The following is a 278,249-nucleotide window of genomic DNA, read 5'->3' as shown; positions in this document are numbered from 1 at the left end:
CGCCTCGGCCTCCCAAAGTGCTGGGATTACAGGCTTGAGCCACCGCGCCCGGCCATGTAATGCAATTTGATTATAACATGGATCCTAGTGATTCAGAATTATTATTAAAATGAAAACACATTATTTAAAATTTTTTTTTATTTTTGAGACGGAGTTTCGCTCGTTACCCTGGCTGGAGTGCAATGGCCCGATCTCGGCTCACCGCAACCTCCGCCTCCTGGGTTCAGGCAGTTCTCCTGCCTCAGCCTCCTGAGTAGCTGGGATTATAGGCACGCGCCACCATGCCCAGCTAATTTTTTGTATTTTTAGTAGAGACGGCGTTTCACCATGTTGACCAGGATGGTCTCGATCTCTCGACCTCGTGATCCACCCGCCTCGGCCTCCCAAAGTGCTGGGATTACAGGCTTGAGCCACCGCGCCCAGCCTATTTAAAAAATTATTTTAAAGAATACACAGAGTCCTGAAAATATATCAGAATTTAATTTCCAAACTGAAGTTTAAGAATTATCTTTCGCCGGGCGCGGTGGCTCAAGCCTGTAATCCCAGCACTTTGGGAGGCTGAGGCGGGTGGATCACGAGGTCAAGAGATCGAGACCATCCTGGTCAACATGGTGAAACCCCGTCTCTACTAAAAATACAAAACATTAGCTGGGCATGGTGGTGCGTGCCTGTAATCCCAGCTACCCAGGAGGCTGAGACAGGAGAATTGCCTGAACCCAGGAGGTGGAGGTTGTGGTGAGCCGAGATTGCGCCACTGCACTCCAGCCTGGGTAACAAGAGCAAAATTCCATCTCAAAAAAAAAAAAAAAAAAAAAAAAAAGAATTATCTTTCCAGCCAGGCGTGGTGGCTCAAGCCTGTAATCCCAGCACTTTGGGAGGCCGAGGCGGGTGGATCGAGACCATCCTGGTCAACATGGTGAAACCCCGTCTCTACTAAAAATACAAAAAAATTAGCTGGGTGTGGTGGCAGATGCCTGTAGCCCCAGCTACTCAGGAGGCTAAGGCAGGAGAATCACTTGAACCCAGGAGGTGGAGGTTGCAGTGAGCTGAGATCATGTCACTGCACTCCAGGCTGGGTGAAAGAGCAAGACTCTGTCTCACACACACACACAAAAAGAGATAAAATTGTAAAACTCACCGGGCGCGATGGCTCACGCCTGTAATCCCAGCACTTTGGGAGGCCGAGGCGGGTGGATCACAAGGTCAAGAGATCGAGACCATCCTGGTCAACATGGTGAAACCCCGTCTCTACTAAAAATACAAAAAAAATTAGCTGGGCATGGTGGCATGTGCCTGTAATCCCAGCTACTAAGGAGGCTGAGGCAGGAGACTTGCCTGAACCCAGGAGGCAGAGGTTGCGGTGAGCCGAGATCGTGCCATTGCACTCCAGCCAGGGTAACAAGAGAGAAACTCCGTCTCCAAAAAAAAAAAAAAAAAAAAAAAAATTGTAAAACTCAAAAAAAATATGAGGCCAGGTATAGTGGCTGACACCTGTAATGTCAGCCTTTTGGGAGTCTGAAGTGGGAGGATTGTTTGAGGTCAGGAGTTCAAGACCAGCCTGGGAGTGCTGGCTTTGATCAACATAGCAAGATCTCGGCTATACAAAAAAACAAGAAAACATAGGAGTAAATCTTTGTGACTTCAGGTTAGACAAAGCCTTCTTAGATATAACACCAGAAGCAAAAGTGACCAAAGAAAAAATGCATACGTTGGACTTCATTGAGATTAAAAACGTTTGTGCTTCAAATGTCACCATCAAGAAAGTGAAAAGAATTTTGACAGTGACGGAGGCTGTGTTGGGGGAGGGAGCATATGGAAATTCTCTCGACTTTCTGCTAGATTTTTCTGTGAACCTAAAACTGCTCTAAAAAAAGGTCTATTTTTTCTGAAAGAAAAAGTCTATTCTTCAAAAAAAGAAAATGAAAGACAATCCACAAAATGGAAGAAAATATCTGCAAATCATATAAAGTGAAAGGGACTTGTCTGTTGAATCTACAAAGAACTCTTAAAACACAAAAAAGAAAGACAACTCAATTAAAAAATGAGTAAAGGATCTGAATATACATTTATCCAAAGAAGATATAAAAATGTCCAAAAAGCACAGGAAAATGTGCTCAACATCATTAATCACTAGGGAAGTACAAATCAAAACCATAATGAGATATCATTTCATATCCACTAGAAGGGTTATAATTAAAAGGGCAGACAATAACAAGCCCTGGTGAGGAGAAACTGGAACCCGTATACATTGCTAGTGAAAATGTAAAATGGAAAACTTTGGAAAACAGTTTGGCAGTTTCTCAAAAAGTTAAACATAGAGTTACCATATGACTTGAGAGAACTGAGAACACATTTCCACATAAAAACTTATACACAAATGTACATAGCAGTTTTATTTATAATAGCCAAAAGGTGGAAAAAAATCACATATCCATCAACTGATGAATGGGTTAAAAATGTGGCATATCCATACAACGGAGTATCATTCGGCAATAAAAAGAAATGAGGTACTAGTACATGTTGCAACACAGATGAACTTTGAAATCATTGTGCTTGCCTCAGCAGCAAATATACCAACACTGGAATGATATCGAGATTAGCGTGGCTCCTGTGCAAGGATGACAGGCAAATTCATGGAGTATTCCATATTTAAAATAAAAAGAAAGCATTATGCTAAGTGAAAGAAGCCAGTCACAAAAGACCACATGGTGTATTTCATTTATATGAAATGTCCAACTCTCAAGTAAACCCTTCGAGTGGCAAGTAGAGTACTGATTGCTCGATTGGTAATGGGTACAAGGTTGCTTTTGGGATGATGAAAATGTCCTAAATTGATTGTAATGGTGATTGCACAACCCTGTGAACTTAACAAAAACAACACTGAGCTGTACACTGTAAATGGTTGAATTGTCTAGTATATGAATTCTATTTCAAGAAGTCTGTGTTTTTAAAAAAGGAAATTTTGCAAATGGAAGGGTCGGAAGGAGGACTGCAGAATTTATTTTTCAGTGAAGCTGGAAAAACAGAAGCAACAAACAAAAATATTCACATACTAGAAAAGAAGCAGTCTATGTGTATAAGCAGGATCTGCTATGAAACACATCTCTGCCTCCCAAAAACTCAGAGACCAAAGGCTTGGGGCTAATCTCACAGACAATTCCCAATCATTGCTCCCCTCAAACAGACGAAGCAGAAGATCCGGATTCTTTGGTAATCTGCCCACTATAGGAACCGAGTCCTGCCTCCAAGCAGAACCAAAGGCTTTCAGCCAAGCAGAACCCAGGGCTTTCCCATTGCTTTCTGACTAGCATCGTTTCTGTCAGCTCTTCCTCTCCTTATTTGTTAGTAAATGATGGTGCCAATACAATTTCAGTCTTTATTGCTTCAGAGCCGGCCACATAATGTGTAACTTTTTTTTTTTTTTTTTAAGACAGAGTCTCCCTCTGTTGCCAGGCTGGAGTGCAGTGGCGCGATCTCAGCTCACTGCAACCTCCCACTCCCTGGTTCAGGCAATTCTCCTGCCTCAGGCTCCCAAGTAGCTGGGATTACCAGCATGTACCACCACACCCGGCTAATTTTTGTATTTTTAGTAGACAGGGTTTCACCACATTGTCCAGGATGGTATCGATCTCCTGTTCTTATGATCTACTCGCTTCAGTCTCCCAAAGTGCTGGGATTACAGGCGTGAGCCACCATGCCCAGCCTTAATGGATAACTTTTTTTTTTTTTTTTTTTTTTGAGACGGAATCTCGCTCTGTCGTCCAGGTTGGAGTGCAATAGCGCAGTCTCAACTCACTGCAACCCCTGCCTTCTGGGTTCAAGTGATTCTCTCGCCTTAGCCTCCTGAGTAGCTGGGATTACAGATGCCTGCCAACACACCCAGCCAATTTGTGTATTTTTAGTAGAGACGGGGTTTTACCTTGTTGGCCAGGCTGGTCTGGAACTCCTGATCTCATGATCTGCAACTCTTGATCTCATGATCTGCCTGCCTCGGCCTCCCAAAGTGCTGGGATTACAGGTATGAGCCACTGAGCTCGGCCATGGATAACATTTTTAAAAGCCTTCTAAATTTTCAGTTTCTGTTTTTGAAAAAATATGAGTATTATTTGAAAGTTTCTTAACAGAGGTAAGAAAAACACTACAGATTCAGATTCTTGGAGGTCCTTATGTCAAAGGCATTCAAACCAGAGTGACTCCACTTTGAATAGGGGCTGGGTAAAACAAGAATTCAACTTGCTACCTTCTTTTTTTTGAGATGGAGTTTCACTCTTGTTGCCCAGGCTGGAGCATAATGGCATGATCTCAGCTCACTGCAGCCTCCACTTCCTAGGTTCAAGCAATTCTGCCTCAGCATCCTGAGTAGCTGGAATTACAGATGACCAGCTAATTTTGTAAATTTTTAGTAGAGACAGGGGTTTCACCATGTTGGCCAGGCTGGTCTAGAACTTCTGACTTCAAGTGCTACACCTACCTTGGCCTCCCAAAGTGCTGGGATTATAGGTGTGAGCCACTGTGCCTGGCCGCTACCTTTTTAAAAATTTTGATTTTGGGTTCTCTGTCGTTTATTTTGGGTAGATGGGAAAGTTGCTATGAAACCTCTGGCTTGGGGGCCTGACTACAGCCTCCCGTTGTCTGGGTGCCCCAGAAGAGAGCACACCTGGCCAGAGCACACCTGGCCGGCAACTTCCTTGGTAGCCACCTTGTCACTCCTTCTCTCTGACATTTACTCTCTAGTTTATAACGATTGGCCATTTTACTCTTCTGCTCCTACTGCCAAATTGCATGCTTAACCTTATTTCTTTGTCATGTTTGTAGTTTTTGATTTGGCTAGTTGGGCAACTGTTTAAGGTAGGATACTTGGTTGTGAGTGGTCCCTCACTATATTGATCCTGGGATGCCAGAGTCATGTTGTTCTGTAGCCCCCAAGTGCATTAGGTCTCATGCCTTTGGGGTTCACTGTTGGACACCCCCGAGATGCTCTGGGGTTTTCAGCATTTGGTACTTTTGGTCGCCCCTGCTCTAGGGTGTTTGGAATTGGCATTCCCTCTAGAACTGTGGGCTAGAGTCCCACCCTAGGGTAATCTTGGTCTTGCTTTTTCTGGTTTTCTACCCTAAAGTTACCATTTTCTGTAACAGCATTTTCTTGTCTTATTGTCACTTTATTTAATGTATTGCTGCAGGAGGTAAGAATCTGAAGGGGTAGATAAGTGGATAGAAAGAAAAGTCCTATGTCTAGTAGAGATCCTCATTAGACATGGGGACAATAGTGAGTCCTGAATGACTTGTCGTTGAGGTACCTTTTTTTTTTTTTTTTTTTAATATAATGCCTTTTCCTTATTTATTTATTTATTTTTTGAGACGGAGTTTCGCTCTTGTTACCCAGGCTGGAGTGCAATGGCGCGATCTCGGCTCACCACAACCTCCGCCTCCTGGGCTCAGGCAATTCTCCTGCCTCAGCCTCCTAAGTAGCTGGGATTACAGGCACGAGCCACCACGCCCAGCTAGTTTTTTGTATTTTTAGTAGAGACGGGGTTTCACCGTGTTGACCAGGATGGTCTCGATCTCTCGACCTCGTGATCCACCCGCCTCGGCCTCCCAAAGTGCTGGGATTACAGGCTTGAGCCACCGCGCCCGGCTAAAAAAAAGATTTTTGTTTGCCTTTAAGATGAACTATAAAGAAAAAAGGATTTCCTTGATATGTACAGGTACAAAAATATATATATTTAAAAAAAAAAAAAAAAGAGGAGAGAAGAGAGACAGATTCAGTCGGCCTCATGCTGTTTTTATTGGATCTTGTTGCCTAGTCTTCCTTTATCAATGAGTAAAGGTTTTTGCCTTTTTGAAATCTTTGAGTTATATTTTTAACTAAATAAACGACCTGTGATTCTATTTTATAATATCGAGTATTTTAAGCCTTTGATAACTGACAACTTTCCAAAATAAAATTCTAAATTAAGTCTTTTTCTGACCTGATTATTAGGCCCCCTAAAGTCCAAAAATGACATATTTGATATATTAAAATCATATAGGAAAGACTGTTAAATACACAATGGTATTTGACTTTCTTTGGGCTGTATTTGCATAAATGTGTTATTGGTATGTGTTCCAAAGTTACGTGAAACTCCTATAATTCTGATATGACTTGGTGTACATTATCAGTAAGAATTATAATTGTTATGCTAATTTATTGTCTGTCACAGAGGTAACCAAATTTCCTTGCTAATCACAACTTTGACTATGGCTGACCTAAGACTTTTTGTCATTCACAGACAATTGTCTTGTTTTGATCCTCTACAAAAGATGATTTATAATGCTTTTCAGCTATAGGACTCTGAAAAGCAGTCTTTTTTTTTTTTTTTTTTTTTTTTGAGACGGAGTTTTGCTCTTGTTACCCAGGCTGGAGTGCAATGGCGCGATCTCGGCTCACCGCAACCTCCGCCTCCTGGGTTCAGGCAATTCTCCTGCCTCAGCCTCCTAAGTAGTTGGGATTACAGGCACGCACCACCATGCCCAGCTATTTTTTTTGTATTTTTAGTAGAGACGGGGTTTCACCATGTTGACCAGGAGGGTCTCGATCTCTTGACCTTGTGATCCACCCGCCTCGGCCTCCCAAAGTGCTGGGATTACAGGCTTGAGCCACCGCGCCCGGCCTGAAAAGCAGTCTTAAATATACATCTCTGAAAACTTTGGAAAGTGTGTCACTAAAACAGAGAAAAAAATTTTCAAGACTCTCTTGGAAAACTAATGTGTTTATAGATACCAAGAAAAATTAATTGCATAGATTGAACTAATAAAAGATTAAAATAATCTTTTTATAATTTTTTGCTTAAAACATTGCTGATTGTTTTGTTTCTCAGAGTCAAAAAAACTTTTGAGCTACTTACAGCTTTCAACACTTGAGTAAAGTATACTCCTATAATGAGTATAAAACAAAGTTTTTGTCTAAAAACAAACTATGGAGGATGTGTCTTTCTCTCTACCTGATTTCTCCAGAATTTGGAAACTATTTGTGAGTATTGTTAACTTATGGCAATGTCGTCATTTGCATAAGTATATTAAGAATCTGATTTCTGCCAGGCATGGTGGCTCATGCCTATAATCCCAGCACTCTGGGAGGCTGAGGCAGGCAGATCACCTGAGGTTGGGTGTTTGAGACCAGCCTCAACACGGAAAAATCCCGTCTCTACTAAAAATACAAAATTAGCTGGGTGTGATAGCACACACCTGTAATCCCAGCTACTTGGGAGGCTGAGGCAAGAGAATCACTTGAACCTGGGAGGTAGAGGTTGTGGTGGGCCGAGATCGTGCCATTGCACTCTAGCCTGGGCTACAAGAGGGAAACTCCGTCTCAAAAAAAGAAAGAAAGAAAGAAGAAAGAAAAAAAAGAATCCGTTTTCTTTTGTAATAGGACACAATTACAGACACTGGTTATTTTACCAAGGTTTTGACTGGAACCACATGCTTTCAAATATAAAGACTATTTAAAGGGATTAAATTGACTTAAAGAGCCAATAAAAGTCCCTTAGGAAAACTGGCCTCATACCTTATCTACACAGTCCCTGCACAGAGTTTCTGACCTGCAATAAGTAAACAATATCACTTTCTGACAGGCCCAGGAGATACAGATTATCTTGGGATCTTAAGAGATGAGGAATTTACCCAACTCATACAGGTATGTACAGGCACAGATGAATTCATGGCTGGACTCAAGGCTTTAAAAAGTCTGAGAAGGCTGGGCATGGGCAGCTCATGCTTGTAATCCCAGCACTTTGGTAGGCCAAGGTCGGGGGACTGCCTGAGCTCAGAGGTTCAAGACCAACCTGGGCAACATGGCAAAACCCTGTCTTTACTAAAAAACACAAAAATTAGCCAGACGTGGTGGTGTGCACCTGTACTCCCAGCTACTCAAGAGGCTGAAGTGGAAGAATTGCCTGAATCTGGGATGTTGAGGTTGCAGTGAGCCAAAATTATGCCACTGCACTTCAGCCTGGGTGACAGAGTAAGACTTGTCTCAATCAATCAATAAAGTCTGAGATTCCTATGGAACAATGTTTTATCAAAGACAATTTTAAAAGGAGTTTATATGGCAAATAATTATTCTTGCTGTACTTTATATACATGATCAGGCCAAGTTTAATAAAACTAAAACTTATTTTGCAAACAAACTGGTTCTACTATAATTTATCTTTAGTAAAAATGGGAGACTAGAGAGAGAAAAATTATGATTCAAAAACTATGGTATACCTTTTATTAGATTCTAATCGCATCCATTGTTTTTTAATTTTTTCTGCAATTTAGACTGATCCTCCTTACTCCTGTGAACCACCCAGTGATCCCTGCTGCTACTCAGAAGAAACAATAGGGAGAGTAATGTGAAAATCTGGATGAGTGTTCTAATTTTGGGCATGACCTCATATCAGCTTGGTTACAACTGCCAAGTTCATGGAAAGTCTTATTTAGTTTACTTGGGATAATTTCACTTATTTTGCTTGACTGCTGTGGAATATATTGCTGTTAGACTCATTGTATAGGAATGTAAGATAAGCCTACTCAACATTTTCTTAAATTGAACATTTATGAATCTTCTAGACTGTACCTTCTGTTGAGACTCAGTTATAAACGGTCCTCGCGATTCTGACTGAGCTCCTCTATACCTTGAACACAAAAGACCCTAATAATTAGGTAATTGCCCCTATTCAGCCTGTTCAGCCTGAAGAAGTTACAGAAGATGGATCTTCATCCCTTTACAACCCTTAGGATTAAGGTGCCCTTGTAAAAGGGAGGGGGAAAATATGTCAGAGACGTTCTAACCAGAGTGACTCCATCTTGAATAGATGCTAGGTAAGATGAGGATGAGACCTGCTGGGCTGCATTTCTAGGAAGGCATTCTTAGATTCTTAGTCACAAGATGAGATAGGAGGTTGGCAGGACCAGTTTCACAACATACAGGTCACAGAGATCCCACTGATAAAACAAGATGTGATAAAGAAGCTGGCTAAAACCCATCAAAAACAAAATGCAATGAAAGTGACCTCTGGCCACCCTCACTGCTCATTATACACTAATTATAATGCATTCGTATACTAAAAGACACTCCCACCAGTAGCATGACAGTCTCCACATGCCATGACAATGTCCAGACATTACCCTATGTAGTCTAAAAAGAGGAACCCTCAGTTCCAGGAACTCCCTACTCCTTTCCTGGAAAACTCATGAATAATCCATCCCTGTTTAGCATACAATCAAGAAATAACCATAAGTATACTCAGTCAAATAGTCCATGCTGCTGCTCTGCCCATGGAGGAGCCATCCTTTTATTCCTTTACTTTTCTTAATAAATTTGCTCTCGGGCTGGGCGCGGCGTTTCATGCCTATAATCCCAGAACTTTGGGAGGCTGAGATGGGCGGATCATTTGAGGTTAGGAGTTTGAGACCAGCCTGACCAACATGGTGAAACCCCATCTCTAATAAAAATACAAAAAAAAATAAAAAAATTGGCCGGGCGCGGTGGCTCAAGCCTGTAATCCCAGCACTTTGGGAGGCCGAGGCGGGCGGATCACGAGGTCAAGAGATCGAGACCATCCTGGTCAACATGGTGAAACCCCGTCTCTACTAAAAATACAAAAAATTAGCTGGGCATGGTGGCGCGTGCCTGTAATCCCAGCTACTCAGGAGGCTGAGGCAGGAGAATTGCCTGAATCCAGGAGGCGGAGGTTGTGGTGAGCCGAGATCGCGCCATTGCACTCCAGCCTGGGTAACAAGAGCGAAACTCCGTCTCAAAAAAAAAAAAAAAAAAAAAAATTAGCCGGGCATGGTGGCACATACCTCTAGTCCCAGCTACTCAGGAGGCTGAGGCAGGAGAATTGCTTGAACCTGGGAGACAGAGGTTGGAGTGAGCTGAGACGGTGCCACTGCACTCCAGCCTGGGAGACAGAGTGAGACTCCATCTCGAAAAATAAAATAAAAATAAAAAAATAATTTGCTCTCACTTTACTCAGTTGGCTCACTCCTGAATTCCTTCCTGAGTGAAGCCAAGAACCCTCGTGGCCTCCTAGGCCGAACCCCAATTTTGGAATTCACCCTGTGACACTTAAACACAGTGGACCATTTGGTCCAATATTCCACAGTCTCCATGTATAGGTGCATTAAATCACATTTGACAAATATTAACCCATGGATGTTAACATCTTACACCAGCCGGGCGCGGTGGCTCAAGCCTGTAATCCCAGCACTTTGGGAGGCCGAGGCGGGGGGATCACAAGGTCGAGAGATCGAGACCATCCTGGTCAACATGGTGAAACCCCGTCTCTACTAAAAATACAAAAAATTAGCTGGGCATGGTGGCTCGTGCCTGTAATCCCAGCTACTCAGGAGGCTGAGGCAGGAGAATTGCCTGAACCCAGGAGGCGGAGGTTGCGGTGAGCCGAGATCACGCCATTGCACTCCAGCCTGGGTAACAAGAGCGAAACTCCGTCTCAAAAAAAAAAAAAAAGATCTTACACCAGAGTTGTTAAAACCTTTGTGCTCCACCCTTTTTGTTTTGCCCCATCCAACTCTTTTCTGTTCTTTATTTCAATTCCTCTATGGACCAGGTTGAAGTAGAGATAAATAACTGGAGTCTTTTTCTGTATATCTTTGAATCTTAATCTTTTTTCCAGGCTCCAGGATCTCAATTAGAGTGCTTAAATACCCTCTGTAATCTAACTAGCTTAAGTATGCTCTTCCTTTCTCCAGGACTGTACACTGTGTATTTTTAGTTTGATATTAAATATTTTGTGGAGAAAAAAGGCAAAAGCATAAAATGGTCAAAGGATTCAACACATATTTGACCTCCTTAAATCAGTTACTGAAAAAAGGGATCCAGATGGACTACTTTTCTTCCCGTCTTGGATGCCATTTATTTGGGTACCAAAGTGTATGGATCTCTAGGGGTGACACCCTGGAGAGCTAAATGCCCTTAGCAGAAACACTCTTGTTGATCCAGTCAATGAGGAAACTGGAGACAAAATATAGATCTGACTCTGTGTGCCCTTTTTTTGTCCTCGCTAACATTTTTTTCCTTGCATTTCAGGGACTAGAACTCTACCTCTCTACTGTTAAGAAATATAGTAGAAGAATCACTTGTTTCTCGTAACATTTCATGAATACGATTTATTGCCACGTGTTAGCGGGAGTCAACACAGTTTACAATTTCTGTCAAGGTCAGAAGGAAATTAGATTGACATGGCGGATCCTGACAGGCAAGATTTCCTCTCCAAAAGCCATTTAGAGAATTAAATAATTTAAATGCAATTAATTTTTGATGAAATTCATCATTAAAAAATTCATAGGTAAATTTTGATCTATTAACAACAGTTATTTTTCAGCCTTGACTTTCCCTTGCAGCTCTGGGGAAATCATCTCTGTTCTGACTTCAGTTTCCCTCCTCCACATAGCCCTTTATGAACAGGAGAGGGATCTTAGTTAATACAATGTATGCAGCTACAGTGCAGCCCAGACATAAAATACTGTGGAATAAAGCAATGCTATGTGCATTCATAAGCCTCTTCATCTGCAAAATAGTTGGTCTATTATCCTGTTTGAGCCTCACAAGAATTTAAGATAGGTAGAACAAAATATTATTAACCCTGTATCACAAATAAGAAAGTAAAATTTAAAAGGGGCTCATCCCAGGTCACACAGTTTACTGAGATGCAGATAAGTGCTCAAAATCAGACTCCGGTCTTCCAGGCAGAGGGCTCTCTCTACTGCCATCAAGACTTTTTTTTACTTGGCTCTCCATTGAAAACAGCAGGAACTTCCATTCTGAAACAAAGGATATAAATGCAGCCAACTGATTGCCCCACATTTCTGACATTTCAAGGTCCTTGCAATTTTCATCTTTCTTTGTTTAACTTCATAAGGCATAGCTAGAAAAGAAGCCAGTGACTTAGTCTTAAAATGGTGCATAAATAACAGAGTACAAAGGAAGTAAGTTCTAGTCCACGGGCAAACACCCGAACTGGCACTGAGTAGTCTTGGTTTAGGGCTGGAATACTATTAATTCTAGTCTGGAGAGGAGAAAAAATTCCTCTCTTCTTTCCCACTTTCAAAAGTGGAAAGAAGTGAACACTTCTGATTTCCTAACCATAAAGGATGACTGATAAAGGCCTTGTGAAAGCTGTTAAAACCCTATATTGATACACATATTAGGGCATTGCAGTGTTGGAGCCAAAGCTATCTTCTGGTCTTGATGGGGCTTGCCAGGCAGGCAGGTCACAATAGTCACTGGGCAAGAATGCTGGGTAGTCCCTGGATAGATTTCCCCCCACTTGTGTCTACATGTCAGGACCCGTTTTTCTCCTTAAGGCTAATTGTTGATCTGATGCTTTTGTTTCTTCATTCATTTCCTCTTTAAGGTAATATAACCAAGAAGTGACCCTGAACCAGCAGTAGGTTAGCAAAGATTTCAGGGGCTCTTAAGCTTTCCCTTTCCGGTCACACACAGACCACACAAGTAGGAATGATTTAGATGCAAATTATATGTAAATAGACTTTGACAGGCTTAGATTGGGATCATGAGAAGATCCCTGTGGGACAAATTATTAAACAAAAACAAACTTGATAGTGGAACTACTGTCGGTGTAAGTAACCTACCAAGAATGTTTTAAAAAGACAGAAAGATCCTTTTTTTTTTTTTGATATGGAGTTTTGCTCTTGTTGCCCAGGCTGGAGTGCAATGGCACGATCTCAGCTCACTGAAACCTCTGCCTCCCAGGTTCAAGTAATTCTCCCACCTCAGCCTCCTGAGTAGCTGGGATTACAGGCGCCTGCCACCACACCCAGCTAATTTTTTTGTATTTTTATTAGAGACAGGGTTTCACCATGTTGGCCAGGCTGGTCTTGAACTCCTGACCTCAGATGATCCAACTACCTTGGCCTCCCAAAGTGCTAGGATTACAGGTGTGAGTCACTACACCCAGATGAGATCTTCTTATCGTCAAATATTTCTTCTATTAGCAAATTATATTGCCTCAGATTCTATATAATCATTCGAACTTTATTCCTTTGGATTAAATAGTCTTCTTGTTAAAAATACAAAATAAGCTTGGTGCAGTGGCTCATTCCTGTAATCCCAACACTTTGGGAGGCTGAGGTGGAAGAAGTGCTTGAGTCCAGGAGTTTAAGACCAGCATGGGCAACGTAGTGAAACCCCATCTCTACCAAAAAAAAAAAAATTTTTTTCTTTTCTTTTCTTTTTTTTTTTTAAAGATGGGGGTTTTACTATGTTGGTCAGGCTGAGGTCCTGAACTCCCGACCTCAGGTGATCCGCCTGCCTTGGCCTCCAAAGTGCTTGATTACAGGCGTGAGCCACTACGCCCAGCCAAAAAATTTTTTTTTAATTAGCTGGATGTGGTGATGTGTGCCTATGGTCCCAGCTACTTGGGAGGCTCAGGTGGGAGGACTGTTTGAGTCCAGGAGGTAGAGGTTGAAATGAGCCATGACAGTACCACTGCACTCCAGCCTGGGTGACAGAGCAACAATCAGTCTTTAAAAAAAAAAAAAAAAATCCCAGAAATGGCCACACAATAAGCAAATATTAGTATATCTGCTACCTGCTTCTTTTAGGCTGGGAAAGAATCAGAGAAAGATTTGAAGATAGGACAATATCTGAAATTTGATTACTTTCTAGAGATGGTCAAACCTGAGTAAGGATGTGTAGAGAGAAGTTTTAAATGGGAGGAAAAAAGGTAAGCCAGGGGCACTTTTTTTTGTTTTGTTTTGTTTTGTTTTTTTTGAGACGGAGTTTTGCTCTTGTTACCCAGGCTGGAGTGCAATGGCGCGATCTCGGCTCACTGCAACCTCCGCCTCCTGGGTTCAGGCAATTCTCCTGCCTCAGCCTCCTAAGTAGCTGGGATTACAGGCACGTGCCACCATGCCCAGCTAATTTTTTGTATTTTTAGTAGAGACGGGGTTTCACCATGTTCACCAGGATGGTCTTGATCTCTCGACTTCGTGATCCACCTGCCTCGGCCTCCCAAAGTGCTGGGATTACAGGCTTGAGCCACCGTGCCCGGCCCTATTTTTTTTTTTAATTATTATTATTATTATTATTATATATTTTTTTAATTATTATTTTTTGAGACAGCGTCTCGCTTTGTCGCCAGGCGCCAGGCTGGAGTGCAGTGGCGTGATCTTGACTCACTGCAACCTCCGTCTCCTGGGTTCAAGCAGTTCTCCTGCCTCAGCCTCTGGGGTAGCTGGGACTACAGGCGCACGCCCCCATGCCCAGCTAATTTTTTTGTATTTTTAGTAGAGAAGGGGTTTCACCATGTTGGCTAGGATGGTCTCGATCTCTTGACCTCGTGATCCACTGGCCTCGGCCTCCCAAAGTGCTGGGATTATAGGCTTGAGCCACCTCGACCAGGAGCACTTTAAAAACACAGAGGCCCTACTTTGCACTTTGACTTGCAAGAGGATGTTTTCTTTTTGTTTCTTCAGAAACAGAGTGATGTACAAATAAAACCATAAATAAATATCTTTCAGAGTAAAACAATGTACAGGAAATGCTTTGTATTAGTGGATTTTTGGCAAGTCAATGAACTAAAATAACACAGAAACAAAGACAGTTTCAAACAGGAGATGCCAACACTTTTATAGTTATGTATTAACTAGGTTACTCATTCCAGCTCAATGGCTCATTGAACTCCTAGGCTTAACTAGTGCATAAGCTTTCAATTTACACAGTTACCCTATGAGGAAAATCTACAATAACTAACTCTACCCTAGTGTGTTACTCAGAATACAAACAGATTGGTTCTCCTGAAAAATGTGCTCCAGACAGTAAGAGTCTCCAGAAATTTCCTTGAAGGGTGAAATTATAGCAAAGTCCAGAAATGTAATTATCAGGAAGGAAAACTTCTCAGTTTATGGTAACTTTTTTTAAAAACTAAAAGAAGAAAAAAACCTAGACATTTTAAATAAAGGAGATTCTCTTTACAATTCTGTAATCATGAAAGTATTAAAACTATTCCAGTGATTTAATTAATTTAATTAGATATATAAAAGTTCAAACTCATTAAGGCATGCCCAAGAATTAGTTAGCCTCATAATATTGACAAACACAAATCAGGAAGCCTGTAGATTGAGACGATAACTTCATGTTTAAATTATTAACAGATAATCCATCCCTCAAGTGCCATGAATCAATTCCTACCACATCAAGCCAGGGAGAGGAAAATTAAGTAACACTGTCTTCCTACAAGGAATACTGTATTTCGGTTACATTGTTGGTTTACTCTCTTGAAAGTCCACAAGTCAAAATGACTGCAAAAATCTATTTAGAAACTTGCAAACAAAAGAGAAAATCAGGTGCTTCATTATTCCATGTTCTTTCTCATACATATATTGAAGTAGAATCCAAATGAATGCTTTATTCTAAATTAGAACAGTGAGATGAGAAGACAAAAGTATGAAGACACTGAAAATAAAAATAACAGAATAAAATGCTGAAACATCTAAGCATAATTATGTTATCTTTAAAGAAAAAACCCCTTGCCAATGGCATCTGTGTCTCCTAAGTCAGTGATTCCTGCAGCTGATGATTTTTAGAAAAGAACTGCAATATCCACTTGAATCTATTTAAAGAGATCTAATTATAACAGGTAAGATTTCTGCTTTTTTTCCTTTTTTTGAGACAGAGTCTCACTCTGTCGCCCAGGCTGGAGTGCAATGGCATGATCTCAGCTCACTACAACCTCTGCCTCTTGGGTTTAGGTGATTTTCCTGCCTCAGCCTCCTGAGTAGCTGGGATTACAGGCATGCGCTATGTAATCATGTAAACCATGCCTGGCTAATTTTTGTATTTTTAGTAGAGATGGGGTTTCACCAAGTTGGTCAGGCTGGTCCTGAACTCCTGACCTCAGGTGATCCACCTGCCTCAGCCTCCCAAAGTGTTGGGATTATACGCTTAAGCCAACTCGCCAAGCCAGATTTCTGCTTTTCAGCATAGAATACAAAGCTTGATTTGAGAGGGAAAAAGGATATAAGAATGACTTGGAAAGATGAGTAATGTCCAAAGAATCTCTGTTGAAAAGCAATCAAGGGCTGTCACAGAAACACATACACATACTTATATTTTTATCCTGAAGTAGAACGAACAGGATGATCATACATTTTACTCCACTGAAGGGCTACTTATTAGGGTTGGCTTTTGTCTTGTGATAATGCAGGAATATGATATACTCATTCAAAAATAACAACACGGCCGGGCGCGGTGGCTCAAGCCTGTAATCCCAGCACTTTGGGAGGCCGAGGCGGGTGGATCACGAGGTCAAGAGATCGAGACCATCCTGGTCAACATGGTGAAACCCCGTCTCTACTAAAAATACAAAAAATTAGCTGGGCATGGTGGCACGTGCCTGTAATCCCAGCTACTCGGGAGGCTGAGGCAGGAGAATTGCCTGAACCCAGGAGGCGGAGGTTGCGGTGAGCCGAGATCGCGCCATTGCACTCCAGCCTGGGTAACAAGAGCGAAACTCGGTCTCAAAAAAAAAATAAATAAAAAATAAAATAAAATAACAACAACAACAAAAGTAGCAACCAACTTTTATTTACCCCTTACTATAAAAGACACTGGCTCTGAACACTTAACATTTATTATCTTATTTAATTTCAAAACCATCCTATCAGGTAGTTAATAGAATTATCTCATTGGCCGGGCGCGGTGGCTCACGCCTGTAATCCCAGCACTTTGGGAGGCCGAGGCGGGTGGATCACAAGGTCGAGAGATCGAGACCAACCTGGTCAACATGGTGAAACCCCGTCTCTACTAAAAATACAAAAAATTAGCTGGGCATGGTGGCACGTGCCTGTAATCCCAGCTACTCAGGAGGCTGAGGCAGGAGAATTGCCTGAACCCAGGAGGCGGAGGTTGCAGTGAGCCGAGATCGCGCCATTGCACTCCAGCCTGGGTAACAAGAGCGAAACTCCGTCTCAAAAAAAAAAAAAAATAGAATTATCTCCATTTTACAGATAAAGAACAGAGAAGTTATGTAACTTATCCATGCTACTAAGTGTTACAGTCGAGATCAAAACTTAGTTAATTATGACTCCAGGGTCACAGAGAGCACTTCTGAGAAAGAAAACTAAAATGCATTCAAAGTTAAGTCTGTATGTTGAATTTTTATTTACCTGCCTAGTGGCTGCCACTGTAGATGGTCCCACCTCCCTACTTTGGTATCTGGCAAACCCAATAGAGGACTTAATATAGTGATAAATATATCTCTATGATGATACTCATATATTTATCAGTGATTTCATATATATTACTTTATTTGATCCTCTCAACAGTTCTGTGAGAATAGTTGCTAAGTGGATTATAAACCTATTTTCACTAAATGTTAAAAAAAAAAAAAAAGGATGATGGTCTCATTTATTCCTCTGAATTGCCTATAACATTCACATTTTCTCATATTCACAGCCATTCCTCTAACCCAAATCCTCATCTCTTTGTGTCAAGGAATACTACAACCACCTCCTAGCTTTTTCTCTGGCTCCAGGCTCTCTTTCCCTTTTTTTTTTTTTTTTTGAGACGGAGTTTCGCTCTTGTTACCCAGGCTGGAGTGCAATGGCGCGATCTCGGCTCACCGCAACCTCCGCCTCCTGGGTTCAGGCAATTCTCCTGCCTCAGCCTCCTGAGTAGCTGGGATTACAGGCACATGCCTGTATTTATTTATTTAGAGATGAAGTCTCACTCTTTCGCCTAGGCTAGAGTATACAGTGGTACGATCTTGGCTCACTGCAACCTCTGCCTCCTAGGTTCAAGCAATCCTCCCACCTCAGCCTCCTAAGTAGCTAGGATTACAGACATGCACAACCACTCCTGGCTAATTTTTTTGTATTTTCAGTAGAGATGGGGTTTCACCATGTTGGCCAGGCTGGTCTTGAACTCTTGACCTCAAATGATCCACCAGCCTCAGCCTCCCAAAGTGCTGGGATTACAGGCGTGAGCCACTGTGCCTGGCCCAGGCTCTCCTTTCTTCAGCATCTTTCATGTCCCTGCCAACCACATACCTATACATCTATCACCATGCTGCTTTCTTTAATAATCTATAGTGATTCCCAAATGGCCACCATGGCAAGTCTGGACTCCTGCTCAGCTCTCAGAGCTGTCTGTGGTATGGCTATACCCTCTAGCCTTTCTTCTTTAAGGTACCCAACACAACCTCAACAGAGGGACGGATTACGTCTCAGTTCTTTATTCTCACTATTCGCATCCCACTTCTGTTCTGTTCTCATGCTTTCATTCCTATATAGGGACATCATTTTTCTGTTTTTATCACGTGTAAGTCTTATTTGGGATCTACCATCTTATCCTGCCCCAGCAACATCCTAATAGGTCTCTCTGCTTCAAGTCTTCTCCTATTCTAAATCATCCTTCAGAGTGACTGAAGTAATTTTGCCAAAATATAATTATGATTTTCCTCCTTAAAGTCTTTCAGTGGCTCCCATCTTATAAAATCAATATAAACTCCAAATCCATTAACACAGTATATTTATCCTTCCATGATCTTAACTCCCTGAGCTAAGCCAGGCCATGAAACCTAGTCTGAATTAGATCATGAGTGAGAATGGTGGTCAGGCATGGTGGGGTGGCTCATGCCTATAATCTTAACACTTTGGGAAGCTGAGGCAGGAGGATCACTTGAGTCCAGAGGTTTGAGATCAGCCTGGGCAACATAGTGAGACCTTGCCTCTACAAAATATACAAACAAATTAGCCAGGTAATATGGTTTGGCTGTGTTGCCAACCAAATCTCATCTTGAATTGTAGCTCCCATAATTCCTAAGTATTGTGGTAGGGACCTGGTAGGAGATAACTGAATCATGGGGGCAGTTTCCCCCATACTGTTCTCATGGTAGTAAATAAGTCTCATGAGGTCTGATGGGAAACCCCTTTCACTTGGTTCTCATTCTCTCTTTACCTGCCATCATGTAAGATGTAGCTTTGCTCTTCCTTGCCTTCCGCCATAATTGTGAGGCCTCCCCAGCCTTGTGGAACTGTGAGTCCATTAAACCTCTTTTTCTTTCTAAATTACCCAGTGATGGGTATGTCTTTATCAGCAGCGTGAGAACAGACTAATACACCAGGTGTGGTGATGCATGCCTATGGTCTCGGCTACTCAAGAGGGTGAGGTGGGAGGATCACTTGAGCCAGGAGTTTCAGGCTGCACTGAGTTGTAATCGCACCACTGCACTCCAGCCTGAGTGACAGAGCAAGAGTCCCACACATACACACACACACACACACACACACACACACACACACATACACAGAGAGAGAGAGAGAGAGAGAGAGAGACAGAAACAGGGAGAGAGAGAGACAGAGAGAGAGAGAGAAAAAGATAATAAGATTTAATCTCTTTTCATTTTATGTACTCCAAAGCAGAAAACAGGCAGGACAAAGATCATGAATAAGATAAAGATTCAGATAGGTGAATACAGTCTCCCATTGTATCTCTTGGATCTCAGAAAAATGTGCTAAAATTTATCATGCGTGGAGTAGACTCTAAGCAGCATGAAGCTAAGGCTAAAAGAACTGAACTGAGATTTGAGCGGCTGCCCACCACAGGCAAGACAAAGTTTGCCATTTTAGACTAATTGTCTATTGAAACAAAAATTTAACACTGTTAGGGGTACCATATCAGAAACCATAGTTTCTGCAACATAATATTCATAATGTCTAGTACAGGATGCAAAACTTCTAATTATGTAAAAACATAAACCATTCTCAAGGAAAAAGACAATCAACAGAGGCCAATTCTGAAGTGACCCAGATATTTTAGTTATCACATAGGGATTTTAAAGCAGCTATTATAACTATGCTTAATGAAATAAAGGAAAATATACTTCTAATAAACAAAAAGATAGGAAATCTCAACAGAAAGAAAATAGAAAAAGACCAACTATAAATTCTAGAAATGAAAAATACAGTATCAAAAATAAAATCTTCACTGGATGAGTTAAATAATAAAATGACAATGACAGAGGAAAGAGTTCATATACCTAAAGATAGATTAATTGAAACTGTTAAATCTGAAAAAGACAGAGAAAAAGACTGAAGAAAAAACTGAGCAGAGCCTGTTCTTGTAGAACAAGAACAAAAAAGATATCTAACATGTGTAATTGGAGTCTTACACTGAGGACTAAAAAATTGAATGGAAATAGAGCTATTAAGCCAAAAATGGAGATTAAGAATCATAGGTTGGGCGTGGTGGTTCATGCCTGTAATCCCAGCATTTTGGGAGGCCAAGGTGGGCAGATAACTTGTGCCCAGGAGTTCAAGACCAGCTGGGCAACATGGTAAAATTCCACTTCCACAAGATATGCAAAGATTAGCCAGGTGTGATGACATGCACCTGCAGTTCCAGCAACTTGGGAAACTGAGCAGGGAGGATCACCTGAACCTGGGAGGTCGAGGTGCAGTGAGCTATGATCATGCCATTGCACTCTGGCTTGGGAGATAGTGACATCCTATCCCCCTTAACCAAAATTAGCTGCACATGGTAGTGTGTACCTGCAGTCCAAGCTACTTGGGAGACTGGAGTCGAAGGACCACTTGAACCCTGGAGTTTCAGGCTACATACAGTGAGCTGTGATCATAACACTGTACTTCAGCCTGGGAGACAGAGCAAATGAGACCCGGTCTCAAAATAACAACAACAACCAAAAAAAAAAAAAAAAAAAGAGGCCAGGCATGGTGGCTCACGCCTGTAATCCTAGCACTTTGGGAGGCCGAGGTGGGTGGATCACCTGAAGTCAGGAGTTCAGGACCAGCCTGGCCATCATGGAGAAACCCCATCTTTTTTTTTTTTTTCTTTTTTTTTGAGACAGAGTTTCACTCTTATTACCCAGGCTGGAGTGCAATGGTGAGATCTTGGCTCACCACAACCTCCGCCTCCTGGGTTCAGGCAATTCTCCTGCCTCGGCCTCCTGAGTAGCTGGGATTACAGGCAACGCGCCACCATGCCCAGCTAATTTTTTGTATTTTTAGTAGAGATGGGGTTTCACCATGTTGACCAGGATGGTCTCAATCTCTTGACCTCGTGATCCACCCACCTCGGCCTCCCAAAATGCTGGGATTACAGGCGTGAGCCACCACGCCCGGCCGAGAAACCCCATCTTAAACAAAACAAAACAAAACAAAAACTTCAACCCTAACCATTCACCAAACACAGACATTAAATTAAAAAATCGAAGCAGATCACAGACTGAAACACAAAAGCTAAGATCATTAAAATTCCAGAAGAAAAAATGAGAGAAAACTGTTACATGACATAAGCAGAAATTCCTTAGGACACAAACAGTATAAACTTTCTATTAAAAACCCTTATAGGGCCGGACGTGGTGGCTCACGCCTGTAATCCCAGCACTTTGGGAGGCTGAGGCAGGTGGATTACGAGGTCAAGAGAACGAGACCATCCTGGTCAATATGGTGAAACCCCGTCTCTACTAAAAATACAAAAAATTGGGCTGGGTGCGGTGGCTCAAGCCTGTAATCCCAGCACTTTGGGAGGCCGAGGCGAGTGGATCACGAGGTCAAGAGATCAAGACCATCCTGGTCAACATGGTGAACCCTGTATCTACTAAAAATACAAATAATCAGCTGGGTGTGGTGGCACGTGCCTGCAATCCCAGCTACTCAGGAGGCTGAGGCAGGAGAATTGCCTGAACCCAGGAGGCGGAGGTTGCGGTGAGCCGAGATCATGCCATTGCACTCCAGCCTGGGTAACAAGAGCGAAACTCCGTCTCAAAAAACAAACAAACAAACAAACAACAACAACAAAAAAACTCTTATAAAATGGGCTTCATAAAAGTTAATGTCTTGAGTAACACTATGTGCATGGAAGAGAGTAGAGGACCAAGGCCAGAGCCTGAGGGACTCCAAACTTGGGAAATCTGTTAGTGGGGGAGGAGCCAGCAAAGAAAATTGAGCAAGAGCAGCCATGAAGCATCAGGAGAATAAGGCATGCCTATTGTCAGGAAAGCCTGGAGAAGAAGACATTTCAAAAAGGAGGGATGATCAGCCAGGCAGGTGGCTCATGCCTGGCCAAGTTGATGAAACCCTGTCTCTACTAAAAATACAAAAATTAGCTGGGTGTGGTGGTGGGTGCCTGTAAACCCAGCTACTCAGGAGGCTTAGGCAGAGAACTGCTTGAACCCAAGAGGTGGAGGTTGCACTGAGCTGAGATCGTGCTACCGCACTCCAGCTTGGGTGACAGAGTGAAACTCGGTCTCCAAAAAAAAAAAAAAGGAGAGATGGTCAGACATATCAAGTGCTACTGGCAACTCGAGTAATATGAGGATGAATAATTGATCACTGGCTTGCCAATATTTAGGTGGATAAGGGAATGTTGAGGATGAAAGACAGATTAGAGTGACCTGGGAAGAGAATGGGGAGGGAGGAAGTGGAGGCAGTAAGGCAGACAGTTTTTCCAAGAATTTTACTCTGGGGCAGACCAGATAACTAGGGTGATAGTTAGAAGGAGATGTGGGGTCAAGAGAGGTTCCACTACATATAAAGAATTCTCACAACTCAATAATAAGACTATAACTAGCCCAATTAAAAAACGCAAAAAGATCTCCACAGTTTCTTCACAAAAGAGATACATAAATAGAAAATAAGAATATGAAAAGATGCTCAGTATACTTAATCACCAGGAAAATACAAGTGAAAACCACAAAACAAATTTTTTCCCACAATGCCATCAGGACAAACAACAAAACAATATAAAAGGAGGACTTTCTTCATCCATCCACTTTGAACAAACATAGTTTACAAAAGATATTTTTCTTTATTTGACAAAAGACATAGCAGATGGCTTAAAAAGTCCCATGTCACTTAAAATTTTAGGACAAGCTCTGTTAGTGTATAAACAATTTAAAGGCTGGGTGCAGTGGCTCATGTCTATAAATCCAGCACTTTGAGAGGCCAAGGCAGGCAGATCACTTGAGCCTAGGAGTTCGGGGCCAGGCTGGGCAACATGGCAAAACCCTGTCTCTACTAAAAATGTAAAAATTAGCCAGGGATGGTGGCACACGCCTGTAGTCCCAGCTACACGGGAGGCTGAGGCATGAAAATCGCTTGAACCCAGGAGGCAGAGGCTGCAGTGAGCCGAGATCCTGCCACTACACGCCAACTGGGAGTCAGACCAAGACTGTCTCAAAAACAACAAAACAACAATTTAAAATATAAATTAACCTATGACATAGTAATTCCACTTCGGTGAATATCAATCCAACAGAAATAAAGGTTCTAGTACTTTAACACATACATGTATACAAGATATACACATATAAAAATATATTTTTATTAGTGCACATAGATAAGAATTTATATTGCAGTGCTGTATATCACAGGAAAAAAACAGAAAAAAGTAGATACTCAGTTGAATAAATAACGTCAACTGCAGTATGGCCATCCCTATAAAATATTATGCAGCTGTTTAAAACTTCCTCCCTCATCTTAATTACCAGGTGAAGTCAACTGGAAGTCGTGGTAGCCTGCTAGACAAATCCAATTATTCAATTTTCCCTTGTTTTATCCAACCGGCTAGAAGAAGGTATGTGTCAGAGCAGAATTTGGGGCTGAATTTGCTCCACTCTAGACAGATGATGGGGTCACGATCTATTGCCAGGCTGGAGTGCAGTGGCTTAATCTTGGCTCACTGCAACCTCTGCCTCCCAGGTTCAAGCGATTCTCCTACCTCACCCTCCGGAGTAGCTGGGATTATAGGCGTGTACCACCACACCTGGTTAATTTTTGTATTTCTAGTAGAGATGGGGTTTCACCCTATTGGCCAGGCTCGTCTTAAACTCCTGATCTCAAGTGACCTGACTGCCTCAGCCTCCCAAAGTGCTGGGATTACAGGTGTTAGCCAGTGTGCTTGGCCCAGATGATAGGTTTCCTAAAATTGGATTATGGCTTCATCCTGAAGCTGAAGAAGCCATTTGAGATCTGGGACCACTGCTTGGATGAACTGAGGGAGTAAAGTGATTGTTAAACTAAAACACACAATTCAAGCAGGTGACACGGAAAAGAGCCGACAAAGCACACTGAATCAGCTAGAAACACACCGTGTTTTACAGCTAGAAACACACCATGAAGCCTAGGACTCACTCTTTTCCTAGAAAATAATCTGAGGAGCTGCTTTGCCTCAGGATTCCTGGGGGTCACTCTACTTACCGTGACATACAACAGAAGAGAGAGATTTAATTCTCACCCTTCAGTCCTCATTCAAAATATGGATTCCTGATCTCTCCTAAAAGCAAATTCTTTAGATGGAGCAACATGAATACGGCTATTTTTGCTCTGACTTTTAAAAGTCTCTGGATTAGAGTAAACCAGAACTTGTCTGAGCTTGCTGATTACAAGGCTACATTCTGCCTCTAAAAATAATTAAGAAGTGCTGTTCTTTGTACGTCATGCTGACACCACCAGCTCTGAGTTGCTTTTCCAGGGCAGCAAAGGGTTCGCACTGAGTCATGCATCCCTCAGTCCCTCTCTCCCCGCTTCCACCCACTCACCTCCTCTGACAGGCCCTTGATTCTGGGAGCAAAGTTGCACATTTTGGAGATGGCTGGTCAGGGTTAAACAGTCTATACCAAAGGTGTCAGAAGAGAAAGAAAAAAAGCCAAAAAACTCCAAAAAATTTAGTCTGAAGCCATGAAATAGTTTTTCTCTATGAGATATTAGCAGTCTAATTCACTGCTGACAAGACTATATGTTTCTGGAGGACAGTTTGGCACTAAATATCTTTTTTTTTTTTGAGACAGAGTTTCATTCTTGTTACCCAGGCTGGAGTGCAATGGCGCAATCTCAGCTCACCGCAACCTCCGCCTCCTGAGTAGCTGGGATTACAGGCACGCACCACCATGCCCAGCTAATGTTTTGTATTTTTAGTAGAGACGGGGTTTCACCATGTTGACTGGGATGGTCTCGATCTCTTGACCTTGTGATCCACCTGCCTTGGCCTCCCAAAGTACTGGGATTACAGGCGTGAGCCACTGCGCCCAGCCCTAAATATCTTTTTAAACTACATTATTTATTATTATTATTTTTGAGAAAGGGTCTCACTCTGTCATGCAGCCTGGAGTGCAATGGCACCATCATGGCTCACCGCGGCCTTGACCTCCTGGGCTCAGGTAATCTTCCCACCTCAGCTTCCTGAGTAGCTGGTACTGCAGGCGCCTGCCACCACACCCTCCAGCTAATTTTTGTATTTTTGTGTAGAGATGGCGACATGTGTAGACATGGCGACCAGCCATGTCCAGGCTGGTCTTGAACTCCTGGGCTCAAGCAATCTGCCTGCCTCAGCCTCTCAAAGTGCTAGGATTACAGGCATGAGTCACTGCACGTGGCTGGCACTAAATACCAAGAGGTATATGTTGAACTAATAATTTCTCTTGTAGGAACCAATCCCAAGGAAAGTACCAAATAATCACCAAAAGGAGTTATATGTAAAGGTAATCACCTGGAAACAACCTAATTAAACAATAATATCTTCCCAGAGATAATTAAATTATAATAAATCCAGGTAGTTATATAATTTGATTATAATATAATCAAAATTATATTTTCAAGAAATAGGCAAGGCTTGGTAGTTCATGCTTGTAATCCCAGCACTTTGGGAGGCTGAGGCAGGAGGGTCACTTGAGCCCAGGTGTTGGAGACCAGCCTGGGCAACACAGTGAGACACCATCTCTATTTTAAAAAATTAACAACAATAACAAAGAAATATTTAATGACATAGGAAAGTACTTACAAATAATGTTAACCAAGAAAAAAAAAGCAGCATATATATATATATATATATATATATATATATATATATATACACATACAATGTAATTACAATTCTGAGAAAAAAACAAAAACTTGAAGGAAATTCATCAAAATGTCAACAAAGAGTGGTTACTCCAAAGTGCAATTATATGTGGGTATTACTTTTTTATACTTTAAAATATTTTTCAGGGCCAGGTGTGGTGGTGCATACCTGTGATCCCAATACTATGAGAGGCTGACACAGGTGGATCACTTGAACTCAGGAGTTTGAGAATAGCCTTGGCAACACAGTGAGACCCCTTATCTACAAAAAATTTTAAAACATTAGCTGGGCATGGTGAGGCACACCTATAGTCTAGCTACTCGGGAGACTGAGGTGGGATAATGGTTTGAGGCCAGGAAGTGGAAGCTCCAGTGAGCCAGTGATGGCACCACTGTACGCTAGCCTGGGGAACAGAGCAAGATTATATCTCAAAAACACAACAAAACAAAACAAAAAAAACCCCAAACTGTCTAATATAATGAGGAACTGTAGCTCAATCTATAGACTCTTCTCCTCCCCTTATTATATTAGTAATAAGTTACAGCCATCAAAAAATTAACGTGAGAAAGAAAAAGAGAAACAGGAAGGGAAAAATAGTTATTTAGTCTGGATTTCCTCAATTCAGGCCATATTAGTATTTCCATTTATATTAATATAAATGTTTGTTGAATTGAACTACAGTGATGCCAGCCCAGGCAGACTCCGCAGGGAGCATTTCATTTGATCCTCTGAATTTTGATGAAAATTTCTCCTTTAAAAATACGTGAGCTCTAACCCTTCACTGTTGTTTATTGCTGCTGAAATCCATGAATGCTAAACTCTCAGACTGGTATTCAATTATTCACACTTCTAACCTACCTTTTCATCTGAATTTAAGCCTGTGCTATGAAATGGAAATCTCAGCCGGGCGCAGTGGCTCAAGCCTGTAATCCCAGCACTGTGGGAGGCCGAGACGGGTGGATCACGAGGTCGAGAGATTGAGACCAGCCTGGTCAACATGGTGAAACCCCGTTTCTACTAAAAATACAAAAAACCAGCTGGGCGTGGTGGCGCGTGCCTGTAATCCCAGCTACTTAGGAGGCTGAGGCAGGAGAATTGCCTGAGCCCAGGAGGCGGAGGTTGCAGTGAGCCGAGATCGTGCCATTGCACTCCAGCCTGGGTAACAAGAGCGAAACTCCGTCTCAAAAAAAAAAAAAAAAAAAAAAGAAATGGAAATCTCTGAAAACTATCATACAAAAGCTGTTTTTCAAAAACTGACCTGCTGTGCTGTAATGACGATGAGGAACTGATGTAGCCTTATAGCACACTGCCATACTCAACGGCAGGGTTTGGACAGGAAAAAGGACAGACATGACCATTTCTTCTGTGTCCCATAATACTCTATGCAGGCCTCACCCTACATGGGCCGGGCTCCTTACCATGACGATTTGTGTATGAGTTGACCTCTCCCTTCATGATAAGCTCCTTGCAGGAAGAGACCACTGCTTTTTCATGCTCCTGTTTCCAGCTACAGGCACAGAACCCACCACTCAGTAGCTACTCAATAAATGTTTCTGAACTGAACTACATTAATATCCCATTTCCAGGATTAAGAAAAAAAAAAAAAAAGTATTTTCAAGATAAAGAATTTTGAGCATTAGAAAGAGCAGCCAGGCCGGGCTCAGTGCCTCACACCTGTAATGCCAGCACTTTGGGAGGCCGAGGCCGAGGCGGGCAGATCAGGAGATCAGCAGATCAAGACCATCCTGGCTAACATGGTAAAACCCTGTTTCTACTAAAAATACAAAAATTAGCCGGGTGTAATGGCACACGCCTGTAGTTTCAGCTACTCGGGAGGCTAAGGCAGGAGAACTGTTTGAACCTGGGAGGCGAAGGTTGCAGTGAATAGAGATCATGCCACTGTACTCCAGCCTGGCAACAGAGTGAGATTCTATCTCAAAAAAAAAAAGCAACCAAATAACCCAGGAATTTATACAACTTAGAACTTGACAACCCTGTAATCCCAGCACTTTGGGACGCCGAGGTGGGTGGGTCACGAGGTCGAGAGATCGAGACCATCCTGGTCAACATGGTGAAACCCCATCTCTACTAAAAAATACAAAAAATTAGCTGGCCATGGTGGTTCGTGCCTGTAATCCTAGCTACACAGGAGGCTGAGACAGGAGAATTGCTTGAACCCAGGAGGCGGAGGTTGCGGTGAGCCAAGATCACGCCATTGCACTCCAGCCTGGGTAACAAGAGCGAAACTCCGTCTCAAAAAAAAAAAAAAAGAACTTGACAAAAACAGGAAACTAAATTAGAATTCAGAGAATATCTGGGAGTTACTTTAGGCAGATGTAGAAATAAATTGTTTTTCTATCAAGGACTTCTGACTCAAGCTAGGTATCCAAATGAGATCCACATACAAATAAAATGTAACTTTAGCCCAGTGTGGTGGCTCGTGCCTGTAATCCCAGCACTTTGAAAGGCCAAGCAAGGCAGAAGGATCATTTGATGCCAGGAGTTTGAGACCAGCCTGGGTACTGGTCTCTAAAAAAAAGAAATAAAGAAATAACAAGACCTGCAAATCTGAGGCATCCTGATGTGATACAGGAGCAACCCAGCATCTAAACAACAAAAACCAAAAAAACCCAACTTCACTTATTTTCTCTCCTGATTCTTTTGGAGGAGAAATAAATATTAGCAAAGAACATGAAATATTCTCTAAATACAAAGGATAATTTAAAAATATACTTTATGGTATATTCATTTTATGGTCCATTAAAAGGAAGGAAATAAAGGGTAAGAGGCATATATACAAAGGTGGCTACAGGTTCTAATAAGGACATACCCCCATATCTAGCAGATTGCACAAGGCTACCAATTAAAATTATGCTAATAAGATTGGTATAAAATAGATTAAATTAGCCATGTAAAGAGCTCTCATGCCCAAACAAGGATTTGTAAATGTGTTACGGAAATGAATGAATAATTTTTTTCAAACTCTCCTCAATGAGATGCCAATCTGAAATGCAAATCAAGATGTGAAATAGAGGGTTGGGCACCATGGCTCATGCCTGTAATCCCAACACTTTGGGAGGCCAGGGTGGGAGGATTGCTTGAGCCCAGGAGATCAAGACCAGCCTGGCTGTAATAGAACCTGTCTCTCCAAAATAGAAGAAAAGGCTGGGTGTGATGGTTTGTGCCTGCAAACCCAGCACTTTGGGAGGCCGAGGTGGGCAGATCACTTGATGTCAGGAGTTTGAGACCAGCCTGGCCAACATAGCGAAATCCTGACTCTACTAAAAATGCAAAAATTAGCTGGGTGTGGTGGCGGGTGCCTATAATCCCAGCTACTCGGAGGCAGAGGCAGGAGAATCACTTGACCCGGGAGGCAGAAGTTGTAGTGGGCCAAGAGTGTGCCACTGTACTCTACCCTGGGCGACAAAGTGAGACTCTGTCTCAAAAAAAAAAAAAAATATATATATATATATATGAGATAGGCTAGGATTTAGTTAGGGTCAGCACGATGACTGCACAGGTTGCATATTATACAACTCCAAGGCACGCCATTTATATAATAAGGCCCCTAGGAGTTTATACAGCTGTGAACAACCTGTGTAATTATATGTGGCAGCCCTGGATTTAACACATTTGTGAGAAATAGAATGGCCTACATGGCCTCTAGAACAAGGTGTTTCAACAGGGGCCTTACTGTCATTTTGAGTTGGCTTCTTTGTTGTAGGTGGCCATCCGATGCATTTTAGGATGTTTGGCAGTATCCTGGGCCTCTACTACATGCCATAACAATCCCCTCCCCAGACAGTTCTAACAACCAAAAGTGTCTCCAGACACTGCCAAAGAACGAGAAGATATAGGCTCAGTATCTCTTATCCGAAACACTTGGGATAGAAATGCTTCAGTTTTTCAGATTTTGAAATTTTCTGGGAGTTTGAAATATTTGTAGAATATACTGGTTGAGCATCCCTAATCCTAAAATCCAAAATGCTCCAATGAGCATTTCCTTTGAGTGTGTTGTGTCAGTGCTCAAAAAGTTTTGAATTCGGCAGCATTCCAAGTCAGGCATATGTGAGAAAGAAGTGTGGTCTACAGCAGATCATATTAATTCTCTAGGCAATCTTAAAAGAAAATACCCACAAAGATGCATTTAATAATTCCTTTTGATTTAATTCAATTTGCCAAGTAACATCCCAACCAATTCATTATCTTGGGTGCAGTAACTGTAATATCAGGAACATATTAGTAAACAGAAAATATGTTTTTTTTCCTTGAGATAAAACTCTGTAGCCCAGACTGGAGTGCAGTGGTGTGATCTCGGCTCACTGCAACCTCTGCCTCCCAGTCCTGATTCAAGTAATTCTCCTGCCTTAGCCTCCCAAGTAGCTGGGATTACAGGCACACGCCACCATGCCCAGCTAAGTTTTGTATTTTTAGTAGAGATGGGGTTTTGCCATGTTGGCCAGGCTGGTCTTGAACTCCTGACCTCGTGATCCACCTGCCTCAGCCTCCCAAAGTGCTATGATTACAGGCGTGAGCCACTGCACCTGGCATATATATATATATATATATATATTTTTTTTTTTTTTTTGAGACGGAGTTTCACTCTTGTTACCCAGGCTGGAGTGCAATGGTGCGATCTTGGCTCACCGCAACCTCCGCCTCCTGGGTTGAAGCAATTCTGCCTCAGTCTCCCAAGTAGCTGGGACTACAGGCGTGTGCCACCATGCCCAGCTAATTTTTTTTGTATTTTTAGTAGAGACGGGGTTTCACCATGTTGACCAGGATGGTCTCGATCTCTCGACCTCGTGATCCACCCGCCTCGGCCTCCCAAAGTGCTAGGATTACAGGCGTGAGCCACCGTGCCCAGCCACCTGGCATATATTTTTAAAGAAGTTTTGGCTCTCAGCCTTAGCGCCATTTTTTTTGGAAACCTCTGCGCCATGAGAGCCAAGTGGAGGAAGAAACGAACGCGCAGGCTGAAGCGCAAAAGAAGAAAGATGAGGCAGAGGTCCAAGTAAACCGCTAGTTTGTTGCACCGTGGAGGCCACAGGAGCAGAAACATGGAATGCCAGACGCTGGGGATGCTGGTACAAGTTGTGGGACTGCATGCTACTGTCTAGAGCTTGTCTCAATGGATCTAGAACTTCATCGCCATCTGATCGTTGATCACCTCTGAGACCCACCTTGCTCATAACCAAAACTGCCCATGTTGGTCCTTTGCCCTGGACCTGTGACATTCTGGACTATTTCTGTGTTTACTTGTGACCGAGTGTAACAACCATAAAATAAATCACCTCTTCCGCTGTCTTAGCTGAAGAATTAAAAAAAAAAAAAAAAGAAATTTTGGCCGGGCGCGGTGGCTCACACCTGTAATCCCAGCACTTTGGGAGGCCAAGGCGGGTGGATCACGAGGTCGAGAGATCGAGACCATCCTGGTCAACATGGTGAAACCCCGTCTCTACTAAAAAAAATACAAAAAAACTAGCTGGGCGTGGTGGCGCGTGCCTGTAATCCCAGCTACTTAGGAGGCTGAGGCAGGAGAATTGCCTGAGCCCAGGAGGCGGAGGTTGCGGTGAGCCGAGATTGCGCCATTGCACTCCAGCCTGGGTAACAAGAGCAAAACTCCGTCTCAAAAAAATATATATATATAAATATAAAAAAAAGAAGTTTTAAGAAATGCAATGGGCCAGGCGTGGTGGCTCACGCCTGTAATTCCAGCACTTTAGGAGGCCGAGGTGGGTGGATCACCTGAGGTCAGGAGTTTGAGACCACCCTGGCCAACATGGTGAAACCCTGTCCCTACTGAAAATACAAAAATAAGCCAGGTGTGGTGGTGCGTGCCTGTAATCCTAGCTAAACAGGAGGCTGAGCAGGAAAATTGCTTGAACCGGGGAGGAGGAGGTTGCATTGAGCCGAGACCGTGCCATTGTACTCCAGCCTGGCCACAGAGCAAGACTTCTGCTCAAAAAAAAAAGAAAGAAATGCAATGACACATAACAATCCACAAGTTATTGTCAACATTGACATTGGACCACATAAGAGGAAACAGATGGAAAAACATTTGGAATGATTGGTAATTTAACAACATGTTAAGATTAAATTTCTAGGAGTACAAAAACTCCTGAATTGTTCCTTAAATAAAAGGGACTGAACCAAAATCCTTCCACAATATTTTCTACATTGAAAAGTAGACAAAAATATATAAAGCCTTGCTGGGCGTGGTGGCATGCACCTATAGTTCCAGCTACTCAGGATGCTGAGGTGGGAGGATCACTTGAACCCAGGAGTTTGAGGTCGTCATAAGGTATGATTGCCCCACTGCACTCTAGCCTGGGTGAGAAAGAGAGATCCTATCTCAAAATGTAGATAGATAGATAGATAGATAGATAGATAGATAGATAGAGGCCCGGGCGCGGTGGCTCAAGCCTGTAATCCCAGCACTTTGGGAGGCCAAGGTGGGTGGATCACGAGGTTGAGAGATTGAGACCATCCTGGTCAACATGGTGAAACCCCATCTCTACTAAAAATACAAAAAATTAGCTGGGCATGGTGGCGCGTGCCTGTAATCCCAGTTACTCAGGAGGCTGAGGCAGGAGAATTGCTTGAACCCAGAAGGCGGAGGTTGCGGTGAGCCGAGATCGCGCCATTGCACTCCAGCCTGGGTAACAAGAGCAAAACTCCGTCTCAAAAAAAAAAAAAAAAAAAGATAGATAGATAGATATAGATATAGATATACATACACAAATACACAAAGCCTAGCTGGGCACAGTGGCTTGTGCCTGTGATCTCAGCTAACTGTGAGGCTGAGGCAGGAGGATGGCTTGAAGCCAGGAGTTTGAGACTAGCCTGAGCAACATAGCAAGTCCCTGTCTCTAAGAAAAATAAAGAAAAAATATATATATAAAGTTGGGTGCAGTGGTTCATATCCATAAATTCAACTAATCATGGGGCTGAGGCAGGAGGACTGCTTGAGCCCAGGAGTTCAGGTCCAGCCTAGGCAACATAGCAAGACCCTATTTAAAAAAGAAGATAAATAGATAGACAGACAGACAGACAGACAGCTTCATACTTATGTAATCATGGTTTGGGAAAGCTCTTCTCCATATAAGAGAAAAATTATAAGGAAAAAGATTTACCTACACCGAGATTAAAAACTTGTGTGTTGGCCGGGCACGGTGGCTCAAGCCTGTAATCCCAGCACTTTGGGAGGCCGAGGCGGGTGGATCACGAGGTCGAGAGATCGAGACCATCCTGGTCAACAAGGTGAAACCCCGTCTCTACTAAAAATACAAAAAATTAGCTGGGCATGGTGGTGTGTGCCTGTAATCCCAGCTACTCAGGAGGCTGAGGCAGGAGAATTGCCTGAACCCAGGAGGCGGAGGTTGCGGTGAGCCGAGATCGCCCCATTGCACTCCAGCCTGGGTAACAAGAGTGAAACTCCGTCTCAAAAAAAAAAAAAAAACTTGTGTGTCAAAACCAAAATGAAACAGAAAATATGAACAGAACTAAAAGAAAAATATTTACAATATAAATGTCAATGGTTCAAGATCTTTAAATACATAAAGCTTTTTTTTTTTTTTTTTGAGATGGAGTCTCACTCTGCTGCCCAGTGGCACAGTCTCAGCTCACTGCAACCTCTGCTTCCTGGGTTCAAGCAATTCTCCTGCCACAGCCCCCCAAGTAGCTGCGATTACAGGCACCCGCCACCACGCCTGGCTAATTTTTGTATTTTTAGTAGAGACAGGGTTTCACCATCTTGACTAGGCTGGTCTCCAACCCCTGACCTCGTGATCCACCCGCCTTGGCCTCCCAAAGTGCTGGATTTACAGGTGTGAGGCACTGCGTCCGGCCACATAAAGCTTTTAAAAATCAAGCAACAAAATCAATACTCAAAAAAACAACAGACTAGGTAACTCTCACACACATATGCACGCCCTCCATATATACAAAATCGCTAGTAAATATATGGAAAATATTTAACCTTATCAATTAAATACATAAAAATAAGATAGCATTCCTTCAGATACCTTCTTGATAAATTTTTTTTTAAATAATAATACACAGAATATATAGTACTTTTGAGGGTAGAGACAAATATTGATAATGTAAACTGGCACAACCTTTCTAGAAAACAGTTTAGTAATAAATACCTTTAAAAATATTCCTGAGCAGGGCGTGGTGGCTCACGCCTGTAATCCCAGCACTTAAAAAGGCTGAGGCAGGCGGATCACAAGGTCAGGAGATCAAGACCATCCTGGCCAACATGGTGAAACCCCATCTCTACTAAAAATAAATTTGAGACTCTGTCTCAAAAAAAAAAAAAATGTTTCCTAGGAAATTATCATGAATCTACACAAAGATGTGGCTACAAAAATATTAATCTCAGTAGTAATTCAGAGTAGCAAAAAACTGAAACCATATTAGGATGAAGGTTGACAGGGATGTTTATAACAGATGTATCTTACTGGAAACAACACTGCTCAATCTCAACATCACCAAAAGTGAGAAAACCACACATGATGTGCCTCCTGATGTGAGGCAATGGGAAGTGCAGTAGACAGCACAACCTATAAAGTACTTCTACTCCCCACAATTTGACCCAGGTCTACACAAGTGTACAGATCTCTCAGCCTAGTGAAAACATGTGGGTTTAATTCCATTAAAATGAGGTTCAAGAACAATCAAAATAAATTAATGATGATAGAAAGTCAGAATAGTGCTTACTTGTGGGGCTGGTACAGATTAGGAAGGAACGAAAGGAAACTTTATTCGAAGTTACTAGAAGTTTCACTATATTGATCTTTGTAGTGGTAAATAAAGAATCATAAAGCTATATTCTTAAAATTCAAATACTTGGCCAGGCGCAGTGGCTCATGCCTGTAATCCCAGCACTGTGTGAGGCAGAGGCAGGTGGATCACCTGAGGTCAGGAGTTCAAGACTAGCCTGGCTAACATGATGAAACCCCATCTATACTAAAAATACAAAAATTAGCTGGATGTGGTGGCACTTAGCTACTCAGGAGGCTGTAGCCTGGAGAATCGCTTGAACCTGGGAGGTGGAGGTTGCAGTGAGCTGAGATTGTGCTACTGCACTCCAGGCTGGGTGACAGGGTGAGACTCTGTCTCAAGGAAAAAAAAAATTCATATAATTCAGGCTGGGTGCTGTGGTTTATGCCTTAATCTCAGCACCCTGGGAGGTGCAGGTGGGAGGATCGCTTGAGCCCAGGAGTTTGAGATTATCTGGGTAACATAGTAAGACCCCATCTCTATAAAAAATTTATAATACGGGTGGATCACGAGGTTAAGAGATCGAGACCATCCTGGTCAACATGGTGAAACCCCATCTCTACTAAAAATACAAAAAAAAATCAGCTGGGCATGGTAGTACGTGCCTGTAATCCCAGGTATTCAGGAGGCTGAGGTAGGAAAATTGCCTGAACCCAGGAGGCGGAGATTGCGGTGAGCCGAGATCACGCCATTGCACTCCAGCCTGGGTAACAAGAGTGAAACTCTGTCTCAAAATAAATAAATAAATAAATAAATAAATAAATAAATAAATAAAAATTTATAATAAATAGCTGGGTGTGGTGGCACACACCTGTGGTCCTAGCTACACAGGAAGCAGAGGCAGGCAGATCACCTGAGACTGAGAAGTCAAGGATGCAGTGTGCCATGATTGCACCATTGCACTCCAGCCTGGGCAAGTGAACAAGTCCCTGTCTCAAAAAGAAAAAAAAATCATATACTTTATGTACTTTACTGTATATATGTAATACCTAAGTTTTTTTTAATGGAAAGAAAAAAGGCTCCTGCTGATTTTGCACCATGATCTACTGGCAGGAAGACAAGGTGTGGCTAGGGAACTAGCATGATATAGAGATTGTTTTGCCTTATTTTAAGGCTTCTAGTGATATTCAGTGTGACAGTTAATGGTTAAGTCTATGAAGCACAAGTTAAAGAAAGGAATCTTCTCTCAATTCTTCGTTATATAGCCAGTATAAAAATATCCAAAGTGAGCCAGGCACGGTGGCTCACGCCTGTAATCCCAGCACTTTGGGAGGCCAAGGCGGGTGGATCACGAGGTCAAGAGATCGAGACCATCCTGGTCAACATGGTGAAACCCTGTCTCTATTAAAAATACAAAAAACCAGCTGGGCATGGTGGCGCTTGCCTGTAATCCCAGCTACTCAGGAGGCTGAGGCAGGAGAATTACCTGAACCCAGGAGGTGGAGGTTGCGGTGAGCCAAGATCGTGACATTGCACTCCAGCCTGGGTAACAAGAGCGAAACTCCGTCTCAAAAAAAAAAAAAAAATCCAAAGTGTACTTGCTGGCTTATGGAGAAATTAGTCTTACTTTAACCTCTCTCTTAAGAATAAACTACTGTTTCCTTTGTCCTTGTTCCCTAGGGTCCCACCTCCTAGCTCCATATGAGCATTCAATAAACAGCAAAAAATATTTGTTTTCCTTCATTTTTAATCTTAAAAAATTTTTTAAATCTTTGTCACGTAGGGAAAAATAAAGTTTTGCTTAACCCTTATTGTATGTAAAACACCACTGTAAGAATTACCGTATTTAATCTTTACAACAGCCCTAGGAGTAAGTGTTACTAATATCCTCATTCTGGCTGGACATAGCTGCTCATGCCTGTAATCCCAGCACTTTGTGAGGTTGAGACGGGAGGCAAAGACTGCTTGAGGCCAGGAGTTCAAGATCAGCATGGGCAACATGGTGAAACCCCCATTTCTACAAAAATACAAAAATTAAAGCCGGGCGCGGTGGCTCAAGCCTGTAATCCCAGCACTTTGGGAGGCTGAGGTGGGTGGATCACGAGGTCGAGAGATCGAGACCATCCTGGTCAACATGGTGAAACCCCGTCTCTACTAAAAATACAAAACATTAGCTGGGCATGGTGGCGTGTGCCTGTAATCCCAGCTACTCAGGAGGCTGAGGCAGGAGAATTGCCTGAACCCAGGAGGCGGAGGTTGCGGTGAGCCGAGATCGCGCCATTGCACTCCAGCCTGGGTAACAAGAGCGAAACTCCGTCTCAAAAAAAAAAAAAAAAAAAAAAAAAAAATTAGCCAGGTGTGGCAGCATGCACCTCTAGTCCCAGCAATTCAGAAGGCTGAGGTAGAAGAATCATAGCCTCAGAAGTCAAGGCTACAGTGAGTCATGGCAGTGCCACTGAACTCCATTGTGAGCAACAGAGGGAAACCCTGTTGCAAAAATAACAACAACAACAACAAAAACCAAACCAATAATATAATCATTTTACACATTAGAACACTCAGGACCCAAGGTTAAGAAACATTCCCCTCAGTTGGGCACAACACAGAGACAGGAGGACTGCTTAAGTCCAGGAGTTTGAGACCAGCCTGGGCAAGACAGTGAGACTCTGTCTCTACAAAAAAATAGAAAATTAGCTGAGCATAGTGGCACATGCCTGTATTCCCAGCTATGAGGGACAATTGCTTGAGCCCAGGAGGTTGAGGCTACAGTGAGCCATGAATGTGCCACTGCTCTCCAGCCTGGGCAACTGAGTAAGATTCTGTCTTGAAAAAAGAAACAAACATTTCCCTGACCACACAGCTGGTCAGTGAAGCATTTCCTCGATCACACAGCCAATAAGAAGCAGTTCAGAGGCCAGGCACAATGGCTCAGGCTTATAATCCCAGCACTTTGGGAGGCTGAGGTGGGAGGATCACTTGTGCCCATGAGTTTAAGACTAGCCTGAAAACATAGTGAGACTCTACCTCTACAAAAAAAAAAAAAAAATGCAGCAGCAGTTCAGGATTTGAACTGAGGAAGTGTGTCTAGAGCCTATCCCTTAACTACTACCCTCAGCTTATACAGCCTATTGCAACTTCCTTCACGTTGGTGGTTCAATTCTCAACACTATTCACTTACCAGCTGAAAGAGTCTTGGACAAATTGCTGAAGGTGTTTAAGCTACAGTTTATTCATCTATAAAACGAAGGGTTTGATAACAGCCTCTTTATAAGATTTGTTGGGAAATTAGATGAGATTATATATATGGATAACCTAGCACACAGCAGACATTCAACAAGAGTCAGCACTCTTCCTTCCCTGCTTGACATTCCTCTTCTTTATTCTGAGAGAGTCTCGCTCTGTTGCCCAGGCTGGAGTGCAGTGGTACAATCACTCCTCACTGCAGCCTCGACCTCCCAGGCTCAGGTGATCCTCCCACCTCAGCCTCCTGAGTAGCTGGGACTACAGCGTGTACCACCACGCCTGGCTAATTTTCGGTAGAGATGGGCTTTTGCCATGTTACCCAGGCTGGTCTTGAACTCCTGCCAGGCCTAAAGCGATCTTCCCAAAGTGCTGAGATTACAGGTGTGAGCCACGGTGCCCACCTGACATTCCTCTTCTTTTTGTGTTTGCTGCTGCTCAACAAGTGTGGGACTTCTCATTCCATCTCCATTAAAAATCAGGGCCCAACACAGCTCAGAGAGAAGGAGACTAAGCAGTTTTTTTTTTTTTTTTTTTTTTTCTGATTGTTGTTTTTGAAACAGAGTCTCGTTCTGTTGCCCAGGCTGGAGTGCAGTGGCACAATCTTGGCTCACCGCAACCTCCACCTCCCAGGTTTAAGCAATTCTCCTGCCTCAGCCTCTCGAGTAGCTGGGACTATAGGCATGCACCACCATGCCCAGCTAATTTTGAATTTTTAGTAGAGGCAAGGTTTCACCATGTTGACCAGGCTGGTCTCCAACTCCTGACCTCAAGTGATCCACGTGCCTCAGCCTCCCAAAGTGCTGGGATTATAGGCATAAGTCACCACACCTCACCAGAGACAAAGCAGTTTTAAGAAAAAGGATATTGCTGCTTTCAGTTTCATAGTGGGCATCTAGGCATTTCCTAAATTCTAAATGGGTACTAGTTCATCCCAGCCCTCACACTACCCTCACCATGCTAGTGTAACAAACCCGCAGGTACACACACTTTGGTTCCAAGTCACACTGCTCCTCCACCCTTTTCCAGGTGGATGGAAGAAGAAAACTCACCCAACGCCCTGACGATTCGCATTAGGATTTCCCCGACCTTCATTCTGGTCTCTGGTGTGTGCTTGTCTTTGCTGCTGTCATATTGAGCCAACAGGTCCGGCAAGATTTTCTCAGGATAGACATCTGAGAGCAGGGCAACCCCTGGGGTTGAAAACAGAAAGAAAGGATTCATTACTGTTTAGGATTGAAAGGCAAACCCAGACATCCTGTGATGGGATGAATACAGAGACACTGAAAAGCATCTCTACAGCTCTCCCAGTAAGGGCTGCCTGTTGTTTGCAGAGTCAGCATAGTAAGTGGAAAGATGGGCCTGGTAGTTGAGACTCCTGGATTTGTCTAGTCCCAGCCTAATATGATCTCTATGGCCACTCCCAGCACTGACATTCTATGATCCAGGCAATGCCTCCTGCCTTTGCTGTAGTTCTCCATTCCTGTATAATTTCCCTCTGTAGAACTGCCAGTGATGGGAGCAATTTCCACAAAGAAACATTTTCAGAGCATCCTGGACACGATCAATATTAGATCTAAGCTCATGGCTGAGTTTCCTGATCAACAGAAATAGGGAAGACTCTGACCTTGAGTCTCCCTTCGTAGGACTTCCTGATCCCCTCTCCCATCCATGGCAGAGCCTTCTAAATGTGTAACCTGGAACAGTGTTATCATAATCTGAGCCCAGCCCCATACTCAGCAAGCTTTATAGGATGGCAGGGAGGTCAGAGATAATGACAGATCCAGAACAAAACCCCTGGTCAGCCTTAAAACTATATAAATACAAATTCTATGATTCAGGGAGAAAAAAGGTTACACACTGTAAAGAACAGGGAGAAAAAAGAAAAAAGTGAAGAAGGAATAGGTAGAAATAGGGGTTCCAGGAAGAGAATTGACTTCTACCTTAACCACCCTGGCCCATCAACTCTGCTCTGGGTTTTTCCAATAATCCCCTCATGGGTTTCCCTGCTTCAGTCCTTTTCATCCATTGCAGCTGGAGCTATTTGGTTTGAATCATAAGTCAGGCTCCTACACTCTTCTGCCCAGAGCCCTTAGTGGTTTCCTTTTTCCCCTGAATATGAACAGTCCCCATCCCCCACCTTCCTTTGTTCTCTCTCTGATCTCCTATTTTAACACTCTCCCTTGCTTCGGGTCCTCCAGCAACTCTGGCCTCCTTGCTATTTTCAAGTAGACCAAGTGATCCTGGCCCGGAGGAATCAGCTTCGCTTCCCCTGTGCCTTGGCTGCTGCTCCTCCTGGTGGCCTCACAGCTTGCTCCCAAATCCCCATCATGTCTCTGCTCACAGATCACATTTGTCACATATAAAATGGCAGGCTCCTTCCCCTGCTACTCTTTACCCCTCTCACCCTGCTTCATTTGTCTTAGCACTTAATATCACCTGACAGGTTGTGTATTTCCTTATTGTCTGCTCTTCTTGTGAATGTGAACTTTGTAAAGTCAAGGATTTTCTTTTGTTTCCTGCTGTATCCTCAATGCCTAGAAGAGTCCTAGCACATGTCAGGTGCTCAGTAACTGCTTATTAAATGAATGGATGAATGAATGGATGAGTAAAAAAGACTCAAATATACAGTCTTGATATACATTTCAGGAATTAAGAAAGAGAGGATGGGGTGAAAGTAATATAAAAGCTTAAGAAATCTATACTTATTTTTCATCCAAGTTTACCATGCTCCTTTTTAAACTGACAACCTTGCAGGAAAAGTGTACGTACTGCTTTCTATGTTATAAGTTGTGATTCCATTCTCTTCTAAATCACATCCACACTCTTCACTGGGCTCTTTATCTGCTGCATCTGCTGAGCTGTGAAGGCGGAGCACCTGCTGAGGGCTGCACCTGTCTGCCCATCCTCCTTTCTGCCCTCCCCTCCCCCACCTTTTCTTGCTTCCAAAGAGGCTGGGGAGTCTCTGCATGTGGTCCTAAGCCACACCTCCCTCTATATGAGCTCCAATCTTACGCAAGCAGAAGCTCTGCTCTTAAGAGAGATTCAGGCTGTGGCACAACACTGTTGCCAAAATGTGACATTGTAGTTGTAGTTCACTCTATTATGTAAAGTGATGGAGAAGTCTTTGGAGGTCCAACATGGAGTTACAGAATATTCTAGCATAGAAAAAATGTCTGTGGCTTAGGGGTAAATGAATTATTTGCTAAGAGAAAGAAAAGGGGGCTGGGTGCAGTGGCTCACACCTGCAATCCCAGCACTTTGGGAGTCTGAGGTGGGAGGATCACTTGAGGCCAGGAGTTTGAAACCAGTCTGGGCAATATAGGGAGACCCCCCCCACCTCTACAAAAATATTTTTTAAAAATTAGCCAGGTCTGGTGATGTGTGCCTATAGTCTTAGCTACTTAGAGGCTGAGGCAGGAGGATGGCTTGAGCTCACGAGTTCCATGCTTCAGATAGCTATGATTGCAGCACTGTACTCGAGCTGGGTGACAGAGTGAGACCCTGTCTCAAAAAAATATAAAAGAAAGGCCGGGCGCGGTGGCTCAAGCCTGTAATCCCAGCACTTTGGGAGGCCGAGGCGGGTGGATCACGAGGTCGAGAGATCGAGACCATCCTGGTCAACACGGTGAAACCCCGTCTCTACTAAAAATACTAAAAATTAGCTGGGCATGGTGGCACGTGCCTGTAATCCCAGCTACTCAGGAGGCTGAGGCAGGAGAATTGTCTGAACCCAGGAGGCGGAGGTTGCGGTGAGCCCAGATCGCGCCATTGCACTCCAGCCTGGGTAACAAGAGCGAAACTTCGTCTCAAAAAAAAAAAAAAAAAAAAAAAAAAATATATATATATATATATATATAAAAAAGAAAAAAAAGAAATAGCCTCCAAGTTCTAAAAGACTTCCACAACTGCAATGCTGGCAGGTGTTATATCACTGATATATTACAAGGCCTGATATATATTACAGGCATGCAGCTATCATAACTCCTTTTTTTTTTTTTTTTTTTTTTGAGACGGAGTCTTGCTGTGTCACCTAGCTGGAGTGCAGTGGCATGATCTCAGCTCACTGCAACCTCCACCTCCAGGATTCAAGCGATTCTTCTGCCTCAGCCTCCTGAGTAGCTGGGATTATAGGCATGAGTCACCACACCTGGCTAATTTTTGAATTTTTAGGAGAGATGGGGTTTCACCATGTTGGCCAGCCTGAGGTGATCCGCCTGCCTCAGGCTGCCAAAGTGCTAAGAATACATGCGTAAGCCACCATGCCTGGCCCGTAACTACTTTCTAAAATCCGAAGTTCTCAACTCAGAAAATCAGGTGGATGTTTCCTTTTAGGAATGTAGTCACGACTTTGCAATGGAAAACAGTGGAAAAATGGGATTTGCTTTATAAAACTTTGACTTATTTCTAGCTTTTCTGAAACGTATTACTAAAGTCCCTCCTGCTATTGTTTATTCCTATTTTCTTTCATTAGTCTCTAGCAAAGAATAGTCATTTACTTCTGTGAACATATTATCCTGGCCAAATGAGCTCTGGACTCTCTCTGTAGTGGGCAGACATGTAATTATACATAGCATCTATTCTTGTCTGGTAACAACACCATGGTGTTCTTTTGGGGAAATATCCCTTTCTTGCTCTCAGTCTATGTGGAATGGGCTAACTATACCACTTTCTTCTCCTCCAGGTGTGAACTTGTATCCCAGGCTAGCCAATTAGGATCTTCCATCCCATCCCCTACCATGATTGGTTCAAGAATTGGCAATGAGATTCGAGCCTGAAACCTACATTGACTCCTACATTGACAATACACTAGGGAAAGATAAATTCCCCTCCCCACCACCTGTTGAATATATTAACCTGGAGCTGCCAGTGGCCACCCAAGGACGACACCAGCTGGGTGAGGTGGCTCACGTCTGTAATCCCAGCACTCTGGGAGACTGAGGTGGGGGGATCATACGGTCAGGAGTTCGAGACCAGCCTAACATGGTGTGGTGGTGGGTGCCTATAATCCCAGCTACCAGGAGACTGAGGCAGGAGACTCTCTTGAACCTGGGAGGCAGAAGTTGCCATGAGCTGAGATCGTGCCACTGCATTCCAGCCCAGGTGGCAGTGAGAGACTCCATCTCAAAAAAAAAAAAAAAAAAAAAAAAAAGACACCAACACAGAGGAGAGCCAAGCTGAGAGGGAGGGAAAAGATGAAGGGAACTGATGGCATCTTTTCAGCTCCTGGACCCATGTGTACTCTACCCACTGACTTTCTGGATACAAAAGCCAATAAACACCCTCTTATGTTTATGCCAGTTTGACCGTTTCTCAATGAAAAGAATCCTAACACACTCTTTTTCAGATTAACATTTTTTTGTTTATTCCTAATTATTTTTAAGTTTTTTTTTTGTTTTTTTTGGCTTTTCTTATAATGCCAAACTTTAAACTCACTAGGGAGCTTTAAGTCCTCCCAGTCTTCCATAAAAAGGTTGCCAAAGCAAAGCCCAGTTTCCTTGCTTCCCACAGTCCCAGGTCTAATAGCAATTGTTTATCTTCCTGCCGGCCTGCTCCACGGACTGCTGCCAAATGGCTGGCTGTCTGAGTTTTACCTTCTAGGATACAGTTGCCACCTATGAGTTTATAAACCCCTGGAGAGTAAGAGCAGTTTCCCCTTTATTCACCAAACAGTGAAGAGAGTCATACATGATGGTTAAGACCGTATAAGAATGAAATGGTTGAGATTTTGTCGGCTGTTTTTATTTATTTCAAAAAAACTTTCTGTACTTTGACACTCTGTGGAAGAATGGCCATAACCTTCACATGACCCTAGGCCCATCACACTTGATAATTCCTTTGTGACTTGAAAATGGGGTAATTTCTGGGTCAGCACATGATTCAAGAAAACATCACAGGCCGGGCGCGGTGGCTCAAGCTTGTAATCCCAGCACTTTGGGAGGCCGAGACGGGTGGATCACGAGGTCGAGATATCGAGACCATCCTGGTCAACATGGTGAAACCCCATCTCTACTAAAAATACAAAAAATTAGCTGGGCATGGTGGTTCGTGCCTGTAATCCCAGCTACTCAGGAGGCTGAGGCAGGAGAATTGCCTGAACCCAGGAGGTGGAGGTTGCGGTGAGCCGAGATCGCGCCATTGCACTCCAGGCTGGGTAACAAGAGCGAAACTCCGTCTCAAAAAAAAAAAGAAAACATCACATATCAATCCCTTTGGCAATGAGACCCAAATGACTGTGTGAGAGAGAACTCTTTCTGTTCTGATCGCAGGAAAATAGCTATGCATTTTAGTATGTGGTGTAACAGATTAGATACAGAGAAGGTAAAAGTGAATTCAAACGGGCAAGAGTTCACAGAAGCATTCTGAGCTTCATTTGGAGGCAAGGTATAGAATATTGGTGAATTAACTAAAAAAAATGTTAGGCCGGGTACAGTGGCTAATGCCTGTAATCCCAGCACTCTGGGAGGCTGAGGCAGGTGGATCACCTAAGGTCAGGAGTTTGACACCAGTCTGACCAACATTGTGAAATCCTGTCTCTACTAAATACAAAAAATTAGTTGGGTGTGGTGGCGGGTGCCTGTAATCCCAGCTACTTGGGAGGCTGAGGCAGGAGAACTGCTTGAACCTGGGAGTGTGCCATTGCACTCCAGCCTGGGCAACAACAGTGAAAACTGTCTCAAAAAAAAAAAAAAAAAAAAGGCTGGGTGCAGTGGTTTACACCGGTAATCCCAGCACTTTGGCAGGCCAAGGCGGACAAATCACAAGGTAAGAAGTTTGAGACCAGCCTGGTCAATATGGTGAAACACCATCTCTACTAAAAATACCTGTAGTCCCAGCTACTCAGGAGACTGAGGCAGGAGAATTGTTGAACCCAGGAGGGAAAGTTTGCAGTGAGCCAAGATTGCACCACTGCACTTCAGCCTGGGCAACAGAGTGAGACTCCGTCAAAAAAAAAAGTTATTACAATAACTACATGTAACAAACAGACCATCAACTTTGTCAAATAACTGGTCTTCCCCCACCAAAGACTTCCTTTCAAAAGCCACAAACATATTTTGATCAAAACAGCATTGACTTCAAAATGATCCCACAGCGTGTTGCTCAGTGATTCTGTAGAACTTCGGCAGTAAAAGTAGTTTGGGTGTCGTGTACTTTTACTTAGTACTCTTGCATAACAGGAAAGTCAGTCTAATTCTAAAATGTCTTTGCTAACTGGCTCTATCCCAGGAAACTGCTAAGTCATTCTTCAAAACTAACCTGCCTCATTTCTCCTGGGCAGACAACAACCTCCCAAAATACCCATGGCAACCCGGAAAACCACCTACTCACTCGAAACTCACAGGTATTTCTGCCAACAAAACTGTAAGAAACACAAAAACCCACACATTGTATAATTGCATTGAAATGAAATGTTCAGAACAGGCAAATCTCTACATAGGGAAAGTAGATTTAGTGGTTACCTAGGGCTGTGGTAGTTTGAGAAGTGGGGAATGACTGCTAATAATTACGAAGTTTCCTTCTGGGGTGATAAAAATATTCTAAGACTGGGGTCCCCAACCCCCAGGCTGAGGACTGGTACCACGTATGGCCTGTTAGGAAAGGGCCCGCATAGCAGGAGGTGAGCAGCAAGGGAGCATTACTGCCTGAGCTCCAACTCCTGTCAGATCAGCAGAGGCATTAGATTCTCCTAGGAGTGTGAACCCTATGGTGAATTGTGCATGCAAGGGATCTAGGTTGTGTGCTCCTTATAAGAATAGAAAGTCTGAGGCCGGGCGCGGTGGCTCAAGCCTGTAATCCCAGCACTTTGGGAGGCCGAGGCGGGTGGATCACGAGGTTGAGAAATCAAGACCATCCTGGTCAACATGGTGAAACCCCGTCTCTACTAAAAATACAAAAAATTAGCTGGGCATGGTGGCACGTGCCTGTAATCCCAGCTACTCAGGAGGCTGAGACAGGAGAATTGCCTGAACCCAGGAGGCGGAGGTTGCGGTGAGCCGAGATCGCGCCATTGCACTCCAGCCTGGGTAACAAGAGCGAAACTCCGTCTCAAAAAAAAAAAAAAAAAAAGAATAGAAAGTCTGATTATCTGAGGTGGAACAGCTTCATCCTGAAACTATCCCCACCTTCCCCACACTGCCCTGTCCATGGAAAAACTGTCTTCCATGAAATTGGTGCGTGGTGTAAAAAAGGTTGGGACCACTGTTCTAAAATTCCAGCCTGGGCAACATAGCCAAACCTCATCTCTATGAAATTTTAAAAAATTAGCCAGATAGGCTAGGCGCAGTGGCTTACACCTGTTATCTCAGCACTTTGGGAGGTGAAGTGGGCGGATCACTTGAGGTCAGGAGTTTGAGATCAGCTTGGCCAACATGGTGAAACCCTGTCTCTACTTAAAATACAAAAAATTAGCAGGGCATGGTGGTGCATGCCTGTAATCCTAGCTACTTGGGAGGCTGAGGCAAGAGAATCACTTGAACTCAGAAGGCAGAGGTTGCAGTGAGCCGAGATCATGCCATTGCACTCCAGCCTGAGTGACAGACTGAGACTCTGTCTCAAAAAAAAAAAAACAAAAAAAAAACACCAACCACCAAATTAGCCAGACATGGTGGTGCATGCCTGTAGTCCTAACTACTTGACAGGCAGAGGCAAGTGGGTCACTTGAGCTCAGTAATTCAAGGTTTAGTGAGCTAGCATAACACCACCGCATTCAAGCCTTTCTGACAGAGGGAGATCCTGTCTCAAAATTTTAAAAACTTCTAAAATGGCTGTAGTGATGGTTACACACTCTGAAAATAAACTAAAAACCAGTGAATTATCTCTCTCTCTCTCTTTCTTTCTTTCCTTCTTTTGATGGAGTCTCACTCTGTTGCCCAGGCTGGAGTGCAGTGGCACAATCTCAGTTCACTGCAACCTCTGTCTCCTGGGTTCAAGTGATTCTCCTGTCTCAGTCTCCAGAGTAGCTAGGACAAGAGGCGCATGCCACCATGCCCAGCTAATTTTTTGTATTTTAGTAGAGATGGGGTTTTACCAATGTTCGTCTGGCTGGTCTCGAGCTCCTGACCTCAGGCAATCTGCCCACCTTGGCCTCCCAAAGTGCTGGGATTACAGGTGTGAGCCACTGCACTTGGCCTCATTTTTTATTTTGGAATAATCACAGCTCACTGCAGCCTCAACCTCTCAGGCTCAAGTTATCTAAATCTGTTTTGGTTGCCCCTGCAGGGTGAGAGTAGAAAGAGGGGGAAAATGAATTGTTACCTTACTTGAGTAGAAAAGAAAAGTGTTTTGCATTTCATAGAATGTCTTTTATTCATAAGAAAATGGTGTGTTACATTTAAAAGTCTAAATTCTGTGGTAAGCCAGAAATTCTACTCTAGAAATCTATACTAATAGGTATATTAGCACAAGCAGGAAATTACTTATGTACAAAATCATCACCGTAGCACTATTCATAATAGAAAAGACTGGAAACAAAATAATAGTATGTTTTTAAAAAACTGTCATGAAATTCAATTCTAAGATCTGCTGTTAAGAAAAAGCAAGGTGAATTCAACTATTTGTGTACAAAGGGGAAATACACACTCATCGAATAATTGTGGAAGGATACTCAAGAAACTAATAATTGAGCCGGGCGCGGTGGCTCAAGCCTGTAATCCCAGCACTTTGGGAGGCCGAGGCGGGTGGATCACGAGGTCGAGAGATCGAGACCATCCTGGTCAACATGGTGAAACCCCGTCTCTACTAAAAGTGCAAAAAATTAGCTGGGCATGGTGGCACGTGCCTGTAATCCCAGCTACTCAGGAGGCTGAGGCAGGAGAATTGCCTGAGCCCAGGAGGCGGAGGTTGCGGTGAGCCGAGATCGCGCCATTGCACTCCAGCCTGGGTAACAAGAGCAAAACTCCGTCTCAAAAAAAAAAAAAAAAAAAAAGAAACTAATAATTTTGATTGTTTCTGGGGAGGGAAACTGGGTGACAAGTGGATAAGAGAGAGAGAGATTTTTATTTGTGTATATTTTGTATTTTTGTATCTTTTTAGTAAATTTTTTTGACCTTTAATTTTAGTTGACAAATAATTATACATATTCATGGGGTACATGGTGATGTTTCAATATATGTAATATAGTGATCAGATAAAGTCGGGGTAATTAGCACATTCATCATCTCAAATGTTTATCATTTCTCTGTGTTAGGAACATTTTGAATGACATAAATAAATATAAATGTAGGCCGGGCGCGGTGGCTCAAACCTGTAATCCCAGCACTTTGGGAGGCCGAGGCGGGTGGATCACGAGGTCGAGAGATCGAGACCATCCTGGTCAACATGGTGAAACCCCGTCTCTACTAAAAATACAAAAAATTAGCTGGGCATGGTGGCACGTGCCTGTAATCCCAGCTACTCAGGAGGCTGAGGCAGGAGAATTGCTTGAACCCAGGAGGTGGAGGTTGCGGTGAGCCGAGATCGCGCCATTGTACTCCAGCCTGGGTAACAAGAGCGAAACACCGTCTCAAATAAATAAATAAATAAATAAATAAAAATGTAAAGAAATCTGGATAAATTTAAAAATGTATCTTTAAACATTTTTTAAAAATTTGTCTTTCAAAGTAGAACAGTCTCTTTTAGAGGTAAAAATGTAAAAAGAATTACAGCTAACGTAGCGGAATGACCACAAACATTTGTATCCTCTTTCTCCTGAAATCTTACTAAAGTGACAAGGTGTAAAAAAGGTATGAACCCACAACCGAGGAAAAAGACAATGGGATAGGTGTCAAAGGCTGAAGTCTGGGTAAACAGAACAAAACTAGAGCAAAATTATAATATGTACATGATAGAGTTGCTGGATCTTTGGAAAATATATCAGTAAGTACACAGAAAAGGAAGCAAATGTGCAGGGAGGGTTGACGACTGCACTAGGATCAGCAGTGAATAACATCCACATAGTTAGCAGTAAACATTGCCCAACGATTTAGCCAAAAATTGCAATGGGAAATGGCAGAAGTTGTTTGAGCACGTGTGTACTGTGAAGGTGCACTAAGTCCACATCTAACATGTAGAAAGTGAGTAAGTCATGTCCAAAATTTTTTAAATCAAGAGAGATGTGTTTAAGCATTTTATTTAGAAAGAGAGAAATAATTATTAGAAGAAACTACTTTAAATAGGAGGGGTATGAAGATGGCAATTTCTGGGGATTGGAATGAGGAGGTAAAAAGTAAGGGGCTGGGCATGGTGGTTCACACCTGTAATCTCAGCATGTTGGGCGGCTGAGGTAGGCGGATCACTTGAGGGTCAGGAGTTCAAGACCAGCCTGGCTAACATGGTGAAACCTCGTCTTTACTAAAAATACAAAAATTAGCAAAAATTACAAAAATTAGCCAGGCGTGGTGGCCCACGCCTGTAATCCCAGCTACTAGAGAGGCTGAGGTGGGAAGATCACTTGAACCCAGGAGGTGGAGGTTGCAGTGAGCTGAGATTGCACTGCTGTACTGCAGCCTGGGTAACAGAGTGAGGCTCCATCTCGGGAAAAAAAAAAAAAAAAAAAAAAAGGCCGGGTTTGGGAGGCCGAGGCGGGTAGATCACGAGGTCAAGAGATTGAGACCAACCTGGTCAACATGGTGAAACCCCGTCTCTACTAAAAAAAATACAAAAAATTAGCTGGGCATGGTGGCGCATGCCTATAATCCCAGCTACTCAGGAGGCTGAGGCAGGAGAATTGCCTGAACCCAGGAGGTGGAGGTTGTGGTGAGCCGAGATCACGCCATTGCACTCCAGCCTGGGTAACAAGAGCGAAAACTCCGTCTCAAAAAAAAAAAAAAAAAAAAGTGGGCGGTGGGGGGGCAAGGACAAGCTTTTTTGACTCTTCTTTTTTTTTTTTTTGAGACGGAGTTTCGCTCTTGTTGCCCAGGCTGGAGTGCAATGGTGCAATCTCAGCTCACCACAACCTCCGCCTCCCGGGTTCAAATGATTCTCCTGCCTCAGTCTCCTGAATAGCTAGGATTTACAGGCATGTGCCACCACACCCAGCTAATTTTTTATTTTTAGTAGAGACGAGGTTTCTCCATGTTGGTCAGGCTGGTCTTGAATTCCTGACCTCAGGTGATTTGCCCACTTTTTTGACTTTGTAAAGAGTATGTTCAAAGTAATCTATAAAAATAAGTGCATTTAAATTAAGAAAATGCGTATTAATCTCTAGAGGAAGCTCTAACTCAAGAGAATAATGAATGATGCTTAAGAGACGTGGGAAAACACAAGGAAATTTTCCTTCTGATTAAGAAAAGAGAATCACCAGTCTGTGATTGCCCTCTCTTGCAGATCTAAGTCACAAAGAAAATAAAGTACTCTAAAGAGAAGGAAATACCACCCTTTAGCAGGATACTTCAGTTGCTACACAGGTGAGACCTTCTATTATGATGGAAACTAACAATAATTTCAGCTCTAAGAATTCAGGAAGTTGCACAAACTGGGGAAATTGGTTATTAAATCAAGGAAGTATGGGGAACTCAACTGAATAGCTGGGCTGTCTTTGTAATTAGAGAAAATGATAATGTCGAGCATGCCAATTTGATATTTAGTTTCTCTAAAGCTCCAAAGTTGTGTTAACTGTGGAAAGGCCCCAACAAATTTATAAAGATTCAGGATGAGTGAATGTTACTTAGGCCTGGGGAAAAAAGCAGGGTTAAAGAGCTACTGAAACATCCTACTAAAGGGTGGTATTTTCTTCTCTTCAGAATTCTTTATTATCTTTGTGACTTAGAGCTGCAAGAGAGGACAATAACAAATTGGTGATTATCTTTTCTTAATCAGGAGGAAAATTTCTCTTAACCATCACTGACTGTTTTCTTGAAAATTTGTAAGAACCACACCCAGTCTGTCTCTTTAAATCAGGATCCAAATAATATATCTGAACACTAAGATAACGCCAATATATTTCCTTAAGGTATTTTCTAATTCCCATTTTGGAGAGAAAAGTAAAAACATGCAAATAATCTGTATTTACTGACAGCCATATTTACTGGAAGCCATTTGGATCATGAAATATTTTTTTTTTTTTTTTTTTTTTTTTTTTTTGAGACGGAGTTTCGCTCTTGTTACCCAGGCTGGAGTGCAATGGCACGATCTCGGCTCACCGCAACCTCCGCCTCCTGGGTTCAGGCAATTCTCCTGCCTCAGCCTCCTGAGTAGCTGGGATTATAGGCACGCGCCACCATGCCCAGCTAATTTTTTGTATTTTTAGTAGAGACGGGGTTTCACCATGTTGACCAGGTTGGTCTCGATCTCTCGACCTTGTGATCCACCCGCCTCGGCCTCCCAAAGTGCTGGGATTACAGGCTTGAGCCACCGCGCCCGGCCTGAAATATTATTATTATTATTATTATTATTATTATTTGAGACGGAGTTTCACTCGTTACCCAGGCTGGAGTGCAATGGCGCGATCTCGGCTCACCGCAACCTCCGCCTCCTGGGTTCAGGCAATTCTCCTGCCTCAGCCTCCTGAGTAGCTGGGATTACAGGCACGCACCACCATGCCCAGCTAACTTTTTGTATTTTTTTTAGTAGAGACGGCGTTTCACCTTGTTGACCAGGATGGTCTCAATCTCTTGACCTCGTGACCCACCCACCTCGGCCTCCCAAAGTGCTGGGATTACAGGCTTGAGCCACCGCGCCCGGCCAATATTATTATTTTTGAGATGTAGTTTCACTCTTGTTGCCCAGGCTGGAGTGCAATGGTGTGATCTTGGCTCACCAAAACCTCCATATCCCAAGTTCAAGTGATTCTCCTGCCTCAGCTTCCCGAGTAGCTGGGATTACAGGCATGCATCACCATGCCCAGCTAATTTTATTTTATTTTATTTTATTTTATTTTGAGACGGAGTTTCGCTCGTTACCCAGGTTGGAGTGCAATGGCGCGATCTCGGCTCACCGCAACCTCCGCCTCCTGGACTCAGGCAATTCTCCTGACTCAGCCTCCTAAGTAGCTGGGATTACAGGCATACGCCACCATGCCCAGCTAGTTTTTTGTATTTTTAGTAGAGACGGGGCTTCACCATGTTGACCAGGATGGTCTCGATCTCTTCGACCTCGTGATCCACCTGCTTCGGCCTCCCAAAGTGCTAGGATTACAGGCGTGAGCCACCGTGCCCGGCCACCTGGCATATATTTTTAAAGAAGTTAAATTTTGTAGTTTTAGTAGAGACGGGGTTTCTTTATGTTGGTCAGGCTGGTCTGGAACTCCCAACCTCAGGTGTTCTTCCCGCTTTGGCCTCCCAAAGTGCTGAGATTACAGGCATGAGCCACCATGCCCAACAGAAATATTATCAATAAATAAAAACATCACAGCAAAGACACTAATACTGAATGTTTTCAATATGCCATGCATAGCCCTAAGTACTTTACATGCATTCATCCATTAATGTTCCCAGCCATCCTTTGAAGTAGATACCACTCTAATTTCTTGAGCAAGAAGTTGAGGTCCAAAGAGTTGAGGAACAAAGAGGGGAAATATGGCCTCAGATGACAAAGCTGCCATGTGGCAGGGCAGGACTGCAAACCTGCGTGCTCGATCACTCTGCTACATGACAGCCCACCTGGCAGCAGTGCCTTGGAGAAAATAAGTACCGGAATCATACTAGCTTTGCAAATCCTAACCCTCAAGATAGCAAACCTCACAGTTTCAAGTATTAAGGTCAGCCTGAGTCCAAAAAAATCTCCTTCCTCATGGACTCCAAGGTCAGCATAAGGAGAGGAACTCTGCTTCCTACGTGCACAGCCAGCATCCTCCACTGGGGCTAGCTGGGCTTCACAGGGACTGCTTTGTTCCTAGTTGATATCTTTGTTTAGCATGTAGAAAAGGGAGGTAGTGATGCTAATGAAATTCACGAATGATTCTCACTTGAGGTGCTGCCAACATTAGGGATAACGGAAAAGCCATATGAAAGAAAATGGAGCACTTGGATTTTCATGAGTTTCAGTTTTCTAACCAGTGATTCTCAAACACCTCCACTCCACAACATCTTTAGAGGCTATTGCAAGCCCCCTAAATCTCTTGTTCTACTACATTCAATCAAATAAAATAAAACAAATTCAAAAACACAGCTGGGCGAGACGGCTCCTGCCTGTAATCCCACCACTTTGGGAGGCTGAGGTGGGTGGATCACTTGAGGCCAGGAGTTTGAGACCAGCCTGGCCAACATGGTGAAACCCCGTCTCTAGTAAAAATAAAAAAATTAGCCAGGTGTGGTGGCACACACTTGTAATCCCAGTTTCCAGGGAAATTGAGGCAGAACTGCTTGAACCTAGGAGGTAGAGGCTGCAGTGAGCCAAGATCGCATCACTGCACTCCAGCTTGGGTGACAGAGACAGAGAAAGACTCTAAAATAAAATAAATTGAAAAACAGCACTGGAAAGTTTATAGTCAGTCTTGCTGGTCTGCTTCTATCAAATATCTGTCGATGAATCCAGAGGGGAAAGAGTGAGAGAGCAGAAGTCATGAAAACTGTGCCTTAAGAACACCATGATTAATCAATGGGTTCTGGAGATGTTCAGGAAAAAAAAAAAGCTGCCCTAATACTGACTGAAGGCATAAACAAGGGAAAGCCAACGGTAATTACTGCTATACTGAAAGTAATCACTGCCCTAAGTATTCAGTGAAACTTACAATTCAGCTGATCACGGTTAAGAAATAAAGAAGCCAGGTGTCATTCATTTAATTTTCTTTATGTAGCTTTCAATGAGTGAAAAAGCATAAATATTCTCTTTATGCTATCAAAACAAAACAAAACAAAACAAAAACAAACAAACAAAAAAAAAAACAGCTACCGGTAAAAAGAAAAGAGGGGCTTCTGATATCCAAGAAAATAATGGGTACTTCTCTGTCAACCAAATTTAGGTAAAAAAACAAAACCTTCCTCACATCTCCTAAAAACCCTGAGATGGGTGGTCGGGGTAGGAGGAGAACCACCTGAACTTCAGGTTTATTTTTTCCCTAAGTTTTCTTCTGACATTTCACCTCAAGCCTATGCAAGAGAAGCTGCACAATCAGCAAAGCTGACTGACCTGTCAGGTTCTCACTAGTAGAGAAAAAAGTCAAAGGCTCCCAGGGGGAGTTGCCACCTGACCTAAAGTTCTGGCAAGACAGGGCTGATCTTTCACATCCTCCAAGCGTCCTCAGAAAAGCTTGGTGGGCTAGGAGATGTGCCCTGTGTCTGGGGCACCAGTGACAGAGGCATGGTGGAAACTTGCTCAGTTCTCCTTTTTTTCCTTATTTAAGCCTAAGAGATATCTTCATGAGACGATTAGGCAAGTCTTTGTGATAGGTGCTCTAGGCTAGCAGTGGCTTGGAAAAAGTGATCATTGTAAAATGAGTAACCATGATATGCAGGACTTAAAACTGTAGTGCCACATGGAAACCAAACAGAGCTATTATAAAAACCTTCCAAAGAATTTTTTCTCTCCTAAAATATGAAAATACACACTGCCTATAATTTCAAGGAGTTATCCAACCTAATCAGGCACCCTCTAGGGTTCTACACAGGGGTTAACTTGACATTAACCCGTCAGGTTAAAAACCTGTGTTTAGTGAGATATAACAGGACACATATATATATATATTTTTTTTTGAGACGGAGTTTCGCTCTTGTTACCCAGGCTGGAGTGCAATGGCGCGATCTCGGCTCACCGCAACCTCCGCCTCCTGGGTTCAGGCAATTCTCCTGCCTCAGCCTCCTGAGTAGCTGGGATTACAGGCACGTGCCACCATGCCCAGCTAATTTTTTGCACTTTTAGTAGAGACGGGGTTTCACCATGTTGACCAGGATGGTCTCGATCTATCGACCTCGTGATCCACCCGCCTCGGCCTCCCATAGTGCTGGGATTACAGGCTTGAGCCACCGCGTCCGGCGCTGCAGGACACATATTTTTTAAATTTAGAGACAGGGTCTTACTCTGATACCCAGGCTGGAGTGCAGTAGCATCATCATGGCTCACTGAAACCTTGAACTCCTGGGCTCAGATGATCCTCCTGCCTTGGGTTTCTGAGTAGCCGGGACCACAGGTAAGCACCACCACACCCTGCTAATATTTAAGAAATTCTTTGTAGAGACAGGACCTTGCTATGTTGGCTAGGCTGGTCTTGAACTCCTGGTCTCAAGTAATCCTCCCCCATCTCAGTCTCCCACAGTGCTGGGATCACAGGTGTAAGCCATTGTGCTCAGCCTGGACACTTAAAAATAGAGGGAAAGCCTCTAAAAAAAATTTGTTTCTGCAATCAAAAGAATAGCTTTTTTCTTTTTGTTTTCTTTTTTTTGGGACAGGGTCTCATTCTGTTACATAGGCTGGAGTGGTGCAGTAGTGTAATCTTGGCTTACTGCAGCCTCGACCTCCTGGGCTGAAGTGATCCTTCCACCTCAGCCTCCTGAGTAGCTGAAACTACAGGTGCGCACCACTACTCCTGGCTAATTTTTTTTTTTGTGAGATGGAGTTTCACTCTTGTTGCTAGGGCTGGAGTGCAACAGTGCAATCTTTACTCACTGTAACTTCCACCTCCCAGGATGAAGTGATTCTCCTGCCTCAGTCTCCCAAGTAGCTGGGATTACAGGCACCTGCCACCATGCCCAGCTAATTTTTGTATTTTTAGTAAAGATGGAGTTTCACTATGTTGGCCAGGCTGGTCTTGAACTCCTGACCTCAGGTGATCCTCAGCCTAGGCCTCCCAAAGTGCTGGCATTAGAGGCATGAGCCACCATGCCTGGCCACTCCTGTCTAATTTTTCCATGTTCTGTAGAGATGGGGTTTCAACACATTGTCCAGGGTTGGCTTTAACTGCCTCGGCTTCCCAAAGTGCTGGGATTACAGGTGTGAACTACCATGCCTGGTTTAAGAGGTTTTTTTCTTGATGGAATAAATAATACATGGTCATGTTAAAAGATTCAAATACTACAGAAAAGTATAAACAACAAAGTAAAATAAAAATTACTTAGGGGGATATGGGAAGACAGCACAGTGAAGGATAAGGAGAGTAGGTTTCTTTTTTTTTTTTTCTGAGACGGAGTTTCACTCTTTTGCCCAGGCTGGAATGCAGTGGCGAGATCTCAGCTCACTGCAACCTCCATTTTCTGGTTTCAAGCAATTATCCTGCCTCAGCCTCCTGAGTAGCTGGGATTCTAGGCACCTGCCACCATGACTGGCTAATTTTTGCATTTTTAGTAGACACAGGGTTTCACCATGTTGGCCAGGCTGGTCTTGAACTCCTGACTTCATCATCTGCGTGCCTCAGCCTCCCAACATTCTGGGATTACAGACATGAGCCACCATGGCCGGCCAGAAGAGTAAGTTTCTTTTCAGGATAATAAAAATATTCTAAAGTTGACAGGGGTAATAGATGAACAACTCTGTGAATATACTCAACACCATTGTATTATACATGTTAAAAGGGTAAATTGTATGATATGTGAATTGTATCCCAAGAAAGATTTTTTTTTTTTTTTTGAGACAGTCTTCTCTGTCACCCAGGCTAGAGTGCAGTGGCCCAATCTCGGCTCACTGCAACCTCCGCTTCCTGGGTTCAAGCGATTCTCCTGTCTCAGCCTCCTAAGTAGCTGGGATTACAGACGCGTGCCACCACGCCCGGATAAATTTTTCAGTAGAGACAGGGTTTCACCATGTTGGTCTTGCTGGTCTCAAACTCCTGGGTTGAAGAGAGCTGCCCACCTCAGCCTCCCAAAGTGCTACAATTACAGGTGTGAACCACCGTGCCTGGCCTGGCCATTCTTTAAATAAATATATACACATATGTTTTACTGTGGACAACTTGGTTTTAAGTCTTTTTTTTTTTTTGAGACAGAGTTTCGCTCTTGTTACCCAGGCTGGAGTGCAATGGCGCGATCTCGGCTCACCGCAACCTCCGCCTCCTGGGTTCAGGCAATTCTCCTGCCTCAGCCTCCCGAGTAGCTGGGATTACAGGCACGTGCCACCATGCCCAGCTAATGTTCTTTATTTTTAGTAGAGACGGGGTTTCACTATGTTGACCGGGATGGTCTCGATCTCTTGACCTCGTGATCCACCCACCTCGGCCTCCCAAAGTGCTGGGATTACAGGCTTGAGCCACCGCGCCCGGCCGGTTTTAAGTCTTTTTTAGGGTGGGATGAAGGAAGCTTACTCCCCCAGCTGGCTTGGCTTTTACACTAGATAATCTGAGGTGGTGTCCAATGATAACATTTAAAACTCTAATAGAATATTATTACTTGGAATGGTAGAAATATAAAGAATATCTTTTATAATTTACTTCAGTTAAAAAGAGGGGGAAAAGGTCAATTTTTTAAAAAAACAAAACAGTTATATCAAAGTATATCAAAGTAATTTGCAGCTTTGAAATAAGTCAAAGTTTGGAAACAGCTTTAGAATATAGGGAAGAATTTCTTCCATGTATTCACATACTTATAAAGTACCTACTATGTGTTGGGTACTGTCACTAGGTTATAAAAATATAATAGGACAATGCCTGTCTAGAGAGAGGAGACAAATTAGTCAATGATCACAAGACAGAGTGGTTAATACTGCAAGTTCTGGGCATAATGAAGGCTTAGGGGTAGAGGAATGAAAAAAGGCTGTGGGATGGGTGGGGCTTCCTGGAGTTGGAGAGGTAAGTGATGTTGCAAAAAGCCCTAAAGTTCTTCAACTGAGGGCTGTCCCTGCGACCAAGAAGTATTTGCATAATGATTCAGTACAGAAAAGAAGTATTTGCATAATGATTCAGTACAGAAAAGATTTCATAGGCTTTCTTTTTTTTTGAGACAGAGTTTCAGTCGTTACCCAGGCTGGAGTGCAATGGCGCGATCTCGGCTCACCGCAACCTCCGCCTCCTGGGTTCAGGCAATTCTCCTGCCTCAGCCTCCCGAGAAGCTGGGACTACAGGCGTGCGCCACCATGCCCAGCTAATTTTTTTTGTATTTTTAGTAGAGACGGGGTTTCACCATGTTGACCAGGATGGTCTCGATCTCTTGACCTCGTGATCCACCCGTCTCGGCCTCCCAAAGTGCTGGGATTATAGGCGTGAGCCACCGCGCCCAGCCTTCATAGGCTTTCTTAAACAGTACTACTATAGATACTCTTCTAAACTTCTCAACATTTTCTTTTTCTTTTTCTTTTTTTTTTTGAGGCAAGTTCTCACTGTTACCCAGGCTCGAGTGCATTTGCATGATCTCGGCTCACTACAACCTCTGCCTCCCAGGCTCAAGTGATCTTCCTATCTCAGCCTCTGTTTAGCTGGGACCACAGACACATACCACTATGCCTGGCTAATGTTTTGTATTTTTGGTAGAGACAGGGTTTTACCATGTTGCCCAGGCTGGTTTCAAACACGTGAGCTTAAGCAATCTGTCCACCTTGTCCTCCCAAAGTGCTGGGATTAAAGGCATAAACCACTACACCTGGCCAAATGTCATCCCCGACTTATTATTTTTTTTTTTTTTGAGACGGAGTCTTGATTTGTGGACCAGGCTGGAGTGCAGTAGTGGCACAATCTTGGGTCACTGCAACCTCTCTCTCCCGGGTTCAAAAGATTCTCCTGCCTCAGCTTCCTTAGTAGCTGGGATTACAGGCGTCACCATGCCCAGCTAATTTTTGTATTTTTAGTAGAGATGGGGTTTCACCATGTTAGTCAGGTTGGTCTTGAATTCCTGACCTGGTGATCTGCCCGCCTCGGCCTACCAAAGTGCTGGGATTACAGAGATGAGCAACCATGCCCTGCCCAAAATTCACCCTTTTAATGTGTATAATTCAGTGGATTTTAGTATGGTATATTCACAAAGCTGTGCAACCAGCACCACTATCTAATTCCAGAACATTTTCACCACTTTAAAAAGATACTTCCCTCCCATTAGCAGTTACTTCCTTTTTTGTGCCCAAATCCCCCAATCCTAGACAATCACAAATCTATTTTGTTTCCAAAGATTTATGCTTGTCCCTTTGGTTGCAAATCTTTTTAAATTATGCTTTGTATTTTAATTAAGGTTGTTTTTGACATAAATGAGCTGTTTTTTGTTTTTTGTTTTTTGTTTTTTGTTTTTGTGATGGGGTTTCTCTATATTGGGGATTTTTTTTTTTTTTTTTTTTTTTTGAGACGGAGTTTCGCTCTTGTTACCCAGGCTGGAGTGCAATGGCGCGATCTCGGCTCACCGCAACCTCCGCCTCCTGGGTTCAGGCAATTCTCCTGCCTCAGCCTCCTGAGTAGCTGGGATTACAGGCATGCGCCACCATGCCCAGCTAATTTTTTTGTATTTTTTTTAGTAGAGACGGGGTTTCACCATGTTGACCAGGATGGTCTCGATCTCTTGACCTCATGATCCACCCGCCTCGGCCTCCCAAAGTGCTGGGATTACAGGCTTGAGCCACCGCGCCCGGCTTATTTATTTTTTTTTTGAGACCGAGTTTCGCTCTTGTTACCCAGGCTGGAGTGCAATGGCGCGATCTCGGCTCACCGCAACCTCCGCCTCCTGGGTTCAGGCAATTCTCCTGCCTCAGCCTCCCGAGTAGCTGGGATTACAGGCACGTGCCACCATGCCCAGCTAATTTTTTGTATTTTTAGTAGAGACGGGGTTTCACTATGTTGACCGGGATGGTCTCGATCTCGATCCCTCGACCTCGTGATCCACCCGCCTCGGCCTCCCAAAGTGCTAGGATTACAGGCTTGAGCCACCGCGCCCGGCCTAACTTTCGTTATTTTTAGCAGAGATAGGGTTTCATCATGTTGGCCAGGCTGGTCTTGATCTCCTGACCTCAGGTGATCCTTCTGCCTCGGCCTTCCAAAGTGTTGGGATTACAGGCATAAGCCCCATTGCCTGGACTATATAATAGTTATTTTTATCTGAGTTATCTCATTATTACTGGAAGTGGAAGGCAGAGATCTATTTTTTTTCTAGAATATGTGTAGTTTGAATTTAAGATTTGATGTTTTAATCTACCTGAAAAATATGCTGCATGTTAAGGTTTCTTTGTATTAGTAACAGTATATCAGACTTTCCACTGATAAATTCTATTATCCTAAACAAGTATATTAACTCCCAAATCCTTCTCCTTTATACTGATGTTTCACTGAATAATTTAAATTGAATTTATTTTCACATTTTCACATATAATTTTTGACCCAGTGACCCAACTGAACATCTCAGTATCTTAATAAGTGTTGCAAGTAACAGCTTCTAATAAGCACAAGTGAAAGATCAAACACCACTGTGCCACTGCAGTCACAGCGAGGAGTAGAGCAGGATTACTGTGTGAGCTGTTATTTTCCTTGTATATCCCCTGTTATGAATGGCATCTGGGTAGATACATTCTGGATGAAATTCTGCTGCTAGCTTAACCATTTGGTTGCTGAATTGCAAGACAAGTAATAGATACGTTCAATTTTATCTAATTAGTATTCTCTGACTTAATAATTTTGCAAACTGAATCACTTTACAAACTAAATATAGACAAGTTATTATTATGGTCTGGTTTCTAACCAACTATTTCATTAAAAAAAGCTCCACTTGGGAAAAACAGCTGTTTGTCAGTGAGGTTTCTGCTGTCATTATATAATTTCACAGTGAAAAAGCCATGGTCACTCTGTGCTAAAGTAATCCCTAGTTGTGAAAAGGTCAACAGGGGGTATTATACCAAGGGAAGCCATCTGTTTCAGTCTGTACTAGTCCCTGAACCTTGTTATCATGAAACAATTCAGTTTCCCTAAACAGTCATGTAATTTAAAAAACATTCTCTTCCTATAAAAGCAATACATGTTCATATTAGAAAATGTGAAAAATATAAAAGACACAAAGAAGAAAACAAAAATCACCTGAGTTTTTGATGCCTTCATGTTGGATCTCATTTGAAAATGGATTCCACTGCTAAAAAATTACTTAAAACCCACTGGCCTGGGGCCGGGCGCGGTGGCTCAAGCCTGCAATCCCAGCACTTTGGGAGGCCAAGGCAGGTGGATCATGAGGTCAAGAGATCGAGACCATCCTGGTCAACATGGTGAAACCCCGTCTCTACTAAAAATACAAAAAAAAATTAGCTGAGCATGGTTGTGCGTGCCTGTAATCCCAGCTACTCAGGAGGCTGAGGCAGGAGAATTGCCTGAACCCAGGAGGTGGAGGTTGCAGTGAGCGGATATCGTGCCATTGCACTCCAGCCTGGATAACAAGAGTGAAACTCCGTCTCAAACAAAAAAAACAAAACAAAACAAAACAAAAAAAACAACCCACTGGCCTAAAATAACACCATAAGGTTTTACCTTCTTTATGTGCAATTAGGACAGTTTTTCATAATGGTTAAGGGCTGTGTGTTGGACAAGCATGCTCAGAAATTTGTACAGGTATCCAAACATTCTCATTGTATTTCATGCAAGACTGAGTTCTCCATCAGCGGTGAAAAGGTGAGGAAGGGTGCGCATGTGGTATCACACATGAAACGTGGTATAAAACTTTCTCGCTAAGCAGGTATATGGTCTGACAGTGATTTCTCAAATCTTTTTTTTTAGTTTCTTTTAAGCAGCAGAACTTTGCTTTTCCATGAAATCTTAAGAGGGCTTGATGGGGCTGGGTGTGGTGGCTCACGCCTGTAATCCCAACACTTTGGGAGGCCGAGGCGGGAGGATTACAAGTTCAGGAGATTGAGAAAATCCTGGTTAATATGGTGAAACCCTGTCTCTACTAAAAATACAAAAATTAGCCAGAGCGTGACAACTTAAGTTGGAGTGTAAAGAAAAAAAAAAAATTAGCCAGGTGTGGTGGCACACACCTGTAATTCTGGCTACTCAGGAAGCTAAGACAGGAGAAACCGGGAGGCGGAGGTTGCAGTGAGCCAAGATCGTTGCCACTGCACTCCAGCCTGGGCGACAGAGTGAGATTCCATCTCAAAAACAAACAAACAAACAAAATAGAGAGGGCTTGATGAAAGAGAGAAAAGCAGAGTCATCTGGTTAGAGTGGGTTGCCTGATGCTCCAAGCCCACTCACCCACCCCCTCCTCACTGATCCTAAGGGTCTGGAGGGCACAGGTGTTCATGCAGTTCTTGTCTCCTGCTCCTCCCTGTCACAGTCCTGCTACTTTGCTGTTTCACATCCTGCAACACTCTTCCTTCCCTCCTTTTTTCTTTTTTGAGACAGACTCTCACTCTGTCTCACAGGCTGGAGTGCAGTGGTGCGATCTCAGCTCACTGCAACCTCTGCCTTCTGGGTTCAAGCAATTTTCCTGCCTCAGCCTCCCGAGTAGCTGGAATTAAAGGCACACAACATCACACCCCAATTTTTTTTTTTTTTTTTTTAAGTAGAAACGAGGTTTCACCATGTTGGTCAGCTTGGTCTTAAACTCCTGACCTGAAGTGATCCACCGGCCTTGGCTTCCCAAAGTACTGGAATTACAGGCATGAGCCACTACACCCAGCCTCCTTCTCTTCTTTACTAGGTTAATACCTAATTACCCACAGATCTTAGCTGATGGGTCACTGCCTCCTTCCCCTCACTGTCAGGGAAAATGTCCCTAAAACATGTTTAGTGAATCAAAATACATCTTTTTTTTGTTGTTGTTGTTTTTTTGTTTGTTTTTGTTTTCGTTTTGAGACGGAGTTTCGCTCTTGTTGCCCAAGCTGGAGTGCAATGGCGCGATCTCGGCTCACCGCAACCTCCGCCTCCTGGGTTCAGGCAATTCTCCTGCCTCAGCCTCCTGAGTAGCTGGGATTACAGGCACACGCCACCATGCCCAGATAATTTTTAGTATTTTTAGTAGAGACGGGGTTTCACCATGTTGACCAGGATGGTCTCGATCTCTTGACCTCATGATCCACCCGCCTCGGCCTCCCAAAGTGCTGGGATTACAGGCTTGAGCCACCGCGCCCGGCCTCTAAATACATCTTAATTTCATGGTTTCTGGTGCTCATTTCAAGTCCTTCTCCTTCTATTCTTTTTTTTTTTTTTTTTTTAAAGATAGACTCTGACTCTGTCTCCCAGACTGGAGTGCGGTGGTGAAATCTCTGCTTACTGAAACCTCCGCCTCCCAGGTTCAAGCGATTCTCCTGCCTCAGCCTCCTGAGTAGCTGGGACTACAGGTGCCCACCACCAGACCCAGCTAATTTTTGTATTTTTAGTAGACACAGGGTTTCACCATGTTAGCCAAGATGGTCTCGATCTCCAGACCTCATGATCAGCCCACTTCGGCCTCCCAAAGTGCTGGGATTACAGGCATGAGCAACAGCGCCTAGGCAGCGGACCTCCTCCTGTTCCTATAGACTCGCTGTCTCAAAGGCAGGTTTTGCAATGAATAAGGCAGTGTGTGATACCTCCAGGCAGAGTCAGTTGCTTAAATGTCTACTTTATAAGCTATTAAGGAGATGTAAGTATCTTCCCTACAGAACAGTTATTTAAATTTTGCCCTAGAGCCACCCTTTCTCTAGCAAAGTTAAAATTTGAAGGGAAGTTAAACAGGATGAGAGAACACCATGTACCTTTTCTTTAGAGCACTGTCAAAACCACGTTTTACATTTGTGTAATTTTTATCATTTGTTCTTCTCTAACTGTAAACTCCATGAAGGTAGGACATGACTGTTTTTCTCAGCGCCGTACCTAGTTCGGCACCCTCAAACATAGCAGTGCTCAGTAAATATCTGTTGAGGCCAGGTGCGGTGGCTCACGCCTATAATCCCAGCACCTTGGGAGGCTAAGGCGGGTGGATCACCTGAGGTCAGGAGTTCAAGACAAACTTGGCCAGCATGGCAAAACTCATCCCCACTGAAAATACAAAAAAATAGCCAGGTGTGGTAGTGGGTGCCTGTAATCCCAGTTACTCAGGAGGCCGAGATAGGAGAATCACTCGAACCTGGGAAGCAAAGGTTGCAGTGAGCCAAGATTGTACCACTGTACTCCAGCCAGGGAGACAGAGTGAGACTCTTTCTCAGAAAATAATAATAATAATAAATATCTGTCGAGAGAATAAATAAACATTTTAAGCCATTAAGGAAAAATATCCCAGTACTTTGGGAGGCCCAGGCAGGCAGATCACAAGGTCAGGGGTTTGAGACTAGCCTGGCCAACATAGTGAAACCCCGTCTCTACTAAAAATATGAAAATTACGGCTGGGCGCGGTGGCTCAAGCCTGTAATCCCAGCACTTTGGGAGGCCGAGGTGGGTGGATCACGAGGTCAAGAGATCGAGACCATCCTGGTCAACAGGGTGAAACCTCGTCTCTACTAAAAATACAAAAAAAATTAGCTGGGCATGGTGGCGTGTGCCTGTAATCCCAGCTACTCAGGAGGCTGAGGCAGGAGAATTGCCTGAACCCAGGAGGCGGAGGCTGCGGTGAGCCGAGATCGCGCCATTGCACTCCAGCCTGGGTAACAAGAGCGAAACTCTGCCTCAAAAAAAAAAAAAAAAAAAAAAAAAAAATGAAAATTAGCCAGGTGTGGTAGTGTGTGCCTATAACCCTGGCCATTCAGGAAGCTGAGACAGAGGAGAATCGCTTGAACCCAGGAGGCAGAGGTTGCAGTGAGCCAAGATTGTGCCATTGGACTACAGCCTGGGCCACAGAGCAAGACTCGTCTTGAAAAAAAAAAAAGCGTACACTAAGGAAAAAAAACCTACCTAAGGGCCAAAGATATTATTTTACAATTCTATTTTTCTCCCTATTTAAAGGTTATCGATAGTGGAAAATAAAAGTTGAATACACAGTGCAAAAGTGATTCTAAAACAGCTTTTTCCTAAGAAAGAAAAACCTTAGCAATCATGTCCCAGCAGGTGGACAGAATGACCTAACTAGGTCTTTGGTAGCTCAAGGTCTATGATTCATTCCCTGAGGCTCAATTCATTCCCAACAATCAATCCTCCTCAGGGGCACCAGAGATACCACAAGGTCAGGAAACAAAAAAGCCTAACGTAAAAATCTAAAAATGAGCTGCCAAAACTGTACAGACACCATTTAAGTATACTTTTTCTACCACTGCCAAGATCTCAACGTGACCGGGTGGGGGTGGAGGTGGGTAACTGATGCTTCATTCAGTTAAAAATATTAAAGTTATGACTCAGCAACAAAAGGAACTATGTCAGAGTTAATAAAAAATATAATTGGGCTTACTAAGTGTGTGAACAACTTCAAGGATCATCTTAATCACATCTGGTAAGATCAGGGATTTTAATTTGCATGTGAGATGAAGGGTGACATAGGCTGCTTGCCCTTTAGTTGGGGAGGGAAAAGAAAAAGAAGGGTGCCCACCCCTCCACCCCCCGACCCCTCTGATACTGAAATGTGGCTCCAGTAAAACCATGGATTCCATAGAGTGTGGGATGCTGAACTTAAGGAGAAATCTGAAGAGGGACTTGCTGTTTTACAAGTTCTGTTACTACTCTGTCCTCCTTAACTTGCCTTCAAATTCCAACTTTACTAGAGAAAGGGTAGCTCCAGGGCAACATTTAAATAACTGTTCTGCAGGGAAGGTACTTAGACCTCCTTAATAGCTTATAAAGTAGACATTTAAGCAACTGACTCTTTACCTGGAGTTATCTCACACTGTCTTCTGGGTCGTGAATCCTGCCTTTGTGACAGCTAGTCTATATGAATAGGAGGTGAATGATTTTAAATGAGCCCCAGAAACCATGAAATTAAGAAGTATGTAATTGCTTCACTAAAAATGTCATGATCCACTGGTTCCACAGCTTAATTTTACTATCTGCAAGTGCAGAGGACATGGTGTTTCAACAAAAGTGAGAAAATGAAATGAAGAAAGGGAGGAAGTACAGAAGTGTATAAGGGCCTTGGCTTTGAAGTTGAATCTAGCCTCCATCACATACTGGTTGGCCAACCAGTAACCTCCGAGCCTTGGGTTTTTTGTCTAAAAAATGGGAGATGAAGATACTGACTCCCATCCCTCGCCTTCATGCCCATTTTGCTCCACTAACAACCTGAACTACTTCCCTTTCTTTATACTTTATATTTGCCCCATTATTTATTTTTTTGAGACAGGGTCTATGTTACCCAGACTGGAGTGCAGCTGTGTGATCACAGCTTGCTGCAGCCTTGACCTCCTGGGCTCAAGTGATTCTCCTGCCTTATCCTCCACAGTAGCTGGGACTACAGGCAGGCACCACCATACCTGGCTAATTTTTAAAACTTTTGTAGAGACAGGGTTTCGCCGTTTTGCCCAGGCTGGTCTTAAATTCCTGGGCTCAAGCGATTGCCCACCTTGACTTCCCAAAGTGCTGGGATTACAGGCGGCAGCCACGGCATCTGGTCTGGCCCTACTCCTAAACATCTTCCTACCTTTGCTTTTCCCTCAGCTTCAATCCCCTCACACTCATTTGACTGTCTAAATCCTGCCCACCCATCTTTCATAGTCCTGAGAGCTCCATAAAAAAAAACAGTATTGTTCTGAATTTTTAAAGTTAAAAGAAAATTTCTTTTTGACAGAGTCTTGCTCTGTCACCCAGACTAAAGTGCAGTGGCATGATCTAGGCTCACTGCAACCTCCGCCTCCCAGGTTCAAGTGAGTCTTCTGCCTCAGCTTCCCGAGTAGCCGAGATTACAGGCACCCACTACATGCCCAGCTGATTTTTGTATTTTTAGTAGAGACGGGGGTTTCACCATGTTGGACCAGGCTGGTCTCGAACTACTGACCTCAGGAGATAATCTGCCTGCCTTGGCCTCCCAAAGTGCTGGAATTACAGGTGTGAGCCACTGTGCCTGGCCTTTAATTTTTTTTTTTTTTTTTTTTTTTTTTTTTTTTTTTTTTGAGACGGAGTTTCACTCTTGTTACCCAGGCTGGAGTGCAATGGCGCGATCTCGGCTCACCGCAACCTCCGCCTCCTGGGTTCAGTCAATTCTCCTGCCTCAGCCTCCTGAGTAGCTGGGATTACAGGCACACGCCACCACGCCCAGCTAGTTTTTTGCATTTTTAGTAGAGACGGGGTTTCACCATGTTGACCAGGATGGTCTTGATCTCTCGACCTTGTGATCCACCCGCCTCGGCCTCCCAAAGTGCTGGGATTACAGGCTTGAGCCACCGCGCCCGGCCTTTTAATTTTTTTAAATTAGTTAGTTTTAGTATATTTACCAGGTTGTGCAATAATCACCACTATCTAATTCCAAAACGTTTTCATCTCCTCACAAAGAAACTTCATATCCATTATCATCACTCTTTATTCTTCCAAACCCACATGCTCTAACAACTATTACTCTACTTTCTGAATCTATACATTTGCCTGTTTTGGATATTTCATACACATAGGAACCATACAGTACATGGCCTTTTGTGTCTGGCTTCTTTTCCTTACCATATTTTTAAGTTCATCCATGTTCCAGTTTGAATTAATGCTTCATTCCTTTTTATTGCCAAGTAATATTCCACTGTGTACATATATCAGATGTTATGAATCCATTCATCAGGTGATAGATATTAATATTTATGTTGTTTCAATTTTTCAGCTATTACTAATGCTGATGTATATAAAAATATAAACTTTTGTGTGAACATATGTTTTCATTTCTCATGGGTATGTACCTAGGAGTGGAACTGACAGGTCACATGATAACCATGTTTAACCTTTTAAAAATGGCCAGACTATTTTTCAAAGCAACTGTACCATTTTACATTTCCACTGGCAATGTAAGAGGGTTCTGATTTATCCACATCCTCATAATTTGTATTATTTTAAAGTAAGGTTTTTTTTTTTTCTTTTGAGGTAGAGTTTTGCTCTTGTCTCCCAGGCTAGAGTACAATGGTGCAATCCTGGCTCACTGCAACATCCACTTCCCGGGTTCAAGTGATTCTCCTGCCTCAGCCTCCTGAGTAGCTGGGATTACAGGCATGTGTCACCACACCCGGCTAATTTTGTATTTTTGGTAGAGATGGGGTTTCTCCATGTTGGTCAGGCTGGTCTCGAACTCCTGACCTCAGGTGACCCACCCACCTGGACCTCCCAAAGTGCTGGGATTACAGGCATGAGCCACTGTACCTGGCCACCCAGGATTGATTTCGGAAGCCTGGTGAAACACTAATGACCAACAGCAGGAAGAAGGGTGGGTGGTATGTGAGATAACACATACTAATAGTCCATGTGGAAGATGAGTTTCAAAGATACACACAGAGATTGCTTAAAAATTAATACTTGACACATTGCCAAATAAGCAGAAACAAAACAAAAATCAAGCATGAGGTCAGCATATTATTAAGTTATAAACAGGGTTGATACACAGTGAAACAATTTTCCATAGGTAGGCCTGGTTCTCCTATACTTAAGACCACTAGGAAACTTAGCCCTTACATCTTGGAAACAGAAAGAATGAAGGTACTATGATTGATTATTTTTCCATGTGGCAAAAATGTAGACTTCAGAGCCAGAGACACAAATCCAAATCCTGATGTTGTCATGACGTATCTGAGTCACTTTGGGCCAGTTACTTAACATTCTTAAGGCTCAGTTTTCTCATCTGTAAAATTGGGAGAATAACTCCTAACTTGCAGGGTTGCTGTGACTAGCACATAGACACTCAATAAATGCTAACTTCTGTCATAATAAATGACAATAATTACTTACTGTCATTTCTCTTTACATCCAAGGCGATCTTAGAAAGTGAAAATAGCTAAGAGTAAAGCAGATAGTTCATCTTTTACTTACATGTCAGTACTAAACTATTAAATATTCTGATACAAATTTGAATGTATCAATCTTTGACTGATAGAGGGAACCACTGGACAGATATTCCAAAACATAAGCTAGTGTAAGGAGAAGGAAGGGAGGCATATATATATGTGTATATATATATATATACACACACAAAACCTGGACTGTAGTAAGATAAGGTACAAGAGTCTGGGAATCCCTTTAAAATGGCTTGGTCCCAACTCCACCACGCTCTCAACTTTTGTGACCGTAGGCAAGTCAATTCTTCTGTTATAAAAGATGGGGTGCAGGCCAGACACAATGGCTTATACCTGTAATCCCAGCACTTTGGGAGGCCAGGGTGGGCAGATCACTCGAGGTCAGGAGTTCGAGACCAGCCTGGCCAACATGGTGAAACTCCATCTCTACTAAAAACACAAAAATTAGTCGGGTATGTTAGCTTGTCCCTGGAGTCCTAGCTACTTGAGAGGTTGAAGCAGGAGAACTGCTTGAACCTGGGAGGTGGAGCTTTCAGTGAGCTGAGATTGCACCACTGCCCTCCACCTTGAGTGACAGAGTGAGACTCTGTTTAAAAAAAAAAAAAGATGGGTTATAGTATCTATTCTTATTATATTTCAGGCTGTTGACAGAATCAAAGCTTTCTAGATAATTAAGCATGACTTAATTTTAAGAAATATTATTGATAATCATAATACATCTTTTAAAATTTTAAACACACAACAACATGACCAATTTCTATAATCATTTGAAAGTTCTAGAGAAAAAAAACAGGAAGTTCTAGAGAAGTAACCTAGTATATTTGGGGGGAAATAAGATTAACAGGCCAAGAACATGTTTCAAATTATTTGCTGGGTAATCTTGAAACTTAATTTGTCTAGGCCTCAGAATTTTCACCTATAAAATGGGGATATCTCACAGCACATCCACAAATTAAAAATTTATTATAGACCTAAATGTGAGAGTAAAATCTATACAACTCTTGGAAGTAGCACAGAAACAAATCTTCATTATCTTGGGCTAGGCAATGATTTGTTAGAAATGACATCAAAAGTACAAGCAATAAAAGAGAAATAAGGCTGGGTGCAGTGGCTCACACCTGTAATCCTAGCACTTTGGGAGGCTGATGCAGGCAGATTACTTGAGCCCAGGAGTTCGAGACCAACCTGGACAGCATGACAAAATCCTGTCTCTAAAAGAAATACGAAAAATTAGCTGGCCATGGTGGTGTGTACCTGTAGTCCTAGCTACTTGCTACTTGGGAGGCTGAGATGGGAGGTCAAGGCTGTAGTGAGCCTGGGGAGGCCAAAGCTACAGTGAGCCAAAATTGTACCACTACATGCTAACTTGGGTGAGAGTGAGAATATACCTTAAAAGAAAAAAAAAGAAGAAGAAAGAGAAATTAGACTTCATCAACAGTAAAAACTTTTGTGTTTCAAATGACACCTTATGTAAGAGAAAAGACAATCCACACGATGGCAGAAAATATCTGCAAATCATGCATCTGATAAAGGACTTTTCTCCAGAATACATAACAAACTGTTATAACTCAATAATAAAAGAAAAAAAGAAACAACCTAAAAAGGGAAAAGAGGCCAGGCGCGGTGGCTTGTGCCTATAATCCTAGCACTTTGAGAGGCCAAGGCGGTCAGATCATCTGTGGTCAGGAGTTCGAGAGCAGCCTGGCCAACATGGCAAAACTCTTGTCTCTACTAAAAATACAAAAAATTAACCAGGCATGGTGGCGGGTGCCTGTAATCCCAGCTACTCAGGAGGCTGAAGCAGGAGAATTGCTTGAACCCAGGAGGTGGAGGTAGTAGTGAGCTGAGATCATGCCGCTGCACTCCAGCCTGGGAAACAGAGCGAGACTCCATCTCAAAAAAAAAGGGCAAAGAAAAAGAATCTGAATAGACACTTCTCTAACGAAGATTTACAATGGACAATGAACTCATAAAAAGATCCTCAACATCACTGGTAGTGAAAGAAGTGCAAATCAAAATCACAATGAGATAGCACTTCACACCCATTAGGATGGCTGTATGAAAGCTGATCACACCTATTTGGTCATTCTTGTTATACGCAACTAAGACAGAGTTGAGAGGCCAGAGAAACAAAGCATGCAGTGCATATAATATTGCTTCAAAGGTACAATTCCCTACAAGCCTGGCTGCTTAAACTGCCTGTTGTAACCTAAAACCAAGAAATAAAAAAAATAAAAAGAAAAAAGAAATTTTAAAAACTAACCTAAAACCAATTTTATCTAACAGCTACTGAAACAAACTTGCTGCAACTCTAAGACCAGTTTTACCCACCACTGTCACTTGTCAGAGCTTGCCAGCTGTTCAAAACTTTACCAGGGCCAATGAACTTTCTTTCCAGAACAATACTTAACACTTCTCCTTTTTATAAAACCTCCAAACTCTCCCTCCTCTTCTTCTTCTTTTTTTTTTTTTAAAGACAGTCTTGCCCTGTTGCCCAGGCTGGAGTGTAATGGCCTGATCTCAGCTTACTGCAACCTCCACCTCCCAGGGTCAAGCGATTCTCTTGCCTCCAGAGTAGCTAGGATTACAGGTGTATGCCATTACACTTGGCTAATTTTTGTATTTTTAGTAGAGATGGGGTTTCACTATGTTGGCTAGGCTGGTCTCAAACTCCTGACCTCAAGTGATCTGCTGCCTTGGCCTCCCAAAGTGCTGGGATTATAGGTGTGAGCCACTGTGCCCAGCCAAATCTCCAAACTTCTCTTTCTTCTTCAGACATATGGAAGACCACCAAGTCTATGTATGCCCTGAATTGCAATGCCTGCTTCTGCAAAAAAGTTTTAAATTTAGAGATTTGTCCTCATATTTTATTTTATTTTGACATACTTGGTGTCAGAAGTGGGATTCCAAAGCTGACTCACCTTAGGAAAAATCACTGGCCCTTGGAACTATGACATAAGGTACTCACATTGGGGTCCTTTGAGCACCCACTCTTCCATGAGTCACCTAGATTTCCCCTGGTGAGTCTCTTGGATGGCCTTCTTGATTTGGGTAAAGGTTTGTTTTATTTGGGTTACAAAATCCCAAATAAAATCCCTTCTGTAATTTGGGTAAAGTTCTGTTTTATTTGGGTTACAAAATCCCAAATAAAACAGAACTTTACCCAAATTACAGAAGGGTCTTTCCTCCTCTTGTCTGGGGAGGTCTCCCTCTGGTTGGGAGATCTCCTGTTGGGGAGGATTATTTTCCTCCTGGCAGACTTCAGCTGTGAGGTCTGAGTAAAGAGATATTTTTCCTCCAGGTTGAGGCCTGGGTGAAAGGATTTTTCCTTTCCCCTGCAGTTGGGAAAGGCAGCTTATCATCCTTATTGGTAAGTACATACTTTATTTTCCATCGGCACTTGTGTTTATTTGGCTTTTGCATATTCAACACTTGCATTTAATTGGCTTTTGTATATTCAACATTAAACCGAGTCACCTAGATAAGTTTAATTACAAATGGGCTCTCAAAGTTCAAAGACATGCCAAGATATATTTTGGGATTCCAGCTGGTAACATGTTCAAACATTATAGGGATCATGCAGTCTGTTGTTCTTAAAACTAAACTAAAAGACCATGGCAATAAAATCATACATTCCAAATAAGACTCGTATCTCAAGGGGTATCTTGAGGCTAAAAAAACAAAACCCAACCCAGACTCAAAGACTGACTAGCTATAAAATACTGTCCCAAAGTTGGCTGAGACTCTCCTCTTTGGAGCTGCCCCCTCCCCTTCTTAGAATTCCTTCTTTCTCTCTTGCTCTAAGCTAACTCTTTTTCCAAAACTCTTCAGCTATGCTGGCATAGCATACCAACTGTAGAAGTAAAAAACATATAACCACTAGCAGATATTTTTTAAAAATATTATTTTGACCTTCATGCTGCATCTTAAAAGCAAAAATAAAATTCTCATATAAAAGACCCCCTTACCATACTAACAGGAATGAGGAGATTCTTACCTTCAAGGGCAAAAAATTGAGACCAAGGAAATATAGACATTGTTAAAACAAACAGACAAAAAAACACCTCTTATCTTTTGGGCCTCCTCACTTGAAGTTTCACAGTTAACTATTCTTTGTCCAATCCAATATATTGATAACTAACTCAAACTGCTTCACCCAAAATTTGGTTCACAGCCTTTAAAAAATTGCCCATTGGCCAGGTGTGGTGGCTCACGCCTGAATCCCAGCACTTTGGGAGGCTGAGGCAGACGGATCACAAGATCAGGAGATCGAGACCATCCTGGTTAACACGGTGAAACCCCATCTCTACTAAAAATACAAAAAATTAGCTGGGCATGGTGGCATGCGCCTGTAATCCCAACTACTCCAGAGGCTGAGGCACGAGAATCACTTGAACCTGGGAGGTGGAGATTGCAGTGAGCCCTAGATCATGCCACTGCACTCCAGCCTAGGAGACAGAGTGAGACTCCATCTCAAAAAAAAAAAAAAAAAAATTGCCTATTAATGGCCAGGTGTGGTGGCTCACACCTGTAATCCCAACATTTTGGGAGGTCAGTGTGGGCAGATTGCTTGAGCCCAGGAGTTCAAGACCAGCTTGGGCAACATGGTGAAACCCTGTCTCTACAAAAACTATGAAATATTAGCAGGATGTGGTGGCACACTCCAGTAGTCCCAGCTACTCAGGAGGCTGAGGTGGGAGAATCGCTTGCACCTGGGAGGCAGAGGTTGCAGTGAGTTGTGATTACACCACTGCACTCCAGCCTCGGGGACAGAATGAGACTGCATCAAAAAAAGAAAAAGTCTATTAAAACAAAATACTAAAGTTTAACCTTATCCCAATTTGCAAAATAAATAATTTAGATCCAAATGCTTTTTATAAACTGGTAAGTTTATATGTTTAGCTATCTCATGACTAAAATTCTAAAATAAAAGCTATAAGACCTTTATTTATATAAATGTATGTTAAATATGTTTACACATACATACATATATTGTTATCTGTTATGTCTACATAATAAAATCTGGCATAATTGCACAAAAATCCCTTAAAATGTTTTTGTTGTTGTTGTTGACAGGTTCTCACTCTGTCACTTAGGTTAAAATGCAGTGGTGCAAACATTGCTCACTGCTGCCTCGACCTCCGAGGCTCAAGCAATTCTCTTGCCTTAACCTACTGAGTAGGTGGGTCTACAGGGGTATGCCACAACACCCAATATTTTAAAAAATTTTTTGTAGTGATGGGGTCTGTTGCCCAGGCTGATCTCAAACTCCTGGGCTCAAGCCATCCTCCTGCTTCAGCCTCCCAAAGTACTGGGATTATAAGCGTGAGCCACCACGCCCATCCCTTAAAAAATTTTATTTAGATAAATGGGCACACATAAAAAATGTCATAATTAACCCAAATATTCTTTTAGTTCACATGACCTAAATAAATTGTTTTTTAAATTGTTAACAAAATAAAAGAGGTCTTTGAAATTGTCAACATATATTTTCACCTAGTTTTACTGGTCAGTTTTATATCTGCCATTGCTACTTGTTTTAAAGTCAAAGTTATAAACCCAGCCTAAGACAAAATGATCTTTACTTATACAATTTTATTTATTTGATAAATAAGATTAATTTAACAAGACTAATTTAGTAAAAACAGCAATGTCTTCTGAGTTATCAACAAGAAACCCATGTATTTAACTTTTAGGTTTTTACTTAGGTAAATAGCTAATATTAAGATGCTATTAGTTTAAAAATTATAAGACTTAGGCTGGGTATCTTGGTGCATGCTTGTAATATCAGTGCTTTGGGAGGTAGAGGCAGGAAGACTGCTTGAGGCCAGGTTTTTGGGACTAGCCCGGGCAACACAGGGAGACCCCATCTCTAAAAAAAAAAGTTTACACACACACACACACACACACACACACACACAAACACACACATGTAATAGTCAGACTAGGGGTTTTAAAAAATAATAAAAAGTCTAAAGTAAAAAAAAATTTATAAAAAATATATCTTACCAGGCACAGTGATGCCTGTAATCCCAGCACTTTGAGAGGCCAAGGTGGGTGGATCACCTGAGGTCAGGAGTTCGAGACAAGCCTGGCCAACATGATAAAACCCTGTCTCTCCTAAAAATACAAAAATTAGCCAGGTGTGGTGGCAGGTGCCTGTAATCTCAGCTACTCAGGAGGCTGAGGCAGGAGAACAGCTTGAACCTGGGAGGTGGAGGTTGCAGTGAGCTGAGATTGTGCCACTGCAGTGCAGCCTGGGCAACAAGAGCAAAACTCCATCTCAAAAAAAAAAAAAAAAAAAGTTTTATGTATAATTGGGTTAGCTGAGATTTTAAAAAATTGTTTATGTTTTTCTAAAAACTAAAAATTAGTGTTAGGGGTACACTGATACAAGGCCAGAGTCTAGTCCTCTACACTTAAAAAATTAAAGTTTTCTTTTTTTTTTCTCTTGCTGTCAACAAAAAATAAAGTTTTCTTAAAATATTAATCTGCTCTTAATAAAATCCTATTTTAATTTTTAATTCTAAAGTCTATTTCTTTAACAGCTATCTTCTGAACTACAGATAGTTTCTGTTTCTGCTATTACTTCCTGAGATCTATTTTTTTTTTTTTTTTTTCTGAGACAGGGTTTTCCTCTTGTTGCCCAGGCTGGAGTGCAATGGCACAATCTCGGCTCACTGCAACTTCCACCTCCCAGGTTCAAGTGATTCTCCTGTCTCAGCCTCCCGAGTAGCTAGGATTACAGGCGTGTGCTACCATGCTCAGATAATTTTTGTATTTTTAGTAGAGACAAGGTTTCACCATGTTGGCCAGGCTGTTCTCGAACTCCTGACCTCAAGTGATCCAGTCGCCTTGGCCTCCCAAAGTGTTGGGATTACAGGTATTAGCCACCGTGCCTGAGACCTATTTAGTTTCCTTAGATTCAGGTTTAAAATGCTGTCCTCTTAATTTATAGTAGTAATTTCATTTCTTAAGGTAAAATTTTCCTTTTAAAATTTCTCAGATTCAGGCTGCAGTGAGCTTTGATCATGCCACTCCACTGCAGCCTAGGTGACAAAGTGAGACTCTGTCTCAAAAATTAAAAAAATAATAATAAAATAAAGAACAACAACAAAAAAGATATAAAAAATAAAACTAGGAATATAAATACAAATACAGCCAGGCATAGTGGCTCACACCTATAATCCCAGCACTTTGGGAGACCAAACAGGCAGACTGCCTGAGCTCTGGAGCTTGAGAACCATCTGGACAACATGGCAAAACCCTGTCTCTACAAAAAAATAAAAAAATTAGCTGGGCATGGTGGCATATATTCACAGTAGTCCCAGCTACTCGGGAGGCTAAGGTGGGAGGACTTCTTGAACTTCAGGAGGTGGAGGTTCCTGTGAGCTGACATTGTGCCACTGTACTCCAGCTTGGGTGACAGAGTCAGACCCTGTCTCAAAAACAAAATAACAGCCGGGCGCGGTGGCTCAAGCCTGTAATCCCAGCACTTTGGGAGGCCGAGGCGGGTGGATCACGAGGTCGAGAGATCGAGACCATCCTGGTCAACATGGTGAAACCCCGTTTCTACTAAAAATACAAAAAATTAGCTGGGCATGGTGGCGCGTGCCTGTAATCCCAGCTACTCAGGAGGCTGAGGCAGGAGAATTGCCTGAACCCAGGAGGCGGAGGTTGCGGTGAGCCGAGATCGCGCCATTGCACTCCAGCCTGGGTAACAAGGGCGAAACTCCGTCTCAAGAAAAAAAAAAAAAAAAAAAATCAATAAAAAATAAATGAAATAAAATAAAATTTCTCAGATTCATATTTCAGAGGCTCAACTTTTACACTATCTAGCTACAGGTGATTTGCAGGTAGTATATCAGTGCATTTAGCATTTTCTCCCCTTAAAAAAGCTTGAGATAACTCTCTCCTTCAACTTTGTCATCAGTTCCTGAACTTTTTCTCCAGTTCTAACTCTGCTGTTATGGCCTGACACTAAAATGTTTATCTTAAACATGGCCTAAAAAAGCAGTGTTTTCCTCCAAGATAATTTGATTCTGTACTCCTCACTTTTCTTGATGTATCTACACTGTTATTCTTATAGCCTTAGGCCCATTCTTCCTGTGTCAGATTAAATTCAAACAATTTTTTCATCAGTTTTGACCTCCAGGTTATCTAAATGATTTTACATTTTACCAAGATAATTTTCTGCATTGCCTTTATTACATTTTTGATGACTTTTTAAAAAACTGAGCTTTAAAACAGTTGTTTTTTGTTGTTTGTTTGTTTGTTTTTTGAGATGGAGTTTTGCTCTTGTTGCACTCAAGCTGGAGTGCAATGGCGTGATCTTGGCTCACCACAGCCTCCACTTCCCAGGTTCAAGCGATTTTCCTGCCTCAGCCTCCTGAGTAGATGAGAGTACAGGGATGTGCCAACATGCCTGGCTACTTTCTATATTTTTAGTAGAGACAGGGTTTCTCCATATTGGTCAGGGTGGTCTCAAACTCCCGACCTCAGGTGGTCTGCCTGACTCAGCCTCCCAAAGTGCTGGAATTATAGGCATGAGCCACCACGCCTGCCCTAAAAGAGTTAAGGTTTTAACATCCATGTAATTTTTTTTTTTTTGAGATGGAGTTTCACTCTTGTCGCCCAGGCTGGAGTGCAGTGGCGCAATCTCGGCTCACTGCAACCTCTTCCTCCCAGTTCAAGCAATTCTCCTGCCTCTGCCTCCCAAGTACCTGGGATTACAGGTACGTGCCACCATACCTGACTAATTTTTGTATTTTTAGACACAGGTTTCACCACGTTGGCCAGGCTGGTCTTGAACTCCTGACCTCAGGTGATCCACCTGACTCGGCCTGCCAAAGTGCTGGGATTACAGGTGTGAGCCACCACACCTGGCTCTACATTACTTTTAAAGTCTTTTGATTATCACGCTGGTTAAATAAATGGCTACTATTTTATAGTAACCTGTAATTCTGTTTTTGTTTTTTTTTTCCTTTCTTTCTGAGAGACGACAGTCTTCCTGTGTTGCCCAGGCTGGCCTCAAACTTCTGGGCTCAAGAAATCCTCCCACTTCAACCTCTCAAGTGGCTGGAACCACAGGCACATGCCACATGCCCAGCTGTAATTCTGTTTTCATCAAATGTTTTCAGCCTTTTAACATCTTTGAGAAACTTCCCCAAAAATCAAACCTAAGTTGTCTTTTGTTTTTCCTCAGAGACAGAGTCTTGCTCTGTCACTCAGGCTGGATTGCAGTGACGCTATCTTGGATCACCGGAGCTTCCACCTCCCAGGTTCAAGCGATTCTCGCACTCCAGCCTCCCGAGTAGTTGGAACTACAAGAACGCACCACCATGTCTGGCTAATTTTTGTATTCTGTAGTAGAGACGGGATTTTACCATATTAGCCAGGCTGGTCTCAAACTCCTGACCTCAAGTGATCTACCCAACTCAGCCTCCCAAAGTGCTGGCATTATAGGTATGAGCCACCATGCCCGGCTTTGATAACTTTAAAATCAACAGACTCAATAAAAATTTCCAAAACTCTAATTTAAAAAAAACAGATTCATAAAACTACTAATAAAGATCAAACGAAAGTTAATTATGAGATTAAGTAACTAATGTTTTATGACTTTTATTTAAAACATTGTTACTTTAGGCAAATATTTTGTTTCCCCCATTTAAAAAAATTTATCTTAAGCTATGTATAATTTCCAACAATTTGATAAAGCGTACTTTTGTAAACAACGATAAAAACATGTTTTTCTTTTCTTTACTTAATCCCTCCAAAATTCAAAAACTATTTCTAAATATTCTCAGGACAATATGGTTATTTACATAAATCCAATAAAATTCTGCTCTTAAACGATGGTTTATTACCAAGGCTTTGACTAAAATGTCATATTTAAAAATATACATAAAATGCCTGACTTCAAGGGTTCCCAGCCTTATAGTAAGTAAATAAAACTGTTACTTTCTGGCAGGCCCAGAAACTTTAAGACTATAAATAAATGTAAAGTCTGCCTTGGTTTGGCTTCCTAGTCTCAAGATCATTTAAATGTGAGATTCCCATGTTTCAATGGGAAATATTTTATTTTTCAATGTAAAAATAAATTATGTTCCTAAAAGAAAGCTATAATACACCTGTAATTTGAATATAACTCTGTACATTGTTTTCCAGTTATTGTTATCTATTTTTGAGTAGTCTAGGTCCTAAATTCTCCTAAGTACCTACAATCCAAGTTTCTTCCGTAAAATTACTAAAATGGGTATTGCTCTGTTCCCAAAGCTCTATAAGCTAAAACTAGAGAAATTTTTATAGACAAGTTTTATACCTGATGGTCGAATGTATAGGTCACATATGAAGTTCACCAAACTGTCCAATGCCCTAACCATTGACATTCAAACTACAAACCAGGATGAGAAGTTTTCCTTTCCATGCTGCAAACAGCTTTTCCTAAGATGTCAAAACAAGACTCCATATCATCATGAGACTCTTACTCCCCTTAATACTCCTCTTTTCATTTGATAAGATGCTATAATTAAAATTTCACCATCAATAACCTGACCTAAAAAACACTTTTAGGACTAGGCATGGTGGCTCATGCCTATAATCCCAACACTTTGGGAGGCTGAGGTGGAGGGTAGCTTGAGCCCAGGAATTTGAAACCAGTCTTGGCGACAGAGTGAGACCCTGTCAAAAGAAGAAAGAAAAAAGAAAAGAAAAGAAAAAAAGGAGGGAGGAAGGAAGGAGAGAGAAAGAAAAAGAAAGGAAGAAAAAGAGAGAGAGGGAGAGAGAAAAGGAGGGAGGGAAGGAAGTATATTTTTAAAAATATCCTTATAGTCAGATCAAATCAGAATCCAGCTCAGGTGCTACACAGTTTATGCCTGACCCCAAGCTCATGAATGACAAGCAGTCCCACCAGAAGATGTAGATATGTACAGCACTAGAAACTGAAGCAGACAGCAAAGAGAGACTGCATAGACAACTACGAGATGTGTGAAGCTGCAAATAATTATTTTAAAAATCATGTAGTCAAGATATGAATACCAATGAGATTAAAATCTGAAAATATGTGTGTGTGTATATACATATACATATTTATACATATGCACATGTATATCTGCTCTGGCTTTTCTGAATTAATGTCAGTTAAATTAGAATGGTATATAGAAAGATGTGTTACTGTTTTTGTTTGTTTGTTTTCCATTTCCTAGAATAAAATATCCCTGCTTTATGGCAATAAATAAATAAATGAAAGAAAGAAAGAAAGAAAGAAAAATCCTTGTAGTCCACTAGCAGACAACTTAGGCAATATCCCTAACACAACCTACTGTTCAAACTGTACTGGTGGTCCCCTTTTCTGAAGTTGGCAATTCTCTGTTTAATTCAAGCGAGTCATAAAATACTACTTAATGACAACTACAAGTCTCACCCAGTTTCCACTATGGTCTTTTAATTTGTTTAGTTTGTTGACCTTAGTCTTGGGCTGTTAGTTCAAAACCATTTTACAAACTAAATTTATTATATTGTTGTTAATTATTTTTAATAACTTTTTTTTTTTTTTGAGACGGAGTTTCACCCTTGTTACCCAGGCTGGAGTGCAAAGGCGAGATCTCGGCTCACCGCAACCTCCGCCTCCTGGGCTCAGGCAATTCTCCTGCCTCAGCCTCCTGAGTAGCTGGGATTACAGGCACGTGCCACCATGCCCAGCTAATTTTTTGCACTTTTAGTAGAGACGGGGTTTCACCATGTTGACCAGGATGGTCTTGATCTCTCGACCTCGTGATCCACCCGCCTCGGCCTCCCAAAGTGCTGGGATTACAGGCTTGAGCCACCGCGCCCGGCTGTTTGTTTCTTTTTTAAGACAGGGTCTCACTCTGCCACTCCAGACAGGGCTGGAGCACGGTGGTGTGATCATAACTCACTGCAGCCTTGACCTCTTGGGCTCAAGAGATCCTCCTGCCTCAGGCTCCCAAAGTGTTGGGATTACAGGTGTGAGCCACTGTGACGGGCCAGTTTTATTCTTATTGCTTGTCTAATCCTTATAGTGCCAGCTCCCCTAACAAAATAATGTTAACCCAATCCTTTGAGATGATTGCTAATGCTTATAGAACTGTTAAGATGGAATTCAATAAATGACTGTAGACCAACATACCCTAAGAACAATTTTCCTTCTGGACTCTGTTACTCAAATGTGGCCCAGGTCCCTGACATAAGCCCCCATACTTCCTCGCTGATGTGGGACAGAGACAAGCAGAACAGGTCCATCCTAGCTCCAAGGGACAATTTAGCTACCTTATAAGTAGTTAATCGGCAATGCTTTCAAAAAAATATCTCAATCGAAAGCAGAAAATGGAAGGTGGATCATATGAATTGGGTCATGCCTGTCGTATTCAACTAAAATGGAGTTGAGAGGTCAGGGAAAAAAACACAGGGCACATAACATTGCTCCAAAAACATAATTCCCTACAAGCCTACTTTTTGAAACTGCCTGTTGTAGCCTAAAGCCAGTTTCATCTAATAGCTACTGAAACAAACCTGCTGTGACTCTAAGACTCATTTTACCCACTGCTGTCACTGATTAATCAGAGCCTGCCAGATCTCCAAAACTTTACTAGTGTCAATGATCTTTCTCCAGAACAGTATGTAACATTTCTCCTTTTTACAAAACCTCCAACCTTCTCATTGTTCTTTTTTTTAAGATGGGGTTTCACCGTGTTTGTCAGGCTGGTCTTGAACTCCTGACCTCAGGTGATCCGCCCGCCTGGGCCTCCAAAGTACTTGGATTACAGGCGTGAGCCATTGTGCCTGGCCTTTTTTTTTTTTTTCTCATTGTTCTTCAGACATATGGAAGTCCACTGGGTCTACCTGTATGCCCCAAATTACAATTCTTTCTTCTCAAATAAGATGTTTTAAATTTAGAGATCCATCTCTATATTTTACTTTACTTTGATAGCTATGATAAGAAGACAATAGCAAGTATTGGCAAAGCCGTGTAAAAACTGGAACACTCATACATTGCTAGTAAGGATGTAAAACGGTATATCTGCTTTGGAAAATAGTCCGGCAGCTCCTCAAAAGGCTAAACATAGACTTAGTATATGTCCCAGCAATTCTACTCCTAGGTGTGTGCGTGTGTGTATACACACACATATATATACATATATATATACACACACATATATACACATATATGTACATATATGTGTATATATGTGTGTGTATATATGTGTATATATGTTTGTACGTATATGTGTATACACACACACACATACACACACACACCCCCAGGGGAAATGAAAACATGTTCACACAAAAACTTGTACACAAATATGTATAGCAACACTATTCATAATAGCCAAAAAGTGGAAACAACTCAATTTTCCACCAATTAACAAGCTGGATAAATAAAACATGGCTAAGCAATACTATGGAATATTATTCAGTCATAAAAATGAATGAATTCATAAAAAGGAAACCTCATAAACATTATGCTAAATTGAAAGGAGCCAGACAAAAAAGACCGCATATTGTATAATTCTATTTATATGAAATGTCCGGCATAGGCAAATCCATTGAGATTAAAAAATAGATCAGTGGTTGCCAGAGGTTGGGGGAATGAGCAAGGGGAAGTGACTTTTGATGGATATGAAATGATTAAAATGTTCTAAAATTAGATAGTGGTGATGGTTGCACAACTCTTTAAATACACTAAAAGCCATTGACTTGCATGTTTTAATTGGGTGAATTTTAGGTATGGAAATTAGATATCAAATAAGAAGTTTTAAAAATGGAGATAATGTCTATTTCCCAAAACTACTTCTAGAATTTACTGAGATAGCATATATGAGAGACATTCTGTAAATGCTTATTTGTTAATTAAGTGGTACAGAAACCAGGTCACGATGTAAAAATCTTCTTTTTTCCAGGACATAAATGGAGATGATAAACTTCACAAGACTGTATGCCAAATTTCCATGCCAGGTCCAATTAGATGATCCTTCAAGGGATAGCATTATTTTCAGTTAATGGTTTCTCAACTTATTTTATTTGAGGTAGAAATCTGAGAATGAGATAGAGATTCAATTCCCGACAAGTTAAGACTTGTAATCCTGCTTAGTTTGAAACTCTGTGAAAACAATTTCATCTTGTATCTACCTTCCCCCTTCCGGGCTTTTGCCTTCCCTCCACTCAGCTCTTTTGCCAGAAATGAAAACTCTTCTCTGAAAGGAAGAGGGTGGAAGAGCTAGTGTGATTTGTTTGGGCATGTCAAGATGGCTAGATCTCTTCACTCTACACACTGGCATGCTTTCACCTGCCATGGTTGGCCCAGAGCCCAGGTGGTTTTTTTCTTTTTCTTTTAAAAGAAGGCTTGTAGTTTTATCCAAAGATCCTTTTGACAATGAGAGGGAACACTTGGATCCCCCAAATGCATCTGTTGCTTTCAAAATATCCTTTAAATAATTGAAAGTGACTAAGAGTACACATGAACAGATCTACAGTATAGAAATAATCTGGCTATAGCCAGGGTGCAGTGGCTCACGCCTGTAATTCCAGCACTTTAGGAGGCTAAGGCAGGTGGATCACCTGAGGTCAGAAGTTTGGGACCAGCCTGGCCAACATGGTGAAACCCTGTCTCTACTAAAAATGCAAAAAAACAAGCTGGGCATAGAAGCGGGTGCCTGTAGTCCCAGTTACTTGGGAGGCTGAGGCAGGAGAATTGCTTGAATCTGGGAGGTAGAGGATGCAGTGAGCCGAGACTGTACCACTGCACTCCAGCCTGGGCAACAAGAAAGAAACTCTGTCTCAAAACAAACAAACAAACAAACAATCTGACTATAATGTCTTATGGAAGAATATCACTTATTTATCATATTTATTATTGAACGTCTATTTCAAAACTGAAATGTAAAAAAATGGCCAAACATCTAGTGCACACTATGGGAATCTCAAGGATGTACCCTTTTTTTTTTCTTTTTGAGATAAGGTGTCACTCACTCTGTCACCTAGAATGGAGTGCAGTGGTGCAATCATGACTCACTGCAGCCTCAACCTCATGGGCTCAAGTGATTCTCCCACCTAAGGCTCCTAAACAGTTGGGACTAGAGGTGCTCACCAGCACACCTAGCTAATTTTTATTTTTGTGTGTGTGTGGAGACAAGGTCTCACCATGTTGTCCAGGCTGGTCTCGAACTCTCGGGCTCAAGCAATCCTTCTACCTCAGCCCCACAAAGTGCTGGGATTACAGGTATGAGCCACTGAGCCCAGCCTTTAAGGACATATTCTAACTTCCATTTTGGAAAAGAGAAGGACTTCTGCCTTTTACCTTATGTACTTCATTCTTGTTGAAATTTTTTTTTTGAGACGGTGTTTCGCTGTTGTTACCCAGGCTGGAGTGCAATGGCGCAATCTTGGCTCACCGCAACCTCTGCCTCCTGGGTTCAAACAATTCTCCTGCCTCAGCCTCCCGAGTAGCTGGGACTACAGGCGTGCGCCACCATGCCCAGCTAATTTTTGTATTTTTAGTAGAGACGGGGTTTCACCTTGCTGACCAAGATGGTCTCGATCTCTTGACCTCGTGATCCACCCACCTCGGCCTCCCAAAGTGCTGGGATTACAGGCGTGAGCCACCACGCCCGGCCCTCTTGTTGAAATTTAAAAAAAAAACATTGAGAATGAATTACTTGTGTAATAATAATGATGATTAAAAAAAACAGTGAAAAAGGAATATATGCTCAGTGCAGTGGCTAAAGCCACTGCACTTTGAGAGGCCAAGGTGGGCAGATCACCTGAGGTGAGGAGTTCGAGACCAACCTGACCAACATGGAGAAACCCCATCTCTACTAAAAATACAAAATTAGCTAGGTGTGGTGCTGGGCACCTGTAATCCCAGCTGCTCGGGAGGCTGAGGCAGGACAATCCCTTGAACCGGAAGGCAGAGGTTGTAGTGAGCTGAGATTGCACTATTGCACTCCAGCCTGGTCAACAGGAGTGAAACTTTATCTCAAAAAAAAAAACCAAAAAACAAAAAAACAAGGAATACAAAAGGGGAGACATTTATCTTGATCTGTGTAAGATTCAATTCTCTATCTGTAAACTCTGTAGGGTAACTGGAACTCAGAGGCTTTATACATAATTATCTGCCTGAAGAAGCTGTTATTGAGTACCTGGGAGAAGGTACTAGAAAGACTAAGTAAGCTAGCACTTTTCAGTAAAAATAAACAGAGATGCAGTTTTTCATAAAATTTAATTCCACTCCTAGGGTATTTAGTTCTCAGATTGCTATGATAGATAATATAGACATCAGAAATTTCTAAGTGGCATCAATGAATGAATTGCTGTACTATATTTTCTTCTGCTTTCCACCTAGACTGCAAAGTATTACTTACTTTATATAAAAGAAATACAGGTCAGGCACAGTGGCTTATGCCTGCAATTCTAGCACTTTGGGAGGTCAATGTGGGCAGATCACCTGAAGTCAGGAGTTCAAGACCAGCCTGGCCAACATGGTAAAACCCCATCTCTACTAAAAATACAAAGATTAGCTGGGTGTGGTGGCACATGCCTGTAATCCTAGCTACTCAGGAGGATGAAGCAGAAGAATCACTTGACCCAGGAGGTGGAGGTTGCAGTGAGCCAGGATCGTGCCATTGCACTCCAGCCTCGGCAACAAGAGTAAAAGTCCGTCTCAAAAAGAAAAAAAAAGAAAAGAAAAGGAAGAGAAGAGAAGAGAACAGAACAGAAGAGAAGAGAAGAGAACAGAAGAGAAAAGAAGAGAAGAGAAAGAAGAGAAAGAAGAAAGAAAGAAAGAAAGAAAAGAAAGAAAGAAAGAAATATAAAACATCAATAAATTAAGCAAAAAGTATACTATAGCTTCCACATGGAGCCATTTAGGCAGCCCAGAAAAGGGAAATTTTAAAAATACACAATCCCCACAAGTGAATGCTACTCAGAACACAACTAGGCATTCCCCGCTGTACTGCAGTTTAAGTGGTCTGGTCTGACTGGGAGCTCAGAATGGCTTTGTTCCTGGAGTGCTTTAGGCCCAGGCAAACTACATTGGCAATGCAGGTGGGAAAATTCAGCTCTTTTCTTTCTTAATGGGAAACTCACCTAAGGCCTTGGCTTTTAAGTGCATATTATAAACACCAAAAACATCAATTAGTTCAAACTTGTCCATCATCTTGGGAAGCTGAGAATAGAAATTACACCTCTACCCGTCATGTTCTTCATCACCAAATTAGCTACTAACTGATTTGCACATCAATGAAAATTACTAAAAACAAACACAACACAAACAGTTGCGATTTTGATAGCAGACCCTAGAGGCTAATGAGCTGAGAGGATTAATGTTAAGACACTCATTCCAAACGGCAGGGTGACCACATTAGGTTGACATGCCACCCATTCCCAAAAATCCAGTCTTTTTTTTTTAAAAAAAGACACAATGAAAAACATCTCCTTGACAGTATTACAATTTCTTGGGGAAAGTACAGGATGACTTGCGTTCTGAGACTTACGAATTATAAGCACTTTAGTTTCTTGCTTCATTGATTTGATTTATCTGACTTCCACAAGCACAACCCATGGTCATGTGGCCTCCTGGACCCCCACACCTCTCAATTCCTGCCCTCTTTGGCCTCTCAGCTGCAAGTAATTACTTTCTCTCTTGAAACCTCAGTTTCTCTCAAAACTTTTGTTCTCACCTAGTTGTCCTTTACCGCTTTGGGTGGTCATTTTGTCTCCTTTGAAGAATTCTTTTTGCTTTTGAATCTAATTACAATGCACAGTTAATCTAAAGTGTTTTGTATATAGGAGATATACAATATATGTTTGTTGAATAAAGAAATAATTCGGCTGGGCACAATGGTTCTTGCCTGTAATCCCAGCATGTTGGGAGGCTGAGGTAACAGGATTGTTTGAGTCTAGGAGTTTGAGCCTGGGCAACATAGTGAGAGCCCCATCCCTACAATTAAAAAAAAAAAAAATTGGCCGGGCGCCGTGGCTCACGCCTGTAATCCCAGCACTTTGGGAGGCCGAGGTGGGTGGATCACGAGGTCGAGAGATCGAGACCATCCTGGTCAACATGGTGAAACCCCATCTCTACTGAAAATACAAAAAATTAGCTGGGCATGTTGGAGTGTGCCTGTAATCCCAGCTACTCAGGAGGCTGAGGCAGGAGAATTGCCTGAACCCAGGAGGTGGAGGTTGCGGTGAGCCAGGATTGCGCCATTGCACTCCAGCCTGGGTAAGAAGAGTGAAACTCCGTTTCAAAAAAAAAAAAAAAAAGCACCAGGCGCGGTGGCTCAAGCCTGTAATCCCAGCACTTTGGGAGGCTGAAGCGGGTGGATCACAGGGTCAAGAGATTGAGACCATCCTGGTCAACATGGTGAAACCCCGTCTCTACTAAAAATACAAAAAATTAGCTGGGCATGGTGGCGCGTGCCTGTAATCCCAGCTACTCAGGAGGCTGAGGCAGGAGAATTGCCTGAACCCAGGAGGCGGAGGTTGCAGTGAACTGAGATCGCGCCATTGCACTCCAGCCTGGGTAACAAGAGCGAAACTCCGTCTCAAAAAAAAAAAAATTAGCCTGATGTGTTGGCATGCATCTGTAGTCCCACCTACTCAGGAGGCAGAGGTGGTAGGATTGTTTGAGCCCAGGAGGTTGAGGCTACAATAAACCATGATTATACCACTGTTCTCTACCCTAAGCAACAGAGCAAGACCCTGTCTCTAAAATAAATAAATTCCAAAATTCCAAAGCTCAGGTCTTCTTTGCTATATGATTTCCCCTCTGCATGCTCTCTTAAACTTCAAGTACTAAATCTGTATAGCGCATATCCACATTATACCCTGAAACAAGTAGCCAGTAAGAACCTGCACTTTCCTTTGTGCTCACTGATAACCTTGCCTCTGGGAGGTAAACAGAACACATCTATGTGAAGAATGGCATTACTGCATCCATGCCCTTTGCTATGTGACTTGGCAGTGTATCCAACTAAAGGGGGACAGCATGTACTTCTCTATCCCTTGACTTCTGGGTTAGGCCACATGACTTGCTTTAGCCAACAGAATGACAGGATGTCTGCTCTGAGTCAGGGCTGAGGAGCCTTTGGAATTTATGGTTTCTCTCTGACACTTCTGTTGTCACCATGAGGCGAACAAGAGAACCATTGGTAGGCCAATGGTTCAGGGATGATCACGAATACATGAAGCACAGATACCACAGCTGGTCTGTAGACCTGCAGGGAGGGGTCAGTCACCCAGCTGATCCCTGATGAACCTACAGTGGGTCTATAGATGTGTGAGTGATAAATAATTGGTGTTTTAGGTTACTGAGTGACAGGGTAGTTTGTTGTTGTTGTTTTCTGAGATGGAGTCTTGCTCTGTTGCCCAGGCTGGAGTGCAATGGTGTGATCTCAGCTCACTGCAACCCCCATCTCCTGGGTTCAAGTGATTCTCCTACTTCAGCCTCCCAAGTAGCTGGGATTACAGGTATACCCCACCGTGTCTGGCTAATTTTTGTATTTTTAGTAGGGATGGGTTTCGCCATGTTGGTCAGGCTGGTCTCAAACTACTGACCTCAGGTGATCCACCCACCCCAGCCTCCCAAAGTGTTGGAATTGCAGGTGTGAGCCACAGGGTAATTTGTTAAATATCAATAACTGACAGAATCAGCCTACTCAAGCTTCTGATCTGACAAGTTACAGAGATCACCACATTATTACCCAGTCATCCAACAGTAGATATAATAGTGATGATTCTGATGATAACAACACAAAAGTATTAATAGTTAACACATATTAAACACTGCATGCTAAGCAATTGCAAGGAATTAACTCCTTTAATCCTAGTATTAATCCCCTTTTATAAATAAACATTTTATTACAGAATAGTTATCTTACTATTATATATGTTACATATGTGTGGTATATTTGCCACAATTAATGAACGAATAGTAACACTTTATTATCAACCAAAGTTTATAATTTATTCAAATTTCCTTAGTTTTCCCCTAATGTCCTTTTGGTTTGTTTGTTTGTGAGATGGAGTCTCAATCTGAAGTGCAGTGCCCAGACTGAAGTGCAGTGGCACAATCTCAGGTCACTGCAACCTCTGCCTCCTGGGTTCAAATGAATCTGGTGTCTCAGCCTCCTCCAAGTAGCTGAGACTACAGGCGCCCACCACCATACCGGTCTAACTTTTTTGTATGTGTTTTTTTATAGAGATGGGGTTTTACCATGTTGGCTAGGGTGGCTGCAAACTCCTGACCTCAAGTTATCCTCTTGCTTCGGCCTCCCAAAGTGCTTGGGATTACAAAGCGTGAGCCACAGTGCCCAGCCCTAATGTCCTTTTTCTGTTTCAGAATCCCATCTATCACATTACATTTAGTCATCATATCTCCTTAGGCTCTGACAATTTTAGCTCTCTCCTCTTTTATTAAAATTTATTTTATTTTTTTGTTAACAATTTTATCGAGATATAACTCACATACCATACAATTCACCCATTTAAAGTGAGTAACTCGGCTGGGTATGGTGGCTGATGCCTGTACTCAGGAGGCTGAGACACAAGAATCGCTCGAGTCCAGGAGGCAGAAGTTGCAGTGGGCTGAGATTGTACCATGCACTCCAGCCTGCGTGACATTGTGAGACTGTGTCTCAAAAACAAAAAAAAAGTGCAGCTGGGTGTGGTGGCTCACACCTGTAATCTTAGCACTTTGGGAGGCTGAGGTGGGTGGATCACGAGGTCAAGAGATTGAAACCATCCTGGCCAACATGGTGAAACCCTGTCTCTATTAAAAATACAAAAATTGCCGGGCACGGTGGCTCAAGCCTGTAATCCCAGCACTTTGGGAGGCCGAGGCGAGTGGATCACGAGGTCAAGAGATCGAGACTATCCTGGTCAACAGGGTGAAACCCCATCTCTACTAAAAATACAAAAAATTAGCTGGGCATGGTGGCGCATGCCTGTAGTCCCAGCTACTCAGGAGGCTGAGGCAGGAGAATTGCTTGAACCCAGGAGGTGGAGGTTGCGGTGAGCCGAGATTGCGCCATTGCACTCCACCCTGGGTAACAAGAGCGAAACTCCATCTCAAAAAAAAAAAGAAAAAAAAAATACAAAAATTAACTGGGTGTGGTGGAACATGCGCCTGTAGTCCTAGCTACTTGGGAGGCTAAGACAGGAGAATCGCCTGAACCTGGGAGGCCAGGGTTGCAGTGAGCCAAGATCACGCTTCTGCACTCCAGCCTGATGACAGAGCAAGATTCTATCCCCCCCACCAAAAAAAAAAAAATGTGGATAACTCAATGGTTTCCTAGCATACTCAGAGTTGTGCAACTGTCACTCCAATGAATCTTGTAGCATTTCATCACCCCAAAAAGAAATCTTGTATCCTTTACCTATCACCCCCAACTATTTCTCCTTTACCCCAGCCCTAGGCAAGCACTAATTTACTTTGTCTCTAAAAATTTGCGTATTCTGGACATTTCATATATTTGGAATCATATAAAATGTAGTATTGGCCAGGCGTGGTGGCTCACGCCTGTAATCTTAGCACTTTAAGAGGCTGAGGCAGGCAGATCACCTGAGGTCAGGAGTTCAAGACCAGCCTGGCCAACATGGTAAAACCCTGTCTTAAAAAAATGTAGTATTTTGTGATCAGTTTCTTTCACTTACCATGTTTTTTTTTTTTTTTTTTTTGAGACGGAGTTTCGCTCTTGTTACCCAGGCTGGAGTGCAATGGCGCGATCTCGGCTCACCGCAACCTCCGCCTCCCGGGTTCAGACAATTCTCCTGCCTCAGCCTCCTGAGTAGCTGGGATTACAGGCACGAGCCACCATGCCCAGCTAATTTTTTTGTATTTTTAGTAGAGACGGGGTTTCACCATGTTGACCAGGATGGTCTCGATCTCTCGACCTCGTGATCCACCCGCCTCGGCCTCCCAAAGTGCTGGGATTACAGGCTTGAGCCACCGCGCCCGGCCCCACTTACCATGTTTTAAAGGTTCATCCATGTTATAGTATGTATCAGTCCTTCAATGATTTTTACGGCCAATAATATTCCATTGCCTGTATATACCACATATAGTTTATCTATTCATGAACTGATGGTTGGTTGAGCTATTTCCACCTCTTAGCTATTGTGAAAAATACTGCTGTGAACATTCACATACAACGTTTTATGCAGACATATGTTTTCATTTATCAGGTCTATTCCTAGGAGTGGAATTGCTGGGCCAAGTAGTAACTCTATGTTTATCTTTTTGAAGAACTGCCAGACTGTTTTCCAAAGTGGCAGTACCATTTTACATTCCCATTTAGTCCTTTTTTCACAGATAACAAAAAATTGAACCCCACAGGGACTAAGTAATTTGCCAAAGCATCATAATAGGGTGGTGGTCCACCCAGGTGGTCTGCTGACTATACGCCGCTGATGGAGCCAAGGGAAACTGAGTTAACTCTGCTCTCACCATGTCTGCTTCTGGCCCTTTTGGGAAGGGTGCCTTATTCTCTACATCCTCTCTAGATTTGGAGCCCACGAGTTAATCGGGATGTGGAGAACAACAAGGAATCATAAAATGAGAAATAAAGTTATTGCAAAAAATGTTTTGATAAGAAAATACTTAATACCTGAGGTTTTTTTTTAGCTTAACAAGAGAGCAAAGGTGCATATAGACAGTAGTTGAGGCCAAGTGTGGTGGCTCATGCCTGTAATCCCAGCACTTTGGAAGGCCAAGGTGAGTGGATCACTGGAGGTCAGGAGTTCAAGACCAGCCTGATCAACATGGTGAAACCTTATCTCTACCAAAAATATAAAAAATTAGCTGGGTGTGGTGGGAGGCACCTGTAATCCTAGCTACTTGGGAGGCTGAAGCAAGAGAGTCACTGGAACTCAGGAGGCAGAGGTTATGGTGAGCCAAGTTCATTACCACTGCATTCCAGCCTGGGTGACAATGAGACTCTGTCTCAAAAAAAGAGAGAGTAGCTGACTAACATAAAAGGTTAATGTAATAAGAGTTCATGTGTGAGTCATTCTTTACCTCCTTGAATTAGAAGAAATACAATTTAACCTATAGAATAAGTAAACATAATAAAAACTTCCTCATCATTATGAGACACTGAAACTCTATAGGGACCCTTTGGAAACCCTCCAGGAACATTATTATTATGACTTACAATGTCCTAGCTAGGAGGCAGGAAGTAGACAAAATGTAGTCTCATGGCCCTAGGATTTCAGAAATTTTGTGCAAATAAATATGAACATGATACATTCTTTGGTCCACAGACTCAAAGTCCTTTAACCAGGACTGACTTACCCTGAATTGCAGATAGATATACAAAAGTGTCTTCATGTTCCAAGTTTTCCAAGAATATCTGGAACCACAAAATACAACAGTGATAAGATTTACAAAGAACAAGGAAGATTTAAGAGACTCCCTTATCAGCAGTTCAAAAGCGTAAATGTTTTGCTTCTTGTTTGTCTTAGCTAGGAACTGGTCTGACAGAGTTTTATGGGGGAAACGGCTTATACGTTTGAAGTTCCATTTTTATAACCATTAAAAAAAGGGTAGAGATTGGGGGTGATACTTGTATTCTTCCAGCAATAGTCCTGGAAACCAATGGAAGAACAATCCTCAACATTTTTTCAGTGACAGCCACGGTGAACAACATTCTCACATATGGCATGCCAGACTACAGGCTGTGACACACAAGAGACAAGGTTTGGGGTTATGTGCAATGGATGGCACATTTGCTGCAATTTAATCCTTTTCTCTTGTACTCACAAAGCATATGGATGTGCAAGTGAGACAGAGAGATTATTGAGATAACTTTGAATCTAATTTATTTTTGAAAATCCTGTAAATTTCAGCACTTTAATTGACATTAGTAACAAATTACTCTCAAAATATCTTATAATTTAGGAACCTATCAGGGGTATCAGCTACAGTGAATACAGCTTATCTGGAAGATACTACATGACATGTTAGGTTTAGACCCCAACACGAGAGCCAGAGAAAGGAAGACGGAAGTGTCTGCTCTATAAATAATGCTGTGTTCTTTGCTGGCACAGTGATTCTTGACATCAACTTGATGCTGCTGGTCTTTACATCTTAAGTATGTAAGGAGAGCCTAAAATTACCCCAGTTAGGAAGATGGCCAGGTTGGAAGGTAGGGAATCTTTTATAAAGTAAGGGAAGCTTAATTTAGGGTAATGGCCATGGAAATAAAGAGGATAAAATATATTTGACAGACTTCTTGGGGGCTGGGCGTGGTGGCTCACACCTGTAATCCCAGCACTTTGGGAGGCTGAGGCAGGCAGATCAGGTCAGGAGATTGAGACCACCCTGCCTAACACGGTGAAAACCTGTCTCTACTAAAAACAGAAAAAAATAGCTGGGTGTGGTGGCATGTGCCTGTAGTCCCAGCTACTTGGGAGGCTGAGACAATAAATGGCTTGAACTCAGGAGGCGGAGGTTGCAGTGGGCTGAGATCACGCCACTGTACTCCAGCCTGTGCGACAGAACAAGACTCCATCTCAAAAATAAAAAAGAAAGACTTTTTGGAAAAAAGAATTGACAGGACTTGGTAACCAACTATGTACAGCAGATGAAGGTTTAATGAAGCTAAAAAAAATTCCAAGATCTTCATTGCGTTCACCTTCAAATAGGTTTGTGTAAAAGAATATTTTAAGTAATTACTCAAAGAAGATATATATTTGAGGTTTTCAGTAATACTTCCGTGACAGCAAACCCTTGCTATATTTCTGTGCCTTGCTTTTCTTATCTGTAAAATGGGGATAATACCAATACTGCAGTTGTTGTGAGGATTAGAGACAGTATCTATAAATATGGCCTGGCTCAATAAACAGTAGTCATTATTATTATACAATTGGTTCCAATAATTTGTTTACTAAAAATAAATGTTTAAATCAGAATTATAATTCTTTTTTTTTTTTTGAGACAGAGTTTCGCTCTTGTTACCCAGGCTGGAGTGCAATGGCGCGATCTCGGCTCACCGCAACCTCCGCCTCCTGGGTTCAGGCAATTCTCCTGCCTCAGCCTCCTGAGTAGCTGGGATTACAGGCACGAGCCACCATGCCCAGCTAATTTTTTTGTATTTTTAGTAGAGACGGGGTTTCACCATGTTGACCAGGATGGTCTCGATCTCTTGACCTTGTGATCCACCCGCCTCGGCCTCCCAAAGTGCTGGGATTACAGGCTTGAGCCACCGCGCCCGGCCCTAGAATTATAATTCTTAAACTAATGGCTAGGGCATATAGAAGAGGTCATGTCATCGTCATCGTCGTCATCATCATCATCATCATCATCATCATCATCATCACAACTGAGGCTCAGAAAGTTCAAATGTCTAAGAAACTGATCTGGGATGTGATCCCAGGGAGTAATCTCTAGACCCCTTGCTCTTAATCTCTAAGCCATACTGAGGTCAGGACAAATTCCACAAAAGGGAAAAGATCCCTAGCTAAGCACACATATTCTCCCACATAAATCTATAATTTAAAGAATGGCTTTTGGCCAGGTGCAGTGGCTCATGCCTGTAATCCCAGCACTTTGGGAGGCCAAGGTGGGCGGATCACTTGATGTCAGGAGTTCAAGACCAGCCTGGCCAACATGGTGAAACCTGTCTCAACTAAAAGTACAAAAATTAGCTGGATGTGGTAGTGGGCACCTGTAATTCCAGCTACTTGGGAGGCTGAGGCAGAAGAATTACTTGAACCCAGGAGGTGGAAGTTGCAATGAGCCAAGATCATGCCACTGCATTCTAGCCTGGGTGACAGAGCAAGACCCTCTTGCAAAAAAAAAAAAAACAAAAAACAAGAGAAGAGAAAAAAAGAACAGCTTTTCACCATGATGAAGGGAAAGAAGAGGGGAGGAGACCCAGTTTTGCCCAATGCCCCACTCAAGGTGCCAGAGAAAACACGTGGCTTATCTGGGCTGGGTTGCAGTGATAAAGCAGACCTTTTTATCAGAAAAGGTACTTTCCCATCTCTGGGAATTTGCTCATGCTGTCCTACCCCTCTTTCATCTGCTCAGACTTCATCAGTTGTTAAGGCCATATTAAGATCTATATCCTCCAGAAGATTTCAACTTTCTCTTTTTCCTGACTGCCCACAGCATTTCTTGTGTGCAAAAATTTTGGCCTTTGGCTCATATTCAATTGAGGAGTTTAAGTCTTTCCTGCGTTTAAGTGTTGCCTCCTAACAGACATCATAAATTTCTGGATGGTGGTCCAGAACAGCACTTGACACATAGTCTAGGCTCCAAAAATACTTGAGTTGGATGAATGCTCCTGGATGGCTGCCCCACCCTGTGCCCATGTGTCTTTACAGTGTGTTCTACTCACCTTGAGAAGCTTCTCTTGCATCTCAAGGGCTTTTGCTTCTCTCTGCTCTATCCAGCGGGAAAGAGTACGCAGGGCAGCAGCCCGTGTTGGAATTTGGGGATCATAAGCCGATAAAAGAACCTCTTGGAGCTGTTCTGTGGTTATGATTCCAGATTTCTCGCTTATAGTAGTGCTGGGCTCATTGACTCCATGAGGAGTGACTGGAGCATCTGATTGCAGACCTGTCTGGGGGGCTATTCCATGGCTCTGCTGTTGTTCAAGGTGGCTATGAGCTACATCAGTGTGTCTTTCATGACTGCTTTGTTGCGGCTCTTCTGTTTTCCCTTCTGGATCTTTTTTGTTCAATGTACTTTGGGCAGCCATGCTGACGGCCTCAGTAGCAAAGGCTCCATGGGTAGAGATGGTGATGCGGAGATCAACAGCGAGTTCTTGGATGACAGGATCAGGGTATGTGTTGGATACCTTCTCCAACAGAGGCAGCAGCTGCTTCAGAACAGCAAAATCACTTGACTTCAACTACAAAATGAAGTAAAAAATGCCAAACCCAAATTAACATAGCAAATGTCAATATGACCTGAGCACGAGGAAAAATATTCTGAGAAAAAGGGGCAGGGATCAAATCTTGCTCAGGGTGTAATCAGTGTATTACCTGGGTCCAGCACTCAATACTATCTGTTGAATAATCAAACCTTACATATATTGAACACTTATCATGTGCAGGTTCTTTTCAGAGATCACACACACACATATACATGCACAGAGGCACACAGGCACATATTCATATTCCTATCATGTAATGACTATTATTACCTACATTTTAAACAGGTGGAACAGAACAGTTAAATAACATGTCCAAGGTCACAAACTGGAAGATAGTAAGATGTGAACTCAAGAAACTGGGATCAGAGTCCACATTCTTACCCAATAGCCTACACAGTATTACACAATGTGTAGGGTATTGGGTAAGAATGGGGACTCTAATCCCAGATCTACACTTTAGATCAAGTAGTAAAGAACAGCTTTATCCCTCGAAAAGATAAAGCTGTTCTTAACTACATGATCTGAAGTGGCTGGTTAGTATACAAGTGCACCATAGATCTGGAAGGAAGGGATCAGGGAGACAACAGGCAGAAAGGGATTTCTTCTGGAAAATGGAAGTGAAAATTATATAACATTTTATTCTTCATGGAAGCTTTGTCCGAATAATGTCATATGCTTTACTAGTAAGAAAGGTGCATGAGTGCTACAGCTCTTTTAGAATTTGCCTAGCAGGTTTCCTGGTCTTCACTGGAAAGTGCCCCCCTCACCCACTGCCACGCAAAGGTATATGTGCAACCAGTGAAAAGTAAGAATCGGCCATGTGCAGTGGCTCACACCTATAAATTCCAGCACTTTTGGAGGTCAAGGCGGGAGGATCAACTGAGGTTGGGAGTTCGAGACCAGCCTGACCAATGTGGAGAAACCCCATCTCTGCTAAAAAAAAAATACAAAATTAGCCAGGTGTGGTGACACATGCCTGTAATCCTAGCTACTCTGGAGGCTGAGGCAGGAGAATCACTTAAACCCAGGAGGCGGAGGTTGCAGTGAACTGAGATTGCATCATTGTACTCTAGCCTGGGCAACGAGAGAAATCCCATCTCCAAAAAAAAAAAAAAAAGAAAAAAGAAAAGAAAAGTAAGAATCAATGGTAATATTTTTCTGTTTGAAAACACTGGAAAAATTATCAGATGAGGCTTCATGAGGCCCTAAAAATTTGAATACCTTAAGGATCTTAAATTCTTTTTATTTTTTTCTTTTCCTTTTGGAAATGGAGTCTTGCTTTGTTGCCTAGGCTGGTGTATAATGGTGTGATCTCAGCTCACTACAACCTCTGCCTCCCAGGTTCAAGTGATTCTCCTGCCTCAGCCTCCTGGGTAGCTGGGATTACAGGTGCCCACCACCACACCTGGTTAATTTTTTGTATTTTTTGGTAGAGGTGGGGTTTCACCATGTTGGCCAGGCTGGTCTTGAACACCTGACCTCAGGTGATCCACCTGCCTCAGCCTCCCAAAGTGCTGGGATTACAGGTGTGAGCCACCACGCCTGGCTTAAATCCTTTTTAGAAGAAGGAAGAGTATTCACTACTTAACTATTCATTCACTCACTTCATTATCCAACCAACCAATCAATTAACCAACTAACCATTTTTGTAGAACCTAGATAACTTCTTATTTTATACTGTAAGTCCACAGATTTGTTACTGTTCATTGTTTCCACCACTGTCCTCCAAGTAAATGAAGATTTAAGGTAGATGTCAGGTTTGTATCTTAGAGTTTCAAGTATACACTCAGATTGCTTTGTTTACATATTTACTAATGCAAAATCAACATATGGTAGAATTTCTACCTTCACAGAATGTAAGTTTTTCTTCATGTGCAAAACAACTGACATTCTGAGGTTACCATATCTTTTTTTTTTTTTTTTTTTTTTTTTTTTTTGAGACGGAGTTTCGCTCTTGTTACCCAGGCTGGAGTGCAATGGCGCGATCTCGGCTCACCGCAACCTCCGCCTCCTGGGTTCAGGCAATTCTCCTGCCTCAGCCTCCTGAGTAGCTGGGATTACAGGCATGCACCACCATGCCCAGCTAATTTTTTGTATTTTTAGTAGAGACGGGGTTTCACCATGTTGACCAGGTTGGTCTCGATCTCTCGACCTCGTGATCCACCCGCCTCGGCCTCCCAAAGTGCTGGGATTACAGGCTTGAGCCACCGCGCCCGGCGGTTACCATATCTTAAGGGAAGAAGAGAGTACATTTACAAAGCAAAGACATATGTTATTTAAGAAAATTTTTTGGCCGGGCACGGTGGCTCAAACCTGTAATCCCAGCACTTTGGGAGGCCAAGGCAGGTGGATCACGAGGTCAAGAGATCAAGACCATCCTGGTCAACGAGGTGAAACCCCGTCTCTACTAAAAATACAAAAAATTAGCTGGGCATGGTGGTGCGTGCCTGTGATCCCAGCTACTTAGGAGGCTGAGGTAGGAGAACTGCCTGAACCCGGGAGGCGGAGGTTGCGGTGAGCCGAGATGGTGCCATTGCACTCCAGCCTGGGTAACGAGCGAAACTCCGCCTCAAAAAAAAAAAAAAAAAAAAAAAAGAAAATTTTTTTTCTGGAATCTATGTGGCACTGGAACAAAATTGAGTGTAGGGTATTGGGTACACCCTATTTTTTTTTTTTTTTTTTTTTTTTTGAGATGGAGTCTAGCTCTGCTACCCAGGCTAGAGTGCAGTGGCATGATCTCAGCTCATTGCAACTTCTACCTCCCAGGTTCAAACAATTGTCCTGCCTCAGCCTCCCCAGTAGCTGGGATTACAGGCACTTGCCACCACACCCAGCTAATTTTTTGTATTTCAGTAGAGATGGGGTTTCACCATGTTGGCCAGGCTGGTCTGGAACTCTGAACCTCAGGTGATCTGCCCACCTCGGCCTCCCAAAGTGCTGGGATTACAGGTGTGAGCCACCGTGCCCAGCTGAGACATCTTCAAATAATTTTACTTATTATCATTATGCTAAACTTCATTCAGTGCCTCTGTTGTATTGTGGACTTTTTTTTTTTTTTTTTTTTGAGACGGAGTTTCGCTCTTGTTACCCAGGCTGGAGTGCAATGGCGTGATCTCGGCTCACTGCGACCTCTGCCTCCTGGGTTCAGGCAATTCTCCTGCCTCAGCCTCCTGAGTAGCTGGGATTACAGGCATGCGCCACAATGCCCAGCTGATTTTTTGTATTTTTAGTAGAGACGTGGTTTCACCATGTTGACCAGGATGGTCTCGATCTCTTGACCTCGTGATCCACCCGCCTCGGCCTCCCAAAGTGCTGGGATTACAGGCTTGAGCCACAGTGCCCGGCCATATTGTGGACTTTTTTTTAAAGCATCTAAAATGAGAATATTTACTGTTATCTGTGTCTATTTAGCCTCTCATTCATTTATCTTCTATATAACAATTTCCTCTAAAATAAAAACCAGCCAAGACAAATAGATCAACGGAACAGAATAGAAAGGCCAGAAACAGACCCACATAAATAGAGTCAACTGAACTTTGGCAAAGGAGCAAAGGCTTTAAATGGAAAAAAAATAATCTTTTTTTAAAAATTGGAACAAGTGTCAGTAGAAAAGACTTTTTTTCAACAACTGGTGCTGGAACAACTGGCATGCACGCGCAAAAAAACAAACAAAAAAAAACTAGACACAGACCTTGCACCTTGCACAAAAATTAACTGGAAATGGATCATAAACCTAACTGTAAAATACAAAACTATAAAGTGCCTACAAGTTAACATAGTAGAAAATTGAGATAACCTCTTAAAAGCAACGACCTTTGGCTGGGTGTGGTGGCTCACGCCTATAATCCCAGCACTTTGGGGAGGCCGAGGCGGGTGGATACAAGGTCGAGAGATGGAGACCATCCTGGTCAACATGGTGAAACCTCATCTCTACTAAAAATACAAAAATTAGCTGGGCATGGTGGTGTGTGCCTGTAGTCCTAGTTACTCGGGAGGCTGAGGCAGGAGAATTGCTTGAACCCAGGAGGCGGAGGTTGCAGCTGAGATCACACCATTGCACTCCAGCCTGGGTAACAAGAAGTGAAACGCCATCTCAGAAAAAAAAAAGCAATGACTTTTTTTTTTTTTTTTTTAAAGACGAGGTTTCACCATGTTGGTCAGGCTGGTCTTGAACTCCTGACCTCAGGTGATCCGCCCGCCTTGGCCTCCAAAGTGCTTGGATTACAGGCGTGAGCCACCACGCCCGGCCAATGACATTTTAAATACAACATCAAAGGCACAATCTATGAAACAGTTAATAAACTAGACCTTATTAAAGTTAAAAATGTCTGCTCTGCAAAGGAAACTGTCAAGGGAATGAGAAGACAAACTACAGAATGAGATAAAATAATTGTAAAAGACGTATCTGAAAACGAACTAAGATCTGAAATACACAAAGAACTTTTAAAGCTCAAGAATAAGAAAATGAGCAACCTGATTTTAAATGGGCAAAAGGCCTAAACAGATAGGTCTACCAAAGAAGATATACAGATGACAAATAAGCACAGGCAGACATATTCAATGTCATAAGTCATTAAGGAATTGCAAATCTTTTTTTTTCTGAGACAGACTCTTGCTCTATTTCCTAGGCTGGAGTACAGTGGCACAATCTTGGTTTACTGCAACCTCCACCTCCCAGGTTCAAGTGATTCTCCTGCCTCAGCCTCCTGAGTAGCTGGGACTACAGGTGTGGCCACCATGCCTGGCTAATTTTTGTATTTTTAGTAGAGACAGGGTTTTGCCATGTTTCCCAGGCTGGCCTCAAACTCTTGACCTCATGTGACCTGCCTGCCTTGGTCTCCCAAAGTACTGGGATTATAGGCGTGAGGCAACGTGCCCAGTGGGAACTGTAAATTAAAACTACAATGAGATGTCACTATATACCTATTAGAATAGCCAAATCCAAAACAGTGACAACACCAAATGCCGGTGAAGATGTGGAACAATGGGAACTCTCATTTGTTGCTGGTGGGAATGCAAAATAATATAGTCACTTTGGCAGAGAATGTGGCAGTATCTTACAAAATTAAATACACTCTTACCATGTGATCCAGGGATTGAACTCTTTGCATTCTAGATCTTCAGAAGCACTTGGATCAAATGCTTGAAAGAACTGAAAACTTACGCCCACACAAAAACCTGCTCATGGTTGTTTATAGCAGCTCTAGTCATAATTGCCAAAACCTGAAGCAACCAAGATGTCCTTCATTAGGTGAATGGATAAGTAAACTGTGGTATATCCGTACAATGGACTATTACTCAACACTAAAAATAAATGAGCTAGCAAGCCATGAAAAGACACGGAGGAACCTGAAATGTATATTACTAAGTGAAAGAAGTCAATCTGAAGGGCTATATGTTGTATGATTCCAACTATATGTGGTGAAACCCTGTTTTTACTAAAAATACAAAAATTAGCCGTGTGTGGTGGCACATGCCTGTAATCCTAGCTACTCGGGAGGCAGAGGCAGGAGAATGGCTTGAACCCAGGAGGCAGAGGCTGTGGTGAGCCAAGATCGGGTAACCACATTCCAGCCTGGGCAACAGAGCAAGACTCCATATCAAAAACAAAAACAAAAAAACTGAGGATGGATTGCTAGGGCTTGGATTTAAGATAGTGGTTGTGGAAGAGACCCTGCCCTCTACAAAGAAGCTTATCAGAACCTGGATGGAAGCAAGAGTAGAGCATGTGTATATTAAAAAAAACAAACAAACAAAAAAACAAACAAAAAAACAAGATTTTAATATATTCCTGACAGTCCCTATATAGTAAAAGATTTATTGTGAAAATCAGATGAAGTAAGAATTTTGTCAGCTATAAAGCTCTACACAAATACAAGAAAACCAAATGGTAATCATAGTATACAAATTTCTTTCATAGTTTTTATGTGCAAGGTGGTTGAGCAACAATTTATTATCCATGTATTACATAAAGAACACTAGAGAGGTCTCAGTAGTAAATCAATTTAGCATAAGAGCAATGTGCTTAATTCCTCCCCTACTCTCACTGTCTAGTCTCAAGGCCCAGAATGCATGTAGGAAAGAGGTAGAGCAAAATCTAGTGTAAAGCCTACGATCATAAAAAATAATACACTATCATAAAAACCATTTTTTTTTTTTTTTTTTTTTAGACAGAGTTTCGCTCTTTTTACCCAGGCTGGAGTGCAATGGCGCGATCTCGGCTCACCGCAACCTCCGCCTCCTGGGCTCAGGCAATTCTCCTGCCTCAGCCTCCCGAGTAGCTGGGATTCCAGGCACGCGCCACCATGCCCAGCTAATTTTTTTGTATTTTTAGTAGAGACGGGGTTTCACCATGTGGACCAGGATGCTCTCGATCTCTTGACCTCGTGATCCACCCGCCTCGGCCTCCCAAAGTGCTGGGATTACAGGCTTGAGCCACCGCGCCCGGCCCATAAAAACCATATTTTAAATATAATGATTGAATCTTTGCCTAAAATTCATGAAATTGGCTAGGTAGTTGTCTGCCAGTTATCCTGGAAGATTCTGAATCTTTGGAAGCATTTGGATCAAATGCTTGTAGTAATTTAAAACAAATGAAAGCCTTCTTCACAGGCCACTGGTGTCAATATACATCACTTTATAGAAATTATATAAAGCAGCCTGGCATGATGGCTCATGGCTGTAAATCTCAGCACTTTGGGAGGTTGAGGCGGGAGAATCACTTGAGGCCAGGAGTTCAAGACCAGCCTGGTCAACATAGTGAAACCCTATCTTTACCAAAAATAAAAAAATTAGCCAGGTGTGGTGGCGCACCTGTAGTCCTAGCTACTCAGGAGGCTGAGGCAGGAGAATTGCTTAAACCCAGGAGCCAAGACTGCACCATTGCACTGTAGCCTGGGCAACAAAGTAAGACTCCATCTTGAAAAAAAATTTTTTTTTTTTGCTTTTTTTTTCACTCTTATTGCCTAGGCCGGAGTGCAAAGGCACAATCTTGGTTCACTGCAACCTCTGCCTCCCATGTTCAAGCAATTTTCCTGCCTCAGCCTCCCAAGTAGCTGGGATTACAGGCATGTGCCACCACACCTGGATAATTTGTATTTTTGGTAGAGACAGGGTTTCTTCATGTTGGTCAGGCTGGTCTTGAACTCCCGACCTCAGGTGATCTGCCTGCCTTGGCCTCCCGAAGTGTTGAGATTACAAGTGTGAGCCACCATGCCTGGTCAAAGCTCTGAAAATCTTTAACAATGTGTAAAAATGAACACAATGAAGACAATTCCAGAAATAGATAGTTTAATCTCAAAAGCAAAAAGAATTAGAGGGAACTAGTCAGCTTAGTTAACTGGAAAGTCACTTTCTTTTTTTTTTTTTTTTTTTTGAGACGGAGTTTCGCTCTTGTTACCCAGGCTGGAGTGCAATGGCGCGATCTCGGCTCACCGCAACCTCCGCCTCCTGGGCTCAGGCAATTCTCCTGCCTCAGCCTCCTAAGTAGCTGGGATTACAGGCATGCACCACCACGCCCAGCTAGTTTTTTGTATTTTTAGTAGAGACGGGGTTTCACCATGTTGACCAGGATGGTCTCGATCTTTCGACCTCGTGATCCACCCGCCTCGGCCTCCCAAAGTGCTGGGATTACAGGCTTGAGCCACCGCGCCCGGCCAAGGGCTGTGTTTTTAAACTTTCTGAAGGCCATGCCCTTTTGATAAACAAAACAAAACAAAATTCATGCCTCCTTAGTTAGACATTGATCTTTCCTTCTTCCTTTTATTCTTCCTTCCATTTATCCATCCATTCACACACTGTTTTTTTTTTTTTTTTTTTTTTTTTTTGAGACGGAGTTTCGCTCTTGTTACCCAGGCTGGAGTGCAATGGCGCGATCTCGGCTCACCGCAACCTCCACCTCCTGGGTTCAGGCAATTCTCTTGCCTCAGCCTCCTGAGTAGCTGGGATTATAGGCACGTGCCACCATGCCCAGCTAATTTTTTGTATTTTTAGTAGAGACGGGGTTTCACCATGTTGACCAGGATGGTCTCGATCTCTCGACCTCGTGATCCACCCGCCTCGGCCTCCCAAAGTGCTGGGATTACAGGCTGAGCCACCAAGCCTGGCCCAACACACTGTTAATTAAGTACCTACTGTGGCAGGTTTATGAAATATGGCAGAAAGTAAGAAATCTCTAAGAGAGGCTGCTTGAAAGCAACAGTAATTAAGAAGAATTATCGGCTCTTTGGAGCTCTACATAACAGCTGGAAATAATGGAAGTTTTCCCAAGCAGCATACCCAAATCAGGCTCAGTGAAGAAAAGAAAGGACAGCATTCTAACTGAGTTAACCAATTTGCCTCACCAGCATGCAACAGATTTCAGCGGCTCTTCCCTCTCTACCTTTCCTCCATTCTGCATTAGACCTCTAGCTTGCTTACCACTACTTCCGCCCCAGCCTCTGTTTGCAATGATTCTAATATGTAAGTCAACAGCACCTAAAACACAGTCTATGCTCATGGTAACCTTTTTGCCAAAGAGTCTGAGCAATGGCCTTTGATCAAAAACATGACCAAAACAGTATAGAGTAAGACCAAGATAAAGACCCCTTCCCCTTTAGAGAAGAGATGCGCCTTTTCTCTCCCAATAATGAACCCTCACCCCAATAGAATCTAGATTTAAAGATTTGGAGCCCAGCTTTTAACCAGAGGCTCTGGTGTCTCCCTGGAACAACATGATCTTGGTTTTTCCTAAAGAAGGTCTAGAATGGTCTGCTCAGCTTCGTGCTTTAGAGACCAACCCACAATGTAACATCATGCAGAAATTGCTTCTTGAGGGGACAAAGAAGAGTAACCAATATGTAATACTTCTGGTGGTGGCTAACTCTGAAATTTAAAAAATTGAGCCTGGAATTACAGTGATCTTGTCATCAGTCTTAAATATACACATTTTCCAAATTAACTTCTCTTCCCAGACACAATGTTCTAATAATCACTTTGATTACATAAATAAGAGAGAAAAGAAAGAAAGAGAGAAAGAAAGAAATTAAGTAGGTAGGTTGGTTCAGATGATGTTATATTCTTTTTTCATTAGCCAAAACAACAAATCCTAATAAGGATTGGAAAAAAACAGTATAATGTTAGCCTGACAAAGATTGACTGAAAACATAATTTAGAACCATGATATAGTTTTTCTAACACAAAGAAAATCCAGCATTACTCTAGAAGCCACTTACAAATCCATGATTCAAACAGAAAAAAGGCAGTAGATCTAGGGCAAAGGTATAAGGGGTGACATGCTATGTTCACTTGACTAACTGCAAAGTCAGAGGAATGCCGGATGTAGTCAGTGAGTCAGGATGGCTCACGGAAAGGCAGGGGCCTGCAACGCATAACCTTTACATCGGTCAGGTGAGTCTCTCTTAGAACACAACTAACGTGCACAGCTGGCCCTCCAACAGTGGGCTCCTAGAAAGGGAAATGGAGATTTCTGTGATATATCTTTCATTTGGGATGTGATTCGAAATGATAAGTACAGAGAAGCGAGAAAAAAAAACAAAACTGCACTCTCACCTTATGGAAAAACACTATTCAAATTAACAGTCAACAAGAAAAACTAAAATCAATTTGGCTAACTAAATCCAGTAAGAACATGACTTAAGAAAAATAATTCCAGCCGGGTGTAGTTGCTCACGCCTGTAATCCTAGCACTTCGGGAGGCTGAGGCAGGCAGATCACCGGAGGTCAGGGGTTCAAGACCAGCCTGGCCAACACGGCAAAACCCTGTCTCTCCTGAAAATACAAAAATTAGCTGGGTGGGGTGGTGCATGTCTGTAATCCCAGCTACTTGGGAAGCTGAGGCTGCAGTGAGTTAAGATCATGCCACCACATTCTAGCCTGGGTAACAGAGTAAGAATCCAGCGCAAACAAAAAAGAAAAGAAAAGAAAAGAAAAGAAAAGAAAAATGATTCAATTGACCAACCTTTCCTTGATAGTTCTAATAGCAAGGGTATATTATGGCTCTAGAAAATGAACCAAATGCTTTTTTTTTTTTTTAAACAACATGGAAAATATATAATTATTAGTGCTAAGTAAATCTACCAAGAAATGGGCTTTACACTAATAACAGGCCCAGATAAAACTCCTTTTCCTTTTAGACAGGCTAGTGAAAGGCATATTCTAATATATCAAGAATAAGAATCAGACTTGAATCCTCAAACTCAAAAATCCATTCCCAGAGGGTATCCTACTCATTGCTAAGGGTTATGAGCAGGCTAGCTTCAGGGTGGATTTCATAAGACTCACACTAAGACTATTCTGCTTTCCTGCAGACTCCTCACCTAACTAGGTATGTAATTAGCCAGTCACACACACATGCATGGTCTAGCCCTTGTCTATCTTTTGTCCTTGCTGGCATGCTCTTCCCCTTGGTCTCTACAATTCACCAACACCAGTCTTCTATCAGTGTCTCACATATACCAAGCTCTTTGCTGCTTCTAAGCATGATGTTTCCCTTAATTGGAAGAGTTTCCTTCATCTGCACCCTACACACACCCACACTGCTATTCATCCTTCAAATCTTATCTTATGCTTACACTTCCTCAGTGGAAATCTTCCCAGCCTAGGTTAGATGTTACGTGCTCTTGGTACCTGCCACTTCTCTTTTGAGGCCCTTCAATCAATCCTAAGTTTATTTCTGAACAGTCATTTAGTGTGTGACTTCCTTACTGGACTGAAATTTCATGAAGGTCTGCCTTGTCTCCTGCTGTATTCCCAGCACCCTAGCTCAGTATGTGTGGCACACAAGTATGCAATATGTACTGTTTAAAAAAATAAATTTAAAAATTATAAATTGGGTATCCATTTTTGGGGAAAAAAATTAGGTATGTAAAAGACATACACACTTAAAAGTGGCTGGAAGCAAAGCTTTAACACACTACATGGTATGTGTTGAAGAATAAATCCTGTGCTAAAATGGAACATTCAAAATAGATGGATCCTATGCAGCCAGCAGGCTACTAAGGATTTTCCCCAACAAGAGTAGCAGAAACAAGGGCTGAGCTTTGGAGACTGAGGGCCAGAAAATCTAGTATTCACCTCAGATGCAAAACACCAGGCTACATGTTTCCAAATTAAGATTGTAACAAGTAGAAAGGACCCTGCCCTTCTGATAGTGAAGCCTATTCAGGTGACAAAGTGGAAACAGTGCAACTTTTTTGTCCTCTGCTTTGGAGAGAATTCTCACTAACAGACTAACTTCTTTATCCTGGTTCTCCTATGTACAACATCCATTCTTATTTCTCACAAGGGTATGGAAAGGAAACAACTGGTATTTGTCTTATCCCTTCCCTCCATTTGAGCTTGGCTCATGTCTACAACTCACCTGAACAGCTCCTCCCAGAATGACAGCCACCAGCCCCATGGACATGCTCAGTGTCTGTGATTCGACGGTGCTTTCTGCCTGATGGGCCAAGCTTGCACAGGCTCTCTGCAATGTTGCTGCTACAAAGTCCACCACCTACCAAAAAAAGGAAATGGAGAATCAGTGAGGAATAAAAAAAAGAAAAATCAAAATTCTTTTTACACCTTATGTTGACATCCTCATCTTCTTCATCTACATCATGATAGCAAAAACCATCCATAACAACTGCTACTTACCATGCAGGTGTGATGTTCAGTGTTTTGCTTTTTTTTTTTTTTTTTAAACATTTACTGGTTTATTATAAAGGTTATTACAAAGGACACAGATGAACAGACAGATGGATAGGACAAGCCAGTGGGGATGGAGCATCCATGCATTCTCTGGTCTAGCCCTGCTTCCAGCATCTCCACGTGTTCAGCAAGCAGGAAGCTCCCAAGGGTTTCACATGTACAATGTCACTTAGTTCTCATATCAACTGTATGAGGTCAGTACTATTATCCTCATTATAAAATGCAGAATCTGAGACTTTAAAATGGTTAAGGCCATATGCTTAATAAATGAGAAAGCCTATTTATACTTTTCCAAATGTTTTAATATGCTACTCCAACTTCCTTTACTTTTCATGAATCTTGTCTGAAAATTCAAAAGCAAAATGACTTGTAAATTAACTCAAAATCGATCACAGACTTAAATGCAAAATACAAAACTATAAACTCCTAGAAGATAACACGGAAAATCTAGATGACCTTGAGGGTGGTGATGACTTTTCAGATACAACACCAAAGGCACAATCTGTGAAAGAAAGAAATGATAAGCTGGACTTTACTGAAGTTAAAAATTCCTGCTCTGCAAAAGAGGCTGTCAAGAGAACATAAACAGAAGCCACAGACTGGGAGAAAATATTCACCCAAAACAGTCTGACAAGGGACTGTTTTCCAAAATTTACAGAGAACTCTTAAAGCTCAACAATAAGAAAACCTGGATTGGGCTGGGCGCGGTGGCTCACGCCTATAATCCCAGCACTTTGGGAGGCCGAGGCAGGTGGATCACAAGGTCAAGAGATCCAGACCATCCTGGTCAACATGGTGAAACCCCGCCTCAACTAAAAATACAAAAATTAGCTGGGCGTGGTGGTGCACGCCTGTAGTCCCAGCTACTTGGGAGGCTGAGTCAGGAGGATTGCGTGAACCCAGGAGACGGAAGTTGTGGAGAGGCAAGATTGTGCCATTGCACTCCAGCCTGGGTAACAAAAGCAAAACTCCGTCTCAAAAAAAAAAAGAAAGAGAGAAAACCTGGATTGGGCACAGTGGCTCATGCCTGTTATCCCAGCACTTTGGGAGGCTGAGGTAGGTAGATCGTTTGAGATTAGGAGTTTAGAGCAGCCTGGCCAACATGGTGAAACCCTGTCTCTACCAAAAAAATACAAAAAAATTATCTGGGCATGGTGGCGCATGCCTGTAGTCTCAGCTATTTAGGAGGCTAAGGTGGGAGAATTGCTTGAACCGTGAGGCGGAGGTTGCAGTGAGCTGAGATAGCACCACTGCACTCTAGCCTAACCCTGTCTCAAAAAAAAAAAAAAAAAAAAAAAAAAAAGAAAAGAAAAGAAAAAGAAAAAATTAGCTGGGAATAATGGCAAATGCCTATAGTCCCAGCTACTCAGGAGACTGAGGTAGGAGGACTGCTTGAGCCCAGAAGGTCAAGGCTGCTGCAAGCCATGATGGTGTCACTGCACTCCAGCCTGTGTGACAGAGAGAGATCCTATCTAGAAAAGAAAAGAAAAAGAAACAGCCCAATTAAAAATGAGCAAAAGTCCCGAACAGACATCTCACCAAAGAAAATATATGGGCCGGGCGCAGTGGCTCAAGCCTGTAATCCCAGCACTTTGGGAGGCCAAGGTGGGTGGATCACGAGGTCAAGAGATCGAGACCATCCTGGTCAACATGGTGAAACCCCATCTCTACTAAAAATACAAAAAAATTAGCTGGGCATGGTGGCGCGTGCCTGTAATCCCAGCTACTCAGGAGGCTGAGGCAGGAGAACTGCCTGAACCCAGGAGGCGGAGGTTGCGGTGAGCCGAGATCGCACCATTGCACTCCAGCTTGGGTAACAAGAGCAAAACTCCGTCTCAAAAAAAAAAAAAAAAAAAAAGAAAATATATGGATGGCAAAAAAGCATATGAAAAGATGCCCCACATCCTCTGTCATTAGAGAACTGGAAATTAAAGCATTAGTGATATACCTTTACACACCTAATAGAATGGCCAAAATCCAGAGCACTGATTTCACCAGGAATGCTGGTGAGAATACAGAGCAACAAGAGCTCTCATTCATTCATTGCTGCTGGGAATGCAAAATTGTACAGCCACTTGGCAGACAGCTTGGCAGTTTCTTATAAAACATACTCTCACCATACAATCTAGCCTTTGCTGGCCTTGATATTTATCCAAATGAGTTGAAAACTTACATGCACACAACAACCTGCACATGGTGGTTTATAGCAGCTCTAGTCATAATTGTTAAAACTTGAAAGTAACCCAGATGTCCTTCAGTAGGTGAATGCATCAATACATTGTGGTACATCCAAACAATGGAAAAATAGCACCAAAAAATGGGCAATCAAGCCATGAAAAGATATGGAGGAACCTTAAATGCATATTAAGAGAAAGAAGCCAAGCTGAAAAGGCTAGATGCTATATGATTTCAATTATATGACATTTTAGGAGAAGCAAAACTACAGAGACCGTAAAAAAATCAAAGGTGGCCAGGGGTTAGGAGAGAGGGAGGACAGAACAGGTAGAGCAAGAGGATTTTTAGGGTGGGGAAACTATTCTGTATGATACTGTCATTGTGGATACATGGCATTACAAATTTGTCCAAATCCATAGGCTGTACAACACCAAGAGTGAGCCCTAGTGTGAACTATGGACTCTGGGTGGTGATGTGTCATGTAGATTGATCAGCTGTAAGAAATGCATCACTTGGGTGGGAGACGTTAACAATGGGGGAGGCTATGTTGTTTGAGTGCAGGGAGTATAAGGGAAATCTGTCCCTACTGTTCAATTTTGTTGTGAATCTAAAACTGCTCTAAAAAATAAACTTTCTTTATAAAAAATGACCTGTTACTTTTTGAATATGACAGAGGGTCATAGATCTGCTTCTCAAAAGGAGGTTTCCTCCTCAGGGATTCCCACCCCTCTTCGTCCGCCACATTTTGACAGTCTAATTCTAGTAAGCAAAGAATGGAGGGGTGGTGTTCAGTTTCATCTAGAAGACAATGTCCTCAAACAATCTGTACAAATGATCAACAGTAGTGGTCCCGAACCTTTTTGGCACCAGGAACTGGTTTCATGGAAAGCGATTTTTCCACATACTGGGGTTGGCAGGGGCAGGAGGGGGAGAGGGGCGGGAAATGGTTTCAGGATGAAATTGTTCCACCTCAGATCATTAGGAGTTAGATTCTCATAAGGACTGTGCAACCTAGATCCCTTGCGTGCACAGTTCGCAACAGGGTTTGCGCTCCTGTGAGAATCTAATGCTGTTGATCTGACAAGAGGCAGCGCTCAGGTGGTAATGCTCACTTGTGCTGTGCTCAACTCCAGCTATGCGGCTTGGTTTCCAACAGGCCATGGAGCAGTACCAGTCTGTGGCCTGGGGGTTGGAGACCCCTGATCCAGTCTTTTTTTTAAGTATTAAATATTTTAAAGGATTAAGATTGTTCCTAGACAACATTTTCATAGCATTTGGCTAACAACTAATCTTTAAGTAGAATTAATTTAGTCAGCATCATTTTCAATGCATTTGTATTAATCACCTTAAGTAGAAACACCTTTGAATAAATGACAGTACACAATACACATGCGTGCACACACACACACGCATACTTAGGATTAATGACTCAAAAGACAGAAATCATTTTAGAAATGGAAAGGCTGAGAAGGTCATAATAAGCCTTCAAATAACATGCAAGCTTGCATGTTTAATTATCTGGACAAATCACATGCTGTGCTAGAATCTTTATTGCAAGCTTAAAGTCAGGAGAATGGCTTGTTAACACTTGTCTTCTGAAGCAAGGCAGGAAACTAGAAAGGTTATTAAAAGTTCCACTTACGAGAATGAACATGCTGGTTATGACAGTTTTCACCACCTCCTCCACCCCTAAGACTTTATTCATACTAGAGGATAAGGACACTGGCCGTTTCTAGAGAAACTAGGTAGAAACTGTTTCTACCATCTTGGGTCACCTATTTTGCCTCCAGGGAGTTTTCTAAAACACTCCTTGGCTGGGAACAGTGGCTAATGCCTGTAATCCTAATACTTTGGGAGGCCAGGTAGGAGATTACTTTAGGCCAGGAGTTCAAGACCAGCCTGGCAACAAATTAAAAAATTAGCCGGGCGCGGTGGCTCAAGCCTGTAATCCCAGCACTTTGGGAGGCTGAGGCGAGTGGATCATGAGGTCAAGAGCTCGAGACCATCCTGGTCAACATGGTGAAACCCCGTCTCTACTAAAGGTGCAAAAAATGAGCTGAGCATGGTGGCGCGTGCCTGTAATCCCAGCTACTCCGGAGGCTGAGGCAGGAGAATTGCCTGAGCCCAGGAGGCGGAGGTTGTGGTGAGCCGAGATCGCGGCATTGCACTCCAGCCTGGGTAACAAGAGCGAAACTCCGTCTCAAAAAAAAAAAAAAAAAAAAATTAGCCAGGCACAGTGGCATGTACCTGTAGTCCTGGTGGTTACTCAGGAAGCTGAGTTGGGAGAATCACTTGAGCCAAGGAGTTCGAGGTTGCAGTGAGCTGTGATTGCACCACTGTACTCCAGCCTGGGTGACAGAGTGAGACCCTGTCTCTAACAACAATAACAAAATATAAATAAAGCATTCCTTGTTTATATTTAGCTTTCATTTCAGCACAAGTATTCTTTTTTTTTTTTTTTTTTTTTTTGAGACGGAGTTTCGCTCTTGTTACCCAGGCTGGAGTGCAATGGCGCGATCTCGGCTCACCGCAACCTCCGCCTCCTGGGCTCAGGCAATTCTCCTGCCTCAGCCTCCTGAGTAGCTGGGATCACAGGCACGCACCACCACGCCCAGCTAGTTTTTTGTATTTTTAGTAGAGACGGGGTTTCACCATGTTGACCAGGATGGTCTCGATCTCTCGACCTCGTGATCCACCCGCCTCGGCCTCCCAAAGTGCTGGGATTACAGGCATGAGCCACCGCGCCCGGCACAAGTATTCTTAAATTACTCAACTAGGACTACTTAGCCTTCCAACTTTTTCTAAGTTCCTCTCTATTATCTTTTTTTTTTTTTTTTTTTGGAGACAGTCTCTTGCTGTCACCCAGGCTGGAGCGCAGTGGTGCGATCTCAGCTTACTGCAACCTCTGCCTCTAGGGTGGGTTCAAGTGATTCTCCTGCCTCAGCCTCCAAGTAGCCTGGATTACAGGTGCCTGCCACCATGCCCAGCTAATTTTGTATTTTTGGTAGAGTCGGGGTTTCACTGTGTTGGCCAGGCTGGTTTCAAACTCCTGACCTCATGCCTTGGCCTCCTAAAGTGCTGGGATTACAAGCGTGAGCCACCGAGCCAAGCCTACACTATCTGTGTGTGTGTGTGTGTGTGTGTGTGTGTGTGTGTATACAGATATCAAAACAAGCAGTATGATCCTATTACTAAAATAGAAAATTTCTATGTTTGTATTTATGTTAAAAACAAAAACAAAACAGGGAACTGTTAACTGTAAAGGGATTGCCAGCTATTACTGTCATCTATGAAGTACGCTTTCCCCCAAACATTCTTTTTTTTTTTTTTTGAGACGGAGTTTCGCTCTTGTTACCCAGGCTGGAGTGCAATGGCGCGATCTCGGCTCACCGCAACCTCCGCCTCCTGGGTTCAGGCAATTCTCCTGCCTCAGCCTCCTGAGTAGCTGGGATTACAGGCACGTGCCACCACGCCCAGCTAATTTTTTTTTGTATTTTTTTTAGTAGAGACGGGGTTTCACCATGTTGACCAGGATGGTCTCGATCTCTTGACCTCGTGATCCACCCGCCTCGGCCTCCCAAAGTGCTGGGATTACAGGCTTGAGCCACCGCGCCCGGCCAAACATTCTTCGTGTTAATACCAAAACCCCTTCCCATTTGAACAGCAGCTTCTCCCCCTACTAAACATTTCCTATGATTTTGGTGGGGCTGCCAGCCACAAGAATAGGTGTGTGACTGAATCCTGTTCTAAAATTTATATATGTTGTGGAGAGTGAGGACAGATCTTTACTTTTTACTTAAAACTTCTTATAAGCCTACATAATTTTAAAAGCCAAATATTCCTAAAACTTTGCAGTTAAAAACAGTGGTGCCCTACATCATTTCTTCTGGTCTGATTCAGGCTCTACAGAAGCAACCACTTGTAATTATTTAGCTGTTTAGCTTAATAATAACATTAAGCATTTACTATTTACCAAGCACGATTCTGAACACGTTACAGGTATTAACTCATTTAATCCTCATAGTAGTCCTACGGGGGTGTCTAAACCTGCTGCCAAGACTGACACTTGAGTGGAAGGGGTGGAGGCCTCACTGTTGAGGATGCAGACTTCAACTTACACCTCTTATTTATTATTTATTTGTTTATTTATTTATTTATTTATTTATTTATTTTGAGATAGAGTGTCGCTCTGCCAACAGGCTGGAGTACTGTGGTACGATCTAGTCTCACTGCAACCTTGGCCTTCTGGGTTCAAGAAATTCTCCTGCCTCAGCCTCCCGAGTAGCTGGGACTACAGATGTGTGCCACTATTCCCAGCTAATTTTTGTATTTTTTAGTAGAGATGGGGTTTCACCATGTTGGCCAGGACAGTCTCGATCTCCTATCCTCGTGATCTGCCCCCCGTGGCCTCCCAAAGTGCTGGGATTACAGGCATGCGCCACTGAGCCTGGCCTATACCTCCTATTTTTCAGTTTGCCTCTCCCACCCAAGTTCAAAGTCCCTTAGGTTCAACATCTCTCAAGAGTAAACCTGCAGGTCTTGCAACGGGAAGGGCAGGTGGTCATACAAAGGAAAGGAATGAATGAAGGAATCTACTGAATCCTATACAGCCTTTCAAACTTTTTTTTTTCCTTGAGACAGGGTCTTGTTCTTGTTCTGTTGTCCAGGCTGGAGTGCAATGGCACAATCTCACCTAACTGCAACCTTCGCCTCCTGGGTTAGAGTAGCTGGGATTATAGGCACGCACCACCACACCCGGCTAATTAGTAGAGACGGGAGTTTCACCATGTTGGCCAGGCTGGTCTCAAACTCCTGACTTTACGATTGCCTGAGTCAGCCTCCCAAAGTGCTTGGATTACATGTGTGAGCCACTGCGTCCAGCCTCAAACTGTTTTAAGCTCTAAATTCAATTCCATTTTTAGAGCTTATCTGGTGCTTCATGTCCTTCCAGGGTTCTGTAGTGAAAAGAAGCTTGCTTCTTTTTTTCTTATTTTTCTTTCCAAAAGAAAAAAAAAAAAAAATTTAACTGCTTTATTGAGGTATAGTGGTTTGCTTCTTGACTTCGCCACATGCAGACATTTAGATTTCTAGTTTCTCAAGTTGCTAGATCATTTACTATTGCCCAGACCAGCCTGGGCAATACAGTGAGACACCACCTCCACAAAAAAAAGTGAAACAATTAGCTGGGTGTGGTGGTGCATGCCTGTAGTCTCAGCTACTGGAGAGGCTAAGGCAGGAGGATTGCTTGAACCCAGTGGGTGCAAGGCTGCAGTGAGCTATGATCTTGCCATTGTGCCTGGTCTTGAACTCCTGGGCTCAGGCAATCCTCCTGCTTCAGACTCCCAAAGTGCTGAGATTACAGGCATGAGCCACTGCACCTGGCCAAGATGTAATTTTCAAGTTCTCTTTTTAAATTTTTAGCTATGATTCTCCTGTAAAGAAAAAATGTTTCTTCATTGACCATTTGGTTACCTGACATGTAATTCCTACAGGAAACACAAGACAAATGCTTTACTCTTTATCTTTTCTTATCAGTGTACAAAATAATGAGTTGATGCCCTGGCAATCCCAAAGGTGTCCTATAAGAGTTTTTTTTCTTTGACTCGGATTTTTATCTTTGATGTACCCATTGAGTACCCAATGTACTCAACCCATTGCAGGCCTTATTCCCTTTAATGATCTAATTGTCCTATCTATGGCAATGGGAGTCCCTTCAAGTTGGCTTCACTGTGCTACAGATATGATCCCATTCATCTCAGGTTGCTTCCTTGTATTAAGGCACAACAAGATGCCTTGAGGCTTATAATATACAATTCCTGCCTGCCTCAGACTTTGAATCAACCGTATTCCATAGAGATCAGAATTATCTTAGTAGAAAATAGTATTTAGAAACTAAATTAAGCTGAGAATAGTGGCTCATGCCTGTAATCCCGGCACTTTGGAAGGCTGAGGCGGGTGGATTGCTTGGGGTCAAGAGTTCAAGACCAGTGTGGGCAACTTGGTGAAACCCCATCTCTACTAAAAATACGAAAATCGGCCGGGCGCGGTGGCTCAAGCCTGTAATCCCAGCACTTTGGGAGGCCGAGGCGGGTGGATCACGAGGTCGAGAGATCGAGACCATCCTGGTCAACATGGTGAAACCCCGTCTCTACTAAAAATACAAAAAAAATTAGCTGGGCATGGTGGCACGTGCCTGTAATCCCAGCTACTCAGGAGGCTGAGGCAGGAGAATTGCCTGAACCCAGGAGGCGGAGGTTGCGGTGAGCCGAGATCGCGCCATTGCACTCCAGCCTGGGTAACAAGAGCGAAACTCCGCCTCAAAAAAAAAAAAAAACAAAAAACAAAAACGAAAATCAGCCAGGGATAAAAAACATTTTAAATAAATAAATAAAAATTAGCCAGGCATGGTGGCATACACCCGTAATCCCAGCTACTTGGGATGCTGGGCCAGGAAAATCACTTGAACCTGGGAGGTTGCAGTGAGTTGAGATTACGCCACTGCACTCCAACCTGGATGACAGAGCCAGACTCTGTTTCAAAAAAAAAAAAAACACCTATAAATTGTCACTAAGAATGCTTATTGCTACTGGGTTGTCATTGCTTCTTGGGACTGACAATGGGCTGAGCTCGGAAATATCTTTTTTTTAAAAGAGAAAACTAAATCTTGAGTTCAAACTAATATTTCCAATTCAAATTCAATAATACTTTAAGCTGGGCATGGTGGTATGCACCTGTAGTTTCAGCTACTTGGGAGGCTGAGGTGGCAGAAGTGCTTGAGCCCAGGAAATCAAGTCCAGTCTGGGCAATATAGTGAGACTCTGTCTCTTAAAAAAGATAATAACTTATAGGCTCTTTACTCTGGTTCTTTATTTTATACCTCCTTTTAATGCTAAAATCTTGATCCCTAATAATATTCACAAAATTACATTAACTTATTTTCTTTATCCATACGTGTGTGTGTTTCAAAATAATATACTAATAATGGCCGGGCACAATAGCTCACGCCTGTAATCCCAGCACTATGGGAGGCCAAGGCGGGTGGATCACCTGAGGTTGAGTTCAAGATCAGCCTGGCCAACATAGTGAAACCCCAGCTCTACTACAAATATACAAATTAGCTAGGTGCAGTGGTGCACACCGGCAATCCCAGTTCCTTGGGAGGCTGAAGAGCCGAGATTGCACCACAGTGCTCCAGCCTGAGGGACAGAACAAGACTCTGTCTCAAATAAAAATAATAAAATAAAATAATACACCAATATTATCATGAACAGTGAGATTATCAAATGCAATTTAGTATTTCCTTGTGGTTCTTTTTGTCCTGATACATTTTAACCTTAGCTGAAGGATAATTTAATGGGACAAATCATTTTTGTACCAGCCTGACACCATTGTTCCTTAATTAGGAGTAAAGGGAGCTAAGTGCAAAAGCTCAAGTCACATCAGTTTTTAGACCATTTCCCTTCCAACCAGCATCCTGAGATAAAAACATAAGGTCTGGATGAAAAAGTCTTCAGGGAATGGATATAAACACTGGAGGAACAAATCAGCCTACTAAGTAACATGGGGTCAGTGAGCTGAAAGAGTAAGAGGCCAGGAAAGAAATCATGAGCATAATTCTCATTAAACAGGCATGGTAAGTCAGACTGACAGGCAGCTGCAAATTTTCTCAGCAGGAGCTATAGTGAAATGCTGCTTAGCAACATCCGAAGGCAGATGACAATGACGACCATACAAAGAGCTGGAGAATCAGATTTAAGCATGACAATCATACCATCTTACAGCTGCCTGTTGACCAACCAAGCAACAACTAATTCTGGTTAAGTGGTCAAATCTGGTGACTGTAATGCCTTTGCTTTATTACTTTTATTTCCTATCTTTTTTAAAGGTGGAAAAAATAATGTCTGCACCAATAAAATTCAGGCATGGCCTTGCATAGTGATACTACTCTGAAAGCATTTTTAAAAACATCTTACAACTTTACAGGATGTTGTGAAGATTGGCTGTGAGTTAGTGGACCCATAAAATTCAAGGTGATCTCATTATTATTTGTGATTTCTTTTCTTCAGATTGAATGTATAATCATTTTCAAGTTTTGATACACATTAGAATCATCCATGGAGCTTGAGTAGGATAGAGATTCTAATGCAGACATGCTGAATCAGAATCTTTAAGCTTGGGCTGGCTATCAATATTTTGAAAAAGATCCCAGATAATTTTTTTTTGCCTCAAAGTTGAAAATTACTATAACATAACATATAATCATTTAAGACAAAATTTTATGTGCATGAGAATCACCTCGGGAGCTTGTTAAACACATGGAGTCTCAGGACATTGGGAAGTTTTGAATTCAGTTGGCCTGGTGTGGGCTATGTAATTTCCGTATTTAACCAGCATTCCAAGAAACACCTCATGACACAGGTGTCATCAAATCACACTCTGAGCAACATTTTAAAACTTTTTGGTGGGTGGGGGAGAATGCAAAGAAAACAAAATAGGCAAATACCACCAGGCTGGGGTCCAGAATGTGGCAACTACTGACCTGAGTAATGTTTGTAAATATCTGCTCAGACATTCTCTCGCACAGAACCACCATCAGCTGCAGGACAAGCAGCTTCTGCTCTTGGCCTTCCACAAGAAGAGTCTGATGTTGCTCTAATTCCAAGAGGCTCTTGCTGGAGAAGGGCTTAGTTTTTAACTCTGCTTCATTTTCTGTGGCCACATGAGTCAACTCCTACAAGGATGGCAGGGAAGAAAAAGTGAAGATAAAGCCAGTAGAACTAAGGCCTTCCCAAACTAAGGCCTTCTGTTTGAACTGTATGTTTAAAGAAATAGTCTGTGTTTGTGGCAACATTATTTGTAATAGCCAAAACTTGGAGACAACCTAAATGTGCAGCAATAAGAAAACATTATGATGTATTTATTATAGCACAGCAGTTAATATAAATGAATTAGATTTATATGGGTATCAGTATACTATTGAGTGAAAAATACAAGTTGCAGAATATGTACAGTATGATGTCATGTATATAAAAATGTAAAATCTCATTAAAAAATATATACACACACAAAGAAATAGTTTGACAAGCTTTTTGTTTTGTGAGCATTTTCATGATTTCTACTAGCGGTCTTCCTTGAACTGAGACCTCAGACCACCTCACATTCTCAAACCCCTTCTGGAAACCATTAGATGCCTCCAACACTACTGCTCTTTTCCTCTAACATACTTAGAACTAAACTCCTACTAAGAAATCACGTATTACTGTGGGTTTTGTAGACTATTCACCTACCCTTCACTGTTGTAAATTTCCTTGGGAAGTAAAAACCTTGAGTTTCCTAATAAATAATTAGGGCTTTACCAAAGTAATTGACAGTTTAGAGTAGCGGTACTCAACTGTGCCTGGGCAATTTTCCTCCTCAGGGGACATTTCACAATGTCTGGGATATTTTGGCTGTCTTAATTGAGGGGTAATCTAATTAGTGGAGGTCAGAATGCTTCTAAATACCCTACAATGCACAAGACAGTCACTCACAAAAAAAATTTATCTGGCCCAAGGTGTCAGTAGTGTCAGGGTGGAGATAACCTGTTTTAGAGCAAAGTTCTTTTATTTGTTTGCTTGTCTATTAAACAGTTTTTTTTTTTTTTTTTTTTTTTTTTTTGAGGCAAGGTCTCACTCTGTCACCCAGGCCGGAGTGGATTGGTAACATCTTGGCTCACTGAAACCTCTGTCTCCTGGGTTTAAGCGATCCTGTCACCTTAGCCCGCTGAGTAGTTGGGACTACAGGCATAAGCCAGCATGCCAGGCTAATTTTTTGTGTTTTTGGTAGAGACAGGGTTTTGCCATGCTTCCCAGGCTAGTCTTGAATGCCTGAGCTCAGGTGATCCACCTGGCTTGGCCTCCCAAAGTGCTGGGATTACGAGCGTGAGCTACCATGCCCAGCCTGGAACAATTTTTTGAAGTATACAATTAAGAGCATATCCCCTTGGAATGTTATTTAGAAAGAGTATCACTAGGCATGAGGATAGGTGTGAACATGGGAGGCAAGAAAGCATCAAAAAGTGTCCCCTACTTCAAGTTCTAGAAATGTTAGCCCTGATTCCCTCCTTGAATTCTCCCACGCCCAAAGAAACCTTAAACTCTCTTAGATTTCTTTTAGCGTAGACACTTTAGGAGAAAGAGTTGAGAAAGCAGAGCTGAAGGTCACTGGCTTATCATGTCATATAGTGCAACAAAGAGTAACATTATGGGGTACAAGTTACTGTCAGAGAATAGAAGAAAAGGAAGCAAAGCACAACCACTGGCACTAAGAAACAAACCCAGAAAAGGCTTTAAGTGCCCACAAAATGAAATGAAAGAGGCAAAATTGCTAAATCTCCTTTGCAAATACCTGACAAAACAACAGTCAGAAGGATAAGGGATTACTCTACAGCTGTAAAACCTGCTATTAACTTCAAAAGGGTTCTTACTGTCAACATGGAGCAAAGATTAATTCTTTCATAGATTGAGGGGCCTGCTTTGTTCATCTCTAAAATGTCAGTGCCAATTACTTGGGGAAGTAGTAGATAACATGGTTATAATGAAGGTAAGTTTCTTCTTTTTACCAATCCAAAGGCCACTAAAAAATGAATTCCTTTATGTTCTCTGATCATTTTCCCTAAAATAGGACCTAAATTTTAGGACCTAAAATTATAAATGCCTTGAAAATTCAAAGGGTCTCCTGAAACTCCCCTGGAATAACAATGACCAGGAACTACTTGTACTTCTTACTTTCAAACAGAAGATGAAGAAGTCTCCTGCCAAACCGCATTCTTGGCAGAGAGACAGCAAGTCCCCAAGATGCTCCACCCGGTCCTGCTCTGAGCATACCTTCTGGTACAGGGCTTCATCTTCATCTTCGTCACTGCAATGAAGGGTAAAATTAACCTTGGCAGTGTCACCAGAGATACACATATTTTTAAACCCCACGGAAATCTCCTAAAGTAACATGTGATGTCCAAACAATCATTAAAAAGATCCCCCAAATTTATTTAACTTATTTCTCCATTCTGAAAAAAGTATTGATTCTCATAAAGAAGTCTATTATGTCCTGCATGGTCATTTGCTCGAATAGGGAAAGATTCATGAAGATGGATGTTAGCCGGACACAGTGGTACACACCTGTAGTGTACTAGGAGGCTGAGGCAGGGAGACTGCTTGAGCTCAGGAGTTTGAGGTTGTAATACATTATGATCACAACTATGAACAGCCACTGCACTCCAGCCAACAGACAACATGGCAAAATCTCAGTTCTTTTTTTTTTTTTTTTTTTTGGAGATGGAGTCTCACTCTGTTGCCCAAGTTGGAGTGCAGTGACACGATCTCAGCTCACTGCAACCTCCATCTCCTGGGTTCAAACAGTTCTCCTGCCTCAGCTTCCTGAGTAGCTAGTACCACAGATGCACACCTCCATGCCTGGCTAATTTTTTGTATTTTAGTAGAGATGGGGTTTCACCCTGTTGCCCAGGCTGGTTTCAAACCCCTGAGCTCAGGCAATCCACCCACCTCGGCCTCCCAAAGTGTTAGGATTACAGGCGTGAGCCACTGCACCCGGCAGATCTCATTTCTAAAAAAAAAAAAAAAGCTGGATGTTGAAGAATTACTATTATTTCATAAGTTGCAAAAGCAAGGAGGAAGCCAGGCGCGGTGGCTCAAGCCTGTAATCCCAGCACTTTGGGAGGCCGAGGCGGGTGGATCACAAGGTCAAGAGATCGAGACCATCCTGGTCAACACGGTGAAACCCCGTCCCTACTAAAAATACAAAAAACTAGCTGGGCATGGTGGCGCCTGCCTGTAATCCCAGCTACTCAGGAGGCTGAGGCAGGAGAATTGCCTGAACCCAGGAGGCGGAGGTTGCGGTGAGCCGAGATCACGCCATTGCACTCCAGCCTGGGTAACAAGAGCGAAACTCCGTCTCAAAAAAAAAAAAAAAAAAAAAAAAAAAGCAAGGAGGAATTAAAGTATAAGTTACATGCAGATATTCTGGGTCCTGAGGAAAAACAAAGAACGAGACGGCTACAAAGTGAGGCTAGATCACAGAGGGCAAAAAAAAAAAAAAAAAAAAAGGAAAAAAAAAATCACAAAGGGCCTTAGATGTCATTCAAAGGAACTCTGACTTTTTAATTGTATTTTAATTTTTCCTGGCAGCTTTAATTTTTTTTTTTAAAGGAACTCTGACTTTTTTCTGATGAGCCACTGAAGAGTTATGGGCAGCAGAAGACATGATCATCATGGGAAGACATGTAGTCAACCTCAACTGAAACGAACCAATTAACTGAAACAGGAAAATGCATAAAGGTTCGGAAAAATGAGTAGGTTGAATGTGATTGCCAAGGCCAGGGTGGTCTTACAAAATCTGCCTATACCAGTGCTATGATTACTGCAAAAATTTCAAGGTTTGTTTGCTTGTTTTGAGACAGGGTCTCACTTGTTGCCTAGGCTGGAGTGCAGTGGTTCGTTCATGGCTCACTGCAGCCTCAACCTCCAAGGCTGAGGCAATCCTCCCACTTCAGCCTCCCAAGCAACTGGGACTACAGAGGTGCATTATCACGACCAACTAATTTTTGTATTTTTTTGTAGAGACTAGGTTCTGACATATTGCCCAGGCTGGTCAAGAAATTTTTGTACTTTCTCATGAGGTGCTATGGCTTTTAGTCTTTAATTCTTCCGACAGGTGAAGAGACCGAGATACTATGTGTGTATATATATATGTATATGTATATATATACGTATATATGTATATGTATACATATATATGATAAATATATATATATGTACACATATACACACATACACATACACACTTTTTCACTTTTTTTTTTTTTTTTTTAAGAAATGGGGTCTTGCTATATTGCCCAGGCTGGTCTTAAACTCCTGTTCTCAAGCAGTCCTTACACCTTGGCCTCCCAAAGTGCTGGAATTACCAGTATGAGCCACTGAAACCAGCCCAAGATATATATTATTATACCACATCATCATGTAAACAAATACAAAGGCATTGAAGATGTACTAAAAAGCAAAATGCTAATACAATGTGAACAGGAAATAAGACACTGGTTGACTTTTGTTTTCTTCATGTGCTTTTTGTATTATACAAAGAATATGTGTTATTTCTGTGACCAATGAAATAAATTTTTTTCAGGCTAAATTGAGAAAAAAATGACGGATGTTGCCGAGTGAGGTGGCTCAGGCCTGTAATCCCAGCACTTTGGGAGGCTGAGGCAGGTGGATCACAAGGTCAGGAGTTCAACACCAGCCTGGCCAACACAGTGAAACCCCGTCTCTACTAAAAATACAAAAAATAGCTGGGCATGGTGGCGGGTGCTTGTAGTCCCACCTACTTGGGAGGTTGAGGCAGGAGAATTGCTTGAACCCGGGAGGTAGAGCTTACAGTGAGCTGAGATTGTGCCACTGCACTCCATCTTGAGTGACAGAGCCAGACTCGGCCTCAAAAACAAAACAAAACAAAAACACAGGACAATTATCTTAAGTACTACTCTTAAAATTTCAACAATAAAAAGTGAATTCCAAACAATTATATTTAATTCCAGAAAAGTAAAAACTCTAGATCTAAAGATCACAAAATCCAAGCTGCTCTTATAGAGTTTCTTTACAGAGTCTTGCTCTGTCCCCCAGGCTGGAGTGCAACCCCCACCTCCCAGGTTCAAGTAACAGTCTTGCCTCAGCCTCCCGAGTAGCTGGGACTACAGGTACCTGCCACCACAACTGGATAATTTTTGTATTTTTAGTAGAGATGGGGTTTAACCATGTTGGCCAGGGTGGTCTTGAACTCTTGACCTCAACTGATCCACCCACCTGGGCCTCCCAAACTGCTGGGATTACAGGCATGAGCCACTGAGCCAGACCCATTTTTTTTTTTTTGAGAGTCTCATTCTGTTACCCCAGCTGGAGTGCAGTGATGCAATCCCAGCTCACTGCAACTTCTGCCTCACGGTTCAAGCAATTCTTGTGCCTCAGCCTCACAAGTAGCCAGCACTACAGGCATGAACCACCATGCCTGGCTAATTTTTGTATTTTTATGGCTTTTTTTTTTTTTGAGTTGGAGTTTCGCTCTTGTTATCCAGGCTGGAGTGCAATGGCACCATCTCTGCTCACTGCAACCTCTGCCTCCTGGGTTCAAGCAATTCTCCTGCCTCAGCTTCCTGAGTAGCTGGGACTACAGGCGTGCACCACCATGCCCAGCTAATTTTTGTATTTTTAGTAGAGACGGGGTTTCACCATGTTGACCAGAATGGTCTAGATCTCTTGATCTCATGATCCACCCGCCTCGGCCTCCCAAAGTGCTGGCATTACAGGTGTAAGCCACCACGCCAGGCCTTTTTCTTTTTTTTTCAGACGGAGTTTCACTCTTGTTACCCAGGCTGGAGTGCAATTGTGTGATCTCGGCTCACCGCAACCTCCGCCTCCTGGGTTCAAGCAATTCTCCTGCCTCAGCCTCCTGAGTAGCTGGGAACACAGGCACGCACCACCATGTCCAGCTAATTTTTTTGTATTTTTAGTTGAGACAGGGTTTCACCATGTTGACCAGGATGGTCTCGATCTCTTGACCTCGTGATCCACCCACCTCGGCCTCCCAAAGTGCTTGGATTACAGGCGTGAGCCACTGCGCCTGGCCCTCTTTTTTTTTTTTTTTTTAAGACAGAGTCTTGCTCTGTTGCCAGGCACCAGGCTGGAGTGCAGTGGTGCAATCTCAGCTCACTGCAATCTCCGCCTCCTGGGTTCAAGCAATTCTCCTGCCTCAGCCTCCCGAGTAGTTGGGAGTACAGGCGCACACCACTATACCCAGCTAATTTTTTTGTATTTTGTAGTAGAGACAGGGTTTCACCATGTTGGTCAAAATGGTCTCGATCTCTTGACCTCATGATCCACCCACCTTGGCCTCCCAAAGTGCTGGATTACAGGTGTGAGCCACCATGTCTGGCGTAATTTTTGTATTTTTAATAGAGATGGGGTTTCACCATGTTGGCCAGGCTGGTCTGAAACTCCTAACCTCAGGTGATCCACCTGCCTCAGCCTCATAAAGTGCTGGGATTACAGGTGTAAGCCACTGTGCCTGGCCAAAAACATCTTCTTGAGAACTGTTGCTAGGCAGAATGGCAGTTTGAGTTTGTATTGATAATTTTGTTTGCAATCTATGAGTTTTTCTATTTTCCTCAAGTCCATCAAACTGAAGAGGTGTTTTAAAACTATACCAAGTTAACTATGAATATATAATATTTCAATACCTCAACACACAGCAGCACTTTGAATGTGATGTGAAATCCAAACAGGATAGCTGTTATCCATTAATATTACATGGATTATGACCAACAGGAATTTATGTTCTGAGGTAATAACATCAGATTATCCAGAAAGTGGAAATAATTTAAAATATACAATTGTTGGCCGGGCGCGGTGGCTCAAGCCTGTAATCCCAGCACTTTGGGAGGCCGAGGTGGGTGGATCACGAGGTCAAGAGATCGAGACCAACGTGGTCAACATGGTGAAACCCCGTCTCTACTAAAAATACAAAAAATTGGCTGGGCATGGTAGCGCGTGCCTGTAATCCCAGCTACTCAGGAGGCTGAGGCAGGAGAATTGCCTGAACCTAGGAGGCGCAGGTTGCAGTGAGCCGAGATTGTGCCATTGCACTCCAGCCTGGGTAACGAGAGCGAAACTCCGTCTCAAAAAAATAAAATAAAATAAAATAAAATAAAATAAAATATACAATTGTGAGATGTTGGAGAAATAAATGATCCATTCCACTAATATTTATTAAGTATTTTCTAATCAATACCTATGAGAAATCTCCATCATAAAATGAGCACAAAAGATAGCTATTAGACAATTTCCCTCAGGAATAAGTCTCACTATAAACACACACATATACCATTTTGAGAGTCAGAAAGAGAATTGGATTATTACGGTGTTAAGGGTGAACATGTGTCTGTCCTTTACTTTGATTAACTGGCAAAGATGGTGGAGTAAGTGGGCTTGTTATGATGCAGAGCTGTGAGGCTCCAGTAAACTGCACCAATTATTAGCAGGCACCTTGGAAAAAACCTGGAGGATTAATTAAGGCTCACATTTCATTTAGAGAATATAAACAGCAGGCACCTCAGCGACACGAGTTTCTGGTTTCTTTTCTATCAGCACCCCTTAGTGGTTGAATCACTGAATGGCCTTTTAGGCAAAATTAAATCTGAAGAGAGACAGTAATGGATGGGTGGACTCACCTAATGGCCTCTTTGATGGTAATCATAATGCCACCTTGAGTGGCGACTCTAAACTGACACAGAGAATGGAGAGAGGGCACAGCTTTGTCCAACCCTGCAAATCCTTTCAGGCTGGCAATTGCCTTCTTCCTTTCCAGCTTCCCCAGAATCCATAATAAGATCTCTTGGCAAAGTGACCTGGCAGAAAAAGCAGTTATGAATGAGCTTGTCATCTTACTCCATGCATCTAACAAGCTAACATAAAAAAAGAAAGAAAGGCTGTCAGGTTCCACTGCATTCTAAATGCTGGCACAATTTCCTAGTACTACTGAAATGAAGGAGAGGCAAGTATGCTTCTTGTGAATTTCAGAATGCAAATATCCTGAAATTCAATGACTGACTAATCCTTGGCTCTGGAAGCAACCCTGATATGCCACAAGAGCCCCACGTGATTTCTTTTTCCTTTTTTTTTTTTTTTTTTGGTAATTCCAAGTGAACTACTGCCTTTGCATCAGGCACTGTCAGAGAAAGTATACACGGATAAAAACCATCTACTCTCAGCAGGACTAATAGCTGGACACCAAGAAGCAGCATATCAACAAAATATCACTGATTCCTCAACCCCTTCAATCTGTGCCAGTCAACTAGGAGAGGAACTAAATCAATGTTCACACGCTCCTCGTCAGTCTCTGATGAGAACATGACAGTGCTGTGAGAACTTGGGTTTTAAAACAAAAACAAGAGGTCTGGCACAGTGGCTAACACCTGTAATCCCAGCATTTTGGGAGGCTGAGGCAGATTAATCATCTGAGGTCAGGTGTTCAATATCAGCCTGGCCAACATGGTAAAACCCCGTCTCTACTAAAAACACAAAAACTGGCCAGAAGCAGTTGCTCATGCCTGTAATCCTAGCACTTTGGAAGGTGGGTCACGACATCAAGAGATTGAGACCATCCTGGCCAACATGGTGAAACCCCATCTCTACTAAAAATACAAAAAATTAGTGGGGTATGGTGGCAGGCACCTGTAATCCCAGCTACTTGGGAGACTGAGGTAGGAGAACTGCTTGAACCTGGGAGGCAGAGGTTGCAATGAACTGAGATCAAGCCACTGCACTCCAGCCTGGGTGACAGAGTGAGACTCTGCTCAAAAAAAAACCACCAAAAAACAAAAAAAACAAAAACCAAAAAAACAAACAAACACAAAACCTAGCCTGGCATGGTGGCAGGTGCCTGTAATCCCAGCTACCCAGGGGGCTGAGGCAGGAAAATCACTTGAACCCAGGGGGCGGAGATCACGCCACTGCCCCCAAGTCTGGGTGACAGAGTGAGACTCTGTCTCAAAAAAAACCAAAAACAAAAACAAGAGTTATTTTGTGGACTGTCCCTTGAAACCAAGTTCACAGATGTACAGTCTCCCTCTTCCACTGTATTCTCTCTTGTCATTGCCGTCGTGGCTGCGGGCTACAATGGTGTGCTGACCCAAACTGAAGAGCCGAGAACATTATGTAAGCTTTGAATAGTACAAAAGATGGTGTTTCCTCCACCACTTAGCAATGGTGATAATGATAGCTACCATTTACTGAGCTTACTATTTGCCGGGGACTGTGCTAAACACATTAATGCATATTTAGTCTTCACAATAACTCTGTGAAGAAGGTACTATTATTGTATATTGGATTACATGCGGGGATCACCAAACACCAAAAATCATAATTCTGTAGGACTTGACATAGGATAACTATTACCTGGAGGAAGAAACAACATAAATTACTGTAAAAATGGAGCTGATACAAAATGAATGGAGCTAATACTTAAATACTATGACAAAGGAGTATTTTCTGGATGACGAAGAAATCCCTTCTTTCTAAACAACACACTGCATCACCAACACCAAATCCCAGGCTAAATTACAAAGTGCCACATTCAGATCTAGATTTCCCAACTTGTTTTCTAACTCCCCACAAAGTCATTATGATCCATCCCCTATTTCCACCTTCCTAGACAAGTTACTGTAGCATTTCTCGCTGATCAAAAAGTGGCATGTTTATACATGTAAACAGAGATTTTATCTTTGAGATCCAGGACAGAGGCTGAGGAAAGTCATTCTAAAAACTGTATCCAGTGCTCTGGGATCTGCAAAATTCTCTTTCTTTTCTAGATGAGCAAAATAGGAAGAGCCCAGTGCTTTTCTGACTGAAAGAAAATGGTAATTTCAAAGTGGCAAAGTCTTATATTCAAAATAAGAACAAAAACAACATGCAAAAAAGGTGTCACAATTTATAAACAAATAAAATTCTATTTACAAACAAATAAGGGTCTCTTGACTGTTTACCTTATGTGAGATACACTCTGCTTAGTAAAACAGTAGAGAAGAAAAAGAACTCCCAGGACTGGAAGCAGAGAATCCATCAAAACTGTTAAAGGTTCATTCCCAACCACGTACACCTAGGGAAAAGGAAATGGTGAAGAATAATCCCATGACTGCCTGGCCAGAGCAATGAGAATCACATACCAGACACCTAGCAGGGCTCAGTGTCTTTTTTTTCGAGAGGGAGTTTCACTCTTGTTGCCAAGGCTGGAGTGCAATGGTATGATCTCGGCTCACTGCAACCTCTGCCTCCCAGGTTCAAGCAATTTTCCTGCCTCAGCCTCCCAAGTAGCTGGGATTATAGGCATGTGCCATCAAGCCCAGCTAATTTTTCTATTTTTAGTAAAGACGAGGTTTCACCATGTTAGCCAGGCTGGTCTCGAACTCCTGACCCTGTGATCCTCCCACCTCAGCCTCCCAAAGTGCTGAGATTACAGGTGTGAGCCACCATGCCTGGCCAGGGCTCAGTGTCTTAAGCAATATCTCACCCTAATCATACTATTTTAGCTCCAAGGATATGCTGAGATATGGCAATGAAACCATTTGAGTTTGGTAGACAGGCTAAAACAAGAGAGGGAACTGGAGCAGCAGCATTTCATGTGTGCAGTCTCTAGAACTGCCTAGAATGGGTCAACCAACCCATTTTCTGACCTCTTCCTTTCCTACTTTTGACTATGTCTGAGTTTCCTAATCTGCCTATTGTTTAATTATTTGATAACAGGCCTTCTGCTGAAGACCCTGCTATTAGAAACAAGTAATTACTACCAAAGGGAAAAACTTAAAACTAGATTTGAAAAATCAAACAAAACCAAACCCAAAACATTTCTTTTTTTTTTTTTTTTGAGACGGAGTTTCACTCTTGTTACCCAGGCTGGAGTGCAATGGCGCGATCTCGGCTCACCGCAACCTCCGCCTCCTGGGTTCAGGCAATTCTCCTGCCTCAGCCTCCTGAGTAGCTGGGATTACAGGCACGCGCCACCATGCCCAGCTTATTTTTTTGTATTTTTAGTAGAGACGGGGTTTCACCATGTTGACCAGGATGGTCTCGATCTCTTGACCTCGTGATCCACCCGCCTCGGCCTCCCAAAGTGCTGGGATTACAGGCTTGAGCCACTGCGCCCGGCCCCAAAACATTTCTTACTCGAGATTCATCACTCTTAAGATGTGACCAACACATGGACATGTCCTATTCTCCCTAATTCTACAAATGTTCAAAGAAATTATACTGTAGAGCTGGGCACAATGACTCATGTCTGTAATCCCAGCATTTTTGGAAGTCATGGAGGGAGGATTGTTTGAGGCCAGGAGTTCAAGCCCAGCTGTGCAACAGAGCAAGACCCCATCCCTACAAAAAAAATTTAAAAATTAGCCAGGTGTGATAGTGCACGCCTACAGTCCCAACTACTTGGGAGGCTGAGGCAGGAAGATCATTTGAGCCCAGGAATTCAAAGCTGCAATAAGCTATGATTATGCTACTGCCCTCCAGCCTGGGTGGCAGAGCAAGACCCTGTCTCTTAAAAAAAAGAAAAGTGGCTGGGCACGGTGGCTCATGCCTGTAATTCCAGCACATTGGGAGGCCAAGGTGGGTGGATCACCTAAGGTTGGGAGATCGAGACCAGCCTAACCGACATGGAGAAATCCCATCTCTACAAAAAAAAAAAAAAGAAAGAAAGAAAGAAAAAAAAAAAGTAATTGCACTGTTCACCTAGATCTGTACTGGCTCTACACAGTTAAGTGTGTGAGATGTTGACTATGAAAAGAATTTTAAAAAAAAAGACAAGTGTGTGCGGATGGTGACTTTTTTTTTTTTTTTAATAGAGATTTGGTTCACAGCCAAAGATGGTGACTTTTATTAACAATCATAATGTTGCATATTTTAGTTGTACCTTTCAATAAGGCCAGCACAAATGCACTGAATTCAACAAACTTTTACTGAACACTCACTGAGTCCAAAGTACAGTTCTAGGTATGGTAGTAAATATAAAAATCAGTAAGGGTCATTATCTTCATATTGCTTGTAACATATGAGAAGACTAAAACAAGTAAACATATTATTTTTATTATTATTTAAGATGTGGTCTCTCTCACCCAGGCTAGAATGTAGTGGTGAAATCATAGCTCACTGCAGCCTCGATCTCTAAGCTCAAGCAATAGTCCTATTTCAGCCTCCTGGATAGCTGGGACCAAAGGCACACACCAACATGCACAACTAGTTTTTTGTATTTTTAGTAGAGATGGGGTTTTGGCATGTTGCCTGGGCTGGTCTCGAACTCCTGGGCTCAAGCAATCCTCCTGCCTTGTCCTCCCACAGTGCTGGCATTACAAGCACCAGCCACTGCATCAAGCCAAGTAAACCAATAATAACGATAAAGCAGATAACTGAAAGTATCTTAAGAAGTGCAAAAACATTATTCAAAACGCCAATTAAACACAATGGGATTTCAAAATGTAATTCTGTTATAATAAGTTAATTACAACCTGATAGTATGGACAGTGACAATGGTAAAAAGAGAAAGAAAAGGAGCTGACAATGATTATGCTCATGGTATATGTTCCAGGACCTACAATAGGTTTTTATCTTCCAAGTACTATGCTAGATTCTTTAAAGAGTTAGCTTGTTAAAATTATAACAGTCTCACGAAGTCAGAATTAACAGCCCTATTTTGAGGGTGAAGGGGGCCCAGTGAGATGGTTCACACCTGTAATCTCCATACTTAGCGATGCCAAGGAGGGAGGATCACTTGAGCCCAGGAGTTTGAGAACAGCCTAGGCAACACGGTGAGACCCCATCTCTATTAAAAATAAATAAAATAAAATAAAGGTGAGGGAAGGGAAGCTTAAAGAGGCCCTTATTTATAGAAAGAGTATTGAAATAGGAATCAATGTTGTTCATAAGAAACTAAAGATCATGGAGGCACTTTCACGAGCTGGAAAAAAATCTCTGTGCTTTCCCAGCGAATCCTGTCTCTTTAAAATCAGTACTAATTTTTCACATCCCTTAAGCCCCTGACTCCTCTCTGGAGTCTGTTAGCCAAGGAACCAGCTTCCTGTGCATGATCTAATCTCCATAAGCCCAACTAAATGAAGCACTGTGTACAGCAGCATTCAGAAGTCATGTGCAGGCCCAATGATGATATCACCAATTACAAGAGGCAAAAGAAGAGATTCCCCAGATAACGTAAGGACTTATTGTTCAGCTTTGGATCCTGTGTTCTCAGAGGTAATCTCTGTGGAGCCATCCTTCCTTACCAGGATTTTTTGTACAAAATAAATAAATAAATAAACCCCAAAACAACAACCAAAAAAAAAAAAAAAACAAATGGAGTTAAGTCTTCATTATTTACTAGCTTGATAGGGCGAAAGCACCCCAAACTTTAACATGAACTCAATTGAGCACACTCCTTAGGGGTAAGAGTTGTTGTTGATAAACTCCTCTAACTTGGCCAGAGGCTGTGCCCCATGCCTATAATCCCAGCACTTTGGGAGGCCATGGTGGGTGGGTCATCTGAGGTCAGGAGTTTGACACCAGCCTGACCAACGTGGTGAAACCCTGTCTCTACTAACAAAACAAAGTTAGCTGTGCGTGGTGGCACAGCTGTAATCCAAGCTACTTGAGAGGCTGAGGCAGGAGAATTGCTTGAACCCAGGAGGTGGAAGTTGCAGTGAGCAGAGATCACGCCATTGCACTCCAGCCTGGGCAACAAGAATGAAACACTGTCTCAAAAAAAAAAAAAAAAAAAAAAATTCCCGTAGTTTTTTCTTTGCTTCTTCCTTACACTTTTCTTTTTCTTTTTCTTTTTCTTTTTTTTTTTTTTTTTTGAGACGGAGCTTCGCTCTTCTTACCCAGGCTGGAGTGCAATGGCACAATCTCGGCTCACCGCAACCTCCGCTTCCTGGGTTCAGGCAATTCTCCTGCCTCAACCTCCTGAGTAGCTGGGATTACAGGCACGCGCCACCATGCCCAGCTAATTTTTTTTGTATTTTTAGTAGAGACGGGGTTTCACCATGTTGACCAGGATGGTCTCGATCTCTTGACCTTGTGATCCACCCGCCTCGGCCTCCCAAAGTGCTGGGATTACAGGCTTGAGTCACCGCGCCCGGCCCCCTTACACTTTTATCTTCTTACAAGGAACAAGTACTACTTTTATATTTGGAAAGTAACGTACAGCTATTTATACATATATATTATTTATTTTTATATAAAGGTTCAACAAATGTGTACTGAGTGCCATTTTTGTGCTAGCACACTTGCAGCTCTGCAGATATGGTGCTGAACAATGTATCTGCTTCAAGGAGCTAATATTCTAATTGGAAAGACAGGCAAGAAACGACTATATAATACCAAGTAGTGACAAGTGCTAGGCAGAAAGTAAAGCAGGTTAAATGGATAGTGATGAGGGCACGCCTGTAATCCCAGCTACTCAGGATGCTGAGGCAGGACAATCACTTGAACCCAGGAGACAGAGGTTGTAGTGAGTCAAGATCACACCATGGCATTCCAGCCTGGGCAACAGAGCAAGAAGCTGTCTCAAAAAAATAGAATAACCCTTATCAATTTACCAACTAGCATCTATTAAGTTCACAGAAACAGAGAAATAGGACTTTTTTTTTTCTTAGTGAAAAGACTTAGAATTATGGTTTCCTTTTGGTTCAATCTGATAAATAAATGTTTTCTACATATCTCTTTTATTCGTATCATTTTTTTTTAGATGGAGTCTCACTCTGTCACCCAGGCTGGAGTGCAGGTGGCATGATCTCAGCTCACTGCAACCTCAACCTCCCAAGTAGCTGGGACTACAGGCATGTGCCACCATGCCTGGCTAATTTTAGTAGAGACGAAGTTTCATCATCTTGGCCAGGCTGGTACAGTATCTTAAAGAATGTCAATGGCCTTTCCTTGATACATACACAATTGTCACCTACTTTCCAACACTAATAGTAAATTTCTTCTGTACTGAGCTAAAATCTAACTCCCTTTAAACTTCCCTGATGGAAGTACACGTATCATTTACAAGTTTTGGGCTGGGTGCAATGGCTCATGCCTAAAATCCCAGCACTTTGAGGCTGAGATGGGAAGATCCCTTGTGCCCAGGAGTTCAAGACCAGCCTGGGCAACATAGCAAGACCCTCATCTTTACAAAAAGCAAAAATTAGCTGGGCAAGGTGGTGCACGCCTGTACACCCAGCTACTCAGGAGGCTGAGGCAAGAGGATATCCTGAGCCCAGGAGTTTGAGGCTGCAGTGAGCCATTGTACTCTAGTCCAAGCAACAGAGCAAGATTCTGCCTCTAAAAAATTAATTAAAATAAAAAATAAAAGTTTTGGGCTGAGTGTAGTGGCTCATATCTGTAACCCCAAAACTTAGGGAGGCTGAGGAGGGAGGATCACTTGAGTACCAGAGTTTGAGACCAGCCTGACCAACATGATGAAACCCTATCTCTACTAAAAATACAAAAATTAGCCACGTGTGGTGGGGTGGGCCTGTAATTCCAGGTACTTGAGAGGCTGAGACAGGAGAATCATTGCTTGAACCCAGGAGGTGGAGCTTGCAGTGAGCTGAGATCACAGCTACTGCACTCCAGCCTGGGTGACAGAATGAGACACTGTCTCAAATAAGTAAAATAAAAATTAAATAAAAAGTTTTAGACTAGTCATCTGAAAATAAAAATCAATAATCAAAATCAGTTTCACAAAACTGTATATAATTCACATTTAAAAATAATAAAAATACATAATTTTTAATTTTATCTGCCTTAAGCACTGCTATGCAATGACCAGACTGATTTTGGAGACGAAAGATATGCAATGGTGCTTATTAAACTGACCCAGCTCAAATTCCACCTCCTCCGTAATAAGCCTGTCATATATTTTACTCTTCCACTGTTCATTCATTCACTCATTCATTTTTTTTTGGTATTATTTCTACTTAACTACCTATGATAAAAATGCTCCTAAGAAGTGTATCACTGAAAGTTTCCTTTTATTTTTTTTTTGAGGTGGCGTCTCACTCTCTCGTCAGGCTGGAGTGCAATGGCACAATCTCGGCTCACTGCAACCTCGCCTCCTGGGTTCAAGCGATTCTCCTACCTCATCCCGAGAAGCCAGGACCACAGGCATGCGCCACCACACTCAGCTAATTTTTGTATTTTTAGTAGAGATGGGGTTTCACCATGTTGGCCAGGATGGCCTCGATCTCTTGATCCGCCTGCCTCAGGCTCCCAAAGTGTTGGGATTACAGGCGTGAGCCACTGTGCCTGGCAAAAGTTTCCTTTTTCAGCAGTATAACGGCAGAGTATGTTTCAAATAGAGTTATTTATAAATATTTCCACTGCCTTCAAGGAACTCCTAGTCAGGTAGACAGAGTTACAGCAGTGTGTGGGCCATAGCTAAGATCATCCTACCATTTATTGCAGAGGAGCCCTCTAAGCTTAGATGAAGGATCTAAGTGGACTTCTCTGAGTCTGCTTCCTTTCGTGTAAAACAAGGTTGGATGAATGGAGCTGTAAGGCCTCTTTTGTATCTCATCTATGATTCTCTGACTTGACTGCAAGTTTGCTCATATCCTTCACTCCTTTTGGCACCTCAATCATTAAGAGGTGAAACTAGTTGAAAACAATTAACCACCACTCAAAAAAAAAAAAAAAAAAAAATCCAAAACAACTGAAGCTTCAACATGACCAGATGTAACAAGTTTCTAACCCTGCCTCATATGCTTTCTGTTATGCTATCAGTCCTGAAGTTAGCCCTTTAAAGGTGAAATTGTGTTCAGTTGAAAGGTTTTCTGGTTAGGTTACTCTAGGTATTTCTACAACTAGGGATCCCCAAACAAAATACCAAGATATGGGAAAGCTGAAGCAGTGAAGGGGGAGACTCTGAAGGTAGCTTTTCAATTGTGTGGTATGATAAAAGCCTCTCTAGGGGTAAGCGAAAGGATGATTGGAAAAAAGGGTGAACCTGGCCAGGCGCAGTGGCTCATGCCTGTAATCCCCACATTTTGGAAGGCCGCCTCAGGTAAGGGGTTCAAGACCATCCTGGCCAACATGGTGAAACCCCATCTCTACTAAAAATACAAAAACTTAGCAGGGTGTGGTGGTGGCGCCTCCTCCTGGTGGAGCCTCCCAGCTACTCGGGAGGCTCAGGCAGGAGAATCCCTTGAACCTGGAAGGCAGAGGTTGCAGTGAGCTAGGATTGCGCCACTACACTCCAGCCTGGGCAACAGAGAGACTTCGTCTCAAGAAACAAAAAAACAAAACAAAAAAGGTTGAACCTCCACTTACCTGTGGCTTTTCAAATATAACATGTAGGAAGAGCTGAAGGGCAAAGTCAGGGGCCAATGTAGATCAATGAAGACAGATTAGACAAGGATACAAACTGGTACCAACAACCCCAGTGGCAGTCTGGGGATTTCCACATTCCTTTCTGACTGTACCTCAGCCAGCTATGACATGAGGTGTCTGCGGTTAAGCCTTACAATCCTTCATCTAAGCTTAGAGGGCTGCTCTGCAATAAGTGGTAGGATGATCTTAGCTATGGCCCACACACTACTGTAACTCTGTCTACCTGACTAGGAGTTCCTTGAAGGCAGCAGTTAGCTCTTAATCATTTGTGTATTTGTAAGTGTCTGGCAAAGTGTCTGGCTTTCATTAAATACTTAATAAATGTTTTGTGACTTGAATCAAAGAATAAATGAACAAAGCAGGCTCCTGTTTATTTTCTCAAAAGCTCTATTTTTGGGGGGAAGTTACAATGCCCTATGCATTTCCTTTTTCTTTCCCTTTCTCCTTACCTTCCTCCCATCCTTCCTTTCTCCCATCGTCCCTCGCTCCCTCCTTGCCTCTTTCTTCCCTCTTTCCTTTCCCTCCCTCCTTCCCTTTTCCATTCCTTTTCCTCCCTCTTCCCGGCTTGCCTTTCACATTTCCTTCTCCCTCCCTTCCTCTCTTCCTTCCTTTCTTAAGCTGTAGCTAGAGGCAATTCCATCAGTGCTAATTAACAGCAGAATCAAAGAACTTCAGGCCTGGAAGGGGAGAGCAGACTGAGCAAAGCTGGACTTTAGGCTTGTACAGCATCTAACTTCCATATCTGGAGGATGGAATTTTTGAAGGATTAGCTAAAAAATTTAAAAGAGAAAGAAAGAGCCAGGCGCGGTGGCTCACGCCTGTAATCCCAGCACTTTGGGAGGCCGAGACGGGTGGATCACGAGGTCAACAGATCGAGACCATCCTGGTCAAAATGGTGAAACCCCGTCTCTACTAAAAATACAAAAAATTAGCTGGGCATGGTGGCACGTGCCTGTAATCCCAGCTACTCAGGAGGCTGAGGCAGGAGAATTGCTTGAACCCAGGAGGCGAAGGTTGCGGTGAGCCAAGATCGCACCATTGCACTCCAGCCTGGGTAACAAGACTGAAATTCCGTCTTTAAAAAAAAAAAAAAAAAAAGAGAGAGAAAGAAAGAAAAAACTGGGTGGAATCAAAATGGTAAACAACAACAACAACAACAACAACAAAACACATTTAAGAATAAACGTGTTTCTATTTCAAGGCAAACAAAACAAAACCACTACCACCACCACCACCCCAGGTAGAAGGGATTCTCCTGCCTCAGTTTCTGAAGTAGCTGGGACTACAGGCACCTGCAACCACACCCGGCTAATTTTTGTATTTTTAATAGAGATGAGGTTTCACCATGTTGGCCAAGCTGATCTTCAACTCCTGACCTCAGGTGATCCAACCACCCCACTCAGCCTACCAAAAATCTTTGTGGTTCCTCCCCACCTCGCCTCCAGATGGAGTCTTGCTCTGTTGCTCAGGCTGGAGTGCACTGGTGCAATCTCAGCTCCCTGCAACCTCTGCCTCCCAGGTTCAAGTAATTCTCCTGCCTCAGCCTCCCGAGTAGCTGGGATTAGAAACACCTGCCACCATGCCTGGCTCCTTTTTTTTTCTTTTTTTGGTAGTAGAGACAGGGTTTTGCCATGCTGGCCAGGCTGTTCTTGAACTCCTGACCTCAGGTGATTCACCTGCCTTGGCCTCCCAAAGTGCTTGGATTATTGGTGTGAACCACTGCACCCAGCCTAATTTTTGTATTTTCAGTAGAGATAGGGTTTCACCATATTGGCCAGGCAGGTCTTGAACTACTGACCTCAAGTGATCCACCCACCTTGGCCTCCCAAAGTGCTGGGATTACAGGCATGAGCCACTGTACCCGGCCACGTGCTCCATTTCTCATTTCATAAACTTCCATAACACTGCTAAGCATGTCCCTTAGAGACTACTGCAGAGTAGTTGAAAGAGCACAGAGAAGTCAGTAGTCAGGAAATTTGGGTGTGAATTTTGTCTCTGTCACCTTTGTGACTGCCCCAAATTACATATTAAGTGAGTGAATATGGATAAGATATTTAAATCTCTCTTAGTCTCCATTTGCTCATTTATAATGTAGGCATCAAGCTTTTGGCATAAGGACCAATTAAGATAACTTATGTTAAATGATTTTGTGAAATACATACTCCATATAAATGTTAGATTTCTTCCTGAATGTTTTATATTTTTGATGCTATTGTGAATGGAAATATTTTCTTAACTTATGGGCTTATCTTTTACAGGGATATACATGTGTGGGAATACAAACATGACGGGCCTATTCGGAATCAAGCGACTGAATCCTAACACTGAAATTCAGTACAGGCTGGAACTTGATTTTACACCTCCTAAAGATTAAACTAGTCAAATACAGCCTTCTAAAACATTACAGTGATCTTTTTGATAGTAGTGTTCCAGAACTTCTAATGCACTTGCTGAGTGTAATTAAGACTTGTGAGAGGAAAAAGAACAAGGCAAGTTACCTAATATAGCAAGTATTTTGCACTGTGCATGCTTTCAGAACATATTGCATAAGATCGTCTTTTTAAAAAACAAGTTTCCCAGAACCAAAAGAGAACTGACAGTTTTTTGAGCACTTATGTGCTACAATATGCCATGAACCCACCAAGTTACCTTATTTCATCCCCACAACTCAAGTGTTAAATGAGTCACCTAAAGTCACATGGACAGTCAACTTTGGAGACAGATTCCAACCTAGGTCTGGCTGGCTCAAAGGTGCTAAACCATACCACAGAGTCTGAACCAAAGCACTTAGAAGAGCTAACATTTGCAATTCCCACAACCTTGAAGGATACTTCTTTTGATCTTTTCCTTGTAATTCAAGGTCACAGTTCAATTACACATGGACACTTCCAGAAAGAATGATTGCCAGTGGAGGAACCAAGGTTAGATGGAGACTAACTTTTCACTAAAAAGTTTTTTGTCCTTCTTAAATTTGTACCATGTGCAAACATGATCTTTTCTAAACACAGAAAAGGAGAGTGAAAGAGAAGGAAAGTTTGGTCCCTGGACCTGCTGCCACTCCCCTGCTGTATGATTTGGAACAGATCACTTCACGAAATCTTTTGGATTTTATTTTCTTTACTACAAAATGAGGGGTTAATTTGTCAACACTCCTAGACTACACAACTCCAAAAGTGAACCCCAATGTAAACTATGGACTTGGGATGATACCGAGGCATTAATGTGGGTTCATCAATTATAACAAATGTACCAAGCTGTCTGGAGACAGATATATGGGAACTCCCTATACTTTCCACTTAATTTTTCTGTAAACCTAAAACTACTCTTAAAAAATAAAGTCTATTGGCCAGGTGTGGTGGCTCATATCTGTAATCCCAGCATTTCTGGAGGCTGAGGTAGATCACCTGAAATCAGGAGTTCAAGACCAACCCGGCCAACATGGCGAAGACCTGCCTCTACTAAAAATACAAAAATTAGCCGGATGTGGTGGCACACGCCTGTAATCCCAGCAGTAATTCCAGCTACTCAGAGGCTGAGGCAGGAGAATCACTCGAACCCAGGAGGCAGAGGCTGCAATAAGCTGAGATCGTACCACTGCATTCCAGCCTGAGCGACAGAGCAAAACTCCATCTCAAAAAATAATAATAAAGTCTATTTAAAAAGTGAGAGGTTATACTAAATTATTTCTGAAGTTCCTTCCAGTTCTAAGATTCTATTATTCTAATTTACTCTGCAAATCTAATTAAAAATTCAGAAAGAGGAGTCAAATATCCAATCTGACAGAATAATTAGAAATTCATTAAGATTAGATGGAGAAAAGACTTGGATAATGAAAGTCAAGATTCCCTGAATCTGGAAACAGAGAGACAAAATGGAAATGAGAACGTAGAAAATAAACTAATTTAGTGCCCCCTAGTCTTTCCTACCCTAACATTTCAAGAGTGTCAGGCAAGTACTGTGAAGAATACTAAAAGGAAACATTTTCCCCATTTCAGAATCTTGCCAGTCCTCTTAAGAACAAAAAAATGTCCAAATAAGGAATTCTAACTCTCTTATATTGTCCTACCTAGAACCGATCTCTGTGCAATCTAGGCCTCCCTTCACCTCGAGGCATAGAAATACCCTATTAATCCTTCTCATACAAGGGAGGACAAAAGAATTTAAGCATTCTAGGGATCAGGCCTAAGGCATTCAGAGCAGGAGAGAATGGGGAACCTCCCGACTAAAATGTTTTGAGCTGCGTATCTCCTTTATGTCTTAGATAATTTTACCAGATATAAGGTACATATATAGAAGTGAGAGTCATTTATGCACATAAAGTACAGGTGGCTATGCCAAGTTTTCAATTCAATTCAGTACCTATGTATGCACCTACATGTGGAGAACCTTCCATCTGGCCCTCCAGAGCTATCAGAACCACCTGCTCTACTCCCTGCTGGAGTGAAGGATGCAAGAGTAAAAAGGCCTCCCCCATAACTGTTCCCACCATACAATTTTCAAAGAGTTGAGGCCACCATGCCAGGCTAATTTTTTTGTATTTTTAATAGAGACGAGGTTTCACCATGTTGGCCAGGCTGGTCTTGAACACCTGACCTCAAGTGATCTGTCAGCCTCGGCCTCCCAAAGTGCTGGGATTACAGGCTTAAGCCACTGTGCCCGACCCTAGGAGGAACTATTTCTAACATGAAATCCCTGCCTTTTTTAAACAAAGTATACTGAACATACCGGCCCCAACAAACTTTGCTTTTCAAATTTTTATGCCCTTTTTGAGTAGTTTTTTGGTGTTCTTTCTTGTTTCTCTCTGCTGGCATTCTCTTATCATTGTGCCTTATTTAGTCTAACTTCTATTTTTTAACTTTGAATTCTGCTATGATCAGAAAAATCAGATAAGCTCCAGTCTGATCAGCATAGTGTGTAAAGGTGACATGGGCTGCTCTGCAGCTAGCGCACAGCCTCTGGGGTGGCCACTGACTGGGTGGGTGGTAGCAATGATGGCCCTGACAGGAGCTGTCAAGGTGAAAATGCCAAGTGAGGTACCAAGATAAAATAGACCCACACTCCAAAGGAAGACACCAAACTCAGATGAGAACAGATTGGGGATTATAAAAACTGCTCTTCCAGAAAGAGGGGAGAGAAGGATCAAACGTATGAAAGGGCTGAGCATGGTGGCTCATGCCTATAATCTCAGCACTTTGGGAGGCCGAGGCAGGCAGATCACCTAAGGTCAGGAGTTGGAGACCAGCCTGGGCAATACAGCAAAACCCCGTCTCTAGTCTAAAGATACAAAAACTACCCAGGTGTGGTAGCTGGTGCCTGTAATCCCAGCTTCTTGGGAGGCTGAGGCAAGGAATCACTTGAACCTGGGAGGAAGAGGTTGCAGTGAACTGAGGTGGTACCACTGCACTCCAGCCTGGGTGACAGGGCAAGACTCCATCTCAAAAAATATAAAATAATTATGGGCGGGGCACAGTGGCTCACACCTGTAATCCCAGCACTCTGGGAGGCCGGAGCAGGTAGATCACCTGAAGTTAGGAGTTTGAGACCAGCCTGGCCAAGATGGTGAAACCCTGTCTCTATTAAAAGATACAAAAAATTACCTGGGTGTGGTGGCAGGTGCCTGTAATCTGAGCTACTGGGGAGGCTGAGGCAGGAGAATCGCTTAAACCTGGGAGGTGGAGGTTGCAGTGAGCAGAGACTGCGTCATTGCACTCCAGCTTAGGCAACAAGAGCAAAATTCTGTTTCCAAAAAAAAAAAAAAAAAAAAGTATGGAGAGACAGATCAGTGAGGAGGATTTCTCTGGAGTGAGCTGTTTGTAAAGCCAGGAGCCCATCCCTCAACTCATCAATAATGAAAACACAATAACCCAACTTAAAAACAGACATAAATTAGCTGGGTGTGGTAGCACCTGCCTGTAATCCAAGTTACATGAGGTAGTAAAATCGATTCAACCTGGGAGGCAGAGGTTGTTGCAGTGAGCTGAGATCACACCACTGCATTCTGGCCTGGGAGACAGAGCAAGACTCCATCTCAGAAAAAAAAAAAAAAATGGACAAAGGGTCTTAATAGACATTTCTTCAAAGACATGAAAATAGCCAATAAGCACTTGAAAAGCTGTTCAATATCATTAGTCATTAGGAAACATAAATCAAAAGGACAACGAGATACTACTTTATTCCCACTAGGAGGACTATAATAAAAAAGGCAAGACAGGTAACACGTTTTTGGTCAGATGTAGAGAAAATGGAGCTCTCATATATTGCTGGTGGGAATGTAGATGGTGTAGCTGCTTCAGAAAAGTTTGGCAGGTCCTCAAAAGGTTAAACATACAGTTACAATATGATCCAGCATTCCACTCCAAGGTGTAAGTAGGCAAAAGAAATGATAACGTAGGTTCACACAAAAACTAATTGTGTACACCAATGTTTATAGCAGCATTATTCATAAAAGTCAAATGGTGAAAATGACCCAAATATCCATCAACGGACGAATGGATAAGTAAAATGTGGTATATCCATTTAACAGCATAGTTTTTGGCAATAAAAAGGACTGAAGTACTGCTTCATACTGCAATACAAATGAACCTTAAAAACATCATGTTCCAGTGCAGTGGTATTTACAATTAATTAATCACAACCAGTTACAGATTTCTTTGATCCTTTTCTACTCTTACTGCTTCACCTGACTAGACCTGAAAGAAGCCAATCACAAAAGACCATCAATTGTATGATTTCATTGATATGAAATGTCCAAATAGGCAAATCTATAGGGACAGAAAATAGATTAGTGGTTGCCTAAGGCTACGAGCAGAGTAGAATGGAGGATGACAGCTAACAAATATGGGTTTCTTTTTAAGGGGAACAAAAATATTCTAAAATTAGACTGACGATGGTTGCAAAACTCTATGAACATACTAAAAAACACAGTTGTACACTTGAAATGAGTGGACTGTATGTTACATGAATTTTTATCTTAATAAATCTGTTAAAAAGAAAGAGAGAGAGAGAGAGAGAGAGAGAGACAGACAGACAGCTGGAAATGTTCCCAAATGCTTGTCTAAAATTAAACACTCTCTTGCTATCCTCCATGTTTCCTAGTGAGCTGCTGGATCAATTTACCCATCCACAATATTTTCCTTATTTCCTGCCTTTGAGCTGTACCCTATAATTTAATATTAGCAGAAAGTTAATAGAGACAACACATCCTTTGTTGTTAAATTTTACCCAGTGTTTACCATTTTCCTCCAACATACACATTTCCTGTTTTTCCACTGCAGCTGGGCTGCCAAAACCTTGCAGAGAGAATAATTACCCCTCCACCCCTATTGGTTTCACGACAGTCCCAATTCTTGGTGCATAATCAAGTGTCTACAGAAAACTAATGGTTTGCTTGCCTCTCCATGAGGCTTTAAATTCACCAAACTGTTGACCAAAATATGCAGGTTTCCTCCCTCCTTTTTGGGGACCAAGGATAGGAGAAATGGCAGGATTCATCATTTCCAGATCTATTTTCTAGAGGGTAACTCCCTTGCTAGAAAGAAATTATCTATTTGCTTTTTTTTCCTCCCTCTAAGTTTACTGACTTCCAAGGCATACTCTAAGGGGTTTGCACCAAAATTTAGTCACAATTAGTCTTACCCCCTATCCTGCCAGTACTTTCTTTTTTTTTTTTTTTTTTTGAGACGGAGTTTCGCTCTTGTTACCCAGGCTGGAGTGCAATGGCGCGATCTCGGCTCACCGCAACCTCTGCCTCCTGGGTTCAGGCAATTCTCCTGCCTCAGCCTCCTGAGTAGCTGGGATTATAGGCACGCACCACCATGCCCAGCTAATTTTTTGTATTTTTAGTAGACACGGGGTTTCACCATGTTGACCAAGTTGGTCTCGATCTCTCGACCTCGTGATCCACCCGTCTCGGCCTCCCAAAGTGCTGGGATTACAGGCTTGAGCCACCGCGCCCGGCCTGCCAGTACTTTCAAGTCTTTCCAACATTTCAAGTCCAACCACCTAGCAGTTTTTCATCATGCTATTTCTTGGAGGGGATATAGTCTTTCTGAAAGTTAGTGGGCCACTGTTCTCTAATTTAGAACATCATCCTTCTAGACTGCACTAATAATTTATCTCTCCATAATGTGAAAAGTCTTTGCCTACTAATATTCAGAACAGGATAGAAGATCCCTCTTTTTAGGAGTCTATTCATGAGGTTTTAATAAAAACAGCATGATATTCACATAGTCACCAGGTCATCTTTTAGTCTCTTAGTAATTTGATTCCATATTTGTGTGTCAGGTCAACCCTTAAAGGGTAGACTCCATTTTTAAAAACAGTGAAATTAAATAAAAAGGGTAGGAAACATTACACTTTAGAAATAAAGTCAGTGAGGTCGGGCACAGTGGCTCATGCCTCTAATCCCAGCACTTCGCAGGCCAAGGCAGGCAGATCGCATGAGGTCAGGAGTTTGAGACCAGCCTGGCAAACATGGTGAAACCCTGTCCCTTCTAAAAATATAAAAATTAGCTGGGCATGGTGGTAGGTGCCTGTAATCCCAGATACTCGGGAGGCTGACACAGGAGAACTGCTTGAACCCGAGAAGTGGAGGTTGCAGTGAGCCGAGATCATGCCACCACTGCACTCCAGCCTGGGCAACAGAGCGAGACTCTGTCTCAAAATAATAATAATAATAATAATAATAGGCCGGGAGCGGTGGCTCAAGCCTGTAATCCCAGCACTTTAGGAGGCCGAGGCGGATGGATCACAAGGTCAAGAGATCGAGACCATCCTGGTCAATATGGTGAAACCCCGTCTCTACTAAAAATACAAAAACTAGCTGGACATGGTGGCGCATGCCTGTAATTTCAGCTACTTGGGAGGCTGAGGCAGGATAATTGCCTGAACCCAGGAAGCAGAGGTTGCGGTGAGCCGAGATAGCGCCATTGCACTCCAGCCTGGGTAATAAGAGCGAAACTCTGTCTCAAAAAAAAAAAAAAAAAATAATAATAATAATAATAATAAAGTGAGTGCTATGGAGAATGAGTTTGCATTTTCTATCTATGACTCTATTAATACCACATAGAAAGCTCAAAGCAAAACAAAAGCATCTGCCTTCTTATCTGAAAGAATGTGATTCACTTTATACCCTCATATACTGCTGATGGAAATGTAAAACGGTGCGGTCACATTGGACAACAGTCTAGAAGTGCCTCAAACAGTTAAACACAGAGTTACTATGTAATCCAGCAATTCTTTCCTAGGTATATACTCAAGAGAAAGGAAAACATAAATATATACAATAATTTATACATGAATGTCCACAGCAGCATTATTCATAATAGCCAAAACGTTATTGTGGCTATTACAGAAGCAACCTAAATGTCAATTCACTGATTACTAGATAAATAAAATGAGACATGTTAATACAAGACAATACCATTTGGCAATGAAAAGAAATTAAGTATGGCTCCATGTTATAATACGCTAAGTGAAAGAAGACAATTACAAAAAAAAACCATATATTCTATAATTCCATTTATATGAAACATACAGAATAGGCAAATCTTGAGAGAGAGAATATAGATTAATGGTTGTCTATGTATAGGGGATGGGTGATTGGTGGTGGAGAGATTTGGGAGTGATGGCTAAGTGTTGTAGAGATTTCTTTTTGTTTTTATTTTTTGTGAGATGGAGTTTCACTCTTGTCACCCAGGCTGGAGAATAGTGGTGGGATCTTGGCTCACTGCAACCTCCGCTTCCCAGGTTCTCCTGCCTCAGCCTCCCCAGTAGCTGGGATTACAGGTGTGTGCCACCATGTCCAGCTAATTTTTGTATTTTTAGTAGAGACAGGATTTCGTCATGTTGGCCAGGCTGGTCTGAAACTCCTGACCTCAAGTGATCCTCCTGCTTTGGCCTCCCAAAGTGCTGGGATTACAGGCGTGAGCCACCGTGCCTGGCTGGGGTTTTTTTTTGGGGGAATGAAAAGTCCTAAAGTTGATCACAATGATAGTTGTACAAATCTATGAATATATGTAAAAGCCACTGATCTATACTCTTTATTTTTATTATTTTTTGAGAGAGAGAGAGAGAGACTCTCTGTCACCCTGCTGGAGCACAGTGGTGTGATCTTGACTGACTGCAACCTCTGCCTCCTGGGTTCAAGTGATTTTCCTCCTTTAGCCTCCTGAGTAGCTGGGATTACAGGCATGTGCCACCATGTCTGGCTAATTTTTGTATTTTTAGTAGAGATAGGGTTTCACCATGTTGGTCTGGCTGGTTTTGAACCCCTGACCTCCTGATCTGCCCATGTTGGCCTCCCAAACTGCTGGGATTATAGGTGTTAGCCATCACGCCCGGCCTCAATAAAGTAATTTTTTTTAATTACATTTAAATTTCCATCAAGGGATGAACAGATAAGCAAAATGTGAACTATTCATACAATGAAATAGTATTTTGCAATAAAGGCAGCAAGAAACTGGTATTTCCAACAACATGGATGAGACTTAAAAATATGATAGTGTTTTTAAGTGGCTCACGCCTGTAATCCCATCACTTTGGGAGGCTGAGACGTGTGGATCACGAGGTCAGGAGTTTGAGACCAACCTGGCCAATATGGTGAAAACCCCCTCTACTAAAAATACAATGTAATTAGCTAGGTATGGTGGCATGCGCCTGTAATCCCAGCTACTCAGGAGGCTGAAGCAGAAGAATCACTTGAACCCAGGAGGTGGAAGTTGCAGTGAGCCGAGATTGTGCCTTTGCCCTCCAGCCTGGGTGACAGAGCAAGACTCCTTCTCAATAACAACAACAACAAAACACTATGGTAAGTGACTGAAGCTAGACACAAAAGAACATATTGCATAATTCCCTTATATGAAATATCCACAAAAAGGCAAATCTATAGAGATAGAGAATGAATTAACGGTTGCCTGGAGCTAGGGGTAGGTCAGGGAGCAATTACAAATGGCACAAGGGATCTTTTGACGAAGGAAATTTTCTAAAATTATATATTGGTGATGGTTTCACAAATCTGTAAATTTACTAAAATTCACTGAACTATATATTTAAAATAAATGATTTTATGGTATTTAAAGTATACTTCAATAAACCAGTTTTATTGGGGAAAAAAAAAAAAAAAAGACTTGGTATGGTGGCTCACACGTGTAATCCCAGCACTTTGGCGGCCGAGGCGGACAGATCACAAGATCAGGAGATTGAGACCATCCTGGCTAACACAGTGAAATCCCATCTCTACTAAAAATACCAAAAATTAGCTGGGCATGGTGGCACGTGCCTATAGTCCCAGCTGCTCAGGAGGCTGAGGCAGGAGAAGTGCTTGAACCCAGGAGGCAGAGGTTGCAGTGAGTTGAGATCGTGCCACTGCATTCCAGCCTGGGCGACAGAGTGAGATTCCATCTCAACAACAACAACAAAAAAACAAAAAACCGACTTAACTCTAAACATGATTAAAGAGGCAAATAACCCAGTTTTTAAAATAGGCAAATACTTGAATCAGTAATTTACAGAAGAAAAAATATGAACCCACCAAAAACACAAAAATTATGTTCAACCTCACCGGTAATAAGAGAAATGCTAATTAAAATCAAAATGTACCCAAGAGAAATTTGGCGGAAATTCCCTGGAAACAACTCAAATGTCTGTCAATAAAACAACAAGCAAGTAGTAATACAGGCATACGATGGAATAAAATCTAACAGTGAAAATGAATGAATTATAGTTATATATATTATGATGACATTCAGATAAAATTAAAAATCATTAGCCTGGGTAACATTGTGAGGCTACATCTATACAAAAAAAATTTTTTTTAATTAGCTGTGTGTGCCAATAATTCCAGCTACTTGGGAGGCCGAGGCAGGAAGATTGCTTGAGCCCAGGAGTTCAAGGCTACAGTGAGCCATGATTGCACCACTGCATTCCAGCCTCAGCAGCAGAGCAAGACCCCATCTCAAAAATAGAATACGATAAGCCGGGTGCGGTGGCTCATGCCTGTAACTTCAGCACTTTGGGAGGCCAAAGTGGGTGGATTATTTGAGGTCTGGAGTTCAAGACCAGACTGACCAGCAGGGTGAAACCCCATCTCTAGTAAATATACAAAAATTAGATGGGCATGTGGTAGATGCCTGTAATCCCAGCTACTTGAGGGGCTGAGGTAGGAGAATCGCTTGAACCCATGAGGCAGAGGTTGCAGTGAGCTGAAATCGTGCCACTGCACTCCAGCCTGGTTGACAGAGTGAGACTCCAACTCAAAAGAAAAATAAAACAGAATAAAATAATGTACAATACTACGCTTAAGGATATTACATGAATAAATACAAATTCAAGATCATGGTTTTCTTTGGGTGGGGAGGAAGGTAGATGTGATCACGGATGGGCAGATAGAGGATTTCAATAGAATTGGTAATGATTAACTTCTTAAGTTGGGTGTTGGGTGCATGAGTGTTTTATTTTTCATAATTGTTTTGAATGTTTGAACCATTTCATAAAAAACTAAATTTTTGGGTCGGGTGCAATGGCTCATGTCTGTAATCCCAGCACTTTGGGAAGCTGAGGTGGGAAGACTGCTTGAGGCCAGAAGTTTGAGGCTGCAGTGAGCTACTGTACTATTGTACTCAAGCCTAGGCAACAAAGCGAGACACTGTCTCAAGAAAACTTTTTTTAAACCTAACTAAAATTTAAAAATTTATTCAAACTTCTTTTTTTCTTTTGAGATGAAGTCTCGATCTGTCACCCAGGCTGGAGTACAGTTGCGATTCTCTTGCCTCAGCCTCCTGAATAGCTGGGATTATCGCTATTTGGCTATTATGAATAATGCTACTACAAATTCATGTACAGGTTTTTGCATGAAGATATTTTTATTTCCCTTGGGTATATACCTAGAAGTGGAATTGCTGGGTCATATGAGAACTCCATGTTTACATTTTTGAAGAAGTCTCAACTATTTTCCAAAGCAGCTGTACCTTTTATATGAAATATAATTTTAAAAGCTGCTTTCTAATGTACATTTCAATAGTAAAATATTATTGTACATTTATTAAAATAAACCTAATTTATTTATTATTTTTATTTTTTATAGAGATTGGGCCACACTATATTGACCTGGCTGGTCTTGAACTTCTAACCTCAAGTAATCCTCCTGCCTTGGTCTCTGAAAGTGCTGGAATTAAAGGCATAAGCCACCACACTGGGCCTAAAATAACTTTAAAGAATATTTAGGCCAATTCCATGTAGCCACAATACAATAAGCTTCATTTTTTTCCAAAAGCATATACCATATATATTTATAAGACTGTGATAAAAGAACATAAAATTTAGATTCTTAGTTTTCTTTTTTTTTTTTTTTTTTGAGACGGAGTTTCACTCTTGTTACCCAGGCTGGAGTGCAATGGCGCGATCTCGGCTCACCGCAACCTTTGCCTCCTGGGTTCAGGCAATTCTCCTGCTTCAGCCTCCTGAGTAGCTGGGATTACAGGCACACGCCACCATGCCCAGCTAATTTTTTTTGTATTTTTAGTAGAGACGGGGTTTCACCATGTTGACCGGGATGGTCTCGATCTCTTGACCTCGTGATCCACCCGTCTCGGCCTCCCAAAGTGCTGGGATTACAAGCTTGAGCCACTGCACCCAGCCTAGATTCTTAGTTTTCATTCATTTTTTTTTTCTCCCTATGAATGGGAAAGCAAGTTTTCGTTCTTGTTATATATTTAGGTAGTCATCTGCAGGAATCATTTATTCAGACTTAATTCATTATGACAGTGATTACTATCAAAAGTTATAAAGTAGATTCAATTATCATATACTTTTAGGAAGGCTACATTATTGAAAACGCTCCTGTTAATTTCTTTTTATTTGTTTGGAGAAAGAGTCTCGCTCTATCCCCCAGGCTGGAGTGCAGTGGCATGGTATCAGCTCACTGCAACCACCGCCTACCAGGTAAAAGCAGGGAGCTTTTACCTCAGCCTCCCAAGTAGCTGGGATTATAGGCACACACCACCACACCCAGCTAATTTTTGTATTTTTAGTAGAGATAGAGTTTCACCATGTTGGCCAGGCTGTTGGCCAGGCTGGTCTTGAACTCCTGGCCTCAGGTGATCCATCCTCCTTGGCCTCCAAAAGTGCTGGGATTATAGGTGTGAGCCACCATGGCCGGCCCCATGTCAATTTCTTCAAAAGACATGCTTAGAGAATCTAAACTGTTTCAACATTTAGAATAAATGATGTAATTAACAGGGTTTCAAAAATATATCAGTTTTTTTCACTTAAAAAGGTCAGTTTCTTGTTTTCAAAGTGAAAAGATTCTGACAGCTTGGAGCTTTAGATTAGTCATTCCAATGCCTGAAGTGCTAACTAAAAGGCAAAATTATTTTAAAAGGCTAGGAGCAGTGGCTCATGTCTATAATCCCAGCATTTTGGGAAGCTGAGGTGGGAAAATTACTTGAGGCCAGGAGTTCAAGACCAACCTGGGCAATGTGGCGAGACTCCTATCTCTACAAAAAAAGAAAAAGTTTAAACAATTTTAAAATGAGAAATAAAAACATTAGTTATTCAGATTACCAACCTTAAACACATCCTCAATGCATCTACAAAGTTCTTCTTCTGTCACCAAAATAGTTCCTGGTACCCTGTAACTCTCTGGAATCTCTAGAGAAAAAAACACAAAATTACCCATATTTAGTGCCTCACTGAATAGAACATACTAAACCTAAAGAAGAAAGTTTTACTAGAAAGATGGCTCAGTGAATAACAGCTAAGATCAGAAAACTGACATGATTACCATTGAACAATATACCATTCATATACATTTCATGGAATCTACGATGCCACTGATTATAAACATGTATTGTTATTTTATTTAAAAATTTATTTAAAAACCAACATTGCCAATTAACCTATACCACATTATCACTTAGAATTTTCATTTTAAACTTACTGAATGAAAAATTGGGGATTGGATGAAATAAAAATGGCAGAGTTAACAGTTGTATCCAGGTGTTAGGTACATAGGAGTTCATTATATATTCTCTATAAGCATATATTTGAAAATTTTCCTTCAAAAAGTTTTGAAATAGTTTTATTTTATTTATTTATTTGAGACAGGGTCTTCCTCTGTCACCCAGGCTCTGGAGTGGAACTGTAGGATTATGGCTCATTGCAGCCTCAACCTCCTGGGCTCAAGTGATCCTCCCACTTCAGCTTCCCAAGTAGCTGGGAATACAGGCATGCACCACCATGCCCGGCTGATTTTTTACATTTTTTCTAAAGATAGGGTCTCATTATGTTACCCAGCCTGGCCTCAAACTTCTGGGCTCAAGTGATCCTCCCGCCTCAGCAATCGCACCACTTTGGGAGGCTGAGGCAGGAAGATTGCTTGAATCCAGGAGTTTCAGACCACCCTGGACAACATAGGAAGACCCCATCTCTATAAAAAATAAAAATTATGCTGTAACAGACTACCTGAGACTGGATTAAATAAATAAATAAAAATTAAAATTAAAGAAAGTTTTATAAGTATTGTAAGAAGTCTATTTATTTAGACATAGTTTTTTTTTGTTTTGTTTTGTTTTTTTGAGATGGAGTTTCACTCTTGTTACCCAGGCTGGAGTGCAATGGCGTGATCTCGGCTCACCGCAACCTCCGCCTCCTGGGCTCAGGCAATTCTCCTGCCTCAGCCTCCTAAGTAGCTGGGATTACAGGCACGCGCCACCATGCCCAGCTAGTTTTTTGTATTTTTAGTAGAGACGGGGTTTCACCATGTTGACCAGGATGGTCTCGATCTCTTGACCTCGTGATCCACCCGCCTCGGCCTCCCAAAGTGCTGGGATTACAGGCTTGAGCCACCGCGCCCGGCCGACATAGCTTTATTACAGATTATTATTATTATTATTTTGAGCAAAGGTCTCACTCTGTTGCCCAGGCTAAAGTACAGAGGCATGATTATGGCTCACTGCAGCCTTGACCTCCAGGCTCAAGTGATCCTCCCACCTCAGCCTCCCAAATAGCTGGTGTTACAGGTGCTTGCCACCATGCCTGACTAATTTTTATATTGTTTTTTGGTAAAGATGGGGTTTTGCCACGTTGCCCAGGCTGGTCTCGAACTCCTGATATCAAGGAATCTGCCTGCCTAAGCCTCCCGAAGTGCTGAGATTACAAGCATGAGCAACTGCACCCAGCCATGATTCTTGATTGAATTCTGGATTTAAAAAAAAAAGTAGCTATAAAAGAAATTATTGAAACAATTAGAGAAGTTTGAACGGAATTTGTATATTAGATCACAGCATATTGTATCAGTGTTAAATTTCCTGAGTGTGATAATTGTATTGTGGTTATGCAGGAGACTGACATTTTTCTTTGCAGATGCATACTAAAGTATTTAGGGATGAAGTGCTGTGCTCTCTGCAACTAAATCTCAAATGCTTCAGAAAAAAATAAGTTTATATGTGTAGAAAGAGAGAAAGATAAAACAAATGTGGCCAAAATGTAAATAGTTATTCAGTCTAGGTGATCTGTATATGGGTAGTTCAATACATAATTTTGAAACTTATAATGAATTTCTTAAACTAGAAAGTCTAGGGGAGGGGAAGGAAAACTAAAGACACTGAAACAACACAAATTTAAATCATTTAAACACAAAATACTGAAGAAGGTCCTTTAGAGGCACACCCATGACCACACTTCCTCCTTTACCTGCTGTGTTCAAACATCGATGAAGAGGAGCTAACACTGGCTGGAGCAAATACTTTGCTGCCAATTGTGGGTGTTCTCTTGACAAAGTTATAAAGGTAGTGGTGGCAACTCTCTGAAATTGTCGTGCTGTCAATTTATCTTGAAAGTGAAATAAATCCAGAACCTACAAAAAAAAACTACAAGAAGTAAATACCAGTTCTTTGCATGGAATAACTAAAAAGAAAAAGCGGGAATTTCTCTAAGCCAAAAAAGAAACTTACTTCAATAACACTGATTCAACAGAATTGTTTTCTTAGTTTAACATACCCAGTAACAAAGGTATGAGAGCTGAACAGGAGGTGTTTTTATTTTTAATTAAAAAAAGTTTTTGCTCTCCCCTCATACTTGCAGTGTTTTTATTAAATAATTTTATCAAAATTATAAAATACGGGCTCACTTTAGGCATATTCTTAGGGACTATTAAGAAAACTCCTTCTGCATTTTTCATCTATAGATTAGCAAAGATCAAAAAGCTTTATAACACATTGTGTGGGTAAAAATGTGTGAAAAGAGGTACATAAAGCATATCAAGCAAAAATTTAAATGCATATAACCTTCGAATCAATAATTTAAATTCTAGGAATTTTTCCTATGGTAATACTGGTAGGTATGTACAAAGATATGGATATTAACCGTAGTGCAATTTGTAAGAGAAAAAGAATGGAAGCAACTCAAATGTCCATTAACAGCAGGCTGGTTAAATAAATTATAGTACATTAATATGATGAAATATCATGTATCCATGAAAATGAATGAAATAATCTCCAAGGTACACTATTTTTTTTTTCAGATGGAGTCTCACTCCTTCACCTAGGCTGGAATGCACTGGTGTGATCTCAGCTTACTCAACCTCTGCCTCCCGGGTTCAAGCAATTCTTCTCTCTCAGCTTCCCAAGTAGCTAGGACTACAGGCACATGACACTACGCCTAGCCAATTTTTGTATTTTTAGTAGAGACGGGGTTTCTCAATGTTGGCCAAGCTGGTCTTGAACTCTTGACTTCAAGTGTTCTGCCCACCTGGGCCTCCTAAAGTGCTAGGATTATAGGTGTGAGCCACTGCGCCTGGCCAAAGCACACTAGCAGTGAAGAAAAGCAAACTGAAAGAAGGCATGCTGTATGTTATCATTTAGATAAAAATTAGCATTAATTTTATCATTATATGTGTATATGTTAATGTATGTGTGTATTAACATGTATTTGCATACACACACATTAATATATACACATATGATGGTATATGCATAATACACAGAGTATCTCTGGAAAATAAACAAGAAATTCTTAACAGGTGACTACCTCTGAGGGACTAGAGAATAGGAATGGAAGGGAGACTGACTTTTCCGTTTACTCTTTTATGCTTTTTAAATTGTTTGCCATGTTAATTTACCTTGTTTATTTAACATCCACTTTTTAAAACTAATTAAAAACACATAGAAAAGATAATGAACAAGATGAAACTTGAGTTTTGTATTCTAGCTCTGAGAGCAAGCTGGGCCAATCATTCAATCATTCAAGAGTGATGAAGCATTCTTTTTTTTTTTTTTTTGAGACAGAGTCTCAGTCTGTCACCCAGGCTGGAGTGCAGCGGTGCAATCTCAGCTCATGGCAACCTCCACCTTCCAGGTGATCAAGCAATTCTCCTGCCTCAGCCTCCTGAGTAGCTGGGATCACAGACAGGTGCCGCCATCCCCGGATAATTTTTTGTATTTTTAGTAGAGATGGAGTTTCGCCATATTGGTCAGGGTGGTCTAACTTCTGAGCTGGTGATCCACCCACCTCGGCCTTCCAAAGTGCTGGGATTATAGGCGTAAGCCACCACATCCAGCCAGTGAATCATTCTTAAACTGAACAATTACGTCAGTCTCTTCCACAGGATTTGATTCATTTATTAAGAAAGCTCCTCACTAAACAATAAACTTAAATATTATACTGCTTTTACCTCAGTATTAGAGAAACATTAAAAGTCCTCTTTCTGTACATAAGCAGATAACTGTCAAAGGGTGAACAGAAACAAAATGACTTACCTGGGGGCAGATGTCCTTGTAGTAACTCTCTGGTGAAAGAGACTGCTGGGGACAAGAGGCCAAAATCTTTGCGATCAGGTCACACTTCTTCCAGTCAGCAGCCATCGCCTCAGCATCGCTTCCACCAGCTGCCCCCGCTGGCACAATGGAGAGAGATGTCAGAAGCTCAAAGCAGTTTCCCACAGAAGGTTCCATATAACAAACTTGTCTTAAAATTTAGGATAAAATGCATGTATCTTCTCTATTGAAAATAGTTTTCTTTTTCTATAATATAATCTACCCCTCTATACTTTCCTTTTTATGTTTTTTATTTCTTATTTATTTATTTTGAGTCAGAGTCTCCCTGTTGCCCAGGCTAGAGTGCAGTGGCATGATCTCAGCTCTCTGCAACCTCAGCCTTCCAGGTTCAAGCGATTCTCTTGCCTCAGCCTCCCAAGTAGCTGGGATTACAGGCACACACCACCATGCTCAGCTAATTTTTTTTTTTTAATTTTTAGTAGAGACGGGGTTTCGCCATGTTGGCCAGGCTGGTCAACTTCTGACCTCAGGTGATCTGCCTGCCTTGGCCTCCAAAGTGCTAGGATTACAGGCATGAGCCACCATGCCTGGCCTATATTTTCCTTTTGATGCTAGTTTCTGGGAAATTCAGAGAAAAACTAGAACTTAGTCACTATAATGGTATTATTCATATAAATGGAATACTAGCTTCACTATGTTTATTACTATTATTATTATTCTTTTTTTTTTTTTTTTTGAGACGGAGTTTCGCTCTTGTTACCCAGGCTGGAGTGCAATGGCGCGATCTCGGCTCACCGCAACCTCTGCCTCCTGGGTTCAGGCAATTCTCCAGCCTCAGCCTCCTAAGTAGCTGGGATTACAGGCATGCGCCACCACGCCCAGCTAGTTTTTTGTATTTTTAGTAGAGACGGGGTTTCACCATGTTGACCAGGATGGTCTCGATCTCTCGACCTCGTGATCCACCCACCTCGGCCTCCCAAAGTGCTGGGATTACAGGCTTGAGCCACCGCGCCTGGCCTTATTCTGTCTCTTTATATGTATCATTTAATTTAAACTGTCTTAAACCACAGCCATAGAGTGACGGGGACCAGAATTACTTTACCATCTTAAGCAATTATAAAATTGGACAAAATATATAAAGAATGGTTTTCAGACAATGGGCAGCAGCAACCCAGGACACTGATCCCTGAGAGAAGGGAAGCAAAGAAAGTGAACCTGATGACTGCCTTTGCTCATGACAAAAAAAACATGGAGAGAGTTTTCAAGCGATAGCAGGAGTAGCCCAAACAAAGCCTGGCATCTTACTGAGTGGAAGAAACATAGTTCAGGGTTCAGGGAGGCCAATGCAGCTGGAATTTTCAAGGCAAAATACCAGAGAGGAGGAAGTTACACAGAGAGAGTTCCAAAGATCTGCAGAGGGGTTCTCTCTCAGGTCTTTGGTAGAGTATGATACATGTATGTGTGAGGAAAATACCAAAGCCTGGGGCAAGTACCACCAGAAAGGAGTAGGGGGAACAACTTCCATGGTTCATAAAGGACTGGGAATAGTTGTGCTCCCACTAGCCAGCCTGGGAGGATCTCCTAATACACAGGGCAACAACTAGAATTCTCAGAAGTGTATTGTCTTCGTACAATCTGTATTGTACATTTAGTACAATACAATACACGTAGTATAATAAAATAAGGGGTTAAATTATCTTAAAGGCTGCTGTAGAACCACACTAACAAAGCTGAAAAGCCAGGATCAAAGGAACTAAACTAATTCCAAGTAACTTAACTGCATTCCAGAACAAAGCCCACCTAAGGAATAAAAAATCTGGCACTCAGCAATGTAAAATAAAAATGTTCAGCAGCTAGTCAAAAATTGCCAGGCATATTCATGTGAGGAAATATTATTCAGTCATAAAAAGGAAAAAAAACTGATTCATGTTATATCATGAATAAACCTCAGCCAGGTGCGGTGGCTCATGCCATCACTTTGGGAGGCCGAGGTGGGTGCATCACCTGAGGTCAGGAGTTCAAGACCAGCCTGACCAACATGGTGAAACCCTATCTCTACAAAAAATACAAAAAGTAGCCGGGTGTGGTGGTGGGTGCCTGTAATCCCAGCTACTCAGGAGGTTGAGGCAGGAGAATTGCTTGCACCTGGGAGGAGGTTGCAATGAGCCGAGATCATGCCATTGCACTCCAGCCTGGGCAAAAGAATAAAACTCCGTCTCAAAAACAAACAAACAAAAAACATGAATAAACCTCAAAAACTAAAAGAAGCCAGACACAAAGACCATATGTTGTATGAAAATGCCAATACAGGTAAATCCAAAGAGACCAGGAAGTGAATTAGTACTTACCAGAGAGAGTCTGAGGGGAGAATGAGGAGTGGTGATTGCTAGTGAGTGTGAGGGCTTCTTTGGGGTGGGTGTGGGAGAAGGTTGATGAAAATGTTCTGGAAATAGATATTGGTGATGATTGCACAGCTCTGTGAATATACTAAACACCACCAAACTGTACTCTTTAAAAAAATGACTTTTACCATATGTGAATACCTTAAAACACATACACACAAACTTACCAGGCATGCAAAGAAGGAAAACCATATTGCTTATAATTAGAAAAAAAAAAAAAAAATCAATAAAACAGGCTGTGAGTGGTGGCTCACGCCTATAATCTCAGCACTTTGGGAGTCCAAGGCAGGCAGATAACCTGAGGTCAGGAGTTCGAGACCAGCCTGGCCAACATGGCAAAACCCTGTCTCTACTAAAAATATAAAAAGTAGCTGGGCATGGTGGTGTACACCTGTAATCCCAGCTACCTGGGAGGCTGACGCAGGAGAATCTCTTGAACCTAGGAGGCAGAGGTTGCGGTGAGGCAAGATCGTGCCACTGCACTCCAGCCTGGGTGAGAAAGCAAGAAAGACTCTGTCTCAAAAAAGAAAAGAAAAATCAATAGAACAGATCCCCCAAAACAGAGGTAACAGAATTAGAAGACAAGACCATTGCCGGGCGCGGTGGCTCAAGCCTGTAATCCCAGCACTTTGGGAGGCCGAGGCGGGTGGATCACAAGGTCAAGAGATCAAGCCCATCCTGGTCAACATGGTGAAACCCCGTCTCTACCAGAAACACAAAAAATTAGCTGGGCATGGTGGCGCGTGCCTGTAGTCCCAGCTACTCAGGAGGCTGAGGCAGGAGAATTGCCTGAACCCAGGAGGCGGAGGTTGCGGTGAGCTGAGATCGAGCCATTGCACTCCAGCCTGGGTAACAAGAGCAAAACTCCGTCTCAAAAAAAAAAAAAAAAAAAAAAAAAAAAGACAAGACCATTAAGACAACTATTAAGATTTGTCCTTGGCCAGGCACAATGGCTCACACCGGTAATCTCAGCACTTTGGGAGGCCAAGGCGGGTGGATCACTTTAGACCAGGAGTTCAAGACCAGCCTGAGCAATATGGTGAAGCCTTTTCTCTACTAAAAATACAAAAATTAGCCAGGTGTGGTTGTGCATGCCTGTAATCCCAGCTGCTCGAAAGGCTGAGGCACAAGAATTGCTTGAACCTGGGAGGCAGAAGTTGCAGTGAGCCAAATTCATGTCACTGTACTCTAGCTTGGGAGACAGAGCAAGACCCTGTCTCTGGTAAAAAAATTTTAAAAGACAGAGAAGAAAACACACACACACACACACACACACACACACACACAGCATTAATAATTTGCAGGACAACATTAAACATAATACTTGGTGTAATTCAAATTCCCAGAGAGATCTGAAAGGAGTACAGAAATAAAGATAGTATCTGAGAAATTTCCAAATATGGCAAACACTATAAACCCACAGCTCCAAAAAGCAGAAAAAAATTAAAGAAACCAACACCACACCAAGGCATATCATAATCAAATTTCTAAAAACCAACAATAAGAGAAAAATCTTAAAAGCAGCCAGAGGGAAACATGGTATACCATTTATACAGGAACAAAGATAAAAGTGACAGCAGACCTCTCATCCAAAATGACATAAGCTAGAAGACAATGAAATGTTTTTAAAGTAGTAAAAGAAGAAATAAATGTCAACCTAGAATTCCATAACCAACAAAAAATATCTTTCAAAAAGGAAGATGAAGTAGATAGGCATTTTCAGACAAACAAAAGCTAGAAAATTAATTGCCAGGCTTGGCGCAGTGGCTCATGCCTATAATCCCAGCACTTTGGGAGGCCAAGGCAGGCAGATCACATGAGGTCAGGAGCTCAAGACCACCCTGGCCAATGTGGTGAAATCCCATCTCTACTACAAATACAAAAAAAATTAGCCGGGTGTGGTGGCGGGCACCTGTAATCCCAGGTACTCAAGAGGCTGAGGCAGGAGAAATGCTTGAACCTGGGTGGCAGAGGTTGCCGTGAGCTAAGATCATGCCATTGCACTCCAGCCTGGGTGACAAGAGTAAAACTCCATCTTAAAAAAAATTAAAAATTCAGGACAAACAGTGACAGATATGAGGAGATACGGCGTCACTGGGGAGGCAAAGTCCTGGGTCCCAAGTCTGTGGCTCACATCGCCAGGCCTGGAAAAAGCAAAGGCCAAAGAACTTGAAAGTGATTCGGGGTGAAATGTACATAGTAGAGTTTGCTGTAAATAAAAATGATTTAAACAAAAAAATAAAATAAAATAAAAATAAAAATAAATAAAAATTAATTGCCAGTAGACCTATACTATAAGCAATAGTAACTAAAGTTCGGGCAGAAGGAAATTTTCCCTGAAATTTTGATCTACATAAAGAAATGAAGACCACCAGAAATGGCAAATATGCAGGTCAATATAAACCTACTTCAAACCATCCTGGGAGAAACAAGATATGAATAGACAACAACAAATATACACATACACAAGTTGGGTGGAATCACAGGAAAAAGAGCGTTCTGATTTTCTTTATAGTAGCTCTCAAATCTACATGCCCTTAGGTAAGGTATAACCCTTTTTGGAATAGGAAGATGCAAAAAATTGTTAGCAGGGAACAATTTCTTATGGGTAACTGATAAGAAGCCACTGTGGTTAGAACTGAAGGGAGGCAATATTATGGCCACTCTAGACCAAATCTACCAATATCTGCTAACCACACTCACCTCACTTCTGTCTGACAAGACCAAGATACATTAACTATGGCAGAAACGAAGTCAAGATTTATTCTGTCTCTCTTCCTTCTTCCTCACATATCCAGCCCTTCATTAAGTTCTAGCAACTCTCCTCCTTAAATATCTCTGAAACGCATTCATTTCTCTCCACTTCCATGGCCACTGCATTAATCCAAGCCTCCCCGATCTCTCAGATGACTGCCTCCTTAATTGATCTCCCTGCTTCTGCTCTTACCCAACCCATTCTTCACAATACCTACACATAGATATTTCTTAAATGTAGATTTGATCATGTTCTTTCTTTCTTGAAACCTTCCATGGTTTCTCACTTCCCTCCGAATAAAGTTCAACATCCTGAACTCAGCCTTCCTGATGTGGCCCCAGCCACCCTCCCTGCACTCTGCCCTCATGACCCTACCCACATGGAGATTTCCTCAGAACCACCATGTTCATTCCTACTTCAGTTCCTCATACGTGCTACTTTCTCTGCCTATAACCATCCTCCCTCACTCTTCAGTTACTTAAATCCAACTCAGACTTCAGGGCTCAGTTTAAATGCCATTTCCATCAAAAAGCCACTAGACTTGTGGGAAATTGTTGAGCAGGAATAGGAAACTAACAGGCATGGGATAAGTAAGATAAGAGACTGAACACACAAAAAAGGCAAAGGGCTCACCAGGATAAAGGTGAAGGGGATCCTTGGATAGCAGCTGAGTAGAAGGTAACCAGGTTAGAGTAGAGCAGGTCAGAAGACCCAGAGAAAGATGTTTCCAAGAAGATAAAACTGATAGAATATCTGATGGGTTTTTGTGTGTTTGTTTGTTTCTTTGCTTGAAACAGGGTTTCGGCTCTGCCACCCAGGCTGGAGTGCAGTGTTGTGAACTCGGTTCACTAAAACCGTAACTTCCAGGGCTCCAGCAATCCTCCCACCTCAGCCTCCTGAGTAGCTGGGACCACAAGCGTGCACCACCACAACCAGCTAATTTTTGTATTTTTGGTAGAAATGGGGTTTCATCATGTTGCCCAGGCTGGTCTTGAACTCCTGAGCTCAAGTGATCTACCTGCCTTGGCCTCCCAAAGTGTTGGGATTATAGGCATGAGCCATAGTGCCCAGCCTATCTGATGTTTTTGAGTGTATTAAAAGGAGATTTAGCTGGGCGCGGTGGCTCACGCCTATAATCCCAGCACTTTGGGAAGCCGAGGCAGGTGGATCATGAGGTCAAGAGATCAAGACCATCCTGGTCAACATGGTGAAACCCTGTCTCCACTAAAAATACAAAAATTAGCTGGGCATGGTGGCGCGTGCCTGTAATCCCAGCTACTCAGGAGGCTGAGGCAGAAGAATTGCTTGAACCCAGGAGGCGGAGGTTGTAGTGAGCCAAGATTGTGCCATTGCACTCCAGCCTGGGTAACAAGAGTGAAAGTCCGTCTCAAAAAAAAAAAAGGAGATTTAAACAAAAGAGGAAGAGCTTGAGAAAAGATTAGAGATAAACACATAGAAAACTAATCAGACAACAAAAAAGATTAACTCCAGGAAGTACAAAAGATTATGTAAAAAAAGAAAGTAATCATAATATCATAATATACAACATAGCTCAGCTGTAAATAATAATTGGAGTTACACTAATATAAACACTGAATATTGATCTAACCAAAACTGAGATATAAATATATTAAAGAGATGGGAAAATAAAAATGTACTTGGGGGAATGATGGCAGTGATATAAAAGAGAGTAAGATCCTCTTCCACACATGTGAGTAGATATATGATGTCTAAAACTGAAAAATTACAAATTCCCATATATTAGTTAGAAACATAGGGGCCGGGCCTAGTGGCTCACACTTGTAATCCCAGCACTTTGAGAGGGCAAGGTGGATGGATCACCTGAAGTCAGGAGTTCAAGACCAGCCTGACCAACATGGTGAAACTCCGTCTCTTTTAAAAATACAGGCCGGGCGCGGTGGCTCAAGCCTGTAATCCCAGCACTTTGGGAGGCCGAGGCGGGTGGATCACGAGGTCAAGAGATCAAGACCATCCTGGTCAACATGGTGAAACCCCGTCTCTACTAAAACTACAAAAATTAGCTGGGCATGGTGGCGCACGCCTGTAGTCCCAGCTACTAGGGAGGCTGAGGCAGGAGAATTGCTTGAACCCAGGGGGCGGAGGTTGCGGTGAGCCGAGATCATGCAATTGCACTCCAGCCTGGGTAACAAGAGCGAAACTCCGTCTCAAAAAAAAAAAATACAAAATTAACTGGGTGTGGAGGCACATGCCTGTAATCCCAGCTACTTGGGAGGTTGAGGTAGGTGAATCCCTTGAACCCAGGAGGTGGAGGTTGCAGTGAGCTGAGACTGCGCCATTGCACTCCAGCCTGAGTGACAATAGTGAAACTCTGTTTAAAAAAAAAAAAAAAAGAAATATAGAGATAAATACCGGAAAAAACTCACTGAGAGTTCAAAGTATTTGCTTCTTTTTTTTTTTTTTTTTTTTTTTGACGGAGTTTCGCTCGTTACCCAGGCTGGAGTGCAATGGCACGATATCGGCCCACTACAACCTCCACCTCCTGGGTTCAGGCAATTCTCCTGCCTCAGCCTCCTGAGTAGCTGGGATTACAGGCACTCACCACCATGCCCAGCTAATTTTTTTTTTTATTTTTAGTAGAGACGGGGTTTCACCATGTTGACCAGGATGATCTCGATCTCTTGACCTCGTGATCCACCCGCCTCGGCCTCCCAAAGTGCTGGGATTACAGGCTTGAGCCACCGTGCCCAGCCAGTATTTGCTTCTAGATATGGGAAATGGATTGTAATGGTGCCAAGGACTGCTATTTTTCACTATAAGCCTCACAGAACTATTTGACTTTAAATGATTGTACACGTCTAATTTTGTCTAAAAAAAACACAAAAAATATAAATTAAAAACTCCACCATGCTTAGCATTATTATTGTTTTTCCTATTAATGAGGACTCAGATAATATAAATTGGGGAAATGACTGTAAAACTTGATCCCAAAGTTTGCATCTCAAAGGTATTTCTGGCTTCAAGAAAACTATTTTACATTTCACTTTTTTCTTTTTTTTTGAGACAGGGTCTTGCTTTTTCTGCCCAGGCTGGAATGCAGTGCCACGATCATGGCTCACTGCAGCCTTGAACTCCTAGGCTCAAGCGATCCTGCTGCCTTAGCCCCCCAAGTAGCTGGGACCACAGGTGGGCACCACCATACCTGGCTGGTTTTTTTATTTTTGTAGTGACAGAGTCTTGCTATGTTGCCCAGGCTGGTCTTGAACTCCTGGCCTCAGGCAGTCCTTTTGCCTCAGCCTCCCAAAGTGTTGGGATTACAGGTGTGAGCCACCACACCCAGCTTTATTATTATTATTTTTGAGACAAAGTCTCACTCTGTCACCTAGGCTGGAGTGTAGTGGCACCATCTTGGCTCACTCCAACCTCCACCTTCCAGGTTCAGGTGATTCTCCTGCCCCAGCCTCCCAAGTAGCTGGGACTAGGCGCCTGCCATGACCACGTCTGCCTAATTTTTGTATTTTAGTAGAGATGGGGATTCATCATGTTGCCCAGGCTGGTCCTGAACTCCTGACCTCAAGTGATCTACCTGCCTCAGCCTCCCAAAGTGCGGGTATGAGCCACCACACCCAGCCCACACCTGGCTTTATTTAACATTTACTCTAGGGTTTACTTCAACTTTCTGTGTAATGTTTTCCTCCGATATTAGAAATTATTTGAAGTGGCTTACAATATTATTCAATAAAATAGGCTGTGTATCACAAACTATTTTAGGGAAAGAGCAAGAGAATGCGTTTCTTTGGAAAAGAAGCTCATTATGGGCCTTTAAGTTTGACCTGTCCAACCCCTGCAAGGACATAGTTTTGTTTCAGTAAGGTTTTAAAGGTAAATATTAAAGACCAATAATTAACCTCAGACTCTGACTCAAAGGAAAATGGGTATCAAAATCACAGAAACATTTTATTTCTTACCACCTGCTCCTTCCAAAATGCCCCGGACTACTGCCTGAACACCATTAGGTCTCATTAACCTTTCAGAGAGCAGCTGTCCACACAGACGCCGAAGCCAAGCTGGGGCCCGACTCCTCAGCTGTGTCTTCACATCTGTACAGGACTGAGAAAAAGAAGGTGTGAATTCTGAATGTCATTGAAATAGATACGACAGCCAGGCATGGTGGGTCATGCCTGTAAAAAAAAAAAAAAAAAAAGAAAAAAAAAAAGAAAGAAAGAAAGAGCTATGATATATAACATTTATTTATTTAGAGACGGAGTTTTACTCTTGTCATCCAGGCTGGAGTGCAGTAGAATGACCTTGGCTCACTGCAACCTCTGCCTCCCAGGTTCAAGCAATTCTCTTGCCTCAGCCTTCTGAGTAGTTGAGATTACAGGCACGTGCCACCATGCCCAGCTACTTTTTGTATTTTTAGTAGAGAGGGGAATTCACCATGTTGGCCAGGCTGGTCTCGAACTTCTGACCTCAGGTGATCAATCCGTCTCGGCCTCCCATAGTTCTGGGATTACAGGCGTGAGCTGTCAGGCCAGGCTAGACATTTTTTTAAAGTCCTGAGTCATATTGACAATTAACAGTGCGCTATACAGACTTCAAAAGAGCAACATTGTTTCCTTTAAAAAAAAAATTTACAAAACCTTCTTCCGCATTATTTTTAAGAAAGTAAAAAACAGTGAAAAATCAATGAAATTTCAAACTCAGAAACAGACATTTGCATCAGTGATTAAAACGTAGATCTTGGGAATACTAAGTTAATGCAACCAATCTCTGACAATTAAATCCAGCTTCCAAGGAAGATCCTTATGAACGTTATTTGCCACTAAGAGGGTAGTTCACAACCGGGAGGGAGCACTCTAGCCCTTGCCTCTGTGGCCTTAGCAAATCTGATTCCTGTGACACAGTTCCAAGAAAGAGTTGGATTTCTTTTTTATTTCTTTTCTGCCCCAGTCTGATCTGCAAAAAAGAGTTGGATTTCTTCAAGGGTTTCTTTCTGGGAGTTCTGTGGAGCCACGGTGAATAAACAGACTTGGTGTCCCTTACTGCTGAGGGTGGAATAAACTCACTTATTGACTGGTTTTGGCACACACCTCTCAGCTCATTCCTCTTCTGTCTTTTGAGAGTGACTGCACATTTGGTTCTGTTTTTTCTTGCTAGGTATTTTTCAGAGGCCTATCCCCTGCAGAAGGTGCTGCAGTTTTGTTTGTTTTGTTTTTGAGATGGAATTTCCCTCTTGTTGCCCAGGCTAGAGGGCAGTGGCATGATCTGTGCTCACCCCAACCTCTGCCTCCTGGGTTCAAATGATTCTCCTGCCTCAGCCTCCCGAGTCGCTGGGATACAGGCATATGACACCATGCCCAGCTAATTTTGTATGTTTAGTAGAGACAGGGTTTCTCCTTGTTGGTCAGGCTGGTCATGAATTCCCAACTTCGGGTGATCCTCCCTCCTCAGCCTCCCAAATTGCTGGGATTACAGATGTGAGCCACCACACCTGGCCTCAGTTTTAATACTCTAGCCCTTATTTTGGGCTAGAACATTAATCATGTTGTTGTCAACCATTGCACTTAAGTATGTAAGCATCAAAATTAGTAACAGAAATATTTCATCCCAACTCTCTTGTCCTCTCTCTTTTACTGAATTATTACCATTTACTGAGGAGATGATGTGCCAGGCACAGCATAAGTAACTCCCATATAATCTCAAAAGGGACTTCAAGGAAGGCGTTGTGATTATCCCTATCTTATGGGTAAGAAACCTGAAGAATGGCAAGGTTTACAAATTCAAACATCTGCACATTGGGGTTGAATCCCAGAGAGGCCTTATGGAAGTAAGATTCTAAGGATGAGACAAAAATTACTCAATTAGGAGATACCTTTGCAGCCAGCTTCAGCTGGTCCTTGCTCCTGACCTACAGCTAATTCCCTTGGCTCCTCACTCTTTTCCTTTTCTAAGACAAGGTCTCACTCTGTTGCCCAAGCTGAAGTACAGTGGCCCAATCACAGCTCACTGCAGCCTCAACTTTCTGGGCCTGAGGAATCCTCCCACCTCAGCCTCCAGAGTAGCTGGGGCTACAGATACACACTATCACATGTGGCTAGTTTTTTATTTTTATCTTTTGTAGAGATGGGGGTCTTGCTGTGTTGCCCAGGTTGGCCTCAAACTCCTGATCTCAAGTGATCCTTCTGCCTCAACCTCCCAAAGTACGTACTGGGTTTACCTGTGTAAGCCATGGTGCCTGGCTGGCTCCTCACTCTTTACATACCTAGATTCATAACGAAAATGTAGGTACTAAAAGACAGTTCCAGCTATATCATCAAGTTAAATAATTTCAGATAAACATTATTCTTAAGAAAACAAAGAAACTGGGCCGGGCGCGGTGGCTCAAGCCTGTAATCCCAGCACTTTGGGAGGCCGAGGCCGGTGGATCACGAGGTCGAGAGATCGAGACCATCCTGGTCAACATGGTGAAACCCCGTCTCTACTAAAAATACAAAAATTAGCTGGGCATGGTGGCACATGCCTGTAGTCCCAGCTACTAGGGAGGCTGAGGCAGGAGAATTGCTTGAACCCAGGAGGCGGAGGTTGCGGTGAGCCGAGATCGTGCCATTGCACTCCAGCCTGGGTAACAAGAGTGAAACCCCGTCTCCAAAAAAAAAAAAAAAGAAAAGAAAAGAAAGAAACTATCTTATCCCTAGCAGAATATATACTACTATACTACTATATGTTTTCAAACAAAGTAACTAAGAATAGCACCAATAAGATCTCTGGTTTTTTTTTTTTCTTTTTTCTTTTTTTTTTTTTCACAAATCACAAAGTCCTAAACCTGGAAAGATCTCTGGTTTTAATTTCTTGACTTCAAGTACATAATCCATTCAAAGAACTGAAGTGTCCAAATACTTCAGTTTTGTCAAACAGCCAAATTTTAGTTAAAAAAAAAAAAAAGATCCAGTTTCAGAATGAGTAAAATATATCTCGCATAAAATTGCCATAAGTCTTAAAAAAAAGTGATCATAATACTCTTGGGAAAAGTGTCCATCATTCCATTAGGGAAAAGGTCTTTTTGCTGGGCATGGTGGCTCATGCATGCAATCCCTGCACTTTGGGAGGCAGAGGCAGGTGGATCAAGAGGTCAGGAGTTCGAGATCAGTCTGGCCAACATAGTAAAACCCCGTCTCTACTAAAAATACAAAAAATTAGCTAGGTGTGGTGGTGTGCACATGTAATCCCAGCTACTCGGGAGGCTAAGGCAGGAGAATCACGTGAACCTGGGAAGCGGAGGTTGCATTGAGCCGAGATTGCACCATTGCACTCCAGCTGGGCAACAGTGCAAGACTCCATCTCTTAAAAAAAAAAAAAAAAAAGAGAAGTCAGGTACAGTGGCTCATACCTACAATCCCAGCACTTTGGGAGGCCAAGGTGGGCTGATCATGAGGTCAGGAGTTCAAGACCAGCTTGACCAACATGGTGAAACCCCATCTCTACTAAAAAAAAAAAAAATACAAAAATTAGCTGGGCCTGGCGCTGCGCACCTGTAAGCCCAGCTACTCAGGAGGCTGAGGCAGGAGAATAACGTGAATCCAGAAGGTGAAGGTTGCAGTGAGCCGAGATCGAGCCACTGCACTCCAGTCTGGAAGACAGAGCAAGAATCCATCTCAAAAAAAAAAGAAAGAAAGAAAAAGAAAGAGAAAAGGTCTTTTAAATTATCCTAAGGGTCAGTATCATTTAGTTTTATAAGTATCGTTTTATGATCTAAAAGATGAAATAAGGCTCAACTAGATCATTAAATAGGGAGCTAAAGTTATCTAATTTTCCAGAAGAAGACAGCATACCACATACATTATTATTAATGAGTCACCCCCAAGAGTGCCCTGGACTGAGTACCTGGGGTGGTCCTCCTTGGAGGATAAGTAGTTCCCTGACTGCTAAGGGCTGATAGACTTGATCCAACATGTCTCTCAAGGCCACCCTGGATAGAGTTCTCTCCTCTTCAGTTAGAACCTAAAAGAAACATTTGGATTTAGTGGAATTCAAACCAGGCAGACAATAGAAAGTAATATTTTACAACACTGTACAGGGATACCTGTGAGAGGAGAGGAAGGCAGGCTTCTATCCTCTCTCAATTTCCTTCCATGTGGGGGAAGATGTTCTAAAACATTCCTGGGCCTCTCTCCATCTCACACTTCTGGGAAAGTTATGAGGCTGAACTCATTGCTGAGGGTGGTATAAACTCACTTACTGGCTGGTTTTGGCATGCATCTCTCAGCTCGTTCCTCTTCTGTCTTTTGAGAGTGACTGCACATTTTGTTCTGCTCTTTTGTGCTGGGTATTTTTCAGAGGCCTATCCCCTGCAGAAGGCACTGCAGTTTTCCAGTGCTCCTTAAAATGGGCTAGTAGTGAGAGTGTCTAATTCTGGAGAGCACTTTCAGAAAGAGCTGTCTCCTGCCAGGTGCGGTGGCTCATGCCTGTAATCCCAGCACTTTGGGAGGCTTAGGTGGATGGATCACCTGAGTTTGAGACTGGCCTGGCCAACACAGCAAAATCCCATCTCTATTAAAAACAGAAAAATTGGGGCCGGGTGCGGTGGCTCAAGCCTGTAATCCTAGCACTTTGGGAGGCCGAGGCAGGTGGATCACGAGGTCAAGAGATGAGACCATCCTGGTCAACATGGTGAAACCCCATCTCTACTAAAAATAAAAAAAATTAGCTGGGCATGGTGGTGCGTGCCTGTAATCCCAGCTACTCAGGAGGCTGAGGCAGGAGAATTGCCTGAACCCAGGAGGCGGAGGTTGCAATGAGCCGAGATCGCGCCATTGCACTCCAGCCTGGGTAACAAGAGCGAAACTCCATCTCAAAAAAAAAAAGAAAAGAAAAAAAAGAAAAATTAGCTGGGTGTGGTGGTGTGCACCTGTAATTCCAGCTACTCAGGACACTGAGGCATGAGAATTGCTTGAACCTGGGAGGCAGAGGTTACAGTGAGCCAAGATTGCACCACTATACTCCAGCCTGGGTGACAAAGCAAGACTTCATCTCATAAATAAATAAGCTGGGTGTGGTGGTGCATGCCTATAATCCCAGTTACTCAGGAGGCTGAGGCAGGAGTATCTTTGGAACCCAGGAGGCAGAGGTTGCAGTGAGCTGAGACTGTGCCACTGCACTCCAGCCTGGGCAACACAGCAAAGCTCCACCTCAAAAAATAGTAACAAATTTAAAAAAAAAAGAAAAATGTGTCTCCATCTATAAGCTGTATCCTCCAACCTTGCCTGTATGAGCAATAGAAATGAACATCTCTCTTACTCTTAACTATCTTTTAATTCATTTGGAACTTGGGCAGCAAAGAGGTATATGATTTTGGGGTACTCTTGAGCCTTAACAGTACAGTCCTCCTTGGTGATTACTGCTCAGTCAGTCAGGGTCCTACCCTTTACTGATTCACACACTGAGGTATAGGTGCAACTTACAACACAGATATTGATGGGAATTTGTTCAGCTTCATAAAGTACACCCAGTGTTGTTTCCCATCTGTCAACTCCTCCTGTCTTCCTACTTGGTTATCTCTGTGTCTCTTTTCATTTATCTCTCCTTCCTGAGATCTGGGAACAACTTAGCCTCAGTAACAGTAATAAGACCTGTCAACCGGGTCCCACTACCTCCGGAAAGTGCAAGCAGGAGGTGCTGCTAGAAGTGTCAATCATGCATAACCCTGCCGAAAAGAGGGGGCACTCTGCTCCTATCACATAAAGGCCCCAGGGAGCTCAGAATTTCATGCCAACATTTGGATGATAGTGGCTTTTAGGCAAATGTTTCTGAATGCAGGCAGAAGAGAGAAGAGAAAAGGAACAAGGACAAGGGTGACACAGGCAGGTGACAGAGAAACAAGAACATTGTGAAATCTGGCTGTGGAGGCTGGGGAATCACTGCGCATGGGAGCCGCACTGACCCTTGAGACATTTACATCTCAACAGCTTCTGCTGGCTAGTCCCTATGCTGATGCCAGTGGTCCTCTCATGGAGGAGTAGTGGTTCCTGCTATGTCATGCCAGTAAGTCTTATCTTCCCAATCAGTGTGTGAGTTATTTGAAGAAAAGGACCATGTCTTATGCTTCTATGATCTCCACAGCAACTCCTGTAGTCTGGATGCTCAACTGCTTACTTGACTAAGTGACAGCAAAAAATGGGCATATACCCCTAACACCTAATAATGGACATTGACAGAGTTATGCAGTGTACCAGGTGCTCTACATATGTTATCTCATTTAATCCTCCCATGCATTTAATGAGGGAGCCATGTTACTAACATTAGTAGTAATTATATGAGCACTACTAGAGATTGATTGGGCCAGAATTTGACACACATTATTCTTAATCCTTATGACCACTTTCCGAGGCAGGTATTATGATACATATTTTTTTTTTGAGACAGAGTTTCGCTCTTGTTGCCAAGGCTGGAGTGCAATAGCGCAATCTTGGCTCACTACAACCTCTGCCTCCCAGGTTCAAGCGATTCAGCCTCCCAAGTAGCTGGGATGCGCCACCACACCCAGCTAATTTTGTATTTTTAGTAGAGATGGTGTTTTTCCCTGTTGGCCAGGTGGTTTCAAACTCCCGATCTCAAGTGATCCACTTGCCCCAGCCTCCCAAAGTGCTGGGATTACAGATATGAGCTACCATGCCTGACCTGGTACACACTTTATAGAAGAAATAGATGTTCAAAGAAACAACCTGCAAAAGCTGTTTTCAAAAATGGCAAGGGACAGGTGAAATGGACTCTACAGGTGTACAAGGGACAAGCACCCAATAAATAAAACTTCCGCCCACCCCCAAAAGATTCATTTATCCATTGGACATGCTTTGGCATAACCAGTTCTGAAGAACTTAAGAGTTGTCTTTTATAACAGCTATCCATGAAAATATACACATATTCACATGCACACAATCTTTCTTTCTCAATTTTACCTCTTCTGCAGGTGTTAGTAGTTTGCTTTTGGTTGGGCAGAATCCCAGTTGGCACAGACCTGCTGCAATATCCCCAAAATGGTGGCAGAATATCAAGCTCCCCAGTGATGTGTGCTGAGCAACATTCAGAAGGGTCCTGCAGCTGGTGTAGAGTCTCCGAGTTGCATCAGGGGCAGCATCGAGACATACCACGTCTTGAACAACGGCACCAAACTCAGTTCTGTATCTCAATGGGACTCCAACACCAGGCATGAGATAGGGGCAGATGCCCAAGGTCACTACAAACTGCAAAACGAACTGGACAGTCTTCTGCTGTGAGATACTAAGTGCATCGGGGCTCAGGGCAGGAGCAACTTCCGGAGTCCTGGGGTTGGGTTTACCTGGATTGAAATTAGCTGCAAGGCGGATCATGGTTTCCTTTAAGCACAAAAGCAACAACAAGGTTTGAGAGGTAAAGCTCCAAGTGACATCTACAGAGTTTTGTGGCCACTCTGCCTTATCAGCAATTTGATCTCTTAGGAGTTTCAGTTTTTTCCACTGAGGATCCTTCAGAAACTTGTCCTCCAAAGCAAACAGGTTAGCTTTTAAAGTAGCCAACAAGACATCATGTTTTGTGACCTGTAGTGAACTTGAGCCTGATCCTATTGAAGAAAAAAAAAGAAAGAAAGGAAGGAGAGATTATACACATAGAAATCAAACTGTACTTCTCCCTGTGGAATGCCCTGCTTACTCCAGTTCCTCCTCAGTGGCCTGGCTCCACCATCACTGGCCCTGGAAAGCCTCCCCCAGGGGTACCACCCCAGCTTATGAAGAATTTAAGACCACATTTTCTGCTTTCCCACAGCACTTTGCATGTAATTGGAGTAGTGTCCTAACATGTTATACTTCATCTAGTTTGTTTCTATTCCTCACGTGTTTTGAGGGCAGAGACCAGGTCTTAATCATCTCACTGGGCTTAAATTGTAGCCAGAACAGAAATTTAGAAGCTGTTTTACCATAAAACATTCATTCAGTCTAGCTGTTCTAGATGCTGGGGATAAAGTACTGAACAGAGGGCTGGACACAGTGGCTCACGCCTATAATCCCAGCACTTTGGGAGGCTGAGGTGGGCAGATCACGAGGTCAGGAGTTCAAGACCAGCCTAGCCAACATGGTGAAACCCTGTCTCTACTAAAAATACAACAAAATTAGCTAGGCATGGTGGCATGCACCTGTAATCCCAGCTACTCAGGAGGCTGAGGCAGGAGAATTGCTTGAACCCACGAGGCAGATGTCACAGTGAGGTGAGATCGTACCATTGCACACCAGCCTGCACAACAGAGCAAGACTCTGTCTTGAGGGGAAAAAAAAAAAGCACCAAATAGAACAAAGGCTCTGGCCAGGCATGGTAGCTCATGCGGGTAATCTCAGCACTTTGGGAGGTCAAGGTGGGATGGTTGCTTGAGCCCAGGAGTTCAACAACAGCCTGGGCAACATAGTGAGACCCTGTATCTAAAAAACTTAAAAGAATCAGCTGGGTATGGTGGTACGTGCTTGTAGTCCCAGCTACTCAGGAGGCTGGTGGGAGATTGCTTGAGCCCAGGAAGTCAAGGCTGCAGTAAGCTGAGACTGTGCCACTGCATTCCAGCCTGGGTGACAGAGCAAGACTCAATCTTGAAAACTAAAAACAATAACAACAAAAAAACAGAACAAGGGCTCTTTCCTTGTGGAACTTATGTTCCAGTGAGAAAGATCAGAAAATATGGTAACAGGGCTCAAACAGATTCGTTTAACCACTTCATTTCCCCCCAGAATACGTATTTTCAACAGATATCTGTTTCCTATGGAGTATGTTCTCGGACCACATGGTATTAAGACAGAAAGTATTAACAAAACATCCAAAAAGCCTCAAATGTTTGGAAATTAAATAATGTACTTCTAAATAATCTATGGTCAAAAAAGAAATTATAAGATTTCAAACTGAATGCTAATGAAAAACATCAAAATTTGTTTGATATAAGTCAAGCAATGCTTTGAGAGAAATTTATAGCTGGAAAGCTTATATCGGAAAAGTAAAAAGGACCAGGCACTGTGGCTAACACCTGCAGTCCCAGTACTTTGGGAGGCCAAAGCAGGAGGATCGCTTGAGCCCAGGAGTTTGAGATCAGCCTGGACAGTGCAGGGAGACTAAGTATCTAAAAACATTTAAAAAAAAAAAAAAAATTTAGCCAGGTGTAGTGGCACACACCTGTGGTCAGGGGCTGAGGTAGAAGGACTGCTTGAGCCTGGAACACAGAAGCTGCAATTAAAGAAAAGAAAGAGCCGGGCGCGGTGGCTCAAGCCTGTAATCCCAGCACTTTGGGAGGCCGAGGCGGGTGGATCACGAGGTCAACAGATCGAGACCATCCTGGTCAACACGGTGAAACCCCGTCTCTACTAAAAATACAAAAAATTAGCTGGGCATGGTGGCGCGTGCCTATAATCCCAGCTACTCAGGAGGCTGAGGCAGGAGAATTGCCTGAACTCAGGAGGCGGAGGTTGCGGTGAGCCGAGATCGCGCCATTGCACTCCAGCCTGGGTAACAAGAGCAAAACTCCATCTCAAAAAAAAAAAAAAAAAAAAAAGAAAAGAAAGAAGGATTGAAGCGTAACAGAGAAATTAATAAACATTATGCCAAAAATCAAACAATATATATGAAATGAAAATATTCCTTGAAAAATAGAAGTTATCAAAACTGTCACAACACAGAATAGAAAATCTAAATAGCTCTCTATATGTATTAGATAAATTTGTTATCTAAAAATCTTCTGAAAGGCATGGTGGCTCACGCCTCTAATCCCAGCACTTTGGGAGGCTGAAGTGGGCAGATCACTTAAAGTCAGGAGTTTGAGACCAGCATGGCCAAAATAGTGAAAGGGAATTTCTACTAAAGAACAAAAACTAGTCAGGTGTGGTGCCAGGTGCCTGTAATCCCAGCTACTAGGGAGGCTGAGGCAGGAGAATTGCTTGAACCTGGGAAGCAGAGGTTGCAGTGAGCCGAGCTTGCACCACTGCCCTCCAGCCTGGGCAACAGAGAGAGGCTCCGTCTCAAAAAAAAAAAAAAAAAATCTTCCAAGAGATAAAATTTCAGGCCTAGAAGGTTTCACTGGTGAATCATTTAAGGAAGACATAACATCAATGTTACACACACTCTTTCAGAAAATAAAGGAGGCAGACTATTTCTCAATTTATTTTGAGAGTTCAGCAGAACCCTGATCCCAAAACCTGACCCTAATAAAATCACAAAAGAGAAAATTACTGATCAACATCCTTCATTAATCTAAACTTAAAATCTAAACTTAAAAAACAGTACACATAGCAAACACGCATATGAAACGATGCCGAATATCATGTCATTAGAGAAACGCAAATTAAAACAACAGCCAGATACCACTATATATACCTATTAGAATGGCCACAATCCAGGACATTGACAACATTAAATGCTAGCAAGGATGTGGAGCAACAGGAACTCTCATTCACTGCTGGTGGGAATGCAAAATAGTACAGCCACTTTGGAAGATAGTTTGGCAGTTTCTTACAAAACTAAACATACGATCCACCAATGGTGCTCCGGGGTATTTATCCAAATGAGTTGAAATCTTATGTCCACACAAAAAAAACTGCATAGGTATGTTTATAGTACCTATGCCAAAAAACTGGAAGCAATCAAGATAATCTTCAAAAGGTAAAAGGATTACTTTATTTATTTTTGTTTTTGTTTTTGAGACGGAGTTTTGCTCTTGTTACCCAGGCTGGAGTGCAATGGCGTGATCTCGGCTCACTGCAACCTCCGCCTCCTGGGTTCAGGCAATTCTCCTGCCTCAGCCTCCTGAGTAGCTGGGATTACAGGCGTGCGCCACCATGCCCAGCTAATGTTTTGCATTTTTAGTAGAGACAGGGTTTCACCATGTTGACCAGGATGGTCTCGATCTCTTGACCTTGTGATCCACCCGCCTCGGCCTCCCAACGTGCTGGGATTACAGGCGAGAGCCACCGTGCCCGGCTGGTAAAAGGATTACTTTAGAAAGTAAAAGAAAAAGAATAAATTGTGCTACATTCAGATAATGGAATATTAATCAGTGATAAAAAGAAATTAGCTATCAAGCCACAAAAGACATTGAGGAATGCTAAATGCATACTGCTAAGTGAAAGAAGCCAGTCTGAAAGAGTTATATTCTGTGTAATTCCAACTACATGACATTCTGGAGGAGGGAAAACTATAGAGACAGTAAAAAGATCAGGAGTAAACAAGAGATCAGGGATGAGGGAGGAGCATGGGGTTTTTAGGAAGGTGAATCTATCCTGTATGAAACTATAATGGTGGATATGACATTATGTATTTGTCAAAATTCATAAAATTATATAAAACAGTAAACTCTAATATAAACTATGAACTTCAGTTAATAACAATGTATCAATATTGGTTTATCAGTTGTAACAAATGTACCACACTAATGCAAGATGTTAATAATAGGGGAAACTAGGTTTAGGGTAGGGAAGAGAGTACTTGGGAACTCTCTGTACTTTCTGCCCAAATTTTCTATAAACCAAAAGCTGTTATAAAAAATTGAATCACCAGGCATGGTGGCTCACACCTATAATCCTAGCACTTTGGGAGGCTGAGGCAGGTGGATCACCTGAGGTCAGGAGTTTGAGACTAGCCTGGCCAACAGAGTGAAACCCCATCTCTACTGAAAATACAAAAAATTAGCTGGGTATGGTGGCGGGCACCAGTAATACCAGCTACTAAGCAGGCTGAGGAAGGAGAATCACTTGAACCAGGGAGGCGGAGGTTGCAGTGAGCTGAGATTGCACCATTGCACTCCAGCCTGGGCAACAAGAGCGAAACTCCATCTCAAAATCGGTGAAATGAAAATCTCTGTCACTGAAATAGGGCAAAAGCAGCAAAAAAGGACATACAAGAGCAAGAGCCAGGCATGGTGGCTCATGCTTGTAATCCCAGCACTCTGGGAGGCTGAGGGAGGTGAACCACCTGAGGTTAGGAGTTCGAGACCAGCGTGGCCAACATGGTGAAACCCTGTCTCTACTAAAAATACAAAAATTAGCCTGGCATGATGGCATGCGCCTGTAATCCCAGCTACTCAGGAGGCTGAGGCAAGAGAATTGCTTGAACCTGGGAGGCAGAGGTTACAGTGAGGTGAGATTGTGCCACTGCACTTCAGCCTGGGTGACAGAGCAAGACTCCATCTCAGAAAACAAAAATTAAAATTAAAAAAATACATACAAGAGCAGAAAGGAAGAAGCAAAATTGTTTCTATTCACAGATGGCATCATTGTTTATGTAAAAAGCCCTAAAGACTCTATAAAACAACTACTAGAACTAATAAATAAATTTAGCAAGTTCACAGAATACAAGAAATAAAACAAAACAAATTCCAATAAGTTTTATTTTATATTTGCAGCAAAAATGAGAAAATGAAATTTAATTTTTTGAAACTGAGTCTCATTTTGTCACCCAGGCTAGAGTGCAGTGGCACAATCTCGGCTCACTGCAGCCTCTGCCTCCCAGATTCAAAAGATTCTCCTACCTCAGCCTCCCAAGTAGCTGAGACTGCAGACACCTGACACCATGCCTGGCTAATTTTTTTGTATTTTTAGTAGAGATGGGGTTTCACCATGTTGGCAAGGCTGGTCTCAAACTCCTGACCTCAGATGATTCGCCTGCCTAGGCCTCCCAAAGTGCTGGAATTATAGGCATGAGCCACTACATCTGGCCGAAATAGAAAACTCTTTTTACAGGCATGGGCCACTACGCTCAGTTGAGAAAAGACTTTAAAGACCCAAATAAAGAAGAGATATACCACATTCATAGATTAGAAGACTGAATCTTAAGATGGCAATTGTCGGCCAGGAGTGGTGGCTCACACCTGCAATCCCAGCATTTTGGGAGGCTGAGGCAAGTGGATTACCTGAGATCAGGAGATTGAGACCAGTCTGACCAACATGGTGAAACCCCAACTCTAACAAAAATACAAAAAAATTAGCCAGGCATGGTGGTGGCCACCTGCAACCCCAGCTACTTTAGAGGCTGAGGCAGGAGAATCACTTGAACCTGGGAAACAGAGGTTGGGGTAAACAGAGATCACGCCATTGCACTCCAGCCTGAGTGACACAGCCAGACTGTCTCAAAAAAAAAAAAAAAAGATGGCAAGCGTCCACAAACTGATCTATAAAGTCAATGCAATTACAATAAGAATCTCATCAGACCTTTTTGCAGAAATTGATAAACTGATTAAAAAATTTATATAGAAACCTCTAAGACCCAGAATAGTCAAGAACAATGCTAGAGAACTTATACTACCCAGCTTACTATAGAACTACAGTAATTAAAGACAATGTGATACTGGCATAAGGACTGTTAGTCTGACTGATAAAACACAATTGAGAATCCAGAAACAGTACCACACTTATATGACTATTTGATCTTCAACAAAGATATGAAATCAATACAATAGGGAAAGAAAATACCTTTACCAAAAGAGGTTGGAACAACTGGATATCCATATGGAAAAAAAATAAAATAAACCTTGACCCTTAATTCATGCCATACACCAGAATTAACTCAAAATAGACCATAAATACAAAATCTAACTATAAAACTTCTAGAAGAAAACATAGAAGAAAGTCTTTTATGATCCTAGACAGACAACGATTTGTATTTTGTTTTGTTTTTGGTTTCTTCTTTTCTTTTTTTCCAACAGGGTCTTGCTCTGTCACCCAGTCTGGAATGCAGTGGCCTGACTGCAGCTCACTGTAGGACCTCCCACCTTCAAGTGATCCTCCTGCCTCAGCTCCCAAAAAGCTGGGACTACAGTTGTGTGCCATCATATTTGACTAATTATTTATAGAGTTGGGGTCTCACTATGTTGCCCAGGCTGGTCTTGAACTCCTGTGCTCAAGCAGTCCTCCCACCTCTGCCTCTTAAAGTGCTGGGATTACAGGTGTGAGCCACTGTGTCCAGTCAGAATTCTTATAACATAAAAAGCATGAGCCAAAAAGGAAAAAACTAGACTTCATCAAAATTTAAAACTTCTTTTCAAAATATACAGTTCTAAAAATGAAAAGGCAAGCCACTGATTGGGAGAAAATGTTTGCAGTACATATATATGACAAACGCATTGATCCAGAATGTATGAAGAACACTTTACAGCTCAATAAGATAAACCAATTTAAAAAATGGACAATTGGCTGGGCGTGGTAGCTCATGCCTGTAATCCAAGCACTTTGGAGGCCAAGGCGGGCGGATCACCTGAGGTTGGTGGTTCAAGACCAGCCTGACCAACATGGTGAAACCCTGTCTTAAAAAATAAAAAAGGACAACTATTTAGATATCTCAAAAAAGAAGATATTCAAATGACTAACTACATATGAAAAGATGCTCAATATCATTAGTTATCAGGGAAATGCAAATTAAAACCACAATGAGATACCACTATACACACCAGAATGGCTAAAATTCACAGAGATTGATACTACCAAATGACGTGAAGCAACTAGAATGCTCATACATTGTTAGCAGAAGTATGACATGATCAAGGCACAGTTGGTCAGGCAGTTTCTGAGAAAACCATACACAGACCCTATAATCCAGCAATTCCACTCTAACATACTTGCCTAAGAAAAACTAATACACAATACACACGTTCATAACAAAGACTTGTACAAGAGTGTTCATAACAGCACTATTCATAGTAGCCCTAAACTGGAAATAGCCCACATAGCCAACAAGATGTTTCTTGTTTATATTGAGTTCTAGAATAGGCAAAACTAATCTATGGGGAAAAAACCCAGAACCAGTTGTCTCTAGGGGAGCAGGAGTGGGAAATGACTGAAACAGCAGAAACGAACTTTCTGGGATAATAGTAATGATGCATATCTTTTTTTTTTTCCCCCTTTTCTCACCTGGACGTAATAATATGTATCTTGACAGGGGTTTCAATTACAAAAGCACATACTTTTTTTTTTTCTTTTCTTTTTTAGAGACAGAGTCTCACTCTGTCACCTATGCTGTAGTGTAGTGGCATGATCTCAGATCACTGCAACCCCTGCCTCGTGGGTTCAAGGGATTCTCATGCCTCAGCCAAGTACATGCATTTTTTTTTTTTTTTTGAGACGGAGTTTCGCTCTTGTTACCCAGGCTAGAGTGCAATGGCGCGATCTCGGCTCACCGCAACCTCCGCCTCCTGGGTTCAGGCAATTCTCCCGCTTCAGCCTCCTGAGTAGCTGGGATTACAGGCACGCACCACCATGCCCAGCTAATTTTTTGTATTTTTAGTAGAGACGGGGTTTCACGATATTGACCAGGATGGTCTCGATCTCTTGACCTCGTGATCCACCCGCCTCGGCCTCCCAAAGTGCTGGGATTACAGGCTTGAGCCACCGCGCCCGGCCGTACATGCATTTTTAAAACTCGCTGAATGATATATGTATTCTCTGTGCATTTCATCGTATATAAATTTTACCTGAAACAAATGAACAAACTACAAAAAAATCCAAATAAATATTAAACTCTAGTTAATGTTATAATTCTAAAGTGTTTAGGGATAAAATGTAATGATATCTGCAACTTACCTTGAATGCATCAAAAAAAAAAAAAAAGAGAAAACATGAATTGATGGATAGATGGATAGAAATGTGATAAAGCAAATATACAAAAATGTTAATTATGGAATCTAAACAATGTGTATAAGGGTGTCTGCCATATAATTCTTTCAACTTTTCTTTTTTTCTTTTTCTTTTTGAGATGAGAGTCTCGCTCTGTCACCCAGGCTGGAATGCAGTGACGCAATCACAACTCACTGTACCTTTGACTTCCTGGGATCAAGCAATCCTCCCATCTCAGTCTCTCAAGTAGGTGGGACCACAGGCACATAACCACCCCATTTGACTAACTTTTTCATCTTTTGCAGAGATGCGGGGGTCTCACTATGTTGCCCAGGTTGGTCTTGACCTCCTGGGCTCAAGCAATCTTCCCACCTTAGCCTTCCCAAAGTTTTGGGATTACAGGCATGAGCCACTGCACCTGGCTATCAACTCTTCTATTTGTTTAGAAAACATAATAAAAAATTGAAAATATATATGGACATGCAGCCAGATCAAATAAACTAAAAAAATTATTTTTGAAAATATAAATAGAAGCAACAGACCTCAAATCTAAAGTTAATATGTCTTCTAAGAAACAAATTAGAAGGAATCAAAATGTAATTAATAACTATTTCCAACACTGAATGATTTATAACAGTGTAAAAGTAGAAATGCATGTCCAATAACATATGTTTGTTGAGTAAATTATGGTCTAATTGTATCTAACATACTATATTTATGTGAAGTACTTATTTTATTTATTGTTTATTGTTTTTCTATCAACTAGAATCAAAGCACCTTGAAAACAAGGACATTAATTTGTTTTGTTCACTGCTGCATTCTCTTTGCCTGGAACAAAGTCTGACAAGTAAAAGCTGTTTAATAAATTGTTGTTGAATGAATAAATAATGGAATATTTTCTAGCTATTAAATGATGTTGAACATTATTTAATGGCATGTTTATAATACATTCTAATGTGAAGAAAGAGTATAAAACACTACATGAGCAAAAGATACAGTTTACAGAAAAAGAAATGCAAATGGCCCTTAAACATGAACATATGATCAATCTTGCTCATAACAAGAGAAAAGTAAATTAAAACTATACTGAAATATCGCTTTCCATCTATCAAACTGGCTAAAATCCAAAAGTTTTATAACACATTCTGTAGCAAGTCTGTGAGGAAACACACACTCTCGTACATTGTTGGTAGGAACTAAAACAGTACATCCCCAAGAAGATAAATTTGGCAATATCTAGCAAAATTACATAGGCATTTCCCTTTGGCCCAGCAATCTCACTTTTAGGAATCTATCCTATAGATACACAGGCAAAAAATGCACAATGATATATTTACAAGCCTATTCATTGTAGTACTTCTTAAATTAGCAAAAGAAAACATTGTAGTACTTCTTAAATTAGCAATTTGAAAACAATGCAAATGTCCACTAGTAGAGAACTCGTTGAATAAACTATGCAGCTATAAAAGAGTGAAAGGAAGATTTATAATGATCTCTAAGTTATAAATTACAAGTTATAAGATTTATAACTGTATAACAATCTCTAAGACATTAAGTTAAAAAAGTAAAATGTGGCCAGGCACAGTGGTTCACACCTGTAATCCCAGCACTTTGGGAGGCCGAGGCAGGCAGATCACCTGCAGTCAGAAGTTTCAGACCAGCTTGACCAACATGGATAAACCCCATCTCTACTAAAAATACAATATTAGTTGGGTGTGGTGGCACATGCCTGTAATCCCAGCTACTCAGGAGGCTGAGGCAGGAGAATAGCTTGAAACTCCAGGTGGGGGAGTTTGTGGTGAGCTGAGATCACACCAGTGCACTCCAGCCTGGGCAACAAGAGTGAAACTCCATCTCACAAAAAAAAAAAAGCATATGCAGAAAAAACTATATATAGTATGCTACCTTTTGTGTAAAAATAGGAATAAATATGAAACCATGTATTACTTGCATATCTTTTCAAAAAAGAAGCGATGAAAGAATAAATTAAAACTAACTAAAATAAGTCATCTACAGACAGAGGGAGACAGCAGGAGAGGAAACATGGATAACTCTATCTAATTTTATTAGTTTTAGAACCCAACAGCTGTTTTTCATAGTTAAAAAAATTAAATCAAAAGGAAAATGCAAAACAATTATTAAAATAAAAAACAAACAAATGAACCAATGAACCAAATTCTGTGGTCTATGCCAAAGGTCATCAAACTATGATCTGCAGTCTAAATCTGGTGCAGCAACTGTTTTCATGAATAGGGTTTCACTGGAATACAGTTATGCCCATTTACATACAGTCTATGGCTGCTTTTGAGATACAGTGGCAGAGTTAAGTAGTTACAACGGAGACCATATGGACTGCAAAGCTCAAAATATTTACTATCTAGTCCTTCAGAGAAAAAGTTTACTGACTCCTACTCTATATTAAGTTAGCAGCATAACCACACAGAAAATTATTTTAAGAGACATGAAATATAGGATTTTGTATATCCTGAGAACAAAAAGCAACCAAACAAAAACCCCTTTAACAGTGGGTTTGTAGTGGTAATGTTGGATTTGTTCTTTGACAATATTATATAAGTATGTACTGTGTGATTATATATTTTATATGATGTGTGATTACATATTTATGTATGGCTATATATATGTACATACATAAGTAAATACATTAATTTCATCAGGAAGCAATATTCTCAGATAAAAGAAATACAGGCTGGGCACCGTGGATCATGCCTGTAATCCCATCACTTTGGGAGGCCAAGGCAGCTGGATCACATGAGATCAGGAGTTCAAGACCAGCCTGACCAACATGGTAAAACCCCATCTCTAAAAAAAACCAAAAAAATTACAAATATATAAAATATAGGATAAAAGAATTGCTAGGTAGACAAATATGTGATAAAGCAATTATAGTAAAATTGTTAACTGTAGAATGAAGGTCATGGTACCTTCACTGTAAAAGCTTTTCAACTTTTCTGTAAGCTTCATAATTTCTTTTTTTTTTTTTAGACAGTCTCACACTGTTGCCTCGGCTGGAGTGCAATGGCACAATCTTGGCTCACTGCAACCTCCGCCTCCAGGGTTCAAGTGATTCTCCTGCCTCAGCCTTCTGAGTAGCTGCGATTATAGGTGCCTGCCGCCAAGCCCAGCTAATTTTTTATATTTTTAGTAGGGACGGGATTTCACTATGTTGGCAAGGCTGTTCTCAAACTCCTGACCTCGTGATCTGCCTGCACTGGCCTACCATAGTGCTGGGATTACAGGTGTGAGTCACAGTGCCCAGCCTGCTTCATAATTTCAAATTTTCATAATGAAGTGTTAGAAAAAATTTATAAAATGAAAAAACTCATAATATTTCACTTCAATTGGAAATACTGGTAAGAACTCCAGACTTATTTTCATCTTCTAAAAACCCACATATTTCCTAGCTCTAATCCTTCAAAAAGTCTGAAAGCAATGACAATTTCTTTTTCCTTTTCTTCTTCTTTTTTTTGAGACAGGGTCTCACTCTGTCATCCAGGCTGGAGTGTAGTGGTATAACCATAGTTCACTGCAGCCTCAAACTCCTGGGCTCAGCTGATCCTCCTGTCAGCCTCCCAAGTAGCAGGGACCAACAGCATGTGGCACCATGCCCAGCTAATTTCTGTATGTTTGGTAGAGACAGTGTTTTACTATGTAGCCCAGGCAGGTCTTGAACTCTTGAGCTCAAACAATCAGCTCACTTCAGCCTCCCAAAGTGCTGGGATTACAGGTGTGAGCCACCACACCCAGCCAATGATAATTTCTTTTCTTTTTTTTTTTTTTTTTTTTGAGATGGGGTCTCACTCTGTCACCCAGGCTGGAGTGCAGTGGCACAGTCTTGGCTCACTGAAACCTCAGCCTCCGGAGCTCAAGCAATTCTCCTGCCTCAGACTCCAGAGTACCTGGGATTATGGGTGTGTGTCACCTGGCCTAGCTAATCTTTGTATTTTTAGCAGAGATGGGGTTTCACCATATTGACCAAGCTGGTCTTGAACTCCTGATCTCAAGTAATCCACCCACCTCGGCCTCCCAAAGTGCTGGGATTATAGGTGTGAGCCACTGCACCCAGCCAATAATTTCAATAGCAACGAATATTCTGTGTCCACATTGTGATTTCTGAATGTCACTTCTCCTAAGAGAGAGTTATTTTCAAAAATGGGGCAGGAAATACATAAGATGAACCTGAGATATCTTCTGTTTGAGAGCAAGGAGGTGATCAAAGATTACCATGGTCATGTCAGAAAGTCCAAGAGCCAATCTGAAATGGTTCCCACTGGCCAAAAATGGGAAATTTGATCATTAAGAACAAGGAATACAATAATTGAAACATCAAATACATAAAATGTATGATTCATAATACAACAAAAAAGATCATTTCATTGGCTACCTTTGGAGGTTGCTAAGACACTAATTTATTATTCTGAAAACTGGTCAATAAAGGAACAGAATGATTCTAACTATATTAAAATATATTCATGTTTATATACAGAGAAAAGGGTCTCAAAGTTTTAATACCTCGAGGTTTTATTCATGATGATCTCTGGGTGGTAGGGTTAAGGTGGGATTTTTCTTTTTACCTAATTATAGTTTTAATTTTTTTTTTACAATAAATATGTATTATCTCTGCACTAAAAGTTATTTTAGGGTTATAAAACAGTATGTGGCATATGAGATCATTTTTGTAAAAAGGAAAAATAATGTTTTCTGAATTGCTAGTAGTGATACCCTCTGGGTAGTGAGATTAAGGTAATTTTAATTTTCTTCTTTTGGTTTCTCTACGTTTAAAAAATCTTTGCTATAGTAAACATTAACTGCTTCTATTTTTAAAAAAAAAGGAAAAAGGAAAGCTGGCACAGTGACATGCCTGTAGTTGGGAGGCTGAGGTAGAAGCATCACCTGAGCCCAGAAGTGAGGCTGTAGTGTACTATGATCATGTCTATGAATAGCCACTGTACTCCAGGCTGGACAGCATAGGTGACCCTGTCTCTATTTAAGAAGGAGAGAGAAACAGAGAGACAGAGAGAGAAACAATAATATCCTTTAAAAATAATGAGAACATTTGAATGACACCTTAAAAACAAAAACAAACAAACAAAATAATAAAAATAATGAGAACAGAAAAGTAAGAAATCTGCAATATTCTAGGACTTTCCAGCGCAAGTGTTCTGGCCCACTGGCATGCATATCTGGTTCCTTTGGCTAATGTATACCTCAAATGGAAATGAGTGTTACTTCCCTCTTGTTGCGACCAACCATTAAGATCACTAACCAACCTCTAAATGACTTCCGGTGACGTAAGATCTTTGAACCCAAACATGGAACACAAAGAAAGTGATCTAAAACAAAAGCTATTAGTGAAGTTTTACAGGAGCCTCTTTAATGAAGTAGTCTACTCTGCCCTCTACTGGTGATGAAAATAACATCTACTTGGAAATGGAGACATTTCCATAAAGCAGCAAGTCTCAGTAGGCTATGGAGACCTGGCTTGCCAAGGGATTCCCAAGACCCTCTCAGGGGGTCTGCAAGGTCAAAGCCATTTCATAATGATACTAAGTCATGATGTGCCTTTACATTCTCAAGAGTGTACTGAGTATGAAAGATGTATTGTTATGAGTTCTGATTTTATATTGCAACAAACTTTTAAGATATTACCTCTTGCCTGGCGTGATGGCTCATGCCTGTAATCCCAGCACTTTGGGAGGCCGAGGCGGGCAGATCACCTGAGGTCGAGAGTTCAACATGGAGAACACTATCGCTACTAAAAAATGCAAAATAAACCGAGCATGGTGGCACATGCCTATAATTCCAGCTACTCAGGAGGCTGAGGCAGGAGAATCATTTGAATCTGGGAGAAGGAGGTTGTGGTAAGCCAAGATGGCACCATTACACTCCAGCCTGGGCAACAAGAGTGAAACTCTGTCTCAAAAAAAAAAAAAAAACCACCTCTTGTTGAATTCCTCTTCACTTTTTTCCCCCACACAATTCACACAGAAATTATCTTGTTAAGTTTTAGAACTGTACAAAAGGATAGAGATAATTATCTGAAAAGGTGATTGAACTTTCCTTCCTTTCCAACTACATATCTATGTGAGTCTAGGTTTTCTTCATGTACTTCAGTCAAAACCACCTATCATGACAGACTGGAGAAGCAGATACGAAAATCCAGCTGACTTCTCACTTGGGTATGGTGCCTCAAGTCTGTAATCCTAGCACTTTGGGAGGCTGAGGTGGGCAGATCACCTGAGGTCAGGAGTTTGAGACAGCCTGGCCAACATGGTAAAAGGGAGGCTGAGGCATGAGAACTGCTTGAATCTGGGAGGTGGGGGTTCCAGTGACTCAAGATCACGCCACTGCACTCCAGCCTGGGTGACAGAGTGAGACTCTGTCTCAAAAACAAAACAAAACAAAACAGGGTCTTACTCTGTCACCCAGGCTGGAGTGCACTAGTATAACCATGGCTCACTGCAGTCTAGACCTGGACCTCCGGGCTCAAGCAATCCTCCCATCTCAGCCTCCCCAGTAGCTGGAACCACAGGTGTGTAGTACAATGCCTGGCCAATTGTTTTTATTTTTTGTAGAAACAGAGTTTCACTATGTTGCCCAGTCTGGTCTCAAACTCCTGGGCTCCTGCCTAGGCCTCCCAAAGTGCTGGGATTACAGGTATGAGCCACCTCACCCAGCCACTATAGATATTTTAAATTCCCTCAGCAGCTAATAGGATCAAATAGCAGACAGATTAATATAATACATAACAGACTACATGTACAAAATAATATAATTTTACACACTAATTCTTTTTCAAATAGGAATGCTTGAATTTCTGTAACTTAAGTGAGTACATATACGTATATGTACTCCATCACATACTCATAGAGATTAGAGTCTTCTATAAATGAAGCTTAATATATGTTTCATGATAGATGATTACTTCCAGGATTTTTACTTATTTAAACTTGTTCTCAGTCATATTATAGATAGTTGCAGGCCAGACGTAGTGGCTCACACCTGTAATCCCAGCACTTTGGGAGGCCAAGACAGGCAGATCACATAAGGTCAGGAGTTTGAGACCAGCCTGACCAACATGGCGAAACCCCGTCTCTACTAAATATACAAAAAGTAGCTGAGCGAGGTGGCACACGCCTGTAATCCCAGCTACTCAGGAGGCTGAGGCAGGAGAACCACTTGAACCTGGGAAGCAGAAGTTGCAGTGAATGGCACTGCATTCCAGCCTGGTCAACAGAGTGAGACTCCGTCTCAAAAAAAAAAAAAAAAAAAAAAGAGAGTTGCAGTTGCAAGATAAGTGATCTCTCGATTAGCAACTTAAAATTCTATTTTGCAGTCTGACTCTTGAGACAATGTAATATATTTACCATACTTTTAGTGGAAAGAACCTAAATTCAAGTATGACATTGGGTAATTTCCAATGTACCTGAACCTTGGTTCCTTCATCTAAAGAAATAGAACACAAGTAGTACTGATCCCAGGGGATGGTTATGAGGATTAAATAATGTATATGTAGGCCAGGTGTGGTGGCTCACACTTGTAATCCAAGCATTTCAGGAGGCCAAGGCAGCTGGATCACAAGATCAGGAATTCAAGACCAGGTTGGCCAAGATGGTGAAACCCCGTCTCTACTAAAAATACAAAAATTGGCCAGGTGCGGTGGCTCATGCCTGTAATCCAAGTACTTTAGAGGCCAAGGAGGGCGGATCACCTGAAATCGGGAGTTCAAGACCAGCCTGACCAACATGGTGAAACCCCATCTTTAAAAAAAACAAAAAATAGCCAGGCGTGGTGGCTCACGCCTGTAATCCCAGGACTTTGGGAGGCCGAGGCGGGAGGATCACAAGGTCAAGAGATTGAGACCATACTGGACAACATGGTGAAACCCCGTCTCTACTAAAAATACAAAAAATTAGCTGGGCATGGTGGCACGTGCCCGAGTAGCCTAACTACTCAGGAGGCTGAGGCAGGAGAATTGCCTGAACCCAGGAGGCGGAGGTTGCAGTGAGCCGAGATCGTGCCATTGGATCGTGAGCTGGATCGTTACCCACTCCAGCCTGGGTAACAAGGGCAAAACTCCATCTCAAAAAAAATAAAATAAAATAAAAAAATAAAAATACAAAAATTAGCCGGGTACAGTGGCAGGTGCCTGTAATCCCAGCTACTTGGGAGGCTGAGGCAGGAGAATTGCTTCAACCTGGGAGGTGGAAGTTGCAGTGAGCCAAGATCATGCCACTGCACTTTAGTCTGGGCAACAGAGCAAGGCTCTGTCTCAAATAAATAAATAAATTTTAAAAATGTAAACAGCCTACTATGGGACTGACACTCAGTAGGCACTCATTTACTAATATTAATAACCTGTGTTCACTTCCCACTGGTATGGTGTAATGTTTGCAGAAATTTTTGCAGTTTTGAGTATAAAATCTGAGACTAGGAAGTGATCCCCCTTGGCCTTTCGTGTGCCCTTGCTAAGTCTACAGATCACTTCCCCCAAATATACACCCCAATGATAAGTAGAGCTCTATCTCCTACGTCCTTTCCAAAAGCTCCAGATAACATCAGAGCCTCTACACTGAAGAATTTGTCTGATTCTGAGAGGGGAGTTCAGTAGATCTCGGGCCTAGGTCCATATTCTGCCCCTAATTTGACCAACTGATCTTGAATGGGTTACTTAATCTCTTCAGTGAGCCTCGGGTGTCCTCAGTCGTAAAAGGAATGGCAGCCTCAACCACTCCCAATGTCCCTTCAGATTCTAGATTGGGAAAAAACTGTCCACGCCCCACAAAGATTAAAAGCGACTGGAAACCCCTAAATACTCTCCCAAATCCATTTCAAATGTCACTGCTTCCAATTTCTGGGCTGCTTAGCATTTTTCACACATCTCAAGGATCCACACTGGTCCCTGTGCCCTCACGCGGCAGAGACCTCACACGTTCTACGTCGAGGGCGCCCGACCCTCTCAGGAGCTAGGTCCAGATACCCTTCCCAAGAACGCACCAGTAAGGGCCGAATGAAATAACGCCCCCAAGGCGCCTGACAGAGCCCAGCACAACGCAAGTGCTCAAGAGATGTTGTCTACTATCAGCAGTCAACGGATCCAGCGCCCTCCTTGAGCCTCAGTTTCCTCACAGATGTAATGAGGACAGGCAGAGACACTGCTCAAAGCCCCCAGCAGCGGGCAGAGGGTCCCGGGGCGAGCCTAAGGGGCGCACGCTGCGGAAGGCAGGGCAGCCCCAGAAGCCAGGCGCCCCTTGAGAGTCCCGGGTCCAGCCCGGCGCCGAGATGCGTCCTCTCACCTCCCGGGCTCAGCAGCAGCTTCAATGCCTCCAAAATCCGATCCAAACTGCATATCTCCTGAGCCTCGTTGCCAACGGCCTGTCCCGAGGCCGCCATGACTGGAGTGGAACGCGACGTTCGCAACACCCTCAGGCGCCACGGCAGGACCCCGCCGCCGCCATGTTGAGTGTGGCAGAAGGCGCTGGGCGCACTATGGGGCGGGGCCCGCAACGTGGGGCGGGACCCGCATCGTGGGGCGGGGCCAAATCGGTCGCGAACGCCGCCTTCACATTTTTTTTCTGTCCCGGCTTAGTCCAGGGTGTCTGAGGGAACCCAAAAATGGTTAACACAGTCTACCCACGCACACAGTTACCGAAGCGCAATATGATTAACTGCTATGTAAAGAAGGAAGAAAGAAGTAATTTATCATAAAATAATCTATTTTTCAATACGAAAATACTCAGGTACTCAACACTCAGGTACTCAGGCAGACATAATGAAGCAGATACTTACATCTGCTTACAGTGAAATATGGATAAGAAAAACAATATTCAGACTGGGCGCGGTGGCTCACGCCTGTAATCCTAACACTTTGGGAGGCTGGCGGGTAGTTCACTTGAGATCAGGAGTTCGAGACCAGCCTGGCTAAAATTGTGAAACCCCGTCTCTACTAAAAATACAAAAACTAGCCAGGCGTGGTGGCAACCACACCCAGTGTCTCCATCCTGCACCATGAGGGCTGAACACTTAGACGTGTGGGCACCGCACCCACAGCCCTGCACATTCAGGCTCTGTCTACACCCACACCCCATCCCTTCCACAAAGCTGCTACCACTTGGCCCCTCTGGGCCTAGAACTGCACAGACGGGGAGCACAGTGCACCGTCTTGAGGGCAGACCAAGGGAAGAGTCCTGCGGAGTCCTAGAAGAAGGCCTGGGATGGTTGGGCAGGGAATTCCACAGCCTCAGAACCCAGAGTGTGGGCTGGGTGTGGTTGCTCATGCTTGTAATCCCAGCACTTTGGGAGGCTGAGGTGGGAGGATTGCTTTTGCCCAGGTGTTTGACACCAGGCTGGGCAAAATAGGGAGACCCTGTCTCTATAAAACAAATACAAAAATTAGCCAGGCCTGTTGGCATGTGCCTGTGGTCCAGCTACTTGAGAAGCTGAAGAGGGAGGATCCCCTGAGCCCAGGAGGTTGAGGCTACAGTGAGCCATGATTACACCACTACGCTCCAGCCTGACTGAGACCCTGTCTCAAACAAACAAACAAACAAACAAAGAATACAGAGTGTGGTCTTGGAGGAGGGTGAGGACTTTGAGATTTGGGAATGGGCAAGTCCTCTAGGCTTGGCAGATTTCTTGCCGAGGAAGAGGGGCATGGCAGAGGAGGCCACGTGGAGCCTCTTGTGCACGAGCCCTGGGCCAGGAGCCTACCAAGCCTAAGTCTGAGGGCAGTACTGGTGTGGGATTCACAAAAGATGATTAGAGGATATTCAGAGCAGAATATCCTTTATCCCAGAGTATTATAGGACCTGGACATCCCTTTTGTTTTTATCCTGTAGGCTCTGTGGGCTGAGCCACCTCTAATTGTCATTCATAATTTCATGCCATAAGATCCCATACAACTTTTTTCACTGGGTGCATTTTAATATGTGTGGTAGAATATTGGAGGAGTGCCTAGGGTCCACGAGGCTGTAGTGTAAGTTGGCCCTTGTCTGAAGAGGAGGAAACATTCTCAGTCTTCTCCCAGCCTCAAATCATTCAGATATGCTTTAAGTACCCTGTTTCCTTAGAATTTTGTATTTAAGTTTATGGAATTTCAGTTTATAGGACTTGAATTTGCTCTGGGCAGCTCTGTTAAAACAAAAGTATGGCCAGGTGTGGTGGTTCACACCTGTAATCCCAGTACTTTGGAAGGCTGAGGTGGGCAGATCACCTGAGGTCAGGAGTTTGAGACCAGCCTAACCAACAAGCTGAAATCTCGTCTCTACTAAAAATACAAACATTAGCTTGGTGTGGTGGGGCACGCCTGTAATCCCAGCTACTCCGGACGCTGAGGCAGGAGAATCGTTTGAACCCGGGAGGCAGAGGTTGCAGTGAACTAAGATTGCACCACCGCACTCTAGCTCAAATGACACAGCAAGTCTCCATCTCAAAACAAAACAAAACCCACAGAAATACAGCAGAGAGACCCGTGTAATATGCCATTAAACATCCCTTGTAACCAATACTCACAAAGGCTGCATCCCAGCAGGGGCTGGCTGCCCCTCTGCAAAAAAAACAGATGGAGATGTACAAGACACGCACACAGAGATCTGTATTCATGTAAATGTTTCATTGCCTTGAAGTCAGCCAAGAAGGTGCCCATTTATCAGGAAGCTGGGGAAGAGCAACAGAACTAGTCACCAAAACAGGCTGATCAAAGCAGAGCCATTCCCATCTTGGCTCACTGCAACCTCCACCTCCAGGGTTTGTTGTTGTTGTTGTTGTTGTTGTTGTTTTGAGACGGGTTTCATTCTTGTTACCCAGGCTGAAGTGCAATGGTGCGATCTTGGCTCACCGCAACCTCTGCCTCCTGGGTTCAGGCAATTCTCCTGCCTCAGCCTCCTGAGTAGCTGGGATTACAGGCACGCGCCACCATGCCCAGCTAATTTTTTTGTATTTTTAGTAGAGACGGGGTTTCACCATGTTGACCAGGATGGTCTCGATCTCTTGACCTCGTGATCCACCTGCCTCGGCCTCCCAAAGTGCTGGGATTACAGGCTTGAGCCACTGCGCCCGGCCCACTTCCAGGGTTTAAGTGATTCTCCTGCCTCAGCCTCCCGAGTAGCTGGGACTACAGGCGTTTGCCTGCTGTTTGCCCAATCCAGAACCAGCAAGGCTAATGGCATCCAATACTTATCAATGGCTGTTTCACAGGAACAGAATTTCCATAAGAACCCCCACAAATTAAGGATTCTTGTGGGGAACTGTCTTTTAAAGCCATGTGTGATAACTGTCAGGCTGCACTCCATTTTCCGTAAGTCGCTCCTAAATTCTTACCCTACTCATCTCAAAGTGTCTGCTGATAACCGCATCTCACTCATCTCACAAGGAAGCAGGCACTGAAACTTGTTTCCTTTTTTTGGTTTTTAATGTTATACGTTTTAAAGAAACTTTATTTTTGTGCTTACACAATAGGTGTATATATTTATGGGGTACATGAGATATTTTGATACAGGCGTATGATGCACAATTATCAGGTCAGGGTCAATGTGTTTCATGTTTTTCATTTATTTTAAAAGAAAACTTTATTACCTCTCTCTTCAGCACCATTCGTATCCTTATTTACTTCAGCAACAGAAGCTCTTTACTGTCTCTGTTACTTGTCCTCTCCCCAAGGCCAGTTTACTATTCCTGCAAATAGATCCACCCTCACAGAACGCCACTTTGGATGACATCGTTCTCCTGCTCAAAATACTTCAGTGGGCCAGGTGCAGGGCCCATGCCTGTAATCCCAACACTCTGGGAGGCCAAGGCAGGAGGACTGCTTGAGTCCAGGAGTTCCAGATCAGCCTGGGCAATGTGATAAAACCCTGACTCTACAAAAAACACAAATATTAGGCAGGCATAGTGGTGCATGCCTATAGTCCCAACTACTCAGGAGGCTAAGGTGGGAGAATTGCCTGGACCCAGGAGATCAAGGCTGCAGTGAGTACTCCAGCCTGGGCGACAGAGTAAGACTCAGTCTCAAAAAAATTGTTTTAAACCCAAAACTTTAGTGTCATGGTTCTGACCCATTAAATCCAATCCAAATTGAAATGCTTGGTCTTTTCTCTTTTAACATATGTTTACTTAAATGATTCCCTCTATCCAAAACTCCCTTGCTCTGGTCCTCATTCAATAACAAAATTAAAGCTAACAATTAACAAAACACCCCGACAAGACAGGCATGCTTTTTTTTTTTTTGAGACGGAGTTTTGCTCTTGTTACCCAGGCTGGAGTGCAATGGCGCGATCTCGGCTCACCGCAACCTCCGCCTCCTGGGTTCAAGCAATTCTCCTGCCTCAGCCTCCTGAGTAGCTGGGATTACAGGCACGTGCCACCATGCCCAGCTAATTTTTTGTATTTTTAGTAGAGACGGGGTTTCACCATGTTGACCAGGATGGTCTCGATCTCTTGACCTCGTGATCCACCCGCCTCGGCCTCCCAAAGTGCTGGATTACAGGCTTGAGCCACCGCGCCTGGCCGACAGGCATGCTTCTAAATGCTTTGTACGTATCAATTCATTTAGTGCTGAAAACACTATAAATCAAATACACTTACCCTCTTCTTTTTTTTTTTTGAGGCAGTCTCGCTCTCTTGCCCAGGCTGGAATGCAGTGGTGCGATCTGGGCTCACTGCAGCCTCTGCCTCCTGGGTTCAAGCCATGCTCCTGCCTCAGCCTCCCAGATAGCTGGGACTACAGGCCATGCCACCACACTTGCTGAATTTTTGTATTTTTAGTAGAGATGGGGTTTCACTATGTTGGCCAGGCTGGTCTCAAACTGCTGACCTCAGGTGATCTGCCTGCCTCGGCCTCCCAAAGTGTAGATATTACAGGTATGAGCCACGACATCTGTCCCAGTTACCTTCATTTTAGAGATGAAGACACTGAGGCATAGAAAGGTCAAGTAACTTGTCAAGCTTACAGCTGGAAAGGACAGAATCAGGATTTGAACTCAGCACATCTCTAGTGCCTTGGCATCTAATGAACCAGCAAAAGGGAAAAAGGAGCTGTTTTCCAAGTCTGCTGTGCTTCCAGACCCTTGCTGGGGCCAACTGCCTTCACCATGGACTTTTTCAGAGATTAAAATTTTTGAGCCAGGTGCAGTGGCTCACGCCTGTAATCCCAGAACTTTGGGAGGCCAAAGCAGATGGATTGCCTGAGGTCAGGAGTTCAAGACCAACCTGGCCAACATAATGAAACCCCACCTCTACTAAAAATATAAAAAATTAGCTGGGCGTGGTGGGTGGGAGCCTGTAATCCCAGCTACTAGGGAGGCTGAGGCAGGAGAATCGCTTGAACCCCGGAGGCAGAGGTTGCAGTGATCTGAGATCAAGCCACTGCACTCCAGCCTGGGCAACAAGAGAGAAACTCCATCTCAAAAAAAAAAAAAAAAAAAAAAAAAAAAAAAAAAAAAAAAATTTCAGCCTGGGCAACAAGGTGAAACCCCATCTCTGTAAAAAATATAAAAATTAGCTGGGCCTGTGCCTATATGCCTATTGTCCCAGCTTCTCTGGAGATTTAGTGGGAGGATTGCTTGAGCCTGTGAGGTTGAGGCTGCAGTGAGCCATGTTCATGCCACTTCACTCCAGTTTGGGTGACAGAGGAGACCCTATTCAAAAAAAAAAAAAAATTTCCTTGCTGGTACGGATCCTCACACACAGTAGGTGCCCTGTAAACAATTTAATTTTTATTCTATATAAGACCATTTATCTTTCTTTGTCCCCATTCTATTTTTTCTGGACTTTTACCATTTGCATTAAATTATAGGTAAAGTTTAGAATTTCTAAGTGCACAGTTCAGCGGCATTAAGTACATTCACACTTTTGTGCAAACCTCACCACTATACATCTCCAGAACTTTTTCATTTTTTTGAAGCAGAAACTCTGTTCCAGTTTCTTCACATTCTCCCCAACACTTTTTAAAATTATTTCACATTGTATTCATAAATCATAACATCATTTTGTAGTCCATAAATTTAAAAATGGAGAAAGGATTTGCATGTACATTTCTCCAAAGAAGATATACAAATGGCCAATAGGCCTATGATAAGGTGTTCAACATCGATAGGAAAATGCACATCAATACCACAATGAGACACCACTTCACGAGTCTCAGGATGGCTACTATAAAAAGCAAAACAAGGCCAGACGCAGTGGCTCACGCCTGTAATTCCAGCACTTTGGGAGGCTGGGGCAGTAGGATTACTTGAGGTCAGGAGTTCAAGACTAGCCTGGCCAACAGGGTGAAAACCCATCTCTACAAAAATTCAAAAAAATTAGCTGGGAGTGGTGTATACCTTTAATCCCAGCTGCTTGGGAGGCTGAGGAAGGAGAAAAGCTCTAACCTGGAAGGCGGAGGTTGCAGTGAGCCTAGATCATACCACTGCACTCCGGACTAGGTGACAGAGCAAGACTCCATCTCAAAATACATAAATTTTACAAGATTATAAAATACATAGAAAAAAATTGAACTCGTGCTGGGGAGGATGTGAAGAAATTATGTATCTGATAAGTGATTAATTTCCAGAATAGATATTTTAAAAACTCAACATTAAACAACCCAATTCAAAAATGGATAAAGGGATCCAGCAATTCCATTTCTGGGTATTTACCCAAAAGGTTTGATATCAGTGTGTCATGGAGATGTCTGCACTTCCATGAGCACTGCAGCACTATTCACAACAGCTAAGCTATGGAATTAACCTAAGTACTCATCAACAGATGAATGGATAAAGAAAATGAGGTATAAGAGATAACAGTCAGGAGTCATTGTCACAACATAATAAAAATATTAGCCACCAGATTCATGTAAGGACTCAGTGGTCCTCGTGAATTGCATAAGACTCCATACTGCTCATGTTGCACTCTATCCTTTCTGTAGTTTGCTGGGTAATAAAGACGGTAAGCTAATAGTTATTATTTTTTTTGAGATGGAGTCTCGCTCTTGTTGCCCAGGCTGGAGCGATGTCGGCTCACTGCAAACTCCACCTCCCAGCTTCAAGCAGTTCTCTTGCCTCAGCCTCTTGAGTAACTCAGATTACAGGCACACATACCATGCCCAGCTAATTTTTGTATTTTTAGTAGAGTCAGGGTTTCACCATGTTGTCCAGGCTGGTCTCCAACTCCTGATCTTAAGTGATCCACCTGCCTCGGTCTCCTGACCTTAAGTGATTCACTGCGCCCGGCCTAATAGTTTCTGATAATAACTGGGAAGGCGTTTTCTTCTTAATTAACAAGAGACTGAAAATTAAAAGTTGGGGCTGGGCGATGTGGCTCATGCCTGTAATCCCAGGACTGTGGGAGGCCAAGGTGGGTGGAGTGTTTGAGCCCAGGAGTTCGAGACCTGGCACCTGGTTTCGTAACATGATGAAACTCTGTTTCTAATAAAGAATTCTTTGAGAGAACCAGATTACCAATATTATACCCAAGAAAATTAAACATTCATTTGGGAACGAGTAATACATATCAAAGCCCCCAATTTTCCCCAAAATATCTTTTTAATTTTCACTGCCGGCCAGGTGCAGTGGCTCATGCCTGCAATCCTAGCAATTTGGGAGGCCAACGTGTGTGGATCACTTGAGGTCATGAGTTTGACACCAGCCTGGCCAACACGGTGAAACTGTACTAAAAACACAAAATTTACCCAGGCATAGTGGTACACACCTGTAATCCCAGCTACTCAGGAGACTGAGGCGGGAGAATTGCTTGAACCTGGGAGGTTGCAGTGAGCCGAGATTGCACCACTGCACTTTAGCCTGTGGAACAGAGCAGGACCTTGTCTTTTTTAAAAAAAAAAAGGCGGCCAGGCACGGTGGCTCACGCCTGTAATCCCAGCACTTTGGGAGGCCGAGGCGGGTGGATCACGAGGTCAAGAGATCGAGACCATCCTGGTCAACATGGTGAAACCCCGTCTCTACTAAAAAAAAAAATACAAAAAATCAGTTGGGCGTGGTGGCGTGTGCCTGTAATCCCAGCTACTCAGGAGGCTGAGGCAGGAGAATTGCCTGAACCCAGGAGGCGGAGGTTGCGGTGAGCCGAGATGGCGCCATTGCACTCCAGCCTGGGTAACAAGAGCGAAACTCAGTCAAAAAAAAAAAAAAAAAGAAAAAAGAAAAAAAAGCTGGACACGGTGGCTCACGCCTATAATCCCAGCACAGCACTTTGGAAGGCAAGGCAGAAAGATCACAAGTTAGGGAGATCAATACCATCCTGGCCAACATGATAAAATCCCATGTCCACTAAAAATACAAAAAAAAAAAAATTAGTTGGGCGTGGTAGTGCACGCCTGTAGTCTCCCCTATCGGGAGGCTAAGGCAGAAGAATTGCTTGAACCCAGGAGGCGGAGATTGCAGTGAGCCAAGATCATGCCCCTTCACTACAGCCTGGATGACAATGTGAGACTCTGTCTCAAAAAAAAAAAAAAAAAAAAAAAGGGCCGGGCTCGATGGCTCATGCCTGTAATCCTAGCACTTTGGGACGCCGAGGCAGGTGGATCACGAGGTCAGGAGATCGAGACCATCCTGGTCAACCTGGTGAAACCCCGTCTCTACTAAAAATACAAAAAATTAGCTGGGCATGGTGGCATGTGCCTGTAATCCCAGCTACTCAGGAGGCTGAGGCAGGAGAATTGCCTGAACCCAGGAGGCGGAGGTTGCGGTGAGCCGAGATCGCGCCATTGCACTCCAGCCTGGGTAACAAGAGCGAAACTCTGTCTCAAAAAAAAAAAAAAAAAAAAAAAAAAGCCAGATTCAAAAGGATGATTAAAGGGGCTTACTTATGTGAAGAGAATATAAATGAGATGAGGGGTTGGGGGCAGGTAGGAATGGAAAGTTACTGCCCACTAGATACAACATTTATTTGGAATGATGAAAAAGCTCTAAAACCAGAGCTGATGGTTATACATTTTGAATGTATTTAATACCACTGAATTGTACACTTAAAATCAGTTAAAATAACTGGGTACATAGTTTGTATGGGATGATGAAAAAGTTCTGAAGATGGATAGTGGTGACATTTGCAACACAATGTGAATATACTGAATGTCATTGAACTATATACTTAAAAATGGCTAAAATGAGGCCAAAGTGGTGGCTCACTTCTGTAATCCCAGTACTTTGGGAGGCCAAGGAGGACAGATCACTTGAGTCCAGGAGTTCAAGACCAGCCTTGGCATCATAGCAAGATCCCTGTCTCTACAAAAAAAAATTTTTAATTAGCTGGGTGTAATCGTGCACACCTGTAGTCCCAGCTACTAGGGAGGCTAAGACAGGAGGACTGTTTGTGCCTGGGAGATTGAGGCTGCAGTGAGCCGTGATTGTGCCACTACATCCCAGCCTGGGTGACAGAGTGAGACCCTGTCTCAAAAAAGAAACAAAAAAAAGGGCTAAAATGGTAAATTGTATGTGGTATTTTACCACACTAAAAAATTACCCAGAGAAAAGTCATACCCTTTTCAACAGAGAAAAATTTTAGGCCTACACCAGTGTTTCTTAACAGTGGCTGACATTTGGGCTGGATCATTCTTTGTTTGGGGGAACTGTGCTGTGCAGGGATGTTTAGCAGCATGCCCGGCCTTGACATGACAACAGCTCCCCAGGTACTCCAGAAATTGCCAAATGTCCCATGGGGGAGGGGCCACATTCAGAGAACCACTGGCCTGTACTCACTTGCTGACTCTGAGAATGTTGTTTGAAACTTGGCTCTGTCCTGTCCTTCAACTGGGCCCACAGTCTCCAGTGGACATGGGAATTTTGTTGGTTTCAACATGTCACGTGGATGGATACTGTTCAAACCTATGTGAATTTAGTTTCTCCTATTTATTTAGGTTACCATGTGAATGTAGTTTCTCCTATGTTGCCCCCAGTATAATGATAGAAACTTCTGGAGAAGTTATTTCAGCATGAAGCTTCTTTCTCCATTTTTGTTGTTGTTGTTGTTGTTGTTGTTGTTGTTGTTTTGAGACCGAGTCTCACTCTGTTGCCCAGGCCGGAGCGCAGTGGCATGCTCTTGGTTCACTGCAACCTCCACATCCCAGGTTCAAGTGATTCTCATGCCTCAGCCTGCCAAGTAGCTGGGACTACAGGTTCATGCCACCACACCCAGCTAATTTTTGTGTTTTTGTAGAGATGGTGTTTCACCACATTGCCCAGGCTGCTATCCAACTCCTGAGCTCAAGTGATCTACCTGCCTCGGCCTTCCAAAATGCTGAGATCACAGGCATGAGCCACCGCGCCTGGCATTTCTCCATGTTTGACTGAGGTTATCTCCATCCATCTTTTCTCTTGCCTGGAAATGTGGTGGAATCAAACAAGTTCAACAATGGTTTAACAAAATTCTTTAATAAAATTTATAAAAATTCATCTTTGAGAATAATTTTCAGCATTTTCCTTTTCCACCCCCAAAGAAAATATCAGTACCCACACACATACAAACTCAAGACTACAGTGACATTCTCTACATACAACTATATTCGATACAGCTTGAACTGCAGAAAAATTAAGACAATTCCAAAAAGTGATTGCAGGGTTGATTTTTTTTCTCCAGAACACTTGAGAAACAGTAAAGCTGTTTCAACAAGTCTTTCCTTTGATTGTCAAAAGTGGAAACTCACATTTAAATTAAAAAAAGATCCAATTCAAGATCTTTACCCCCATCCCCCATCCCTCGATTAATCCCCTTTAGGGCCACATTTTCTTCTTGCTCCTAAGAAAAACAATTGGAATTTTAGATATTCCCAGTTTTCTATGCACATTTGGAATTGAGCAAATGTGTTCAATCAGCCAGCATTTTCTGTAGACATCATCAAAAGCAGGCACTTGGGGATTCTGGGCTTTGAGTACAAAGCACGGATCCTATGTCAGAAACACCTGTTGAGATTCCTCCATTCCCTCCAGAATTTTCAGAAATGAAGTAGACCTACCTCAGTCATCCTCAGCATCAGTTTATTAAATTGACAGGCTCAATGACAAGCTTTCCTGCCATCTCCATGCCCACTTTTCATAGTTTCACTCTGTCTTTGGCTACTGCACTTCAGGCACTATTCTAAGTCTGGGAGTATATTACTCTTGTTTCAGTGCTAAATAAACATTGATGAACACATCAGAACAAGTCACTGGATAGATGCCCATTGCAAGTAACGTACTCAGGAGATGAAAGAGGGAAGTCATCAAAGATCTTGAGTAGACAATACCCAGTCAAGATGTGGCCAGATGAAGACACAAGCTTCTTATCCTAAAAGGGCCCAGTAATTTCTGCATTGCAGAACTCCTATCTTGGGCAAAGCAACTGAATTCAGGAGTGAGAGTAGATACTAAAACATGGAGGCTGGGCACAGCAGCTCAAGCCTGCAATCCCAGCACTTTGGGAGGCCAAGGTGGGAGGATTGCTTGAGGCCAGGAGTTCAAGACCAGCGTGGACAACATGGCAAAACCCCATCTGTACAACAAATAAAGAGGAGGCTGGTGGGAGAATTGATTGAGCACCAGAGTTTGAGGTTACAGTGAGCTATGATCACATTACTGCATCCCAGGCCTTGGTGACAGAGCGAAACTCTGTCTCTTAAAAAACATCAGGATGCCGGGCGCGGTGGCTCAAGCCTGTAATCCCAGCACTTTGGGAGGCCAAGGCGGGTGGATCACGAAGTCAAGAGATCGAGACCATCCTGGTTAACATGGTGAAACCCCATCTCTACTAAAAAAAAAATACAAAAAATTAGCTGGGCGTGGTGGCGCATGCCTGTAATCCCAGCTACTCAGGAGGCTGAGGCAGGAGAATTGCCTGAACCCAGGAGGCGGAGGTTGCGGTGAGCCAAGATCATGCCATTGCACTCCAGCCTGGGTAACAAGAGCAAAACTCCGTCTCAAAAAAAAAAAAAAAAAAAACACATCAGGGAGGGCCAGGTGCAGTGGCTTAAACGTGTAATCTCATCACTTTGGGAGGCCAAGGTGGGCAGATCACAATGTCAGGAGTTTGAGACCAGCCTGACTAACATGCTGAAACCCTGTTTCTACTAAAAACACTAAAATTAGCTGGGTGTGGTGGTGCATATCTGTAATCCCAGCTACTCAGGAGGCTGAGGCAGGAGAATCGCTTGAATCCAGGGGGCAGAAATTGCAGTGAGCTGAGATCATGCCACTGCACTCCAACCTGGGTGACACAGCGAGACTCTATCTCAAAAAAACAAAAATGGCAGGGATTTGGGAGCTGGGCAGGTGCAATGGGTCATGCCTCTAATCCCAATACTCTGGGGGGCCACCATGGGAGGATCACTTGAGCCAGGAATTTAAGACCAGCCTGAGTAACATAGGGAGACCCCATCTCAAATATTAAAAAAATTAGTCATGCATAGTAGTGCATGCCTGTGGTCCCAGATGCTTGGGAGACTGAGTTGGGAGGATTACTTGAACCTGGGAGGTCAAGTCTGCAGTGAGCTGTGATTGCACCACTGTACTCCAAGCCGGCTGATAGAAGGAGACCCTGTTTAAAAAAAAAAAAAAGGCAGGGGGACTTTGTAGCAATGAGCGGAAGCACACAAATTAAAAAAAAGAATTATATACACAAAACCACAGAACTAGAATAGCTGACTTTTCCCCTTCTTTTCAAAAGTGAGACAAAATTCCTTAAGAAAATCTGCAAGGTGCTAGGTGAACCTTCTGACACTAAAGTTGTTCTTCTGGAATATTAAAATTTGGGTATCTTTTGGACATCACCACCATGTAAAGAGAGATGGGGGGGAAAAAAGCTTCTAGGAGTAAGTCAAAACTTTCCTAAGACACACCGATGAGAGCTATAAAGTGGAAATTCTAACTATACTAACTGCATCACTGACCAGTCTTTTTTTCTCCCAGAAACTCATCTCAAGAGAAGGGCACTGAAAAACCACCAGCAACATGATTTCTGCATTTCCCAGCGCACGGGTCTAGGGCCCGTCTCTCTCGAGTCCCCTAGTCATCCTCGCCGCCTCCGTACATGTCTGCCAGCTTCTTGAAGCGATTGCCCCATTCGTTCAAGTAGTCATAGTCCTGGTCTTTGACTCCGAGGAGTTCAGGGAGCTCAGACTAGCAGCTTCGGAACCACTTCCTTCATAGTCAAACACGAGCAGAGAATCATAAGGTGGGGCCGTGGGGTCACTATCAGCCGCCTTCAGATTCTAAATCAGAAAGGGGACAACAGGATCTTTTAGTGAAAGGAAGGGCACACCTGTCATCTGGGACAAAAAGTCTAGCACCATGTAGGGTATGACAATATACCCAGACTGTGGCACACCACAGAGCAGTGAACACCGACAAAGTACATTTATACATGCTGGCACGGCAAGACGCACAGGATATGTTGTTGATGGAAAGAGAAAGTGAAATGATAAGTTATATGTAGGCAGGAGAGATACAAGCACCAATCAGTCAGCATGGAGTCCCCACAAATAAGGGTGGGGCTTCCACACCACCAGCTGGGATGGGCAGAGCTGGAAACTTTGGAGATAGTCATATTGGTACATGCAGGCTGCATTTCAGCCCAGAAAGGGCTGGAGGGATGAATGCCAAACACTTAACAGTTAAATCTGGGGAGTGAGGGTATGGGAACTAAGAAAGAGATGAAGTTTCACTCTTGTGGCTCAGGCTGGAGTGCAATGGTGTGATCTCGGCTCACTGAAACCTCCGCCTCCCAGGTTTAAGTGATTCTCCTGCCTCAGCCTCCTGTGTTGCTGGGACTACAGGTGTGCGTCACCATGCCCAGCTAATTTTTGTATTTTTAGTAGAGATGGGGTTTCACCATGTTGGCCAGGCTTGTCTTGAATTCCTGACCTCAGGCAATCCACCCGCCTTGGCCTCCCAAAGTGCTGGGATTACAGGCGTGAGTCACCGTGCCTAGCCTTTTTTTTTCTTTATATATTTTCATTTTATGAAATAAATAAAATATATTTATTTTGAGACAGAGGTCTCAGATTCTTGCTCTGTCACCCAGGCTGGAGTACAATGGCACGATCTAGGCTCACTGCAAGCTCCACCTCCTGGGTTCAAGCAGTTCTCCTGCCTCAGCCTCCCAAGTAGCTGGGATAACAGGTGTACACTCCCATACCATAATTTATATTTTTAAAATAGCAAGCACACTTAAAAAAAAATTCTGAGGTTTAGTGTTACATGTGAAACCTTGTTATACAGGTAGCAAATGGTAAACTCGCTGTGGGAGTTTGGTGTACAGATTATTTTATCAACCAGGTATTAAGCCTAGTACCCAATATTTTCTGTAAAACATAACTACGATGAAATAACCTGTACACTAAACACCTCCTCCCACACCCCTCCCTCAAGTAGATCCCAGTGTCAGTTGTTCCCTTCTTTGTATCCATGAGTTCTTGTCATTCAGCTCCCACATTTAAGTGAGAACATGTGGTATTTGGTTTTCTGTTCCTGTGTTAGTTTGCTAAGGATACTATTTTTATAATTTAAATAAAAACTACAAATACAAGTGATGACTTGCAAATGAATGTGAATGGAGGAAAGGCCCGAATCCAGATGTATCTAAAATGGGTCGGTAGCCAGGTACAGTGGCTCACACCCATAATCCCAGCACTTTGGAAGGCCGAAGCAGGCAGATCACCTGAGGTTGGGAGTTTGAGATCAGCCTAGCTAACATGATGAAATCCTGTCTGTACTAAAAATACAAAAATTAATTGGGCGTGCCTGTAATCCCAGCTTCTTGGGAGGCTGAGGCAGGAGAATTGCTTCAATCTGGGAGTCGGAGGTTGCAGTGAGCCAAGATCACACCACTGCACTCCATCCTGGGCAACAAGAGTAAAATTGTCTCAAAAAAATGAAAATAAAAATAAATAAATAAATAAATACAAGAGGTGGTTAAACTGATTACTGTTTTCTCCAGTGGCTAAAATGAATGTGGCTTGGTCACTTCTAACACTGCAGTGCCTCATAATCCTCATTGACAACTCCTACAGGAAGCTAAAGCAAACACAGACTTTACCAGAGAGACTCACCAAGGGCCACTGGACCATCAGACAAGCCCCAAAACCATTCCAGTAACCAGGCAAGTTATTAGAGAACATAGCTTAAGGAAACAGACCCTACAGACCCTACCAAACTATTTCTTTACTGGGTTCTTTCTCATCTTACCCTAAGCTAATTCATTTAATGCCTTATTATTTTCCCTTGCAAGTAGGCACAGCCTTCTGATAGTTCTGGCCAATAACTGGTTGGATAACTCCCTTGTTGTGTAAGAAGATGGTTTGCTAGAAGACAGGCTTTTGCCCTCTGCTTTGCTCTTCATACTGTTTCTTGCTGGAATACAGACCTAAGGTCTGGAAGTGTGACAGCCATCTGTGATCATGAGGCAACAAGCCTGAGAACTAGGGTCTACATGCTAAAATGACGAAGCAGAAACATGGAACAGCCTGATCCACTAGCCTAGACTGCTCACCCCAGCTTACTATTTGTACAAGGTAAATCTACTCCCATCTGTTTCAGCTTCTTGTATTTAGAGCTGAATGCATTTCTGACATATAAAATACAGATTCTATTTTTCTAATCCGCAGGTAGACTTGTGATATACATTTATCATTATATCCCAACCAGCAGTGGGAGGCAAGGGAGGTAAATTCCATTCGGGAAACTAAAATGAAATTTACTTAGAATGTCCCTAGCCTAATTTCTAGATCTACTAAATCTTTTCAGGCAATTCTTGGTTTTGCCACACGGACCTTGCAATTTGAAACACTATTACATCAGAAATTCAGGTGAGAGACAGATTAAGGAAAGCAGGGCTCAGGGAAGCTGAAAACTTAGTAAAGAATCTAAAGACTCTTTTTCTCATTTTTGACACAACTCCTCCCTTTTGAGCTTAAAGATGAGCCATGCTTTGATTTTTCACATGAATTACTTACTTCATCAATAAAATTTCCAATTTCATCGGGATTGGCAGGGCGGGGAAGGTACCGGGGAACGCTCATGAGGGTTGGCGCGACATCGTTACGAGTCACTTCAGGTCGAGCGTCCAGGCCCCTGTGCAACTGGCTCAAGTCAAAGTCCTTTGGAGAAAAAGGAGTACAATGAAGAGTAAGAAAGAAACAGTCATATGCACAGGGCTAAGTCTGGTTTACAGATTACAATATTGGATGATGCCTTCACTGCCAACTGTATGATCTTTACCAGTTTAATGCAAAAGGACAGTTTTTAAGCTAAAAGTTTCCCAAATAGCACTGGAAAAAAATATAGGTGAAAGAAATATGCTTAGCATGTGTGGATCTAGATATAGTTTGTGTGCCTTACTAATTTTCATAGGACATGACGATGAGATCATTATTTGGCAAATATGCACTCCCTCCCAACCCTAGCCTTGGAGAAGAGTATACCTCCACTGATTTTGGGCTTTGTCGTGTGACTTGCTTAGCCAATGGGACAATCCACACACAACACAGGCAAAGGTCTAAAAGGCAACAGCTTGCTGGTACAAAGACGAGACTTGCATGGAACAGATCTGGATATAGTTAGCAGTTTAGAGCCACTCAGCTAGACGCTGCCTAAATCTGCTGAGCCCCAGCCATCCTACAGATTCTCGTGAGCTTAGATGAGACCAGCAGTTGCCACAGCTACCCCACAATGCATGAGAAAGACATGTATGTTGTGTGCTGCTGAGATTCTGGTATTGGTTGCTCTATTGCTCACTGATATGATATATCTGGTATCCCAACTAGACTTACAAGTCCATGAAATCTGGAACAATATTTTTCTCTGTATACCCTCCTCCCTATGATGTATGGAGCTCAGTAAATTGTGCCTCACTCTATGGCCTGAGTCAAAAGCAGGACTCCGTGACAAACCCCCACGGAAAGTAGATTCTCCAAGACACTGAACAGTTCCCTGGACAACTCTAGGGTAAGATGTTAAGATCATCTCCCAAATCAGGAAGTACAGAAGGACTAAACATTGACGGCCAAGTACGGTGGCTCATGCCTGTGATCCCAGCACTTTTTGGGGCTAAGGTGGGCAGATCACAAGGTCAGGAGTTTGAGACCACCCTGGCCAACATGGTGAAACCCCAACTCCACTAAAAAATACAAAAATTAGCTGGATGTTTTGGCCGGTGCCTGTAATCCCAGCTACTCAGGAGGCAGAGGTTGCAGTAAGCTGAAACCACACAATTGCACTTCAGCCTGGGCAACAGAGCGAGACTTCATCTCAAAAAAAAAAAAAAAAGATATAATATTGATGAAAAGCAGTTTTGGTCTAACTAAAAACTCAAGAGAAACAAAGCAGACCAGTTGTTCTGTATCAAAGATAATCTGGCTGAAGTTCATGTCTGGAGAATGGCAATGAGGAATGCAGGCTCTGAGACAGACCATTTGGCTCTGTCGCTTCCTAGCTGTGTAACCTTAGACAAATTACTGAAGTGCTCTGTGCCTCAGTTCATTTGTTGGGGTGCAGAACAGTATGGGATTGATAAATATTAGCTGTGTTGGTGATGATGTGATGATGATGATGGTCTACTTTCTTGGCCTTAAAAAGATAATATACAAAGTGATACAGAGTTGTTTCAAAGGCCTACCTCTCTCTATCCAAATAAAGAAATTGCTTCTTCCAAATAAAGACACCACCTCTGAGCTACCATGGTTTTAGAAACCTACCTGATCCTCTTCTCCGCCTCCTTCTTCATCATAGTAATAAACATTGTCCCGGGTGTCATCCTCCGGGGGCAGTAAGGGCTCTTTGACCACGGTTCTCCTCTGAAGAAACAGCAAGAGCAGCAGAATCAGGACTATGGTGGGGGGTTGTGGGGGAGAGAGATCGAGAGTGTTGAGAGCCAAAGATAAAGAAGGCCAGAAGCAGCAGCTATCACAGAGCACCCCTCATACCAGACAGGGGGCAGTTAGACAGCCACCGGCTACCTTCAATACACTTGAAAATGTCAATCCACGTGACATTCACATCCCTGAAGTTGGTGTGCACAGTGCAAGATAGTAGACAGTGATATGTGAATTCAAGCATGGTCTTTAATTTTCAGATAGGTCTTAAACTCTGTTATTTTCCCAAATCTGGGGGCAACGTGTTCCAGGCAGAGGAAACAGTAAGGGCAAAGGTCCTGAGACAGGAGCATGTTTGGTGTGAAGGAGGGAAGGTGAGGAGGCCAGCATGGCTGTAGCACGGTGAGTGATGGGAAGAAACATCGAGAAGAGCTCAGAGGGACAAGCAGGGTGGGAGGGGCATATGGACCACTGCAAGGACTTTGGCTTTGATTCTGAGATGGAGTCATTGAAGGTTTGTGAGCAGGGCTCCTAGGTCAGCCCAAATGTGACTGATACATAACCAGCTATGAAGAGAGGGATAGAGACTATAAAATTGCCTGGTATGTTCTTATTTTCTCTTAAGATAGAATCATGTAAGTAAGCTTTAAGGTCTATTTAACTCCCAAGGCTTAAGACAAAGATTACATTTGATCTTGCGATTATTTCTACGATATATATAATTAACATTTAACTTAAAAAAAATTTCTGGCCAGGCGTGGTGGCTCACACTTGTAATCCAAGTACCTTGGGAGGCCGAGGCAGGCAGATCACAAGGTCCAGAGATCAAGACCACCCTGACCAACATGGTGAAACCCCGTGTCAAAAAAAAAAAAAAAAAATTCTCTAAAGCAGTCAGAAAGAAACCACTTAACTTTAAAAAAATATTATAGTATTCATTGTGAATGAAAAAAAAAAGATTCCATGTGTTTTCTCTCTATGGGCATGTGTGCCCAAGTACCCATATATGTACCCTATGAAGTATTTTCTTGCTTTATCACCTGGGCTGGAGTGCAGGGACACAATCTCAGCTCACTACAACCTCTGCCTCCTGGGTTCAGGCAATTCTCCTGCCTCAGCCTCCTGAGTAGCTGGGATTACAGGCACATGCCACCATGCCCAGCTAATTTTTTTGTATTTTTAGTAGAGATGGGGTTTCACCATGTTGACCAGGATGGTCTCGATCTCTTGACCTCGTGATCCACCCACCTCAGCCTCCCAAAGTGCTGGGATTACAGGCTTGAGCCACCACGCCCGGCTAAAAAAATGTATTTTAAGTATAACTACAATCTTTAAGATTCCCTTGCTGGGCACAGTGCCTCATGCCTGTCATCCCAACACTTTGGGAAGCCAAGGCAGGAGGATTGGTAGATCCCACAAGTTTGAGACCAGTCCAGGCAACATGATGAAACCCTGTTTCTACAAAAAATACAAAAAATTAGCTGGGTGTCATGGCTCATGCCTGTGGTCCCAGCCACCCGGGGGCTGAGGTGGAAGGATCGCCTGAGCCCTGGAAGTCAAGGCTGCAGTGAGCTGAGATTACTCCATTGCACTACAGCCTGGGCCACAGGGCGAGACCTTGCCCCCCCACCAAAAAAAAAAAAATTCCCTTAGAATGAATATACTACTCAGTAATCACCATCCCAAAAGCAGACCAGGCCACTCAAATGTAATTTGATTATGAAGTGGGCTGGCAGGGCTTATGTTACCGTGTGTAAGACAATGATGTATTAACCTAATCTGATGGCACAATATATCCATGTAAAGCCTGGCAGAACAAAAGTCCAGAAAGCTTGCTCGATTCTCAACAGCACTATCCTTCTCTTCAACTTTGGGAGGACACCAGCAGGAAGGGGCAGGAGGACACCAGCAGGAAGGGGCAGAAGGACACCAGCAGGAAGGGGCAGAAGTAAATGGGATGCCCAGCAAACATTTCCGGAACATTGAAAGGCACCCTTTCCCAGAGTCCATTGAATCAGCAGCAGCAAGATCAATGGCACCCATGCCCAACCTAAATTGAAAGCCCTTGATTTGGTCCCACTGCTCCCTCCAAAAATCTTTTTTCATTCCCATCAGCTTGGCCTGGTCTCTGCCCTCCAAGGAGTCTACTCAAGCCTCTGCTGTGCTTTACTAGGAGAGGAACCTTCCTGAATATCCATCTGCCTGTTAGACTTCTACCAGCACCTGTGGCCTAACCACTTCCACCTTCCACAAAACCTTCCTTGAGGCTCAATTAACAGCCTTTTCTGACTACAGTGACTACAAAGCCATTCATGAGCTGGACCACCCCTTATGGTCACTAATTATATAGGATCTTTAAACATTTCTTTAAAATTTTTTTTTAATTAAAAAAATATATTTTTCATTTTTATCTTGTAGAGACAGGGTCTTGCTTTGTTGCCCAGGCTGGTGTCAAACTCCTGGCTTTAAGCAATCCTCCCACCTTGGCCTCCCAAAGTGTGAGCCACCATACCTGGTCAAAGGTTTCTAAGTGACTTGCTATCACTTGCATTGAGAATCATTCACTTGCTCTTCTTTTTTTTTTTTTTTTTTTTTTGAGATGGAATTTCGCTTGTTACCCAGGCTGGAGTGCAATGGCACAATCTTGGCTCACCGCAACCTCCGCCTCCTGGGTTCAGGCAATTCTCCTGCCTCAGCCTCCTGAGTAGCTGGGATTACAGGCACGCACCACCATGCCCAGCTAATTTTTTGTATTTTTAGTAGAGATGGGGTTTCACCATGTTGACCAGGATGGTCTCGACCTCTTGACCTCGTGATCCACCCGCCTCGGCCTCCCAAAGTGCTGGGATTACAGGCTTAAGCCACCATGCCCGGCCCATTCACTTGCTCTTCTATCATTCACATGTTTAAAACCCTACCAGAGTTCTGATGTAGTGTAAGGATACTTTGTCATATGATGCACATAATCTGTTTTCATAACTAATTTATTCCTTTAATAGATTCAGTATTTTCTGTGTGTGAATGATAAAATAATTTGCCTTGACCATAACAGCATCTGTGTCACCCCGAGGGGTCACTCCAGGGGGGCTCCAATGGAAACAGGTTTAAGGACTATGGCAGAATCTGCCAATTTTCCTCAGCATCCTTTTTCTCCTTTATCCTTTTAGTCATTGATACTCACTCACTGCTCACCCTACACTCCATCCCTACTCCATGGCAATTTTCAATTGCAAGTAGAAGCTTCCAGGCTCCCTTGCAGCTAGGTGTGGCTGTGTTTGGGCCAATGGTAATAAGTGGAGGTGACATTGCCTCCAGTCGTGTGGCCTCCACTTCCTCTCTCATCCCCTTCTCCCATCTAGGATGGAATGTAGAGGTGGTGGTGGTGGTGGTGGTGAGCTGGATAGCTTAGACCATGCTGGGGCAGCCCCCAAGATCTTGCTACTCTGCCTACGGTCTAAGGAACTGCAACATCAGCACCCCCTGGGAGCTGGTTAGAAATGCGGAATCTGTGGCCCCACACCAGACCTCCTGGATCAGATTTCCCAGTTTACCAAGAGGCCCAAGTGATTTGCATGCACTCAAGCTTGGGATGCACTGACTTGAAGGATGAAAATAAACAAGATAGAAGAAAACTGTGTTCCCTCACTCACCCCTGGCTCCTGCCTCCTGCATGTGGACACTTCCCCGACACAGGGCACCCACATCCCTGGTCCCTAGAGAGCCCTCCATTTACTGCCTCACCACCCTTCACACATTAATGCATGTACAACACACATGTACTCACGCACACACATGCATGGCTATGATGTACATGTGCGCCTCTCCTGCTCCACTGTGGCCCCGAGTGCCTCTCCGGGGGTCCTGCCCTCTCACCCTTGTTGAGCATGGGTCTGAGGGCTCAGGGCAGCACAGAGCCACCAGCTCCCTCAGGGCCGAATTCCTCCCAGGCTCCAGCCGGACGCTCTGCACCTGTGGCTGAAGCCTGGTGGGGCCTGTGTGTGCTGAGGAAGAGCAGAAACTCCTTCCCCCAGGACGGGGACATGCTGGGCTGGGCTGGGCTGGGCTGGGCTGGGCGGCGGCTCCTCCTGAGCAGCTGGTAGGTGACTGCTGCTGACTCTGTGAGCCCTGGACAGTGCAGGGTCTTGGTGTACCCCCTAGACTGGGCTGGCCCTGCCCATCCTGACCTGGGCCCTCGGAGGTAACCCCTGCTGACAGTTGTGGCCTCAGACTGGAAGGGCGGGAGCACGGGACATGGGGGCCCACACGTGGCCCCCTTCCTGGGCTGTGGCTCCGCTGCGCACAGCCTCCCTTCCTACCCGCCCCTGCAGGCCTGGGCTTGCCCTGGGTTGCACCCTCCCAAGGGTGACTGACCAGCCTGCCCCTGACAGAGGCCCTCTGAGGGGTTGGCCCTCTCCTAAGTGTCCCTCCAGTGAACCTTAGGTGGCTATCCTCGGCTCATGGCACTCTGCCATCCCAGAAGCCACCTGTGGCTCCCGCCTTCCTGACCCTCGGTCCTGTGACACCTGCGAGGTGCCGCCCGAGTGAGGGAGCCATGCTGTGGCCTGGGCTGGGCTCTGCACCTGCACATACTTGACAGGCCGTGCAGTCGCCATGTGTGTCCCACATGGCAGATGGCATGGAGGAGGTGCAGCAGGGTGGCCTGGCTCCCCGAGACCCCCTCCTAGCCCCAGCAGACCCCACATGCCGGCAGCCAGCGCCAGGCACAGCAGGAGGGGGCAAGGCCAGCCCAGCACTCAGGACGTTTTCAGCGGAGAAGGCGGAACAGATGCGCTCACGGTGGCCTCCCCTGGGACCCAGGGCTCACCCTGCCCTCTCTCTGCCCTGGGCCTCACAGTCGCCTGCTGCAGGAGCTGTGGGAGGAGGCCAGAAGGGCCACAGAGGCCCTCAGATGCACCTGCGTGGTGAGTGTGTCCACACAGACACAGCCCTGCCCTCAAGTTCCAAGCAGGGCCCCAGGGAGCAGAGGGCAGCGTCGCAGCCGGGTGGCTCAGGCCTGCGCCTGCTTACCCTCTTTCCTTGCACTTCCCAGGTCAGCCAGGATCTAACTACATTCTCACTGGCTTTATGAGCTGAGTGTTACGTGAGGCTGTTGGCAATAACCAGCCCCATACCTAGAATTCTGGAAACCACTAACTGAAGGTCAGAGTTGGCACAAAGCCTTGAGTGCACACGTGGCCGTGGCCTCGTTCTCTTCTATGAGGTGGCTGCAGCGTGGAGACATCTCTGCTGCTGGGGCTGTGAGCCTCCCTCCACGCGCGTCCCGACCTCCCTCCACGTGTGTTCTGGCCTCCCTCCATACGGGGTTCTGGCCTCCCTCCACGTGCATTCTGAGCGGCCATGCCCCTCAACCAGGGGCGGCTGTCGCGGGTGGCACTTCTCTGCACTCCCCCCGGGGTTAAATGATTTCAGGAGTGCCTTCCTGGGCTCAGGATGGACACCCCGGCCCTCTGGACTGCATGACACCAATAAAGGTGCCGGGTTCTGGAACTTTCCCTCCTCTGCAGGACAGTGGGTGCCGATGCAGGGTGTGCCGGGCCCCTGGTCTCGCGCCCTTGGAGGCTCTGTCTGGAGGAGCCACCGCACTGCTGAGTTTCCCTCTCGCTGGCCACACAGTGAACTGTGACACACACACACCCCGTCAAGACTGAGGACAGCCACCTGCGGCCACCCAGCCAGGCCAGGAGACGCCGTCACCGTGGGAGACCTCACCACAGTAAGGAGCTGGCTTCTCCAGGACACGCGGGACTGTTCCCAGGACTGTGGACCTTCCTGCGGCTCCTCAGACGCGCCACCGTGCACGCCGGGTCCCCACCCCCGCCCTGGCCAGCCTGGCCCTCCTGCAGGTTCGCTTACCAGCCTTGCCCAGGGTGCCCGGTCCTTCCGGCGGCCTGCTCGCCCTTGCCTGCCCGCACGCTCCCTGCGTGCTGCCGGGCAGTCTCAGCAGCTAAAGAGATGCCGAAAATAACCCGGCACAAGTGCTTCCATTCCCACAACAGGTGTGTTACTAAGTTAGACCGCACACGTGTCCCCAGCTGAGGTTTGGGGGCACACGCTAGCACCCCGCAGCTCCTCAGGGCCTTGCTGGGAGGGTTAGACGGGGCGGAGGCACCCTAAGGCAGCCCCTCCCACCACCCCTTCTCCTGGCGGTGGGGGCTCCGGGACAGGCCGTCCTGGAGCTGGGATTCACCATCATCATCATCCGTAAGTTCGAACTGCGGAGCGAGCAGCCATGGTCGGGGGCCACCCACCAGGCAGCAGCGCACAGCCAGGCCCGTCACAGAGTAATGCCGGCGGCAAAGACGGCTCCATGCAGCAGAAACGATGCCCACTGATCGGCCGCCCTCACAGCTGGGCTGTGCTGCCAGGCTGGCTGGTGGCGATGGACCGGAGTCTGTCTCACAGCCTCAGGCACGGCTGCACTTACTGGGTGACCAAAACTCCAAACACCACTTGGTAAGAGCCCGTGTTCACGGAACATCTGCATGGGCCAGGCGTGTGGACGGGAACATCTGCTGGTGACTCACGTCTGCTGAGTGCCCAGCGTGTGCCTGGCCCCATCCTCTAACGGCTCCTGGAGATCATCCTCGGCACTGGGTGCCATGATTACTTCCATTTTACAGGTGGGGAAACTGAGGCACAGGGTAGTACCTGTCCAAGGTCACCCTGGCAGGAAGTCACAGCTTGCAGCTGGGACTCTGGGTAGGTGGGGTCTGCCCTAGCAGTGGCTGAGCTATACGCTGGCAAGAACCTGTGCCCATCCTTCCCCTAGACACTGGCAGGCAGCCTCAGGTGCCATGTTTTGCTGCTGCGGAAGGAAGCTCAGAGAGGCTCTGCTCCTGCCTAAGGCCCTGCGGCTTGGAGCGGCAGGGTCTGTGGGATGCGGGGACCCTGGTGGCTCTGCCCTCCCCCATCCTTTTCTCCCTAAGGAGGCAGGGCCAACAGGGCAGAGGCAACGCTGTGGGCGCTGAGGCCGTGGGAAGAGAGCCGTGGCCCCCAGGCGTGGCTGTGCTGGGGCGGCAGAGGGTGGGAGGCCTGCGGTTTTTGTTATTTTACTTACAGAGACAGACCATAGACCATTTTAAGCAGCCATGAAAACGGCCGTGGGGCAGTGCTGCAGGCCCGTCCTCTCGATCTGTAAGCAAAATAAGAAGAACACGCTGTCAGGAGGGGCGTGGGCAGGGGACCCCGCCCAGCAGGGGACCCGCAGCCCCGCTGCTCCTGCTTCTCAGAGGGTTTCAGGGATTGGGGTCTATCGCCGCCTGGGGCCACGCCACTCCCCCTCCAGGCTTCAGTTTCCTTCTCTGAGAGTGGGTGATCTCTAAGGGCCATTTTTGGCAGGACTGTTCCAGAATCTACAAGAACCTCGGCTTCTCTATTGGCCGGGCGGGGGGGCCCTCGTTCTCAACGCCCTCTTCCCACCCGGCGCCTGCAACCCCATCAGCACCATCCTCAGGGGCCTGGGCCAAAGCTGCATGTTCTAAAAGTGACCTGAGACTCAGCTTGGAGTCTCTCAAACAAAGCCCAGGGTCAGCGCTGAAGGGGGAAGCACTGAACAGGAAGAAGGAATCCGCCGGGCGTGGCGGTGCATGCCTCTAACCCCAACACTTTGGGAGGCCGAGGCGGGAGGATCATTTCAGCCCAGGAGTTCAAGACCAGCCTGGGCAACGTAGGGAGACCCCATCTCTGTTATATAAAAAAATAAAGAAAGATCTAGTCTGCCTGAGCGGAAGTTAGTGGTAAAGGCAATGGGAAGGCAGGCTGTAGCTCTGTGGACACCGGCAGTGAGTTCTCCGTCATGGGGGTAATCAAGCACAGGATAAAGCCTGAGCCCTGTGAGGGTCCTCCCAGCTTTAGAGGAGCTTGGTCTGGTCCCTGCTGCCTATCTTCCTTCCCTCGCCGCTGCCCCCACAGCGGCACCACAGCTTCAACTCCAAGATGAATCTGTACTCCAGGCAGTCACTGGGCAAGAAACACTGCAGGCCTCAAGCCGCCATTTGGGGCCAGTCTCCCATCAGCTTGGCTCAGAGGCCAAACCCCAGGGAGGCTCCGGAGCCTCTAGTCAGGGTTCTGTGGCTGAGCTGTGGCTCCTCCAGGGCAGCCACCAGCCAGGGCCACGGGCACAGCCAACCTCCAGGCTTTCAGGAATTGGGAGGAGTAAGATGAACCTGAGGCTGCCTCGGGGTGCCCAGAGCCTCAGACAGGTGCTCCTGCCAACCCGGTGGGACCACAGTGTCAGCTCAGAGAAGAAAAAGCATCGCTTCTCTCTTTTATAACCTTCATGCTCCTTAAACGTAGCTGGGACCTCACCCCAGAAATGTGGTCCCGTGGCAGGCTGAGAACGGAGGGGGCGGGAAGGACCCCCAGCCCTGGGCAGGCCGGCTGCCCTCACATCTGTTCACAGGTCCCACCCCACCCCCAGCCAGGAGCATCGGGTCGCCAGATGAGCACCTTTGAAGCATGGGCTGCTGGTACACGGGGAAGAACAGGTGGCAGACGCACCCCTGAGGGTCTGGGGAGCCAGGCTCAGCCCGCAGCATCTATCCCTGACACGGGGTCTGAGGATGTTTGTGGAGCGGGCGTTTTAGGCCCTGCACCCACGGCTGCATCTCCCGTGGTCCCTGCTGAGCATGTCCTCCCCGAGCCAACCTCTTACTAGCAATTGCAGCCAGCTCAGCAGAGCTGGGACCGCATGCTGGGCCAGCCGCCCTCCGGGACCCGCACGACTGTCACTGCAGCGGCCCGCCTGTCAGGAGGCAGGAGTGCAGGCTCCATCACACACAGAGCCCCGCAGGTGCAGGGAGGGGGCTTGGGGCTGTTTGGCTCCCGCTGAATGCTGGGCACGTTCCTGGATGTACCTGCCTCTGCACAGCACACCTAGGACACCCTGTGGGTAGGTCAGGTCATTCCCCATCAGTCAGAAGGCGGGCTCGGAGCCAACGTCCTACAAACAGGGGCCCTCAATCTGCTACTGGACCCACCAGCCAACGCTCTTTCCAGAGGGAGGGAGATGCTGCCCAAAGCCCCTGGAGGAGCAGGCCTCCCAGCCTCAGGGCAGAGCAGGGGGAGCAGGCCTAGCCCACGGCTGCCTGGTGCTCTAGGGACAGTGGTGACACAAAGGGACAGAGGAAGCAGCTCTTCCTGGCCGGTCGGGGACCCGGGGCCAGCAGGACAAAAGTCTGAGGCTCCTCCCCAGAGAGGGGCTCTGTGCTTAGACTCCCGCCCACTGAGGCTAACAAGTCTCCAGCCCTAGAGACACTGACGCACGCTCCTGAGCCCCGGCCTTGAGTGGCAGGGACGCTGCCCACCCTACCTGCCCAGCAACTGGCCCAGCGACTGGCCCAGCACCCAGAGAACTGGCTGCTCCCTCCTCATAGCACCCCATGGCCCACCCTCGGCGGCTCTGCGCGCCAAGCCTGGCCAACCCCTTGCCCAGGGCCTGAGAGCATGCCCAGGCCCCCACCCTGGCCCCTGTGCTTAGCCGGGCTGCGGAGCTGCTGGGATCTGAGCCCCTCCAGGGCCAGAGCTGCCTCTATGGCTCTTCCGAGGGTCCTGTGCACAGGTGAGCTGCTGTGTGACCCTGGGAGAGCCCCTGGCCCCGTCCGAGTCCCACGTTCCCTCTGGATGGAGCCTGGCATCCTGGGGCCTGCCAAGCAAGGCAGAAAGCCTGAGGCACAGTGGCCGGCCCTGGTGCAAGGCCTGTGTGGACTCACCTGGCCCCACCACAGCCCCGGGAGGCCCCGCACTGCAGACGAGGAAGCCGGGGTCCCGAGAGGCTGAGGAGTGGGCCAGGGGCTGCACGGTGGAAAGCAGGGAAGCTGGGACTTGAACTGCAAGGCTTGGGCTCTGGGCCGCACCTCATGAGCTCCTCACACTCAGGGCTTACAGCAGGTGCTCAGCAGCTCAGGGCAGGAAGCTCAGGATTGCAAACAACACGAGGGGCTCCCCTGAAGCACCTGGCCCTCGGTCATTGGCTACTCACGTGTGTGTGGTGTGAAGGAGGGGGGGGCGTGTGGCTCCCTGGGACGTGGCAGGTGGTGGGGGCGGCATGCTGGGGGGTGTGGACTGAGGCTGTGTCTTCACCTCCGCTGGGGAGTCCGGCATCGCTGAGGCCTTAGCCTTCCTGTCCACTGGGTCTGCGACCGAAAGAGAGAGTCGATGAAGCTGGCTAAGTGTAGAGGCCAGTGCCCGCAACCCCACGGGTTCCCAGCCAAGGCCCCACCGAGTGTCTGCAGGCCCAGGTGCGCCCCCAGGTGCCCTGACAGGCGGCGGACGCCCCACCTGCAGGTGATCATGGGGCAGAGCCAGGCTGGACAACCAGCTGGGTCAGCTTACTGCAGGTGGCCGCCGGGCTGGGGCCGGGGCCCTCAGTGTGTGGCAGGCCTGGGAAAGCTACGCCCCACCCCTGGCTTGAGGTTTCTGCAGAGCAGGGAGCGGGCAGTGCCCAAGGTGGCAGTGCCACACTCCCACCTCCATGTGCACCCCCGGGGAGTGTTCAGCTTGGTCTCGGCCTCTCCCCAGTTCTGATTCAGCTGCAGGTCAGGCTGGGATGGAGAATCTGCATTTCCCACATGTTCCCAGGTGGGGCTGCTGCTGCTCCAGCCCCAGAAACCACAGTTCTAAGAGCCCCTGCCACCTTCAGGTGCTAGAAGGCTCCCCTGGGAAGGGAGTGCCTGCCCAGGCAGAGCCCAGCACACGGGCCATCTCGGGCAGTAGAACCTCTATTTTAACTGCCTTCTGCCCGGGTGATGGGCAGGACAGCTGAGACGGATGAGGTGGCGTTGATTTCAGGATGGCGAAGCCTGGCCTTTCCGAGTGTGGCCCACCCGCATGTGGTGGTGCCAGGACAGTCGATGCAGCAGAACCCACAGCTGAGTAACATTCCCCGTGGCCTGAGGCGCCCAGAACTCTGAGAAGCTCGGCCCAGGGCCAGCTGTGTGGCAGAGGGCCAGAAAATGCTGAAGGCACTGGTGGGCTGGGACTGGTGGACACTGAACCCCCTGAGCCACCCAGAGTGCAGGACCTGTGGACACAGCTTCCGGGTTAACCCCAGGGCCTGCAGCACATAGACCTGCCCCAGACACCGAGCCCCAGACACCCGGAGGTCGAGCCAGCAGCCTGTCGGCGGCAGTTTCTGCAGGGGGTAGGGATATAAGCCTGTGGATCCCCCAGTTCATCTAAGTCAAGGTCAGCCAGCGCCAAGGCTAGCTGGAAAGACCTGGGACCCCCCAGCTGAGGCTTCGGGGCCTCAGTAGCTGAGACCGACAAGGTGGGCTCTCCACCTGCTATCACCGGCATGGCCCCGCACACTCCCCCTGCTGCTCACACCTGTACGGCCCCACACGCTCCCCCTGCTGCTCACACCTGCACGGCCCCACACGCTCCCCCTGCTCACACCTGCACTACCCCACACACTCCCCCTGCTCACACCTGCACTGCCCCACACGCTCCCCCTGCTCACACCTGCACTGCCCCACACGCTCTCCCTGCTCACACCTGCACTGCCCCACACGCTCCCCCTGCCCACACCTGCACTGCCCCACACGCTCTCCCTGCTCACACCTGCACTGCCCCACACGCTCCCCCTGCCCACACCTGCACGGCCCCACACGCTCTCCCTGCTCACACCTGCACTGTCCCACATGCTCCTCCTGCTGCTCACACCTGCACTGCTCCACACGCTCCCCCTGCCCACACCTGCACTACCCAACACACTCCCCCTGCTCACACCTGCACTGCCCCACAAGCTCCCCCTGTCCACACCTGCACTGCCCCACATGTTCCCCCTGCCCACACCTGCACTGCCCCACACGTTCCCCCTGCTCACACCTGCACTGCTCCACACGCTCCCCCTGCTCACACCTGCACTGCCTCATGCTCTCCCTGCTCACACCTGCACTGCCCCACACACTTCCCCTGCTCACACATGCATGGCCCCACAGGCTCCCCCTACCCAAACGTGCACTGCCCCACATGCTCCCCCTGCTCACACCTGCACTGCCCCACACACTTCCCCTGCTCACACATGCACGGCCCCACACGCTCCCCCTGCTCACACCTGCACAGCCCCACATGCTCCCCCTACCCACACCTGCACTGCCCCAGACGCTCTCCCTGTTCACACCTGTACTGCCTCAAAAACTCCCCCTGCTCACACCTGCACTGCCTTACACGCTCTCCCTGCTCACACCTGCACTGCCCCACACGCTCCCCCTGCTAACACCTGCACTGCCCCACACACTCCCCCTGCTGACACCTGCACTGCCCCACACGCTCCCCCTGCTCACACCTGCACTGCCCCACACACCTCCCCTGCTCACACCTGCACTGCCCCGCACGCTCCCCCTGCTCACACCTGCACTGCCCCTGCATGCTCCCCTTGCTGCTCACACCTGTGGTGTCTCACACATGGCCCAGGGCATGAGCAGGTGAAGCCACAGTTGGCTGGTGTCTGTCGCCTTCATTAGTGAGCTATGGATGCTCCCCCTGCTTCTCTTGCCATTTCCCATGCCAGGGGCCCTAGCTCTATCGTCAGACGGAGAGATACCCTTGGGGTCAGGGCCACCTGGCCTCTGTGGAAGGTGACCAATAAACGGCTTTTACGGCTACCATGTGCCAAGCGCTGTGCAGACCTCGCTGATCCTCTTGCCACCTGCCTCTTACTGAGGGCGGAGAAGCTCACAGAGGCTGAGGTCCTGCCCGACATGTCAGGGTGGCGGTGCCCAGCTGTTACCTGCATCTGTGCTGCAGGCGGGAGTGGAGCAGTCCTACCACCCCATACCCTGTCTACTTGGCGTGTGGTGAACAGTGTGGCAAGGAAGCAGCCAGTAGGCAGCCACCCATGCCTCACGACGCCTGCTGTCCCCTTCACACAGCTGCTGGCCTCCCTCCGAGGTGTGCCTGCCCCTCCTGCCCAGAGGCTGACGGCTGGGAACACGTGTGGCCACAGCTGTGGGGGCCGTCAACATCTCCTGGCTACAGGGCTGGTGGCCAGTCCCTGGTGACAATGCAAGAAGATGGGCATGTGGGGCGTCCCTGTGGGGTGTAAGAAGGAGAGTGTGGTGGGGCGTCCCTGTGGGGTGCTCCCATCCTGACCAGGCTGCCCTTGGGCCAGCGAGGGTTGGGCACGCTCAGAAGGGAGCCGGCAGGGATGGGGTTGGGAGCTTCAAATGCCAGGCTGGCTCTGGGGACACAGGTCCAGGACACTGGGGATGCCACCTGTTTGGACCTTTCAAAACCCTCCCACGGAGGCAGCTTCATTCCAGCTTTGAAAATCGAATAACAGAAGTGGCTGCACAGAGAGCCCCCCTCCGGGGAGCTGGTGCCGGGCACTGGGCGGGCTTGTGGGGCGGACGGACACGCCACGTTTCGTAAGGTTGAGAGGGTGGCCAGGAGACCAGGGCTGTCAGGCCACAGCACAAGGAGTTACCACAGTCATCATCCAACAAGGGCTTACGGCCACAGCCCGCATGCTTGTGACACGCTGGGCTGGAAGCCAGAGCAGACAGTGCCCTGTGGTGCCCAGGGCAGTCAGAATTTCGTGGGTCCCCATTGGGCAGAACAGCGGCCGTCCCTTTACCAGGAGACCTGGAGAGCGGCTCACCGCGGGGAGGCTCTTCTTGATGACTTACAGATACTGAGGCCTCCTGTCACTCTCGTGGACCCTCTGCGGTGACGCTACCATCAGCCCATTTTACCATCAGCCCATTTTACAAGGAGGGACGAGGCTCAGAGAGGTGACATGATCTATGCAGGGCCCCACCGCAAGTCCGCTGCGTGCTGGGATCTGAACCCCGACCCAGAGCTGCCCCCCCCAGGGCCAGGCTCTGCAGGACTTCCAAGTCCTGGCTTGTCATCAATGCACCCTCCTCCTCCTGGGGCTCAGGGTACTTGCAAAGAGGCAGCAGGTCTAGAATTCAAACCAGAGGCGAACGGAGGCTGTCGGGGACAGGAGGCCCCATGCCTGAGGAACACACCAGGGAGTGGCTGGTGGCCTCCCCTCTCCTCTGCGGGCCCCATCCCGGGTTGTGCAGGGCAGCCGTGCAGGTGATAGGACCTCATGGGGTTTGCTGAATCCTAAGTGTTCCTGGCTGTGTGGCCTAGGGAGAGCCTCTTCCCCTCTCTGAGCCTTACTTTCGTCCTCTGTACGTGTGGAGGAAGCCGGCTGACAGGGTGATGACGGGGAGGTCCCCACAGCCTGCCTGGCATGCAAGGGGACCAGGCCGAGGCTTACAGAGCCATGTGTGGCTCAACTTGCCCCTGTGGCTGCCCCCGGCTCAGACTCCACCCAAGAAAGCAAAGTGACAAGGACCACAGGGAAGATGAGGGTGAGTGGGGGTGGTTACAGGAACAGGATTTGTGGCCAACGAAATAGCCTGGGACTTGGCCAGGACCTGAGGAGGGACCTGGGAAGGAGAGGGGGTGGGGTGAGGGCAGCAGGGAGTCGGGGGTCTGCACTGTAGCAGCCGGGGCCGTCTCTGGAGGGCACGTCGCCTCTCTCCTGCTCGAGACCCTCCAGCAGCTCCCACTGCACATGGGGATTCAGTCCACATCACTCCCTGACCCTGCTCTCCCCCAGGGCTTGGCCACCTCCCCTCCTTCCCTCACTTCCGCAGAAGAGGCCGCCCGTCCCCAGAGCTCTTCCAGCCTCCCCCGTTCACCTCCCTAGGACGTCCCCTTGCTCAGTGGCCCTGCCTCTTGCCGGACCTGTCTACAGGGTCTCTGTGCTTGGCTGGGTCTCCCAGGAAATAGCTCAACCGGGGCAGCCTCCAAAGGAAGTCCCCCAGAGAAAATGCCTCTTTGGGGTCCACCCCTTAGGGGCTGGAAGGGAGCAGAGACGAAAGTGGGGGTGAGTGGGCACAGTGGTTAGGGGCAGGGCTGAAGGAGGTGGGGCTGGGCGCTGGAGGGGGATGTGTGGGAGGGGCCAGGCTGCCCAGCTGCAGGACACGGGGGGGGCGGGGGGCCGGGGCTCAGGGCAGGGGACCCACGGCTGCCCTGGACACCCACCTCCTTGGAACCGGCTGGGCAAGGAGGCACGGCGGGTCTACCGCACAGCTGCAGAGGGAGGCTGAGTCCTGCCGGCCGGGCTTCCTCAAACAAGCCACAGCCTGTCCGCCGTTTCCTCGCACCTGGGCCAGTGCAGCACGGTCCGTCACTAAAGTGATGGAGGGGAAGCCATGCTCGGCAGGGGCCCAGTGCTCCCTGTGATCACTTGAAGTGCTGGCTGTTACCCTTCTCCATCCCTGCACACCCAAGCAGTATGGGGAGCCCCCCACGGGTCCGTGGCTCCACCAAGGCCATCCGCAGGCTCCTCTCCAGGCGAAGGCAGCACTAGACGGGCCCAGCCTCGTCCTTCCCGGGTGCCTGGCTTCCCGCCCCATTCCCTGCTGAGGCCCTGCACCTCGACCAAGCGCCATTTCCACTCCCCAGACCCAGTTTGAGGCTCGGAGGCCCCGTGGGCTACCAGCTTGTGGCTGTGAACCACGCAGGAAGAGGCCGGGCCAGGCCCATCCCCTCGTCCTGTGCACAGGACCACTTACTGGCCTCCATCTGCAAGACGGCCCATCCAGACACGGAGGAGAACTCAGTCACCAAACCACTTGGAGAAATAAAACTGCTGGCACACAGAGCCCCTCGTGCTGCACAGCAGACCCGTGTCCTGGCACCGTGGCTCCCAGTAAACCCGGGGCTCAGCAGCGCCAGGAAAGGGGCAGCCTCTGTCTCTAGGGGTTTGTGTCTCAGGGCAGAAGAGTGAAGTGGCAGGGAGGGCTGATGTCATGGAGGGCTGACGTCATGGAGGAACACCACTTCCCAGGCCTGATCCCAGCATCCTCTACTCGCTGCCCCGTGAGGCAGGCACCATAACTACATCCACTTTCTAGATGGGGAAACTGAGGCCCAGAGAGGGCAAGTGACTTATTCTGGGACTCAGAGCCCAGAAGCACCAGAGTGTGTGCCTGGAGCCCCCCTCGGCCGCCCTCGGGCCGCACACGGCAGCCACCAGGAGGTGAACCAGCCCAACGCCAGCCAGCCTGGACCCTGACTCGGCAGCACTGGGACGTGTGGCCCTGCGGGTGTCACAGGGGCCGAAGGGACTCTGCCTCGCACTCGAGGCTGGGGTGGGTGACCCGTTGCCATAAGGGATCTGGGGTTGCACCCGGGGTTGGCCGGGCTCTGAGGCGTGAGCATAAGGATGGTTGTTCCAACCCTGAGGGGGTTTCTTTCCAGAGCTCAAAGTACCCATGAAACAGAAATGAGGCCTCCAGCATCCCTGAGCCCCACGTCAGCTGCAAGGGGATCCCGGTCCCCGAGGCCACCCCCATTTATTTTTGAACAGCCCCCGAGGCCCAGCTTCACTCGTGCAGAAACCAGTTGTGGCAAAGCGAGGGTCCAGCCTGCCTGTGCAGAAGGAGCCTGGAATTTGGGGAGGGTCCCGTGGCCTGGCTGCCCCATACAAGCGGGTCCCCGGGGCACCTGCTGTCCCACCCTGGCCATCCTCCCACGTCCTGCACATGTGTCCTAACGGCACTGTAGTCCTCTTGCTGGGGCGGGCGGGGTCATTCTGGGTGTTGGCCCCTGTGCTGAGGTCCTGGCTCAGAGGCAGGTGGGCAGGGGATGCGGAGTCTCATCAGAAGGGCCCCGACACCTGGAGGGGAAGGGTCTCACACAGAGGGCCAAGCCCATCCTCATGGACTCTTCCGTGGCCCCGATGGAGAGACTGCGCTTTTCCATATTGAGTGGGGAAACCGAGGCACAGATAGGCTGAGCATGGGGATAGCCAGGTGTGGATCCAGCTGGCCTGGCCCAGCTGCCCCTTCCACACCAGCCACAGAGGGCACCTGCAGCGTGGGAGGTGCGGCTGCCCTCCTGGCCTCCCCACCTCTGTGGCTCGGGCCTCTGCCAAGCGTCCTCACTCTCCCTGCCCATGGCTGACGGTGGCCTCTTCTACTTGTCTGTCCCCCGACCCCAGAACAGGGGCTCTGCCTGTCCTTCCCACCCTCTGTGGCTCAGGCGCTGGCTCCGGGCTCAATGTGTCCCTCTCTGGGCACGGCGGAGTCGTGGGTGCCCTGATGTTGGGTTTCCCTGCATGCGGCTTCCCCCAAAGGGTCTGGGCATGCAGGAGCCGGTCAAAGACGTCTAAAGGAAGAAGACGGAGAGAGGGCGCCGGCTCCTCCCCAGCCCTGGCTGCAGGCTCACCTGCCTCCCAAGCTCCCACCTGTCAAGGAAATTCCCAGACCTACTGGGCACGACGGCTCATGCATGTAGTCCCAGCACTCTGGGAGGCCAAGGGGGCAGATCACCTGAGGTTAGGCATTTGAGACCAGCCTGGGCAACATGGTGAAACCCCATCTTACTAAAAATACAAAAGTTAGCTGAGCGTGATGGTGTTTGTGTGTAATTCTAGCTACTTGGGAGGCTGAGGCCTGAGAACTGTTTTAGCCTGGGAGGCGGACGTTGCAGTGAGCTGAATTCGTGTCACTGCACTCCAGCCTGGACATCAAAGAGAGAGTCTATAAAAGAAAATTCCCAGACCGTGGAGGCCACTCCCTGGGGCCCATGGGAGAGGCCGTGTCTTTCCCAGATGGCGCATCCAGTTCCCAGCGAAATGTCGCTAACCAGCCGGCAGAGGAAGCCACTTTCCAGGCCTGGCGGAGCAGGTGGGAAAGAATACAGAATGTGCCGGGACCAGCCACTCATCCATCACTTTCCCTGTTCGCCTGGGGCGCCCAGCCCGCCCTGCCCAGCTGGGAAACGGCCACAGGCCAGGGCTCCCAGCCAGGGGGTTCCAGAACCCTCCATGGGAGGGGAAGTCGTGGCTTCCCGGCCTTCCCCGCCTCATGCCCTCCTCAGCTCTGGAGCCACAGGCCCTGCTTCTGCTGTAGCCTCCTCTGACTGTCACGCAGGATGCTGGGCAGGTGACACAGGTGACTGCCTTGAGGCCTTTACACAGGCAGTGCAGCCACGGCGATGGTGCCCTCTGTGTGCCTTGCCTGACCTGAGCGTTTGTGCAGGTCACCTCGTTTCAGGTCCCCGCAGGTCTAGGAGGCTGTCAGTTGGAGAAACTGAGGCTCAGGTCCAGGCCACCTGGCTCTGGAGCCCACTGCTCCAGGCATTTGGGACATGCTTCCGTGGAGGGGGGTCGTCTCTGGCCTCCCCAGAGCTGACCGCAGGCAGGCAGGGGAGGAGGGGGCGCAGCCCACAACAGGTCCCAAGGGCTCCAGGCCTCTCCTCCGGTCAGCCCAGCCGACCCTCATCCCAGGATGCCCCAGGGCCCAGCCTCAGAGGCGCAGCAAGGCCTCTCGCACAGCCTTTCCTGGGATTGTGGTGCAGACTGGGCTCCCGGCGCTCAGGATGGGCCCTGCGCCCAGAACAGTGCTGTGCCTCAGCTGGCCCCTCTGTAAAAGTGCAGAACTGGGGGGCTGAGCTCAGGCTCTGGATGCTGCAGCCTGGGTGGGCGGCCTCAGTGTCCACATCTGTGCAACGGGGACGAGAAATGACATGAATGCACATGGGACAGTCACTGGCCATCCTGGGTGAGGGACCCCGGGACACGGTGCACGCGAAACCCAATCCTAGCAGCCCCACGGGACTTGAGAGGCAGCCTGCGCTGGCCTTGCCTGGGGCTTCCCCCTGCGCACGTGGATATTCCGTGAGATGGCGTGGCCAGGCCGTGCGGCCGTGACTCACGTGGAGAGACAGCATGGCCTCCCTGGTGCCAATGCCCCTTTTGCTTCTCAGTTTTTTGACTGTGAGACACCGACCTGGGCCCTCACTGACCCCTGCAGACTGGGGGTGAAGGGAGGCCTGGGAGAAGGCCCCACCACGGCGCGGGCCCCGTCCTCTTGCCCGGGCATCAGAAGGGGCCTGGTTCTCCCGCCCTTGCTGGGTGGGCTGGGACTGCCCCTGGAACCAGCCATATCACGCTCAGGTCACAGCCACACCCTGGGAGGCCTTTCCCTCCCTCACCTCCCAGACGGGCTGGGGCTCCTGCCCTCGAGGACACACACCATTGGCGCAGGCCTTCAGCTCCACGCGCACAGCCCGCTCAACTCCCCAAAACGCGTTGCTGGTTTTATGTTGTGAGCCCCGCACAGGAGGCTGGGTGGTGGGAGGGCGGAGCAGAGCCATGCCCAGGCCGGAGACCCTAGACCAGAGCATTCTGTCTTCTTGCCACGAGAACTCTCTAAACATTCCAGAAGTTCCATGGTAGGTCAGCCAAATGGCCCAGGAGATAAGGAGAAGCTGGGGCCACCGTGCCTCCAGGGCTGGTGTGGAGCAAGGTCACCAGCATCGCCTCAGGCACTGTCCCCACAGCCCAGTATCCACTCAACCTTACAGGTAAAAAGCCCAGTGCCCACGGCCATCATCACGAGGGCCAAACCCACTCCTCGAATTCTCCACATGGTGCACGTGGCACACGGCGTGCCGGGCGGGGGCTCCCTCCCACCTGGAGCAGCCTCTCCACCGAGTGCCCGGGCGGGACCTCAGCTACTTCTGAGCACGGGCAGTCTGGTGCTCGGTTACTCTAAGAGCAAAGGCAAAGGATGGCGTCTTGTCGAAGTCATAGCACTGCTCCTCTTAATCCTTGGAGGCCACTGCAATGCAAGTCTGGGGGCCGTGTCAGACCCCGCCTCACACTGATGTCCACTGGGCCTCGGTTTCCTCATCTGCACAAAGGGGACGGTCCTAACTCCTCCCTTGGGAGTTAGCCCGGAACAGCATGAGCATTAATGAGAATTCAAGTGATTCACAAGCGCAGGCATACAGTAAGTGCTCAATTAGTGCTGGTGGGTAAACCACTGGCTTCTCCAGCACTCGGCTGATGGATTCATCCCTCTCCCTGGGGTGGGTGTTCCTGCCTTCCTCCTACCCCAGATGGTGAAAGGTCAGGCTCTGTGCATCCGAGGCCTCCGTCCTCCCACCCAGGGACGCGAAATTGGCTGACCACTGAAACTTCTGCAATCGTGGAATGTTCCAGGCCCTGACAGTTGCTGGAGCCCCACCTGGCTGCCAAGAACAAGAAAGGAGGCCCTATGAGGGAATAACTCAATTTCACATTTTATCTTTTTTTTTTTGGATGGAGTTTCACTCTGTCACCCAGAAGTATAGCAGCAGGATCTCGGCTCACTGCAACCTCTGCCTGTCAGATTCAAGCAATTCTTGTGCCTCAGCCTCCCAAGCAGCTGTGGTTACCGGCACATGTCACCATGCCTGGCTAATTTTTGTATTTTCTTTTAGTAGAGATAGGGTTTCACCACGTTGGCCAGGCTGGTCTTGAACTCCTGACCTCAAGTGATCCGCCCACCTCAACCTCCCAAAGTGCTGGGATTACAGGCTTGAGCCACTGCACCCAGCCAGGAATATTTCATCTTAATTAATTTAAATTCCAGTGGCCATAGGTGGTGCCTGGTGACGGAGTGGCAGGGCCCCACCACGCAATGCCAAAGGTACCGAAAGCGCAGGCGGCTGACAGCGGCCTCTGCCTCCCTGGGCATGGCGGGGGGGGGGGCAGCCACACCAGCCTGCTCCCAGATTCTGCTATGAGGACTGGGTCCCCCGCCCCTCCCTGCCCCGCCTGCTCGCCAGCCCAGCTGGGTGGTCTTCCTCTAGCCAGGCCCACCTGAGGCTGCCTCCCACCCTCTTGGAGGCCAAGCCCCTCCCCAGGGAGCTCCATTAGCCAGCACGGCTGGAGTCACTGGGAGGCGTCTTGGAGAGCAGCCGTAGGCCGCCCCATGTCCTCACAACCTGGAACAACACATCCTTTCTCTGAATTTAAGGAAAACAGGCTGCTCAGGCAAAGCTCTCCAACAGATGTTTCCTCTTGGCCGACCTCCCTGCTCCGCCCCCACCCTGGGCCTTCCCCCGGGCAGGGCCTGCCCCGCTCTCCCAGGGCCGAGGCCTGGGGCAGGGGACACCAAGCAATTTCATTGCTTTTTAGGAAGGTAGAGGAAGATATTTTTATAAAAGTGTTTTACGATCCTGTCTTTGCCATTGTTGATGTAAACAGGTAAATCGTTTCCTGCCTCAATTAAAAACATCTGCCACATAAATGAATACCAATTAACTCATCCTGTTTTTAATTAGTCTGTTAATTACACGCAGGCAGCAGAAAGGATGGCAGGGGAGCGGGAAGCCAAGCGGGTCCTCCCCGTGCCACGCCGCCCCACCCCAGCTTGGCAGGATGGGAAGTGTGTCTGGCTGTGACGGAGGTGGTGGCACCCTGCCAGCCGGGATTTCCTGATCTAGGGTGGCTCGTGGGTCCTTCTTCCCGGGACCTCCCTGGTGGGGGTCCAGGCCCCAGCCCTCTCTGCCAGCAGTCCCCTGGACTCTGCCTGTGGGTACTGCCGCCCCTGGGGCAGAGGGAAGGGCACCTCAGGACGATGCTTATTTCCCGAACCACATTTTCCTGGGGGAGGGAGGGAAGGTAGGGGAGAGGCTTGGATTTTGTCTAGGAAGCCCTGATTAAGGCTCCATTGCTGGGGCGATGGGGGCATCAGAGTCTCCCTAAACAGCCCCCTGGGAATGAGGATCGTGTCAGCTCCATGTACTGAGCCATACACCTGAGGTGCTGGGTGCCTCATGGCTGCAGCCCCTCGTTTGAAGCTGCTTCCTCGGGGGCACCTGGGACGCCCTCCATAGGCACCACAGCCTTTGCGGTAGTGACACTATTTGTTCGCTCGGTTCAGTAAGTGTCTACGTGGGGAATGCGGACACCTCTCTCCGCCTCACCCAGATCCCTCTGCGCGGAACGTTTTGACTCCCTGTTCACAGATGTCAAAGCGGAGGCCACAGAGGCACCTGCCCGTCCCAGGTTAAGTCACGGGGACAGGCCAGGTGCGTCATGAACCCAGGGCTCTGATTTCAGGGTTGGTGTTGATGCCACCAAATGTGTGGGGTGGCCAGGACGTCCCGGGAGCTGGGTTGAGGGGCTTGGCTGGCCTGGTGCCTCAGGTCTCTCTAAGGCCATCCCGAGGGTTGTCTTCACCCAAGAGGGCACCCAATTCCTTCCAGAAAACAGCCCCCAGAGAAGCTGGCCCTGCTCTTCCCCTAGGATTCTGCGGCCTAAGGATGCAGAGGTGGCCAGAGCTGGCTGGGCTCTCAGAGCCAGTGACAGTCCTGTCCCGCAGCAGGGCGAGGACCGTCTGCAGGAAGCCCGGTGCTGCTCGGTGGGCTCGAGGGCGGAGTGCTGTACTCATCCTGTCTGCCTCGGCCACCGAAGTGGGCGCTGTGCCGGGAGGAGTCCGTGTGCTGGGGCATTAGGTGCTGTCTGCCCCTCGAGGCTCAAAGAAGCCTCCACCCCAGGGCCTGGCCACGCTGGTGCCCGAGGCCGCCTCTCCCACCACACACAAGGGCTGGGCTCCAGGGCCTTCCTGAGGGCGGGGTCAAGAATGCACCAACGCCTGGACAGGGACCAAGCCACGCCCATTCTGGGGCAAATCCGTCCCACTGGCCGGGTCCCAGCTTGCAGCCACAGGGTCAGAGGGTGGTGGGCGGCCCCTTCCTGGAATCCTGTCCCCACCTCAGAGACAGCGACATCAGTGTTCCCGTAGCACAGGCTCTGCCCCTGCGTGGTTCACGTGGCTGACAAAATACTCACTCATTTAACCCTGCAGCCCTCCCAGAAGGCTGTTCTGTGATATAACCACGGGGAAAACATAGACCTCACTCTTCTTACTGTACAGACGGGCAGCAAAGGCCAGAGAGGAAGGCTGCCCGAGGTGTACAGCGGGGTGGACGGAGCCGGAGGCGGACCCGACCCCAAGCCGGCTCCACACAGCGCCCGTGCCTTCCCCTCCGTGGCTGCACGGCCCCCAACGGTTCTCTCCAAACACCCCAAGTCTCCCCAGTGTGTTGAATGTGGAGGGAGACACGCAGGGAAGTTTGTGCTGTGCTGTGCTGAGACCTCGATGCAGGCTGACGGGGTGGGGGCACGGCTTCGGGGTTTGAAGTCTGCGTCCACAGCTGGGGGTGAGCGAGCTGGCCTTGCTGGGCCTCAGCGTTCTCCCTGCCAAACGGGGGGACCCGAACCACCTCCTCTTCCCACAAACGTGAGGATTAGGGGCTTCCGCTCCTGCCCGCCTCCCCTTCCATGCAGGCCTCCAGGCTGAGCGTGTTGCCAAGGTTCCCTGAGCTTCAGGGACCTTGTACAGAGACCTCAGTCTGAGGGCGGGGGGGCCTCTGGCAGCCGTGTTACCCACAACACCCACTGCCATCGGAAGGGCTGTTTGTGTGGGCCTTTGATCCAGTCTGAGCAGCAAGCACGCTTCCTGCTGTGTGAGCTGAGGAGCTGCCGAGCTGTGAAGCGGCTGCAGGCTCCTCACAGCCCAATCCCGGAGCAGCGCGCCTGGGGAGGAAGGCCAAGCCTCACATCCTCCTCAGCTCCGCTCAGCATCTGTCGCTGCTGCTGTCAGCGTGGGAAGGGCCTGACATGGGGGTCGGCTTTGGAACGCAGGCGCTGGGCTCCTGGGCCAGATGCCGGCACCTTCTAGGTTGGGGAGGCTCTGGGGGAGGCTGGAATGCGGAACCCACCCCCAGGACTGTCCTCCCTCACAGGCAGGCCCGGGGAGGAGCCCAGGCTTACTGGCCAGGACTTCAAAGCATAGATCACCACAGTGGGAGGATCAGGAAGACCCCTAGACCCCTGGGACCTGAGGCTGAGGGCGCACAGGGACCCACCGGGTGGGGGTGGGGATGGGGCACGGTCAGGCAGCGTCACAGCGAACCAGTCAGGCCTAAAGCAAGGACCCCCAGTAGCAGGGGCTGGTCATGGCTGCCCTGGAGGGGTGCACCTGCTGGGCTGAGTCCCAGTGAGCTTGGGTGAAGATCTGGCCTCTCTGGCCCTGCCATCCCCACATTCCCTGGGAGCCACAGTGGCTGTGCTGATTCGGAGTGTGCTGTGTGCCTTGAGAACCACCCAAGTGCGGGGCAGCATAGGCCACGGGACCCAGCAGGTCCTTGCACAAGCTCCGTCCTGGCCCTGCCTCCCCAGGGCCGTGGACCAGAAGGCGGTGAGACTCTGCTGAGACCGATGGAGAGGCGCCTGGAGTCCAGGAAGGCAGCAGAGAATGAGGCTCTGGGGGGTGATGGCTGAGATGGCCTTAGAGAGGGGGTCAGCAATGGGCAGACAGGTCAGCAGAGACAGAGGCCGCATGGAGGACAGTGGGTGGACAAGGGCAGGCGAGGAGGTGGGGTGGAGGAGGCCGTGTGGAGGAGGAGGGCGGGAGGAGGAGGGCGGGTGGAGGAGGAGGGCGGGAGGAGGGGGGCGGGTGGAGGAGGAGGGCGGGAGGAGGGGGGCGGGTAGAGGAGGAGGGCGGGAGGAGGGGGGCGGGTGGAGGAGGGGGGTGGGTGGAGGGGGGCGGGTGGAGGAGGGGGGTGGGTGGAGGAGGGGGGTGGGTGGAGGGGGGCGGGTGGAGGAGGGGGGTGGGTGGAGGAGGGGGGTGGGTGGAGGGCCCAGTGGTGGCTTTGGGGCAGCCAGGGTGGCTCTCCATGCTGTGCCGTGGGGTCTCGAGGAGTCTGGATGCAGGGACTGGTCCTTAAGCCGGCTCAGGACAAGGCCCGTGGCTCCTCAGAAGCAGAGGCCCTATGACTGGGAGCACAGGGTCTCTTGTCAGACAGCGTCTGCTGCCCAGATGTGGCTAGTCTCACCCATTTGCCCCAGCTGGCCAGACCCAGCGGGGACAGCCAGGCGCCTGTGCCGAGCAGGTGCAGGGACCACCTGCTAAATTCAGACCTGACAGGGCTGTCATGGTGAGTGCTGCCCACAGCTTTGGGCCATGGAGGCTGCTGCCATCTCCTCCCACCTCACTGAGAGCTTTCTCTGCCAAGGTCAGAGTCACTCCCACCAGCCGTGAGGGTGAGAATGGGGCAGTCGGGCAGTGAGAACTGAGGGACGGACCCTAAAGAAACCAGAAGCCACCAGTCACTGTAGTCAAGCCCAGGGCTTGCTGTGTCTGCGTGGCATCTCAGGCCGGCACCAGCCAGAGGAGAGGACAGGGGGTGGCTCAGGGTCACACAGCACAGCCTCGTCCTGGACATGGTGTTCCCTGACCCTAGAGCGGCAAGCCGTGTCCACAGTGGGCTGAGGCCCGGGTTCCCGCCCTGCCCTGACTGGTCCTCTCCCAGCCCCTGGTCTTGGGAAGGTGCCAGGCAGGCAGATGGGCCAGGCACAGGCACAGTGCACCCGCAGCTGGGGTGGCAGCTGCTAGGGAGACCCTCGAGGGGCCAGCTCTGCTGCAGGCCTTCCGGGTGCCGACTCAGCCACCCAGGGCTCTCAGGGAGCCTCCAGGATGTCTGCAGGGGGCCAGAGGGTGGTGCGGCTGTGTCAAAACAGCCCCCAGGGAACATTCCGCCAGGAGGGAGGCCCTTCCTGTGCCAGGCAGTGCCCGAGGGCTGCTCTCCTCGCGGCAGAATGGCTCTGAGGTTAGCCGTGGGGCCAGGGGTCACTTTACAGTGAGAGGAACAGGCTGGGAGAAGCTACAGACCGGCCGGCAGGCACACGGCTGGATGCGCTTCTTTCTCCAGGGTGCCACGGCCACCACAGGCTTCCAGCTTCTTCAGGACTGTCCCTCAGTATTCACCGTTGGCCAGACTGTCCGCCCAGAGCCCCTGCGTGTGGGGAGCCTGGTGACGTATTCTCCCAGGGCTGAGAACTGCCCCCGTGGGCTTTTCCAGGCTGCAGATGGAGAACCCCAGTCAGCAAGGATGAGGTGGTGCTCTGAGTCACCGCAGGGTCCTCCCCACGCCGGCTCTGGGTCACCACGCCGTCCCCCCCACGCCTGCTCTGGGTCACCGCGCCGTCCCCCCCACGCCGGCTCTGGGTCACCGCAGGGTCCTCCCCACGCCGGCTCTGGGTCACCACGCCATCCCCCCCTACGCCGGCTCTGGGTCACCACGCCGTCCCCCCCATGCCGGCTCTGCGTCACCACGCCATCCTCCCCACGCCGGCTCTGGGTCACCACAGGGTCCTCCCCACGCCGGCTCTGGGTCACCGCAGGGTGCTCCACATGTCAGAGCCCGTGTGAACGTGTTTACAATGATTTTTAAGAGAGACTGAGAAGGACCAGGACTAGAGGGACAAGGCTTTCCCGTCTCCCACAGGCCGCAGCCTCAAGCTAGCACCATCTCTTCAGCCCCTGGAAGATCAGCTCCACGAGGCGGGGGAGGCTCCCGTGATTTCTGCAGGGTGCACTTGGTGGGCGCTGGGCGGACTCACTTTCTCCACCTGTGAAAGGGGTTAATCCACTGCAGTGCAGCCAGTAAGTGAATTCCCAGGAGGGACGGTCCCTGAAGAAACCAGACAGAGCCTGCTCAGCCGCCGTGCGGTCAGCTTCCGAGGGCGGCTGTGCCTCCAGCAGCTCAGCCTTGTTCCCAGAGGCGAGGAGTGAACCTGGGCTCCATGCAGGGGAGTTCCGGTACCTGACAGGTGTGACAAATTCCTCCTGCAGCGTCCAGGGGACAAACCAGCGCAATCCACCACTGAAGGACCCCGAGTGCTCCCAGGGACCTGGTGTGCTGTGGGCTGGGGCGTCTGTCCTGGCCTCACCTCCGAGATGCCAGGGTCTGCTCTGCCCTGTGCTGTGGTTTTCGGGGATCGAGGTCCAGTGACCTCTCTTCCCATCTCTCTGGCTCGACGTCAGTCACCGGGCCACGTCTCGGGGCTGTGATGCGGTTTGTCGTGCGTCATACCAGGTGGGCCTGGGTCAGCCAAGGAGGTTTGTGCCAGGACAGCGAAGGTGAGTACCGCCCCCACCGTGTGACTGCCAGGAGGCCCGCGGGCTGCTGGGAACTTCTCTCTCCCGAGCTGCTAGTGCCTCGGCACGGGGGCTCCCAGGGGTGCGCATGGCCTTCCACGGCAGCCCGCGTGCCTCTGCTCAGAGCAGCAGGGCAGCCCGTCCGGCCCCTGCCACCTCCCCGCCCTCATCCCCTTTCTCTGAGACAAGGCTCCTTGCTGGTCCTGGAGGTGGGGGCACACTCCTGCCTCGGCCTGGCATGCACGGCCCTCCCTTGTCCTGCAGGCCTCAGCTCCATGTCCTTTTATCAGAGAAGCTGGTGTTGACTACCACGGCCCTGGGGGAGGCTGTCTCCCGCCTTCATCTCCGTCTCTCCCAGACGGAGCAGCCCCAAGCATACAGTAGGCGCCAATCACTATTTGCCAAGGGGATGAATGAGCACAATCACTGCCTAACGGGCTCAGGGATGCCAGCCTGTGGGCCAGCTCCACGTGACAAGCCGGGTCCCATCCCGCACTCAGGTGCAGCCTTTCATGTCATAGGGCACGGATCTCCCCAGACAGCACGGACCCCTGCCTGCGGTGAGGCAGCTGGACACCGGGGCCCCAGCTCCTCCTGGAGCCAGATCCTGACCCCAAGCCCCCTGCAGCCAGGCTGTGAGTCCCTGAAGCTCCAGTGCATCCCCCGAGCCCACCCCCCACCGGCAGGTCTGAGGAGGGAGGGACTGAATTTCCAAGGCAGCGGCTGCACGTTACAAGCAACGTTTTCAGATTTGGAGACTGAAACAGTGACGCTCTCGGTGGATCCACACCACGATATCCACGTGTTCGAGTCCCACGGGGTGGAGGAGGGGCCGGGGAAGGGACAGGCTCCATCTGTTCCCCTCCAGGGACCTCCCCAACAGCCTCTCACCCCTTCCTGGGGTCAGAGCTGGGCACCCAGGAAGACAGCGGCCTTGGCCACAGGGTCCATGCCAGCCAGGTACCAGCCTGGCATGGAGCCCGCAGGCGCTCATCTCTGCACTGCTCCAGGGTGGACAGGGCTGGGCGGTAGCTATAGGGGGCTCAGCTGTCACAGAGGGAGGCTGGGCAGCCAGCACTGCCTGGGATTATCCCCCTCCTACCTCCTCCTACCCAGGCCCCGGAGGCCCAGCCGGCCGTCCCCCACCCGGGGAGCCCACACCCGCTAGGCTGCTCTCACTGACCCCAAGTCAGGTCAGACAGACTTCCCACCTGCTCCCTCAGGACGTGCGATCGGTCCTCTCCCAGTGGGCTGCAAGGGCCAAGGTGGAGAGGCACCTCGTGACACTCTGCGGTCAGCTTAGAAAGGCACAGATGCTGACCTTGGGAAGCCTGCCCAGCATGGGACGTCCTCTGAAGTGGGGGCCACACAGAGGGCCTCGGGGAGGCCTCTGTCTACAGGCAGCGACACCCGGCACCCACCGCTGCTGACGGAGCCTCTGGCACCCCTAAGCCGAGCCGTTGAGCCCCAGCCGCCAAGGCCACTCAGCTGAGACCACGGCCACTACGGGGCTCTGCCCAACTCTGGGCTGAGGGTCTCTGAGCACCACAAGGGTGGCCTCATGCCTCTGAGTTTGGGGTGGTTTGTTGGCAGCACTGGGGCCTGAGCAGCAGCGTACTCAGTGTGTGGCACAGCTGTCCTAGGAGGGGGCGTTTCTGGGATCCTGTGGTTGAAGGGATGCTCTCCCACCCCCAGCCTTGGGGTGTCCGAGTGCTGCTGTGGCTGATGACAAGGCGGAGCGGGCCGAGGCCAAGTCTGCTGAGTAGTCAGATCACTCCAAGCTGCCTCCGCGGCCACAACGTCCAGCTGCCCCTACACAGTGAGACCCATGGTCAAGCCCCAGGGCTGGAAAGTGGACACAGGGGATGTATTTGTTTGTGGAATCAAATACAACAGCAGCTTGCAGGCAGCCCAGCCACTGTGCAAACAACCCTCTCCTGGCAGGCGAGGGCGACCCTGGGCTCTGTCACCCACCTGGAGGGGTGATGGGGACTGCCCCACAGGCAAGACGGGGTGCCTGTGTCAGGTGCAGTAGAAGAGAGATGAAACTCCTGCCCCACAGGGCTGCCCTCAGAGGGAAGCCCAGGAATACTGTGCAAATGTATGAGACCCCTGTCTGGGAGGTGCAAACGTACAGGACCCCCGGCCAAGGCTGGGAGACGCGGCAGTGGGGAGGGGCACGGGTGGGTAGGTGGGCGGGCAGCCACTGAAAAGGTGACGTCTGAGCAAGAGCTGGAGGGAAGGTGGGCACCGTGAAGGTGTGGGGGAGCGTGCCAGTCCCGGGGCCAGCAGTGCAAAGGCCCTGTACTGCAGCCAGCCCACACGGTGGGCAGCAGCGAGGCAGGCAGAGCAGGGCAGGTGGCAGCCGGAAGGGGAGTGTGTGTGGTCTTGGAGGCCCCATGAGGACCTCAGCTCCATCCCTGGGGGGCTGGGACTGGCCCTTAACAGGACGCATCTGGCTGCCAAGTGCAAGATGGGCCTGGGAGGGGTGGCAGGGGTAGAAGCAGAGAAACCAGGTACAGCATCCGGCACAAGCCGCGCGGCTAGAGAGCAGCTGCCGGAGAGGTCCCACCGCCATGTGATGAATCAAACAGGACGACAGCTTGCAGGCAGTCTGGCCGCTGCTGTGCAAACAACCCTGGGCGTCCCTGAACCAGCCTGCGACCTCAGCAACCGCATGCACCCCGGGGCCAGCGCGCCACCCCGTCAGAGGCGTGGGGAGGCAGCTCTCATGGGCCTGCGGGAAGACCTGGTGACAGCGAGGCCAAGCCCCCTGCCCACCAGGACAGCCGCTTTTCTTGTGCATTTATCCCCTGAATCCCTGTGGACAAATTACACCCAGAGTCACCAAGTGAGCTGGGGGTTCTACTCTAGGAATCCAACCAAGACAAATGAGGACGTTGGTCCACACAGAAGCTACCAGTGCCCACAGCTGCTGAGTGCATGGTTCACCGTAACCACAAAGGGCAGCACCCCACATGTCCATCAACAGACACACAAAACAGAGTGGGGTATCCTCAGCCACGGGGAAGAAGGCTCCCCCAAGGCTCGAGTGCAGGGAGCCAAGTGACAGAGCCAGATGCAAGGGCCACACGCAGCCCCGTCCCCTTCATCTGAGGTGTCCAGAACAGGCAGGTTCACAGAGACGGGGACTGTGGGGGCTGGGGAGGGAAGGCGTGGCGGCCAGAGGGAGTGGGGTTTCCTTTTGGGGCGATGAGAATGTTTGGGGGAGTCCCGTGGCATTGTGAGCACACTAGTACCACTGAAGCTTACAGGATGCTTAACATGATAAATATTCTGTATCTTTTCCCACAAGTGGGGGAGACTGAGGCAGGCAGCTCATGACCTCTTGACCTCCTCCCAGCCAGGGACCCATCCGTGTTGCTAATGGCCCAGGAGTGGTGAGTGGGGCCTGGCCATCCCGTCCCTAACTTTGGATACTTCAAAAATGAGATAGGGGCCCAGCTTCCCTCCCAGGTGCCCTACTCCCGTCGACTGGGGCTGCCTGCAGGTAGGTGGTGGGAGGCACTGCTGAGACCCAGCCCCGGCTCTGTGGGCCTGGCCACGCTAGAGACCAGGTGGGTGCAGGTCAGGGCCCAGGAGGCCGGTGGCTGGAATGAGTGGAAGCTGAAGGACCCTCTTGCTGAAAACACTGCCCCCTGCAGAGACACAAGCACGCCCTTAAGGGGTGGGAGGGGCCCAAGCCCATAAGGACGGGTCTGAGGCAGTGACTTTCCAACACAAGGGTCTCCTGGGCAGAAGCTCCTCCTCGTGCCAAGGATGAGCCAGAGGCGACGAAGGGCCGTGGGCTGGCCCCGAGGTGCAGAGTGAGCAGCCGCAGGAGGCATGGCCTGCGCTCAGGCTTCTGCTTGTCCTGCGGTCACCCTGGTCCTGGGGCAATGCGGTCTCTGGGTCTGGGCAGGTTTGGCTGGATGTAGGTGCTGTGGCCCTGATAAGCCCCAGTGTCTTGGCTCATGCTTTATAAAAGCTCTCATGGGGCCACAATGCAGAGAGGATGGGAAGGAGGGTCTGGGAGAGTGAGCACTTCCTCGAGGTGCTGATCATTTGCGGAGCGTTCTCTGAGGTCGGCTGTGGGGACCCCTGTGACTCTGGACAGCCACGTTGTAGGCCTCGCTTTCTCCTGGCCCTGCTTTCACCCCGTGGTACACCACACGCGTGCACACCAACACACACACTTCACACACAGGCACCTGCGTGTGCATCCCCCACAACGGCCCTGGCACAGTGACCTCAGGGCTGGCGTCGTCATGGATATGGCCCACTAGGCGGCCCCCTCCACGGTGCCCGCCTCCCCATCCTGGCAAATAGGTAGAGCACACTTCCAGGAAAGCAGCGTCCTGGTGCTGGGCTCAACGACCATGAAACGGCCCCTTATGCCGGGCACAGTGGCTCACGCCTACAGTCCCGGCAATTTGGGAGGCCGAGGTGGAAGATCACTTGAACCCAGGGGCTTGAGACTAGCCTGGGCCATGTGGCAAGACCCCATCTCTCCAAAAAAATTTAAAACAATTAGCTGGGCACGGTGGTGAACACCTGTAGTCCCAGGTACTCTGTAGCCTGAAGCAGGAGCAGTCTGGGAGGGTCAGGCTGTGGTGAACCAGCCACTGCACTCCAGCCTGGGCAACAGAGACCCTGACTCTGAAGGAGAAAAGGAGGCCAGACAGGGTGGCTCACGCCTGTAATCCCAGGACTTTGGAAGGCTGAGGTAGGTAGATCACCTGAGGCTAGGAGTTCGAGACCAACCTGACCAACATGGCAAAGCACTGTCTACCAAAAATACAAAAAAGTTTAGCTGGGTGCGGTGGTGTGTGCTGTACTCCCAGCTACTCATGAGGCTGAGGCATGAAAATCACTTGAACCCGGGAGGCGGAGGTTGCTGTGAGCCGAGATTGCGCCACTGCACTCCAGCCTGGGCAACAGAGCAAGACTCTGTCTAGAAAAAAAAAGAAAGAAAAGAGAATGGTCTCTTGGGCCAGGTCCTGGGAGGTGGGTGGTGTGGAGCCAGGATCAGGACCTGTCACTTCTGCCCGAAGTCCACACACCCAGAGACAGACCAGGCCTGGGTGCTGCCCGCCTTCTCTCCACAGCTTTGTCCTGTGGCCTCCCGTAGGCCTCACTGGTGACTCCTGAGGGCTGCACAGAGCTCCCCTAGGGCAGGGCCCCAGACTGCAAGCCGCACAGTGACCGCCCACGTCTGCGTCCCCACAGCCATGGTGGTCACTGATGCCACGTGCGCGTCACTTGGTGGAATCCCCGTCCCTCTGCTCTGTGTGGTGTCGTGGCCACAGGCACGGGGCAGGCAGAGGAGAGACCCCGCTGAGTCCAAGGAGCACGCTGCCCCCGCGAGAGCCTAGATATAATGCCTTGGTGGCTTCAAGAAACAGAACATGTCGAAAATAATGACTTTTGGACACACTGGATTAAATAATATTATATAATATAAACGTTAATTCTGCCCCATCTCTTCTTCCCTAGCATGCCAAAGCTCCCATGGGAGAGGCTGCCCCTCGGCACACAGAGGCACACATGAGCAGGGCTGCCCGTGGTGGCTGCTCAGGTCACGGGAGAGGACGGGTCAGGCCGACGGATGTTCCGCACACATTCCCACCCACTCTGCTCCCAGGACCCCTGTTGGAGGGTCCGGGCTTCTGGGCATGAGCATTGCTGGACCCTGACAGAGGAGGTTGGCCACAGGGGCACAGTGGGGACACAGTAGCCCACAGGGCCACAGGGCCAGGGTCTCAGCCAGACACCCAGCCCATCTTCCCTGCATGTGGTGTTGACCATCCGCCTTGAGGGACAGGCGGGGACACGGAGGCCCAGAAGAATAGAGACCTGTCTGGCCTCGCTGGTGCCATCCGCAGGGCCTGGTAGGGGAGGCAGAGATGGCATGAAGAAGGCATGAGGGGCGGGCCCTGCCCTCTCCACCCCCGAAATTGAGAAGACATTATTTAGGGGAGTTGAAGGCCACGTGGTGGAGCTGCAAGCCGCCATTAGCCGCGGGGATGCGTGGGGTCCAGCAACTGAGACCCCTGTTCCGTCCACTCAGGCATAGCTACAGCCCAAAGACTCAACGCCACCCCTGGTCAGGGCAGTCCCGGGTTCTGATGTCTGTGGTGCCAGTGAGACCAGGTGGAAGGGCCCCAGGTCCACTGTGCTCTGAATCCAGGCTGGGTGGGGTGAGGCTGTGGAGGTGAGGGAAGGGGAGGTGCCCAAGAACGCCCAGGGCTGGTGAGAGCTTCCTACAGCTGCGTGGAGTCCCTGGCAGTGCATAAATCCCTGGGCTCTGGATGGCCCAAGTCGGGTGGCCTCAGTTCCCAAGTGGGAATTTGGCCTCTGGCAGGGAGTAGCTAGAGGGTGCAACTGATCCTCTGTAAATGGGTCTGCAGGTTGCCTGGTGCACACAGGGCCCCAGGGCTTGGCCCTAAGCTCCCGAGCTGTCCCTGCTGAGGCCTGGTATCTGGGCTGTGCAGGGGTCTGAGCATCAGAGGTGGTCTCTCTGGACCACCCCATTTTGCAAAGGACACAGGAGCAGCAGTGAGCTTCTGTTCAGGTGCCTGCAGAGAAGGGGGCCTGGGTGCTGAGCTGCCTTGACACCACTTCCAGCACTGAGCCCGAGGCCACCACCAGGTGTCCCCCAGAAAGGGGATGAGGCTGACGGTCTCGGATCCTTCCCTGCTCAGCACAGCCCGAAGGGGTAGATGCCTTTGTGACTGCCTTTCGCGTGTGAAACCTGAGGGGCAGATGGGAAGCCTTAGGTGCTGCAGGTGACGCAGCAGCTGGGAGGGCACTCAGACCCAGGTGGGGCTCAAAAAAGCCGAGGGGCTGCCCATTCCCCTCCCCACTGCCTCCGAGAATAGGGCAGAGGGCTGCAGTCGCCCCTGGCCTTGGTGGGGAGCCCCTCCCCACCTGTAAGAGGGCCTCACTGCAGCGGGAGCTGCCTCCTCTGCTGGCTTGGCTGCCCCCTGGCTTTTCTGGGTACTCAGGGAGGTCAGGAACGGGGCAGGGATCTCCTCTTGAGCTCCGCCTGTGACCTTGCGGCCACCAGGGTGCACAGGAGCCCTCCTAACCGGCCCTGGGCGTTTCCTGGGCGTCTCCCCGGCATCTCCCATCCTGGTCACTGGCTGGTCCCACCCGCCGCCTCCCCAGTGTGGACTTTTCTCTGCCGAGTAAACAGACCGCACTGGGGCCGGACTTCCTCCCCAAACCGCCTCCAGCCACATCCACAATGACCCCAGCCTTAGGGCAGCCGAGGAGGCTCTGAGCAGCCCAGACCCAACAGCGAGCAGAACCATGGGAAGGTGGAGGCAGAGCTGGGCCAGCTGCAGGCCACGCTGCTGGCGCCGCGGCTCCGGAGACATCTTCCTTATTACGGCCAAATTCATCTTTGTTTTCCTTCCCAGTGACATCTGGCTCTCAGTAAGGTCCCAGGAATTACAATGAGCAGAAGTCTGAACTTCTGTTTCACTGCCACCGGGAACTGGCTGCCACAGCACAGCAGGCACCCATCTCTGCGGGTCCGAGTCCCTGCTCCCACCCTCGGGCAAAGCTGCCAGCTCAGACATGGGGACCAGGAAGTAACTATCGTCACTTTCCTCCCTGCCAGTTTCCAGCCCAAGGGCCAGGTCTCCGCCCGAGTCTTTTCCACTGATGCTACTAGGGCGGTTTCCGCTCCAGGAGTTTTTTTCCAGACAAGCAAAGCCTGCCTGCATGTGCTCTTGGCGAAGGCAGCCCTGCCAGGCGTGGCGGGTGGGCCGTTCCCACAGCGCAGCCCCGCACTCTGTTAACTGAGGTCGCTGAAAGGAGTCCCGGCCCCAGGAACCACAGAGCAGAACCACACCTTCTCACTCTGCCCGGGGAAGTCAGTGGGTGCAGAAGAAAAGCCCCAGGAAAGGGTCTGGGGTGTGGTTCACCGACACAGGCATTCCCAGGTAGACTGAGCCACAACGTTGAGCCCCCGGGCAAATGGCGTGGAGTCCACCCAGCCTGGCCCAGACCCTGACACCAGGGATGGTGACGCTGTTGTGAGCCTCCCTCCTCCTGCCCTCAGGCGGCCTCCACCCCCCTCCCCTGCCAGGACCCCACAGTTCTGCTTTCCCCCACCCCTGTCCTGCGCCTTCAAGGCAGCGGCTCCCAGCCCACAGTGTGTGTGGGACTCTGCAGGGGCCCAGCCCACTCCCAGACGCCCCCACATTGGCCCTCCTGCGGAACTCAGCGGGAAGCTCCAGGGACCTGCCCACCTGGATGTGACAGAGCCAGAGCCCCATGGCGCCCACCCACATCGGCTCCTGCGTGGCGAGCTGGGAAGCTCTGTGGCCTGACCTTCCCCTGCGGGAAAGTAGGGTGGCAGTGGCGCCCACCTGTGCGGCTGCCATGAGGATCAAGCTCACACACCGGGGTGCGTCTCACAGCATGGGACCCCTGCTCCCCCAGCACAGAGTAGGTTGTTTGACCAATACGTGCTCCCAGAATGAGCACTGGAGGACAGACACTTTGTGTCCTGTAAGTGAAGTGGTGGCAAAGCCAGCCTCTTGCACTGACAAATTGTAGACTTTGGGTCCCTCCTGTCCCCAGGGGCCTGGGGCCAGCCTAGGTGACACTGGTGGCCTGGACGTGGATTTCTATGAACAGTGGACGGTATGTCTGTGACGATAGCCGGGAGATGCTCCAGCAGCTCTGGAGGGGCTTCAGCGACCACTCCCACCCCCTACACAGCAGGGCGGAAGCACGGGTGGGGCTGGCCAAAGGCGCAGCTCTAGAGCAGCTGGGACGAAGCTGGCCGTGGGCCTCCATGACCCTGGTAGGGCAGAAGTCAAGTTCTCCCACCGGGGCCCTGACCCCAGATGGGCCCGGGGCCTATGTCCAGGTGAGGGCTTTCTCCCCTACAGTGTTGACTGGGAGTCATGACTGAGCCCTCAGCCACCAGGTCCACCAACCCCTTTGGGGTGCTCAGGCGCTCTAAGAATGTGGCCTGGCAGGTTGGGGCCCAGGACCGATGGCAGAGGCAAAGGAACGCCTGCATGGGGCTGGGCAGGGGCCTGGGAACACTCGCTGCAGGCCGCCGTCAGACTGGCTCCTGTGTGACCTGTGGAGTGGCTGCAGCTCTCCAGGCATCAAAGATGGGGAATGCCCCACGTCCCTCGTGGGTGTTACAGGGACACATGTAAGCCCCAGCACTGTCGTAGGCTTAGGAACCACTCGGGAAGGCTCCACGACCCTGTGAGCAGGAGAGACAGGACACAGGCAGGCAGTGCTGCCAGCGCCGGCCAGGACAACTGCCCCATGGAGACGCAAGCACCTCACCAGTGGCGCCACGGACACCGGCTGTGTCTGGCTCCCTCACTCAGGGTCTGAACACCGGTGTGGCACACACGCACTGGGGCATGGTGAGGTGGTTTCTGGTGCCTCCCTGCCTGGGAAGGAAATTCAGATCCACTGAATCCAACCACCATCCTTCTACCCTGGCACTGTGGGGGGCTGAGGATGAACCAGAAAACCCCAAAGTCAACCTGCTAACGGTGCAGCAGGGAAGGGGAGAGGGAGGCCAGCAGAGAGCCACAAGATGGTTCCAGAAGCTGGCAGGGAAATGCCTCACCCACCTCACACCCTCCAGCGCCCTGGCCCTCCCGGTGCAGCCCTGGGAGCTGGGATTTTGGGGATTAGTGACCCAGCCTGCCAGCAGCATCTCCAGATCCTCACATAGGGAGAAAAATTAATTTCTTCCAGTCGTGCAGAAATGAAAATGCGTGGAGCCAAACCAGAGAGATTTCCTGGAGGTGGTAACTGAATTACCAGGATGGAGGGTAGCAGGGCAAGAGCTCGGGAGCCTGAGGGCTGGTGTGTGGCCGCGGCAGCCACAGAGGGTTCTGGAGGGAGGTGTCTGGGGGAAGCCCTCCCCCTCACCAGCCCAGGCTTCACAGGCGACAACAGCACGGCCCGGCGCCACGTACCACTCATGTGGACTTCCCTTCTCCCTCCTCACTAGATCCCAGCACATCCCAGGAGAGATGGAGCCTGCGGGAAGTGGGTCCCGATGCAATACGCTCTCCAGTAGCATGGGAGGCCACATCTGTTCCTCCCGTTCTGGGTGCTTCTTCCTTTCTGTCTCCCTTTCATTGTGGAAGAGTGGCCACTTGCCCAGCAGGACAGTCCCAAATAGCACGGCTTTTCAGGAACGATGCTTTCCGCTGCAGAGACTAGGACCCTCCCCATGCGCGGTGCCTACAGCATCTGCCCGTCTGACCCTGTGGAAGTTTGACTGGAGCGCCAGCAAAGGGTACAGCTTGACGCGGAGGCACACAGAGCCAGCCCTCCACCACCGAGAGTGCCCAAGAACCGAGGGCTGGGCCTTCCTGCCTCCTCCCCGGCGGGGAAAGTCATGCCAGGGGGCAGGTGAGGGTCGGACAAGCGCAGGCCCAGCCCTCACCCCTTCAGGTCTGGGGGAGGCAGTGGAGTCCCAGCCTCGAGAAGTTTCCCAACCTCGCAGCAACTTGAGAAGCAACGCCAGGCACAGAATAACTGGTCCCCCGACCCTTATCCCCAGCCGACCTGGTCCTCCGAGGTGGCTGCCCTGGGAACCTCCTGTTCCTGGTCCCGGAGAGGAAACGCACCCCCGGCCGGCCAACGCCAAGAAGCCGCACCCTGGCCAGGGCCACAGCAGTGGGGCCGGACAGTTACAGATCAGCCCCCACCCACAGGAGCACGCGATTTGCTCCAGCCTCAAAGGAAACGTTTTTCTTCTTGGGCCTTGGAATGGGCCCGAAGTCAGCCGGCCTCAGCCCACAGGGTGGAGGGGATGGGTGGGCGCAGGCTGGCCGCGGCCCCAGCACACACGCGGCAGGCGCAGGGGTGGGAGGAGCGCCAGCCCCGCGGAGTGTTCGGAGCCCAGCGGCTCCGAGCCGCCACCACCAGCCTGGCTGCCTTCTGCTCCACGTAAGTGAAGTCAGCCGTCTAGGGCTGCGTTTCCAGCCATCTGTCCCTCCACAGAGGCTCACACCTCCCTCCCTGCTGTTCCCACAGCCTGGCTTCGGGCCTGCCCAACACAGATGGACGCTTCCCAAGGGCTGCGCGCGCCATCGCTGCCACCGGGCTGTGCCGAGGCCCGCGGCCGTCAATACCCCGGGGAGGGAGGGCCAAGCGGGGCCCAGGCTGCCCAACTCAGACCACCCTTAGCCTGCAGGGCAGCGCCGGTGACCGAGGGAGAGGGAAAGGAGGAGGGGCTGAAGGGAGCTCGAGACCCTCCTCCCCAGCCCAGCCGCCTCTCCCTGGGCCTCTCCCTGCGCCGCCCTCGGCCTCCCCACTCCTGGCTCCCTGTCTCCAGGACCGCGGGGCTTTTGTTAAATAAACCGGGCGGCCCGACAGGGGCCCACGGGACTCGCAGCGCCCGGCGCCTGGCTCCCGGCTGAAGTTTTGCCGCAGCCGGCAGGTCAGGCTCTGCTCCCCGGGGTGCGCTCAGCCCAAATAGGTGGGCGCGGAGCGGGATGGCTCCACCCTGCCGACCGCACCAACTTTGTAAACGGCCCGTGCGCTCGCGCGGCTGCGGCGCAGATCCGGGAACGGCAGCCGCGGGCGGGGTCGGGGAACGGCGGCGGCGTGTGGGGCGGACGCGGCACTTACGGTCGGGGGTCTGGCGGGCGCACACGCTCACAGGGTCGGAGAGGCGCTTCTCCTTCCAGATCCGTCCCCGCCTCCGCAACTTGGGGGGCGGTCACGCAGTCTTCTTGCGCCGCGCGGGTCTCAGGCGCGTATCGGGGCTGGGGGCGCGGGGCGGCCGCCTGGGCCATGCCGGGGGCTCGGCGCCGGCCGCCCGCGCGGGAACAAAGCGCTCACGCAGCCCCGAGTGGTCTCGGGCCTCCGCGGCCCCGCGCCGGGTCCAGCCGCCGCGCCTGAGGCTCCCCGCGCCGGGCTCCAGCGCCGCGCACTCGCCCGAGAGTCTCACGGGGCCCCGCGGCCCCCGCCCCGCGCGCGCTCCGCCTCCGCCTCCTGCCCCCGGCCGCCGCCGCTGCGCCACCTGCCTCCCGCCCGGCGCCCATCGCGCTCAGCTCCGCCCCGGGGCGCCGGCCTGGAGAGGGGCTCCTCCGCCGCCGCGAGCCGCCACCAACGCCTCCGACACGGGGCGCGCCCTGCGAACTGGTCGTGGGGCCGCAGGACTGTGCGGAGCAAGGGGCGCGGGCGCCGGGAAAAGGGGCGCGTGGCCTCTTGCAGGGGGCGGCGCGGGGGACGCAGGCGGGTGGCGTGCTGAGAGGTGGCGGAGCGCGGACACCGTGGAGGGAGTGCGGCTCTTGGGGGGGCCCAGGCGGCGCCCACCCTAGCCCCCTGCGCAGGCCGCGGCCCAGGCGGGCGGGTGGGGGCCGCGCACACCCACCTCGCAGCAGTCGGCGGCCGCGGACCTTGCAGCTTTAGAGCCGGGGCTTCTGGCGTCCGCACGGGAGGCTGAGCCGGGGGAGCCGCTCCTCCAGGCGCCCCCCAGCACCCCCCGCCCCCGCCCCCGCCCCCGTCCCCGCCCCCGTCCCGCGCTCGCTCCCCGCCCGGCGCCGGCCCGGGGCTGACTCCGCACGTGGCCGGCAGGGGGCGCGCTCCCCCCGCTCAGCCTCCCGGGCTCGCCGCCAGCCCCGGCGCCGGGGCGTTTGCACGCGCTTTGCCTTCATTTGCATACCGCGCGTTCCGAGTCCACCTGCGGAACCCCGCGCCTCGCCCGGCCTCTCCGCGCCGCCTCGGCCTTTCCCTAAAGCACTCCGTGGCACGTCCGGTGCGTTTCCTGCCCCAACTCACACGCGCTTTTATTTCTCAGACACAAGCGGGGGCCCCGGGGGTCACCGTTAGGAGCCAGAAGGAGCCAGAACTCCAGCACGCAGGGCCTTGCTTTGCAGCTCATTTCGCGTAGATTTTGCATTGGAAGGCCCGAGATCCCCAATCCCCAGATAACAAGAATACAGCCACGTGCCGGGCATGCCCCAGGCCAGCTCTGCGTGGCACGTCTTGCTCCCACGCCCCGCGACCTCTCATAGACTCAGCTCTGCCCACCTGGGCTGGCAGAGGAAAGGGATGGAAACCAGAGCGGGGCTCTGTGAGGGGAGGACAGCGCCACCCCCTCCTGCAGGGGTCTGGTCAGCTGGGTCACTAGCCGCGGTGTGGCCCGGCTGGCTCCTCCAGCTCCTGGGCCTCTGTCTGAGGGGAGCGCTGTCTAAAGCCCGCCAGACTCCACGAAAATTGTGACACAAACGTCAGGCATCCACATTTTCCCGCTTTTCAGACTGCTTAACATGGTGCAAGGCGGGGGTGGGCGTCCTGAGCCCACCCCACTGAGCGATGTGAGTCCACGTGTGTTGGCTGTGCTGCCTGAGGTGACCGATTTTATGCTCGAAATTTATCGATCCTGGCTCCCTGGCTTCATGGACTCGAGGCACCGTGGATTTTCAGATGCACCGTTACTTTATGTGCCACCAAGAAAGGAAAACGCACTGCCGGTAACAATGCCAAGATGCTCCCAGATTTCAGAGATATTATAATGCCAAAAAAAAAAAAAAAAAAAGTGAGAGGTCGGGTGGGAGAATTCAGCAGCGAACCACCGGGAAGTCAGTCGGGCAGGGGGCTACACAATGGCTGTGGCAGCGCTGGCTTCCCGCAGGACCCGGGGGCAGAAGCCCTCACCCAGCACCAGTCTAAATGCGTGGTCTCAGTTCTCTGGAACACACGCTTCGGGTGTTAAGTGATCAGTTGCAATGTCTCTGACTTACACAGGGTGCTCGCAACCATTTGAGGAGTGACAGATCTGAGGGCACCAAAAATACCATTGCAGCCACCAGCCCCACAGTACCTCCTCCTCCCCACTCAGGAGGTGGAAGAGAAGAAAGGCATGTTGGAGGCGGGGGGCACTGTGCCTTGCTCTAGGGCCTGCAGCGCACACCGGGGCAGCCCCAGCTCTGCTGACCTGTGCCAGGTGTGCCTGAGGCCCTGCCCTGCCACCTTCCAAAACAGGAAAACAACCCCAGCCTCCCGTCCTGGCAGCTGCACTTCTGCCCATCCTCACCCCCTCCTCACCCCCAATCAGCACCCATGTCTGATTCCCTTCTGAATCCCCCAGTGGTGCCCAGCTCAAGGTTTTGATAAAGATGCAGTTTATAAACACTTGGCACAGGCATCCCTGCCCTATGTTGCCTCCCCTGCAGTCAGGCCCCTTCAGAAACCATGGAAGACTCGCTGTCTGTGGGGCCTGGCCAGGGGCAGGCACTAGGCCAGCTCATGTGCCCTCCATGACCCTGGGAGGTAGGTCTCCCCACGAGTCTTGTTTGCCAGCAAACACTGGGACCCAGAAAGCTTGGGTAATTGCAGGTCACAGGCTGGTATTTGGCAGAGATGGGGTCCTACTAGGTCAGCCTGGGCCAGCGGGAGGCCAGGCCTTCACCATTGCTGACCTTCAGAAAATAGTTCTCAGCCCTATAGACTCCATCAAACATTTTCTGTTACAGCTAAAAATCTGCAACAAAAGATTAAATAGCTGCCAAGAATATAAAGTCAGAGACACTATGGTATGGATATTTCAAAATAAGTGGGTGGCTAATGGATTCTAGATACCAAAGCGATTTGCCACTGTTCTGGGCCGGGCACAGAACGGGTGCCTATAGTCCCAGCTACTCAGGAGGCTGAGGCACAACAATCGTTCGAACCTGGGTGGCAGAGGTTGCAGTGACCTGAGATTGGGCCACTGCACTCCAGCCTGGGCGATAGAGCAAGACTCCATCTCAGAAAAAAAATCTGAATAAACTCTTCTTAAACACTGGCATTTTCACTCAGCTCCCTCCATAAAACAGTGAGCTTTAAAATGTAACACCAAAAGGCTGATGATGGAATAAAAATTTGATAAGTTGGATTTCATTAAAATTTAATACTTCTGCTCCGCAAAAGACGCTGTGAAGACAATGAAAAGACAAGCCTTTGGAAAAATGTGGGAGAAAATATCTGGGAAACACATACCTGATGAAGGACTGTTATCTAAAATATACAAAGAACTCTTAAATCCAAACAGTAGGAAAACAAACAGCCCAATTAGAAATGAGCATAAGAGCTGAATAGACACCTTATCGGAGAAGAGATAGAGAAGATCTGGCGAATGAGCCCATGAAAGATGCTCAGCACACCATGCCTGTTAGATAACTAAAACTCAGCACTCCGACAACCCCGAACGCCAGCGGGGACGGGGAGCTGTGAGAGAAGCTGTCATTCATTGCTGATGGAATGCAAAATGGTACAGCCCTTTGGAAGACAGTCTGACCTTTTCTTATGAAACTGCACAGTCTTACCACACAACCCAACATTCACGTTTCTTGGTCTTTACCCAAATGAGTTAAAAACTTAGGTCCACACAAAAACTTACACATAAATGTTTATAGAAATTTCACTGGTATTTGCCAAAACTAAGAAGCCACGGAGACAGCCTTCAATAGGTGAATAGATAAAATACTGTGGCCTATGCAGACAATAGAATATTATTCATGACAAAAAGTACGGGTCTATCAAGCTATGGAATATTGACGACCAGGCACGGTGGCTCACGCCTGTAATCCCAGTGTTTCAGGAGGCCAAGGAGGGCAGATCATCTGTGGTCAGGAATTTGAGACCAGCCTGGCCAACATGGTGAAACCCTGTCTCTACTACAAATGCAAAAATTAGCCAGGGGTGGTGGCACGTGCGTGTAATCCCAGCTACTTGGGAGGCTGAGGCAGGAGAATCGCTTGAACCCCGGAGGCAGAGGTTGTACTGTTGGTGAGCCAAGATCACACTGCTGCACTCCAGCCTGGGTGACAGAGCAAGACTTTATCTCAAAAAGAAAAAAGAAAAGTGAATACTGCTGAGAAGCCAATCTGAAAAGGCTATATACTGTCGGATTCCAATGCTGCAGCGTTCAGGAAAATGTAAAATGATGGACATGGTAAAAAGACCAGTGGTTTTCAGGGAGTTATAGAATAGGGAGGAGTGACTAGGGAGAGCACAGAGGGTTTTTTTGTTTGTTTGTTTTGTTTTGTTTGAGATGGAGTCTTGCTCTTGTTGCCCAGGCTGGAGTGCAATGGCTCAATCGTGGCTCACAGCAACCTCTGCCTTTCGGGTTCAAGTGATTCCCTTGCCTCAGCCTCCCAAGTAGCTGGGATTACAGGTGCCCACCACCACGCCTGGCTAATTTTTGTATTTTCATAGAGACGGGCTTTCACCCATGTCGGCCAGGCTAGTCTCGAATTCCTGACCTTGTGATCTACCTGTCTTTGGCCTCCCAAAATGCTGGGATTACAGGCATGAGCCACTGAGCCTGCAGGTTTTTCTTTCTTTTCTTTCTTTATTTTTTTTAGACAGGGAATCACTCTGTCTCCTAGGCTGGAATCACAGCTCACAGCATCCTTTGACCTCCCAGGCTCAAGCGATCCTCCGATCTCAGCCCCAGTTAATTTTATTTTATTTTTTTAGAGACAGGGCTTTGCTATGTTGCCCAGACTACACAGAGGGTTTTCAGGGCAGTGACAGTATTCTATATGACACTCTAATGGTCGACACATGTCATTATGTGCGGGTCTAGACAGCAGAATGTAATGCTAAGGGCAAAGCCCAGTGGAAACTACGGATTTCAGTTAATAAAAGTGTCAGTGTCGGCTCCTTGGTTGTGACACGTTTCACTCCAGTGCCAGGTGCAGTGCAGGGACCAACTAGCCTGAGAGTAATGGGAACTCTGTGCTTTCTGCCCAACTGTCCTGTAAACCCAGAACCACTCTAACAAAGTAAAATCCATTCGCTTAAAAAATTCAGCAGAAAAATGAGGAAATCAGTAACGTTTTAGGAGTTGTTTAAAAGACAGACCCAGCACCCAAATCTCCCCTCAGCCCCTCCCCTGAACGCCCCCTTCCATTCCGCCCAGCAGACTTTTATCCTCATATCTTTTTGTCTTTTGAGTCTCCTATGGTAACAAACAATGTACTAATTGGAATGTCAAGATCTAAACGTTTTCCTTTGTTAAAATTTATTTCCTGGGCTGGATTACAATGTGAATTTATTATACGTTTTGAGAACGAATAAGGATATAAAGTAGGCTGGGCTTGGTGCCTCAAGCCTGTAATCCCAGTGCTTTGGGAGCCAAGGAAGTAGGATCGCTTGAGCCCAGGAGTTTGAGACCAGCAGGGCAATATAGCAAGACCCCCACATCTACAAATAATTAAAAAGTTAGCCAGGTGTGGTGGTGTGCACCTGTGGTCCCAGCTACTCAGGAGGCTGAGGCTGGAGGATTGCTTGAGCCCGAGAGGCTGAGGCTGCTGGGAGCTGTGATCTTACCACTGCACTCCGGCATGAGTGATGGAGGGAGACCCTGTCTCAAAATTAAAAATAAAGATACAAAGGGAATTTTTGTTAGGAGGCATCTCCTAAAAGCTGGGAGGGGCATTTTTCGGCAGTAGCTTGTGTATTCATGCATAAATAATACTTACTGCCAGAAAAACACAGGATTTGACATTAATTCCATTCCCGTGGTGGTTGTTTAATGTGAAAGCCAGAGAATCTTCAGTCCCATAAATAACTCGATTAGAACCGGAGCTGTGTCCTAACAATCTCACCGTGACCTCCTTCTGAGAGTCAGATGCTGCAAGCCACATGGTGATTGGTCATAAAAGTCATTTTTAATAGCTCTCAGCTGACAAATCGGTTTTGTCCGCCCCCCCCGCCCCAGTTCTGTTTCAGGCAAAGAGCAGAGATCAGCAGGGTTACAGCAGAGATGCGTTCCCGGCAAGCGGGGAGCTGGACGCGAGGCACCAGGCCGGTCACAGGCGGAGAGAGCTTGGCCTTTCTTGGGGAAGTGGGAGAGGGTGGCTGTGCCGGGGTAGCCGAGAAAAGGACCCACACGGGCTCACGCAGGTCTTGCCTTGGCCATCGGGTGTGGGCAGCAGATTGCTCGGGTCTAAGTTGCCCCTGAGGTCACGGAAGCCCTCCCGGGAAGTAGGGAAGAACCCTGCCTCAGGAGTGCCTCTTGAGATTCTCCCCTGGCTAAGACTGCCCAGCCTGGACCCAAGGGGGGGCTCTGCCTGCAGATGAAGAGCGCCACCCAAGCCCCACCTAAATCTCCAGGCAGCACCATGGAAGGCCGAGGCTGAGGGACCGTGGGGCTTGGCCTCAGGACAGTGGTGTGAGGTTGTGTGAGGAGCATACTGCACCAGGGGCCTGGCAGGGCAGGGGCACCAGCGGCATGGGGGTGGGCACCTTCCTGGATGTGCACAAAGGCGGCTCCGCCTGTGGCAGGGGATGGCCGGGCGCCTGGTCTGAAACATCTCTTGGGGTCTCCACAGGGAGCCCTGGTCTGCCTGGCCTCCGGCTCCCCGTTCCACCCGGTGGCAGCACGCTCGCCTCCTTGTCCCTGGGCAGGGCCCCTGTCATCCAGGTCTCCATCCCTCCCTGGACAGAGGGTATGTTTTTTCACGAGGCATTTTGGCAATAGTTAGGAAGAGCATTAAAGTGGACCCAGAAATTCATACTCTTAATGAAAGTTAGAAGTCCACCCAGATATAATAATAGAATAATGCAAACATTCACCCAAAAGCTATTGTGAAATAAATCATAGCACCTCCATCTGGAATCCCACACCTCTGCTTAACGATGCACTGGCCTAGGGGTCTGTCCAGGCTCCACAGTGAAATGAAAAGGAGGACTTGGTTGCAGGTCAGTGCGTGGCGTGTGGGTGGGCATGGCTGGCCCTCGCTCTGAAGGGGTGCCCTCAGCTGCTCAGGGCTGACGGCAGCCTGGCTGGCTGTGAGAGGTGCTATTTGTCCACTCTTCCTGCTTCTCATATTTTCTGATTTTTCTACAAAGGAGCATTGCAGCCAGGCGCGGTGGCTCACGCCTGTAATCTCAGCTCTTACAAGGTGGGCAGATCACATGAGGTCGGGAGTTCAAGACCAGCCTGGCCAACATGGTAAAACCCCATTTCTATTAAGAATACAAACATTAGCCAGGTGTGGTGGCAGGCACTTGTCACTCCAGCTACTCAGGAGGCTGAGGCACGAGTATTGCTTGAACCTGGGAGGCGGAGGTCGCAGTGAGCCGAGATAGTACCAGCGCACTCCAACCTGGGTAACAAAGCAAGATTCTGTCTCAAAACAAACAAACAAAGAAAAACAAAGAAAAAGCTGGGGGTGGGGAGTGTTCCTGTCTTTGCAGAATGAGGTTTCCTGATGGGGAAGGGGCTTTGTTCTCTCCTTCATTCCTTTCTTCCTTCACTCTCCATGTCTAACGGAAGGTAAGTTCCTGAAGCTCGCCTACCTCAGTTTTCTCTGTGAAATGGGGCTGAGGGCTGCTGGTCCACACATTTGCAATGTGGCTCAGAGACAACTTCAGAATTCACTCTTGTCTTTGTTGAACTTCACATGATAACCAGGCCAGGCACAAGCAGTCAGAGATCAGAAGTGTCCCGTGGGGCAGGCAGCAGGTGCGTGTGTAAAAGGGAATGTGGGTGGGATCGAGGTGGTGTTTAAAATCCCTGGAGAGGCACAGATTCCCCAGTGCATGGTGTCAGGAAAACCGCCCCATGTGGGAAAAATACATTACAGATGCTTTACTTCATTTGGAAAAATAAACTCCTCTTGGGTTAAAGAATTAAATGTGAAAAATTAAAACAGGGAAAACTTTAGGAGAAAAAACAGAACATTTATATAAGACTAGTTTAAAATTAAGGCAGCTGAGAAACTCTGAAAAAATGTTAAAAAGCTGGAGGGGTTTGGCCACGTAGGCATGAGCAACTTCCACATCCTGAAAGAGACAGGGGACCCCGATAACAGATGGGCTTGGAGGCCGGGCACGGTGGCTCACACCTGTAATCCCGGCACTTTGGGAGGCCAAGGCGGGTGGATTACTTCAGGTCAGGAGTTCAAAACCATCCTGGCCAACATGGCGAAACCCTGTATCTACTAAAATACAAAAATTAGCCAGGTGTGGTGGCCAGTGCATGTCACCCAGCTACTTGAGAGGCTGAGGCAGGAGAATCACTTGAACCCGGGAGGCGGGGGTTGCAGTGAGCAGAGATCATGCCGCTGCCCTCCAGCCTGGGCAACAGAGCGAGACTCCATCACACACACACAAAGAGAGATGATAACCCCCATCCCTCTCGGAGGCACACAGCTTCCCTGTTGCTCTTCCTCACGCCTGACCCCCTCCGCTTCTCTCCCTGTTTCTCTTCCTCCGCTCTGTATCGGGCTCTGTCTGTGCCTCACTCATTCTGCATTTCCCTATTCTCCTGGGCAGTGGCTGTGTGGGTCTGTTTGCCCCTCCCCTGGACTGGCACCAGTGCAGACACTCAAGAGTGTTTGTTGAGTGACTGCGTGTTTTCACTTCCTCATCACACAATTCTCCAAGATGTAACATTATTCTCATCCTTTCATTTCCACCTTCTTTTCTGTTGTCTGTATGTTTGAATTTTCCTATGAGTATTTTTGTTTTATTTTTGCTTTTTTACTTTTATTACTATTTTTCTTTTGAAGCAGAGTCTCACTTTGTCACCCAGGCTGGAGTGCAGTGGTGCAATCTCGGCTCACTGTAACCTCGGCCTCCCAGGTTCAGGCAATTCTGCCTCAGCCTCCGGAGGAGCTGGGATTACAGGTGCCCGCCACCACGCCAGCTATTTTTTTTTTTTTTTTTTTTTTGTATTTTTAATAGAGATGGAGTTTCCTTATCTTGGCCACACTGATCTTGAACTCCTAACTTCATGATTCACTCACCTCAGCCTCCTAAGGTGCTGGGATTACCAGCATAAGCCACAGCAGCCGGCCTATTTTTGCTTTTTTTAAATAAAAAATAATCCGTTTTAAAATTGCACCTGCAGTACAAAATCAGGGCAGCCACCCTGTTTGCGGCCACTCCCTTGCCTTGGGCCTGTGGTTCTCAGCCCCAGCTTGGGTCACAGACCTGCTGCCACAGGGTGGGCACAGGACTCAGGGGACCCAGGCGTGCAGGCAGCCACAGCCCCAGAGATTGTCCAGGAGGAAGGTCGTGACCACACACAGCCAGTCACAATCCTTCCCTGGGATTTTCTGAAACGGAACGGGGAAGAGGAACTTTTTCTGTGCTCTGCTTGGGAGGCAGGCACAGTGCAGGCCGGCAGGAGAGGGTGGCCAAGCCCTGAGGGCACATGGAGGGCTCGGTCTGTGGGGTCTGTGGGGCCTGGAGCCGGTGCCCCGCCCTCCTGTCATTTGCAATTTGAGCCAGCTCTGCCCCAGGCCTGCCTGACCCCTTCCAGCTGGGTGTCTGTCACTTGTGGCTGCAGCATTCCGGCACAGACCCTTGGCCCAGGGCCCCTGTGCAGAGGGGGGTTTGGGTCTCCCCGGCCTCAGCAGCCCCAGGAGCCTGTGAAGCTGCTCTGGGCACCTCCGTGCTGAGAGCCATGCGGTAGGAACAGGCCTGCTGCTCATTTACCAGCCAGAGACCTGGCCGGGCCCCAGAGTGAACGATCTCCAAACGGCAGGCATCCCCAGCACTGACAAAGCCGCTATTGTCACTGGAGGCAGGACACCCAGGGAGGTTCTGCCAGGCCTCGGGGTGAGGGAGCTGCCACCTCCAGCCCTTCTCCCGTGGGCACCAAGATGGCTCTCAGCAAGACAAACCTGGCCCTGCCACTCCCTGCCCAAGATAAAGTCCCAGCTCCTGAGCTCCACGGGCACACACTGTTCCCCTGCCAGAAACATTCTGCCCACAGATGCCTCTCAGCCTCAGGTCATCGCTGAGTGGCTGTTCCTGCTGGGAGTTCCCTGATCTGCCCTTCCTGAGCCTGGGAGATGCTGCCCGCGCCCCTGGGCAGCCTTATCACAGTCACTCACAGATACAGATTGCTGCGTTCTCCTTGAACAACTACTTTGTGGACCCCCTGGTGCCACAGCCTCAGGCTCCTGCCCCAATGGCACCCTGGGGAGAGAATGTCCAGGACCCCCCACACAGGGCCTGTGTGGAGACGGTATCATCGGGTTTGCTGCTGAACGAGCAGATGATCTAATGAGCGCTTATCCTCACCCACAAAAAAACACAACCTGATCTCCATGCACCCCTCAGATACGCCCCCAGTCCCACGGGCCCTGGCAGTGACAGAGGAGGAGGAACGCGGTAGGAAGTGCCTGGGCTGGGCAGCTGGAGTTGCCACACGCAGCCAGACCTGCTCCCAGTGGAGAGGCTGAGTGACCCCTACTTCTGCCTCTGCCTCCCTTTCTCACGGGCCCTGCGGGTGACAGACACACAGCCAGCGGTGAGGGTTGGTGGGAAAGCGAATGAAAACCTGAGTGTCTGGAAGGCCGGCCAGGCTCCTGGCGTCCACCCAGATGGTGAGCTGGCCCTGACCTGCAGGTGCCATGTGGAGCACTCACAACGGCCCACAGAGCTCCCACCCCCTCTTGGGACCCCGAGTGTGGAGGGCCTGGGGTGGAGCAGTGAGGATCAGGGACCGGGCAGGATCGGAATGCAGGGGGCGGGGGTCCCGGCTTGGGACAGCAGGCGAGGTGTCTGCCCCCAGGCTGTGCGTGACTTGGATGACAAAGCGCCTTGGGCTGCATTCACTGCCCTGAGACCCTTACGTCTGTCTATTGATGTCACAATTCACTCCTGGGAAAATAAACATTTGGGCTTATTTTGCTGTGACTGCATCCCATGAATCTTAATCACATGTGTCTCTGGGTTTCCCTGAAGGGGGATGGCTCCCCTTAAGATGGCTCTGGCGCTGCCATGGGCCTTGCCACCTGTGTGGGAGTGGGGAGGACAGGGACAGAGACATCCACAGAGTATGCGGTCTCTGCTCCTGCCCTGGGCAGTTGAGGACAGGTGGCCTCTGACAGCTGATGCCGCGTCAGGACATGGTCACCTTGCCAAAGGCTCTTTCATCCGGAATCCTGGTCCTTCTGTACCTGTGTGTGTGTGCACCATGGCCCTGCCTGGGTGTGGACATGGCCCCTCTACAGCTACCAGTCAGAGAACTGCTCCAGGAGCTGCCATTTCTCCTCTGAAAACCCCAGATCCCACCACTGACCAAGACAGCCCCTGACCACAGTGGGCTCCCCCAGGCATCATGATGGTACCCCAGCCACTATGAAAGGTCTCCTGGCCACAATGGGCACCCTGTCCACCACAACAGGCCAGCAACCCATCTACTCTGACAGCCCCCTGTCCCGACAGCCCTTGGCCACAGCTCCTGACCCCAGCCAAGGTTCCTGGCCCCGCCCAGGGCTCCTGACTCTGCTCAAAGCTTTGCATCACTGCAGAAGCCCACTTGGGCAGGAGACCTTCACCCATCTGCAGGGTCCCTGGGATGCAGTGTGTCCCCTGCTCCCCCCAGGGGTCTCAGGGCTCTCTGCTCTTTGAGCCCAGGGATGACCCTGCTACCCCAGGAATATCACTCAGAGATAAGACAGAAGGCACATAGACAAACTCAAAAGCAGACGCAGTGCACACAGTGGAATATCACTCAGCCATAAGAAGGAAGGCAGGTCCAACACACCCTCCAGCTGGGACGGACCCAGGAAACATGAGCAAGTGGAAGAGCTGGACGAGAACGCCATGAGGCACAGGACCCCACTTACATACCACCTGGAAAAGGCAAATCCACACAGGCAGGGCGCCGATCAGTGGGGGGCAGGGCTAAGGGCAGGAAGGGGCCTGACTGCTGTGGGTGTGCAGGTTCTTTTGGGGGCCAGGAAAATGTTCCAAAATTTGTTAACAGTGATGGCTGCACACCTCTGTGACTGTACTAAATGCCACCGACTTGTGTAGTAGAGATGGGTGAGCGGTCAGATGTGTGGATTATATCTCAACAAGGCTGTTTAAAAACCAGTCGGCCCAAATCAAAGCACCTGTGAGCCACTCACATTCCCTCGCTCCCGGAGAGGCACGAACTTCGTCAGTGAGCCAGGGTACCAGAGGACGGGGGGTCAAGGCCATGTGCATCCATGAGGCCGTAGGGAGCCTGGCCAGGCTGTTGGGGCCTCCGACAGCACAAACCCATCCCGAGAGGAAAGGCTCTGGGTGCAGGCTGTGGGGAAGAGGCCTAAAATAACTCAAGAGCCCCAAGCTCCCGGGGAGAAGTTGAGGTTGCTGTGGTCACCTCGAATGGGGAACTCCTCCAGGAAGGAAAGAAGAAGTTTTATTTGGAGTGGGGGGTTATAGTAACATCAGGCAGGGTGACAGGGAAGAGGGTCCGGGGTGGGGGTGTAGAGTAGTGCCAGGTGGAGTGACGGCGAAGAATGTGGTCCTGGGGAAGGGGTATTCGAGTGAAACGCCAGGTCCTGGTGCAGAACCCGTGATGGCCCCATGTCCCCGGCATCACATGCGTGTCATCCGGAGCAGAAGCCCGCCGATGGAGAGGTGTCCCTCCCATTTCTCAGATGGGGAGACTGAGGCCTGGGTGGGGGCAGGTGGAGAAGCACAATTGCCGCCCAGCACTACCTCTGGGAGGAGACAAAGTCGCTTCCCCAGGGCCAGGAGCTGGGGGCCTCGGCATGGCCCAGGTCTGTGTGGGCTCAGCGGCTCTGTGGGTCCCCTGTGGGCAGCTCTCCCGCAGCAGACCTGGCTCCCTCAGGGAACTGTCAGAGCGGGACCCCACACTGCCTCGGGTTCCCTTTTTCCTTGGCCTCCATGCAGTCAGTCTGAGTTCCCAGAGGGCCAGTTCCTCTCTGTGCCCCGACCCCCACCAGGCCTGCCAGCTGCTCATTCACCCAACAGCTGAGGGCTGTGTGCCCAGGCTGTGCCGTGCCAACCCAGGGCCAGGACTCAGAGAGAAAGCCCTGCCCTCATGATGCTGAGGTCCCAGCAGCTGGAGGAGCAATGCTCTTGTTGATTGACGGGCTGAATCACACGCCCACGTCTTCACTGGCAGGCATGCTGCATGTGCTCTGTGCCAGGTGTTCAGGCCTGGCCTGGGCCTGCTGTGTCCTGGTCTGATACATGTGCATGGACAGTCACACAAGCAGCTGCTGAGACTGTGGATGGGCATGGGGAACAGGGCATGACCCTGATGGGGTAGCAGAGGGGCCACTTGCTGGAGACAATTGAAGTCATCCTGGTGATGACGGAAGACTCTCCCCAGCAAAGACTGTGCAGAATAGACGTCTTTCCTGCGGTGAGAACATGCGTGCAGACATGCGGCTGGAGGCAGGTGGAGAGAACATGTGTGCCTACCCAGGACAGAAGCCAGGCAGAGGGAACACGCATGCATACCCAGGACAGAAGCTGGGCAGAGGGAACACGTGTGCAGACCCAGGACTGAAGCCAGGCAGAGGGAACATGTGTGCACACCCAGGACAGAAGCCGGGTAGAGGGAACACGGGTGCACACCCAGGACTGAAGCCGGGCAGAGGGAACACGTGTGCACACTCAGGACTGAAGCCGGGCAGAGAGAACACATGTGCACACCCAGGACAGAAGCCGGGCAGAGGAAACATGTGTGCATACCCAGGACTGAAGCCAGGCAGAGGGAACACGCATGCACACCTAGGACGGAAGCCGGGCAGAGGAAACATGTGTGCACACCCAGGACTGAAGCCAGGCAGAGGGAACACGCATGCACACCTAGGACGGAAGCCGGGCAGAGGGAACACATGTGCACACCCAGGACTGACGCCAGGCAGAGAGAACACGTGTGCACACCCAGGATGGAAGCTGGGCAGAGGGAATACTTGTGCCTACCCAGGACAGAAGCCGGGCAGAGAGAACACATGTGCACACCCAGGATGGAAGCCGGGCAGAGGGAACACGTCTGCAGACCGAGGACTAAAGCCAGGTAGTGCCTACCCAGGACAGAAGCTGGGCAGAGGGAACACGTGTGCACACCCAGAATGGAAGCCAGGCAGAGGGAACACGCATGCAGACCCAGGACCAAAGCTGGGCAGAGAGAATGCGCATGCAGACCCCAGACTGGAAGCGGGCGGAGAGAACACGTGTGCACAGAAAGCAGAGAGAACTCATGTATACAGATATATGATGGGAGGCGCTTGGGTGTTCAGGGCCTGTGAGGCTGAGCACCAGGGCAGCACCCAGTATTGACAGAGTCTGTGGTGTTACAAAGCATGTACAGAGGCAGGAGGCAGCCTGAGTCATACCACCTGTAAATCCCAGACACAGAAGACAACATTCCAGAAATAAACATGATGCTGCAATTGTCTGAGAGGGAAACACTGGGGATCTCCACTGCATAGCAACCAAGAGAACTGAGCATCTCCACTCCATAGTAACTGACACTCAGCACTGGGCATCTCCACTCCACAGTAACTGACACTCAGCACTGGGCATCTCCACTCCACGGTAACCGACACTCAGCCCTGGGCATCTCCACTCCACGGTAACCGACACTCAGCCCTGGGCATCTCCACTCCATAGTAACCGACACTCAGCACTGAGCATCTCCACTCCATAGTAACTGACACTCAGCACTGGGCATCTACACTCCATACGAACTGACATTCAGCACTGGGTATCTCCACTCCACGGTAACCGACACTCAGCCCTGGGCATCTCCACTTCACGGTAGCCGACACTCAGCCCTGGGCATCTCCACTCCACAGTAACCGACACTCAGCCCTGGGCATCGCCACTCCACGGTAACCGACACTCAGCCCTGGGCATCTCCACTCCACGGTAACGGACACTCAGCACTGGGCATCTCCACTCCACGGTAACGGACACTCAGCACTGGGCATCTCCACTCCACGGTAACCGACACTCAGCACTGGGCATCTCCACTCCACGGTAACCGACACTCAGCCCTGGGCATCTCCACTCCACGGTAACCGACACTCAGCCCTGGGCATCTCCACTCCACGGTAACCGACACTCAGCACTGGGCATCTCCACTGCACGGTAACCGACACTCAGCCCTGGGCATCTCCACTGCACGGTAACCGACACTCAGCACTGGGCATCTCCACTGCACGGTAACCGACACTCAGCCCTGGGCATCTCCACTGCACGGTAACCGACACTCAGCACTGGGCATCTCCACTCCACGGTAACCGACACTCAGCACTGGGCATCTCCACTCCACGGTAACCGACACTCAGCACTGGGCATCTCCACTCCACGGTAACCGACACTCAGCACTGGGCATCTCCACTCCACGGTAACCGACACTCAGCACTGGGCATCTCCACTCCACGGTAACCGACACTCAGCACTGGGCATCTCCACTCCACGGTAACCGACACTCAGCACTGGGCATCTCCACTCCACGGTAACCGACACTCAGCACTGGGCATCTCCACTGCACGGTAACCGACATTCATCACTGGGCATCTCCACTCCACGGTAACTGACACTCAGCACTGGGCATCTCCACTGCACGGTAACTGACACTCAGACTGGGCATCTCCACTCCATAGTAACTGACACTCAGCCCTGGACATCTCCACTCCATAGTAACTGACACTCAGCACTGGGCATCTCCATTTCATAGGAACTGACACTCAGCACTGGGCATCTCCACTCCATAGGAACTGACACTCAGCACTGGGCATCTCCACTCCACGGTAACTGACACTCAGCACTGGGCATCTCCACTCCATAGGAACTGACACCCAGCACTGGGCATCTCCACTCCACAGTAACTGACACTCAGTCCTGGGCATCTCCACTCCACGGTAACTGACACTCAGCCCTGGACATCTCTACTCCACGGTAACTGACATTCAGCCCTGGGCATCTCCACTCCAGGGTAACTGACAATACCGGGCATCTCCACTCGAGGGTAACTGACACTCAGTACCGGGCATCTCCACTCCATGGTAACAGACACTCAGCACTGGGCATCTCCACTCCACGGCAACTGACACTCAGCCCTGGGCATCTCCACTCCACGGTAACTGACACTCAGCACCGGGCATCTCCACTCCACGGTAACTGACATGCAGCTCAGGACATTTAAATTAGTATCTTAGAAACGTCAGTTTGAGCGATTGTTTTTCAGTTAGGACCAGTTCAACAATGTCTTTAAGGCAGTATTCCTACACATCAAATGAGCTAAATCTGCAGATTTCTCTGAAATTACATGTAAAGCACTGGTCACATGTAAGCTCTGCTGGAAAATACAGTTTTTGTGACTGTTTAAACAACCCCGTTCACGGGTTGCACATTGGCCCATGGGGCACCACTGCCAAGGGTCCTGTGTGCAGCCATCGGGCCAGACGGGTCCTTGGTGTGCAGTGCCAGCCAGCAGCCCTGAATCCTGCTGCTGCCACCTTGTCTAGCTTCCTACCCAGGAGGCTGGGCCCCTGCAGGCAGAGGGTTTGCAGAACAGGTGTGTGCCACGGCTCACACACACCTCGCGCACTTGGCCACTTGTCCTTCCGTGACCCGTGCTGAGGTTTTGAGGTGCAGCTGTCGCCTTATTTATTTTAGCAACGTCTTATCCACAGTCACCTGCCATGTTGGAAAACCACACTAGTGGCTGCTGAGCCACCATTCTCTGCCAACGGCAAAACAGCACAAGGTCTGTGTGTGGCCACGCTGGGTGAGGCTGCTGCGTAAGTGATTTCAGCTTAAAGGGAACTTGGCTTGTAAAAAAAAGAAAAAAGTTTTAGGGAGCTTGCAAACAAAAGCGTTAGAAGCTCAAAGCTGGCTTTGAGAATCAGGCTGGTGCTGGGCCCCTCCTCTGTGGGCCAGTGTCGGGGAGGAGATCGAACCGGAGCAGAGAGGCCCCACGGAGCCTGGGCGGACACAGGGATCCGCTTGGCCACTCCTGGGCCAGGCAAAGCAGCCCTTGCCTCCTCCTCTACCTTCAAGGTGAAGCCCCTCAGGACGGAGCGGGGTTTCCCGGTTGCTCTGGGTGACTTTGCTCTGGGTCGCTCTGCTCTGAGGGCCACTCTGCTTGCTGGCCTGCACGGTCTCAGGACAACCCTCCCTGACCTGAGTCACGGCGTGGCTCCCTGAGATGCACCTTGTCCACATTAGGTCGTCTCCAGGAACAGACTCCAGAGCACCTGGCAAGGCCACCCAGTCTCCCCTGGTCCTTGGCAGGAGAGAGGCCTGTGCTGGGGGTGGAGGCAGCCCCTGTGGGGCCCACAGAGAGCAGATTGGGGGGTGGCGAGTCCACAGACCTCCTGGGTCCTCTCCCACCTGCGCAGTGCGGCTGGTCTTCCTCCCCACTCCCCCGTGCCACACCCACGTCGCACCTGGGGTGACCACCAAACCTACATCTGGATGAGGACCAGGCCCCATCCACCACGGGCCTCCCATGCACTCAGCAGTAGAAGCAGTAAAGGCACCCAGTGCCAGGCCTGCCCAGTGCCCAGCATCCCAGCGCCCCTCGGAGGCCAGCCCTGGTTTTCACAAACACGGAATTCCTCCAGGAACAATGGACATGCTTGACCTCCAGAACCCCTGCCTGCTGTCACCCACACCTGCGCTGGGCAGAGGCCTATCTGGACACCAGCTGGGAGGGGCGTCTCCAGCGACCCCATGCCCCGGCCCAGCCTGGCTGGCAGAGCCACACAGATGGAAATCAGGCACAGCACGTGCACTCTTGCCCCTCAGACACCAGGCCCCCCTTTCGCCTAGGAAGCCGGCATGACTTCCACACCGCTGTGGACTGTGGGAGGCCAGGATGGGGACCTGGCATCACAGTCCTGTCGCTTGTGGCCAGCGTCCTGTGCTTGCTTTGAAGAAACCACACGGGCACCAGGGGAGGAGGGAAAGGATTCTCGATTGAAGCACTGTTTGTAGCCAGGGAAACTGACACACTCATCTCTCCACAGGGACGTTAAGACACGGCTCGCCCTAAGCCGAGGCACCACACAGCCCCGTGCCAGCCCGAGGCATGCTCACCGCAGTTGGCCTTGCGGTGTCCAGAAAGAAACTTGCAAATGAACATGAGGGCGCCATGCCTTCTCTGCGACTGTGGGGGACACACGTGCCTGGCAGTGACGGGGACGGTGCAGGGCGCCTTGGGACGGGCTTCCACGCCTGGGTGTGGCTCCAAGCACGCCTCTACCTGTTCATTTTCATGTAGGTGCTGGAGACCGAGACTGCTATTGCCCATTTACAGACGAGGGGACGGAGGCAGGGTGTGGGTGGCTGAGCGTCTGAGCTAGGTCCCCACAACCCTCTGATCCCACCTTGCTGCCCCCAGGTGGGGTGGCCTCCGAGGCTGGGGACCCTGAACCTACAGGAATTCCTTCTATGAAGAAAAGGGAAGGAAGGAGCAGGCTGGTTCAGGGACGGGCATGCTGCCCTGCATGGCTCCTATGACCTGGCTTCTCTGGGGAGTTTAAAGATCAGCCACAGAGCACAGGGCGAGGGTCAGGTGCACAGTGCTCAGGTGCTTGCCGCGGCTCAGCCCTCACACTGTCCCTTCCTGTCCAGGGCTCCGGGCACTCAGGATGCCCCCTGCCCCGTAGCAGCCCGTCCAGCGGGGTCGGCATGACAGCCATGCGGAGGCACCCACCATCCTCCCTTGCACTAAGAAGTGGGAGGGAACGTGGAGCGGTGGCTCTGTGACCTTCGGAATGTGACCATTTCACACGCATTCAGTTTAAAGCTTATGAAGGCGTCAGGGCCTTCCGCATCCGTGATTTTGCACCCTGACCGACATGACTGAAGCTCTGTGTGTTCTGCCAGTCATGGGGCTGAGTTGGGGCCATGTGACCACAGGGCTTCAAGGAGACCCCCCACTACCCACCATACCTGGGCCCCACCTGGAGGAAGCTCGCCCTGCTGAGAAGCCACGACAGGGTGGACCCCAGGGGCCTGCCGGGGGCTAGGGGAGCAGGGAGGGGCCCTGGCCGCAGGACTGCCCGTCCCAGCTGTCTGCCCCAGGGAGGGGCTCAGTGGGGAGGGTGGGAAGCACCTGGCAGTTTCGGTTTCACCAGGAAGCAGCCGCCTGCTGTGTCACTTCCCACCCTCCGCCCGGAGCCCCCCAGGTGGGGATGGCCCCTTGCATGGCAGAGGAGGACGCCCCAGCTGAGGGGCCAGGGGACAGGCTGCACAGCTCCTGGCAGCAGAGACAGGGCAGGCCCAGACTCAGCTGTGTCTCGGGGTGGGAGAAGCCCCTGGGGGCCCGAGAGTGGACAAGGGCAGATCTGATTGGCATCTTCTGTCACCTGCTGGTGACCTTTTAGAACACGTGGTCCCCACCCTTGGCCTGGAAATGCTGCTGTGTTGGAGGCAGAAGCAGGCTGAGACGCTGTCCGTCCTGCCACCTGTCTGTCTGTCTGAGGAGGTCAGGGCAACACCCACCACTGTGGGCCCCATTGAGAGGCTTTGGGGTCCGGTTTGCACCCCGCCCCTTCAGCGGGGATGCCTCTTTCACTCCTGCGCCCTACGCTTGGCACGGAGGGGTGTGCAGCCAGCGGGCGGGGCTGACTGGGCGCTCGCAGTGACAGGGGCGGCCCTGGATGTGAGTGCCATGTGACCGCCTCGAGGCGCAGTGTCTGAGCTCCAGGGTCTGCCGCGTTCAGGAGCACAGCCCAGGGGCCAGAAACCCGAGTCTGTTCACAGCTGGGAGTGCAGCCCTGAGCAAGCCCTCAGCAGCCCAAGTCCCTGTGTCTGGCCCCGGGGACCTGTTCTGAGGAATGCCCCACCCTCTCCTGTGCGCTCGCTAGTCTGGGTCAGGCTGGCTTCCCTGCTCAGGGATTTGGCCGCAGCCTGGCTGGATGCAGCTGGGGTCACTGCCATGTGCAGAGAGGGGTGCAGCGGGCACCGCTGGGAGGACAGTGTACCCCGAGTCTCCCCGGCTCTGTCCCCCTCAGGTCTGTGAAATCGGGGCTCTCCAGATACTCAAAATGCCCCTGGACTTGGGAGCGCAGGAGGAAGCTCCGGGAGCCGGCAGGCGGGGCATGTTCTCCAGCTCCCTGCTGCTGGGCTCCCTCCCTGCTGGCCATAGCAGGGCTAGGAGGCCTGGTGCTGCAGGGCCAGCTGCAGGGGTCACAAGAGCGGGGCCCCTGGGAGGCCGCGGCAGGGAGAGGGCCTTTCCTCACCAAATCCCACCCTGGCCTCGAGGAGGGGCTCACCACCATCTGACAAACAGGAGACAGCGGTTTTGATCCCTGCCACGGCCGGGTCCGGCCCCTGCCCTTCACAGACCAGGGAGCCGTCGAGCGAGGGGACGGGCTGGCCCGAAGTCGCAGAGGCCCAGCAGCGCCCCGGGGCACGTCATGCGGGTCCAGGGCTGCAGGCCAGGCCTGTCTACTGGGGTGCCAGGGGCAGGTGCTGGGGCTCCAGGTGGGCCCTGCTGGAGGGCACTGTGGACCCAGCCCAGTTAGGGCAAGCCTGGCCTGGGGGGCTGTGACTGGGCAGAGCCCCTGACCTGGACCCGCCTTCCGGAGTGAGCCCAGGGCTGGGCTGCTGGGACCCCCCCGCCACTTTGTGGGAAGGTCGCCTTTTGGCTCCACTCCTCCCAGAGTGAAAGCTACAATTGGGGCCCTCACCTCAGAAGCCTTGGCTCCAGAAGGGGGTGCCTGGAAAAGCTGATGGAAATTCATGTCTGTGGGGGGCAGGCCTCAGGAAGGGGTTGGCCCACTCCCCAAAAGGTGCCAGTGAAACGGTAGCTTGGCAGCTGTCGTGGGCCGTGGGAGGATTTCACCCCAGGAGGTGGTCGTGGTGGCCCCAAGCCGGCGGCCTTGCTGTGTGATCAGCTGGGCGTCAGGATGTGCTTGATCCAGGGGCCAGGGATGGGGATTTCAGGCTTCAGCTGCATGGGGCTTCCTCGTGTGAAGCAGATGGTTGCCAGGTAGGTTCTGGGGGTGTGGCTCTTGCCTTGGAGTGCGGTGTGCGGTGGGGGTCCCTCTCCTGAGATGCGGCCTCGGCTGCCTTTCCTCCAGCAGGGTCCCTTTCCTCCGGGAGGGTCCTTGGCAGAGATGCACAGACAGGGAAGGAGGTACCGCTGCATGACCTTGGTGGTTTCCTGACTTTTCTGATTTGTGTCCTCATCTGAGGTCAGTGACGTCCCTGAAGTGTTGCCGGTGGAAGCCAGGAACGGGGTCGCCTGTCCTTCTGCCCCTTCCCTCTGGGGCCACAGGGCCTGAGTTCCTGGGAAAGCTGTGGAGCCGCCCTGACCTGGGGGGTCTTCTCTCGCTGTACTGACCCGACGTCCACCCTTGCTGAGTCATCCCCTCGACCCCGTCTGGAAGAATCTTGGCCCAGCTCTCGGGAACTCGGCAGAGTGGGCCCCGCACAGTGTCTGTGACGCCGGCTCAGGAGGGGACTCGGTCTGTCCCTATGCACCCCCAACGTCGTGTCTGAGACAGAGGCCCGCTGTCCAAGGGGACACCGCAGGCCATCTGTCATCAGTGATAGCTCCTGCCTGGAGCAGCCCTGAGCAGTGTCCACACCTGAGGCGGGGCTGGGTTGCGGTCCTCTCTGATGCCAACCCAGGTGGGCAAGCCGGACGCCAGGCCTCGCTCCCTCCTGAAGCGCAGCTCAGCCGTGTGGCAGGGGTCCTGGAATGGGGGCTGTTCCTCTGCTCAGAGGAAAGATGCAGAGCCCTGGTGTCTCCTGCAGTTTCCAGGACAACGGTCCCCCAGGACAGGGCTCTGAGCCCTGCATGCTCCCCACTGTGCTGCCTAGGTCGCCCGCCACTGTAGGGGCAGAGACAAGAGTGGGGCAGGGCCTCCCAGGGTCACAGACGACTGGCCCAGGGCTGAGTGAGGTGCCCCTGACCAGGCCAGGCCAGATCCTGCTGTCTCGAGGCTTGGACACCTGAACCCCCAACTGCTGCCCCTCCTGGCCCACCCCCAAGCCTGACCCCAGGTTGCTAGAGCCTGGCCTGAGGCCAGCCGGGCCGTCAGGACCGCAGACCCAGTGGAGGGCCCAGCACTAGGCCTGGCCCACGTGCTGTGTGGCTGCAGGCCCCTCGCCCCATCTCCTGCCAGGACAGTGCCGTGAAGGCGGCTCTGGAATCAGAGCAGCCTGGGTACGCCAGTCCCTGCCTCGCCACAGTGGGACGCACAGCCAAGTCACAGCTGAGGGAGCCGAGGCCTCGCCTGGAGCTGTGATGGACTCAGGCCTTCCAGGGCTCAGTGCCCGCCCCAGCCAGCGCCATCTGCTGAAGGCCCTGCTGTGAGCGGGGGCTCGAACCCCTGCCTCGTGAAGCTTGCACTGGGAGCATGGGCTGAGCAACACGTAAGGGGGTGGCTGGTTTGTCTCATGGGGTGAGACATTGGAGGGGAGGAACGCCGAGTGAAGGAGGCCTGTGGGAGCGAGGCCTCGCTGGGAAGAGGCCAAGAGGAGCCCCTGGAAGGAGGCCAGTGGGGAGGTGGCTTCTCGTTGAGGGCACAGCACAGACACAGGTTCGGGAGGCTTGCAGAGCCGCTGCGCAGCCGGGGCTGGGAGCGTTGGAGGCGGTCGTGGTGGGGTCGGCTGGAGGGCTGGGCATGGGTGCGCGCAGGTGTGATGTGGCCGACGTGTTTTCATCAACTCAATTTACTTTCTTGTTTTTTTAAAGACAGGGTCTCCCTGTGTCACCCCGGCTGGGGTGGAGTGCATTGGCACAATCTCTGTTCACTGCAACCTCTGCCTTCTAGGTTGAAGCGATTTTCTGGCCTCAGCCTCCAACATCACAGACAGACAATTTCTGTATTTTTAGTAGAGACAGGGTTCTGCCATATTGGCCAGGCTGGTCTCGAATCCTGGCCTCAAGTGATCCACCTGCCTCGGTCTCCCAAAATGCTGGGATTACAGGCGTGAGCCACTGCACCTTGCCTCAGTATTTCAAATGACATGGTGACACAGCCACTCTCTGCCCACCTAAGAGCTGCCTACACCCTGGGTGGGCAGAGATGGGGAAGGAAGCCCCTCAGTGGGGTCCCTGCTTTGGCCTGTGTCCTGGGCAACTGCCTGACAGGCCTCTGAGCAGCTGTCCTGGGGGTGGACATGGTGGTTTAGGGCTGCTGGTGGTCCACTGACTGCTGCTGTAAGCCGGCCTCTGGCTTTGTAACCGTCAAAATGAGTCACTCTGGCCAGAGTTCCTTCAAAGGGTGGGTAAGGTGCTCAGATAGGACCCTCTTTTCCCTTTTTCTCCCCAGCTGTCCCTGGCCGACATCTCCTAGGGGGAGCACTGGCCAGGGAGTCCTGGCTCAGCTGTGACCAGTGGCCTCTCCCTGGGGCCGCTCTTCCTGCCTGCACCTCCCTGGTCAACTGTGTTCACGGAAGTGAAAGGGCTGGAAAGCCCCTGCCCAGTGCTCAGGCAGGTGCTTCTCAGTCCGAGTGTGGTGAGAAGTGAAAGTCGTCTTTGCCTGAAGAGTGGCCTCCTTGAGCCACCGCCATGGGACCACTTCCTCCAGGAAGGTGGCCCGAATAGCACCCTGAGCCTAGGCACCGCCCCTGTCCTACTAGGTGCCAAATCGAGGCCTTCCTGCTGGACAGGAGGACGTGGCTGGTTGCTGTCTGTGTGTGTGCGGGATAGGCTGCTCTGGGGGAAGGAGCGGAGCATTCCAGCAACCGCTGAGACCCCAGGGGGGCAGTGCCATGTGGACTGGGAGGGACTAGGGGTACTTACTGGGCCGGGAGAGCTGGCTGCACCTGGCAGCGAGGACACGCGGTGGCGGGGGTGGAGCCCCTGCCCCTGCTCTGCCCCAGCGAAGCGTCCAGTGGGGAGATGGCGGGGGAGGTCAGACGTCCTGCTGTCCACGTTCCTGAGAACTTCGTACCCCTGAGGATGCCCCCTCTGCCCTCCTCTCCTGGCTTCTCCATCCTCCTCACTCTCTGGCCCCAGAGCTCTGCACTCTCCCGCTTCTGCCAGATCTTCGTAAAGCGTCCCTCATGGAGCCGTCTACACGCTGGCCACCCCGTCCCCTTGTGCTGCTGCTGGCTTCCCACCACGACAAACCCAGCAGCGGCTCCAGGGCAAGCTACCCACTGAGCCTGAGCCTGAGCCTGGACTCTACAGTCCGTCTGACTTCACAGCAGCTAGATCCTCACATCTCCAGCCCATCGGCCTCTGCCCCATAGAGGCTCAGCAGAGCCTGCTGGGTGCCTCTCAGAACCTCAGTATCTTCTACTGTGAATAGCAGTAACAGCAGCACTCGGGGCTGTCTCCTCAACATGGAGCCCCCCAACACCATGCAGTCAACAAAAGGGAGAACAGGAGGTGGGAGGTGAGGTCTGAGGGTGCTGGGGCCCTTGGCAGGACGGCTGTGACGGCACGGTGTTCACAGACGCGGGTCTGACGGCCTCAGATGTTGGAAGTCCTGCCACACACACACTGACCTCCCTGCCTCTGGCCGGAGCCCTCGGACACCCGGCCTGAGCAGCGCATGATCGCCGGCTCCATAGCCCAGCAAACACCGGCCGGCGGTTGGTGGAAGATTTCGGCTGAGGCCGCTGAGCTACTCATGTCCACTGTCCCCTCCCACTGCACCCCCATGGCGGGTGCCTCCCGTAACCTGGCTGCCTGCAGCCTCTCCAGCCCCTCCCTGAGTCCCGTCACCTGGAGTGCAGAGGGGTGGCCCGAGGTCTGGCCTGGAGTGGACTGGGCCTTAGAAGAAGGAGGCAGAGGAAGATTTGGGAGGGAGGAGAAGGCCTTGGGAAGACAGAAGCGGAGGCTGTGGCACGGCGGCCAGAGCCCAGGAACACCTGGGGCTAGGGGGATCTGGGGAGGCGGCTCTTGGGTGCCTCAGTTTTGCACTTCCCGCCTGCGGTGCTGTGAGAGGAGAAGCCTATGTGGTTCTGAGCCCCAACCCAGTCATGGCCTGTCCTTACTGCAGCCCCAGGTGACAGAAACACCAGGAAGGGCACTCCAGACCCAGAACTTTCCAGACCCAGGACATTCTAGACCCAGAACCTTCCAGACCCAGGACATTCCAGACCCAGAACCTTCCAGACACAGGACATTCCAGACCCAGAACCTTCCAGACACAGGACATTCCAGACCCAGAACCTTCCAGACACAAGACATTTCAGACCCAGGACGTTCCAGACCCAGGACCTTCCAGACCCAGGACATTTGAAACCCAGAACTTTTCAGACCTAGGACATTCCAGACCCAGAACATTCGAAACCCAGAACTTTCCAGACCCAGAACCTTCCAGACCCAGAACATTCGAAACCCAGACTCTTCCAGACCCAGAACCTTCCAGACCCAGGACATTCCAGACCCAGGACATTCCAGACCCAGAACCTTCGAAACCCAGAACATTCCAAACCCAGAACCTTCCAAACCCAGAACCTTCCAAACCCAGAACTCAGAACCTTCCAGACCCAGAATGTTGCAGATCCAGAACTTTCCAGATCCAGAACCTTCCAGACCCAGAACCTTCCAGACCCAGGACATTCCAGACCCAGGACATTCCAGACCCAGAACCTTCCAAACCCAGAACCTTCCAAACCCAGAACTCAGAACCTTCCAGACCCAGAATCTTCCAGACCCAGAACATTCCAAACCCAGAACTCAGAACCTTCCAGACCCAGAATCTTCCAGACCCAGAATGTTCCGGACCCAGAACTTTCCAGATCCAGAACCTTCCAGACCCAGAACCTTCCAAACCCAGAACATTCCAGACCCAGAACATTCCAAACCCAGAATATTCAGGACCCAGAACATTCCTGACCCAGAATGTTCCAGACCCAGAACATCCAGGACCCAGAACATTCCAGACCCAGAACATTCCATAGGGCACTTGAGGAGAAGGATGGAGGGAGGTGAGTGGCACTGAAGTCCAGTCCCAGGGCAAGGTGGGGTGGAGGAACCCAGGCTGGATGCATGCTCTGGATGTGACCCCAGTGCTAGGTGGCCCAAGTATGGGCTGTGGCCAGGGCTCAAGCTTCCTGCATGAACAGTGCCTTCACAGCATCCCCATCTGCCCAGTTCCCATGACGCCCACCCGCCTTGCCTGGTCCCCACCACACCTGCACACTCCAGGGGTTCTGGACCCCTCTGCTGATGGCACTCAGCACCTCCCACCTGCACTTACACTGAAACCTGCCACCTAGACCTCACATCGCCCTCTAAGGTGATACCAGGCAGGCCTGACTCAGTTTCTCCCCCAGGGAGGCCCCAGCACATGGCACTGAGCCTTCTCTGCCTAGCCTACACTCACCAAGTGGATTTCAACGTCTCTGTCCCCGGCACCCTCCTTGGGTGACCTGGTTCCGACCGCGTCTCCTGGGGCAGTCAGGTCATCATTCTGACTTCATCTGCAAAGTGGGCTTGTGGGGACAAGGCGGCGAGAGCCTGCACAGCTCTGAGCACACACAGCCGGTGCCTCGAAAACCCAGGGCGGCAAGCACTGGTCTTAAGGGCTTCCGGCTGCACCACTGGGTCAAGGGGTCGGTGAGGATCCGGATCCTCCGTCTGGAGGGGGCTGCTGAAGGCGCAGACGCGGCGGCTCGTGCTCCGTGGCCATCTTCTGATTGCTTACACCTGGGCCCCCGACGCCATCCGCAGAGCACAGGGCCGCGGTCCTCCCACACGCGGCACACAGACCCCCTCCCCTCGCTGCGGAATCGGCAGCACAGCCCTGTTTAATGAGCCTTTGTTCTGAAGGCAGGTTCTCCCACTTCAGCTTTGACAACGTGACTGTTCTCACAGTTGAGAGCCAGTTCATCTGCTTTCAGGCCTCCCAGGTTTTAAGGACTCTTGGGCGGCCTGTGTCCTTGAGATCCACACAGAGGGGCTGAGGGGCCCACAGGCCCGTCCAGGACCCCCGCAGTTCACATGGCCCCCAGGCCCCCGCAAGGCTGCATGCTGGGGCTCTCTGGCCTCACAGGGCCCCCACATCTGTTCCGCAGGGAGCCTTAGGGGGCCCTGGAAGTGCAAAATGAGGAACCCCATGCTCTGGTATTCATGTGGATCTCTGCTGCTTGGTGTGGCTAAGACTGTCCCGTGGGCACCCTGCAATAGGGGTGGTGTTTGCAGGGACCGAAGCCCCTAAAAGGCAGGTGTGGGACCCCCACCCAGGGGAGAATCTGCTCCCTCCTCACACTGAAGCCCCTAAGCAGGGGCTCCCTGGGGGGTGGGCACGGTGGCTGGATACGCTGTTGGAGGCCACCCCGACCCTCTGTTTCATGCCTCTAGCCACCAGCCCCTCACACGACTCAGGCACGGGGCCGACTGCTGGCCCTCACCCCCTCCACAGTAGACTCCCAGCCCTAACAAAGCCGCTGCTCCCCATGCACCTCAGAGCCCGCCCCGCTCCCCACAGGTGAGAAACTGCTTCCGCATGGGAAGCAAGTGGGAAGGGCCTGAACCATAAGGAAACTGAGGCCCAGGGGGGAAGGACCTGGCCCAGGGCCACTCAGCGCCAGGGGACAGACAGCTGCTTCAGAGAGGTGGGGTGGCGTAAGCCAGAGCGGTGAGTAGGTGATGCCTGGGAGGCGGCTCTGTCACCCCTTGGGAGAACCCAGCCGCGGCAGTGGCCGTGGTGAGGTCCGGCCTTTGCATGCCAGGCGCCTGGGTTTGGGATGTTCCTGCTCTTGGCTGGGTCCCTCATGGGGGGCAGCCCTGGGGCCCCATGGGCACCTGCAGGTGGGAACAGCCTCGCACAGCAGCCGCCAGGACCTCAGGGAAAGCGGTCCCCAGAGATAGGGACACCCCTGGGTCCTGGTTCTGTGTGTGTGTCAGGGGTGCAGGCAGACCCTGGACATGACTGCAGCGACAGCCCCGAGAGATGGGAGACTTCGAGCTCTGGAAGGTTCCGAAGGCCACTGGGAGCATGACCACCAGTGCCGCTGGGGAACAGGGCCACCAGCCTGCAGCTGCACCGCAGCGTCCTGGAACTTTGCAGGCTGGGATGGGGGTGTCAGCGACAGCTGGAGGCTGCTGGACCCCTTGCAGAGCCCGAAGCCCCCGGGAGGGTACAGGCCCAGCTTCCCTGCCAACCCCCACTGCTCTGGCAGGAATTGTTTCTCCGACAGGGGCCCGGGGTAGGGTCCATTTCCTTCTCACAGAGCCTTGGGCCTGCGCCCTCTCCTCTGGCCTCAGTTTCCTCATCCAGCCTACTGTGAGGCGTCGCGCCTGGACATCCCAGGAGGGGAAGGGGTCTCTTTGCAGGACCCGAATCACCTCCTGGCCGCAGCCCCCCGCCGCCATCCCATGACGGGGCTGAGCAGCCTGGCCTCCAGCATCTGCGTCTGGGTGGGGCCGGGGCTCCCGGGTGGCACCTGCCACATCCTCACCAGCCCACCTGCCCCAGCTGTGCGGGACCTGCCTGTGGGGCGGCCTGCTGATATTTGAGGTGAGTCAACAGGGCCGCCCCTGCGGCGCTGTCAACAGCTGGGCAGGCCCAAGGCTCGAAGGAGTCACAGCCCCAGCACCTGCCGCTGCCCCCTGCCCCCACCCCCGCCGCCTTCCCCCACAGCCTCTTACCTGGGCCGCCCTTCCTGGGACCCCGGGGAGCTGAGCAGCCGGCAGATGCCAGGAGGCCGCTCTCCAGCACGGGGTGCGTCTGCGACATGGAGCGGCAGGTGGACCCCGAGGCTGAACCAGCCAACCTGTCCCTCAGTCTCGGAGCCGGCATGGGGAGGGCCACGCTCAGGGGCCGGCCTGGGGCCCAGGACAGGCCTCTTCCGGGACCGCCTTTCCCGACCTCCGGGGGCCTCGAGCGAAGGAGGAGGGGCTGGGCCAGCTGGGATGTCCTGGAGTTGGGCCTCTGTCCCTGGAAAGCCGGGGCCTGCTGGCTGCCGACTGGGTGTCCTCAGCCCTGGGGAGGGGGTGGGAGCCCCGGGGCTCATGTGACTCGGGGCGGGCCTGGGGCTGCAGGCGGGGGAAGGTCTCCCTGCAGCCTGTGGGTGAGGCAGCCAGCTGTGTCCCCGTGATAATGCCGGGCCGGGGCCTGCAGCTGCGCCCGCGACTTCCCTGACAGGAACCATCTGGGGCCCTGGCCTGCCCGGCCTTCCCTCGGGCCATTCCGGTCTGACTTTCCAACAACTTCCTCCTCCCAGCGGCAGCCCTGGTGACGTCCCACCCACCTCGAGCCCTACGGCATGGCTGCTGGGCATGCGTCTCCTCGGCCCAGGGCGGCCGTGAGGGCAGCTGCATCCCGGAGGCCCCAGCCTGCTCCCTGCCCCTCTTCCCACCGAGGCTTGGCCCTTCCTTCAGCCGGGGCTGCCCGGGGTCTCCCCCTCTCCGCCTGCCCCAGCCGCACTTTCCAGCACCCCTTTGACATCAGCCCGCTCCGGGGCCCACCCTGCCCGTGTTCCTGGGACCTTGGCGGACGGGGCCTCTGACCAGCTGCTGGTGGTTCTAGGGCCCCCACCTGCCCTCACAGTCCTCCCACCTGCTGGGAAGGACACCCTCTCTCTCTGCTTGGCCCCCTGTATGGGGCTCCGGGCCTCCGGGGGGGCCTTGGAGAGACTGTCACCCCACCTCCCTGTGGCCTCCGGGGGGCAGCCTGGCAGCTCGGCCACACTGCCCCGCATCCTGGAGTTTGCTGGGGGTCAGGGTGGGTGGCTCCTCCAGTCTGAGAAATTCCCGAAGCCACCTCAGAGCCCCCCTGGGACCACTCAGACCCCAGGGAGAGTCCCAGAACCCCTTTGGAGTGGCCGTTGGGTGAGAGTGAGGCACATCCCAGATGCTGGGAAAAAGCCACTCTCTGAAAGGCCCCGAGAACTGTCAGGGCAAGAGGGGCTTCCCGGGAGGGGACCGTGACCTCCGGCCCTGAGGCCTGGGTGGGTGGTGTTTCGGCTGCCATGGCTGGAGGCTTCGTGGCCTCAGACCAGAGGTGTGGAGTCCGCAGACTCGGCTGGTTCACGGGCGTTCGAGCTATTTTGATTTGATTTGATTTGATTTGATTTTTAGGTCATGTCTGCACACAGCTAATAATTCAAACAGGACTCAGTCAAAGCTGACTCCTCCACACGGTCTGCAGATGTCCCGGGTGTCCCTGTCCTGGTGTTCGGGTGTCAGCTGCATTCTGGGACCATGTCCCTCTTAGAGTCGGGGTGTGTTCATTCCTGCTGGGGTGCAAGGCCCGCCCAGGCCTCCCCTGCGAGGGGTGGTGGGCCTCTGGGTCCCCAGAACTCAGGCTAGAGGGGACCTTCCTGCCAGCCCGGGGTCCCCGTGGGTCCCCATGTCCCCTTCTGTTCTTTGGCAGAAGGGTCTGGACCCCTGACCCCCCCGGTTTCCTCATGTGTTCCAGCCCCAGCTCCTGTAGCCTTTCTGCTCAGAGGACTGAGGGCCCTCACAGGCCAGGGCTGCCGTGATCACACGGCTCGTGTGTCCGTGGGTGCCTGTTTCCCCGCCGTGTGCAGAGGTTCTCAGGGAGGTGCAGCCCCGACACTGAGGCAGCCGGACAGCAACCTGGCTGGGGCCCGTGGCTTCCCTGCTGGGGTAGGAGACAGGCAGCCCCCCCAGCCCTGAGGCAGATGTTCCAGGCCTGCACCTGCACCACCCCCGCCCTACCCGCAGATGGGACAGTGCCATGAGGCCTGAGCTCCCGCCCGGCCTGTCCTGCCTGTGTTCTAACCAGGGAGTCTTGCGGAGGTGGGGTTGGAAAGAGAAGAAATTTGCCACGAGTGGGGGGACAGTAGCTGCCCCCAACATTGGCGGCCACCTGTCTGTGCGTGCTGCTCCCCGCTCCCCGCCTCCTCTCCCCCAGGCCGGGCAGTTGGTGCTTGTGGGGAAGCAGACGTTGGCTGTGGCTTTCAGAGCCGGGGCCGGGAGATAAGGGGCGAGGGAGGAAGTGGCTGCAGAGGTGGAGGCAGCAGGAGGGGCACAGCTTCTCCCGGAGCCCCCTGCGGGGCAGAAGGGGCCTTTCCTGCCTTCCTAAAAGACCTGTTAGGGCCCACACTGGGATTCTGCTGGTGTCTCAGACAGCCCCCGGGTCCTGGCCTCTGGGGACTATGGAAGACGCATTCCATCAACACGTCCCCAGTATGGGCAGCCTGCAGCTGGGGAAACTCACCCTGGGGAGGGACCGTGTCCTCCAGGCAGAGAGGCCCTAAGGCAGGCCGCGGTGAATCTGCAGGATGGCCAGAGAGCTGGAGGAGGCAGCGGGGAGATGGCACCAGGTGGGAGTGGGCGAGGAGGCCTTCCCTTCAGGGAGTGTGTCCTACGTTTGCCTTCTCTTCTAGCACGTAGGATCCCCCCAACACACACCCTTTACCACTGGATAAACCGACGAATGAATAGATTGATGAATGAACAGATAGGTGGATGGGTGGATGGGTGAATGAATGGGTGGGTGGGTGGATGGATAGAGAGATGGGTGAATGGGTGGGTGGTGGACACATGGGTGAATAGCTGAGTGGGTAGATGGAGATGGAGGGGTGGATGGGTGGATAGGTGGATCAGTGAATAAGCGGAAATACGGTTTTATGTAAGTCTCATATCAGCCCACTTTACAGAGGAGGGAGGAGGCCCACGAGGGTGCCATCCCGTCACAAAGCCTGGAGAGAGGAATGACTGGCCATGTCCTGCCTTAACTTCCTGGTCCTGAATACGGTGTGGACAGTTGGGGTGAGACACAGAGGGAGGGGCTGTTCAAGGCCGCCCAGGTGAAGCAGCGAGGCACAGGCTGGAGACACCCCAACGAGAGCCCTGAGCTGGAATTGGGGTCTTCACCTTCCTGGTGTGTGGGCTCCTGGGGCATCTAGTAAATAAATGAGTTCACAGAATTACAAAGGAAACCCATTTTACCAAAATAGAGTTGCTACCCTGTGAAGACGTTCTGGGCAGGGAGTGCTTTTCATGAGGTCTGAATTAAAGCGGTGGGACTGAGAACAGCGTTCTGAGATGTTGTGCGTGGAAGGCGAGGGGTGTCTGTCGTGGTGCCCTGGACCCTCCCAAGGTGTGGCCACTTGGGTCCCCCAAAACGTGGCCCTGGGGCAGCTCTCTGGTGTCACCGTCACAGGCACAGCTGATACCCCGGGACAGAGATGCCCACGTTCATGGTTAAAGGAAAGGATAAATTCTGGTTATAGACTCTACTCATCAACATGAAACAGCTTCCCATCCACGTCCACGGCTCCCCTGAATTCTGAGAAAGGAGCCACAGTCCCAGCTCATCTGGAAGGTGCCTCCCAGTCCTGGTTCACCACCCCCGCTTCCGGGAGTCTCCGGTGGGACAGCCTGGCCCTGTGAGGCTCCGAAGTCACACTCAGCGCCTCTTCTCTGTGCTGGGTGCGCTTGGGCCAGCGTCTCTACCCAGTTCCTCAACTGTGAAGTAAGAAGGTGACGGTCGGCTGAATGGGGTGTGGTGGGGATTTAATAAAACAGTTTGGACTCTGGAATGGTGCCCGTGAAGGTGAGCGAGCGCCGAAGGGCAGCTGTGCCCCCTGCAAGGTCCCCGAGCCACGAAGGTGCCAGCCCAGAGGAAGAGCGGAATCTCCGCACCGCCGTCTGGGCCTGCCTGCTTCCACGGCGGGCGCCTGGCTGCTGGAAAGCTCTTTCTAAACGGGGCTCAGCTTGGTGTCCCTACGGATGTGGCCCTGCCGGGACAGTGCTCTGGAAGGGAGGAATCACTCTCCCTGCCCCTGCCAGCCCCACCACTGCCTCCCGGAGTCAGCCTCAGCATCCCTGCTCCGAAGCCTCCCCCCGGTGGCTGCCTATGAAGGCAGCTGGGGGCACCACTATACTCTGCCCCTCCGCACATCAGAGCCGCTTCTCCCCGGGGTGTTTCCTCAACTCTGGCCCTTCCCTGGCCCTCCCATAGAAACTTCCCTCACCTGGCGGGCTCCTACCCAACCCTCAGAGCCCTCAGGAAGCACCCCATTCCAGGCTGCATGCCTCCATCCCAGCATTGGCCCCTTGGGTTGCAGTTGCTGTGGGCTGGTTCCCCGGGAGCAGCCCCAGGCAGGGACCCTGCCTGTCTCCCGGGCTGCGTTCCCGGCACAAGGCACAGGGCACCGTAGGGTGACGGCTGGTGGGCGGAGTTCCCTCATGCCCATCTCTGGCTGCCCCATGCTGCACCGGAACTTCTCCAGGGTGAAGTCCACCTCTCCTGCCCTCAGGACTCCCCTGGGGCTCTGCCCCTGACACATCCCAGGGAACAGAGGAAATAGCCAGTCTCCCCCGATGCTTCTGAGGAGCAGGATGGGCTGAGTCTCCAGGCCTCCCAAGGCAGTCTTGGGACCCCGGGGTGGCCCCCAAGGCCTGGGAGGCTCAGTGGCCTTTGCCCAGACGGGAGGGGCTTCCAGGCGGGCAGTGGGTGTGGGGCAGAGTGCCGACCCACTGTGACCTTGACTGGCATCCTCCCTCATGGAAAGCATGGGGCTGAGTGGAGACGGGAATCAGAGCATGGGACAGCAACGGCCTCGCCTCCACTTCCTGAGCACCCTGGACTTGCCGGGGCGCTGGTGACCTGGTGGCATCAATTCAGCATCTGACAGGACTGTGGGTCTTCCCGCCCAGAGGCCCAGGGAGGTTAAGCAATTTCGCAGGTGACCAGCAGTGCCCTGGGTGGGATTTGGGACCCAGGCTGATCCAAGGGCACTGAGGCAGAGAGCCCGCGGTGGTGACACCCACCCAGCTTCCAGGCCACGGAGACCCCCACCCACTGCAGTCTCTGCTCCTCCCCAGCACCCGGGAGGCATCAGGGCCGGGCAAGGCTGCCCCTTCTGCAGAACAGGAAGCTGAGGCTCCCAGAGGGGAAAGTCCCAACCCCCCTGGGGGTCCCAGGGTTCTAGGTGGCTGCACCCCAGCTGCAAAGGGGGAAGCCCCGCCCGGAGGCCACTTTCCCTGTAAGGAGCCTGGGCGGGGTGAGGGCTGCGACGTCCCAGTGCCGGCCTGGTTTCCCTCTGACTCAGGCTGAGGTGGCTGCCCGTGTGCTGAGGCCGTGCCCAGCCTGCAGGCCCCACACCGGCAAGCGGTCCTTGTCTCATCTCCTGGGAGCCCCAGAGGCCACGCTCTGCCGACCAGGGGCCGGTGTGTGTGTGCAGGGGGAGGAATGAGCGAGGGACCCCCCTGCCTGGGCTCGGGTGTGGCTTTTTTTTCTTGCTCTTCCTTTCCTGCCCTCTGTCCTGCCTGGGTGTTGGCAGCAGCTTAAGAGGGAAGAGGGTGGCCCTGGCCTACCCACCAATGTTCTAGAACATTCTGGGATATTCTGCTCACAGCCCAGAGCCTGGGATCTGGGTAAACCTGGCCCATCGAGCAGCATCCA

General features: G+C 47.2%; 1 protein-coding gene, 1 long non-coding RNA gene, 1 other non-coding gene and 1 pseudogene across 5 annotated transcripts; 2 read left to right on the top strand and 2 right to left on the bottom strand.

The window, feature by feature from the left end:
- Nucleotides 1–2,553: 2,553 nt before the first annotated feature.
- On the top strand, nt 2,554–2,653 carry LOC120362165 (U6 spliceosomal RNA; annotated as a pseudogene).
- A 34,286-nt stretch (nt 2,654–36,939) lies between these two features.
- On the bottom strand, nt 36,940–188,163 carry LOC101050040 (transport and Golgi organization protein 6 homolog). Of its 3 annotated transcripts, XM_074392471.1 has the most exons (16): nt 187,980–188,156; nt 172,247–172,297; nt 170,020–170,660; nt 166,949–167,065; nt 163,033–163,174; nt 153,911–154,047; nt 151,848–152,010; nt 149,722–149,804; nt 127,787–127,899; nt 125,474–125,650; nt 119,970–120,102; nt 117,743–117,934; nt 106,700–106,834; nt 94,801–95,316; nt 91,752–91,809; nt 36,940–39,027 (listed from the first exon to the last, which is right to left on the bottom strand). In XM_074392471.1, the coding sequence occupies exons 1-16, from the start codon at nt 188,074–188,076 to the stop codon at nt 38,837–38,839; spliced, it is 2,946 nt and encodes a 981-aa protein (XP_074248572.1). In that variant the 5' UTR covers nt 188,077–188,156; the 3' UTR covers nt 36,940–38,836. The 3 variants fall into 3 exon arrangements, with proteins under 3 accessions (XP_074248572.1, XP_074248574.1, XP_074248573.1); XM_074392473.1 differs by lacking the exon at nt 166,949–167,065; XM_074392472.1 differs by lacking the exon at nt 172,247–172,297 and having other exon boundaries at nt 36,941–39,027; nt 187,980–188,163.
- Nucleotides 96,039–96,102, top strand: LOC141583106 (U7 small nuclear RNA). The gene has a single exon (XR_012515861.1). It is a non-coding gene; the product is annotated as a U7 small nuclear RNA (small nuclear RNA).
- Nucleotides 188,164–229,925: 41,762 nt separating the features above from the next.
- LOC141583104 (uncharacterized) lies at nt 229,926–232,899 on the bottom strand. Its single transcript, XR_012515860.1, has 3 exons — nt 231,684–232,899; nt 230,953–231,143; nt 229,926–230,057 (listed from the first exon to the last, which is right to left on the bottom strand). It is a non-coding gene; the product is annotated as an uncharacterized LOC141583104 (long non-coding RNA).
- Nucleotides 232,900–278,249: the final 45,350 nt, after the last annotated feature.

The sequence above is a fragment of the Saimiri boliviensis genome, assembly GCF_048565385.1.
Source record: "Saimiri boliviensis isolate mSaiBol1 chromosome 1 unlocalized genomic scaffold, mSaiBol1.pri SUPER_1_unloc_4, whole genome shotgun sequence".
In the NCBI taxonomy this organism is placed as follows: Eukaryota; Metazoa; Chordata; class Mammalia; order Primates; family Cebidae; genus Saimiri; species Saimiri boliviensis.
The sequence above is the reverse complement of the archived record's forward strand: the minus strand, read 5'-3'. Positions and strand labels throughout refer to the sequence as shown.

What these genes read in the sequence shown, in the direction of transcription:
- LOC101050040 (XM_074392471.1), bottom strand. Translation starts at nt 188,076, where the DNA reads ATGGCGGCCTCGGGACAGGCCGTTGGCAACGAGGCTCAGGAGATATGC. An exon ending in TCCAAGGAGGACCACCCCAG is followed by an intron (nt 163,175 to 166,948) that starts GTACTCAGTCCA and finishes TCTTTTTCTCAG; the next exon opens with TCCTGTACAGATGTGAAGAC. An exon ending in CATTTTGGAAGGAGCAGGTG is followed by an intron (nt 154,048 to 163,032) that starts GTAAGAAATAAA and finishes CCATTGTGCCAG; the next exon opens with CGGGGGCAGCTGGTGGAAGC.